This window comes from Choloepus didactylus, chromosome 4, assembly GCF_015220235.1.
Source record: "Choloepus didactylus isolate mChoDid1 chromosome 4, mChoDid1.pri, whole genome shotgun sequence".
NCBI lineage: Eukaryota > Metazoa > Chordata > Mammalia > Pilosa > Megalonychidae > Choloepus > Choloepus didactylus.
In genome coordinates, this window is record NC_051310.1 from 3,331,029 (window position 1) to 3,587,478 (window position 256,450).

A 256,450-nucleotide genomic window follows, 5' to 3' on the forward strand; every position below is an offset into this window, starting at 1 on the left:
TCGGAAGGATGGACAGAGGGACAGGACAGAGGAGTGGGGGACAGAGGGACAGAGGATCAAGGAGCAGGGGGTGGGGGTGGAGGGACAGAGGGTGGGGACGGGGGACGGGGAAGAGGGTGGGGCCCTGGGGAGCTCTGCAGGCGGCTTCCTGCTCCATCGGTGACGTCACCCAGGCTGTGGGGTCACGCCGTCCCCCCCCCGGCCTCTCACAGGGACGGTCTGGAACCGACTCACTTCCCCTCTCGGCTCCGCTCGCCCACCTGTGCCTCCCGCTCCTGGGGTGACGTCACCACCGACTCACCTTGGGTCCCGGCCTCGCGTGACCTGGAGGGGACCGTGGCAGGCCGGCCGGGCCGGAGCTGCGGTGTTCCTTCTGCTGCCTGCCGAGCAGCCCTTCCTCCTGCACGGCACTTTACAGTTTGCACAGCCCAGCCCCCTTCTCCCATGGAGGCGCAGCAGGGCGTGGGGGTGGGGGGTAGACCCCAGGGAGCCCGCAGACCCCCGGAGCAGCGCCCCGGGCTGCACTGGGCCAGCCTCCAGCCTCCAGCCTCCAGCCCATGGAGACGGAGGGCACCAGCCCCTATCTGAGGGTGGGAGGGTCGTGGGGGCGAGGGAGGAGAGGACCGGCTTCTGGAAGGTGCTGGGTGTGGCTGGGCCCCTTCGGGGGTCTGGTTTCCAGCTGGAGGTGACCCCTGGCGGCTGGTGTGGGGGCCAGGCCCTCCCGAGCCCCCTCTGCTCCCGGCTCCCCAGCCTCTCGGGGTGGAGGGGGGCAGTCAGCGGTCAGGGCCCCGGGGGGCAGAGCTGAGGAAGGAGCCGCACTTCCAGGGGAAGGGGCAAGCGCAGCCCCGCTTCCTGCCAGCTGCTTTTCTCAGCCCACCCTCGCCACAGCCCCGGAGGTCGCGGCTTGGGGCTGGGAAGCCACTCGCTCCGGCTCTCCTGGTGAGGAAGCCTGGAGGGGGACTTGGCTTCTTCCCAATCCGCGGGGTCCCCGGTGGGCCACTGTGCTGCCCCACGGCCAGGCCACCTGCGGGGACATCGGCCCAGCCACCCCCACGCTGTCCGGCCTGGCCAGGCCCAGGAGGTGCCCGGAGAGCACAGGGACGGGGGGGGGGGCCTGACAAGGCCTCGGGAGGACGTGACGCCGGCGGGCCCCAGGCTCCCCCAGGCTGCAGCTTCTGTCTTCCATCCACGTTTTCCTGCTGCTTTTCCGGTTTTAGGTAAAGGCTCGTCAGGCTGCGGGGCCCGGGGCTTCTCCCTGGAGCTGGAGGCCTCGGGCCGCTCTCATTTCTTGCCCAGGCCCGACCCTGGTCTCTAGGCGGGACCCATGGAAAGTGCAGCCCCACACGCACGTCCCCACGGGGGTCCGTCCCCCTGCCGGGGGCCCTGGGAAGGCCCCAGCTGGTCAGAGGAGCTGGTCCCGGCCCGGAGCTGCCCGCCCACCTCGTCCTGCCCGATCCCCGCCCTCCTGTTGCTCCCAGACTCCCCCTGCTCCATCCTGCCCTGGGCCCTGCCTAAGGGGCAGCCGTAGGAGAAACCAGGAAGGAAGGAAACTTGGGAGACAGCTGCTTGCTTGGCTTTATTCACAAAGACCAGCCCTGCTGGGCGTTGTGGAAATGGGCACGTTCACGTGGCGTGTGTGTTTATGCAATTAAAAAACAGCAACTAAAGAGACTGTGACAATTAAATGCAACACATGGTCCTGGATGGGCTCCGGCAGGGAGGAGAAAAGGCTCAAAGGGGCATTATTAGGACATACGGAAAAATTGGAATTTAGACTGTAAGCTGTATAGCAGTGTTAAATTTCTTGAACTTGGTAACTGCACTTAAGGTTGTTACCTAAGTGAATATCCTTGTTCTTGGGAAATGTACATAGAAGTATTAAGCATTCAAGGAGTGTGATGTGTACAGCCGACGCCCAAGTGTGCAGAGAATAGATCGATGAGAGACAGACAGATTGATGAGAGATTGACACGGCAAATGTGGCAAAACGTTAACACTGGCGGATCTGGGGGTCTGGGTGGGGGTACGCTGGAGATCTCTGTATGGACTTAGCATCACTTTTGCAACTGCCTATAAGTTGATATTTCAAAGTAAAAAGTTTGAGAATAATCATTTTAACAAGAACAATTCTGCGCATCGGTTCTCGGAACACTGGCTTTGGATCCATGAATCTGGGGTTTGCCTCTGGAAATCTGTTTCCCCACCTGGGAAATGGGGCTCTGGGGGCTGTGGAGATGAAATGTCAGCCTCCCCGACAACCAGCCACCGGTCAGGGACACCAGGGCGGTGTCAGCTCCTTCCAGGGCTGGGGGCTCAGGCCGGGAGGGGGCTCCCCACCGGAAGGAGGCGTGGTCGCTCCAGGTTCCGGGGGGCTTGCAGGGTTGAGATGGGGGGCCACCTGCAGGCAGAGAGACTTCTCCTTTAGGCGCTGTGCCCAGGCCCACGGCACTTTTAGGGGTATACACAAAGGTTTTTGTTTCTTCTGCCATTTAGGCCAAGGGAAAACAAATTTTGCTGGGATTTCCCAGTCCTCAGTCGTCTGCCTCATTTACTTTTCATTTTTTAAAAATGTTGTTGCGGTAACACATATTTTCACCATGTTCAGGTGTACGGTTCGGTGGTGGTAATTACGTACCCAGTGTCGTGCTGCTGTCATCACCGCCCACTGCCGACAGTCGGGGCACCCCAGGCGCAGCTCCCCACCCCCCACCCCAGTCTGCCTTCTCCTCTGGAAACCTGCGGGTTCCGATTACTTCATGTCAGTGCGACCAGGCACTGGTGTCCTTCTGAGGCCGTGGAGTTCACGCCACATCGTGTCTTCGAGGTTCACCCCGAGGTGGCGCGCGCGGCACTTGGTTCTGTTCACGGCTGATTAATCCTCCGGCGCGTGGCTGGACCAGTGCGTCCGACGGACACCGGGGCTGCGCCCGCCTTTCGGCCACTGTGAATGATGCAGATGCCCGGGCACCTGTCGGAGTCCGTGTCGGATCTTCTGGCCCTATCCCGAAAAGTGGCACTTCTAGGTCATTCGGCAAATCTATGTTTAAACGGGAAAAAATGTTTCAATACACAATATAAATATATGCCTTTATACCGATGCCCTTGTAAGATAGAATTTTTAATGTTCTTTTGATGAAGGAGGAGTGTGAAGGTGTAACACAGCCCCTCAGGGTTCCCCAACAGGGTTCCCGGGGCCCATCCCAGGGTCGGATTGCCGGGGGTCGGCCCAGGCCCAGCCCGATCGCCGAGGTCCGTGGCACCGGGCGCCCCCCGATCTTGGCCACTGGGTCACCACCATGGTGTCTCCGGCCCGGGCGGCCGTAGAGTGCACGCAGCCAAGGCAGGGGTGCGGGAGGCTCAGGGGGGCGGCTGAGGCTGCAGCTGTGCCCGCGGGGCCCCCACAGAGGCCTCACCCGGCCTGTGGGGTGTTGACAGCCCCAGGGGGCCCCAGCCCTGGCCCGTCCCATCGGGCGCAGCACGGAGCCCGCAGCCGAGCCTGCCCGGGCAGGGCTGTGCGTGGGAGGCCGCGCCCCGGACGCCGGGAGGGGCCGCCCTCGCCCCCTTCCCCGCAGACACGGCCGTGGGTTGGGGAGACCCTCTCCGTCGGGGGCAGCACCCGGCCACCCACCCTCGGGCGGGAACGCGCCTCCCCGGAGGCCCCTCGCTCAGTTTCTTCCACAGGTTTTAGCGTCTGGGTTTTATTTTTCATTGAGCTCTTTAATCCCTCTGGAATTTACCTTTGTGAATGGGGCCAAGGAAAGATACCGAAAGGCCCGGTTTTCTCCCTTGGGAATCGTCCAAACCCGATTTGCCAAATGTTGGCTCCTTTCTCCGCTGATCCCTGAAGCTGCCCCTTCCGGTCAAGTTCCTTTATTTTCAGGATTTGGGAAGCAACAGAAGCCAGGAAAGGACCTCAATGGTGGGTGCTGGGGCCAGGGAGTCCCGCAGGGAGGCAGACGGGGCCACCGGACCCTGGGGGCTCGCCCAGGCCCCCCGCCTTTCCTGGATTCTGGGAAGGCTCAGGGCGGGGGCTGTGGGCGAGCCTGCGGGCTGGGTCGGGCCGTCTGCACTGCAGGCCGCCAGAGGAAGGGCCCCTAAAGGTCGCCAAGACCCTGCGCCTCACAGGACAGCGGGAAAATGAAGCCCCCAGAGGGGACAGGCTGGGCCAAGGCCCCAGAGCAAAGCCACGTGGGGGGCCCGGGGCTCTCACGGGGGGACAGGCAGGGTCCGTAGCTGGTGCCCAGCTTGGAGCTGACCCCACGCCACCCGGGAGCTTTGGGCTGACCGGCCTCCCAGGCCAAGCTGACAAGCCACGGAGTGTCCAAGGCTGGATACGGCACGTCCTGCCCGTGCAGCAGCCCCTGAGCCTGGCTACGGTGACCAGCCCAGGACCCACCAAGCGGCGATTGGGAGCCTCGCGGGTGGTTCTGCTCGGAAGGCGAAAGGAGGGGCAGGCGCTGAGGTCACGGTTTTGGGCTCCTGGGGACCAGGGGGGCCGGGCTCAGATGCCAGAAGTGTGGGGAGAGGCCCAGAGGGTTGGGGGTGCCTCTGGGGGGTCTCCTTGTGCACTGGCCCTCAGATGCGGGGGGAATGGCAGATCTCCGAGTGCCGCCTCTAAACCGAGTCATGGCCGGGTCGGTGGGAGTTGGGGGGGTCAGGGCCCTGCCCCGGAGGAGACACCGGGAGAATGAGAATGGGGCCCGGGGAGGAGGAGCAGCCTGGGAGGACCATCGCCTGCGGCCCCTCCCCAGGCCCTGCCAGGAAACACAGCCTCCGTTGCTGGCCAGTTGGGGGGCCCCTGTGCCTGAAGGGGCCAGGAGAGTGGGGTGCGGGCAGGGGTCAGGCAGCCATCTCAGAGAAAGAGGCCCGAGAAGAGGCCAGGGCTTCAGGCACCTGTTGGGGCCTTCTAGGAGCTGGCGTGGACGGCTGGAAGCCGGTGAGACGGGCACTCACTGCCTGCCCCGCAGCCCGCAGGCTCCCCTCAGGAGAGGGCTCCGGGGCCGGGGAGGTGGGGGATCCGCTCATCCCAAAGGGTTTGCTCTGCGACCCTGAAACAGTGGGCATCAACTTTTCTGCAGCCTCTGGTGTATCTGCCTGGAGCAGGGTACACCTCCCGGGCACTCTGCAAACCCCCAAACCCCAAAACCCTGTGTGGGAGTGACAGGTGGAGGGCTCTAAAAACACCCCGAGCAGCCACCATGCCAGGCAACACGTTAGAGCAATATTTTAAAGACACTATTTAAAAGTCCCCCAAAAGGGGACCCCTTGGTCCCCCCCCATCCCAGCTCCCTCCCAGGGAGCCCCGGAATCCGGGATGCCCGAGCTGGCTAATGGACCCCTCTTTACTCCAGCCTTATCACCTGATGGCAACTAAAAGTAATTTTACACCAAATAATGTGTCAAGGATAATTACTCCCGGGCACAGCTCCCAACTTCCAACCCGAAAGCAAAGGCCAAACGTGCCCGTTAATGATTAAACTGCTGAAAACCTTGCCGAGGGGGCAGGGCCCGGGGATCGGCCCGGAAAGGTGCCCGCCGGAGTGGCTGGCAGGGGCCCGGGAGCTGCCTCCTGCTCTGCGGGGGAGGGGCGGCTCCCCACCGTGGAGAAACTGAACACCGCCCAGCCCCAGCGCCCGACGGCACACAGGCTCCCCATTGTCCCTCCGACGGCAGGTCGTGATCACCGTCCTGGTCGCCCAGGTGGGACGGGGGCCAGGGAGGCCAGAGTGTCCCGGCACCGGGCGGGAGGGGTGGGCGGGCGGGTGGCTCTGCTTCTCCGCCTCCCTCTGCATCAAAGGGCATCTCGGGAAAGTCGCAGAAAGGGCGTGTGCTGGCCTGGGCTCTCCAGACAAACAGAACCGACAGGAGACACATACCTATGCAAACATTCAGAGCTTTATTATAAGGGTTGGCTCACGTGACCCTGGGGATTGGCAAGTCCGAATTCCATCGGGTGCACTGCGGGTTGGGAACTCTGGTGAAGGTGAGGTTGAGTTCTCCAGGAGAAGCCGGCTCATTGAAATAGAGAGAAATTCTTTCTGACTTCTGAAGTCCTCAGTTCTGGCTCTATGCCCTCCCACTGACTGGGTGAGGAATGTTCCTCATGGCTGAGGGCGAGCTCCTATGTTGATTGTAGATGCAATCCACTGTAGATACAATCAACGGACTACAGGCACTAACCTACCTGTAAAATATTTCAGGTAACAATCAGGCCAGTGCTTGCTTGACCAAACAACTGGCCAAGCTGATGCCTGAACTCCACCATCGCAGGGTTTAAAGCACAGAAGATGAGTGGGTGCAAGGGGGCACCAGCATAAGAAAACCCATGTTCAGTGACAGAAAGCAAATGGGGTGAAGAGTGATTGTTCATATCACAGGAGGCCCCTCTCCGAGGGGCTCAAGAGCTTCGGGTTCAGCCTCCAAGTCCTGGCTCCGCTGCTCACCCTGAGTAGCCACGACCCTGTCACATGACCTCTCTTATCCTCAGTTTCCCCATCTATAAAATGGAGACGCGGTGTCTGCCCCTTGGTTGTTGCGAGGCTTAATGAGACACGCACATAAAGCACTTAGCGCAGGAGCCTCAGCGGGGGTAAGTATTTGATACACGCCAATTATGTTTATTACTATTATTGTGATCACTGAAACTCGGTGCCTTGCGGGATCCCAGCCCTCAGTCTCCTCCTACGTTTTGGTGTTCGTCGCAGGTTGATGCTCTAAGTGCCTGAGTGTCCTAGGGCTGCCCCAACAAAGTGCCACAAACGAAGCTGCTGAAGACGACGAAGCTGATTGCCTCACGGTCCCGAGGCTCAGACGTCTGAACTCAGGGTGTGCGCCGGGCCGGGCTCCCTCGGAGCCTGCCGGGAGACTCCTGCCTCCCTGCCTCGCCGTGTCCTTCCTCTCCGTCACCACGCAGCCATCCTGCCAGCGTCTGTCTGTCCAAACATCCCCTTCTTGTAAGGGCCCCACAGAGTCCTCCCCACACCAGTGTGGTCTCATCGTAATCCATCACACCTGCAAAGACCTTGTTTCCAGGTAAGGTCACGGGACCAGGGCAAGGACACGAACACGTCTCTTTTGGGAAACAATTCAACCCGTCACAGACAGAGTGGAGTTCCAGCGTTGGGGGCTTGGGATTGCCCAGGGTGAGGGGGAAGAAAGAAGCTGAGAGCTGACACCAGCAACCTCGTCTTCCCAGAGGGGCGTCAGGAGGCAGTGAAAGTGCATTGCTGTTTAATAACCACGTTGGTGATTTGTAATTCACATAGCACAAAATTCACTGCTTTAAAGTGTACATCTCAGTAGTTTTTAGAGTATTTACAAGGTTGTGAATCTAATTCCAGAACATTCTCACCACCCTGAAAGGAAACCCTGCACCCATTAGCCGTCACTCCCCACCCCCCACTCCCCACAATCCTGTTGACCGCTCATCTTTCTACCTCCGTGCATTTGCCTAATGTGGACATTTTGTGTAAATGGAGTCATATGACGGGTCTTTTTCAGCTGTCGAGGCTCACCATGGCGTGGTGTGGATCAGGACTTCTTTCCTTTTTATTGCCAATAATATTCCATTGTACGGACAGACGACTTTTTGTTTATCCATTCATCAGTTGATGGGCATTTTCATTGTTTCCACCTTTTGGCTATTAAAATAATGCTACTATGAACATTCTTTTTTTTTTTTAATAATTCAATTTTATTGAGATATATTCACACACCATACAGTCATACAAAGCATGCATTCAATTGTTCACAGTATCATCATGTAGTTGAGCATCCATCACCAAAATTAATTTTTGAACATTTTCATTACCACACACACAAAAGCAATAAGAATAAAAATTTAAGTGAAAAAGAACAATTAAAGTAAAAAAGAACACTGGGTGCCTTTTTTTTTTTGCCCCCCATTTTTCTACTCATCCATCCATACACTGGACAAAGGGGAGTGTTGTCCACATGGCTTTCCCAATCACATTGCCACCCCTCATAAGCTACATTTTTATACAATCGTCTTCAAGATTCATGGGTTCTGGGTTGTAGTTTGATGGTTTCAGGTATTTACTGCCAGCTATTCCAATCCATTAGAACCTAAAAAGGGTTGTCTATACCGTGCGTAAGAGTGCCCACCAGAGTGACCTCTCAGCTCCTTTTGGAATCTCTCTGCCACTGAAGCTTGTTTCATTTCCTTTCAAGAAGGATGGTCAAGAAGATGAACATTCTTTTTTGTTCTCTTGGGTACATGCTTAGGAGTGGGACTGCTGGGCTATATGGTGGAAAATATATTACTTACAGTTACCAAAAGCAAAACAATTATGAAGAAATAAAATAATTATGTAAATCTTAAACATTGACAGGAGGAAGAAGTATGTAATTTAGCTGAATCAATACAGTCTGAAATTTGATGTCAGAGAATAGAGAGAAAACACAGTATGTGAAGCCCCAGAGAGAGCCGTGAGCGGAAATGCACACAGCGAGCCCACAGGGGCAGGCCCTGGGGGGCCCCTGGGCGGGGAGGGTGGCAGGTGCAGGCAGCTCTGCACCATAAGACCCTCTGTGCTGCTTAATTTGTGATTGTGAGTGTGCTGCTTTCATAAAAAGATATTTTAAATTATGAAATGCATATTATAATTTTCAAATTACAAAAGCAAATGCAGGAGTGACTGTTTCAGAGCTGGAAATGTAAGTATGTGGAGAAATCTGTTCATTTTATCATTTTTCAGGGATGCAGCAACTACAGCAAGACAGGGTGCCTGCGCCCGGAGGTCTGCTTCGGCCTCTAGCTGCCATCTGACTTCCGACCACTTCTAACACCATCCTTGGAGCTGCCAGGGCAGGGAGGGGTGGCTTGCCTTGTCTCAGGTGACAGCCCTCTACACACTCAAAGGCTTATCTCCTGCTCCCTTAAGTTTGTCTTCTGCAGGCGAAACTTCACTCACCTCCTCAGCTGTTTTATGGACAACCTCTTTGATCCCTTCTGGCCAGGAGACCCAAGAAACTTGGGGTGTGCAGCTGGGACTAAGCCTACTTATAATTGTGCCTAAGTTCCCCCAGAGAACCTCTCTTGTTGCTCAGAGGTGGCCTCTCTCTCTCTCTAAGCCAACTCTGCAGGTAAACTCACTGCCCTCCCCGCTGTGTGGGACATGACTTCCAGGGATGTAAATCTCCCTGGCAATGTGGGACATGACTCACGATGATAAGCTTGGCCCTAGCATTGTGGGATTGAGAACATCTTTTTGGACTGAAAGGGGGAAGAGAAATGAAACAAAATAAAATTTCAGTAGCTGAGGGATTTCAAGTGGAGTTGAGTGGTCACTCTGGAGGTTATTCTTATGCATTATATAGATATCTCTTTTTAGTATTTAGTATATTAGAATAGCTAGAAGGAAATACCTGAAACTGTTGAACTGAATTGCAGTAGCCTTGCTTTTTGATGATGATTGTATAACCAGAAAGCTTTTACAGTGTGACTGTGTAATTGTGAAAATCTTGCGGCTGATAAGCTGTTTATTCAGTGTATGGACAGATGAATAAGAAAATAAAGATAAAATAAATAATGGGGTATATGGGATATGGGATATTTTGTGTGTTCTTTTTTACCTTTATTTTTATTCTTTTTTTTTTTGGAGTAATGAAAATGATCAAAAATTGTGGTGATGAACACACAACTATATGATGATACTGTGAACCACTGATTGTACACTTTGGATGATTATCTGGTATGTAAATATATCTCAATAAAATGGCATTTTAAAAGAAGTGGGTACGAAAGCCAGTGCAGGCAGTGCTGATTCTCCAGGGACCAGCCTCCTTGGGCAGAGCGGGTGATGTCCGGGATGGTGGCCGATGCCCTCCGGCTCCAGGAGCAGCCGTGCAGCTGCTCACCGGCACCGGCGCCGGCTTCTCCAGCGGTGCGACCGGGGCCATGACTCAGCCCTGCTGTGTAAAGGGGAAACAGCAGCTGCTGTGCGCTGTTCTTGTGGATCATTTGGCAGGATTTTAGGGAGCATCTACGGAGTGCCAGGCACAGTTCTAGCTCTGGGGGCACAGCAGCTGTGAGCCAAGGTCCTGCCCCAGGGCCCTGCTGAGTTAGAGACGTGCTGGGACAGCTCAGGGCCCGCGGCAGGTGCTCCAAAAACGGCAGCTGCCCTTGTTCCTGTTGCTACGGGCCATCCAGGTGCAGAGTAGCACCTGCCAGGCGGCACACCTGGAGCCCCTCCAAGCCAATCCAAGAAGTGGGAGCCGGGCTGCAGCGGTCACCTGGGGGAGACCTTCTGGGGACCTGGCTGGGGTCCGGGAACCCTCCTTTCCCGTCGGAAACCCCCTGGACGCGGCTGGTCGGAGGCGCGGGGCAAACCTGCCCCCTGCGCAGCCCCGCAGGCCCGGGCACACGCGCCCGCTCCCCCTCGCCCTCGGCTCGCTGCTCCGTGGGGGGGCAACCCCCGGGGCTGGTGGGAAAAGACCCCGGTGGTCGGGCCGGGTCCAGGCTGCCGCGGACCCCGCGGGGAGCAGCTCGTCTCGGGGGCTGGGGGCGCCTCTCGGAGGCCGGCGGGTCGCGCTGGGGACCCGGCGGGGCGGGGGTCTGCGTGGAGGCGGAGGCCCCGAGGCCCGGCGGCTCGTCCCTGAGGACCCTCCCGGGGGGCTGGGAAAGAGGGGGCGCAGCAGGGAGGGCAGGGGCTGTCACCACGCCCAGCCCCCAGGCTGGGAGGGGGCGGGGGGCGCCGGCAAGAGACGCGGGACCCCCCCCCCCCGCAGGCGTGGCCGCTCCGGAAAGCCCGTGCTGCAGCCCCGCCCTGTGAGAGGCCCCGCCCACGAGAGGCCCCGCCCACTTGATGCCCCGCCCCGTGATAGGCCCGCCCATTACAGGCCCCGCCCACTGGATGCCCCCGCCCCGTGAGGCCCCGCCCCCACAGTCCCCGGGCCCCTCTGTCTCGCTGGGCAGTTCTCCTGGCCCAGGACAGTCTCAGACCCCCGGGAAGGGCCTGCCAGGAAGAAGCAGGGCCGGGGGCGCACCCCTGCTGGGGCGAAGGGTGACCTCGACCCCCGGGAGGAGACGCCTGCTGAAGCGCACACATAGGGCCGCAGGCCCCACCCGGGCAGAGGGGTGACCCGGGCCCCTTCATCGGGACCCCCTCCTGGGAGTGGGAGACACTGCCCCACCCCCGGGCCAGGGGTGCCCACAGGTGGGATGGGGACCCCAGGCACAGCTGCCCCACTGGCCACCGCCGCTGCAGGGGATGGCGTGCAGGGTCCAGCAGGGTGACAGCGAGGGCAGACCCCATCCAGGGCAGAGGCTGACCAGGGCGTGAGGCTGGGAACAAGACTGCAGCCCCAGGGGTCTGTCTCGGTTTGCTAAAGCTGCTGGGATGCAAAATACCAGAAATGGATTGGCTTTCATAAAGGGTGTTTATTAGGTTACACAGTTACAGTTCTAGGCCATAAAAGTCTCCACACTAAGGCATCAACAAGAGGACACCTTCACTGAAGAAAGGCTGATGGAGTCTGGAACACCCCTGTCAGCTGGGGAGGCACGTGGCTGGTGTCTGTGGGTCCTCTGCTCCTGGGCTGTGTTGCTTTCAGCTTCTGATTCCAGTAGTTTCTCTTTAAGAGTCTGTGAGTTCTCCTTTAGCTTCTCTGGGGCAAACTCTGGGCTTCATCTCTTAGCTTAGCATCTCCAAATGTCCTTCTGTCAGCATCTCCATGGAAACAATCTAATCAAAAGATCCCACCCACAATAAGTCTGCACCAAGAGTGGATTAAAATAACATGGCTTTTCTGGGGTACATAACAGAGTCAAACCAGCACAGGGTTTACAGGGGGTCCAGCCAGTGGCGGAGGTAGGGGACTCTTTCAGGCTGGACAGGCCTTGAGGGGTCTGTGCCAAGCTGCCGAGGAGGGACTGGCCTGGCCCCTGGGGCTGGGCTGGCTAGGCCAGGGTTGGGGGAGAAGGGCAGTCACATGGCTCTGCGGCCCCCACATCATCCACTGGCCATCTGCTGGCCGTTCTGACCACTCCTGCCAGGGTGCTCGGAGGCCGAGGCGGTGGGGAAGGTGGACGGTGGAGACTGTAGCTCCAGGGCTAAGGGACAGTCGGAGGAAAAGCTGGTCTCGGGGAAAAGCCCTTGTGGATCCCCCAGAGCAGCCCAGCCTGACCACCAGATGCACAATCTCACACTCAACGTTCACACACACACTCACAGGTGCCTTCACATGTGCGTGTGCACACCCAGGCCCGCCTGGTGGTGGGAAGTGCATCCTAGTGCCCACAGCACAGAGGGGCTGGCCAGCCCCGCACGGAGACGAGGCGCAGCGCTGTCACCCTCGCCTGCAAGCACCCCGTCCCTCCTCCCTGAAGGGAGCCGCGGCTGCTTGGCCATCAGAAGAGCCCGAATGCCATGGGCAGGACACTGGACTTTGTCCTGCAGGCAGCTGGGGCCAGAAGGGTGCAGGGGTGGCACAATCAGATCAGTGTGTCGGCAGGTGCTGTGTGAACAAGCGGGAAGAGAGAGGAGGGGCCCGGGAGGCCCGAGAGTGGAGGCTGCTGTCCATGAAGGGGGACAGTGGGGCTGACAGGGGCTGAGGGGCTGCAGGAAAGGGGCTGGGTGGGGAAAGCCAAGGGCCTCTGGCTCTCGCCCCCGGGATGCCTGCAAATGGAGCAGACTGCCATGGGCCTGGGTGGGTCTCGTCTCTTTCCTTGGAGGCCCAGAAGCCCTTTGGGGAGCGCAGCTCACCCCACCCCAGCTGCCCGGGGCTGCTGCGGACACTCAGACGCTCGAGCTCCAGTGGGGTAGCTGCACGGTTCGCTGCCGTGTCCCCAGGTTGCCCCACACACTGGCCTGAAAACGGACCTGTAATCGCAGCTCTTGGAGCCTTCCGGAACCCAGATCCCCACCTGAGATCAAACCAAAGACCTGGTTTAAGGTCCCTGACTGGCTCGCTGCCTCCCCACACTGCCCCACTTTGCCGGGTGTCCTTGGGCTGGGTCCTGCCCTCCCTGGGCCTCCGCTTCCCCATCTTTAAAATGAGAACAGGGCCGATGGCCCAGAGCAGAGAGACAGGCGGGAAGCCAGGTGGCCCATGTGACAGGGGGACAGGGGAAAAGGCAGAGGGGGCAGAGTTGGCCCTTGAAGACTAGAAAGAGGCCGCACCGGGGGCTGTCTCGTCCCCTTCTCCCCCAGCACCCAGCACTGGCTCTCACCTGCAGGGATGGCCGATGAATGGATTGAGCGACCATTGGTGGCAGCTGCCAAGAACTGCCAACAGGCACGGAGCCCGTAGAGTTACGAAGGCCAGACACGCTGCTGGCCTTTGCATCGACCCATTGCAACAGGCACACCCAGGCTTTAGGGTGAGACCCATTATCCCCAATTCACAAATGAGGAGACTGAGGGTCAGAGTGGTGCAAGTCACCCGGTGTCAGTGGCCTGAGCCAGGGTAGGGATGGGGATGCAGGCCCTGGGGGCAGTGGGGGGCAGCCAGGAGCCCGGGGAGTTCTTGGAGGGGAAGCTGGGGTACCCGTCCAGGCGAGGGGAGCCTTCCCTCCTGCCTGCCCTGAGATGAGAGCAGTGCGGTGGGCCCAGGGCCCTGAGCAGGCCAAGGCTGAGCTCCCTGAGTGGGGACCTGGGTACAGTGGAGATTCTGTGAGTGAAACCCGCAAACTTTGCTCAGCGCCCGGCACCCATGGGTGCTGAGTAAAGAGCAGGCAGTATGGCTACCAGAAGATGAGCTGCGCGAGACCACATAGAGATTTCCACAAAGTGCTGGATCAAGGGAATAAATCCCGGTGAGCAGGTGAGGGAGATCAGGGTCGGCTTCCCGGAGGAGGGAGCATCTGAGCTGCGCCTTGACAGCCGAGTGGGATTTTAACCAGAAAAGAAGGGAGCAAGGGCATCCCGGGCCGGGGGACAAGCTGGCAGGGGCCTGGCAGGCACCCAGGGCGGCGGAGGGGCCGGCTCTGGGCACCAGCGGGAAAGGCTGGGGCGCTGGCATGTCCGCCTCCTGCCATCAGGAGCCAGGGGCCTCAGGAAGAGGGACACGGGCTCCCTCAGCCCTTGGGACCCTCGGGACACGGGCAGGTACCTCCTGTGTTGAGCCCTGCAGCTTCTTGCAGGGGGTCTCTCCCGACCCTCCCCGCCGCTGTCGGTGGTCGGGGAGGGGTCCTGCCCTGGCGGCCTCCCGAGCTCCCACCGTGCCTGGGTGGTCCCCGCTTCCTCATCTGGCACATGGGGGACCCCCCCCCCGGGCAGCTCAGGGCCAGACAAGGAGGAGGAGGTTCCCCAGCCCTCGGTCCCGCGACAGGCGGCACCGGCTTTGGGGAGGTCACGGCCGCAGGCCCTCGGGGGAACCCAGGATGGCAGGGGGCGCCTGGGACCCCGCCTCTCGGGGTCGCCCCTCCCCCGGGCCCAGCCCCCAGTCCTCCCCTCCGAGCCCCGCAGGCTGGCCCTGGAGCAGCCCCCCACTCCCGCCAGCTCCGAGGCAGTGGCGACCCCCACCCGAGCTACCTGGGGGTGCGCCCCAGGCCGCCCCCTCCAGGGACGGGGAGGTGGGTGTCGCCCTGCCCGGGCCCCGGAGGCCAGGAAGGAGGAGCCGGCCCTGCGCACAGGCCCCACAAGCCCAGCGGCCCCGAGGCTCCCGAGGAGACGGAGACCCCGGGCTGGCGCTCGATGGGCGGCGCCCCAGTCTCTCTCCCCGCCCCCGCCAGGACCCCCGGGTAACCGCCGGAGCCCTGGGCGAGACCTCGGGCAGGGGGCTCGGCCTCTCTGACCCCTCACTACTCGTTCACTCATTCATTCGTTCAGTGACCATGCCCTGCGCCTCCCGGGGGTGGGGCGGGCACCACACAGGTGTGTAGGGTGCCGTCGGGGCCGGCAGGTGTTCCCGCAGCGAAAGGGCAAAGCGTGCGCCAGAGGAGGGAGGGCGCGGGCGGCCGCGCGGCCGTGGTGTTTGCGCGGAGACGGTTCGGCTTCGGCTTTGGGGGCTGTGACCAGAGCAGAAGAGTCTGGCTCTGGGTTCAAGGGTCTGTACTCACCGTCCTGAAATTCTTAATAATTGCATCCGGACATCTGTGTTCTGGAAGTGCAGCCCGACGGGATGAAGGACCCTGCCGGGGGTCCTGGAGCTTCAGCTCCCGCGTGGGCCCCCACCTGCCGGGGGTGGGCTCTGGGGCTGGCTGGCTCCCTGAGGCCCTGGCAGTGCCGTCCAGCGACAGCTCCCACCGTGGGGGCCAGGCACGGGCACAGGGGGCGTCGGGGACAGACACACGTGTCCAGTAACATCTCGGGGTGGGATGGGCAGGGGCGAGCTGCTGGCCCACCTCTGAGCCAGGAACCGAGTGCTTCCCGCCTGGGGGCCGAAGTCTCTTGGGGGTCACTGTCTGCTGTGGGTGGGGGTGTCTGGCCCGTGGCTGGGGGGAGACTGGCTTTCCTGGCCCCGGCAGGGGGGGAACGGTGCTTGCGTGGGGTGTGGGGTTGGTGGTGGGTGGGGCCCCTGGCACCAGCAAGGGGCTCTGTGGTCTCGCAAGTCCCCACGACCCAAGGGAGCACCACACTCAGTGGCAAATAAAACCCCCTGACAGGTGGAGAGAGAGGGCAAGAAGGAAAGGATTTTATATTTTGGTACATTTGATGGCACATCTCCTCCTGCCCTTTGAATAAGGAGTCCCGTGTTTTCATTTTGGCCTGGGCCCCGCGCTCATGCAGCCGGCCCTGGACACGTGGAATCCAGGGGGGGCGCTCCCAGGCGGAGGGACAGCCCGTGCCAAGGCCCCGGGGCAGGACTGTGGTTGGCATAATGGAAGGAGGCGGCCGTGCGGCTGCGGTGGGGTTGGAGGGGAGCAGGTGAGGGGGAAGCCGGGTTGGTGCCCCGTCTGGGGCCTCGGCTTTTGCTGAGGGAGGAGAGCCACTGGGTTTCGAGAGAGGAGTGAAGTGACCTTATTTATGTTTGAAAGGCTCACACTAGGTGCTGGGGTGAGGATGGAGTGGAGGGTGGGTGGCGGGTGGCAGGCAGGCAGCAAGGGCAGAGCCACCAGCTTGGGGGCTTTTTGTAGTGCTCCAGGCAGAGAAGCAGAGCCCGGCGGCAGCAGTGGAGGTAGCAGGAACAGGTCAGATTCCGGAGATGTTTTGAGGGTGGAGCTGCTGGGGTTTGCTGGCAGGCTGGATGGGGGTGTGAGGCGGAGGTGAGGCGAGGATGACCGCCAGGCTTCTGGCCCAAGCCCCTGGCAGGATGGGTGTGTCCTCGCCTGAGATGAGGGTCCCGGGAGGCACAGGGCCCGCGTGGGAATGAATGACGCTTGGGGCCGCTGTAACAAAACAACACACGTTTACTCTTACAGTTCTGGGGCCAGAAGCCACAAATTGGTTTCACTACGCGAAAGTCAAGGCGTCAGCTGGGCCAGCCCCTTCCGGAGGTTCTAGGGGACAATCTGTTTCCCAGCCTCTTCTAACTTCTGAGGACGTCTGCATTCCTTGGCTCCTGGTCTGTGTCGTCACATTTCCTCCTTCCGCCTTTGGCCATCTTGACCCCATTTATGAGAACCCTGTGATTACATTTAGGGCCCGCCCAGATAATCAAGGATATATCTACATCTCAAGGTCCTAAATAATCACAGCTGCAACTCTTTTTTTTTTTCATATAAAGTCACATTTACAGGTTCTGAGCAGTAGGATCTGGACATCCCCTGGCCTGGGTGGTCTCAGGGGTCAGAGATCAGAAGTTTGATTTTGGAGATATTAAGCCAAGATGCTTATTAGAGATGCAAAGAGGAGATGCTGAGACATGCACTTAGATAGAAGAATCTAGAGTAGGTCCAGTCTGGAGAGGTAAATTTGGGCATCATTAGTGTGTCCACAGCATTTAAAGCCCATGAAACTGGATAATAATCATAGTTCCAGTTTGCTAAAGCTGCCTAGAATGCAATATAGCAGAATGTGTTGGCTTTTAACAATGGGGGATTTATTAAGTTACAATTCTGAGGCCGTGAAAATGTCCAAATTAAGGCAAGTAAACAAGAAGGATACTTTCTCTGAAGAAAGGCTGCTGTCATCCAGGGTTCCTCTGTCACTTGGGAAAGCACATGGCGATGTCTGCTGGTCTTTCTCTCCCAGGTTCTGGTTTCAGCTGTCTCTCTCTCAGCTCCTGTGAGTCCTTCTTGCTTCTCTAGGTGTTTCTCATCTCTCCAACTGTCTCTTGCCTTTTTATTCTCTCACAAAGGGCTCCAGTAAAGGATTAAGACCCATCCTGAATGGGCTGGTCAATTGAAACAACCTAATCCAAAGGGTCCCACACACAATAGGTCTGTACCCACAAGAATGGATTAAAAGAACATGGCTTTTGGGGTACATAACAGCTCAAAACAGCGCATCATTTGGGGATCATCATTTTGTTTAATTGGATAAACCTCCCAAAAGAGTAGAACTGAAAGACAAAGAGACAGAAATCAGGCAAGAAAAGATAAGAAAATTAAGGACCAAATATCTGAATGTAATGAATTCCACAAAGAGAAAGAGAAGAGACTACCAAAGAAATGAAATTGTCAAGGAAAAATTTTAAGAAAAAACTCCAACTGAAGGATATAGGTATTCTGAGTGAAGAATCCCACTGAGTCACCAACACAATTAATGGATACACATTCCATCTTGAAATTTCAAACCAATGAGGATAAGGGTGAGACTCTAAAAGCTTCCAAAGAAGAAAAGAAAAAAAAGCAAGTCACATTCAAAAGATGAGGTAGCATAATGGCTCAGCAGCCACCCCAGAAGCAAAATGACAAAGGAGTCAGTGCCCTCCAAATTCTGATGGATGACTGTTTCCGACCTGGAGTGTTATACCCAACCAAACTGTCAACCAAGTGTGTGAGTAGAATAAAGATGCTTTCAGAATGCAAGATCTTAGAAAACTGATCTCCCATGCATCCTATCTTATGAAGCTCCATGTGCTCTACCATGAAGAGGCTGCAAACCCAAGAGAGAGAAAGATAAAGGAGCCGGGAAACAGGCATCCCATATAAGAGAGAGGCAAGGAGAATTCACACAACAACAGCTAGGAAAAGTCCCAGGATGACAGCCACGTAGCAAGCTGGGAGAGCAACCATTCCAGATCAGAGCGATTAAGTCCTAGAAGAACTGAAAATTATAGAGGAAAAGAAAGTGTAATCAGAACTCATATTTTTGCTACAATTAAATATATATGTTCCTGAAAAAATCTTGTCTTCTATAAAACTGTTTGCTAAAAACAACAGGGTTTCAGGGAAAAGGGGGCCAGGGACAGACCACCCAAAACCTATGGAACTTTTAATAAAGTCAGGTTTATGGAGATTAATTTATGTACAGTAAATTTGAAGTATATAACTTGATGGCTTTTGATAAATGGAAACAGCCTTCTAACCACCACCATTATCGAAATTGAACATTTTCATCACCCCAAATATTTCCTCACACCCCTTTGCCATCACCCCCCCAATTCTTCTGCCAAGAATAACTAAGCTAGTTCCTGTCCCTATAATATTCCAGAATGCCATATGAATGGGATAACACAGCATGTAGTCTTTGGCGTCTAAGTCCTTTCACTTAGCATAATGCTGTCTTCCAGATTTATCCATCTTGCCATGTGTGTTACTTTATGCCTTTTTCTTTCTGAGGAGTATTGTATTCTGTAGATGTACCACTGTATAGACGGATGCTGGGTCATTTCTGGTTTGGGGTTATTAGGAATAAAGTTGCTATAGACATTCATAGGCAGTTTCTTGTGTGAACATATGCTTTCATTTCTCAGCGGCAAAGAACTAGAAGTGAGACTGCTTCTAGTTATATATCATATATATTTAACTGCAGAAGAAAATACCCAACTGTTTTCTGCAGGGGCCAAACCATGCTGCCTTCCCGCCAGCGAGTATGCGCGCTCCAGGTGCTCTGTGTCTCGCCAACACACAGCATTGTCTAGGGGCAGTTTCTTTGTCAATCTAAAACAAAGCGGTCTAAGCTGGGGGAATTCCCTGATCTGCACGTTTGGCTTCCCCAGACAGATGTCACCTGCAGGCTTCCCCACTCTATTCTGTTGCTAATAATTCTTCTTTTTTTTTTAAATTCATTTTTATTGGGATATATTCACATACCATGCAGTCTACAAAGTAATAATTCTTTTCTGCAAAGCTCTGTGGCTTGTTTTATTTTTTTATTTATTTGTTTTTTGGCCTCCAAAAAATAAAAGAGGGCTCAGGCCCTCTTTTATTGTTGGAATGCCTGCTCCTGATGGCTCCCAAACATGAACGTGCTGGGAACAGCTGCGTGTGACAACCCGGCTGCGGCTGGCGTGGCATCGTCGCCCGGCTGACCCATTACCTGGGAGCCCGAGCGTTCCCGGCCGCAGCAAACCTGTCTGCACGTGGCTCGGCAGTGCTGGCACGTGACCGGGCACATCGATGGAATCCCAGATATTACTGTGAGATGACGCATTGCTGGTGGGAGAGGCTGAGTTCTCATCTGCAAGATGGGAAACCCGTTAGAAAGATCTAGAATTGAAAAATCAAGAAATCACAGTTCAAGCACAAGATTTAGAGATGTGAAGATGAACACTATAACTAAAACTAGAAGAGAGAAGGTGCGGTGTTTTTAAGGTTAAGCCAATGTGTGGCAAGGCAGACATGAATACGTTCCCAACTTCAAATTTGAGGATCCCAAAATTGAAACTGCTGAAAAATCCCAGCCATGAAGAAGTAACATGAAATCAGTTTGGTGATTTCTCAGGGATTAGTTGCATGACTCCCCAGTAGTATCAAAATAAACCTCTTATTTCACAGTTGTCAAAAAAAAAAAAAAAAAAAAAAAAAAAAGCCAGGAAGAATACACAGACGTTTCCCTGGGGTGTCGGGGTCAGGGGGGGGGCTGGCCTGCTGTTTTGCACACACTGTTTGTCTGGTTTGTACATGGATTATTTTGATAGAAATAAGAATTAATTTTAAACAAAAGAAAAGTAGGTATTTTGTCCAACCACAGCTATCTTGTACGTTTGGATTTCTTTAATTGGAGTGGGGACCAGAGCCTTTCTCACCCCAGTCCCTGGGCGGTGGCTACAGGCAGATGACACCAGAAGCCAGTTTGGGAGGAGACGAGATGTGGGCGAGCGCCAGAATCTATTCCAGTGTATTTGTGCATGCGTGTGCCTGCGTGTGTGTAAATTCCCCTTCCAGCCCAGCCAGACCCAGCTTTCCAGGCCAGCATTCTCCAGCCAGACTTCTGGCCACCACTGGCTGGGCTCTTCCTGCAGTGCCTGAAATTTTTCCGAGTCATCTCAGGTGTCCCAGAACAGGTCATAGCAGTCAGTGCCTGCACTTAAATATAAGAGGGCCACCGGCAGCCTCCTGCGGTGCCGGTCAAGGGACAGACACCAGCCCCGCTCGTGGGCCTGTCTGTGTACAGGAGGCCAGGGTGGGCATTCCAAGTCAGGCAGGCGAGCAAGGTGGGCTCTGCAGACCCAGGACCCTCCCTGCCTGGCAACCAGCATCCCCCCTGCCCCCATGCAGGGTAACAGCGAATGCCTGTGTGGAGCTCACCCTGTGCCACCCCCATCATCTTATGTAAACCTGACACAAATCCTATTATTATCCCCATTTTACAGATGAGCAAGCTGGGAGAACAGAGAGGTTATGCAACTTGCCCCAAATCACACAGCCAGAACCAACTCGCTGGTGGTCTGGCTCTACAAGCCCAATCTTGGGTTTGGTAATGGCTGAATCGTGTCCTGGCCCCATTTGTGCCACCCAGAACCTGTGAACATGACTTTATTTGGAAATAGAGCCTTTGCAGGTGGAATCAAGTTGAGCCGAGGTCATCCTGGGTTAGGTGGGCCCTATATCCAGTGACTGGTGCCCTATAAAGAGGGGGAGCTCTAGAGGCTCAGGGGAGAAGGCCCCGTGGAGTGATGTGGCCACAGGTCAAGGGAGGTCAAGGATGGCTGCCTGCCTACTACCCTGGAAGCCAGGTGGGAGGCACGGATCAAATTGATTCCAAAAACACCTTGATTCCAGACCTCTGGCTTCCAGACTGTGAGACAACACATTCCTGTCTTTTTAAGCCACCCAGTGTGTGGGGCTTTGTCACTGCAGCCCCAGGAGATTAGGATGGTACTATGTGAAAGCAAAGTTTGTTAACTTCTTGCAACAAAATATACAATTAATTCTTGCAAAAAGGATCCTGAGCTCATAAAACCATCCAAGACCGCACACGGTGGAGAGTGTGGGACGGAGCATGGGGACAACGGGGTTGGCATCCTGGTGCTCCCACCCCTGGGCTGTGGGACCCCCTCACCCGTCTGAGCCTTGGATCCCCCCTGCCGCGTCAGGGTCCAGGGTTGCTGTTGCGGCCAAATAAGATAAGGTCAAAACCAGGGAGCTGTACAAGGTCAGTTTTAAAAATCAAAGTTAATTTCAACATTTAAAAAAAAAAGTGATGGCTGCTGGATGCTGTCCTCTGGAAAGCTCCCTGGACAGACTGTATGAAAAGCCCCTGGCCAGGAAACACAGGGCAGGGCAGAGACCTGGGAAAGGGTTTTGTCCATCACAACTGAGAGTCCACCCTCGAGCTCGGGGCCCTGAAGGGCTGCTGACCTCTGGGAGGGTGTTCTGGTTTGCTAAAGCTGCCTTTTCTCAAAACACCAGAGATGGATTGGCTTTTATAAAGGGAGTTTATTTGGTTACACAGTTACAGCCTTAAGGCCATAAAGCGTCCAAGGTAAGGGGGTACCTTCACTGGAGGATGGCCAGTGGTGTCTGGAAAACCTCTGTTAGCTGGGAAGGCACATGGCTGGCATCTGCTCCGGAGTTCTGGTTTCAAAATGGCTTTCTCCCAGGACGTTCCTCTCTAGGCTACAGTTCCTCAAAAATGTCAGTCTCAGTTGCTCTTGGGGCATTTGTCCTCTCTTAGCTTCTTCAGAGAAAAAGTCTGCTTGCAAAGGCCATCTTCAAAATGTCTCTGTAAGCTGCAGCTCCTCTCTCAGCTCCTGCGCATTCTTCACAGTGTCCCTCTTGGCTGTAGCAAGCTCCCTCCTTCTGTCTGAGCTTATATAGGGCTCCAGTGAACTAATCAAGGCCCATGCTGAATGGGTGGGGCCACACCTCCATGGAAATTATCCAATCAGAATTATCACCTATAGTTGGGTGGGTCGCATCTCCATGGAAACACTCAAAGAATTACAATCTAATCCACACTAATATGTCTGCCCCCACAAGACTGCATCAAAGACAATGTTGTTTTGGGGGATGTAATACGTTACACTGGCACAGAATGGAGAGCAAGGTCCGTCTGAAAGCCCGTGTGGGGTCCGGGAGCCGGGCTGGACGGAGCTGGGCTGAGGCCCCTCTCCCTGGCCTAGACTTCCTCCCCTGTGGCGGGCCTGGGGGCATCAGTGGACCCTGAGACGGGGAGTGTCCCAGGTGGGCCAGAAGAGCAGGGTGCTGGGAGAGAGCCTTGTGCAGAGACCCCGGGGTGGTGGGTGCCAGGCGGAGGACAGGGCCTGCTCTCTGGCCAGGGAATTGGGAGGGGTGGCTTGAGGACTGGAAACAGTTTCCCAGCACTTTAATTAGATGCTGCTGCCAACGTCTCTCTGCTCCTTACCTATTGCTGACAGGGCGACGCAGGAATGAGACAACGGACACAAAGCTAAGAGTTAAGGGAGCAGGGGGCCCACTAGCCTCTAGGGTGAATGGACGCCAATGTATTTTTGCTCCAGCTATTTATTAGAGCAGATCACGTGCATATGCTAAAGATCTTCGGGCTCGGGAGAGCCCACCAGATACCTACGTTTACATCAGATGCATTGACATCAGGTGCGTACATCTTGTTTACATCAGGAACGTCATAGTCACAAGTTACATCAGGTGTATATCATAGTCACAAGACACATACATCAGGTGTATATCGTTATCATAGTCACAAGGCTTACATCTTTACAGGGCGGGCCTGCATGGCATTCCATGCAGGCCTGTGGCTCAGGGTTCTAAGCCACCACCCTAGATATGCCTCAGGCAACATGGAAGACTCAGTTTCCCACACTTACCCACAGGGGAGGGAGCCAAGACGGGGTGCCAAGGGGCGTCCCCTGAGCAGGTGCTTGTTGATATTCCTCCTCTATCCTCCTGGCCCATTCTTTCTTTCCACCCACAGCAGTCTCCCCTCCTGTCTTACCTCCAGTCCTGGGGGAGGTAACCGATCCCCCCACGCCGGTCTGAGAATCTGGCCTTCCCCCTATCCGGGGCGTTCCCGCCCCCCCTTCTGTAAGCAGCCCCCCCCTTGTAATTAGCCCTCCCGGAGTTCCCCCCAATGCGGAGGAAGCCATCTGTTTCCCCCGGGACGCTGGCTGATGTGACAGCAGCCCTCAGGAAGGACGGCAGCTGGAAGCAACCTGAACCTGGGGGCCCGCGGGGGCAGAGGACGGGCTGGGCAGGAACCGAGGCCTGGAGGCCCCGCGCTGAGGGGGGCGCCCGGGGCCCGCGCGCCTCTCTCCCGGGCTTAGGCCCCGGCCGGGCCCAGCGCTGCGCGTGTGCATCCAGCGCGGCCCGGGACGGTGTGTGCGTACGCGTGTGCGGCTGCGCGTGCAGCCGGCGTGCCCGGGCGACATGTGCGTGTGAGTGCGTGGGGGCGCGCGTGCACCTCGCTGGGCCCCGGCGCCCGGCGATCCCTGCGCGGGAAGGAGGCCCCGCCCCTCGAGGAGGCCCCGCCCACCGAGGGCGGAGCCTGGGCGGCCGCGGACCGGGAAGAGCGCCCCGGCCCGGCGGGCGGACGGCAGCCCCGAGTTCGAGCCCCGGTCCCGGCCCGCGCGTCGCCTCTCTGCGGGGTCCTCGCGCGGGTGGGCTGCAGCCGCGGGGTCTGCGGGCGGGGGCCTGGCGGGGTCGCGGCCGCGGCCGCAGCCGTTCCCGGTGTGGGCGGCGGGGGACCGCGAAGGTGAAGCGCCAGGTCCTTCTGTTCTGCCCTTGGCGACAAGAGTAGCACCTGTGTGCCACCGAGGAGCCCGTGGAACCGTGGCTGCCCCGCGGGTGTGCACGCGGGTTTCCCCGGGGCGCTGTAGGCCGCCCCCACTGGGGTCTAGGGGGCCCTGCCGGCGCGCGCAGGGGGCGAGGGAGTCGCCCGGGGCGGCGCGAGCCTGGGGGCCGCGTCCGGAGCAGGAGACCAAGCCCCGCCGGCTTCACCCCCACGCCTTGCCCCCCAGGGCTGCGGGGAACCACTGAGGGGTCCCAGAGGGGCAGTGGCGGGGTCGGATTTCTGCTCTGGAGGCACCCCTCTGGCCTTGGGAAGACGGGCCTGGAGTGAGAGGTGAGGGGCTCTGGCTAGGGGGGGCCAGGAGGAGGCCAGAGGGGCCGTGGGAGGCAGTGGGGGTGGGGGGTGCGGACAGAGGGGAGGAGAGCTTGCATCTGGCCGGAGTGCTGGTCCTGGGCTCTGGCTGGACAGTGGAAGGGGGGTCCTGAAAGGTGGCCCTCCCCCGGGACAGCGGGGCAAAGCAGGACATCAACCTGGACCTCCCAGCACCTGCTCTGCTGGGCTTGGTGGGGGGCGGTGCGGGCAGTAGCCATCACAGCTTGGTTCAGCCCCCAGCCCCCAAGTGCTGGGCGGAAAGAGGCCTAGGGGCCATCCCCAAAGCTCCCTCTCCCCTCCCCAAGTCCCACTCCTGCAAGCACACCCCAAATGGGACCCCATCCCCATGTCCACCACCTGGTCCTCCTAACCGGCTTCCCTCGTCCCTGCTTGGCGCAGGCCAGCCAGCCTCCCGGTAGGGGCCAGTGGCTTTGAAAAACAAAAATCAGGTCTGTTGAATCCCTTGCTAACTCACCAGAATAAAATTCAGACTCATCATGGCACAAACCCAAACTGACCTCACCTCCCTCCACTCCCCGCCGCTCCCTCCACTGACCCCCATGGCCTCTGCCCCGCGGCCCCATGCTCACTCCCTGACACCCTCAAGGCCCAAATCCGGTGTCTCCTCCTCCTGGCAAAAGCAGCCGTCTCTCTCACATTATTTGGCTCTTTTTTTTTCCTTATATGCACTAATCAGCATCATTTGTTTGTGTTCTTGTCTATCCTCTTCTCCCGACCAGAGTCTAAGCTCCCTGAGGACAAGGCCTTGTCTGTCTTGGTTGTGGACCTGTTGCCAGTGCCTGGCGACACATAGCAGAGACCCGGGGACACCTGTTAATTGAGAAAACTCACTGGCCCCAGGGAAGCAGGCTTGCTGACAGCTGTCAGGTGGCAGATGGAGATGGGTGAGCCAGGACCCTCTGGGAGAAGGCGATGGGACCATCTACTCCAGAGACCCTGGGCAAACCTAAAGACTGGAAGGATCTGAAGTGTGACAAGAACAGATAGCGCTTCTTAGGGGACACCTTACAAGTGTCCCAGGCAGAGGGCTGTGCACGAGCACAGACCTGGAGGTGGGGAGGGCGAGTGCTTCGGGGTGGCTGAGGTTTAGGCTGGGGGTGCTGGGGCTCGGGAGATGAACTCAAAAAGATACAGTTGAGGTCATTGTGAAGGGTTCTAAGTTTTTTAATTTAAATTTTAAATAGGTAATAGATTCTCTTGGTTAAAAAATCAAACATGAAAGAGTGACCAGATGATGGAGGTCAGCGTCCCTGGTGACGTCATGTTGATAGCAGGTGTCCTCAATAGGATGTGAGGAGAAGGGCACTATGTCTCTGAGACAAAACTGCAATGGACCTGTACATCATCCAGATTCAACAGTTATTAAGATTTTTCCATGCATGTTTCAGCTATGCCTCCCTACCTTGTTCTCTGTCCTTTTGCCTGAATTATTCCAAAGCAGATTCCGGACCCTCTACCCATACTTGCATCACCTCTGAAAATTATGGACCAGACCATCATGTCACTATCCCACACCAACATTCAGCGATTCCAGAAGCGCTTCTGGTGCACTTTAGCCCAGGTGATAGGGAGACTGGGAAAGGCCTTATGAGGGACAGGGTGACCCAATTCCACCTGGGCTCCAGGCAGACAGAGCGCAGGAGGGGGGAGGGTTTAGGGGTGGAGGTTAGGGCAGGGAGGCCAATTAGGAACGGCCTGGGTCAAGGGACAAGGTGAAGGGGCCTGCCTGGCCATGGCAGACAGGAGGGAGAGGAGGAGGACTGGCTGGGAGACACCCTGTAGGGGGCCACTGACAGGCCTGGCCTTGGATGGGGCCGGCCAGGAGGGTACAGGGGGCCTTGGTTTGGGGTGGGGGTGCACAGTGGCACAGGCAGCACCACTTTGCAGTGCCCTGGCAAGGCCTATCCTTCCCCTGGCCTAGGGGTCCACCCCCACCCTTTCATGGCTTATGGATATGAGCATGTCAGATGGGGAAACTGAGGCCCACACAGGGAAGCAGAGCCAGAATGAGAACCCAGGTCTCTGACTTCCAGCCTAGGATCTCCCATTATCTAGAGCTTCCTCTTCTCTCCGAAGCTCGTTCTCAGAAGGGATGTGTCATCAGCCATTGACACCGCAGTGTGAATGAGTTTAAAATCCCTGGGTGCTCCCTGCCCCGGGTCATGGGCACACTAAGCTTGCTTGCTAATGAGAGCATAACCAGGAGACAACTACTATTTAGGAAGCAGCTACCATGCAACACAAATTGTGCTCGGTGTTGTTCCTACATCATGTCTGAACCTCCCCAAACCCTGTGACCCGGCACTATTCTTTCCATCATCCTGTTTTACAGAAACGAGCACTTTGAGGTGTGGAGAGATGTGGCTTGTGCAGTTTCCCAAGGCGTGGGCCAGGCAGAGCCAGGTCTGTCTACTTGGAAAGTCCCCGCTGACAGCCACCCGCCCTGCGGCCTGGGGGGACGGTGGCTCCCCGCGAAACGGGCTGCGGACCTCTCCAGGCCCGCGGGAACTCCCAGCCCTCTCACCGTCCCTCTCTGCCCGCACTAGGCAGCAGCCTGAGCCTCTGAGGTCCCGACAGGCCACAGAGGGACGCTGCCTACCACCTGCTGCCCCCTCCAAGGAGCTCGGGGCTTCCAAAGGTGGGAGCCCTCCGTGTTGGGGCTGGATGCTGGCGGTGGGGATTCAAGTGCTGCCGGCTTTAAAGCGAATGGCACAGAGTAGGGGGCACAGAAAGGACGCCTGCCCTTTCCACAGCGTCTCCCGGGGGCTGCCCTGTGCCAGGCCTGGCCCTGGTCCCTCAGGCTGGGTGGGGGGCTGTTGTCCCGGGAGGAGGGGCAGTGAGGAGAGCCCTGCCCCGGGACGTGTGAAGGGTCTTGAAGGACGCTGGTTGCCGGGCAGATGGGCACTGGCAGGGGTGGGGGTCGCCTGCGGGAAGGGCCAAGACTTGAGAGAGGGTCTGTGCCCAGAACGGCCGGCACGGCCCAACAGAGCGGGCACCGAGCTCAGGTCCCGGGTGGGCCCCCGCCGAGACCGAGGCGGGCCAGGGGGACGGTGTGGGGGTGCTCCCGGCGCCCTCCCAGCCGGCCCGTGCGCCCGCAGCCCACCGTGGTCTGCGAATGCGGAGTTAGGCCCGACCCCGGAGGCGGGCGCGCGCGGGAACGCGCCCCGCCCCTTCCCCCCACCCAGGAGCCCCGGGTTCGAGCCCCCGGCCTGCCCCTGCGTGTTCCCGCCGAAGGACTTCACCGCCCGTCGCAGGTCTCCGAAGGCAGGTGGTCCGGGCTCACGGGCCCGCCGAGGCCCTAAAGCGACCCGCGGCCTGGCGTCCCGGCGCGCAGGGACCCCCCGCCCCGCTCGCGCCGCCCCGCCGGGAGCGCGGACGCGCACGGGCGCGCTCGCACCTGGCCCGAGCCGAGAGCGGGGTTGGGCGGGCGAGGCCCGGGAAGCCCCGCCCCTGGCACGCCCCCTCTGCCGTCGGGCCAATCAGGGCGGCGGGCTGGCCGCGTGTTGGCGGCGGCGCGCCGTGGGCGGGGCTTGCCGGCGGCCGCTGAGGTAGCCTGGCGGCGGCGGGCGCGGTCGGGGCTCGGCTGAGGCGGCGGCGGGCGGCGTCCCCGGGAGAGCGACGCAGGACGCCGGCGGCCACCACCGGGCCGGCCAGGGCTCCGCAGCGCCCCGCAGCCGCCGCTCGCCGCGGCCGGGCGGGAGAGCGCGGCGGCGTGGGGGCGCGCGGCCTGTGAGAGCGTCGGGCGCGGCGCCGAGCGTCCTGTCATGCGGCCGCGGGCGCCGGCGATGAATGCCGTTGGGTGCGGTGCGGCCGCGCGGGTTGTCCGGGGGTTGCGTGCTGCTGTGCCCCGGGCGGGCAGGTGGCGGCGGCGCGCGGGCTGTCGCGCGGGGCCGCCCCGGCCCGCCGGGAGGGGGGTGCGTGGAGGCGGGTCCCCTTTCCGCCCGCGGGGGCGGAGGAGGCGCCGGGCGCTCGCGGCGCGGGGTTCCGTGGCGGCCCGGGGTCGGGGCCGGGCAGGGCCGGGGCCGGCCGAGCGGGCTCCCCGGAGCGGCGCTCCACGCGCCGGCCCACGTCGAGCCGAGGCCTCGGCGGGTCCCGGGGTCCTTTTGTCTTTGGGCGCGGCCTCGGCGGGTGGCCCAGGACACCTGCCCGGGTCCCCTCCCGGCTGCGGCGCACCTGTGCCGCGGGGGCGCGGGCCGGGGTCGTGCCTTTGTCCTGCCCTCCAGGCCCGGCCCGCGCCCCCGCCGCTCCGCAGCCGCAGGGTCGACCGGCTGCACCGAGATGTGCTGCGTTTGCCTTTTGGGAGGTAGAGCTCATCACCTAGGGGAAATGCGGGCGGGCTGTGTGGTTTGCTGGGCACCTCTAGAGTGAGTAGAATTCTCAGACACGTTTGTAATGTAACAGCGAAATGATTTCTCTAGCCTGCAGTTACTGCTGGAGAGGTGCTGCGTCTCTGCATTTTCTGCTTGAGTACGTTATTCTGCTGTGCTACACCCAAGGACGTTTCGAGTGGATTTTTTTTTTTTTCCTGATCTTTTAAGCCATTTCCTGTCTCTTGATACTCTCTTCTCCCTTTTTTGAACTGATTCCAACACTTCGTGCTGGCGGAGGTTTGGGGTTAGACCCAGGTGATCCTTAGATCCGGCTTTGGCATTAGGCTTGTCGGGTTTTTAAACATTTGATTTTAAATGAAATGATTGTCCTGTAATGAAAAGGGATTTGGATGAGCGTCAGAAGACCTGGGGGTCAAGTACTGGTTCTGCTACTTTTTAGCTTGCGACCTTGAACAAGTGAAGGGATAAAAGCGTACCCATATCGGAGGGCTGTTCCCAGCATCAACTGGGAAGAGGTATCCAAAAGCACTTGCCAAACAGAATGCTAGGCGAATATTTATTATTGTTAATATGGCTCTGACTCTCCAACTTCTAATTTTAACTTCGGCAGGATAAGGCATTTGGAAACTTCCCTCCCTAATTCTCACCTGCTAGAGTTTGAAATGGCACTATGGTGTTTTGGAATTTTGACAGCAGTTTTAGGTAAATCCTGTAATAGTTGATCAATGCATTATGCTATGGTAATATTGAAAGATGTCCATAAAATTTGGCTGATTTTGTCATTGTATAAATGTTTACTTGTAAATAGGCTATTGAGAAACATGTCTTAGATTTTCCATGTGATATATTCAGGCATTTTACCTGATTAGAGTTTCTGGTCTCTACCTTAACAGGTTTTCCTTTTTAAGAAGTTTATCTAGCTGGCTAGTGGAAATTTCTTCATGGTACTCAAAGTAATACTGTTTTTTAAAAACAGATAGGTCTATTATCTATTTAAAATGGGCTGCTTTTTTTAAAAAAAAATGCCTTCTGGAAACGTACAGCATGTCTCTTAGTTCCTCTGTTGTGCTCTTTGCTTTTATATTTCCTTCTTGGCCCCTAAAAATTTTACTTGTAGGATTGAGTCCTTTCTCTGTTAGCATACTTGGAATTGTTGTCAACTTAATAGATGTTTCAAGGATATACCATTCTTACTTGATAATATATCTAAAACTACTTATCAAAATATAAGGATTTTTCTCATTTTATTATATATTTGGTGCTTATCCTTGTGATGAATCATCAAAGGAAGATTGGATCATATTTTACATAGTTTGACTAGAGCAGCACTGTCCAATGGAAATATAATGTGAGCCACACATGCAATTAAGAATTTTCTAGTAACTATGTTTTAAAAAGTAAAAAAAAAAAGTGGTATTGGTTTTAATGATATCTTTTATTTAGATCAGTATATCCAAAATGTTATAATTTTGACATGTAATCACTATGAAAAAATTACTAATGAGATATTGTAAATTCTTCTTTTTGTACTGTCTTTAAAATCCAGTATGAATTTTACATTTGCAGCACACCTCAGCTCAGACTAGCACATTTCAAGCACTCAGTAGCCACATGTGGTTAGTGGCTGCCATATTGGACAAGGCAGGTTTAGAGTAGCTTTTATTCTATTTATTGGAAACTTGGTAATTGGTGTGTAGTGTATGTGATAACTTTTACTCTATCAGATAGTTTAATGGAGCACTCAGCTCAACTATTGAGAATAAATGGGAGAGTATCTGACACAGTAAGGTCATTGTAGAAGTTTTCTATTTGTCTGTTATACAATGTTCCATGACTTTTCTATTTGTCTGTTATACAATGTTCCATGACTTTCTACTTCCAAAGAAAGTTAAATTTCAGAATTTTCCCTTATTAAAATAGTATTGCATTCTGATATCTGTAGTCACTCTCCTTTTTGTCAATGGATGGCATTTCTAAAAAAATTTCCCTAGAGAAATAGGTATCATACTTTAAAGATTTAGACTTTGGCTAGTCATTCAGATTAACCCCAGATCTGGGTCTGAAAGCCTTTTGGCCATACCTAAACAACTTTTATACAAGTAAGAATTTTATGATAAAAATGGAAAGCCTAATTCAGAGCATGGAAAGGATGAAAACTGTCTTGATCATCAGTCAGCATCATTCTTTTCAGAAAAAGTGAATATTTGGCAGCTGGTAAAACTTTTCTTGCAGAGATGAAAATATATCTGAGGAATTGAGCTAAGAACACTCTTTCCTCTTCCAAAAGAATGCTGGCTTGGTCAGGGAAGGGGTGTAACTGTGGCATGGGTTGTATTGGTAAGAAGGCACACTGGTGGTGGTGTTTGGGCAGTGTTAGCAGTGGGACACCTCGCTGCCACTGGAAACCATGCAGCCCAGTAAGCCGGTGCTATTTGTTTCTGTTCCAGGAGCCCTTTTAGCACAGTGGAGATGGCTCACGTTAATTTGTGCTTAACATTTAGCTGTTATTAAACAAACATTCACTTACTTCAGTTATTCACTTCTCAAGTTTGTAGAAAACGTTCTGTGCTGGGGGAATAGTCCTCTCCTTTCTCTTTTTTAAGTAGTCGGCTGTCATGCAGTTGACACAACACGGGACTGGGAATAGGGAGGCTTGGGTGCTAGTCCGCAGTTAGTAACCGTGTGACCTTTGGGCCTCAGTTTCTCCTCTGTAAAATGGGCTGGCCCTGGTGATTTCCAAGTGTTTATGATCGGTCCAGTAGTGGACTTCCAGCACTGACTTTCATGAAGATGGCAGGCATTCATATTGGTTACATCAAAGGTTGAGGCACCTGACACATCTTGCTTTGGCATCCTTTTAGTAAACTCTTTCATTACCAGGTATCTTTGTATTATAGTTATGGCAGATAGTAAGAGCTCAATGAACATTAGCTGTTATTGTTAATAAAATCATTCGATAGAGTTGAACTTACAGCCTAATTCAGTAAACGAAACTCCAAAGACTGGATGACTTTTTTTTTAAAACTCATTCTTTAAAACAAAAATTACAAATATAATTTTACCATTTAAAATAATAAAGCTATTTCTGGCCTTTTAATTGCCAAAAAATTTATAAAAGGAAAAGCAAAGCCTCAGTCATAAAAAGATGTGTATTTGATAAGCTTTTATTGTTTTTTAGAACTTTAAGAAATAGCCTCTGTGGATGAGTTTTCTAAAGACTACAGTATTAAGTACCGCCATGAAGTTTTGCAGCTCTTTAACTTCCTGCAGTTCACTTTAGTTAGTGTGAGCCCACTGGAGGGTGTTTGCCATCATGGCCTGAGACACAGTTTCACAGTTCACAGTGTCTCCGTTTTACTGAGAATTGAGGCTCAAGAGTGAAGGAACTTGGCCAAGGTCACACAGCTAGTAGGTGGTGAAACAAGGTTAGAAAATAACATGTCTGACTCAGAAGCCTTTGCTCCAGCCTCTGTGCTGGTCGCTTAGAAGAGTTTGCTGTGTTCAGGGAATTTTACGAGAGTTGGTAGTAAATTTTTTTCCCCCTTACGCTTAGCTTAAGTGGAGCTAAATACTTAAAAGAATCCCAAGGTGAATCCTTTTAATAAGTTGGTAAGTTTTTTCCATCTTGAGTTAGGGGACAACTCTGCTTTAAATATGAATGTGTTAAATACATTTTCTCCTTTCTCAGTCTCCTGCTTTGAACGGTCTATGTCAGTAGATATGCTTAATAGTTACTTAGGATTTTTAGCATGATAGGAACTTAAAATATCGTCAGGTTATTGTGTTGGTTGTCAGTATGCAGTTTTGTGAGCATTTGCACAGATGGGGAATAGTTTCTAAGCAAAGGTGGGATTTTGGTGCCTTGAAATGCTGTTGCCATACTTGCTTCACAAGCTGTGGTTCTAGGGCTGAGTGTAGGAATGGTGGTAATCAAGTTCTGTTGTGACACTTTCTTTGACTTGATTGCCTCACTTTATTTCACTGCAAGAATAGCAGTAGACTGTTGTTCACACTAATTGGTAAGCAAAAGCTGCGGTTAGTAGATTTTGTAAAATAAAAATCATTGTATGGTGACATGTGAACAATTAAAGACTGGAAAAACAAGATACTTTGATGAAAATTAATAAATCGTGATTCACACTATGTGTTTTGAACGTAATCATCATAGCCCAAGCAAATGCAAAGACCCTGTGGCAGAAGCAGGCCCCGCGTGCCGGAGAAACATGTAGAGGAGAAACATGTAGAGGCTCGTGTGGCTGGAGTAGAGAGAGTGAGGGAGAGTAGAGGAGATGAAGTCGGAAAGGTGGGGTGGAGGTGGGGTCGGGTCGCGGGGGCCTCACAGGCCATTGTGAAAACAGCCTGTTATTCCCGTTGAGATGAAGAAGGAGGTGGAGGGAGATTTTTGTTAGAGGAAAAGAAGCACAGTGGTCTATTTATTGACTTGTAATTAGTTCTGAATGGCAGGCATGGCCCAGGTAGTGTCACTGAAGTAGGTAAGAGTGTGGGCTCTGGCCTCAGTCTCCTTGTCTGGGGACCCTGGTGTCACCCCTGCTGGCTCTCTGGCCTTGAGCCTTGTCTCCAAAGTGAGGGTAATAATAGTAACCTGTCTTAGAGGGTTGTTAGGAGGATGAGATAAACACCACATGTAAAGGGTTTAGGAAGTTGCCTGGTGTGTAGTAAGTGCTCAGGAAAAGTTATTTTTAAATCGGTGTCATTTCCTCTGGAAAGTTTTCACCATCTCTGCCTTGACCAAATCTACCGTTAGAGACACTCATCCTGTTGCCCTTTTTTTTTTTTTAAGATGTAATTCACATTCCATGACAGTCACCATTTTAAAGTGTATAAGTCAGTGTTTTTTAGTAGATTCACAAGATTGTGCCGCCAACACCACTATCTGATTTCAGAACACTTGGCTGGGAATGTCTTTGCAGTGCTTGTTAAGGTTGCAGTTTTACATTTGTGTGTGTGAATGCTTGATTAATATCTGTGTCTCTGTTTCTTTTCCTGGACAGTAAGTTTCATGAGGGCAGGAGTTGTCTCCTTTCATTCACCATGGTCACCCCGGTACCTAGCACAGGACGGGCGCACAGTTGATTTTCAGTCAGTATTTGGTGAGTGAAGGAAGAAACAGTGTGGAAAGTGGCATTGCACCACATTGTGAAGAATTATGTGCCACCGCAGGGTTTGGACTTGCTCCTGTGGATGAAGGGAATCATCAGACGTTTTTAAAAACTGGAGTGATACGATCAGATTTGTGTAATAGATAATTCTGGAGCCAGTGGAGAATAGACCAGGGAGTCAGGGAGATTAAAAAGACCAGTGAGTTAGGAGGCCAGTTGGTACAGGCCTGACCTGAGGGCCTGAAGCAGATGGGGGAGAAAGATCCAGGTGATGGGAGGTAAACTAGTCCTGACGAGAGAGTGTGAGTGTGTGTGAGCAAGCGTGAGTACAGTGCCGTGGGGGCAGAGGCAGCTCTGTGCCTGGAGTGGAAGATAACAGGGTTCCTGCTTCAGCAGCCAGGCCTATGCTTCCGCCAAGATAGAGGATACTTGAGAAGGAACCGTTTTAAAGGGCCGTGAGGGGAATAATGGGTTTTATTTTGGCTGTGTTGAGCTTGAAATCTCTGCTGTATCTAGAAAGATACTATTTTTAAATCTTAAGGTAAAGTTAATTTATCATGTCAAAAAATGTTTTGCCCTGTGTTAAGTGGCGCTGATGCTGTGTTTTGGCATCCTGGATTACCGCTAGGGCAGCACTCCGTGCATGCCATCCCTGTACCTGTCGGTTTGCCACAGGTAGGGCAGACACTGGACCACGGCTCCTTCATCTTTGTGTGCCGGCATCTGGCCCTGGGGGACTCAGCTCTGGTCAGCAGTTTACATGTATGCTTCTAGAGAGATGCAGTCTGTGTCTGCATCGATGCCCCGTGTTCTGCATTTTATTTCTATCTGATGGCATCCTTGAAAATAAAGACATTGGTAAATAGTCACTCACATCACAAATGACCAGAGAATAGACAGAGATTTTAGTAGAATTAGAAATGAGAAGTGAGGTTTGGTCAAAATGTGAAGAAAGATGAAGTAAAATTTGAAAATGTTAGGATTGACCCCACAGGAACAAAGGTTATTTGTGACTGGAAATACTTTTATGAAGCAGTACAGCACAGCCTTATCAGCACAGGCCCTGGAGCCAGGAGGTCTGGGCTCAGAGTCTAGCTTTGCCACTTACTAGTTGTGTGACCTTGGACAAATTATTTAACCCCTTTGTGCCTTATTTTTCTCTTGTTTAAAATGGGCGGTTGTGAGGATGGTCACATGCTTAAAACACTGTTAATACATGTGATAAGCACTCAGTCAGTGTTTGCTCTCCTTACATTTCTCCAGAAAGCATAAGGCTTCGTAGAGTCAGCAAGAAAAGGCTCATAGGTACACTTTCGCACTGGGGTAGAAGGCGTACGTTCTTCCTAGTGAGAAAACGAAGTGCTAATTGCAAAAGCTGTCAAGTTGGTGGGAGGGAGAGGGAGTGATTTTGCTTTACTTAGAAACTGAAGTTATCTTCCCTGTCCAGTAACTTCTGTCGTCCAGTCGGTAGCTCGGTACCAGAGTAAAATTCACTCCTACTCCCCGCCGCCACTCTGGTCTTTAAGTGGCCCCTCACCAGAGAGGCCTTCCCAGTACCTCCTGTATGCAGTGACCCCCTCCCACTGTGGTTTATTTTTCTTCATAGTGCTTACATCTACCTGGCATTTATTTGTGAAGCTCCATGAAGGCAGGGTTTTCTCCCCCACTGTACTGTCCCCCATGTTTGGGACCTTGAATGCCTCTGAAATGCATTCAGTAAGTACTTGTTTACTGAGTGAACTCAACAAGCACTTAGGGTGTATCAGTTATACACTAGGCCCGTGCCGGGGCTGGGTGCGCAGTCCCCACCGTCAGTGAGCATACAGTGGGGCACCATGGAGAGAAGGATCTTCTCAACCTTGAGATTGCAGGAGAAGTTTCACAGTGGAGGTGACATTTGAGTGGGGTCTAGAAGGATGACAAAGAGGGGTAGAGGTGACGGGGCTTAGATGAAGGGGTTAAGGGGTGCAGGGGTGAGGTCTGAATCTGCAAGGTGTGTTGAGGGAAATTGCCTGGAGCATGAGGCTGGACAGGTAAGAGGGAGGTGATAAGGCTAGAAAGGTCGGTGGATGTCAGATCCTGAATGGCCATGTCTGTCCTGCATTACAGTTTGAACTTGATTCTGAGGGAGATCTGCAGCTGTTGAAGGATTGTAAGCCGGGTGATGAGGTGTTCCGATTAAGCTTCAGAAAGCTGAAGTTGGCACTGAGAAGAGTCTTACAGGCAGGAAAAGGCCTCTGAGCAGTCAAAATGGTTGTCAGAGAGTCTGGGCGTTGAAGCCAGATTCAACTCGTAGGCGAGTCCCTGAGGCCCTCATTTAAGTTTTATTCTTACAGGTCACACAACTCTAATTTACTGACTCCTAAGTCATTAGAAGATGCCCCTGATGTTGCCACAGAGGTGTGGCTATGGGCAGACAGCCCAGCTTGGGTTGCGTGGTCTCAGGTTGAAATTATGGAAGGACAACTTAGAGCCCAGCCTCAGGGTTGGCAGCCACAGGTCACACCGGGTGGTTTGGAGGTGTTCCTTGTGGTGCCTGAGTCACCGGCAGGATCAGGAACGTGGCAGCTGTGTGATGCGTTTTCCATGCGCTCTGTCCAGTGGAAACACAGTGTGGGCCACAGATGTAATTTTAAATTCTCTAGTAGCCACATTAAAAAAGTGGAAAGCAGGTGAGATTAGTTTTAATAATATATTTTATTTAACCCAGTATATCCAAAATAATATTTAAACATGTAATTAATATTAAAACATAATTAATATTTTAGATTTTTTTTCATACTAAGTCTTAAAATTCCAATCTGTATTTTAGACTCACAGCCCATCTCAATTCGGAGTAGCCACATTTCAAGTTCTCGGGAGCCAAGTGTGGCTGATGGCCACCACATGGATGGCACAGTTTCAGATTTTGGTTCCGAGAATGCTGTCAGTCCTAAGAACTAATTCCTCAAGGATTCTAGATGGCTGGGCTTTTATTAGAGTAGTTTTCACTTACTAATTTTTGCTATTATGCTTGAAAAACGAGTGAGAGGCAGTATAATGTGGTAGTTAAGAGTGCGGATCTGGGGGAAGACTGCCTGGGTTTGCATCCAGCTTGGTCACTTGCTAGCTGTGTGACTTTGGGCAAGTTAGCTAATTACCCCGTGCTTCACTTTCCTCATGAGTAAAGTGGAGGTCATAGGGGTACCTACCTCATTGGGTTTTGTGAGGAATAAATGAGTTGTTAGATGTGAAGAACCTGTAAAAGTGCCTGGTGTTTAAAGTACTCTAGAGGCTTGCTATTAGTCCCAAAATGTTTTCCATTTCCCAGATGTTGACTCATTTTGATTGAGTACATTTCAAAGGTATTCTTGCTTTGTAGATTGCTTAATTTCAGGTAGGCAGTTAACAAGTTTTCACGGGTGAAGGAAAGATGTTAAATTGACATTTGGTTAGCATGCTTTCTAATTGGTGTCATTGGGTAGCTAATTTTTTGGTTTGCTGTAACATTCAGGCTATTTAACAACCACAGGAATAGTGTAATTTAATGATTAAAGGATTTAGGATTATAATTAATTCGGAAATTTTTGAAAGGATGATTTTATCAACATTAAATTACTAGTACTGTTAAAATTGACTACGCTTTCTCCCAGAAATAGTTTATTAGTCCTACTACATCTGGAAAGACTTCTAGTTCTTTTTTTGCAATCAGTATGTTCTAATATACTGGATTGTTCCTCATAATAATCAGAGTAGAAAAGAATAGAAAAAGTAAAATCAAAATATGAAATGATCACTGTTTGGCAACTGAAAGACAATTAAGAGGAGGTCTTTTATCCCTTATAGAGTGAAGCATGACTGGAAAGGTAACCAAATTATGGTGTGGTTATTTAAATGTCGTTTTTGGGCAGGAGGAAGCAGTTCCTAATGGGAGCTGGTTTCCTCTGCCATTGATTTGCACTCAGCCCTGCTGTCCGATCTGTGGTTCTTTCTATTTAGAATCTTATCTACTCTAATCCCCCCCCCCCCTGCCCCAAGCTCCCCCATGGCTAACTCCTGCTCACCCTTTGGCCCCAGCCTAGATGTTGCTTCCTTTGGGGAATCTTTCTTGACCTTTGAATCTGGACCAGGTAGCCCCTCTGTGGGGTCCCAGGGTACTCTGCTGTTCCCGCTGTGGTTTCCGGCTCTCCTTTTTCTGTCTCAGCTCCAGGTGTGATGAGCGCGGAGATGGGGTGTTTTTTTGTTGACAGTTGCCTGGTTCATGGTCAGACTGGTGGTGTTTTCCTAAATGGATGCACCAGGGATCCTGTAGCAGTGTCCCATTTTGGTTGTACACAGGGCAACATTTTCCTTTACCTTGTGGGTTTTGGCTTCTTGTGCCTATCAAGCGGCAACATTTTGTCATAAAAAGAAACAAACAAACCTGAGAGCCTGACTTTAATCTTGTCATTTGGTTATTTGCCTCAGATCCTCACTTATCACAGTGTCGCAGCCCATGAGGGCCATGCCAATCCAGAGGCCAAAGAAGACAACGAGCATTTTCTGATACATGAACTTTTATTCAGGGCTGGCTTACAGGGTGAGAAGTCGTGGAGAGATCATGACGGCCCTCTCAGGCCGGGCAGGCATCGCGTTTGCAGGGTAGATGACCGTGAGATGCAAAGAGGACAGAAAGCCTTTTTTATAAGGGTTTAAGACAAAGGCCCTCCTAAGGGTGGGGGGAGCATAGATGCAGGAACAGGTCACGCTGACCTGGGGGGTGGTATAGGAAGGACTAGAATAACACTTGAACAGTTAAATTTTGCTCTTTTTGTGAGACTAAGAGCCTGTCACTTCCTGCCTGTTTCCCATAAAGTTACATTTTAAGGTCAATTTACCCTTTTTCTTTTACTGGCTTAAAAAGACAATAGGTTAAACATTTAGCTGCCTAGGTCATTCAGGCCTGTTTTGCTCAGGCCACAGGTTGCCACACACAGTTAACAGATGGGGGCTCTTGTAGAGAGTTGCTAGGATTTAGGTACTAAGGTTTATATGGTAACTAAGAGAGAAAATGGAATATGTTTATAGTAGTCCTGTAGCTGCTCAAGCTTTTTGTAGTAAAGCTGAAATAGCTAAATTCCATAAATTTAAGGAAAGAATGAATTTTTTTTGCGTTTGCTTTGCACCCCCCCTTTTTGTTATGCAACAACTGTCATTGGAGTCTCTTTAATCTGAATATTTATGATTAATGGTGTAAGAACCTGTTTCTAACAGCTTGTAAGATATTGGCTAATACTCAGATGTGAAGGCTTGTGCTAGTGATTGTTGAGCCGTAATTCTGCACCACCATGGAATCAGCCAGGCAAGACTGTAAACTAGGGGTTCTCTGTTTTTTTTTTTTTTCCTCTCGAATAGACGTTTAGAACTTTGCAAACTCTCACTGCCTTCATATTCCCCTCCAAGTACTATCTAGCATAAGCCAAAAAATGTTAAGTGCCTTATACTATTTTTTGAGAATTTCTACCTGTGTTTTGTGGTTTGAAGCCTTATTAGTTGGTCACAAAGCCATGGTTTTTGATCTCTTACTACAAAGTCAGGAGGGTCCAGATAAATAATTGCTAAGATACCGTCTGGTGCTGCCTTCTGGTGATGTCTGAGAGCTGAATAGGGGGTATCCTCACAAAAGCCCCGTTTGGGAGGCTCCTGGAGACACAGGTGCGCTGGGAGCTTGGGCAGCCGTGAGCCGCCAGGTAGAGGGAGACAGTCGGCCTGGGCTGAGGGAGTGGCAGGCGGCTCTGTGCTGGGCGTTGGGTCTGTACTTTCAACAAATACATTTGAGCCCCACTCTGTGCCAGGGCAGGTGAGAGATATGAATAGTCCAGAGGGGGTGGGAGATAAATATGGTACCAAAAAAAAAAAAAAAGTGACATTTAGCAAATATTTACCCAACAGGTATTTACTAACTTTTATTATATGCCAACACGGTGCTGGGCACTGGGGTCTTAAAGACATTCTTTTGCTGCTCTGCCTGAAAGGGGTTTGCGGTCCAGCTGGAGGAAACAGACGAAACCGGTGCCAAGGGGAGGAGAGCTTCAGACACAGATGCTGGGGTCAGGTGGGCCTAATGGCTCTCTGACCTTGAACAGTTACATAACCTTTTGGAGCTTACTCCCTCATCTGTAGAAGGAAAGTAATCTCTATCTCTAAAAAATTATGGTATAGCCATATAAAGAAATAATATACAACTTAAAAAGATGAAGTAGATCTGTATGTACTCACATGGGAAAATGCCCCAAGTATACTATTGACTGAAAAACCAACATTCTACTTAATGTGATCTCGTTGAAAAAAGGAAGAAAAGGATTATGTGGTGTAGCAAAAGGCCTGAAAGGATATATACCAGCCATTTAAGATGTGGTAGATAAGGGGGACTGTGTTTTTCTTTATCTATTGTTTGACTTTTAGAGATATATGTGTTAATTTGCCATCTAGAAAATAATAAAAATAATCATAAAAAGGAAAAATTTGCTATCCAGGGTTTCTGGCAGGATTGAAACAAATTAAGCATGTAGAATGCTTAGCACGAGGTCCAGCACATAGTGAGTGTCGGTAAAAGGGGGCTGTAGTTGTTGGAGGTGATAGCTGAGAAAGAAGAAGTGAGATGGCAAAACCCTGGTAGGTTGAAATCAGGTCCCGGGGGTTTGAATTTCCAAATCCAATTGATTCCTCAGGTGTGGGATCTTGTCAGGTGGGGCCCAGACCTGAAGCCCAGAGTCTTCTTGGCCTTCAAACTCTGGAAGGAGCAAGGCACTTACTACAGCTAGGCTGGGGGTGCCAAGCACTCGGTGAACACGGTTTTTCTCTTCCTCCTCATCCCCTCTTCTCGTTCTCATTTTATAATCAAAATGCTGTCCACCTCACCTTAAAGGAGGGAAAGAAGTCACCCGCCAAATTGTGATGTCTGTGCTAGAAGAGACCTTGGGACCCTCGTGGGTAACGTGATGTAGTTGCGTTTGGATTCATTCTGTATTTGCATTCTGATCTTGAGCAAGCTGTCAGGTCTCACTTGAACCTGCTTCTCTATCTGTAAAATGGGGATGATGCACCTCCTCCCTCATTCCCTTGCATGTGATAAGTGCTCAATAAATGGTCTTTTCCTTGTTGGATGAAGTAAGGATTGGAAAAGAATATTTTGAGATGGGATTAACAGGGCATTTGATGAGGTTTACCTTTCATCTACCAGTGAAGTAAGTAGTTGGAATGGATCCTCATCAAAACAGAGGTATATTCTGTTGGTTTTTTGATGCTTTCTGTTTAGACCTGATTTTATAAATATTTGTTGCTTGGTGGTATTCATCTCTTGGGAGTGTTTTGTCATGGAGGAAACAAGGTAGTTTTTCATGGGCATGATTTACCTTGGGTGTCCATTAGTCTGGGTGTGCTAGGCTTATTTGGGTTCATACCTGTTGTCCTGACAACCTGTCCCAGTAACACCTTTTTTCACTCAAAAACTGGACATGTGTAGTTGTTAACTTATATGATCATCTTGGTCTTACTTATTTTTTACAAAATGGTGTTACCTAGCTTACATTTTTCAGGATCCCGTTGATATTTATGGAGCCCTCTTATAATATTTTCAAAACATAAATCTATTTTATGATTAGCTATCCTTTATTTATAATCTGCATTTGATTATTTCTTCCTATACCAGTTTTATTTCATGGTATTATTATTTGATTTCATTTCATTTCTACAATTTAAAAAGTACTGGGGGGTTTTCCCAACTTTTCCAGTGCTCCAATTGATTATCAGACACTTAAATAAGAGAGGGAGGGAATTAGATTTGAGAGAATATGTTATGCCAGGCTTTGTTCTAGACATTTTACAGTTACTCCTGTAATATTAAGTAAACAATGTAACAAAATTAAACTACTGAAAGCGAGGCAGCATGTCCCGCTGAGAATCAATAGTCTTGTATTTCAGTCTTGGTTTTGTTACTAATAAGATTTATTATCCTGACAAATTATTTCCCTCTGTGGGCTTCTGCTTCCTCATCTCTAAAATGGGGAAAGAGTGGTGGTTTGATTAGATTCCTTCTGGCCTAAGATTTAGAGACTGATGTTTGCTGATTGCTTAAATTTGAAACTCGAAGCATATTCCTTTTAATTTAAGTGAATACTTTCAGAAGGATTAAGAAGCAAATGGCCACTTACTCCAAAATAACTCAAATTGTTAAAAAAATTTTTTTTATCTTTTCATTTTCCCTAAACAACTAGTGATTAATGAAAACAAATTGAGGCATCTATGTACTATAGCACCAAAATTGCTGTTTAAAATGTATGCTTTTACTTTGGATGGTTTGTATGGTGTGTGAATATATCTCAGTAAAACTGCATTAAAACTACAACAACAACAAAAAATTGCACTGAATAAATGTTGGAATTTTTAAAATATGTGCTTTTCTTTTAATAGGACTAGTGTGAATGTTGTCTTAGAGGGCAAAAATATTTTATTTTTGTGTTAAATGTGAATCCTTACGAGACCATTCTGAGTGCTGAGCCAATGATAAGTTGCCTATTTTTGAGAACAGAGGAGAAAGAACACTATTTTGTGGCTGTGTAGAAAAAAGACACAGGGAAAAGGTGATTAGTCACTATTCGAACCCGAGCTCTACTGTCTCCCCTCTTCTGGGTTGCTATGGACAGAGCCTCCAACTCGGAGCAGCTTTCCTGATTTTGCTGAATAGTGGAGTGGAGGCTTCCAACCTTCTGAGGTGACGGGAAAGTAGGGAGTTCTCCACAGCAGGAAAATCCCTGCTTCTCACACCTCATGAGGCTGCTGGGGCTGAATTGGGGATTCTTGCTGACCTCTCCTCGCCTGCCGCTGGGTTTTTGTTTTTGTTTTAAGCACTCTGTACCTATCTGCAAGCAGACAGCTAACTAGGCAAGGCTTTGGAGGCAGTATGGTATAATGGAAAAGGGCAGCCTTGGGCCAGATCTGAACTCTCCTGCCTAGCAACTGGTACCGTGGATGAGTTCTTGAACCTTTTATGTGCTTCGATTTCTCATTTGTAAAATGAGAATCATGGTAAATCATTGTAAAGCGTATTTTAGTTGCAAGTGGCAGAAATCACCTCTTGTTTTCTAACTCTTAGAAAAGGGACACTGCCGGGGGCGGGGGCGGGGCTGAACAACCACATCTTCGAAAGGAGCCGGAACTGGGGCAGCTCTGGGAATCTTGGCAGCAGGGGAGAGACCTCGTCTCCAGGGCACTGCCTCTGCCCCTCTTTCCCTTGCAGCCCACCCAAATCCATCAGGAGATCTTCACAAGTATCCGGCTTCTACCCCGTCTCTCCACCTCCCCTGCCACCAGGCATTCAAGCCAGCTTCATCTTTCTCCTGGGTTCTTGGGGAGGCTCTTGAGGGGCCTTCCTGTTTCTGTTCTTGTTGCCTCTCAGTCCTCAACAAAGCAGTTAGAGGGAGCCTGCAAATCCTGTCCAGAACCTCCGAGGGCTTCCAGCTTCATTCTGAGTGGGAGCCTCGCTGTAGCTTACCTCTCGTCCCCTGGGCTCCCCCTTTATTTCTCTGCTCCGGCCATGCCAGGCTCATCCGACTGGGTCTCGCGGGCATTCCTTCTGCCTCGGGGCCTTCGTTGCACTGGTTGTTCCCTCTGCCCAAATGCTCTTCCCTCAGGACATCTGCTTGGCTCATGCTTCCCCGTCAGGGCTTGACTCCTACTCACGGAGGCCTTTTCCAACCACCCTACTTCAGGTTAAAATTGCCCCACTCCCAGTCTCTTCTGGCTTTATTTTTCTCCATAGTGTATACAATATGTTTTACCTATTGATTTTGCCTCTTTCCTCTGACCATAATAAAAGCTCCACAGGAGCAGGAGCCCTGACCACTTTGTCAGTCCTGAATCTCCAGTCCTGGCACACAGTAGGCACTCAGTAAATACTTGGGAAGTAATGAACATTGCGCCCAGTGTCTTCCTGATTTGAGTCAGCAACAGCGAGAGGGATGGGGCATGTAAAAGAAGCGCTACCCCTGGGAACTCACCCAAGTGTGAGTCCTAGAGCGGAACGGAGAGTACTGTGCTCTGGAGGCCTTCCCAGTCGGAGTCTCTGAGGTTGTAGGGGTGCTCAAAAAATACTAATAATTTTCCCTTGTGGAAACATTTAACTGCCTGACAGTAGTGACATTTAGGACTTCAGCCATTCTCCATAGTAGAGGCTGTCATTTGGAAGAGTAGAAATTATGGTAGTATAATGATTTAATGTTTTCTTAAATGGTGGAGTGCGTAATTCTCTCCACAGAAGAACTGGTGTTGGAATTCTGCAAATTGTACACAGGTGTTATGTGGGCTCTTCTGGCGCTTGAGCAGATCCAAAGGCCAAGTTCATAGAAGAGGTGACTTCATAGAGCAGGAAAGCATCAAAATATTCTTTTTAGCCTTTCGTTCTAGGAAGGGTTTGCCTGCAGATAGTTTGGCTGTTGAACATGTTCATCTTTATATTTTATAATTAATCTCTGTTAATTTGCTCTCATATTCATAGATGTCATAATGCTTTGTGTTTTAAAGGTATGTGTACATTATATGTATGCAGTGAGTTATTTCATTTTAAAAAAATAGTATGACTTTATGTTCTATCTCATAACTCTCTTTCAATTGCTACCTATAGATTCATCAAAATGAAGAACTTGAATAGTTGTGGTTTTTTTGAGTGTTCATGAATTTCACTTGGTTCCTGAGCTGTTTGAGTAGACATTTAGGCTTTGGAGTCAGACACACTTGGGTTGGCTTCTTATGTCTAGCATTTCTTGGTGCAAGTCCTCTAGCCTGTCTGCTGTGACTGGGTCACCCCAGCACTGAGCTCCACAGGCCTGTGGGTAGAATTGGATGGTGCAGTATGTGGCCTGGGACATGGTGAGCTCTAAAATAATAGCTGTGCTTATTAGGAGTAATTGTTAAAGTCTTTGATCTTAAGTATCTTGTTATAAACTTCATTCTATTATAAGAAACATTTAAAATACTGTGAATACTTGCAGAATTTGGAAAAAAGAAAAATTTATAGCTCTGTATGTACCCTACCTAGAACAAGCAAATAATTTTCCTAAGCCTAAAATATGAACAAGGCATTGACTGTAAAAACTTACTTTAAAATTTTTAGGGTCTACTTTTTTGAAGTTGGTAGCCAACCTTAGGACAAGTCTTTTTTTTTTTTTTTGAACAACAGGTTTTACATAGTGCTTAGTAAATATATATTTAGTCTTCCTTCTGATTGTGATTTCTACATCCTGGTTACAGTTTCTTTGAACAATGCTAACAATGAACTTTTTCTTCCGTGGAACTGACCTAATTAGGTGAAACTCGACCCGCCGCGTCGCTCTGCTCCTGTAACAACTGTGGTCTGTCTTGTTTCATTAGAACATTTTATCACGGCTCATGTCATTAGTGCCTGGCTTCAGATTCCACAAGGCCTAAGGGACAGCTATTTAAGTATCTTCCCTTTGTAAATGGCATAGATAAACTCCAGGCACTGGAATGTTTGTTTTCTACACTTCACCTTTGCTTAGTTTTCCGTGGGAGAGGCATTTTGAGAATCGTAACTCAGAGCATATAAGCAGATTCAGAGCAGCATCATGATTATCGAGAGCTGGCCCAAAATCTGAAAGAGAAACTGGTAGGGTCATTTGTAAAAAGATAGTGGTGCCATTAGATTTACTTTTCCTTTGTTAATCATATTCTGTTTTGTATTGTTATATGAATAGTATTTACTATGGTGCATCTATCTCGACACATGATTTGATTATACTATTCTTTAGGGATACATTATTTTGTGAGTTATCTGTGTTGTTTCAAGCCCTGTTTTGTGCTGGCAAAATAATTGATACTGAACTTTTGGTGTTAGACAGGAAAAAATAGTATGTGTGCAACTGTAAATGTTTATTACTCAAGGAAGGGAAAAAAAATTCAAGGAAATAATAGAATGTTTATTTAAAGTTGTTTCCATTAAGAAAAATATTTTACTGATTGTACAGGTTGAATATTTGTTAAAAATGTTTTTTTAAAAAAACTAACAGCTTTGTTGATATATAATTCACATACCATAAAATTTACCCTTTTAAAGTGTACAGTTCATTAGTTTTTAGTATATTCACAGAGCTGTGCAACCATCATCACTATCTAATTTTAGAACATTTTCATCACCCCCAAGAGGAAGCCTGTACCATTAGTAGTTGGTCCCCACTCCCCCCGTTTCCTGCTGTCCCTGGCAACCTCCGATCTGCTGTCTCTATGGATTTGCTATTCTGGACGTTCATATAAATGGAAGCATACAATATGTGGCCTTTTGGGTCTGGCTTCTTTCACTCGGCGTGATATTCCCGAGATTCATCCATGTTGTAGCATGTATCAGTGCTTCATTCCTTTTTATGGCTGAATGATATGCCATAGAATGGTTGTACCACATTTTGTTTATCCATTCATCATTTGTTGGACATTTGGGTTGTTTCCACTTTTGAGCTATTATGAATAATGCTGCTGTGAACATTTGTGTAAGTTTTCGTGTAAACGTGTTGTTAATTCTCTTGGGTATACATGTAGGAATGGATAGATATGTTTTTAAAAATACATATACGAATATATTTTCTTGAATTTTGCAAAGCGATGTGTAGAGAGAGGAAGTCTTATTTTGAGAATCGTTGGTACGCCTAATTTAAATTTTTGGAAGATCAAGAAAAGTGGATTAGAAAATTTATATAGGTTTAGGCAAATAATCTTAATATTTGGTTAATTAGAAAAAATACTCGTATTTTGTTCTGGTTCTCCTGTATAAGGCTTAGAAGAAAGAAGCACTCACTTTGAATTTCGAATAGTTTGAAATGTAAACACTAGATAGAACCTGGTTAATTGGGAAGTTATTAAGGATTGTAATTAGGAGGTGTTGTTGTCTTACCTTTTTCATTTTGAAGCAGATTAGGGTAGTGCCTTAGAGTACTGGTTTGGAGCGTGCGCTCTGGAGGCAGACCAGAGGTAAATCCTGGCTCTGACGTTCACTAGCTCAGCGACCTTGAACAAGCTATTAAACCTCCCAGAGCCTCACTTCCCTAATCTGTAAAACAGAGTAATAGCTGCCTCTTAGTTTCAGTGTGAGAATTAGGAATGTGTAAAGCGCGTCTCACAGTGCCAGTAATGAGCACCTGATAAATGGTGACAGGATAGTTTTGCTTCTACCGTGGTGTTTTTGTGGGTGTCTTGGTGGGTTTCATGAAGCTCTTAGAGCAGTACCTTTCAAACATTGTGGGCCATGGTCCACACTAAGAAACACATCTTCTAAGGTGACCCAGTTCTTGCACACACATGCCCATCCACATCTACTTACCTGTCTGTCTGTCTGCCCAAAGCTTTCAGGAGACAACAGTTACCCTTACTGTGTGCAGTGTACTGTTTTATTTTGTTCAATTCTATTAAAAAAAGAAGCCAGACTGGTCCTGAGGTGCTTCATTGAGTTTACCATCCCACTGGTAGGTCACAACCTGCTTCCCTAATTTTCCCATGGACAATGCCAGTGACCCCGTTATCACTCCAGGCGGTGCTTCCCAGCACAGATGGGCAGTGATATCAGAAGGGATATCGCCATTTTTCTAGGGATTCTTTATGTTTTAGTGAACACAGTAAATTTGGTCAGCTGCATCACCTCGACACCCTACAGTAATGGCATGTCTAGGCATTATGGAAAACCTCACACATTTTGCATTTCTGTGAGGTTTTAGACAGGTTCCCTCAAAATGCACATGCTTTTGGATCCTGAAGGGTTAGGTAAAAGGTCAAGGGAAGCTAAGGTGTCTATTTGGTATTCTCAAGAATCAAGTATAACCTGATTTTACCAGTTCGTATTGGTGAAAAGTAATTTTCGAATGATAGAATATGTACACATATGTACACACGTATAAATGTATATCTATATATTTTAATTTTTATATTTCTTTTGTCTCATATTACAATATAACATTTCCCATTTTAACCACTTTCAAATCTACAATTCAGTGATGTTATTACATTCACCATATTGTGTTACATTACCAACATCCATTACCAAGATCCACTGGAATATATATGTATTAACAGTTTCATTCGCACACTATACAATGGAATATATCTTTTCAAATGTTAAATTATTAAAACAAATAAAACCAGTGATTTGAACTAAACTAACAGAATTAATAGGTTATTGAGGATCTAATTTAATGAATATATAACAGTAAGATGCTTCTCAAATATTTAAATAAAATTGTATTGTCGGGTTAAATGTGTACCCTGTAGTTTTCCACCTCTCATTTATTTAGAAACTAATTTTCATTGCTCATCAAAGGTCAAGTGTATTTCTTTTCCAAAATAGCACAAATTCCAAATTATGGAAATTAAATTTAACTTGATCTTACTAAATTATACCTCCATTTTCTTTGGAGTTAGTTCTCCAAAATTGCAGTAGGGGGAACTCACCTCCTGTTAATCCTGTAGTGCCATCTTGTGGAAACAGGAATGGCTTTCGCAAGGGGAGTTCACCCATCTCTAGATTTGAGTTAAATCTGCCAGGTAGCAAGCACATATGTGTGTACAGAATTCCTGACTTCTGCACCAGCAGTTTTTCAAGAGTTTTTTTTTTTCCTTCTCTCTGATGTGGTTAACTCAGTGATAAGGGGGGTAAAATATTGGCAATCTGTTTCTCTAGAGACCGTGAAGATGAGAACAAATGCAGGCACTTACCTTCCATGACTCAAACAACCTACTGTAAGAGATCATTTCATATATAATTGGGGAAATTTATTGAGTGCCTCCTCCCTGCTGGGCATTGCTCCAAGCCCTGGTGATAGAGTAGTGAGCTAACACGAATTCCTGCTTTCTGTATGTTCCAGGAGGAGACAGAGAGCAGGCAAATGAAGATAAAATTAGAGCAGGTGGTGGTAGGCGCTAAGAGGTAAAAAATAAAGCAGAGGGAGAGGATGGAGAGTTAACACCTACCTCACAGCCTCGGTGCCATACAGAGGTTTCTGTGGGGGAAGGCTTTCTTGAAGAGGTGACATCTGAACAGAGGCCAGGGCGAAGTGAGGGGTGGAGCCGTGTTCATACCTGGTGAAGAGGGGTCTAGTGGAGAACAGCAGGTGCAGAGGCCCTGAGGCAGGAGGTGAGAAGGCCCATGAGACAGGAGCTGAGGAATGAAGGGATGTGTGGCAAGAGGTGAGATCACAGAGATGTGAGTGTTTGTGTCTGTTGCAAGGTCATGCGAGACCTGGCGGACAGTATAGGGCTTTGGGATTTATTCTGAGAGATATAGGGAGCCACTGGAGAGTGTTGAGTGGGAAGTGGCGAGGGGCAAGAGTGGGGACAGGGAGACCAGTTAGGGTGCCCTTGCAAGCATCCAGTTTGAGAGGTGGCTGAGATTAGGGCAACAGTGTTGGAGACAAGCGGTCACTTAGGGTCAGTGGACTTGACTAATGCATTGTTTGTGGAGTTTGAGAAAGGAGGGAGTCACGGATACCTGGCAAGTTTTTTTTTTTTTCTAATTCAATTTCATTGAGATATATTCACATACGTTAAAGTCATCCGCGGTGTACAGTTAATTATTCACAGCACCATTATATAGTGTTGTGTGTTCATCAGCACATTCATCACCACATTCAATTTTTGAACATTTTCATCACCATACACAAAAAAGAATAAAAGTAAAAGCTAAAGTGGAAAAGAACACCCAAAGCATCCTATGCCGCCATTATTCATTTACTTTTTGTTCTCATTTTTCTGTTCATCTGTGCACACATTGGATAAAGGGAGTGGGAGCCACAGAGTTTTCATAATCACACAGTCACAGTACAAGCTGCATAGTTACACAATCATCTTCAAGAATCAAGGCTGTTGAGTTGCAGTTCAACAGTTTCGGGTATTTCCTTCTAGCTATTCCAATACACTAATAATTAAAAAGGAATGTCTATATAATGCATAAGAATAACCTCCAGAATGACCTCTCGATGCTATATGAGATCTCTCAGCCACTGAAACTCTATTTTGTTTCATTTGGCTTCTGCCTTTTGGTCCAAGAAGGCTTTTTCAATCCCGCAGTGCCAGGATCGAGCTCATCATGTCCCATGTTGCCAGGGAGTTCCATACCCCTGGGAGTCATTTCCCACGTAGCAGGGAAGGCAGGGAGTTTACCTGCAAAGTGGGCTTAGAGAGAGAGGCCACATCTGAGCAACAGAAGAGGTTCTCTGGGGGCTTAGCCTCTCCTCTACAGTAACAGGCTTCATAAGGGCAAGCCCCAAGGTCAAGGGCTTGATCTTCTAATTTGGTAGCCCCCAATGCTTGTGAGAATATCAGTAATTCCCCAGGTGGGGAAATTTAATATTTCCAGAGTTTCCCCCAGTCCCTCAAGGGGGCTTTGCAAATACATCTTCATTCTCTGCCAGAATTGTTCTGGGGTGTATTGGGGCTTCACACTAACCTGCACAAACCAACCAGACCTCACTCCCCAATCAGTGTTCCATGTAATTATGTTGTTTGAATAAACTGATCATACAAGTCAAATTATATAACGTGACCTAATAAACATCTCTTCTTTGGTCCTACACAGAAGCTGAAGCTTCAAAAACACCATCAATATCATCCTTTACCCTTTCTTCTGATTTACCTTAGCCCTAACCAAGTCTGTTTCCTTCATATCTCTAATTGAAGTCTGATCTCTTTTTCAGACTCTTTAACATTTGCTGTATGGGGTAACGCTGACATTCATAGCTGACGGACTCTGACTCTGAGTCTCAGATGTCACACACATACCCAGAGTTCCAGGGACCGACCAGATTATACACAAAGGGATCAGCATTTCAGAGTTTAGAAATAACAATTACAGCTCAGGGATAGATGTAACTGCTGTAAGAATTTACAATCTTGGAACCTTTACAAGAAGCCTTCCCTGATAACCTGTTCTCTGAGACTCAATTCTCAGAGTGTGCACATTATATTTAGTCCATATTAGTGAGGCATTATAATATTTTTCTTTTCATTTCTGATTTATTTCACTCAACATACTCTCCTCAATGTCCATTCACCTCATACCTTCACTCCTTCTTGTAGCAGTTCAATATTTCATTCTCAGATCACCATTCCATTCATCATTCAATGTACCTTAGGTCACCTCCATCCACTGCAACTCGTGAATACTGACACCATAAACCCCACTGTGCAAATGTCCCTTTATGTTCCTCTTTTCACTTCTTGCAAGTACATACCCAATAACCGAGTTGCAGGACCTTATGGCAACCCTATGCTTAGTTACTTCCTGTGGAACCACCACCCTGCCCTCCAGATGGGCTGCACCATTTTACTTCCCCACCCACAGTGATTAGGTACATTCCTTTCTCCACATTTTCTCCAGCACTTGTATCCCTGTTTGTTTTTTTAGACAATTTTATTCACATACCATACATTCCATCGTAAGTAAACAGTCAGTGGTTCCCCATATAACATAGATATGCATTCACCAACACTATCTATATAAGGACATTTCCATTTCTTCCACAAAGAAGAGGAAGAGGTGAAAAAAGTAAAAAGAAAAAAGAAAAAGAAAAAAAAAAAAAGAAAAAGAAAATACAATAAAAAAGTCAGACAACACACCAAAACCAAGAAGCCCCATACCCCTCCCTTATATCCCCCTCTTATAGACATTTAGCTTTGGTATGTTGCCTTTGTTACAATTAGTGGAAACATATTATAATGTGGCTGTTATCTATAAACTCTAGTTTGCATTGATGGCATTTTTTTTCTCCAGTACCACCCCATTTTTAACACCTTGCAGAGTTGACAGTCATTTGTTCTCCCTCATGTAAAAACACATTTGCATATTTAATCACAATCATTGAGCACTCTAGGTTTCACTAAGTTATACAGATCTAGTCTTTATCTTCTGTCCTTCCCCCGTCATCTTACCTGCCCCTTAACCTTCCTCCCTCCACCTTACTCACAGTCGTCTTTGTTAGTGTTCTTATGTCATTTTGTTACCTTCACTCAATATTGTGCTCCAAACCTCTCTTTCCTGTCTTTTCCTGTCTGTCTGTAGTGCTCCCTTTAGTATTTCCTGTAGAGCAGGTATTTTGTTCACAAACTCTGTGTCTTTCTGTCTGAGAATATTTTAAACTCTCCCTCATTTTTTTCTTGCTTTTTTAATGCAATTTTATTGAGATATACTCCAACACCATACAGTCCATCCAAAGTATACAATCAGTGGTTCACAGTATCATCATATAGTTGTGCGTTCATCACCGCAATCAATTTTGAAACATTTTCATTACTCCAAAATAAAGCAAAAAATATTTTTTTAAAAATTAAAAAGAACGTCCAAACTATTCCATACCTCTTATCCCCCATTATTTATATATTTTTGTCATTTTTAAAATTTATTTTTATTTATTTTTTTAACTTGATCAAAAACTTAAAAAACAATTAAAAAAACATTTCAAAGAAAACCAAAACAAAGCAATAAGAAAAAACAAATAACCTAAAATAACTATTGCTTCCAACATGTTCCTACCCTACCCCAAGAAAATAAACAAACAATAACCAAAGGAATAAGAAAAACAAATAACCTAAAATAACTACATTTCTGTCAACTTGTTCCTACCATACCCACCCCAAAATTAACAAACCATAGTTGTTACTGAACATTCCCATACCATTAAGTTTACCCCCAGTAGCTTATCTGTTCTTATTAGATTATTGTTCCCCTTTTGCTAGTTGCTCTCTATCTCCATGTCCCCTACCTTCTACAATATAAACAATTTATTTTACATTTTTCATAGAGTTCATTCACATTAGTGGTAAGATACAATATCTTTCTTTTTGTGCCTGGCTTATTTCACTCAGCATTATGTCTTCAAGGTTCATCCATATTGTCATATATTTCACAACTTTGTTCCTTCTTACTGCTGCATGGTATTCCATTGTGGGTATATACCTCATTTTGTTTACCCACTCTTTTGTTGAAGGACATTTGGATTATTTCTGTCTCTTGGCAATTGTGAATAATGGTGCTGTGAACATCAGTGTGAAAATATCTGTTCATGTTACTGCTTTCAGGTCTTCTGGGTATATACCGAGAAGTGAAATTGTTGGATCAAAGGGTAACTCTATATCTAGTTTTCTAAGGAACTGCCAGACTGTCTTCCAGAGTGGCTGTACCATTATACAGTCCCACCAACAATGAATAAGAGTTTCAATTTCCCCACATTCTCTCCAGCATTTGTAATTTCCTGTTTGTTTAATGGCAGCAGATCTAATTGGTGTGAGGTGATATGTCATTGTGGTCTTAATTTGCATCTCCCTAATAGCTAGTGAAGATGAACATTTTTTCATGAGTTTTTTGGCCATTTGTATTTCCTCTTCAGAGAATTGTCTTTTCATATCTTTTGCCCACTTCATAATTGGGCTGTTTGTACTATTGTTGTTGAGTTGTAGGATTTCTTTATATATGTAAGATATCAGTCTTTTGTCAGATATATATGGCTTTCAAATATTTTTTCCCATTGAGTTGGCTGCCTCTTCACCTTTTTGACAAATTCCTTTGAAATGCAGAAGCTTTTAATTTTGAGGAGTTCCCCTTTATCTATTTTTTTCTTTTGTTGCTTGTGCTTTGGGTGTAAGGTCTAGCAAGTGACCTAATACAAGCTCTTGAAGATGTTTCCCTACATTATCTTCTAGGAGTTTTTTGGTACTGTCTCTTATATTGAGGTCTTTAATCCATTTTGGGTTAATTTTTGTGTAGGGTGTGAGGTAGAGGTCCTTTTTCATTGTTTTGGTTATGGATACCCTGCTCTCCAAGTCTCATTTGTTGAATAGACTGTTATGGCCCAGTTCATTGGTTTGGGGGGCCTTATCAAAGATCAATTGACCATGGATCTGGGGGTCTGTCTCCAAATTCTCAATTTGATTCCATTGAACGATATGTCTATCTTTGTGCCAGTATCATGCTGTTTTGACTACTGTGGCTTTATAGTAAGCTTCAAAGTCAGGGAGTGTAAGTCCTCCCACTTCGTTTTTCTTTTTTAGAGTGTCTTTAGCAATTCGAGGCATCTTCCCTTTCCAAATAAATTTGATAACTAGCTTTTCCAAGTCTGCAAAGTAGGTTGTTGGAATTTTGATTGGGATTGCATTGAATCTGTAGATGAGTTTGGGTAGAATTGACATCTTAATGACATTTAGCCTTCCTATCCATGAACATGGAATATTTTTCCATCTTTTAAGGTCCCCTTCTATTTCTTTTAGTAGAGTTATGTAGTTTTCTTTGTATAGGTCTTTTACATCTTTGGTTAAGTTTATTCCTAGGTACTTGACTTTTTTAGTTGCTATTGAAAATGGTATCTTTTTCTTGAGTGTCTCTTCAGCTTGTTCATTTCTAGCATATAGAAACATTACTGACTTATGTGCATTAACCTTGTATCCCGCTACTTTGCTAAATTTGTTTATTAGCTCTAGTAGCTGTATCGTTGATTTCTCAGAGTTTTCTAGATATAAGATCATATCATCTACAAACAATGACAGTTTTACTTCTTCTTTTCCAATTTGGATGCCTTTTATTTCTTTGTCTTGCCGGATTGCCCTGGCTAGCACTTCCAGCACAATGTTGAATAACAGTGGTGACAGCGGGCATCCTTGTCTTGTTCCTGATCTTAGAGGGAAGGCTTTCAGTCTCTCACCATTGAGTACTATGCTGGCTGTGGGTTTTTCATATATGCTCTTTATCATGTTGAGGAAGTTTCCTTCAATTCCTACCTTTTAGAAGTGTTTTTATCAAAAAGGATGTTGGATTTTGTCAAATGCTTTTTCAGCATCTATTGAGATGATCAATTGATTTTTCCCTTTCGAGTTTTTAATGTGTTGTAATACATTGATTGTTTTTCTTATGTTGAACCATCCTTGCATGCCTGGAATGAACCCCACTTGGTCATGGTGTATGATTTTTTTAATGTGTCTTTGGATTCGAATTGCAAGTATTTTGTTGAGGATTTTTGCATCTATATTCATTAGGGAGATTGGCCGGTAGTTTTCCTTTTTTGTAGCATCTTTGCCTGGTTTTGGTATTAGATTGATGTTAGCTTCATAAAATGAGTTAGGTAGTGTTCCATTTTCTTCAATGTTTTGAAAGAGTTTGAGTAAGATTGGTGTCAGTTCTTTCTGGAAAGTTTGGTAGAATTCCCCTGTGAAGCCATCTGGCCCTGGGCATTTATTTGTGGGAAGATTTTTGATGACTGATTGGATCTCTTTGCTTGTGATGGGTTGGTTGAGGTCTTCTATTTCTTCTCTGGTCAGTCTAGGTTGTTCATATGTTTCCAGGAAATTGTCCATTTCTTCTACATTGTCCAGTTTATTGCCATACAGTTGTTCATAATATCCTCTTATAATTTTTTTAATTTCTTCAGGATCTGCAGTTATGTCACCTTTTTCATTCATTATTTTGTTTATATGGGTCTTCTCTCTTTTTGATTTTGTCAGTCTAGCTAGGGGCTTGTCAATCTTGTTGATCTTCTCAAAGAACCAACTTTTGGTGATATTTATCCTCTCTATTGTTTTTTTGTTCTCTATGTCATTTATTTCTGCTTTAATCCTTGTTATTTCTTTTCTTGTACTTGGTTTAGGATAGGTTTGCTGTTCATTTTCTAGCTTCTTCAGTTGATCCATTAGTTCTTTGATTTTGGCTCTTTCTTCCTTTTTAATATATGCGTTTAGTGCTATAAATTTCCCCCTTAGCACTGCTTTTGCTGCATCCCATAGGTTTTGGTATGTTGTGTTCTCATTTTCATTCGTCTCTATATATTTAGCAATTTCTCTTGCTATTTCTTCTTTAACCCACTGATTGTTTAGGAGTGTGTTGTTTAACCTCCAGGTATTTGTGAATTTTCTAAGTCTCTGATGGTTATTGACTTCTAATTGTATTCCATTGTGGTCAGAGAATGTGCTTTGAATAATTTCAATCTTTTTAAATTTATTGAGGCTTGTTTTATGTCCCAGCATATGATCTATTCTGGAGAAAGTTCCGTGAGCACTAGAAAAGTATGTGTATCCTGGTGATTTGGGATGTAATGTCCTGTAGATGTCTGTTAAATCTAATTTATTTATCAGATTGTTTAGGTTTTCAATTTCCTTATTGGTCTTCTGTCTGGTTGATCTATCTATAGGAGAGAGTGATGTGTTGAAGTCTCCCACAATTATTGTGGAAACATCAATTGCTTCCTTTAGTTTTGCCAGTGTTTCTCTCATGTATTTTGTGGCACTTTGATTGGGTGCATAGACATTTACGATTGTTATTTCTTCTTGCTGAATTGCCCCTTTTATTAGTACGTAGTGGCCTTCTTTGTCTCTCAGAACATCCCTGCATTTGAAGTCTATTTTATCTGAGATTAATATTGCTACACCTGCTTTCTTTTGGCTGTAGCTTGCATGATATATTTTTTTCCATCCTTTCACTTTCAGTTTCTTTGTGTCCCTATGTCTAAGATGAGTCTCTTGTATGCAACATATTGATGGTTCATTTTTTTTGATCCATTCTGCGAATCTATATCTTTTAATTGGGGAGTTTAATCCATTTACATTCAACGTTATAACCATGAAGGCATTTCTTGAATCAGCCATCTTATCCTTTGGTTTATGTTTGCCATATTTTTCCCCTCTCTCTATTAATATCCTTTATTGTACCCATACCGAATCTCTTTAGTACTGAACCTTTCTCCAAGTCTCTCTGTCCTGTCTTTGTTTCTCTGTCTGTAGGGCTCCCTTGAGTATCTCCAGTAGGGCAGGTCTCTTGTTAGCAAATTCTCTCAGCATTTGTTTGTCTGTGAAAAATTTAAGCTCTCCCTCAAATTTGAAGGAGAGCTTTGCTGGATAAAGTATTCTTGGCTGGAAATTTTTCTCACTCAGAATTTTAAATATATCGTGCCACTGCCTTCTCGCCTCCATGGTGGCTGCTGAGTAGTCACTACTTAGTCTTATGCTGTTTCCTTTGTATGTGGTCAATTGCTTTTCTCTTGCTGCTTTCAGAACTTGCTCCTTCTCTTCTGTGTTTGACAGTGTGATCAGTATATGTCTTGGAGTGGGTTTATTTGGATTTATTCTATTTGGAGTTCGCTGAGCATTTATGATTTGTGTATTTATGTTGTTTAGAAGATTTGGGAAGTTTTCCCCAACAATTTCTTTGAATACTCTTCCTAGACCTTTACCCTTTTCTTCCCCTTCTGGGACACCAATGAGTCTTATATTTGGACGTTTCATATTATCTGTCATATCCCTGAGGTCCATTTCGATTTTTTCAATTTTTTTCCCCATTCTTTCTTTTATGCTTTCATTTTCCATTCTGTCATCTTCCAGGTCACTGATTCGTTGTTCAACTTCCTCTAGTCTTGTACTATGAGTGTCCAGAATCTTTTTAATTTGGTCAACAGTTTCTTTAATTTCCATAAGATCATCTATTTTTTTATTTAGTCTTGCAATGTCTTCTTTATGCTCTTCTAGAGTCTTCTTGATTTCCTTCATATCCCGTACTATGGTCTCATTGTTCATCTTGAGTTCTTTGAGTAGCTGCTCTAGGTGCTGTGTCTCTTCTGGTCTTTTGATTTGGGTGCTTGGGCTTGGGTTATCCATATTGTCTGGTTTTTTCATATGCTTTATAGTTTTCTGTTGTTTTTGGCCTCGTGGCATTTGCTGAACTTGATAGGGTTCTTTTAGGGTTTGTAGACCTATTGAAGTCCTTATCTCTAATTTATCAGATCTACAGCTTCGTGGAGTACACTTTCTCTAACTAACCAGCAGGTGGCGTCCACGAGCCACCTGTTCTCCACAAGCCAGTTCTCCCCTGCTTAGCCTTTTTGGTGAGTGGGGGAGTGAGTCTTGTGGGGCCCAATTGGTGTACCAAGCTTGCGTGTGTAGTTGGTGTTGCCTGCCCTGTATGTGGGGCGTGTTTCTGGGCAGTCGGGGAGGGGGGGTGGCCCTAACAATCAAATCTCCCTGGTGATCCTAGAGTTTTAAAGCTGCTGCAATAGTCTAATCCTTCAGTTCAGTCCTGCCACAGTTTGTCTCTGCCACTGACCCACAAGTCCTTGGTATTGGCGTATGGCTCCTGAGACTTGCAAGTGGGCCCCTCTTCCAGGCTGTGCACCCCGGGTCCTCTGTTGAGGGATGACTGTGCTATGTCAGGGCAGTTCTGGGCTGCTGGGCTGTGTAGGGAGGCTCCCAGTCTGCTCAAATGATGGCTGAATGAGGCTTTGTTAATTCACACTGCTCCACCTTCCCAACTCTGGGACAATCAACTGAGGTTGCAGGGAAGGCTAATGTCCACGCCCAGTTTTGTGGTGTGTGCCTGTTATTTGAAGCCCTTCCGTCACACTGGGTTGTCTGGGGCAGCTCTGGGCTATGGGGCTGGTGATGGGCAGGAGTGTTTCCTGTCCACCAGGATGATGGCTGTGAGCGGACACTCCCCTTTTCTTGGGAAGTTGTGGTGTTTAGTGAATTTTCTCAGCCACTGGATTATTGCCTTTTGTCTCAGAGCTCTCTTAGTTCTGCTCTTGACTTGACGTGCCCAAATTGAAAGTCTTTGAAGCTTTCTGTATTTGGCTTCTTAGAGTAATTGTTTTAGAAAAGGAAAAAAGGATTAAAAAAAAAAAAAAAAAAAGGGTCCTCCTCAGAGATCTAATGGGTTATTGAAATGCTAAGAGACAAAGCAACCAGGGCCATTAAGGAAAGGTCCACAGGGCAGAGAGATCGGCTTTTCTTCGGGATTTGCATATGCGCCTTAGGGCCTGAGCTCCGCCCTTCCCCTTTCTTTGTTCACCAGAACTCTAAAAATCCTCTGCTTTTATTTTGGAGTTTTTCGTGTTGTTTTTTTTTTTTTTCTATGTCTGTCTCCTCTCTGCTGGGCTGGCTGCTCACAGATTCTCTGGTGTCTGGTCTCTGTCTATCTATGGTTAGAGTCTGGATCAGTAGAATGAGTTTCCGATAAGAGCAGCCACTGCAGTTCTCCCTTCTCCTTCCCGGAGCTGACAGCCCCTCCTCCCACGGGACTGAGCCTGGCAGGGAGGGGCGCGGGTCCCCTGGCCGCAAAAACTTACAGATTTCGCTGATCTCAGCAGTTCGACATTTTCATGAGTGTTGTATGAAGTATGCCCAAAGACAGATTGCTCTGTGGTGTCCAGTCCACGCAGTTCCTGGCTTTCTACCTACTTTCCTGGAGGAGTAACTAAAACATACAGCTCACCAGTCTTCCATCTTGCCCCGCCTCCCTCCTTTGGTTTTTTTGATTCAGGTGTTTGGTTTATCCATATCTTCTGGTTTCTTCGTATGCTTTAGAATTTTCTGTTATTTTGGCTTCTTGGCATTTGTTTATCTTGATAGGGTTCTTTTAGGATTTGCAGGCTTATTTGAACAATTACCTATAATTTGACAGAGCAACAGCTTGGTGAGGTGCACCTGACCTACCAGCAGATGGTACCCCCAAGCCACCTATTATCTTCAAGCCAGCTGTCCCCAACTTTGTCTGCAGCGAGTGGGGGTCCAAACCTTGTGGAGGTCCAATCAGTGCACCAATTTTCCGTGTGCAGTTGGGACTGCTGGCCCTGAGGGCAGTGGGTGTGCCCTGTGCCATTAGGCAGGGAAGACAGCTTTAAGACCCAGAATTCCCAGCTGTTCCCAGGGCTGTGGCTGGAACACCCTGGGGCTGTTGCATGAGTCCAGCCCTTCAGCTCAGATTCCCCATAGTCTCGCTCTGCTGTGGCCCCGTAAGTCCATGGGATTGGTGTAGGACCCTTGGCACTTAGGTGTGGAACCCCCGCCTCTAAGCTGTGCCCTCCACGGGCCTCCACAGAGGATGACTGTGCAACATCACAGGCGAGCAGAATCCCCAAGGGAAGCTCTTGGACATGGGGCCACAAAGGGGCGTCTCCCATCCCGCTGAAAAGATGTCTGTACGGGGCATGGTAACTTCCCACTGCCGTGGTCCTCTGCCTGCTGCAGCGGCCTATTTCTTTCTCTGGGACAGTTAGCTGCGTGTGTGCAAAAAGCTGTCACCCACGCCAGATACTGAGGCAGTGCCCAGGGCGTGGAAGGCACGCCCTACCACACTCGACTGTGCAACTCTCTCTGCTGGATCTGCTGCCGCTTTCTGGGTTTTTAAACTAACCCATCTCCAAATGCCGACCCCAGGTTTCTTCCCACCCTGGTGCAGCTCCGCTGCCATTTCCCCAGCAGCTCAAACACTCACTTGATTCAGAACACAGACTCTCGGTTTCACCAAGTGCACGGTCGCTGTGGATGTAGCAGACCTTGTTCAGCCAGTAGAACCCTGGAACTACTATTCGAGAGCACTTTCTGTCTTTTATTTGGTGTTTTTCAAGGAGAAATATTTTGCCCTGTCTCTCCTAATCTGCCATCTTGGATTAATCTCTCCCTCATTTTTGAAGGACAGCTTCACCCGGATATAGAATTCTTGGTAGTTCCTCTCCTTCGGTATCTTAAATGTATCATACCTCTGCCTTCTCACCTCCATGGTTTCTGCTGAGAAATCCACACATAGTCTTATCGAGCTTCCCTTGTATGTGATGGATCGCTTTTCTCTTATTGCTTTCAGAATTCTTTGTCTTTGACATTTGATAATCTGATTATTAAGTGTCTTGGTGTAGATCCATTTGGATCTAATCTGTTTGGGGCACACTGTGCTTCTTGGATCTGTAATTTTATGTCTTTCCTAAGAGATGGGAAATTTTCAGTGATTATTTCCTCCATTATTTTTTCTGCCCCTTTACCCTTCTCTTCTCCTTCTGGGGCACTCATGACATGTACATTCATGTGCTTCATGTTGTCATTGAATTCCCTGAGACATTGTCCATATTCTTCCATTCTTCTTGCTATCTGCTTTTTTGTGTGTAGGATTTCAGATGTCCTGTCCTTCAGTTCATGAATCTTTTCTTCTGCCTCTTCAGATCTGCTGTTGTATGTCTCCATTGTGTTTTTTTTCTCTTCTGTTGTGCCTTTCATTCCCATAAGTTCCACCAATTGTTTTTTCATACTTTCAATTTTTTCCTTATGTTCACCCAATGTCTTCTTTATATCCTTCATCTCTTTTGTCATATAGTCCCTTAACTCGTTGATTTGATTTTTGGATTGATTTAGGAGATTTGTTTGATTAATAATTAATTGTTTCAGTTCCTGTATCTCAGTTGAAGTGTAAGTTTTTTCCTTTGACTGGGCCATATCTTTGTTTTTCCTAAGGTGACTTGAAATCTTTTGTTGTCTTGGCATCTGGTTTCCTTGATTTCCCCAGATTTTCCCAGACCTGACAGGCCCAGGTCTCAGGAGGAAGGTGTAATTAGTATCATGTTTCCCTGAGGGTGAGACCCAGCAGATTGTCAAACTTTCCCATGAGGCCTCTAGACTCTGTGCTTTTCCTATGCAGGCCAGCAGTTGGTGCTTGTCAGCCCACAGCTCCCCACTGGTATAAAGAGGTGTAAAGAGGTGTGTTCCCTTTAATTCACAGAAGACCGTGTCCTGACCAGGGGCTAAGGGTATCAGAAGCCAAGCTTCAGCTCTTTCTGATTGGTTTGTTTGTTTTCCCCCAGTCCCTGGGGTCCAAGTTCCCTGAGGGAGGGCTGTCACCCGAGCTGGGTCCTGCCCCCCTTTTCTTAGGGAAGATGCAGCATCCCCCCCCCCCCCAGGGAGTTCTCCTCTACACTTGAATTCCTCCTTTGTCTCTGACTCTTTTTTTTTTTTTTTTTTTGCCCTTTATAAAGAGGCTTTATTAGGTTACGAATTTACAGTTCTAAGTCCATAAAAGTGTTCGTACTAAGGCATCAAGAGATACCTTCACTGAAGAAAGGCCAATGGCCTCCAGAATACCTCTGTCAGCTGGGAAGGCACATGGCTGGTGTCTGCTGGTCCTTTGCTCCCAGGTTCTGGCTTCAAAATGGCTTTCTCCAAAATGTTCCTGGGCTTCTGTGTCTCTTAGCTTCTCTTTCTCTTAGTTCCTGTGCATCTGTGCTTGTTCTCCCAGGATGTTTCTCTCTGAGCATCTGGGGTTTTCTCTTAGTTTCTCTGGGGCAAATCTCTTAGCTTGGCATCTCCAAATGTCGTCCTCCAGTGAACTAATCACTGGATGGGTGCGGTCACACCTTCATGAAAATGATCTTATCAAAAGGCCTTGCCTGCAATTGGGTGGGTCACCTCTCCATAGAAACAACCTAATCAAACATTCCACCCTAATCAAAAAACTAATAAGTCTATCCCCACAAGATTGCATTAAAGAACATGGCTTTTCTTATGAGGTGTGACAATGTGATTGGGAAAGCCATATGGACCACACTCCCCCCTGTCCCGTCTATGGATGGATGAGCAGAAAGTCTCTGACTCTCTTAACTCCCCCTTTGCCTGGGTCAGCAATTGAAAATGTCTGAGGCTTTCTCCAGTGCGCTGCTTAGGATAAGAGGAAAAAAATGGAAAAAGAACAAATGCCCCTTTCCGAAGCCAGTCTCCAGCCCTTCAGTTTGGCCATTAGACCAGAGTTTGAACCCAGTTCTCTTGCCCCCTTTTTTGTGACACAGCTGTTTTCCAGTATTCTGAGCTCAGCCATCTCCAAAAGCCTGTTTTTATTTAGTTGTGTGTGTGTGTGTGTGTGTGTATATGTATACACACACACACACACACACACACACACACACGCATATGTATATATTTTTTTCCTTCAGCCCTGCCTCCCCTCTACCGGGAGGAACCACAGATTCTTGTTTGCTCAGGGCTTATCTGTGCTTGTAGGTTGTATTCAGTAGTCCAAATTGGTTGAGCTACTTTTCCTTGTTCCCAGCAGGGACTGCTGCTTTCTCCCACAGCAAAGTTTTGCAGCTTGGCCTGCCATGCCGGGGGTAGGGGCACCGGTCTGCAGTTTTAGTTTACAGTTTTTATGCTCTGATCTCAGCTGTTCCACCCATTCCTGACTGGTGAACGATGTGTGGACAGTCACGGATGTCCCGCAACAGTTGTTCCAGACTATTTACTAATTGTTCCTGGCTATTTACTAGTTGAGGACTAACTAAATTCCACACCTCCCTATGCTGTCATCTTGCTCCTGCCAAGTCTTTTATGCTCCTTCCTCTGTATGAGTAGGCAAGGGCTCCCAGGTGTGTTTTCCAGTTTTTGAGTGGCTGATTCCCAAGATTCAGGGAATTGGGATGAAGCATTCAAGGTGATTTCTTGGATTTAATTTTCTGTATATCCCTAACCTTCTGAGATTTTGAACTGGTGATAAAATCTGCGGCATGTTAGGAATGGAAGGGAGTTTAACATAGATTATCATATTGGGAAAGCTGAAAAGGGCTTCCTGATGTCCCCCTAATCAATCCCAGCTGATACTTTCTATGGCTTTTATGAGCTACTTACTTATAACCTACCCAGAAAATTCTTACAGTTTACTAAAATTTGGTATAGCTTTTATTATCTCATTTCTCCTCAATTATTTTTTATTATCCCTTAGTTCCTTTTCAATTAAAATGTGGAAGTAGGTGGGGTAGGTGAGCAGGGATCTAATGCTTTACCTAAATGGGTTAAGGTTAGAAAAATATAGAGCTGTTGTCCTTAAGGATATCTCATCTGTATTTTACCAGGCTCTTGGTGAGAAATGGAGGAGGGGGCAGCTCCCCCAGGCATTCACAGCAAGGTCAGGACAGAGCTATGGAAAGAACTTGAGTTTTTATCCCAGGGTTCTATGTACCACATAGGTAGAGTTTCTTATTTTCTTTTCTGGAGGTTTATAGTTTCTACTTTTAAAGAACAGCTGTATTGGGCTATAATTTATATACTATAAAATGTGTTCATTTTGTGTGGACAGTTCAGCGATCTTTAGTAATTTACAGAGTTGTGAAACCATCACTACAATCTAATTTTAGAACATTTCCGTCACCCCCAAAAGAAATTTCAAGCCTGTTTTCATTCACTCCCCATTCCTACTGTGATTCCCAGGCAACCATTAATCTGCTGTCTTTATGGATTTGCCTATTCTGGACGTTTTGTGTAAATGGAATTCTACGATATGTGGTTTTGGTGTCTGGCTTGGTTCACTTAGTAGCCTTCAGGTTCATCTGTGCTGTGGCATGTATCTGTACTTTATCCCTTTTTATTGCCAAATAATATTCCATGTGTGGATCTACCATGTTTTGTTTATCCACTCACTGGCTGATAGACATCTGGGCTGTTCCTGCTTTGGGGCTGTTAGGAATCATGCGGCTGTCAGTGCGCACACACCAGGCTTCATGTGGACGTTTGTTTTGATTTCTTTTGGGTAGACACCTGGAGTGGAATTGCTGTTATATGGGAACACCATGTTTGACTGGTTTTCAAAGTGGCCACACCATTTTACATTTCCACTGGCAGTGTAGGAGAGCTCTAGTATGTCCACAGTCTCACCAACATTGTTGTTGTCTGTCTTTTTGATTACAGGACAGTTCCCATTTTCAAATCCTTAATTTGTGTTTTGCTTTCCTGGGAACAAGAGTGTCATTTAAATATCTAGTTTGTAAAAATTTTAAAGGCTCTGTGTAGATTACTTAAATTAGTGAATATTTTATTCCAATCGATTTTCTGTATGTAGCTCAAACATTCTTGAAAGCAAGGTTAAGTTGACGTCTTAAGTTCCTTGATGTGGTTATGCAGTTGTCTGTCTGCCTGTCTGCCTTTCTCCTGTCCTTCATTTATTGAGCACTGCTATGAGGCTAGCATTGTGCTCAGGTACGGAATTAGAGAACTCAAGTCCTGCCCTCAGTGAATGTTTTACTTTCCTCATTGCTAAAGCAAATACCATGCAATGGGTTGCTTACACAGTGGGAACTTACTGGCTCATGGTTTTGAGGCTAGGAGAAGTCCAAAATCAAGGAGCCATCGAGGTGATGTTTTCTCACGGAGACTGGTGTTCTTGGCCCTTGGCTCCTCCGTCACGTGGCAGTGCACATGGCAGCCTCTCCTGGCCTCTCCCCTCTCTTCTGGGAGAGAAGGTTGACTCTGCCTCTGCCGCGCCCTCTGGTGTTCTCTCTGTGACTTTCCCTGTAAGGCTTTCAGCACCCTGTCTAGGCTCAGCTGGGGCACACCTTAACTGAAGTCACGCCAAAGGGTCCCACTCAGTGGGTTCACACCCACAGGAACGGGTTAGCTTTAAGAACATGTTTGTTTGTTTTTCTGGGGTGCATAACTCCAAACCACCAGACGGTCTAATTCTGGGTTTTCCAACTTGATTGAATTTAAAGAGAAGTGTAGGTTATGATACATGATTTCAAGACGAGCTAAAGGGTCACAAATCACTGTTGCAAGTTACAAAAACTGTTGCATTGAAGGGCACAGTCAAGAAAACCACTGGTCATTTGGTGTGGTGGATGTGTAGAGACAGCCCCAGTCTGTTTTGGGAGTGTGGAAGAGGAGGCTCACCTCACACTGGGTCGGGGCGGCGGGCGCGGGTGGTGTCTGGAAACGCTGCGGGAGGAGAGGGAGGCCTGTGCGTGAGCTCGAAGGACCGGAAGAGGCTAGCAGGGAGCAGGGCAGGTTCGCGTGATTGGTCCAGGCAGAGGGGATGGTCTGGGCATCTCCCCATCACATGCTAAGTGTATTTCCGTATATGGTACAAATCTTGGTTTGGTTTTCTAAGTGTAGTCAACCAACATATTAATCTTTTATGGAAGATAAGCATATTAACTTCTTTTATCTTTTTTCTTTAGTTTTCTTTCGTTCCCTCAATCCCATTTGGTTTCATCTACTCTAAAACATGACTGACCTCTGTTTTATATGTACCATTAAGAAGGAAAAAAACAGTGCCCATTAAATTGTGATGTGTCATCAGTTGTAAGACATATTATTTCAAAGATGTTAAAATGTAAGCAAAAAGGGCCTCTGGAGTCAATAAAATAGAATTATTTGTGTTGGAGATTTAGTTTTTTTTTTATGCTAAGGAAATTTCTGGAATAACAGTAGCAGTCACATGCCTTTTCAGCTTTAATTTAGGTAATGCTTTAGGGAAGTATCGTACCAGCTAGGTCAATACCAACATAATTTATCTTCAGAGCTTTTATTTCTCATGAGTCCAATGAAGTTAGTTTTTATTTAATAATAGAAAGTAGGAAAAGTGAATTTTGCTGAGATTGGGAAAGATAGGGTTTACCAAGACTATATAATAGAATGTAAAAAATTGAAGTACTGTTCAGTGACTTTGGACAATTTGGGAGTCCTTAGCTTTTAAAAATAGTTTAAACTCATAACCCTAGCATCTTGCTTATTCATCGACTGAAAAGTCTTTGTAGTTCAAAAAGTGCCCTCAAAGTGTGTCAGGTGCCCCCAGAGTGTCATGCCATCCTTCATTCGAACAGCATCTTCCTGAAGAGCCCTGCTTTTCACAGCGAGTAGTCATGCAGCGTGCCTTTATGAGCGCTCGGTGCTACTGCTGTCCTGTGCTCCATGGCATGGCCAGGGCGAGTGGCGTAAAGCACTGGCTCCGTCCTCAGAGTCCTGGGCTTCTGGGAGTAGTGATCAGACTCACATTCTCTCACTTGTGGTATTGAGAGTAAAACCTTGGCATGCTGTAGGAGGCACAAGGGTAAGGAATGAGGAATCGGAGAAGACTAAGGAGAACTGAGGGAAATAGGATTAATAAAGCATGATCCGGAAAAATATTTATTTAGAACTTATGAAGCTTAGGCTATGAAATCACAGTGGAAAATTTTTACCATTAGAAATGTAAAATAAATTGTGCAAACAAGAATAAGAATACAGTTATCCCTTCCACATTGCAACTTTCTCCACTGCAATTTTTTTTTAATTGAGATTGTTCACATACCATATAACTATCCAGAGATCCAAAGTGTACAATCAGTTGCCCATAGTGCCATCATACAGCTGTGCATCCATCATTACAATTAATTTTTTTTCAATTTTTAGAACATTTTCATTACTCCAGAAAAGAAAGAAAGGCAAAAAAAGGAAACTCAAGTCCTCCCAGACCCCTAACCACCCCCCTCCATTATTGATTCATAATTTTGGTATAGTACATTTGTTACTGTTGATGAAAGAATGTTAAAATACTAACTGTAGTATATAGTTTGCAATAGGTATAATTTTTTCATGTATGCTCCTCCATTATTACCTTCTGGTTATAGTGTCATATATTTGTTCTAGTTCGTGAAAGAGATTTCTAATATTTGTACAGTTAATCATGGACATTGTCCCCCACAAGATTCACCGTTTTATACATTCCCATCTTTTAACCTCCAGCTTTCCTTCTGGTGACATACATGACTCTGAGCTTCCCCTTTCCACCTCATTCACACACCATTCAGCACTGATAGTTATTCTCACAATGTGCTACCATCACCTTTGTCCGTTTCCAGACATTTAAGTTCACTCTAGTTAAACATTCTGCTCATAATAAGCAACTGCTCCCCATTCTTTAGCCTCATTTCTATATCCTGGTAACTTACATTTCATGTCTATGAGTTTACGTATTATAATTAGTTCATATCAGTGAGACTATACAATATTTGTCCTTATGTGTCTGACTTACTTCACTCAGTATAGTGCCCTCAAGGTTTTTTCATCAATCCTTTTTTTTTGTTCACCCACCATACATTCCGTCCTAAGTAAACAATCGATGGTTCCCTGTATAATCACGTATTTATGTATTCACCATCATCCCCACCATCTATACAAGGACATCTCGATTTCTTCCACAAAGGAGGAGAAAGAGTCAAAGAAGATAGACAAAAGAAAAAGAAAGAAAAGAAAAAGAAAGCTAAAAAGCAACAAAAGGAAAGATAGAATTAAACTAAAGTACAATAAAAGACAGCATCACCAATGCCAAGAGTCCCATACCCCTCCTTTTGTCCCCCTCTTATAGGCATTTAGCTTTGGTATATTGCCTTTGTTACATAAAACGAAGCATAATACCATGTTTCTGTTGACTATAGTTTCTAGTTTGCATTGATTGTATGTTTTTCCCAATACCACCCCATTTTTAACACCTTGCAAGGTTAACATTCATTTTTTCTCCCTCTTGTAAAAACGTATTTGTACATTTTATTGCAGTTGTTGAGCACTCTAGGTTTCACTGAGTTATACAGTCCCAGTCTTTATCTTTCCTCTTTCCTTCTGGTTACCCACATGCTCCTCGCCTTCCTGTTTTAACCATACTCACAGTCGTCTTTGTTCAGTGTACTTACATTGTTATGCTACCATCATCCAAAATTGTATTCTAAGCCTCTCACTCCTATCTGTTCCTTTCTGTCTGTAGTGCTCCCTTTAGTATTTCCTGTAGAGCATATCTTGTTCACAAACTCTCTTACTGTGTTTGTCAGAGAATATTTTAAACTCTCCCTCATGTTTGAAGGACAGTTTTGCTGGATATGGGATTCTTGGTTGGTGGTTTTTCTCTTTCAGTATCTTAAATATATCACACCACTTCCTTCTTGCCCCCATGGTTTCTACTGAGAAATCCACAGATAGTCTCATTAAGCTTCCTTTGTATGTGATGGATATTCTCTTGCTGCTTTCAGGATTCTCTCTTTGTCTTTGACATTTGATAATCTGATTATTAAGTGTCTTGATGTAGGTGTATTCAGATCTATTCTGTTTGGGTACGCTGTGCTTCTTGGATCTGTAATTTTATGTCTTTCATAAGAAATGGGAAATTTTCATTGATTATTTCTTCTATTATTGCTTCTGCCCCTTTTCCCTTTTCTTCTCCTTCTGGGACACCCATGACACGTACATTCATGCACTTCATGTTTTCATTCAGTTCCCTAAGACATTGCTCATATTTTTCCATTCTTTTCTCTATCTGTTCTTTTGTGTGTAGGATTTCAGGTGTCTTGTTCTCTAGTTCCTGGGTGTTTTCTTCTGCCTCTTGAGATCTGCTATTGTATGTCTCCATTGTGTTTTTTGTCTCTTGTGTTGTGCTTTTCATTTTCATAGATTCTGCCAGTTGTTTTTTGAAACTTTTGGTTTCTACCATATGTTCACCCAGTGTTTTCTTTATAGCCTTCATCTCTTTTGCCATATCTTCCCTGAACTCGTTGATTTGGTTTTTGATTGCATTTAGCATATTTCTTTGAAAATTTTTAATAGATTGTTTCATAAAGTGAAACAATATCTCACTTGTATCTTGATTGAGGTGTAAGTTTGTTCCTTTGACTGGGCCATATCTTTGTTTTTCCTATTGTGATTTGTAGTTTTCTGTTGTCTAGGCATCTGATTTCCTTGGTTGCCCCAATCAGATTTTCCCAGACCAGAACAGATTCAGCTCTCAGAATGAGGCTATATTCAGGGTGTATCTTAGAGGAATGACACACTTTTCTGTGAGGTCTCTAGCCACTGTGTTTTTCCTAACCTGCCCAGCAGGTTGTGCCTGTCAGCCTGTTACTCCCGACTGGTGTGAGGAGTTGTGGCCCTTTATTCTGTTTTGGCTGTTTTCCGCCAGGGTCTGGGGTCTGAGTTCGGAAGGGAAAGCTGTGTCCCACCTCCTTCCTCTTAGGGAAGATACACCCCCTAGGGAGTTATCTTCTGCATTTGAATTGATGCTTCTGTTATCTCTACCCATCTGGGTCAGAGCGCTGTGAACTGAAGATGGCTGAGGCTTTCTCCACTGAACCACTCGGGTTGAGAAAAAGAGAAAGGAGAGAAAGCCCCTTTTCAGAGCCAGTTCATGGCCCTCCAGTTTCATCTGTTGGTCAGAGAGAGCCCCTGGTCTTTCTGGCTCTTTACGGTCATTCGTCTCTAAAAGCCTCTCTTTGTTAGGGGTTTGTCTATGTTTGTAGCTTGTGTTCAGCCGTCACATTTGTTAATTTATACCCCAGTTGGAGCTGGGCTGAGCTGTATTCGCTGGCTCTGGGAATGCTGCTTTCTCCCACAGCAAGGTCCTGCAGCCCAGCCTGCTGGTGGGGAGGGGACTCCCAGCACAGGTCCACAGCTTTTACTTACAGATTTTATGCTGCAATCTCAGCCGTTCCACCCAATCCAGGTTGGTGTACAATGTGTGGACAGTCACAGTTGTCCTCCAGCAGTTGCTCCAGGTTATTTTGTTCCTGGTTGTTTATTAGTTGTTCCAGGGGACTAACTAAATTCCACTTCTTTCTATGCCACCATCTTGTCCCTCCTCTTTTCCCTCATTTTTGAAAGAAGGTCTCCCTGTTATAAAATTCTTGGTTGGCATTTGTTTTCTCTGAGCAGTTTAAGTATTTCAACCCACTGCCTTCTTGCCTCCGTAGTTTCTGATGAGAAATCAGTACTTAATCCAATTGGGACTCCCTTGTACATATCCTCTTGCTTTTCTCTTGCAGCTTTCAGAACTCTCTCCTTGTCCTTTGCATTCAGCAGTTTGATCGGTATGTGATAGTGTGTAGTTTTCTTCAAGTTTGTTCTGTTTGGTGTTTGCTGTGCCTCTTGGGTGTGCATATTTAGTCTTCTAATCCATGAACCCAGATGGGTCTCTCTCACTATTTTTTTCAATATTCCATCTTCCCCTTTCTCTTTCTTCTCCTTCTAGAACTCTCATAATGCGTATATTGGTATTATTAGCCTTTATTTAGGGGTCTCTTAGGCTGTCTTTGCTTTTTCTAATTCTTCTTTCTTTCTGTTCCGTAGTGGACTCATTTCAATTGTTTAGTCTTTGAGCTCACTGATTCTTCCTTCTGCCAGTTCCAGGCTGCTGTTGAAATTCTCCTGGGAGTTTTTCATTTCAGTTGTTGTGGTCTTCATCTGCAGAAGTTCAGTTTGGTTCCTTTTTAAAATTTCTGTCTCTTTATTGAGATTCTCATGCTGTTCATCCATTGTGTTTCCTTAGTTTTTTCTCTGTATTTTCCTTCCTCTCCTTGTGCATATTAAGATATTTTTTTTAAAGTCTTGATCCAGTATGCCCATAATCGGGTCTTCTTGTTGATGTTTTCTGGATTTTTATCCTCTTCCTTTGGATGGGCCGTCATTTCTTGTTTCTTTGTCTTCTAATCTTTTGTTGTACACTATACATTTTAACATTTGAAAATGTTAACTCTGGGATTTATTCTCGGAGATGTCTGTTTTTTAAGTTTGTAACTAGCTGGCTATATGACAGAGATGCAAATTTAAGCAAAGAAACACCTGACTTGTCTTACTTTTTAGTTTTTCTACATGAACTTTATCTTTTGCCTGCAATTAATCCTGTAGATATTTTTTGGGCGGGGAGAGGTAGAGGTTTACTTTAAATTTACAGATTTATCTCTTTATTATAATGAATCTAATGTGTAGCTTTATTTCAATCTCTTCTCTTATAGATGATATTAACCGTGTTCCTGAGCAACAATGAACAGATTTTAACAGAAGTTCCTGTAACACCAGAAACAACATGCCGAGATGTTGTAGAATTTTGCAAGGAACCTGGAGAAGGCAGTTGCCATTTAGCTGAAGTGTGGAGGGGAAATGGTAAGTTTAAACTCTATACAGATTACTAAGTACATAAAGTTTAATGTTTATAAAATTAAAAATATTGTTTCTGGTTCTTGGTTATCTGTGGTAAGGAATTGCATAATTAAAATAAAACAATTATATTACATGGGGATAGGATTTTACAAAATTGTTTTGCATATGTCATATGATTTAACTCTTACAGTAGCCATTTGAGATAAGCAGGGAAGATATAGCAGCTCTTTTGTGAAGCCATCTTCCTGTTACTACTAATCTCATGGAAGTTCTCAGTCCCCTGTGACCTTACAGCATTTCCTTTAATATGTGTCAAGTTGTTCATCTACATTTCTTTTCCCTTCTGATAACTTCATGAAGGCAGAAACCGTTTTACTCATTATTGTGTTTCTCTAGTACAAAACCCTGTAAATAGTAGACCTTCCACAAATAGTTGTTTGTTAAATTGAGAAGAGTAAAATACTGGCTCTTACATTTGAGGAATTTATCATCTAATTGGGCGGAGAAAATCAGTGTAGGTGATGCAATTACTGAATACAGAAGCTTCTATAAAATAATTTGCATTGCATTCTAAAGACAGAGTAGAATTTGGAGAAGTTAGGGTGTACTAAGTAAGGGAAGCAATTTGAAAGAAGGGAAAGAGGAGAAAACAGCAGTGTGCTCTTAAGAGAACTCAGGGACTGGTGTTGACAGACGGTGGGCAGGAAGTTAGAGACTAGACCAGCTTGTAAAGAGTCTTCAGCCCTGGCAGAGGAGTGTAGCCTTTATTTGACATGCAGAAAGAAGGAGTTTTTGTAGATTTTTAAATAGGGTATACATGAAAATGATGCTTAAAGGAAATACACCTGATAAGCATGTGATATGTAGGGGTCTGTATTGGAAAGTAAGATAGTAATTAATTGGAACATGTTGAATTTCAGATAATAAGGCAATGGACATCCAAATGGAAGTGTCTAAAGGGCACTTGGGGATAATCAATCAAGTCTTACCCTTTTTTAAAAAGCAACTTTATTGAGATATAATTCACATACCATACAATTAATTAAAATTGTGCAATTCAGCAGTTTTAGGGTACTCACAGAGTTGTGCAATCATCACTACAATGCATAGAGAACATTTTTATCACTCCAAAAACAAACGTCTTACCTATTAGCCGTCCCTACCCTTTTCTCTCCAACCTCCTCATCCTTCGGTAACCGCTAAAATCAACTTTTTATCTCAATAGATGCGTCTGTTCTGAACATTTCATGTAAATGAAATCATGCAATATTTAGTAGTCCTTTATGACTGGCTTCTTTCACTTAGCATAATGTTTTCAAGGTTCATCCATGTTGAAGCGAGTATGGGTACTTCATTCCTTTTTTATGGCTGAATAAATATTCCATGGTATAGCCATACCCCATTTTGTTTATCCATTCATCAGTTGATGATGTTTGGGTTGTTTCCCCTTTTTGGCTAATATGAATATTGCTGCTATGAACATTTGTGCACAAGTTTTTATGTGAACATATGCTTTCGATTCTCTTGGGTATATACGTAGAAGTGGAATTGCTAGGTCATATGGTAACTATGTTTAACATTTTGAGGAACTGCTAGACTGTTTTCCAGAATGATTGCAAGATTTCCTTTCACAAAATGATTTTTCAAACTTTTTTCCTTGTAAGTCCAAGAATCTTGTTACTTGATGTCCAAACAGTTTCTCCAGAATCTTGCAGAGATGTGTCCACTGGATTCATGTCATTTAAAAAAAATGTTTGCTAAATAGGCTAGTGACTTCTTAAAAGATAATTTTCATAAAAGGTAAAATCCTCGCTCTTATGCAGATATAAAATGAACATATGTCAAAGGTTTTATGTAACTCATTAATGACAGAACTGATAAGATGTTACAACAAGTTTAACATGTCCAAAGAACAGACACGTTTATGAACCAGGAATATTGAAATTGCTCAAAGACAGTAAAAGTCTAGAATTAGAGACCCTGGAAAGATGTGCTAGTGCCATTACAGTGGTTTTCATTAAAGCAAAATTTTCTCCACAGACCATAGCCATTTCTCATCTTCAAGCCCTTGGTACAGTCTGGTCTACTGTTTTCTTAGAAGTACTCCAGCAGTTTACCTTTCAGCTCAGGTACCTTGCTAAGAACATTCCTCTGCTAACCTTTTGGATTTCTGTATGTAATAGGAGATTTTTGTTCTCTTTTGTCGTTCTCAAGTGATTTGGTCTTTGCTTAATGAAACTAACCATTTTTGTAGCATCATTTAGAAATTGTTTTACTCATCTCCAAGAATTTTTGATAGTGGTACCTTACTGTGAAGAAAGCAGTACGTTGTGATGCCAGGATTTTGTGTGTGTGTGTGTGTGTGTGTAGGAGAGGTGGCCAGCTTGCATGGAGCTAACTATCCAGCGACACCATCTCACAGGTGCCAACAGTTCCTCTGCAGCAGACCTTTTGTTTCCAAATTTGAAGGCAAAACATTGTATCTGTCTTGGCATTTGCTTGTTGCAGGAAGCTCTTTGCAGCAGGAAAAAATTTACTCCAGTTTCACCATTATTTGCAAATCTTACAAGGGCTACAACATGACATTTGTTGGTGAACTTTGTTGCAGTCATCAAGCTAGATAAAAAAGCTGTTGTTTTCCAGTGAATTATAGAAAACAGCTTTAACGTACCAGGTGACATCTGATCAGAATGCTGATTTAAAGGACCATGAGAGAGTGGAACCTTTTTGGTATCTTGTATTGCATCTTGTCCTAGTGTTTTGCACACTATAATTTTACATGCTGGCATTATTAGGTTCTCACCAGCTGTGTGACTTTTCCTTTTCTGGGCAATAAATTCTGCTACTGAATAACTTGCTTCCTGAGATTTTTCACTAAATGTGACTTTAAACTCTTTCAACAAAGCTTTCCTTGAGATTTTAGTAGCCATTTGAAAGAACCCGTGCCTTTACTTGTCAAATGGTTGTGGTTTGTAGTGTGTTCAGTTTTGCTGGCACCATTGCTGCACGTGACAGTTGTTTGCCTAGATAGTGCTCAGCGGAATAGGGCAACTTAAATTACCAGCACCTGTAAAACCAGTTGATAAAAGTTTTAGTTGTAAAGATAGATTTTTTTTGGTCCTCTCTTGCACTAGGATATGAAATGACCCAGGAATTGAAATTTTGCATCACTAACCTTGCCAGAATTGAATGTAAGCCTAGGGTTAGAATTTGTTTCTTTGTCTTATACCTCATCTTTAGAAATTTCCACATTGGACTCCTAGACATGTTTGTAAAATTCAAACACTAATAAAATATAAAACAGAAGGGCATAATTACTAACTAAACAAGAACTACAAAAAATATGAATATTTCACAATACAATTCACTTATAAACTACACAATCCACATTTGGCCATGTTAACAACAGCAAAGAGGCAATGAGTCATATGAATGATGAGGTGTAAAAATTCTCTCTAAATAGAACAAAAATTTCTCTTCAGTTTTCTATTACAGTGGTAGGGCTTGTTTACTCCTATAAGTCAGTCATGTAAGAAAAGCTTGGCGGAGATGTTTCTGGCAGGAAAGGCTGATGTTATCAGGCTATGGCCTCTCTCCGTGCAGTACGGTGCGCACCAGCGATCACCTGCCTGAGTGAGAATGGACGCCGTCAGGGAACGTGGTCCGCCGTGCACTGCTGTACGGGGCTAAGGACCACGAACGAGATTGCCAGCGGGATTGCTCGGTCACTGTCCCTCCCTGCAAGTAGCGTCGCATGCCATGTGAAGTTCAGAAACACTATCTTTTTTTTTCAATTGTGATATCTCATGGAACCCTTAGTGACATCTTGTGGAACTCTTGAGGTTCTTTAGAACCTCAGTGGAGAAACTGTTTGATAGACCAAGAACATCACGGACTTCTGGTTAAGTAGAGCAGATAGAACACAGACGCACACATGTTAATCTTTTTTGTTCCTTCCTGAAATTACAACAAAATGATAATAAAGAGATAAAACAGCACAAATCCACAGGTTCAAAGAACAGGATGTGGTAGCATATAATATTTTGGAGTACACAACACAGAAAGACAAGCGGTTAATAACTTTGCAGACCCCAAAAAGCTGAAATCTAAGCTAGCAGTGAGGGAAGCCAAAAGAAAAGCAGATTCATCCAAAAAAAGCTAGGAAAGTTTGAGAAATTAGAGATTATAGTTACTTTTGAAAATGGTGGGGTTGGAAACAGTATTTGCTGAAATCTGTTAAACAATTTAGGCCTCAGATCTCCTTCCTTGGGCTCACATCCAGGTGTCTTTCCCGTGCTTGCTCCAGTGTGTGTACCCTGCAGAGGTGAAACAGAGCAACTGGAATGCAGGAGCCCAGGCACAGCTGAGAGGCTTTTACAGAAGTGGAGTTTGGAGAAAGTCTGCACACTGAGTGATCTAAAATAAAAATTTAAACAGAGAGATACTTAGGGGGAGGAGAAATGTTAGAAATGGAGAGTTTAGTAGAAGCGTAAGGAGTTAAAGTTGAAAAAATACCCCAGAAAGCAAAACAGAAAGAAAGATGGGAAACAGGGAAAAGAGGAAAATTAGAGGACCAGTCTAGGAGGGCCAACATCCGAATAAAGGAACTACTAGAGAAGAGAGAGAAAATAAAGGGAAGGAAACCAAAGAAATAATTTAAGAAATTTCCAAACTTTCGTACCGTTCCCAAGGTTCCAAGGGTACGAACTTCTAAATCAAAAGGAGGGCCTTATGAACAACCGTCACAATGGATTTAGTAAGCCCTGGATGATGATGAAAGTTTGGAAGACCTAGCATGATTCTGAAAGTTCTCAGAGATGGGGGCTGGCGGGGGGTGGGGGGTGAGTGTGGATGGGGGTGACATGGATCACATGGAAAGCATCTGCAATCGGGAAGCAAGAGGCTTCTCACAGCAACACGGGGAGCTAGGTGATAAGAGAGAAATGCCTTTAAAAATCTGAGAGAAAGTCATTTCCAACCTAAAACTTTGTACCCAGCCAAACTGCCAACCATGTGTGAAGGTAGAATAAATACTGTTTCTGACATGTAAGATTTCAAAAACTTTACCTTCTTGGCATCCTTTCTCAGGAAGCTACTAGAGGATGTATTCTAATAAAATGATGGAGTAGACGAAGAAAAAGGAAGACAAGGAATCTGGGAAGTAGAGGATCCAACACAAGAGAGATGAGAAGGAATAAGTTGGGGAGAATCCTAGGATTATGGCTGACGGGTCTGTGGTGGTAGTAAAGAGCAGTGATCCAGATTGGAGCAGAAAGGCTGTCTCTAAGAAACAGTGAAATTGAAAGATTGCCTAAGGAATGGGGGAAAAAAGTTGGCCAGGATTTGGGGGATAAGCTAGTGATGGGTACACAGAAAACTAGGTAAATGGAAAAAATAATGTTTGGTTTTGGGGAAAAAAGTCAGAAGAAAGAAAATGGAATCATAATATACTACATGATTTAACTTTTAAAAAATTGCATAATTAGAATAAGGTAAACATAGAATCTCAAATTATGAAAGATATTGGGAGGGGTAGTGTGTGGCACATGCAGAAAAACGGAATTCTGGTTTTCCATATTTAGAAGCAAAATATGCATGTTTTATAGAAATATGGAAAAAAATGCAAAATAAACAGCTTGGTGTTGGAAGTAGTTTGCCTTGGGGAACAGGGATGGGGAAGTGGGGCAAAAGACAGCTTTTTTTTAAAAAATTAAATTCAGTTTTATTGAGATACATTCACATACCATACAGTCATCCATAGTGTATGATCACCTGTTCATAGTACCATCATATAGTTATGCATTCATCATCCCAATCTGTTTTTGAACATTTACCTTACACCAGAAAGAATAAAAATAAAAAATAAAAGTAAAAAAGAACACCCAAATCATCCCCCCATCCCATCCTATTTTTCATTTAGTTTTTGTCCCCATTTTTCTACTCATCCATCCATATTCTGGATAAAGGGAGTGTGATCCACGAGGTTTTCATAATCACTGTCACCCCTTGTAAGCTACATTGTTATACAGTCATCTTCAAGAGTCAAGGCTACTGGGTTGGAGTTTGATAGTTTCAGGTATTTACTTCTAGCTATTCCAATACATTAAAACCTAAAAAGGGTTATCTATATAGTGTGTAAGAATGTCCACCGGAGTGACCTCTTGAATCCATTTGAAATCGCTCAGCCACTGAAGCTTTATTTCGTTTCATTTTGCATCCCCCTTTTGGTCAAGAAGATGTTCTCAATTTCACGATGCTGGGTCCAGATTCATCGCTGGGAGTCATATCCTGCTTTGCCAGGAAGATTTACACCCCTGGGAGTCAAGTCCCACATTGCGGGGAGGGCAGTGAGTTCACCTGCTGAGTTGGGTTAGCTAGAGAGAGAGGCCACATCTAAGCAACAAAGAGGTACTCGGAAAGACTCGTAGGCACCATTATAAGCAGGTTTAGCCTCTCCTGTGCAGTAACACGCTTCATAAGGACAAGCCCCGAGATAGAGGGTTCAGTATACCAAGCCGTCAGTCCTCAGTGTTTGTGAGAACATCAGCAACAATCCAGGTGAGGATTGTTCTCCCCCAGCTCCTCAGGGGGCCCTGTGTATATATTTTTATTCCCTGCCCAAATTACTTTGGGATGTAAAGACAGCTTTTTTTTGTTGTAAGTCTTGTAGAATTGTCTTTTAAAATAATACACACGTATATCTTCATTAACAATAAAAGTTAAATTAAAAAGCAGCTTGCAAAAAGGCATGGAGATGGGAATCTGCAAACATTTGGCAGGACGTGCACATAGATTTGGGGAGAGGAGAGAAGTGGTGACTTACAGAGGAGGTGCGAGGAGCCTTGAACGTCAGGCCAAGGAGTTTGGACATTTTTCTACAAGACGGGGAGCCAGTAAAGGGTGTGACGTATCATCGAGGTTCCAGAAAGGTAACTGTGGCAGCAGTATATATTGTGAAGTGTAGGGTCTTCAGGTAAGATAAATTTCACTGGTGCACATGTCTTAATGGTTGTGGTTATACTGAGTTAGATGAAGTATATAAGGGTCTGGCACACAACAGGGACTGGGCTCTGGGCTTCCGTAAGGTGGGAAGGGGTGAACCTTGGAAGTGCTGTGTGGTCAGGCAGGAGACAAGGATCTGAAGGAAGGGTTCTGGTCATGGGACAAATGCCAGTGAGTTAAGAACAGTTTTTGCATTGTTCAAGGATTGTAAAAATGAAATTAAAAAGAATATGTGGCAGACCATTTGTTGGCCATAAAGCTTTTTCTAGCCTTTGCAGAAACAGTTTGCCGGCACTTGATTTTAAAAAGCAGGACTTTTTGGTGAAAGGGATGGCACTTGGAAGATGAATTAGAGAGAACCTGAGTGACAGGACTCACCAGTGGGCTCAGAGCCAGGGAGGGGAGCAGGCACTCTGGCGCCTCTGAGAGAGTCTGGGGTCAGAATGTATTTCTGTAACTTGAGGAAATCTGTTCCTGGGGTCTGCCTCCCAACAGGGTCCCCCTCAACCATTCTTTCATCCATTAACATTTTAAATTTGAATGGATTTTAAAAAATCATTAAATTTTTTATACCATTGGGTATAAAGTGGCATACAAAACAGATTTTCCCCTGCCCTCACGGAGCTTTCAGTTTAGTGAGGGAGGCAGATATTAGGCCAGCTCACGTATGGACATACAATTACCAAATGTGCTGAGTGCAGTGAGGGAGAAAAAGCAGAGGGGGCGAGTTTCCATCGCAGAAACGGAAACAATGTCTGTCTGGGCCTGAGCGGTGCATGGGCGCAGGCCAGGCACCAAGTGTGCTTGCGGATCGGAAAGGGCCGTCACTGGGCTGTACTGCAGTGTGTGCGGGACAGCTGGCCATGCTCAGAGGCCGGGGTGTGATTTTAGGCCGCTGGAGAGCTGCATGAAGAGACTTCCCCTCTGCCCTGGGGAGGGCAGCAGCAGCTGTGGGTCGGCCGTTTGGGCTGCTGCTTGTCCGGGGAAGAAGGAGTGTTGATCTGGACCCTCGGAGGCAGGGAGGTGCATCCCCAGAGAGAAGACTGCGGAGGCAGGAGGTGGACGGAAAGCCCCAGGGTGGTTCTAGCTCAAAATCCTAGTCCCTGCCCAAGACCCAGCTGCGTTTTGCTTCTGGGCCCTGTTGTATAGCCCTTTTTGCCTAGGTTAGCGCCACTTGATTTTTGTTACTGTTTCCATTGAACCTTATCATGTAAGTTTTCAGGCAAAGCATGTATCTTGCATGTTGATCAGTATGGTTTTGGTTTTAGTACAGTTGTTAGAGATTTGGATTCTGGGACAGTCCCTGATTCTGATAAGCTCTGGGATGTTGGAGTCAGGTGCTGTTTTAAACTTCAGTTTTGTTGGTGGAAACTGGCAGTTGGATTAAGGCCCTGATTTTCAAGATGCACAGGCTTGTCTGTGTGTGCATAGTTAGAAAAGACATATTCAATGTTATAGGATAGGATCATCTTAAGGAAAAAGAAGATGTCTTTTTTTTTTTTTTTTTGTAATATAAACTAAAGAAAGAAAACATGGACCAGGGGAGAGCAGGAAGACAGGCTGACTGAGCGCAGCCCAGTTTCTGGACCTGATCCTGGAACAGAAAAAGGACATTTGTGGAAAAATGGGTGAAATCCAAATACAGTCTGGAATTTAATTAACCGTAGTTAGCAGTGTTAATTTCTTAGTTGGACAAATATACCATAATCGTGTAAGATGATTCCATCAAGAAAAACTGGATGACGGATGTCTGGCGACTTCTTGTACTGTTTTGGCAATTGTCTGTAAATCTAAAATATCCCCAAATAAAACAATTATGTTTTTCAAAAACCAATACGCACACATCCGAAACAGTGTATCCAGTGCAGGGAAATTAGTTAACAGAAGCTCTGCAGGAGCTCTGGGCTGAGACCTCAGGACATGTCATTGAAGAGCATGAGGCACCCGGCCGGGCCGTGTTCGTGGTCCAGGGCATGCAGCGTCCAAAAGATCAGGTCTCTTCAGACTTACTTTTAAATAAATTAATATTCCAGTCAACAGTTCTTTTAAAAATGAACATGTCAAGTTGCTCTAAAAATATATCTGAGAGAGCAGGAGGCTGAGTAGGGCCAGGGCAGTTTGAAAGATGAGCCACATGGGAGACGCTTCTGCTAGATAACGAGACTTATTATAAAATGATAGTAGTTAAATAGCGTGTTATTGACACGGAGATAGATCAGTAACCAATAGAATAGAGAGACTGCTCAGAAGAATCCTATGAATGAAATCCTGATTCATGTCAGAGGTGACAATCACATTTGTGGGGAAAGTATAGACTATTCAATAAATGATTCTGGGACAATTGATTATTCAAGTAGGAAAAAATAAAATTAGATCTGTAGTTAATGCAATAAGTGAAAGTAAGTTCATAAAGACAATGAAAATTTATAGAAAAAAACATGAGAATGTCTTTTTGACCTCGGAGTAGGGAAGGATTTATTATACCAAAAAACTCCCTAAAATTGGAAAAGATTAATAACTGCTTACATTTAAATTTACATTTGATTTTAAATTATATTTAATTTTAAATTGTATTACATTAAATTTACATTAAAATTTTTTAAACTTCTGTACAACAGAAGATACCAACAAAATTTTTAAAACAAGCCTGTTTTCAATATAGGTAACCAATCCAGGGTTAGTATTCAGAATATAAAGAACTCCTTCACATGGAAAAGAAAAAGGCAAACCACCCAGGTTTTTTTTTTTTTTTTAGGATAGTACATGAAAAGGAGGCAGTTCAGAGAGGGATGATGGTATGCATAATAAACTTACGAAAGTGATGTTTTAAATGTAACTGTTTCTGTAGTGCTCTGCTCAAGTAATTGATGAAGAGATATTCTATTTGTGAGTTTTGCTATCTTTTAAAATTTGAAGTAATATATTTTAATCTATAGACTTTAATTTTTGTTGTTAACTCAGTAAGTTTTGGTCTCTGTGAGTGCTAGCAAACATTTGCAGTAATTTTATCTGAATTGCCAGGAAGTGCCCTGTCCAGCTCTTGTACGTCTGTTTGTTGCCTGTAGCAGTTTAATGAATGATGGGTCCAGTCAGTTTACATGTTTCTTTGAGGAATGGGAGGCACACTACACTTCATGATGACAAATAAATACTGTAAAGGGCATTTTTTTAAAATTCATATTTAACATTGCAAAAATTTCTTTTATGTATGCTGCTTGTATTTATATGTTGCTTAAATTATTCCCCATTCTTATTTCTGCTTTTTTAAATTGAAGTTGTAATTCTGTGCTTGCAATATCCGTAAATGCTAATTTTTATGTATATAGTTCTGTGTGTGTATTTACTTTTATTTTTTTGTTTTAATTTATTTTTTACTTTGGGAGGAATCACTTTGTTTGTTTCTAAGAGTGCTGTTTTCTATTTTTCCTAGAGCGCCCTATACCCTTTGATCATATGATGTATGAGCACCTTCACAAGTGGGGACCACGAAGGGAAGAAGTGAAATTTTTCCTTCGACATGAGGATTCCCCAACTGAGAGCAGTGAACAAGGTAGATAGATTCTTTTTTCCTCCCATTTGTTAATTTTTGCCATTAAATTAATTTAAGAAAAGTAGGAATACATATTAAAATAAATTATTGCCTGTTTGCTCACAAATGGTGAGAGGGAAAGTTGGTGTTTCACATTTCTTTGACTTACGTTATTGTAGTTTGCAACTATATTACACTTTTTAGGTACCGAGCCCTTGTTTCTTTCCTGGGATCCTAATAATGCACTCAGACGTTTTAGGGAACTTACTGTTTAAAGGAACTGTTCTGATGATAAATACCAGATGGATCAAATAACTAAATTTTTTGAGAAGTGAAAGGATTAGTAAAAGTGTTTCTAAGTACAGTACAAAGCCATAAAAGAAGAGACTGATGAACTGAATTATTGAAAACAACAAAAACTTTCTGCATAGCAACAACCCCTCTCCCACCCTAAGCAAAGACAAGTTACAAACTGGGAAGTGACATTTGTAGCTCATATTATAAAGGGCTAATTTCCTTTATATATAAAGAGTTCCTAAAAATCAACAAGAAAAAAAATCAATTAGCAAAATGGGCAAAATATATGCACATTCAGTTCACAGAAAAGGAAATGTACATGGCCTAGGATATATGAAAAGATGTTCAACCTTACTCTGAAGAAGAAAAATGCAGGGAAACCACGCTAAGATACTCTGTCCCACTTACCATATTCACAAAGATTAGAACATCTGGTAACACGGCTTTGGCAAGGCTGTTGAGAAACAGGCACTCTTCTGCATTGCTGAGAAGGATGTCAGTTGGCACCTTCTGGACAGGGCAATTTGGCAATATCTGTTTAACTTACAAAACCATAAAACCTTATCCAGCAATCTCACTTCTGACAATGTATCCTAAAACTGTACCTTCACACATACAAAAGGACATGGGTGCAGTGTTATTCATTGAGCATTTCTCATGTGACTAACCTGATACCTACTGATGGAATGTGGTTAAATAAATGAGGGCACATCCATATGTGGAATACTCTGCAACCGTAAATAATGAAGAAACTCTGAATACCGAGGTGGAACCAGCTCTTAGATCTATTAAGTGGATAAAGCAGGATGCCAAACAATGAGCAGTTTGTGCTACCTTTTAATAAAAGAGACAAAGGGATAATTGTTTATTTCTGTACTTGCTTGTGTGTGTATACAGTGTCTTTGGAAGGGCACGTACAAAATTGGTAACATTGCTAGCTGGGGGTGAGGAAACAGGTGGCAACAGGTCAGGGATGGGGGGGAGAGTTTTAATTGTTTACCTTTTGTTCCTTTTGAACTTTGAACCATGGGAATATATTACTTAAAACATTTTATAATTAAAATTTTTAAAAACTAAGGACTCTCTTTTTTCTGGAAGCATATACAATATGCAGTTAACTGAGGACACCCTTAACTTGTGATTTTATATACTTTAGTTTTGTTTGATTTTTTAGCACTGATAATGAATTGCATCTCTATTTTAAGAGTACAATAACTCAAAAAAGAAAAAATAAAGAACATCTTTTTGTAAAAAGAAAACTCCTGTATTGTAAACTATTCCCTTGTATTTGCCCTTAGGATGAGCTACTATCTCCAGAACTGTAAATATTGTTAGGTTATCAATATTGTTTCTTAAAACACACCATTACCCTGGATTTAATAGCTTCTTGTTACTAGAGTTGGGAGACTAAGTCTTTTCCATCCACTTTTACCTTAGACAAGTCCCTTACCTCTCTGGGCAAAATCCTCCTTAGAAGGAGGATTAAACCAGCCAATATTTAAAGTGAAGTGCTCTTCTAGTACTAATAATTTTTTATTAACTCCTTACCTGAGTTCTCCAAATAATATTTATACCTTCCCTTACCTAACTATATTTAAATTAAAAGTGTCATTTTTTTAATTTTTATCAATGTAATATGTATATATAACCCTTATTATCCCCGGGTGGGGGTAATGTCTTATTTTATTCTCATTTGATGGATAAAGTTTAGAAATGTTATGGATAGCCTAAGAGAACTGTCCAAAGTCATAAGCCTGCTGATAAGGCCTATACTCGAATTGACTTTCATTGTTACACCACAGTGATGCTCTGTCGAGTTGTGCAACACGGTGAATATGTGTGAGACACTGGGAAGGATGGTGCGTTGAGCTGTGAACATTACAGTATTAAGAAGTTAACTGTCAGTATGGAGGCGAGGATTTTGAAAGGCCATATTGGAGGAGGCAGGACTGGGAAATGAGTAGGATTTAGGGGAGGAGAGTGCAGAGCTGAGGGATTCCAGTGGGGGCTTAGAATGAAGGGAGTGTGCGGTGTGGGGACAGGGAACAGACCTCTTCCTCGTCTCCAGCTGGCACCAAAGATTGGCCGCCCAGCTTTCATCAACATTCGCAGCATTCAGCAAACTCTTGTTTCCTCAACTTTTGTGGCAGTAGTGATACATGATCTTACCTGCCTGTTGAACCTGAGTATCCCTTCTTTCTTCCAGAAAAATTCTTGTACACACATTGTCTCTTTTAAGCCCTGTGCCAGTTTGAATGTATTATGTCCCCCCCAAATGCCATTATCTTTGATGCAGTCTTGTGGGGGCAGATGTATTAGTGTTTAGATTGTAATCCTTGAGTGTTTCCATGGAGATGTGCCCCACCCAACTGTGGGTGATAATTCTGATTGGATAATTTCCATGGAGGTGTGGCCCTGTCCATTCAGCGTGGGCCTTGATTAGTTTACTGGAGCACTATATAAGCTCAGACAGAAGGAGCGAGCTTGCTACAGCCAAGAGGGACACTTTGAAGAATGCACAGGAGCTGAGAGAGGAGCTGCAGCTTACAGAGACATTTTGGAGATGGCCTTTGCAAGCAGACTTTTGCGCTGGAGAATCTAAGAGAGGACAGACACTCCAAGTGCAACTGAGAGTGACATTTTTGAGGAACTACAGCCTAGAGAGGAATGTCCTGGGAGAAAGTCATTTTGAAACCAGAACTCTGAAACAGATGCCAGCTATGTGTCTTCCCAGCTAACAGAGGTTTTCCGGACACTATTGGCCATCCTCTAGTGAAGGTACCCCCTTACCTTGGACTCTTTATGGCCTTAAGACTGTAACTGTGTAACCAAATAAGCCTCCTTTATAAAAGCAAATCCACTTCTAGTATATTGCTTAACAGCAGCATCAGCAAACCAGAACAAGCCCTAACCCAGAAATCCATCTCCCCCATCTGTAATGTTCTCCCCTCTGCCCTTTACCTCTGCCTGCACCTACGCATATCCCACCTGTCTCTCCGAGCTGAAGGGAAATGACAAGTAGCAGTACTCACAGGGGTGCTGTGCTCACAGGGTTCTTTCCATGTTCACCAGACTTTTCTTCCCAGCTGCTAGTCTAAGCCATCAGAGTTTAGCATCCAATACCCGTGTTTCCTCTGTGCTTCCCGTGGAGCTGAAGATGAGGCAGTTGTCACCAACTGGTATTCTTCCAAAGGGAATGACACCTGCGTGTTTATTGAGTGTAGAGCTACAGGGCTTAACAGGAAGAGTTAAAAGACGTCTCTTGTCTAAAAGGGCTCACAAGTTAGAGAATTCTCTGTTTGGAAGCTGGAGGAGAGTGTAGAGCAAGTTTACTGCAATCAGCTTCCACCCTCAGGGAGGCAGAAGCTTCGAGTGCTAATTGATTTGTTGGAGGTCGGAGGCTGGTTAGTCACAGAGCTTGAGGCAGTGCTCAGGCAGAGACGCGCCGGAGCAGCTCGGGCTCTGCAGTGAGGCCGCCTAGGTGGAGTCCCAGCCCTGCTGCCGGCTTAGTGCTGGGCCGTGGGCGCGTGGCTCAGCGTCCCTGTGCTGTGATTTCCTCCTCCGCAGAGTGTCCAGTGCCTCCCGGGGTCGTGGCGAGGGTTAGTGAGAGGGGTCTGTGAAGCCTGAGAGGGCCTGGTGCATGGGAAGTGTTCTCTAAATGTTAGCCCTTAGTATTCAGTATTTTCTAACTGCAAATTGCAAGATCAAGTTTATTCTTTATCATCAAAGATTATTTGACACCTGGTATAATTTTAATGTGTTTTATAGTATTCTAATTTTTTGATAGTTTTTTGCTTGGAAAAGGTAGTAATTGTAGAGTATTAACACAGATACCTCATTCCTTAAAAATACTAGATAGCTAATAATTTAATTTACCTGGAAACTAATAGTCCAGTATTTTTCAAAATATGTTCTGAAGGAAGGATCTTGAGTCTTGGAATGTTTTGGCAGGGAAAAAAGGGATTTGTGGCAAAATAAGTTTGGGGATTGCTGCCTAATACATCCCTTAAAGGCCGAAGTAGATTCTGAAGTAAAAAAAGCTTTTTAATTCTGTAGTACTCAGTGTTTCCCAATTTTATTTGACCATAGAACTTCTTTTTCAAGAAACTTTGGCATACTGAGAAACTGGCATTCCATATAACACACTTTGTGAAATATAGCAGTAAATTGTTTATATTAGAGTCCTTAAAAATTGGAATAAAATTTTTTACTAAGTCTTACGTTTTATATGGTTTATAGTAACTTACTCTTTCATTTAGAAAATATCTGTGTAGCTGATCACTTGGTAAATATTGGTGAGTAAAACAAATGCTGTTTTAGCCTTCAAGAGGCAAATAATCTGGTGGTGGAGACAAAAAATAAACGAACAAATGATGTATTATTGCAAATTGTGATAAAGACTGTGAAGGAAACAAACGGAGGGAGGTGGTAGACGGTAGAGGGGAGGGTGGGAGGGGCTCTGAGGGGCATGAGGGAGGCACAGGTGTGGCAGGTGGCACGCACGCCGAGGAGGACGGGTGCGCTCGAGAGGTCGGAGTGTGGAAGCCCGTGTTGAGAGGCGCGTGTCAGATCCAGGGAGCTGGGAAATGCCGCGGGCCCGGGACTCGGGAGAGCAGCCAGCATGTGGGTGGAGCCGGCAGGGCGGGACCACGCATGCCCCTCTGCAGAGTTTGGGTTTTATCCTACACTTAACAGAAAGCCAGTAAGTCAGCTTTGGCCGGGAATGTGGAGGTCAGTTGTCACATCTGGTTAGGTTTAGAAAGATTACTTTGGCTTCTCTGTGGAGAGTATGATGGAGGGGAACCAGAGTAGAAGCTTGGAGACCAGAAAAGAGCTTATCTTAGCAGTTAAAAATGAGAAATGGTAAAGGTTTGGTTGAGGTTTGTGACAGTAAAAATAAATGAAATAGTTGTCCCTGCTGCCTTGCCATGGGTCCTCAGTTTGTTTGTTTTTTTTTCCAGCTGAAATTTTGCTTGACAAAGCAACTTTTCATCATTTCAAAGACATTGACTTTGATACTTGCTCATTTTAAATCTTTACTATGGAGAATTTCAAACATATGCAAAAATAGAATAGTTTATGAATTCCCATGTACCCATTACCCAGCTTTAATCATTACCAATATTTTGTGCTCTGTAGGGGAGCTCAGTGAGCCACCGTCCACACACAGGGCAAATTCTGAGATGGTGAGTCCTTCAGGCCACCATTTGACAGGATGGCCAGACATGCATGCTCCCAGGATGTGCATGAGGGTTACTCTGCTCCGCCTGGAGCTGGGACCGGGGATTTGCCTGGGGAGTTCGGGCCGGCTCCCTGCTGTACTGATGAGTGGGGAAGAGCCAGTCGGGGCAACACAGGATCCTACCACTCTTTTTTTTTTTGGTTAATGGGTGAGTTTTAATGTAATTGTATTGAGATATATTCACACACCATGCAATCCATCCAAAGTGTATAATCAGTGGTTCACAGTATCATCAAATATTTGAGTATGTATCACCATGATCATTTTTAGAACATCTGCATTACTCCAGAAGAAAAAAAATAAAAAGAGAAAGGAAGACCCCAAACATCCCATACCCCTTACCCCTCCCTCTTATTGATCACTAGTATTGCCAAAAGTTACCAACAGCTGTTTGGAGATGCTGGGGATGGATCCTGCCACTCTTACATGGCCTTTTTCTCGAGTCAGTGCTTGCCCTGTTACTGCCGTCCTTTAACTCTTTTCTGGAGCTTTGAGACAGATGTTTCCGCCACTTGGTAGTTGTTCAAAGCTCCTGTGGGGGACAGAGCCCTGGAGCGTCTCACTCTGCCGTGCTGGTGTGTATTATGTCTTTTAATAAGCTTGTTACTTTCACTTCCTCAGGTGGCCGTCAGACCCAAGAGCAGCGACCTCAGAGAAATATAGTAAATGTACCTGGAGAAAAACGCGCTGAAAATGGGGTAAGTTAATAGTGAATTAAATAGTGAATTTAATTTGAATCTTGTAAATTGCTTTTTTATGGGTGTTAATAAGTTTGGACTATAATTTATTTTTAAAGAATTATCTTGAGGGCTAGAAACCATCGTTTCCATTGAATGTTACAAAATATTTTATGAAGTCATAAAAATGGTCACTGAGTGGTTTTACTGCCCGCCCAATGGTCCATGCACTGGACAGACTCCCGAGCAGAGCAGTGCCCTCAGGTCTGCCCTGCACACGCTGCTGCCCACTTCCTGTCCTGGAGCAGAGAGCCGTGTTTCTCTGCACGTGTGACTACGGCTCTTCCCTGTCAAAACAGGTGGTTGGATTCAGTCAACTAGACTGAGAGTTGAGCACACAGATTTGCTTTGTATCTTTAAGTATTGATGTCTGCCTCCTTCTGTCAGGTTTTGAAAGATAAAGCAGATGGTAGATTAAAGTCTTCTTGATGGTTGACTGCAGGAGAAATAGCTTTCTTTATTGCTGTGGTGTGGGGTTGGAGAATAGGTTAAATACTGATCATCAGTAAGGAAGTATGTCTAAGTGGAGGGCTTCTTTTTAAGAAATGTTGATATGTGATAAAAGAACGAACAAGTAGGGAACATTTTATCATGGTCTTTTCTGGGAAGTTTAGTAACAAATTTTCAAATAATTTTAAGGCTAGAGAACTAGTTGGTTTCTTTCTCTGTCTCTTCCATTAACTAGGTATGTAAGCTCGGGTAAGTTACTTCCTAGCATGGCACTTGGCCAAGGTAGAACTGGTGGAGAACATGGAGTCTGGAGTGTGAGGGACTCATTCAGACATTGGCTTCCGAATTTTCTAAGTAAATTTGAGCAAGTTACTTCACCCCTCTACTTCTCAACTTTTAAAAAATTTTTTTATTGAATTCTGTTTTAGTTCTTTTATTGGCTACCTTTGTGACTTTAAGTGATACACTTAAATCTCTGTTTCTTTGAGCTTTCAACTTTCAACAGTATCTTTGGACTTTCCCTTTATTAGAGGAGGGTATTAGTCTCTCTCCCCCTTTCTCCATCTCCCGTCCCATTTCTCATCTTCCAGCTCCTTCAGCTATACCATACGTTTACATTGCCAAGGTTGTTAATGTTTGTATTCTGTTATCTAAGTGTAACAAAGCCTTTTTGCTTGGTTATAAAACAGAAAACCACTGAATAGTGTTCATTGTTTTAGATTATGTAGATATCATCCACTCAGAAGCAAATGGTATACTAGGTCATACTTTCTTCTCTTTGGTTCCAATGTCCTAATCCTTGTGCCACTCAGGGAGAAGCATTCCTATCACAATTATGGATTCTCCTTCCTTCCACCCCAGTTTCTAAAATTCATTCCACAGACCATCTCATCTCTGCCTTCTTTCATGCTTGTCCGCTCCGATCTAGAGGCTCTGTTGGGTTCTGCCAGGCGTATCTGCTTTAGCAGATCTTAAGAAATAGAGGCACAGCCCCCATTGGTAGACATTTTGACTCAGTAGGTCTGGGGTGGGGCCTGGAAGGTCCCCATGTGACCCCGTGGCCCTGCCAGGTGTCCTGCCAGGTGCGGGGACCTCCAGGTTGGATGGCTTTGTTGCCTTTCTCACACCAGACTGGGTGTTCGGTTCTTACTCGTCCAGCAGGATTTTGAGGATTCTTTTGAGTTCTAAGATTTATTATGACCTCCACCTGAGGGAGGGTGAAATAAAGAGGTTGAGTCGGTGGCATGTTGGGCTGGGGTGTATGTGGATGTGATACAGGATGGGACTCACAGGGAGACGATTCCAGTGGTGGAATAAAGGGATGCACCGCTTTTGATGGGTCTGTGATCCTTTCTTCCCTGACAAAGCCGTTTCTTGTTAACATGAAGGTGACATCCACATTTCACGATCAGCAACACTGAAACCTGAAACCAGAATAAAAAATGTGTGCTCTTGCCTTTGTGTGAGCTGATAATTAGAGAAAGGTTGAGGCCTAGTCTAGAGAGAGGACTTTGTGAGGAACTTCAGAGATGTTACTGTGTTTTGTGGCCCATACACCTGCCTTTTAAGCTGAATAGCACATGGCCTCTGAGGCACCTTACTGTCTCCAGAGCACTTTTACGTGCATTCCAAAAAGTTACACAGATGTTAGAGCATCCTCCCCAAAATGTCCTGGTGTGGACCCTGCATATTGAATAATGGCACGCGGGAGCTGTGCCCTGTGGGCCCTGCAGCCGGGGCTGGGCTGAGCAGCAGCCGAGAGGAGGGCGGGAGTGTGGGCAGGGAGAGAGCGGCAGGAGGCCGGGTCGGGTGACGCATGCCCAGGAGCAGCGGCTGAGGCAGGAGCCTGGGGAAGTTCTAGCTGAAAATTACAGGTCCCCAAGTCAGGTTAATCTGTGTGCTGGCTTGACTGTATACTTCAAAGGCAAATTGATTTATTCCCTTTGTTTACACCTGTGTTACGAGCGCCCACGCCCCTCCCAAGTTTGGTAGGAGGACTCATGGGACTCAGCATATGGTTGTACTCTTAGCTATGATTTTTAACAGTGAAAGGATATGAAGCAAAATCAGCAAAGGGAAAAGGCACAGGGGGCAAAGTCAGGAGGAGACCAGGCACAGCTTCCAAGAGTCCTTTCTCGGTGGGGTCACACAGGATGCAGTCCGTTCCTCCAAACGTGTGAGGTGTTGTCCGCAGGGAAGCTCATTAGAGACCCAGTGGTCAGGTGGGCAGCCTGACAGATACCAAAACCTTGGGCTCTCATAAGGAGTGCAGGGGCTCCATGTAAACTATGTTGTTTGCACAGTGAGCCACTGTTATCAGTTTCAGGAATGGGTGCCCTCCCAGGGGTACCCTCCCAACATCTAAGTTTCCAGATGGCAACCAGGGGCCAACCTTGCAAGCAGGCCTTTCTAAGGACAGCAGCCCCAGGCTTCCTGGGTGAACCCTAACACCATTCCATGTGGGTGTCCTCAAAGCACTTTTTTCTGTTTTCTCAACCAACCAGACTTGAAATCTTAGTTTCTGCCTTATCCTTGTACATTAGGAAGTTGCCGGTACCTAGTCATCCCACCCCATATGTTTTCTTCTAAGAGTTTTTTTTTTTTTTTTTTGAAATAAATTCAAAGTTATAGGAACAGTTGCAAAAACAATACTAACCCCATACAAAGAATTCCATCATACCCTGACTCCCCTCCCCCGATAGCTCAATCCACCAACCTTAACATGCTGTCACATCGCTATTTCTTTCCTTCCCTCCCTATCATCCATTATCTATTGCTCTGTCTTCTGAACATATGAGAGCTAGTGCACACATCCTTGAACATACACTATAATTCACGTATACATTTCCCATGAACAAGAACATTCTTTTATGCAATCCCATTAAGCGCAGCTACGAAGTACAAGAGATTCAACAATGATACAAAGCTTACATTCTATATTTCCTTTACCTTATGTCTCAACTGTGTCCCTTTGAGCCTCCTGTCCTCCATCCTCAGATCCCATCCAGGTTCATCCTTGGCATTCAATCATCTATTTAGACTGTCTTTTTTTATTTTTATTTTTATTTTCAGTTGTGGAAACATATATACAGCCTAAATCTTCCCATTCCACCCCCTCCCTAGCCTTCCATTAGTGGAATTAATCACATTTAGAATTCTTCTAAGAGTTTTACAGCTTTAGCTCTTACCTTTAGGTCTATGATCCATTTTGAGTTCATCTTTGTGTGTGGTGTGAGGTAGGGGTCCACATTCATTTCATTTCCACATTCCATTGGTGGAAAAGGCTGTTCTTTCCCCAGTGAGTTATTTTGGCATCTTTGTCAAAATCAGTTTACCATAAATGCAAGGGTTTATTTCTGGAGGTATTTACTGTGAATGCGGCCTATGCATCCCTCTGCTTTCCAAATATGCCCTGTCACCCCCCAGGCCAGTTGGCATTTCAGTTGTCTAGAGTCCAGACTTCAGACTCCTGCCAGGCCGGGTGAGAGGCTGTCGTCCCATCGCACAGAGCTAGGGAGGAGACCTCGGGAGCTGACATCTTCAGGTGCTCTGCAGTTCACTCCCCTCCCGGAGGAAAATGGTTCTGCTAATTAGGCTTTTGAGGGTTCTGTAATAGAACTGGGTTGTTTATTGATTTTTGTCCCTTCTGAGGTTTGTCTAGATGTACTAGGTTAGTTACTTCTCAAGCATTCTTTCCAGCTTCCAAGGGTCTGTTTTTGTTGTCTCTACTCTTATTAATCCTGTTGTTGTGGTTTTATAGTATGTGATATTGTTTTAAAAAAATCCCTTTACTATCATTTAGTGGAGTTTGGGTATTTAATATTAGGATTGAATAATTCTCCATTTTCAGCAGAAGTAAGTGTCTATTTCTTTTCATTTCTCCTGTTGGGATTTGTTGAACTTACTGAATCCAAGGATTGGCTCTATCAACAGTTCAGGAAAATTCTGTACCATTTTCTCCACAAATATTTCATCTTCCCCATTCTTTGTTGTTTTTTTTTTTTTTTCCATCTGGAACTCTTGATTAAACATGTTATACTTCATTTTATTCTCCTTGTCTCTTAATCTCTTTTTCATAGTTTTCTTTTTCTCTTTGTATTGTGTTCTAGATAATTTCTCAAGATACATCTTTCAGCTAATGAATTCTGTCTTAAGCTGTGTCTTTTGGCGGTTTAGTGTGTGTGTGTGTTTATGAAATATGCTTATAACATTATTTATTATGAAAATACCTGATAAAGGACTTGGATCCAGAATATATTTTAAAAACTCGCAAAACTTAGCAATGAGAATATAAACTGAAAAGAAGCTGAGAGAAAGCCACAGAAGCAGAAACCGTAAGCAGCAGAACCCAGAAAAGGGAGAAGCCAGCAGATGCCACCGTGTGCCTGCCCATGTGACAAAGGAGCCAAGATCACCAGCAGCCAGTCTTCGAGAGGGAAATATCAACCAATGATTCCTTAATTTGGACATTTTTCTTGGCCTCAAAGCTGTAGGCTTGCAAGATAATAAATCCCCTTCATAAAAGTCAACTCATTTTATGGATGTACCTTTCGGCAGCCTCAAGACTAAAACCTTGTGGTTCTCTTTGAGTTTATCCCATTTCGGATTTGTTGGGCTGCTTAGATGTGAATATTCATGTCATGTCCAGATCCTGCTTGAAGAATCTCCCAATGGCCTTTGCCCAGCCCTGGACCTTGCTGGATGGCTTTCCTCGACACTCCCTCCTCCTGCCATCTTGCTGTCCGCTCCAGAAGGCCCAGCTCATCGGCCATGTCCTTCAGGACCCTTCCCAGATGCCTCTCTTCATAATCTTTAAGCCTCGCCTTGACTTGGGAGTCATCTCAGCTACACCACCATGAGACTTCGCCTTTTTGAGTCTTTACATCCCCATCTGCAAAAGGGGAAACTCACCACCTACTTTGCAGGATTGTTTTGCAGATGAAAAGAAATAGTAGACGTCAGAACTCGCAGAGTATCTGACACACAGTAGGCACGCACCAAAGGAAAATTTGTGTAAGTGTATTCCTGATTAAGCAGCTTTTACATGTGTCAGAAACCTTAAAAATGTGCAGACCCTTGAGGCAGCAATTCCATTTTTAGAAATCTGTCCTGAGGATTTAATGATGTGCAGGAATATTTCACCCTAGTGATGCTCATGGTAGTGTTATTCAGAACTAGGACAAATAGGAAAAGGAGAAAAATAAAGGATTGGTTAGATTAACTATGGTCCATCTATAAGATGGAATGCCAGGAAGCCACGGTAATCTGCGTTGTAGAATACCTGACATGGAAAAAGCATGATTCCATTTTTGTAATGAAAAGTAGAAGGAGCCTTGACTCTTGAAGATGATTGTATAATGATGTGGATTATAAGGTGTGATGGTGTGATTGTGAAAACCTTGTGGATTGCACTCCCTTTGTCCAGTGTATGGATGGATGAGTAGAAAAATGGGGACAAAAACTAAATGACAAATAGGGTGGGATGGGGGGGATGATTTGGGTGTTCTTTTCTACTTTTATTTTTTATTCTTATTCTTTCTGGTGTAAGGAAAATGTTCAAAAATAGATTGGGGTGATGAATGCACAACTGTATGATGGTGCTGTGAACAGCTGATTGTACACCATGGATGATTGTATGGTATGTGAATATATCTCAAGAAAACTGAATTAAAAAAAAGAAAGTAGAAGGGGCTGCCTCTTGCATTGGTATTATGATGCGTTTCGTAGTTATTCCCCCCTCCCTTGGCTTTTCTTTGTTTTTCAACTTTCTGCATTAGATGTGTGACCGCTTTGTAATTAAGTAAAAATATTTTGCTTATTATTTCATCAATTGTAACAAAGGTATCATGCTAATGAAAAATAATAATAGGGAAAGCTCTCTGTGGGGGTGGGGGATGGTATTTGGGAACTCTGTACTTTATGCATGAATTTCTATAAACCTACAACTGCACTAATTTTAAAAGAAATATTATCCTAAAAAAAAAAAATACCCAATTAAAAAAAAAAATGGCAAAAGATTTGAATAGATGCTTCACCAAAGAAGATACATAGATAGCAATTAAGCCCATGGAAAGATACTCAACAACATTAGTCATTAGGAAAATAAAATTAAAACTACAGTGAGCTACTACCACATGCCTATTATAATGTTTAAATTTTTAAAAACTGACAGTAAGAAATATTGGTGAAGATATAAAGGAACTGCAACTCTCATATAGTGCTGTGGGAATGTAAAATGGAATAATCTGGAAAAGAGTTTTGCAGTTTTCTTAAAAAAAGTTAAACCTAAGTTTATTATATGACCCAGAAATTGTACTCTAAAGTATCTATGCAAGAGAAGTGACAGCAACTGTCCATACAGGTTTGTATTTAATGTTCATTGCGGCTTGATTTATAATAGCCCAAATCTGGAAACAGCTCAAATGTCCATTGACAGGTGAATAGATAGACAAAATACAGTATAACTTGCAATAAAATGTTATTCTGCAATAAAAAGGAATGTGCTGATACATGCTGCAATGTGACTGAGACTCACAGTCATCATGCTGAAATATGCAGCCAGAAAAAAAAAAGTATATCCTGCATAATTCATTTTTTAAAATCCTAGAAAATGTAAACTAATCTACAGGAACAGACAGTAGATCAGTGGTTGTGAACCTAGGGGGGTGGGGCAGGGGAGATGCACGAAGGTGGGAGAGAAGAATTCCGGAGGGGCACAAGGAAACTTTGGGGGATGATAAATTTCTTCATTATCTTGATTATGGTGATGGCTTCATAGTATATACATTTGTCAAAACAGGTATGTCCATTATTCCTTAATAAAGATATTTTTAAAAATTCATTAAAATTTTCTATTCTAGAAGTTTTAATTGGTTCTTTTCCAAATCTTGTTGCTCCTTCCTCATATTTTAGGCTTCTCTTATTTCTTTAGGTACATTAAACATGGCTCTTTTATATTCTGCAACAATAATTTCAATATCTGCGGTCTCTGTGGGCCTAATTTATTGTAGGTTGCTTCTGTTGCCTTTCAGTCATGATGCCTCGATTGTTGTGTTTTGATCTCTGGCAGTGAGCAAACTCCCTTTCTCTGGAACTTAACTCGCAAGTGTTCTTTAGGCCTGGATGAAAGTGGGATCCTCCCAGGGGGTTGGGTCCTTGCTGTGGTCAGTCCTTGGCCTTCCCTTTTGTGGGTCGCATGGCTTGAATGTACACTGTCTAGTGGTTATGCTTCTTGATGGAGAGCATCCCTCCTCCTACTCGGGATCCTGATGGAGAAAAGCAAGTTTCCTGGCTGTCCCCTTCTGCGTGGTGGCTGTGTTTCTCCTTCGTCCTCACCCTGAGGTGCTAGCTCTTCAGGGTCCTGGGTGCATGTGGGCTCCACTTTGGGCTGGTCCTGAAACTTGAGGCCTCAGCACCGGCCAGAGGTTACGTCTCCAGGATGGGGCAAGAGTCAGCTTTGGGGTTCCCAGGGTTTCTGCTATCTCTCTCTCTCTCTCTGTTTTGTTCTGTGTTTTTTGGCTCTTGTGGTTTCCTTACTGTTGTGTCAGTTTAGTGACTCCTTTAAAACATGTTTTTATGTTTTATTTATCGTTTCAAATGTTGTCCTCGGGGGCATGGTTCAGGGTATCTCATCAGCCACACTGTTCGAAACAGCGCAGTCCCCGCGGTGTGGCTTGTTCTCACGAAGCGTTCAGTACATTTCTCTTCTTATTCATGCACTTTGTTAACCCTTAGTTTCCATCAGGTCTTTGTAGCTCTGCTGGCTGTTAGCATCTTGTCTTGGGTATAAATGTGTGTTGAACAGAGGCAAAGTGAAATGAGCAAATGTTAATCATGAGTAACTCACATTTAGAGAATAAAATAGCGTATTTATACTACAGGGAGAGCCAGTATGTATTTTAGATATCTAATTGGCTTTTACTAATCTGTGAGATTTAGTTATTGTTGGAATGTGAAATATCTTGGCTCCAGAATATATAAAGAGTAATGAGATGTTAGAGAGGCTCAGTTTTACTGAATATTATATGTGCTAAAAATAAGAATATATGTTTATACTGTATCTTGTTACCACCACCTATTTTTTTTTATTTATTAAATAGGCAAGTAGAAATACTCTCCAAACTTGAAAATTTATAACCTTGGAGATTTGGGAATAAAGAGAAATGATTTGATGTTCTAACTCATTTTAAATGAGCTCGTTTTATAATAAAGCATAAATAGATTTTATCCTAATTATTTTGTCAGATACTTGTCAATTTTGAAATGATATTTGAAAAAACCAGTTGTAGTTTTAAAAATATCTTGTAATGATTAAATCACAAGATAGGATACTAGATGTTTACACTAATTCTTATTTCTTTCTAATCGTGAGCTATAACATACAGACGTGTATATAAAACATGTAAAGTTTAAAGAATTACTAAGTGGACACTCTTTTAACTTCTACCCAGGTTTAGCTTTCTTCTTTTCTTCTTTTTAAAGCAATTCTATCTAATTTATTTTACTTTTAGACCAAAGATATTATGAAAGCTAGGTGTTTGGTAGAAGTTACTTTAAGTCTTACTTCAAATTCCATAGGAAAAGAAAGAGCTCACAATAAAATTTTTTTTCTTTTTCTTTTTTTTTTTTTTCCAAAAAAAGAGAAAGGGTGTTTCTGGAGATAGGTGTGTAAACAAATAAATCACAATACAGTGTGAAAAGCAAAAAGTGTAGAACAAGCAGAATAAGGTACCAAAGTGATGGTAGGATTTGATTAACTTTCTGGAGGTGGATATTAGGAGAGGTTTCCCAGAGGAGGGGACCAGAGGCTTCTGCAAAGATGGAGAGGAAGAGGCCTGAAACTCAGGGCGCAGAGAAGTGAAAACAGTTTTTGACAGTGGAGGATAAAGTGAGCGGTTTGGGTGCCAAGAGGGGGTCGAGCTGCAGTGCTGTTGGCCAGGGACGGGCCGGGTCTTTGGATCTTCCCTATTCTAAGAGCTTAGACTTAATCCTGTAGGATTTTAGGCATGAGAAAGGTAGGATCGGCTCTGCTTTAGAAGGTCCCTCTGGTGCGTGTGTGTGAGAATAACTGTATGTTGATGGGGTGGGGGTAGTGGTTGGAGGTGATGGGTTGGAGATCTGCATGAGCCAGGACACAAGGAGCCTTTGAGGGTATTGCTTGCCTTACTGCAGTTCACAGTGGAGTTACTACCTGCTTGATCTCAGAGAGAGACTGACTTTCAAAGAAGATATTTGTAAATAAAAATTTCAAGGGTATTGGTGATAGAAGCCCAAAAAGTATCCAGTTATCTATAAACTACAATTTAGAAGAAATCCTGCTTCTTATAATGATAGCATAAACAAGAGATGATATCAGTCAACAGAATTATCTTTCTTTTTAAGAATCTTAAAGGAAATATTTAGTTGTTATGAGAACATTGTTACTCTCTGAGAAAATTAATTCCTTGAGTGCCATCTCTTCAGGAAAAATTGTAAGTGGGGATGAATTTAAAATGACTTCATTCCTTCTTGCAATTCATTTGTTTCTGCTTATATGACATTTTCCCAGAAGTCACAGGCGAGTTATGCTTTTTATATTTTCTCTGGAATAATATAAGCAATGATAGGGAATACTCGGCAGCTATCTCATTTTCCTCCAGGAAGCCCTTCAGTGTCACTGGGCTGGGTGACCTTGGTCTGACTGTTTCGTCATTTTTCAGTCTTCCAAAAATAAGGGTAGCCTAGAGTTCTCATTTCTCGTCTCTTGTTTTTTTATATGCTTGGATCAAGTTATCTTTAGCTTTTATGTTTTCGAGGGGAGAAATTAATCCTTTCCTGTTGGATTGAACTGTATGAAATTGCTGATGTTTGACCATTTTTGATCCACAAAAACAGCATTTTCATACAGTTCAAGCTAATTTTTGGTGTCTGGCCTACCGTTTCCCTTCGGACACAGTAGGTAGAGGTAGGTGGAGATAGGTGGAGGGCGGTACGCCTGTGTGACGGGAGAGCTGGGCTCTGGGTCAGGCTGGGGGTCAGAATCCTGCCTCTGCCACTGACCCACCACATAAGCTGACTGGAGCCAGCTGCCCAGAGCCACAGCTTTCTCGCCCATAAAATAAGCTTAAGAGGTTTCTTACAGGGTTTTGTAAGTATCAACTAAAATACTGTGAGCTCAGATATATGTGTGTGTGTAAACAAATATCTAATGTACAGCAGGCATTCATTGCACGTTAGTTCTTGAATTCAGAATTGATTAAAAAAACTACTGAGTTCTTCCACCTCTGGAAATGAATAAGCATCCTGAGAGTATTAGAACAATTGATTGTATGAGAGATTCTTTAGAGATTGAGTAAAAACTTCAGGAAGCAGACGGCATTGCCGCTAGATCTTAAGGGATAGGTAAAATTTAGGAAGGGAGAGAAAGGGCATTCTGCACAGAAGGAGGAATTGAGCCAAAATGCGGAAGTGGGAAAGTGTGGGGTCTGGAACGGAGAAGCTGGCCTGGAAGTGAGAGAAGTCGTGCAGCGCACTGAGCAACAGCTTATGTTTGGGGCAATGTAGGGTCAAGTCAAAGGTGATGGTGAAGGTTCTGGAAGAATGCTAGGGGCCCTTAACAGAAGCAGGGAATTTGAGGAGGAGGACCAGGTTTGGAAGGAAACAGAGGAGTTTGGTTTCAGACATGCAGCTTGAAGTGCTGGCTGGGCATGCAAGGGAAAATGTGATTTGGCCATCGGAAATGTGGGTTCGGAGCCCCTGTGGAGAGAGGCCTGGGTGGGTGGCTGGCTCACAAGTGAGCAAGGTGTGCCCACCACAGAAACCAAGTGCAGAAAGAAAAGCTGGAACACATGCTTGCATGTGTTCATGCCATCTCATTGAAACAGAAAAACGTAGGGAATTTATTTTCTGAATAATGTTATGGTGACATTCGTGTCTATATACTTTACCACTTTATAACCAAAAGGTGAAGTTATTTGATTGTTAAAAATCAGCGGATGAGGATTAAAGCTGACATCTGAAGTGTCCCATTTACTAGTAGATGTTTAATTGCTGACAAAATCCACTAGTCTCTTCTATTCACTGATTACCAAAGAATATATGTTACCCATTGAGGGAAAAAGAAGCACTTTTAGTTAAAGCCTCTTTTGATTGCACTAACCTAGCTCTCCGAAAGCACATACACATTCTCTCTCTCTCCTTTGGCTTGTGACAATGCTTTATGGGATTAGAACTCAACTCCTGTAAATAGTGAATAAATAGAATGATAGAATTGAGGTATAGAGTCATTATGAGTTTTTACAGTAAATGGCTGTGGGGGGTTAAAGATATATCTGCAGATTCTTTGACATGCCTCATTTCAAAAGGTGGAGCCTAATACCCCTCTCCTTAAAAGCAGTCCAGACTTAGTGACTGGCTTCTGACATACAGAATGTGGAAGAAGTGATTCTCTGATGTCGGAGGCTCGACCATAGAAAACATTTTTTCCTGCCCTGCCCCAAGCAGGATGGTGGAGTGAGACACTTCAGGGCTCCACCCCCCACAGAAGCGTTGAACAACTGGCAACAACAGTCAGAAACATCTTTGTCAAAGCTCCAGAAAACAGTTAAAGGACGGCAGTAACAGGGTGAGTGCTCAATCAAGAAAAAGCTTGGAAGTGGTAGGGTCTTGCAATGCCTTGGCCAGGTGCAGAGCTGGCCTTCTCTCCCAGGGCGGATCCCTGGTCTCTGTTCCAGAAAGAGCAGAATAGCCCTCGTGCACATACTGGGAGCATGTGTGTCTGGCTCAGTCTGTCTGGTGGTGGCCTGAGGGACTCCCCATCCAAGAGTGTGCCCTGTGCGTAGGAGCAGCCCACAGAATGCTGCGGAGAGAAGACAAGTGGCTGATGAAGCAAGGGGTTGCTGGTTGGGGGGCACACTGTGCAGGGCCCAGTACCATGAGGAAACTGTTCCCTAAGGAAGAGGGGGCATCCATAACTGTGTAAACATGGGAATTCCTGGGGCCACATGCACATATCCAAGATAACAATATGTGCAGAAAGGATCAAGGAGGCCCCTGAGCTTTGGCCCCGAGCTATTCTCTAAACTCATTGTATGGATAAGCCCTGGAGGAGAGTGCTGACACAGGTCGGTCTGCAAAGACTAAGAAAGTTGTTTTCTTTTTTCCCTTTTTCTTCTTCTTTTTCTTTTTAATTTTCTTTCTTTCTTTCTTTCTTCTTTTTTTTTTTTTTGATAAAAGCTTAAGGAGCACATGCCTCAGAGTCTATATCCCAGCAGTAACACACTAAAATATCAAAATGTACAGCTTTCCACAAAAGATCACAAAACATAACAACACAAAAAAGAAAAAAAAGAAAAAGGAAAAAAAAACAGGAAGCAATGGCCCAGGCAAAGGAGAAGATTAAAGCATTAGAAACCGTCAATATGGAGGATCAGACCTGGGACATACTAAGACAAAGACTTTTAAAAATAAAGGTCCTAAATATGCTCAAAGAGCTAAAGGAAAACATGGACAAAGAACTGAGTGAAATCAAGGAAACGATAAATGAACACAGAGAATATCAATAGAGAGATAGAAATTATGAAAACAAACCAAATAGAGCTGAAGACCACAGTAACAAATTGAAAATTCCCCAGAGGGGTTCAAACACAGATTGGAGCTGATAGAAGAAAGAATCAGTGAAGTTAAAGATAAGACAGTTAAAATTATTCGGTCAGAGGAGCAGAAAGAAGAAAAAATGAAGAAGAGTGAATAGAGCCTGAGGAACCTGTGGGACACCATCAAGTGAACCAATATGCTCATTGTGGGAGTCCCAGAAGGAGGAGAAAGAGAGAAAGAGGCAGAAAGAATGTTGAAGGAAATAATGGCAGAAAACTTCCCACATTTAACGAAAGACATGAATATACACATCCAAGACATTCAACAAACTCCAAACAGGATAAACCCAAATAGACCCATGCCACAGCATATTATAATCAAACAGTTGAATGCCAAAGATAGAGCATTCTGAAAGCTGCAAGAGAGAAACAGAGCACTAAGTGCAAGGAAACCATGGAGGCAAGAAGTCAGTGGATGACATATTTGAAGTGCTGAAAGCAAGAAACCACCAACCCAGGATTCTGTATCAGACGAAACTTCTTTCAAAAATGAGGGAGAGATTCCCCAGATAAACAGAAGCTGAGCGAGTTCATCACCACTAGACCTGCCCTACAGGAGACGCTTAAAGGAAAGGATACCTGACAGTAGATGAAGCTGCATGAGCAATCTTCAGTAGGGTAACAACAGGGGTGAATAGAAGTGCCAGTACTGTTGTGTTTTAGGTTTGTGTCTCCACATTTTACTTCCTACAAGATGTAAAAGGTAAACGCATAAAATGTAATTATAAATCAATGATTTTGGACTCACAGTGTATAAATACGTCATTTGTGACAACTGAATAAAAGTGGGGGAATGTAGGGATATAGGAACATGGTTTGTGTATATAATTGAAGTTAAGTTGGTATCAAAGCATATGAGATTGTTATAGATTCAGGATGTTAAATTTAAGCCCCATGGTAACTACAAAGAAAATGTGGAGAATCTGCAAGGCAGTGGAGGACAGGTCACCCGGGGTCGGGGGTGGACAGGAGAATGAGGAGTTAGTGCATCGTGGGTGTAGGGTTCTGTCTGGGGAGATGGGAACGTTTTGGCAGTGGAAGGTGGTGAGGGCACCGCAGTTTGGTGCGTGGGATTTCACCTACTGAATCGTATGCTTCCCAAAGAGCAGTTGAGATGGGAACATTTTGGGAATGTATCTGAAGTACACTTGTGCTTACGTTCAGTTTTTTGAAGTTGCTAATCTTAAATTTAGGGCCACAAGAAAAATCAGATAATCTTTTATTTTTGTTTATTCTACGTGTTATAAAAAATATTTTTATTTGCACTTTTGGTGGCGTCAAGCACCATGTTATACAAGGGGGTTAGTGTCTCATTTGGACTCATGGTTTGAAGGTGGGAGGATTTAAGAGACATCTTCTATTTTCAGAGCCATAATTCCTGTAGTGATTGGACTCATGTAGCTGAATGTGGTATTGTGACATGCCCTAATATTATGAGCTGCTTGTGGGTGTTTCGGTACGGCACCAGCCTGTGCAGCACGTTTACAGTGTGCGTAGTGACATTGTTTCATGTCCCCACACTACCCTGGGAAATGCTATTTTTATTTCATGGTGAAAATACAAAGCATAAAGCATGCGGGTTCAGTTTCTCTTCCTCATGGTTGAATTTGGTGGCTTAACCTGATCGTGTCCTGTGTGAGTCTCTCCTGCGTCAGAACAGAGGCCCGCTGAAAACAGGGGACACTGCTCTTTGCTCTGCTTTTCGATGCCCCCAGTGCCGAGGGCTCCGTGGGGCTCAGAGGGGTGGCTTAGCCTGGAGTCAAGGTGTTGAGCGTGGCTGGTACCGACCCCTTCTTCTGTGACGGAAGAAGAGGGGAACCTGGGCTCTGGCCCTGCCCTCCGCCCTCTGCTTACTAGTGCTGGGCTCTTGAGCAAATCTTTTCATCTCTCGCTCTTTTTTTTTTGCCCCCCAGCAGTTAGAATTTTATTGCATCTTTAAAAGACCACAAATAGGTCTTTGGACTCATCTGGCATCTTGTTTCCACAGCTGGACGGCTCCTAGATCTAATTCACCAGTGTGCAGAGATACAGATAACGTCCAAAATTTGCTCTGCTATCCTTGCTTCTACACTGCGTGGCTTGCTGAGTCAGAGCAGCTGAATTTGAGACAAGTTCAGTGTCATTTCCTTCAAGAATTAACTCATCTTTCTGGGCTTGAACAAGCCATGTCTGGCCTCCCCCAAACCTGGAGGTCCATCTTTCATCCAAGAAAATTCGGATCTCAACAAGAGACCCACCCCCGAATAGCCCTGTTGAGGGGGCCCATGCAGACCTCAACTTGTCCCTGCAGCCCACAGGACGCCCTCTGTTGGCTGAAGCCCCTTCCTCTCCTTTCGAGGGGCTGAGCTCTGCGTGTAGGGGACGCAGCTTCCTCTGGGACCCTTTGCGGTGACCGCACACCCCTCGGCGGGAGGCAACGTCTTCTGGAATGTCAACAATTTGATTGCTGACTGTGGTCTTCATCCTCACAGTGCAAATGGCAGAGAGCGCCGTTTTCTCTCTTTCACCCTGGTTTCTTCATTCTTCAAACCCCATGGCCACTGCTCCTTACAGCCTTTCTCTAGGCAGACAGCAGTTAGGGGACATGGTCAGAGGGAGGTGAGATGAGGCCGGAGCAGGTTGAGGTTCATAGGTGTTGGGAAATACCCGGAGAGAGGGTGAAAATGGTGATGAGGATGGAGACTCTTCCTTAGGAAGGCAGAATGGAAAGAAAAGAGTCCTGGGCTTTGGAGTTGGAAAGATGATATCCATGTTGGAATGTGATCTGGGCCTCACATATTGTGAGGGGGTGAGGGAGGTGACGGGTTCCAATAGGGAGTCGCTTAGAAACCTACTCAGGCAGCACTTGGTGAGAGCTGTGGCCAGCGAGGGGACAGGGGCTGCCCAGAGGGTCAGGACTTGCTGCTACTGAGGCTCCAGGGTGTCATCTTGCTTGGTGGCTGGTGGCTCCCATTACAAGTCGAAGGGTCGTAAGCTGGCCAAGTCTCTTGTTTCTGCCGGGAGACTTGTGGAGTTTGGAGAAATAAGGGGGTGATCTGATCAAATAAGTGATCATAAAGCTGGGGGTGACGTGTCTGTTTTCCGTGTTTCAGCCTGTGGGGAGGGGCCACTTGGACCTGGCGTGGGATGGGCCGGCACTGGTGGACTGGAGCAGGGCCGGGCTCCCGGGGGCAGAGCTAGTCTCCCCGGAGTCTGTACTGCAGGGACCCAGGTGGGCGGGTGCTCCCTTCTGGGCTGGGCATTGGGGCTGCCTGGCCATGCTGAAAGAACTCTTCTGCTCACTTTACTTGGTTGTCGAAGTGGCTTTCCTTGGTGTGGCCTATAGTTGAACTCATCAGCTCACTCTGCCATAATTAGGGAACTCAAGGTACCCAGGGGAACAGGATTTCATTTCTTCTTATTGGTTACAATGAAAAGAAATAAGCAAAGACTTAGGTGATAGGCTTGTTTGAATAGATTTAGTTCATGTGGAGAATTAAAAATTGTAAGTGGGGTTTAGTTTACATGGAAGGAATTTACAGTGATAGGCCAGTTATAAAAAAAAATTGAACTTGCATTGAAGGAGTTTTGTTTTTTTAAAAACTCTGAAAAGGTGCTTCCTCTTTCTAAATTTTCACATGAACAATGAAGGGAATATTTACTAAAGTAAAATATTGCAGATTTGTTAACTTACAAATTTTTGGTGGCTTGTGGTTTATGACCCTTTTAAAAAACAATTGATCATACATTGACCTGTATACTTACTAATTTTTGCATTTTTTGCATGAACTACTTTAATAAGATTTTATTAAAATGCAATTAATATGCACTTCTATACACATAAGGTGTAATGCCTGAATTACTTACATCATGGCCAATATTAGTCTTATAGTTAGAAATACACACACAGAGAATATATAAATTACATATTAGGAAATAAAATACATTTTGGTTTAAGTAAAATATTTTTATAAGTTCCATCTTGTTCACATGTATAAATATCAGAATACTAAGCAGCTGACCTTTCTCCTCTGTCCTCTTCATTGTTGACTCAAAAAGATGGTTTTTTATTTTATTTTTTCTTTAAGATATAAAACTATGAAGTTAATGTAAACTGAAAGATTTATTGAACAGACATACATTTTCTCTAATCAGAAAAGTGTTTAAGTAAGAGTTCTGGAGGTTTCAAGAACAGCCTTTTGTTGTGGAAAATCTCAGTAGATGGAAATTAATAACCCTTAATTAGTGTTAAAGGGGAAATAGTCTTTTGGTCATTTTGACCATTCTGCCAGTTTTTTTGTTTGTTTGTTTGTTTTTTAGTAGGATAAACAAACTTCTTTTCAAATGTGCATTTCTCTAACTTGGCAGTTTAAAAATCTAGCTTTGAAAAGGAGCTTGCTCCATGTTGCTTCCTCGGGTTCTTGAGATGAACACAGAATGGGGGTTAGAGTTAAGAACTGGTGACAATTACTTACTCCATTATGAGAGTCAGAAGTGTGCTTGACGATACGGGAAGAGTTGGGGAAGACGTGGAGGCAGAGGACCAGGGGGTGGAGCTGTTAAGAATTACAGGAGGGTTTAAGGGTGGGGGAAGGTGCAGGTACTCTGGAGTCCATATGAACCTGAACGTGGAAAGCAGAGAGCTGAGACGGCGCTGGGGGCTGCACGGTTAGAGCCGAAGGGCTTGGAGGAGGAGGGACTTGGCTGGAACCCGCGCTCTGCTGCCTCTGACTCAGGCATGGTGCTCGGCCTCCGCCCACGATTCCTCATCCACATCCACGGGGTGGGGCTCATCCCCCTGCCCCCACATTTGTCTTGAAGATGCTGTGGTGCTGCATAGAGCACGTGCAGCACTGAGGCAGAGTGTGCACACGGATCTGCTTAGGAAGCGGTGTGTTATGTGAGCTGTTAAAACGTGGGCTCTGGGTCCCTGCTCCACCTCTCACAAGCTGTGTGACCTACGGGAATTACTTGCCTTTCTGAGCTTGTTTTCTTATCTGTAAAATTTGGATATGATAACACCTGCCTCACAGGGTCACTGTGAGGGATAATGCATTAGTTCAGTGCCAGGCACGTGGTAAGCACGATGCAGATGTTTGATACTGTTCTTTGTCACCATCAGCTGAGAATGGGGACATGTCAATCTTGTCAGCTGCCATTCTAGGTAGCGCCTTTTTTATTGAGAATTGTTCACACACCATACAAACCATCTGAAGTATACAATCACTGGCTCACAGTATCATCACATAGTTGTGCATTTTATTTTTTAGGCTGAGTTTCCTTAAACATTTGACAGCCCCATTTACTCAAAAACACCTGTTGTATAGCCAGTCCAAAAGGAGGAATGTCACTTGTAATACATATTGGCAAATTAAAGTTGAGCCCCTTAGTAAATCTGGCATCTAATGTTTATGCATTAGAAAACTGTGATTTATATTTAATAAAAGCAGTTAATAATTAGGAAAAGTTCTTATGAGAAAATAAGCTGATTTATATTCTCCTGAATTCTAGAGAACCTATTTAAAACCCTGATGTTTTTGTTCTGACACTAGAGAATGATGATTAAAGCAGATGAACCTAGGTTCCAGTGTTAGTGTTTGCTTGTTCTCTCTAGGTTGGGAATCCACGTGTGGAACTCACCCTCTCAGAACTCCAAGATATGGCAGCCAGGCAACAGCAGCAAATTGAAAATCAGCAGCAAATGTTGGTTGCCAAGGTAAATTATAAAAGCAGAGGTGGGGAAAGTTCAAAAATTATGTTCTTCACCTGTTATTTTAGATGGGATTAATGCATTCATGGGTAATGCTGGTAAAAAGGACCATGCCACAGAACTGTTAAACACGTTGTCTTTCTCTCTTTATTCTCACTTCTGTAATAACAAATGCGTACGTTAGCTTCTTGAAGTCGGGATGATATCAGAGCAAGAGCATCTGGTCTTGCACACACACACACACACACCCCAGAACAGGAAATGGTTGACCTTACTCAAATTGTAGATGAGATTTGGAAAGAGGATGTCTTCTGTCTCCATTCGCCTGGCTCTGAGTGTAGTTTGAGTCCGTGCTCTGGAATGAGCCAGCAGGCCACATGGGAGACCAGTTAAGAGCCCGGAAAACAGTGACAGTCGGTGTTGGGCTCCCTTTAGACCACTCTGTGATGAACTTGTTTAATTTATTACACTGCTGGGCCCGGCTCATGCTCCTTATAGACACCGAGTTTTGCATTTGTTGTTGGAATTCTGCAACAGCGGGATTTGAAATTTTTCTCAGTAATGGTTTAGTCATGTTTGAAAGACTAAAAAATCATACCTGTCACCCATGCCTGCTGGGAATGATTCATGTTTGTAAGTGATTTTAATATGTTTTGAAACTGCTTTAAAGAGAATCTATAAATATTACCAACTAGGTTCATACTGCTTTCTTCTGTAGGTAGCCAGATGTTCAGCTTTTTCCATTGACTGAATGTGTAGTCCATTGTATTATCCACTTTTATGTAAATGATAGTTTAAGTTGGACTTATTTTAAAAATTGTCTTATAGTTGACTACATTTATAAGAATTAAAAAAAACAATTAAAAGATGAGTATGTTGGAAAGTATTTTATCCCAGTAAGATTTCTAAGATGAAATGTAGCTAGCATTATGTAATTGTGAAATTTCCTGTTTCTGTTTTCTATTTCCTTTCCAAATATTGATCCAAGAGTATTGCTATTCAAAATAACTTCTTAGATATTTTCAGCAAAGTAAATCACAAGTTAGTGCTATTTTAACCTATTTAAGCACTTATTTCCTTACCTTATAGTGTCATATGTAAGCTAGCATAATCATATATTAAACCTCTCATTTAGGTATATTTTATGCATACATATGGGACTATGAATATTTAATGTTGACTTATCCTTAAGGTATGTGTTCACATTAATAGGGAAAAAGCTATTGAAGAGTATTGCATATATTTTTATATATAATCATCCTGCTATTGTTTTACTATAAAACGTTTCACTAGTTTCTAAAGAAGCTAATCCTGAAGAAAGCAAGAACTTCCTTAGCTGTTCAGTGTCACTTAGAGATTGGAAGTTTATCTCCTTAGTGATCACTTTATCTTTTCAGTAGAAAACCCTCTGCTGGTCAGCATTCGCTTCCTTAGGGAAGTTAAATAAGGGACTCTTGGAAAAGCCCCTTTGTAGCAGCAGGAAACCTGTTGCTAACAGCAGGAAACTGAGGCTGGCTGGGACGGACGAGATACGCTAGAATGAAGATGGACCTGTGCTAGTGCGTGTGAATGAACGGGCACCGTGCTCTCCTCGCCGCCAGGGTTCCCGCAGGAGTGTGTTTACATTAGCCGAATGGTGGGGACCAGTTTGCACAGTGAAAGCTGTTCCTACATCTCACACTTCTGTGTGCTCGATAATTTCAGTCCTGGGTTGTCTGATGTGGGCAAGATTCCTCTAGTGTTTCTTTAATGCTCATTAAGAGAGGAGGTGATACCGTGGTGTCCACTGAAATTTTACTTTGTGTATAAAAAAAGTGATTATATGCTTCAATTTTTAGTTAGATTTTTTCCCTTTTTTAGGAACAGCGTTTACACTTTCTGAAGCAACAGGAGCGCCGCCAGCAGCAGTCTATTTCTGAAAATGAGAAACTTCAAAAATTGAAAGAGCGTGTCGAAGCCCAGGAAAATAAGCTAAAGAAGATCCGTGCCATGAGAGGACAAGTAGACTACAGCAAGATTATGAACGGCAACCTGTGTAGGTGCCCGCGCCTCCCTCGGCACCTCCTCACCTGGCACGGGGAGAGGGGAGTGAGGTGCAGCCTCCCAGCAGCTGCAGGCACAAGCTAACGACAGAGCTCCCTGTGGAGAGCGTGCTAGGCTGTGCTTAGGGGAGGGGCTGGCTAGATCTGGGACCCTCAACGATCTCCTCCTTTCAGCTCTGGTGAGGCAGTGGAGATCCTTTTGTTACAATGCCAGGAGCCCTTTGGGTTGGAGCAGGATGCACAGACACCATTAGGAGGGTTTGTTCCAACTGAGTGGCTTAAAAATTTGATCTTTGTGGACTACTGGTGAGGTTACTCATCCTTTCAGCTAACACCTGCTCTGTGCCAGGGTTACAGAGACACACGAGGTGGACGAGTGGCCCTGCTGCCCTCCTGAAGCCTGGGGTCTGTGGTGCACCCTGATCCCCAGGTTGGCTTGGCCAGGCCAGCTCTGGGGCTTATTGCCCTAATTAAAGGGTATTTGATAATCACATACACCACAAATAGGTGTCTGCTGTATGAGCAGTCACAGATTCTCTTCTAAAAACATGTTGAACTGTGTTTTGGATTATGCATCCCACAGTTTTCCTCCGAGGTTTAATGACAGATGATTTTAGATTGAGTTCAGTGTATTGAACCGAAGAAGGCAGATTCTGGGTCCAGACACTCACTGCCTACCCTTCCCCTCCTGAGAGGTGATGCTACCGGTGCTACCCCCTTTATCACCTTGTTAAAACATACTGTCTTCTCTTTCTTTCTTTCTTTTTTTGGTGGGAAAATTATAGCTGCTGAAATAGAAAGGTTTAGTGCCATGTTCCAGGAAAAGAAGCAGGAAGTACAAGCTGCAATTTTAAGAGTTGATCAGCTTAGCCAGCAACTGGAAGATTTAAAAAAAGGAAAGCTGAATGGATTCCAGTCCTACAACGGCAAGTGGACGGGGCCAGCAGCTGTGGAGTTAAAAAGACTGTACCAGGAGCTGCAGGTAGTTCACCTGAGCCTGGGTCTATGGCTGATTATGTTAAAATATCTTCATCTTTCTGGCTTTCTCCCTTACTGTAGGCAGGAAACCTCAGGAACTGGGAGCAAATGAATGCATTCCAATTTAATAGTACAGGCACAAAATGTATTTGGTACAAAAGAATTTTTTAACAGCTTTATTGAGATATAATTCACACAGCAAACAACTCATCCACTTAAGTGCACCGTTCAGTGGCTTTTAGTATAGTCACAGAGCTGTGCATCTACCACCACAGTTATTTTACATTTTCTTCATTGCCTCAGCCCTTGTAGCCTCCAGTCTACTCTCTGTCTCTCTGGGTTTGCCTGTTACAGACATTTCATATAAATGGAATCATACAATATGTGGTCCTTCGTGATTGGCTTCTTTCACTTAGCATGCTTTTAGTACAAAGTAATTTAACTGGCGGAATAATGAACTGGGAAAGAATTAAGCTTTCGATGATATTTAAAGCCTCTGTGTAAACTGAGATTTGATGAGGTATGTGCCTATTGTTAAATCCTCAAGATTCTGTCACTCAGAAGTTGTCAATCAGCAGATGATTTTTTAAGCCAGAAACAAGTTTTGCAATTCAGCTAGCATTTGGTAGAAGAGTATTATATCATTTTCTGAAATGAGGATATTTAACTGCAGAGAGTAAATTAACTTGCACTTAAGTTCTTTAACATAAATGCATAGAAATAATAAAGTATAAAAAGAATTTGACTTCTTTTGCATTTTAAGGTGCTGTACAAGTACAGGGGTGGTTTGTATTTTTGTGTATGTGTGAGGTGTGACTAATGTAAGACTGTCATTTATTGCCAACTTTTTTTTACTACAATCCAGAATTTTTTTTAAAAGTTCATTTTATCTCATGTCTAGTACACACATACAAGTGTGTTCTATACTAGATACGTGTGTATCCAAAAAGAAGTTTAACAAAACAATACTTAACCATCTATGTGCAGTGCACCCTGATATTGTCTGTTCTCTCCTGTTTAGTTTTTTAAAAAGTGCTGTTTGCGGCCATTAAAGTGGCCCACAGCTGTGAACGCCATGACGTGGCTCCCCCGTGGGAGCGAGCTGGCGTCTCCGCAGCAGGACACCTCGCTCTGGGCCTCTGGCCGGGCAGACACGTGTCTCGGGCCCGAGCGGGCCCGTCCAGGTGGCTGTCGCCAGAGCATCATTCCCGAGGACCACGGTCCGCTTCTCACAGGGTCACTGTCTGCACTGGTCATTCTGAGTGCTCTGAGGAAGACACATACAGCTATGTGAGCTTCCTTCTTTCCATAGGAAATGAGTTTTGGGTTCATCTGTGCTGTCCCAACAGAGTATTGAGCATGCACATGGCCGTGAATGAATGTCAGTGCAAGAACTTAAGGCCACTTTTTTGTTTTTGTTTTTTTTTTAAATCTCTCTGGCAATGAAAATTTGACCTTCTAATTAATGCATATGATAGAAGTTATATGTTCTGTTTTGCAGATCCGTAACCAGCTTAACCAGGAACAGAATTCAAAACTCCAGCAGCAGAAGGAACTTTTAAATAAGCGCAACATGGAGGTGGCCATGATGGACAAACGAATCAGTGAGCTGCGTGAACGTCTTTATGGGAAGAAAATTCAGGCATGTAAAAAAGAAAGAATTTCTGTGAGATAAGCTACTAAAAATGGTTCATTTCAAAATTGCCCATCTTCATTATGTGGCATTCTGCTCCCCTGTTCACTGTAGCTGATGAAATATAAATTGGCCATAAACCATCAAAAACGTCAGTAGAATAAAGTCCACTTTCCCAAAGACTCATTTGTTTGCTAGCTTGTGGAGTCAAAGCCATCACCAGGCTGCAGCCCCTCGCCCTCCTTTTCCCCTGTGTGGCTCCATCTCTTCTGCTCTGATAGGAAGCTCGTTGCCTCTGGAGTCGCAGGACCCAGTCGCTGCGTGTCCTGGTGTGTAAACTTATTTGTCTTACCTATTTGGGAGTCGTAAGGGCTCTAGGATTCTTAGAGATAACCCAGCTGCACGTGTTCCGTAAACTCTTGAGCAAAGTGCTACATGAGAGATGAGTTTTGTTTTGTTTTTTAATTATCTTAAGATGGTATTTTGAATTTCAAAGGTAATAAAACCCATTGAAGAAAGAAAGAAAGAAAACTGTACAGAAATATTTAAAGGAAAATGTGAAAGTCTTTTCCACTGTGTTCTCATTCTCCGGAGGTGGTAGTTGTCAGTGCTTCCAGGCTTTTGCTTAATGCAGACACAAAGGTATACATTTTTTAAATGAAAATGGGATTGCAGGAATTCTGTTATTCATACTGTTCTGCACCTAGTTGCTTCCTGTTTTTAAACTGCCCCCTGGTTGTCTTTCCAGCTCAGCAGTGCACTCTTTCAGCCTTTGCATAATATTCTGTGTCCAGGGCCTGGCAATCTTATTTTGTAGCTCCTGTTGTTGGGTTGGTGTCCCCCAGCTCCTGCTGGACTCGGAGGGCTTCTGTGGGCACCGTGGTGTGTCGCTGCAAGCTGAGTGCACGGTCCCCTCTGGCTGGGTGCAGCACTTAACCTGGTTTCCTACAAGTGCTGCTTGGCGTTTGAAGGAAGCAGAGCTGCTTGGTGCTCTGAGCGGTGGCTGGCTGGCTGGCACAGCCCTCCCCCAGGGTCCTGGTGTTGATCCTCAGTCATTGGTGATCCCAGGGTTTGGTGATGAGTGTCCCTGTGTCTGCTCCTGCTGCCCTCAGGGGAGCTCTGAGGGGTCAGGGCCAGGCCGGGCCTCAGGGCGAGCAAGGCTGCAGCCCTGCTCACCCAGAGGACCACAACCACTGCCACTCCCTCAGGGGTCATAGGTAGAAAGGGCTTCTAGTTACAAGGCTACACTTTTTATTACCCAGCACACAAGCACACTTGGAGGTCAGTGGTTAGCTTATATAACTGTGATTTCAGGTGATGGTTTCCTTTTCTCTCGGGGTTAACAACACAGATACCGTAAGGAAGAAGATGCACGCATACTGTCTGTGTGTGCTCACGGCCACGCTCTTCAGTAACTGCCCAGTAAATGTTACTTCCACCTGAGGCCTCGAGGGACCTCCTTGGAAAAGTGGGGGCTTCTGCAGTGATGCGTCTCCGCTGAAGGTCCTCGGCATCTGGGCGCACTCGGGAAGGCCATGGACCCTCTCTTGCTCTGCGCACAGTGACACGTGCTTGTATCTGCTGAATTTTGCAAAGAATTGTAGGGGCTCATGGACCCTGCCCCACTCGAGCCCATCTGAGACCCCTGGTTAGAAACCTGCTACAACCCTTTTTCCTTCAGCACAGTTGGGTGGCCAGCGTCCTCCGTCTGCACCTCTGTGGCCTTGCTGAGCAAGACAGTGCCGCCTTCCGGAAACCGGGCTGACCGCTGGGCTGGGCACAGGGCCTGTCGCTGTGCTTTTCTCAGGCTGTCCTTGCAACAGCAGCCCCTATCCTGTCACCATGGGCTGCTGCTTTTCTCACGCAGCCCTTCCGACAGGCCCTGTCCTGACTGAGCAGGGTTTGCACCATGTGCTCTGCTCCTGCCCAGTGGACGGAGGGCAGCTGGCCAGGCAGAGGAAGCTGTGCCTGGGGCATGTGGCCGTGTTCTGGGAAATCTGTGGCATCAGCAGAGGCATATGGCTTAGCATGTTTGTAACTTGCAAATGGGTAGGTTTTATAAAAGAGATGGGCTGTTGGTTGACATCCCTTTGAATTCTTACCCTTTCTAAATACTGGTTTTTCAGGATGACGGAGCTTCATAAGTACAAAAGGGTGAGGGGTTCAAGTCTGAGCAGATATGTCACTCTGGGCTTAGGCGTCCTTGTCGTTTGACTTGCAGCTGAACCGTGTGAATGGCACGGCATCGCCGCAGTCAGCCCTGAACATGCCTGGCAGGGTCGCCGCCGTGGGGCCTTACATCCAGGTGCCCAGCGCGGGCAGCGCCTCCGTCCCAGGGGACCCTGCGAAGCCCCCGTCTCTGACTGTTGCCTCAGGAGCTGTGCATGGAAGAGCCAAGCCCGGTGAGTAGGCTGGCCCTCTGCCTTCCTGTGGGGGCAGGAGGGACATGGTGCAGGGTTGGCGGCCCGGGAGATGGCCAGGCCCCTTCCTGTGTCTCCTGCTGAGGCACACACACTTCTAGGGCAGCGTTCAGGGGCTGTGTGCCACCATGGCAGTGATGACTCCAAAAAGAGGACAAGTCCTCTTTAACAAAGTGAAGGTCTTTATGTGGCTTTTCAAAACACCAAATACTGCTGTGTGCTCGTGTTCCACCCAGATGTCGGAAGTGGATGCCTCCCTGCACTCAGGGTGCCCTGGCCCAGCCTGGCCTTGGTCCCAGCAGGGGAGTGCCCTCCCTGCCAGCAGCGGGGTCGCTAGTCTTTGTGTGGCCCCTCAGCATGGCCTTCCCTTCGTACCCCACAGTCTCACGTCTGTGACTCTGGCTTGACCGCTGGGCCGCGTGGTGAGGCTGGACCCGACCTTCTCCAGCACCATGTCCGGCGGGACCGGGGGTCACAAAGGCCCTTCCCTGTGGCCGAGGAGCCCCTGCCTGCCGCCCCCCTGGCCAGGAGCAGTCTGCTCTTTCCACAGAGTCTGCTTTCCTCCCACAGTTCCGGGGGCTGCTTTTAAAAACGGCATTAAAAGCAAAATTGCTTTTCAGTAAGAATTTCTTTACAACTGGGCTGGAAAGCCTTCCCTCCCAACACAGAATCCTGGGATCCACGGATTAACATTAGGAGACATTCCTCCCCTGTGGGAGCAGTGCTGCGGGCTCTCCCTCAGCCAGGCTGATCTTCCAAGCACTTCTGTCAGGACTGGTGGTGGTTTGTGTGGAGCTTTGCTTGTTGGCCTCATTTTCTCTTGCCTGGCACCCCTGTGAGCAGGGACACATCTGCTGCCCAGCCGTGGGGGCCGGGCTCGTTCCGAACCAGGCAGGAGGAGGAAGCGGGCGGCAGGCTGGAGCCCCCGGCTCAGCTCCCTTTCCAGCCGTGCTCTCCGCAGTCTCACCCTCCAGTCTGTAACCACTAATCGCAGCGTTCTTCAATAATTGTTACTTATAGCTTGAAGCACCCTGTGGTAGGAGCAGACATTCGTCTGTTTCCAGGGGCAGATAATTAGCACAGCTGGCTCCTTCTCTGCTGACCTCATTTTTAAAACTTTCCGAGCTGAGAATGTCTCCTGTCCTGTCCCTTTCCTTCCCTGTGTGCATGTGCCGTGCCACCTTGGGCCGCCAAGAAGACAGCCTTCCCGAGCCTGGGAAATGTGTCCTTCTGAAACCAGGCACTGACCTAGCTCTCCCCACGGCGGTTGAGCACGTCTGGATATGGGAAAGGTGTTCAGCCCCACAGCGGGGGCACCTGTTGGTTCACGTGTGGAGCTGTGTGTGAAATCTCGCTGGCGGGGACTCTGACCTCACTGTTGGCCCTTCTTCTGGTTCTTGTATCACACAGATGGTCCTGGTAAGCCCAGAGTGACCAGTTCATGGACCGTGTCAGACCTCGACGTCGGGCCCCACCACGGCCCCCCACAGCACTCCGCAAGCCCGTCTGTAAACTGTGTGTCTCTGACAGGTGTGGCGGGTGTCTGTGGTTCTCTTTACTGTGTGCTAAACTGGCAATCCTTTTTTCCCAAACTGACCAAGGTCTACTCATTGCATTAAACTGGAAAGGAGACTGTGTAACACCCAGCGGTCCCTTCCTCCAGCAGACGTGGGCTGGGCGGCACAGCCAAGCAGACAAGTCACACCATCCTGAGAAAGGGCTTAAGGCCAAATGACATGCTGGCAAAGCAGGGGGATTTTTTTAGAGAAATTAAAATTTTCTGAGTTCATTTTGAGGCTTTTAGTTTTATCTTCAGCGCAAGAATCTCCTGTCATACTTGAAGATGAGTGTCCCTTTTTGACAAAAATACATGATCTTCCTTCTATCCCTCCTGCCTTACTGCTTCCCAGTCCCATTGTGGCTGATCCCCATAAAATCTCCTGTCACTGGGGGCCTCGGAGGCAGCTGGATGGCCACATTGCCGTGACCCCAAGAGGGCTCCAGCGGAACCCGGCCCCCTGCCCTCCCTCCAGGCTTTCGGATGGGCTCTGCTTTCCCGACAGCCAGGATTTTTACCTTGGTGTCCTTAGTGTGCCTGCCCGTCTGGCCCACGCATCCTCGGGGTCTAAGAGAGGAGGCTGGAATGAGCCAACAGGTCATAGGCAACAGGGGAGGGTTTGGCTCGGGACCCTGGAATGCCTCCCAGGGCCCGTGTGACTTGGCCAGGATGTTTGGATCCCCGCTGCTGGGAATGACCACTAGCGATGGAGTGTCGTAGCAGTGACCACAGCTGGGGGCAGTGCTGCCACCCTGGGTCTGTGTGGCTTAGGGACAGGCAGTGAGTGGGGCTGGTGTGCTGTCTGCCCCACAGCCGTGCGGCCTGTGCAGTGCTGCACAGAACAGCTCGGAAGCTTCCTCTGCTTTTTTTGAGTTGAAGATTCGGGCCCAATCCATCGTTCTCGTGGGGAAGAATGGTTTCCCTGCCGTTGCTTGGTCATCGCTCCTCCTGCTGTGCTGGCAGATGGAGTGAGGGAAGCGCACGTGCAGTCTTTCCAGAAGGGCCCCCAAGCATTCCCCTTGGAGGTCCTTCAGTCCCGTGTTGCTAGCGCGTCGGGCCGTTTACCGCGCTGACCCAGTCAAGGACAAAAACAGGAGCCTGAGTCCCGGCTGTGAACCTGACACTGCAGGTGTTACGACATGTTTATGTCACCATCAGTGACCCTTGTTACCAGGGAATGTGTCTAGACCTTTTTTTCAGTTTGGAAAATGCTCTAAAAACGTATGTAATTGCTTTTCAGTGGCTTTCCAGAAAATTTGGGATTGGTGACTGGCTTTCTAATCACTGCGGCAGAACGGTAGCCTGGTCAGATCAGTGGGGACTTGCACTCGCCTCCTCTGGCCACAGATTATTTCAGATTTCTAACAGATTAAAGACTTTTTTTCCCTTTGAATAATAGAAGCAGTACAGGTCAAATCTGTCATGAAGTGAAAAGATGAATGTTTTTATTGTGGCGGGCAACTGTATTAAGTAGTGTGTGGGAAATAAGTGCCCACGCTTATTTTCCTCAGCACTGCTTACTGACGGGGCGGGTCTGGCTGCATTTCAGTGGAGCCTGGGGAGCTCGTGTCCCGTCTGCACCCTGCTCTGTGCACACCTGTGCAGGCTTGGCTTGGTCACTGAGCCACAAGAGCGGGAGACTCCAGTAGCTCTGAAGGTGACTGGGTGCCCCTGGTTCATGCGCACAGGCGCTCGGGCCTTGGAGGATCGACAGCTCGGCATGCGGTGGTGGGCGACGATTTGCCTGATGGAGCACCATGAGATTCGGCATGTCCCAGTGCTCTTTCTGTTCTGGCACATGTTATTCTTGTCTTGATTCAACTGATTTCAAGAAAAAAATTACTTCAATTCTATGTTCTTCTCCAGCTAATGATGGAAACTGGCCGACATTGAAACAGGGTTCTAGCCCTTCGGCGAAACCAGTGCAGCTAGCCAGCGCAGGCCGGAAGGACTCAGGTGTGGAGGCGGCTTTAAAACAGGGGCCTGTCTCAAGCCAGCCTCTGCCCTCGGGAGCGTTAGGGGCCACCGAGAAGCTGGTAAGCCTTTGTCTCTATCACAGAAAGCAAAAACAAGCTCTCAGCTGTGTTGCTTTTCTGCCTTCAGTCTTTTTTTTTTTTTAATTCAATTTTATTGAGATACATTCACATACCATGCAGTCATTACAAAGCGTATATTCAGTTGTTCACGGTACCATTATGTAGTTGTGCGTTCATCACCAAAATTAATTTTTGAGCATTTTCATTACCACACACACACAAATATTAAGAACAAAAATAAAAGTGAAAAAGAACAATTAAAGTAAAATAGAACACTGGGTGCCTTTTTTTTTGCCCCCCATTTTTCTACTCATCCATCCATACATTGGACAAAGGGGAGTGTGGTCTATATCACTTTCCCAATCACATTGTCACCCCTCATAAGCTACATTTTTATACAATCATCTTCAAGATTCAGGGGTTCTGGGTTGTAGTTTGATAGTTTCAGGTATTTACTGCTAGTTATTCCCATTCATTAGAACCTAAAAAGGGTTGTCTTATATTGTGCATAAGAGTGCCCACCAGAGTGGCTTCTCGGCTCCTTTTGGAATCTCTCTGCCACTGAAGCTTATTTCATTTCCTTTCACATCAACCTTTTGGTTAAGATGTTCTCCATCCCATGATGCCGGATCCAGATTCCTCCCCGGGAGTCATATTCCACGTTGCCAGGGAGATTCACTCCCCTGGGTGTCTGATCCCACGTAGAGGGGAGGGCAGTGATTTCACCTGCCAAGTTGGCTTAGCTAGAGAGAGAGGGCCACATCTGAGCAACAAAGATCTGCCTTCAGTCTTAACCTAAGAGATTAAGCCTAAATCTGAGAGAGGTGAGTCAATCCTGATAATGTGCTAGATTATACCCAGAGTCCTGAAAGAATTAACGAGCCTTAGAATCCTGAGCCATGCCCACAGTCTGTGTGCCTTTGGTCAAGTCCAATACCATGCCCTGTTTCTTGGTGAGCTGATTTGAAGGATTGCAGCTCTACTTTGTACTCTCTTGTGACAGGTGGAAGTACAGTTAACTTTTCAGAGGGTGACTTTGTTTTTCTTCACATCTGAATGTAGGGCCCTGAGATGGGGAAAGTGCCACCAGCCCTTCCTGGTGTGAGTAAGCAGCTGCCTCCAAGCTATGGGACGTATCCAAGTCCTACTCCTTTGGGTCCGGGGTCGACAAATTCCCTGGAGAGGAGGAAAGAGGGCAGCTTGCCCAGAGCCGGAGCAGGCCTGCCAAGTCGACAGAAACCTGCCCCACTGCCGCCAGGAGGCAGTGTGCCCCAGCCGGGTTCCTCGCAGCAGATCCAGCAGAGGGTCTCCGTGCCACCAAGCCCCCCCTGCCCTCCGGTGGGGCCACCTGCCTTTCCTGCCGGGGACAGCAAACCTGAGCTCCCCCTGACTGTGGCCATCAGGCCCTTCCTGGCTGATAAAGGGTCCCGGCCACAGTCTCCCCGGAAAGGACCCCAGACAGTGAACTCAAGCTCCATCTACTCCGTGTACCTACAGCAGACCGCCCCCCCAAAGAATTACCAGCCGGCAGCGCACAGCACCTTGAATAAGTCGGTTAAAGCAGGTAGGGCAGGCTGACATTCTTCTTTGCTTGGGGGCTAGAAAGTTACACTTTTAATTAAGAAAATACCAATCTAAATCCCTGTATTTGGGCCACATGCTATTTGGGATTAAACTTTTAAGTATGGCCTGGGTGGTGGTTTGAGGTGGGAACAAAAATGAAATGCATTTAGAGCAGTTTTGCAAATGGACAGTGGCTCTCCGATTTCCTGTCTGAGCACTTGCCTCCTCGCGTTACTTAGGAAATCCAGCTCCTGGACGGTGAGTATTGGGAATTTCATCATTTTCCTCCCGCTTCATAGTAACGCGTGGCAGGAGATTTCTAATCAGCAGGTGGGGGTGAACCCTGCCTTCAGCGCTGGCCTCGGGTCCTTCCAGCCCTCTGTGGCAGTGGCGAAGTGCGGAGGCCCCTGCTACTTTAGGAGCCTCCCCCGGGCTCCAAAGGGGAGAACAGTCGAGTCTGGGTCAGAGGCAGTGCAGCCGGAAAGCTGAGGTGTTCTAGAAAGGCAGGGGAGAGCAGGCGCCTAGTGCCCTGAGTGCCATGAGGCTGGCGGTGCTTCTGACCCCGAGTGTAGGGTCCCGTGGGTCAGATCTCGCCCGGGGCCTCCTTGGACAGTCCTGGGCATGGGCTGGGGCTCTCAGACTCACCCCCAGGAGCGCCCCGTCCGCGTGCTCCCCGAGGCAGGGTGCCGGCCCAGGAGACAGCGCTGCCTGCGAGCTGGCTCCTCCTGGCCCGAGGCCGCAGGTGTGTTGATGCTGTTGGAGCTTAGCCCAGGGGCTAGTTTCAAGTGTAGGACTTAACATCTATCCTTTTCCTTCGCCAGAAAACAGAGGGCTTGTTTGGGGCAAGGGATGTCAGGGCTGCAAACTTTCTTTAATTTGAAAAAGCTCAACTCTGGAAACCCAAACGTAAAAACCAATAAATTAGAAAACTCCACCTTTCAGAGGAATCAGTGGAAGTTCTTTGGATACAGGATTTCCTTGGGGATTTAAAATTAGAACTTAAAAACAACAACAGAATCGAAGTGCACGTCTCTCTGCAGCCCACCTCGTGTGTGGTCAGAGGTGCCTGGCGACAAGGCCCCATCGTAGGCAGCGGCCTCGGCCCTCACGGGAAATTGCCCTCCCTGTCCTTTGTGTCTCCTGCAGTGTACGGTAAGCCTGTTTTGCCCTCGGGGTCGACGTCCCCGTCACCGCTGCCGTTCCTGCACGGGTCGCTGTCCACAGGCACACCGCAGCCGCAGCCACCTCCAGAGTGTGCTGAGAAAGACCTGGAGCAGGACAGCCCAGCCCCGGCCGGAGACAGCAGCGTGGAGAGCCTCCCGCGGCCTCTGAGCCCCACCAAGCTCACGCCCATCGTGCACTCGCCGCTGCGCTACCAGAGCGACGCAGACCTCGAGGCCCTGCGCAGGAAGCTGGCCAACGCGCCCCGGCCCCTGAAGAAGCGCAGCTCCATCACGGAGCCCGAGGGCCCCGGCGGGCCCAACATCCAGAAGCTGCTGTACCAGCGCTTCAACACGCTGGCTGGCGGCATGGAGGGCACGCCCTTCTACCAGCCTGGCACCGCACAGGACTTCACGGGCACTCTGGCTGACGTGGACAACGGCAATGCCAATGCCAACGGGAACCTGGGGAGCCCCGCCTCTGCCCGGCCCACTGCCCCGCTCCCGGTCGGGCTGGCTCCGCCGTCAGATGCCAATGACAATGAGCTCCCGTCCCCTGAGCCCGAGGAGCTCATCTGTCCCCAGACCACACAGCAAACTGTGGAGCCTGCCGAGGACGCCAACAACAACGTGGCCACTGTCCCCTCCACGGAGCAGACACCCAGTCCCGGGGCTGAGGCCCCCTCCCCAGGGGAAGAGCAGGTGCCCCCAGCACCTCTGCCCCCCGCCATCCCCACTCCCGCAGCCTCAACGGTGGGTGTCAGCGCTCGGCCCACGCCACTCCCTTCTGGCCATTCCTTCAGCAGCGTCTGTTGGGCGTCTGCTGGGGTCTGGAGGCCCAGTGGGGGCCAGCCCAGGCGGGTCCCCCCTCCTTGAGCTGGGCCTAGTGGGGAGGCAGCCACCCAGTCACACACACACGTGTGAAACGACAGGGCTCTGAAGGAGGAACGCCGTGGGATGAAAACCTCAGCTAGAGCACCTAGTCTGAAACCTGAAGGACAGACGAGGGGGAGGAAAGAACCTTCTAGACAAAGTCCCAGTGGTGGGAGGGAGCATGGTGAGTAGGGAGGGTTTAGAAGTCAGAGTTGGCAGAGCAGAGAGGGAGTCGGGAGTCACCTCAGGAGACTGGTCGGCCAGGTTCCCTCGCTGGGCAGCTCAGTGCCGCCTCAGGGTGCGGCCTGTCGAGTTTGGTGGGAAATCTCCAGGAAGTGAGCTGGAAGTCCAGATGAGAAGCTTGGCTGTCTCACAACCACAGTCTCTCCTAGGGTGTCTTCTAAACAGGAGAGTCTGGCGGTGTGGACACAGCAGGGCTCCCCCGGAGCCAGGGGTGTGGTCCCCAAGGCAGGGCTCTCCCGCTGGGTGCCCGTGAGCCCAGAGGCCCTCCCCCAGGTGGCTGAGTCGCTGGGCCGGGGGAGGCCCGAGCGGGTGCATTTCCAGCAGGTTCCCAGGTGATGCTGATGAGCACCACTGCCTCGAGGCTTTAGTTCCCGCTGCTCTTTCCACCCAGGGGTTGGCTCTGGAACTCGTCACCACCCTGGGAACCACCTTTAATTCACAAGCGTGCTTCCTTCCCAATAGACCAAACGGACCAACCTGAAGAAACCTAACTCCGAGCGGACAGGGCATGGCCTGAGGGTCAGGTTCAACCCCTTGGCGCTGCTCTTAGATGCTTCTCTGGAGGGAGAATTTGATCTGGTGCAGAGGATCATCTACGAGGTGAGTGCAGCCCCCATAGCAGGTGCCTGCCAGGAGGGATGGGTGGGCTCAACGGCTGTTTGTCCTAGGTGGACGACCCCAGCAAGCCCAACGATGAAGGCATCACCCCCCTGCACAACGCAGTCTGTGCCGGCCACCACCACATTGTGAGGTTTCTGCTGGACTTTGGGGTCAACGTGAACGCGGCCGACAGTGACGGATGGTGAGGGCCCCGGAGGTTGAGAGAGTACTTTCTCCTGTAGGTTACAAAAGGAAAACAGGCATATTCCGAAAACTCTGGAAGTAGAGAAAAAGAACAAGAGTGCCCATCATTTCGTCCCCAAGGGCCTGCCACTGTCAGGGTCTCGTTGCCCTTCCTTCCAGACCTTTCAGTACCTTACTGACTGCACAGCTGTGGTCACGTCCCTCACGTGCCCCCTCACTCACCTGCTCCCTGAGCAGTCTCGTTTTCACACTCTGCCACGGCTGGTGATACTGTGCGAAAAGTAACTTACCATGTCCCCCTTCTGGTGGACAGTTTAGCTTGTCTGCATTTTTTGTTTTCATTTGCCTTCGGGATCAGGGCTCTGCCGTTGTGCAATTAGATGTTGTTTAGAACTTCTGGACAGCTGTCTCTTCTGCATACGGACATCTATTTTATAGGCCATTTCGTAATCTACCCCACCCCCCCTTCAAAACTTCACATGGTCCAGAACAGCTTGTTAGTGGAAATGGAACCTTTAAAACCAAAGCAACTTGCTGGGTACCCGGGCCAGTCCCTGCCGTGAGGGCCCTCAGAGGTCACACCACCCAGGAACCGGCTACCCTGGGTGCTGCGCAGGCCCCGGGCAGTGCCCGCGCCCTCACCCTGTCTGGTTTCAGGACGCCACTACACTGCGCTGCCTCCTGCAACAGCGTCCACCTCTGCAAGCAGCTGGTGGAGAGCGGGGCCGCCATTTTCGCCTCAACCATTAGTGACATTGAGACGGCGGCAGACAAGTGTGAAGAGATGGAGGAAGGCTACATTCAGTGTTCCCAGTTTCTGTATGGTATGTGAGATTCTCTCCCTGGGCCCGCAGTGATGGCCTCGGCCACTGCTGTCCTGGCTCAGAGGGATGCCCACGTGGCTTCGTGGGCCGCGTTCCTGGGCTGCTCGTTAGAATGGAGGTCACACCGCCCGTTACGCCCAGCCCCAAAACCCCGCTTGAAAATCCATGCTGTCAGGAGGCCTTGCAGGTGGCAGTGTCCTAGCTGGCCCCTCGCTGCTGGAACGCACCAGCCTTGACGCTGAAAGAGGCTGCCTCAGGCCGGGGCTGGCTGCCCACCACTCTCCTCCCACTACAGTTCCTTCCCGGGTGGCCCAGGGCTCGGCTCTTCCTTCCCACTGGCCACAGATGAGTGGAACTCACCTCCTAACTCAGCCGCTTTCCCCAGGGTTGAGTTTTCCAGTAGGTGGAACCTTGCTTCCATCTGGGAACTAAACAGTCCTTTACTCAGCACGTCATGAGTGCCTAGGAGATGGCACCCGGTGCTGGGCCCTGGGGGTGACGTGATCAGCAAAACCCAGGGCCCACGGAACAGAGAAACACGAGACGCCCTCCGTTCCCCGAGCTCCCAGTTGGGTGGGACAGACGATCCCAGTCTCTGGCGGCCTCCAGGGGGCCGGGCCGGTCTGCACAGGGAGCCGGGCGGTGCCGGCCGTGGAGCGGGGTGGGCTTGAGGGCCCTGGGCGGGGGGTTCCTGTGTCTGGGCAGAGGGCCCTCTCGGGGTGCTCATGTGGCCGCCGGCCGTGCACTTGCCCGGTGACTGCGGCTCTGTGTTTGTGGCTCCCTTGTGGCCACAGGAACGACTTCCTGCATCGAGGAGGAATCGGGGTTTCTGTAATTGTTGATTTTTGGAAGTTAGTGCTGGATGTGAGATGCAAGTTTTCACACTAAGAAATGCCCCTCAGGACACGGCACCTCTGCCTGTGGGCTCGGGGTGTCAGGGGAGCCCTGTCTGGCTGGGAGGCGAGGAGGGCAGTGCGGCCCTGGCTCCTCACGCGCCGAGCCTGTGTGGCCTCCGGAGCGTGGCCTCGGCCAGCGGCGTGCGCTGCTGCTGGGGTCCGGGTGCCTCTTCCCTGCAGCTGCCCTGCCGGGGCCTGACCACGCTCTGCTGTCCCAGGGCTGCAGGAGAAGCTGGGCACCATGAACAAGGGCGTGGTGTACGCTCTGTGGGACTACGAGGCCCAGAACAGCGACGAGCTGTCCTTCCACGAAGGGGATGCCGTCACCATCCTGCGGCGCAAAGACGAGAGTGAGACCGAGTGGTGGTGGGCTCGCCTCGGGGACCGCGAGGGCTACGTGCCCAAGAACCTGCTGGGGGTAAGCACCCCGAGCCGCGCGCCGCTGTCCGCCCACCGCGTAGTGAGCTGGGGAACTGATGATCCTCCTTGCCCGGGAGTTAACCTAGTCACAGAACCCTGGTCAGTGAGGGAGGCTGTGTCCTTTCACCGGGCCCCAGAGACCTCTCTAAACGGGCAGAGCTGGCGGGCCCGGGGCCCATGCCCTCTCGGGGAGCAGCTGGTCTGTTTGCTGTTGAGGTGCACTTCAACAAGCTGCTGGGCTCACCCCACCTGACTTGCCCCATCTGACATTCTCTGCTGCCTGGAAATTTCTTTACTGGAGGTGGGGGGGGAGCATCAGCACTTCAGGAGCGGGGTGAGCCTGGGGGCTCCCGGCAGATGCTCTTCCCCCACTGTGCCCCCTCCACCAACTCTGCCCAGGGAGCCGAGCCCACCCTCGGGGGCAAACCTGGGATGCAGCTGTTGAGGTGGTGAAGTGCAGTGGGAGGTGGGGGGCCTTTCAGAGAGGAGGGCGGGTCTGAGGAGGAAGGCTGGGAAGCGGGGCCGGGCCCCCCATGTGCCGCCTCTCCCACCCACGCGCCCTGTTGCCTCCCAGCTGTACCCGCGGATCAAGCCCCGGCAGCGGACCCTGGCCTGACTCGCCGCCGAGCAGCGGGTGTCGCCGCCACCGGGAGCCAGAGAGGCGGAGCCTGTGGCCTCCCCGGAAGCGGAAGCTGGGTGGCCGGCAGCCCGCGGGAAAGCTGCGGCGGTAGGGGAGCCCGAAACCAGGAGAAGCGCTTGTCCCCAAGACTGAACCTTGCCAATTACTGTAAATCCAAATAAATACCCAGCTTTCCATCCTCCACCCGTTGCCAATTAGAAGCCCTGTAATTAGCCACGCGGTTGCCAACGAGGACAAAAGCTCCAGCTGGTCCCTGTGCTGTGACTCATTCAGATGCCACCCCCCACACACCCCAGAAGCTTCCAGCTGCTGTGAGGCACCCCCCCCAGCACCTCCCTGTGTCAGTGATGAAAACCGCAGGAACCCCTGTCCTTCCCCACCCTGTTACCAAAGGACCCTGCGTGGACGCCGTGCAGTGACGGTCTAGCCCCTAGCAAGCACCCTGCTGGGCCCAGGGTCCGACTACAGCCCAGACGTGCGCTGGGCAGGGTGGAGACGGTTTAGCTCGTTCGCAGAATCTCAATAAAAGCCCCTCGCCGCCTCCCTCACAGCTCTCTGCTGCAGCGTCCACGATGGTGGGCGAGACACTGGGGGCCGCGCCAAGCCGAGGGCAGGGCGGGGCCACAGCAGCATCCGGCAGGACCCCCGGGGGGCCCCCCTGGCTGCTCCTGACAACCAAGGGGGAGTTGCCCCTGTCGGCTTTTTATAACCCAAAGTATTTTTTGATGTTACCATTCAAAACTACCAGAAAGCTATGCTGGAAGTAAGTGTTTTTTCCTTCATTAAATGATAGGCCCGCAGGCTTTATTTTCACGAGTCTGCGGGTAACACACGCGTGAGTGTGTGTGCAGCCGCGAGGCAGGCGGTGGTTGGCAGCGTGTAAGCCCCGACATCTCCTGAGGCAGCCTGCACCCTGTTGGCCAACCCGCGGCCTCGGTGTGTCAGTGTGCACAATAAACCAGTCTCCGTCGGCCTCGGGCTCCGCGTTGTGTGTTCCGGAGTGAGGACGTGCCCGCAGCACGAAAGTGCGCCGTGTGTGGACACAGTAGGGCCAGAGCCTGATCTGTATTTTCAAAATAGGTTTTAATTATAAGCTTTATATACAAATTGCTGTACAGTCATTTTAATAAAGAGAAATACTAAGTGAAAAGTACAAAACGCAAAGCTGGCTCCCCTCCCTTAGTGAAGTATCAAAAGTTTGTTCCTGACCCGCGATTAGTGACAGAATAAACGGACAGTCTAGAACCAGGCAAGGGCAAATTTTGTAAACCCGCATGTTAAAAACTGAACAGACCCCAGGACAAAGCACAGAGCCACATCATCGCTACCCAAGAATCAATGAAACGATTGCTGATGGGTCAGAACCTTCTAGTAAACCTGGGGACTCATAGAAATACGGTGTCGATTATGCTGCAGACAGTTGGCAGTAGTGTCACTCGGTCTCCCACCCCCGAGCAAGGCCCACAAGGGAACACAGATTCTAGAATGTGAAGCAGCTCACAGCGTCGCTAAGCCGTGCGTATTGCACTAGTTGAGCCCACACCCGCGGCTCCCAGCACAGGTGGTGCCTGCACCCAGTGGCTGCCCGTATCGGCCGGTCCTCCCGGGTCACCACCGGCTCACCCACGGAGCTACTGGTCCCGTGACTCGTAGAGGAGCTTGGCGGCCTGTGGTGCAACCCAGAGAAAACCGGGAGAGCCATGGTTGGCTTCCGTGCCCAAGGTGAGCTTCTCCAACGGTAGCATTTCAGGGACACCCGCCAACCAGCGGGGTGGCCGGGAGCAGGAGGTGAGTGGAGGGGGCCAGAGGCAGTGCTTCCTTCCAAGACAGCCTCCGGCCCCCCGGTCCCCCACTCCGGCCCCCCAGTACCTTGTGCATGGCCACCAGCCACGCTGCTGCCTGCCTCTTGCTGGCAGTGGCGTCTTCCCCAGCCGTCAGCTTCAGCTGGGCCACGCCCTCCGCCCCTGGCACCGTGTACTGCAGCAGCATACCTGCGGCCCGCGGGCTCCCTCCTGCAGGAGGGAGAGGGGACTGAGGGCCCGAGGAGCACGCCAAGGCGCCGCCTCCCGACCCTTTCTGGTCTAAAGCAGCCTGAGGCCTGGTGGCAGGTGGCCTGCACTTGGGCACCCAGTCCTCGTGGCCTCCGTGGACCACCAGACGTTCAGGTGGGAAAGGACCCAGGCAACTGGCAGGTGTCCCCCGCGACACCCAGTCAAACCACCTTGCTGAGAGCCACACGGCAGTCCCTGTTCCGGCAAATCCAGAGACCACTGCTGCCTCCCCCCTTGCCACAGGTAGACTCCTGCCTGCTGAGACCCCTCCTGCTCCACTATCCCACCCGTCCCCACCTGCCCACGGCCTGTGCTGGCGGACGCAGGGCCTGTGCCCGAGGCATCTCCCTGGGCAGCTGGAGCCTGCCCACGGCCCCTCACGCCACTGCCGAGAGCCAGGGTTGGTGCTAAGGACTCGGCGGGCGGGGGCCTGTGTCCAGGAATCCCACCCCATCCTGGTCACAGCCCAGACACCCCATGTCCCATGGGCACAGCCAGCTGCCACCACTGGGTCAGGGACAGTCTCTCCTGTGACGAGGACTCAGTTCCAATGCCCACTTCGAGAACATTCTGGGGCAAAAACAGCTCTTCAGTGTAGAAAACAGCACCGGACACCGAGCCTCTTGCTGAACTTAGGTCTTTTCATACTTTGGGATTTGGGAAAAAATTCCATTCTGAGCAACCCCATGCATTTGGCAAAGGAAAACCCGCCTCTTGGCAGATTCCTGCAATCGGACGCAGGTTTCTGCATCAAAACTGAGGGCCTGACGAGCCCAGCAGGTCAGTGAGGGAAACAGCCGGACAGCAGCCAGGTGGGCCCAGCTTCAGCCTGGGAAGAGGTCTGCCCAGCCCCGGGGGCTCTCCTGACTGCAACGCGCTGTGCGGGGTGAGGGCCTCCCGTCTCATAAAGCCACCGACACGAAACCCGCCAAGGCCAGGCTGTGTCCCACAGACGCAGACACAGCCTCGGACCTGCCCTGCCTCGGGCGCCCGGGGGACTCGGCCCCGGGCCCAGCTCCTGCTGCTGCAAGTTAACGTTTCCCCGAGGCCCAGCCAGGGCATTTGTCTCTACCGCCTGTGGCTGCTTTGGGACTTGGCACCAGAGAGCACGTGGCCTGCAGAGGCAAACATGCGTGCTTTCCGGCCCTCAACAGAAAACACGCCTGGGCCCTGCTCTCGGGTGATCAGGCGGCGGGCAGGCCCCCCTGGCTGCGTCCAGCTCTGGGAGCTGCTCACGCCGTTCCCCACCCCCACTGGAGACAGGTTCTGAGAACCTGGCAGGGCGGGGAGCAGTGTCCTCCCCAAACTGCTTCAAGGCTGCAGCCAGGTCTGGACCCCGGGGTGTGCAAGAAAGGGGCTGGGTGCTTCACTGGGCGAGAAGAGCCGCAGGCCGGAAGTGGGGCCACGGCAAGGGGCCGGCAGGCAGGGCTCGAGCAGGCCCCTGGGCATGGCAGGGGCAGCAGCTCGGACTCATGCTGCGGCCAGAGCACAGGCGCGGCCGGGAAGGTGACCCTGTCCCCTCCGGCCCTGGCCTTTGGCCACAACCGACACCCAGCCTCTCCGGCCTGCCACTCGGGGCACTGATACAGGGCCCTGGCCCGGCCCCCTCAGAGCTCTTCCCGCAGGAGTGCCCCAGAAGCCCGAGGCAGGGGTCCCTGGAGAGGAGCACGGCAGGCCCTGGGTGGCACGGCGGGCGCGGCTAACAGTACTGGGCAACACGCTCCTAGGATCGAAGAATGGAGCGTGAGAGACATTTTGTTCTCTGGGATGTTCTCATTTCTGCTTTGTGAACCCAAGTGCTGGACTCACACCTCTCTAAAATTAACCCAGAGCGCATGTGAGCTTCACAAAGACCCTCTACAGGTCACCCTGGGGTGGGTGCTAAGGGGCAGAGCAGGGGCAGGGCCCACGCGAGCCGGGCTGGCGGCTGGCGAGGAGGACGTGGCTGACCTTCCGCATCGGGCAGGCTCTCCAGGAGGCTGGTGTAAGTGTGCGTGTCTTTTTCTACATCGAGAAGGTAGGCAGGCAGTGGAGAGAAGAACAGTCAAGAGGCAGTCAGAAGGCAGAAAGCAGGAAGACAAACATCACACGGCCCTGCTCAGCCGTGGGCCAAAAGCACCCTCGTCCCCGGGGCAGCAGCGACTGCCGCCCACCCCGCACCGGGTTGCACGCCGGCAGCTCACCCAGGACGTGTGAAAAGGGACCTGGTTTGCACAGATGCCCTCAGGAAGGCAGGAGAGGAGAGGGGGCTGAAACGCTGCTTCCCGGCTAGCAACACATCACTCCCTTTTGGGAACCTGGGTTGTGCTAATTGAATTTGGAGTTTTATCCTTGGTTTGAATCCAACAGTAAATTAAATGATAGGTGGTTTTTATACAAAGGGAAACTTGTTCCTGACACAGGCAAGTTCTCCTTCGTTGTAAGACCCCCACTCCGCGATGCACGCGGCACCACACCCTCCGGCCTAGCAGAGGGGCCCCGGCACTTACCTCCAGGGGGGAGGCCTTCGGTGAGAATCTGCACGGTTGAAATACGTGCAATTTCAACTTCGTGGTGGCTGTCTCCATCCAGAACCAAGTATCTACGTGAAACAAAACTGTTCTCAGAGAGGTCGCTGTCAGTGTCACACTTGACGTCATTCTGCCACGTGTGAGAGCTACCCAGGGGCCACCTTGTGTCCTGGTTCTTACCTCTGATTGCTGGAGAGACGACAGACCATTGCTTCAGCGCTCTCCGATTTTCCCACAGTTACAAGGAAGGTGGCTCCTTGCGACACAAAAGCAAATGCTTCCTTGAGGCTGGGCCCCGGCCACCCCCTCTCCCTGGCTGGGCACAGGAAAGCTGTCCCACCCCAAAGCTCCAGTCAGAGCTGCAAAGAGGCAAGGTGGAGACAAGCGAGAAACAAACAGCAACTTTCTCCTAAGGACCCGGCAGCTGAAGTCAGAGGCAGCGGAGGACTGCGGGCTGGAGGGATGGGCTGTGCTCCAAGGAGCTCCCAGGAACTGCCTGACAGTCTTCCAGGAAATGCCCCGGGGGGCTCATCGCAGAGGCCCCGCCTGGTGTCCACCCGCGGCCTCTGACCTCCGGAGAGGCCACGCAGAAGGGCCCGGCCACGCCCTTCCTGCCAGGAAGTGGACGTCCTGATGTCCAGCAGGAGAAGCCGGGCGCAGGGCAGCTAGGCTGGATGAGGACAGCGTGCAGGGGATGGCTGCAGGCCCAGGGCCCCAGGAGGCGGCCCCCAGCCCCCGCGAAGCCCCCTCTGCAGCCCCCTGCCCAGAGGGAGGCTCTTGGTGGAGGTGGGCGTTGTGCGCCAGGCCGAGAGCCTCTGGTCTCCCCTCTGGGTGCAGAGCCCGCCGCCCCTGCTGAGGACGGGGGGAGGGGGCTGGGCGGCCCGGACGCGGCTGCCCTCGGAAACGGAGCCGAGGCGGGCAGGGGAAGGGACGGCGCATGCCCCTCCCGCCCGTGGCCGAGACCACGCGTCCCCAGCGCCCGCTCACCGGTCACCAGCACCCCGAGCTGCTTGCCGTAGAACTCCGCCTCCTTGCGCGACACCAGGGCGCACCCGGCACACTGCCGCACGGGGTCCACGAAGCACATGCGCGGCAGGGGCACCTTCTGGCTGCAGCACCTGTCGCAGAAGCACCTCCCGCAGCGGCGGCAGTGGTGCTGAGGGGTGCGGGTGAGGGGCGTGCCGAGGGGGGCTCCCCGTCCCTGCTTCCCGGGACAGGCCCCCGCCCCTCTGCGCGTTTTCTCCATGGAGGCTGCCCAAGGGCAGGCGGGGGGCTGGGGATCAGCTGCCCGGGGCAGGGGACGCCAGGCCAGCAGGGCTGAGCTGGTGGTTCTGACGTGGACACTGCACAGGTGAAGGCGGGTCCCTCACCACCCTGTCCTCCCCGGGGGTCCCGCCCCAGGCCAACCCTCCCAGCTGGCTGCACCTCACCTTCCTGGTGATGAAGTCAAACTTGGTGTCACACTGCATGCACCTCGGACACTAGGAGAGAAGGCAGTGGTGTTCAGCCAGGCCGTTGTGGACACGCAACAGCGGGGCCAGGCTCAGGGTCAACGGGCAGCTGGGCCCCTCGCTTCCACGGTGTTGCCCCTGCCGTGGCGAGGACAGGCCTGGGGACAGCAGCCCCGTGCCCAGGTTCAGAGGCCACTCGCCAAGTGACCAGCCTGGTGCCCTCTGGGCCAGGGTGTGGCTCCCCGATGGGCTCCCGCAGCCGACTGAGGCTGCTCCACGCCCGCAGGGCACCGTGCCCACCATCCACTGCAGATCCCCTCTCGGCCCAGCAGAACCTACCGCCTGGCCCGGATGCCAGACCAGGGATCAGAGCCAGGCAACGACCGAGAAATCCCACAGCAGGAAGAATCCAAGCGGGCAGCTATGCCCTCGGCCCCTCGACAGAAGAGGGTACAGTGAGTCTGCTGGATTAAAAACATTGTTTTTAATTTCTCAGGGGCCTTCACTGTCAAAAGCCCACACATCTGAGCCGTGGAGGTTATCCGGAGGTTTTTCCCAGGGTCTCCGAGTGCAGTGCTACATCCCTGCCCGGCGGGGCGTCTGAGCAGCTCTGGGGGCGGCGTGGGCCAGGCGTGCCCCGAGGGCCCCAGATGAAAGGAGCTGCTCCCCGGGCTCCCCGCGGGGAGGACCCGCAGCCAGGAAGGCTCAGAGGGAAGCTCGAGGTGGGGCGGCTCCCCGAGGACAGGAGCCCCGACCCCAGCCCTGGGCCGGAGTGGACAGTGAGATGCTCCAGCAGGACTGCCAGGGACACGGGGCACGTGAGCGCGAGACAGATGCGCCTGCCCTCTCAGCTCTGCACAGCATCCACGGTGAAGTCGTGTTCTGAAGGGCGTCACCATTCTTGCTGAGTTTGAATCATACTTGAAGTTTCCAAGCTGGGCCGAGTCTGCCCTGAGAACCATGGTTCAGTGTCTGCCGTTCAGGGTTTGCCGTTTCATCACAACACACAGGCCTGGAAGGGGGCCCAGTCCCGCTGAAGGCCAGGGGCCAGGGCTCACGTCCCCAGATCTCCCAAGACTTCGGATCATGTGGACTCGCTGGCCGAGAGCCACTGGGGGCAGTGTTGGGGCGGACGGAGGGGCCCGAGGCTGACCCAACCCCACGCAGCTCCCGGACGGCTGCGGTGACGTCAGCTCCTGGCGCCTGTACACACGCGGGCCCCGGCCCAACTGCGGGCTCACGCTCACACTCACGCCCAGGGCGCCGCGCTGAGGAGGAAGGGCCTCGGGGAGCCCACGGCCCAGAAGGGCCCCTGCAGGCAGGGCACACTCACGGAGGCCCGTGGGACCGTCCCACTCACATGCAGTGGCTGGAGGACTGCAGCCGCTGGCCCCTGACCCCCGCCCTCTCTGGGGCAGCCCGGCTTCTGGAACCACCCCCTAGGGCTGGAGCGCTGGCCTCTTGCTTGTCCACCACGGAGCCTGCTCTTGGGACCCGATGCACGGCTGTGGAAACATCTGCTCCCAGTTTCACGCGGGTCCCACTGACGGCCAACTGACGCGCTCACCCCGAGGCGGCCTGGCAGGCATTCACACAACCAAACCGCCGTCGCCGTGGAGCCCCGAGCCACGAAGGCCGCCCCCGAGCTCAGCCACACGGACCCTGCTCGTGGTGAGGGGCCACAGGGGCGCTGGGAGGCAGCGTGGCCTCAGTGGCACTGCTCCGACCCCTGCCCACTGTTACCCGCCGGCCTCGCTTCCACAGGGCGCACTAGAGGCTGCTGCAGCTCGGCCCAGTTGGAGACACTGAGCTGGCCCAGACCCTGAGTCCCTGCGTGTCCTTCTACGGTGACGGGGACTCTGGCCATGAAAACCACAGTCCCTGGACCCTACCAACAGCCACACACTCGCTCTCAAGTCCCTGCTCCCGACAGGCTCCAGCAGGAGGGTGTCCCCATCCTGGCCCAGAGGCCTTAGTCAGGGGTAAACCTGCAGGGGCCTCACAGCCGCCCCATGAGCCACCCCCGGCACCAGGCCCAAGGGGGTTAAGCGAAGGTGTCGGGACCGAGCAGTGAGGACAGAAGGGGCTGCGTGTGGGGGGCGGTCCATGTGCCCTGACGACTGAGGACCCGGCTGAGCACCGGAGCCCAGGAGATCCAGGGCCACGGGAGAAGCAGCCGCCCCCGAGGACGGGGGAGCAGGGACCTCCAGCCGCACAGCCCACGGGGCGCCCTGGCACTGCAGGGACTTGGGATGTAGGAGCACCCAAGAGGAGAGGGCGGGGAGCAGAGGAGGGCGGAACCCTCTGCCAGCACCATGGCGGACAGCCGCTCCTGGGCACGGACGAGCCTCCCTGCGTCAGGCCCCACCACACAGGACAGGACGGGGATGGCCGTGTCCTGGCCGGGGACCGGGGAGGGATGTGGGGTCTCCCCGGAGCCTTCTGGGGCAGAAGAGCATGAGCGTCTGCCCGGGTCTCCAGGCAGGGCACCCACGGCCCCTTCGGGTCACACGGCACCCCCAGCCCCTCCGTGCAGACCCTGGAGAACGGCCGGGGGACGGTGTCTGCTCAGGAGTGAAGTCCTGTCCCTGTGGGCTGCAGGCTGCTCCAGGCCCGGCGCTTTCCTCCGGGTGGAGATCTGGGCCCAGGAGCCAAGGGCGGGAGCTCAGTGAGGGGGCGGATTCGAGGAGGGGCACAGAGGGCCCCAGCGCCCGTTCTCACTGGTGCCAGGCAGCGTGCGCTCGTGCTGCCCATGTACGACCTGTGACACGAGGCAGCCCCCGGGAGCAACATCGTCCACCGTCACCCAGAGGAGCTGACTGTGTGGAAGCCGAGTGCACCTGTCGCTGTTCCTGGGCCCCCGAGTTGGCCAGGTGCCTTCAGGTGACACTCGCCCCGCAGGTGGGGCCGCCCCCTGCCCTGTGCACGGGAAGGCAAGATCCTCACACAACGCTCCAGGAGTGTGTGCCACCGGGCCGCTTCCTCTGGGGGTCGGCACCGCTCCCCCCAGGCTGGGGGTATCGGGCATTTGCTGGGACCCCAACCCACCATCCCTGGACTGGGCTAGGGCTGCCTCACCCCCTGCCACCCTCTGCACAGAGCCCCTCTCGGGGTGGGGACGGGGTTCCTTCTGACTGACCGACGAGCAGGAGCAGCAAATGTGCAGAGACGGAGCAGGAGGGGGGGGGGGCCCTGATCGGTCAGTCTGTCTGTCAGGCCGCCCGTGCCCCCAGAGGGAGGCCTGCAGGTCTGCCCAGGTGGAGGCCAGCTTCCTGCGGAGGACGGGCTCCCGGGGGCCCTGCCGGCCAGGCGAGCAGGCTCCCTGCTGACCGCGTCTCGAGGCTGCTCTGGGCCCCTCAGCTGGAGCCCACCTGGCAGAGCCGCCCCCACGCCCACCAACGCCGGCCCGCACGGGAGCCAGTTTCTAAACAGAAGGCCACGGCTAGAATTTAAAAAGTACTCCCTTAAAAACATAATCTATAAGGTTTTATTACTTTGAAAACCAGTGAGGTTATTCAGAAAACTGACAGGTTTCTAAACAGCAGGATTTCCTATTAGGGTAGAGAAAAATTTTTTTGGATTACCAACAGAGCAATTTCACATGAAAAGGATAAAATGACTGTCAGATCGCTCAGCACCGCAAAGAACAAGGACCGTCACAGGCAAGAGGCACCCCCGGTGCTGGCGACGCAGCGACCAGAGCAGGCCCGTCCGCCTCCCGCCCGCGCACAGGGGCTGCCAGAGCCCACAGGGAGGGCCGACAGTTCCGTGAGGGTCCGGGTGAGGCCGGGTGACCGCGGTGGGGGGGGGTGACACGGCAGAGCGACCCCGGGAACCTGCTGCCAGAGCCAGGCCACTGCTCACCTCCACGGGCCCCCACCTCTGCCACCTTCCAAGGCCCGGCCAATACTGGAGGGGGCAGAAGCTGGAGGAGCCCAAAGCTGCCTCCTGGGGGTCCTGGGGCCACCCTGTCACCGGCAGGCAGGGGAGGGAGGTGCACAGGTGGCACAGTCACTTCTCAGCAGCATTTTCAGCCCAGACACACGTCCCCTGGCTGCCAGCCCCGAGACCACAGACCCTCATCCCCACCCCAGGCAGCAGAGCTTAGAGAAGACGGAGGCAGACGTGGCAGACAGCACAGATGAGCTTCCTGGAGGGTGAGTGAGGAAGGCAAGAACGAGGGGAAGAGAAGAAACTCTCCCTGTGTGTGGGGTCCCAACCCACGCTGCACTCTCTTGTCCCTAAGTGAAAAAGCTGACCCTCAAGTTCACATGGAACCGTGAGGGGCAAAGATCCAAAATGACTTTGGAAAAGCGGCCCAGAGGTGGGGGGCCCAGGCCCCCGGGTTCCTGCTGTGCCCCAGGTGTAGCGCGGTCCGAGCAGCGTGGCCCCAGCAGAGACAGGCAGGCAGGGGGGCAGGCCTGAAACCAGACGGACACAGGTCCACGCCGCTGCGAGCAGCCTCCTCACCACAGAGCGGGGCAGACACAGTCACGGGCAAAGGGCAGAGCAGAGCCTCCCACCACGTACAAAAGGAACTCAGAAACGGACAAGACATTCAGGTGTGCCCATGATGGTGAATTCAAAGGTAAGGTAATGGATAGGGTGATGACTGTCAAACTTAGATCCCCCAGAGAGCGCCTAGACCAGCCAAGTCCCAAAACCCAGAGGCAACAGCCGCTTCAAGAACATCAACCAGATGTGTCCCCTTTGCTCATGAAGTCGACACCCTTTTCAACATGAACAGGTCAGGGTGGTCACTGCGGAGACATCCCCGAAGATGGGGAAAGTGAGTAAACTAGAGGAATGGGGAGCAATAGACGAGATGGAATTTAACAAAGGATGATGAATGCTGAATCTTATACAGCTCTCTTTTTCTTAGTTGCTAGGGTACTAGGATAGCTCGAATAAAAGAACTGAAATTTGCTCTATAGCTACTTGTTGAGTTATACTTTGAAAATTATCATGTTTTTGTATATATATATATTTCATAATAAGGAAATAACTGAAACTACAGTACTGTAACTCATAACAACTTTGGAAATTTCCTATATGTCTACTTGTTAAATAATACTTTGAAAGATATTACCTTTTTGTACATATATTTCATAATAAGGAAATAACTGACACTGTAGAATTATAAGCTAGAATATCTTTGAAATTTGCTGTTAAATTGCACTTGGAAAGTTATCACTTTTATGTATATATGTTATATTCTACAATAAAAAAAAGACAAAAAACACACAAAAAAAAATAGCTATTAAATAAAGCATTAAAAAAAAAAAAAAAGGACCAAGGCAGTGTGACGAGAGCTTTGAAAGTCACCTTGATGTGGTGCTGGGGACCCGAGAGGCGGCCAGGAGCAGCGGCAGACCCGGCGGCCATGCGCCTTCCACCAGGATAAAGCCGTTCCCTGTGCCTCCCGGCCGAGAAACACCTTGGATTATGACCAGTGTGTTACGTCAAAACTCAGGCAGTTAAGCTTTTGTAAAGTTGCCTGGAATGTCATGTTAGGTTATAAACACAAAATCTAAATGAAGGGTTGTATGTGTTGTGTACAAATCTTTATTCTGAAATGGGCAAACCTGTCATCACATTTGTAACCCTGCCCAGAGGACTTTTCACTTGGCATCCATTCAGCTAAAACTGAAAAAGTGCAGAATTAAAAATCAGAAATTAAACAAAGCATATGTAGAGATGACTATTTTATACTACATGGCCCAATCCTGTACTTATTTCTTTCCCCTTTTTGAAAGTATTTATAAAACTAGCTGAGAACAGCTGTGTTTTTTTGTTGAACTATTTAGTAGAATGTGTGCCTTTCTGTTCGTAGGTGAATAAATGCTGTACATTTTGCAATTAAAAAAAAAATGTATCAAGGACCTAAGCCTAATAGCTAAAAGCATAAAACTCAGAAGGTAACAGAGAGCCAAACCGTCGTGACCTGGAATTTGGCCATGGATTCCTAGATATGGCACCAAAAGCACAAGCAACAAGAGAACAACAGGTAAATTCAACTTCATCAAAATTAAAAACTTTTGTTCATCAAAGGAATTATCAAGAAAGTGAAAAGAAAATTCACAGAATGGGAAAAAATTGTTATCAACCATGTATCAGATAAGACTTAACATCCAGAATATAAAAGGAATTCCTACAACTCAACAAGAAGACAAAAAACCCTAATAAAAAATGGACTTGAATAGACATGTCTTCAAAGAAGATATCCAGAGGCCATAAGCACGTGAAAAGACATCATCAGCCATTAGGGAAATGCAGATCAAAACCACAGTGTGTTACCAGGTCACGGCCACCAGGATGGGGGTCACTAAAAACTGCAAGCAGGTGTCAGAGATCACGCAGAGACACTGGGCCTCGAGTGCCCTGGTGCGCGTGCAGCACGCTGCAGCCGCCGTGGGGAGCAGTGGCGCAGGTCCTCGGGATCCCGCGTGGCATCGCACTCCACTCTGCCGCACAGACCCAAAGACAGCGGACGCGGGGCCTCAGACGGCTCGCGGTAGCACTCGGTATTTACGGCCGCCTGGGGGGGACACCCGGTGTCCACGGGCAGGTGATACGCACAAGCGGCCCCTGCACACGAGGGGGTTACTCGGCCATCAGACAGGAGGTGGCTCGGACGTGCTCGCAGACACTGTGCCCCGTGAGGTCAGCCAGGCCCGTGAGCACAGACGCCCCACGGCCGCATGGGGGCAGGGGCAGGAGAGCAAGGCAGAGCAGGATGCGGGGTGCAGGCTCAAGGGGGTTCTGCTTGGCGGGTACAGAGTGTTTATAAGGAAAAAAAAGAAAAGAAACAAAAGACACCCCCCAGGCTTCGAGGTTCCAGGATTCGACCCCTGGCTCCGGCAACGCGGGGCTGCCCTTGTGCCCTACGCCAAGGCTGGAGGCCAGGCCCAGGCCCCCCACGTCCCCGGCCGTTGCCCCCTAAAGGTCAGCTGAACTGTCCTGCCCCAGGCTGGTCAGAAGGAAAAGCTGCCAACCTGGCTTGGTCACACTCCAGCTGAGATTCTCTCCCCCATGGCCCCCCAGGAAGAGGCTGGCCCAGGGGTCTGATCGGTTGCGTCGTCGACCGCCCCCCACCCTGTGTCCCCCTTGTCCTGTTCACGGACCTCACAAAGGCTCTCTCTGGACCCTCAGTCCAGGCTGGTTTTCACCTGACACCCCGAGCCCTCTCCTCCCTCTTGGGCATCTACAGAGTGTCTGAGTGTCCCAAAGACCGCCCGAGGGCCACCGTGCTCGGCCGCCTGCCGGGCTCCCTTGTGCCCTGGTGGCAGCGCTGGACGAGCGTCCTCCGTGCGCCCCAAGCCCCTGCCTCACGTGCCCCCTGCCTCCCCAGATCGCCTCTCCAGTGATTTGGGGTCATGAACCCCTGTGGGAATCTGAGAACTGCCGCAGCCTGTCTGCAGGAGCGTGCCTGCGTGCACACTCCCTGGTCCGTTTTCAACATTTGCAAAAAAGTCAACTCTAAGGTTTAAATAAAATTTCAATTCAAATTAAAACTCTGAAGATTTTCAACATCCCCCCACCCCACCCCCCGTTTTGTCCCGTGGGCCCAGGGTCTGGCGTGGGTAGTCTCAGAGGTTGCATGGTGGAGTGGGCTCAGGGGGACACTAACCTGGGGGGCACACAGGGTGGGGAGTGACAGCGCCCCCCTGCCAGGCTTTGCCTAAATTTTCTTCTGCCTATTGCAAACTACCCCAGTCACACATCTTTCTTCAAAACTGGCTGTCAGTGCTCAAAGCACCTCCCCCTGCCCCAAGCCCAAGTCCTCCTGACGCCAGGTGAGCCTCCCAGCCGCACCTGTCCAGGGAGTGCAGGGCAGGGCCCCGGCGAGCTCCATGAGGGAAGCCAGAATTCCAGGCCCCAACCCCCAAGGGCTCTTCCAGAACACTCTGCTAAGTTCTAGACTTCGGGACCCTGCCCCAATAAATTCAAAATATGCTCTCTAAAAACCAAGGGAAAAGAAAGCCATCCTCCCGGGTGGCTCTCAGGGCCAGGGCCCGGCTGCCAGGATCTCCGCTTGAACTTGCCATTGAGGGGCAGGTTCCAGAGGGAAATTGTGGGGATGGGATCTGGTTGCACCAGGGGTGCTGCTGGAACGGAAAAGTTAGGACTTAGGAGGCGACTGTGATTACAGAATCAGTATGTTGATGTTCCTTTTTTACTTTCTGTTATATTGGAGCAGACAGATGAAAATGCCTGAAATCTCTGACCTGTCCCCCAGCTGCCTTCATCTCTGATAATGACTGTGTGGCCTTTAGGTTGTGCCCGTGTCATGTAAAACCTTGTCACTTGTACCCCCCCTGTCTGGTTGTATAATCACAAAGGGAACCCACTGATGGTAACGGAGGGATGTGAGTCAGCTCAGAAGCAACCACTGGCATGTTGTGGGGACGCCCAGCTGGGTTCCCACACAGCTCTGCCCCGTCACATCTGGAAACTGTGGCTGCTCCTACTTGCTGTTGAGGTGGTCACGCCCCATCTCCCCTTGTCTGAATCCACAGAAAGCTTGAACTCCTCTTTGGAACCCACTGGCTGTGATGGTGTAGGGCAGAGAACCCACCACTTTTGCCCAGTGCCACTGCCAAGCTGGCGCAGGCATTTCAGCCCAGCGTTCCCGGACGTCCTGGGCAAAGGACGCTCCAGACCGACCTCCCGCCGGGTTCCCCGATGAGAACCACAGATGGGCGGCTCAGGGGAAAGACCAAGGGAAACTAGTATTTCAGCAAATGGCTGGTCAGCTCTGAGAGGGGCTGGCAGAGGCGCCCAGCTTCGCCCCAGACCACCCTTCCCAGCGGGCTGCCACTGCGACGCCCCGGCCTCCCGGGTGGGCACAGGGGGTGCAGCGGGGTGGGGGCGAGAACGGGGACAGGTGGGGGACGCTGGCCTGGCGCGGCCGGGTACCTGCGTCCACGAAGGCGACTCCGCAGGCCGCCCCCGCGCGCGCCCGACCTGGTCCCTCCCCGGGGAGGCGACACCTTTGACGCGGGTTCAGTGCACACCTGCGTGCGCGTCGGAGGAGGACGCGGGAAGGGCGAGTCCACTGTCAGCAACAGGAGACGCAAGCGGACAGACGCGCGGACGACGGGGTGGGGCGGGGCGCAGGCCGGTGGCCCTCGGTCCCCCCGCCGGGCCCCGCCGGCGCCCTCTCTCCTCCCGGCGGTCCCCGCCCCCAGCCCCGCCGCGCCAGGGCGGGTCCCGCGGAGCCGAGCGCACGGGGAGGCCGGAGCCCGCGGGCGGCCCGGGGCCGAGAGGGAAGCCCGGGGAAGGGCGGGCGCGCCCGGGGCACCCGGAGGTCGGGATCCGGGTCCGCCCACCCGGGCCTCGAGGGGTCCAAGGCTCGGGGCTGGGGGTCAGGGGTCGAGGTTCGGGTCAGGTGCCGGAATCGGAGGTCAGGGTCGAGGGTCAGGGGTCAGGGGTCGGGGTCGGGATCGGCCTGCCGGGGGCCTGGGCAGGGCGGGGCGCGGCAGGTCGAGGCGGCCGGGACGTACCTCCTTGTCCGGGACCCACTGCGGCTCCTCCAGGCCGAAGGGGCTGCTGAAGGCGCGGTGCTCGGGCACCATGCGCAGACCGCTGGGGGAGCGCACCAACTTCTTGGCGTCGCGGCGCGCGGCCACCTCCGAGGACATGACGCCGCCTCTGCCGCCCGCCGCCGCGCACCCGGGCCCCTCACCCAGCAGGGAGACCCCACCCGCCCCGCCCCGCGTGCCTACTGACAGCGCCGGCGCCCAATCGCCAAGCTCGACCCCGAGCGCGGACCAATGGGAACCTGGGCCCCGCCCCATCCCTGCCTTCTCCAATCCGTGCTAGGCCTCTCCCCTGCCACCCGGCTGTCAGTCACCAATCGGCTGTGGAAGACAGGCTCCACAGGGGAGGGCAGGCTCCTCCCCTCACGAGGAAACTGGGACTTTGGGTTGGCCAGTTAGCAAGTGACGCAAAAGATACTTCTCTTCTGATTGGCGTAGGCGGCGCGGGCCCTCGGCGCTGATTGGAAGAGGGTACTGCGAAGGGCGGGACGGCGGAAAGAAGAGCGTTGAGAGTGCGCGAGGTGAGAGCGGCGGAGCGGCGGGACGGCGGGGCGGGGAGTGGGGGGTTCCGGGCCGGGCGGGGCGCAGCTCTCAGGGTCCCTGGGGGTCCGGGGGGTGCCCCGGTGCGGGGCGCGCTGGGCGGAGCGCGTGGGAGTCGCCGAGAGGAGGGGCTCCGGGCCCTGGCCTGGGGGCTTGCGGGGGCCCCAGGGCCCAGGAGTGCGGGCAGCCCGGGAGGGGCAGCCCGCGGGGTCCCCTGGGTGGGTGGTCTGGGCCGCGCCGGCTGTCGTGGGGGGCGGGGGAGTCCAGGCGTGGGGGGACGGCACGGCCCAGCAGGGCCCCTCCCAGCAGCCTGCACGCCGGCTGAGGGCCGCAGGGCTCTGGGCAGCTCACTGCCCCTCTCGAGATGGGGGAGCGGGAGTGGAAGCCCGTCTGGGTCCTGGGCTACCCTCAAAAGGGCTGGACACCCTCACTCCCCGGCAGGGCGGCCCCTGGGAGACCCTTGCTGTGGGGCCATGTGGGCACGAACTGCAGGTAGCGGGGACTCGGGTGGTCAGGGCTTACCACGGCCCCCAGAGCAGGCTGCCTGGCTGCGATTCCAGCCCCGCTGTGTGACCGTGTCTTGTGGCTTAACCACTCTGGGCTTTCGAGTCCTGTTCAACAGAGGCCTAAAGTTCTCGAGTCAAGCGCACAGCAGAGGGCCTGGAAGGTGCTGACGCCTGATCGGCGCTTGGCGTTGTGTTGCCTTTGGGGCTCTAGGGAGAGGTTGAGGGGCCGCACAGCACCTGCACCTTAGCTCAATTTAGCTCTGAGCTTTGCGGGCGAAGGAGGAATAAGTTTCAGTCCCATGGGTGATTCTACCTGCCATTTCTTTCCCAGGTGTAGGCCCCTGGGGGAGGGCGAGATGGGATGAGGCGAGGTGGGGGCTTTGGGTTTATTGGGATGACTCTGAGACAACACTGAACCCCAGTCGTTCTGAACCATTTACTTTGATGCACTAGTTTGGAAAGGGCTTTGCTCACCTGCCTTTGATTCCTTATTATGCATAAACGAGAGCAGCACCTACAACCCCGAACACTACCTCACGTTGGAAAGGGCCCTTCCCGCCGTGGCCTGGATGCAGCATTTCCTGCTCTCCCCTCCTGCTCTTGGAGCCCTCAGCACATGTGGCCCCCAGGCCGTTTCCTGCAAGTCTGTAACTTGTCTGGGAAGCCATGTTTCCCCCCTGGGGGCTCCCTGTGCTCAAACTTCACCCTGGTTGGAAGAGCACAGGGGAAGTGAGCACGCCCGGAGGACAGGGTGGACCTCCGTTCCCCGACAGTGTAGACCTAGCCTGGGCCCAGCTCAGACTCCAGCTTTCTAACGGATGGTCCTGGCAAGGGGGCAGCCCTGCCCAGCACCTGGCCGGACGGGCTTGTGGCCCCCGGGCTGCCCGAGGTCGTGGGGCGGCCTCTGCGTGTGTCCCCTCCCCACCTCAGCAGGGCTCACTGCCGGCCGGGAGAACCCACAGGCCTCCGAGGGCCACTCCCCAACCTGGCAGCCACCTCCCAGGGTGGTGGTCAGCCCCGGGGCGCTGGTTTACTGGTGCCCCCCTGGCTGCACGTCGGAGCATCCTGTCACCGCTGGTGCCAGCTCCGTGGCCATGACTGCTCTGTGATCAGGCTGGGGGATGTGCGGGTGCAGGAGACGGGTTCCTAAAGACTGCGAATCGGGATGGTAGTGTCCAGGCCAGGCTTCCCAGGACAGCGGGGAAGGCCACGGTGCCAGCGACCCCTCAGCTGAGCTGCGCTCCAGGTCACCCACCCTGGACTCGGGCGACGCAGCTGCCGGCTCAGCAATCCCTGCCCTCCGCTGACGTGGACGAGGGCACTGACGGGCGTTTGAACGCTCTGACCTGGGCTGGCGGGAATGGCGGCCCACACGCAGGCCGGACACGGCGCCACCCGTTCCTGCTGGAGGGCCAGGTGGCCGTGAGGCTCAAGCTCCCCAAACGTCCCGCAAACCCAGGTTCTGCCCGCCGTTCCAGGATCAGCAGAGACGCTGGAGGGAGGTTAGACTGGAGAAGGCAAAAGACGCTCCCGGCTGGGAGCCCTGTGCACAGGCTGCAAAAACCGCCCAGCACCCCAGTAGCCCTGGGTGGGACACTTATTTCTAGTGCTTTCTGCAGACGCTGGCACCACTGTCCTCCAGGGCAGCGGCGGGGTGGGGTTTGTTCCCAAGTGCAGAAACGTGGAGTCTGCGGTTTCCCAGTTACCGGACAATTTTTAGGCATGAGTTGCTCTGACAGGAGTGTCGCCTTGGACCCGTGTGGGTCAGCGCTCCTGGGACGTGGGCTTCACGGGGCCTCCTCGGGCCTCCGGCTGGAAGGGATTTAGTGGACCTGGGGATTTTGGCTGAGCACGTCCCCACCCGCGTCTCTCGCCTCGTCTGCTCCTAGGGGATAAGCCAGCTCTGCCGCCCACACCCTCAGAGATGGACGTGGAGCAGCTGGACCTGAACCCCAGGATTATTGCTGCGGTGAAGAGAGGTGTGTTTGCGTTTACCGCGTGGGTGCACGAGTGGGGTCCCACCCTCCTGCCTTCGCTCACTCTTTCCAGACCCGGTGCCGACCGTTTGCCCCGATCCCGGGATGTGCACTGGGCTTTTTTTTTTTCTTTTTAACTGAAGGAGCTTTTAGAAAGTTGACGCTGTTTTTATCCAGGTGACATATGCATGCTGTGTGGAGAGTGGAGTAGAATCACTGTCTGTTCTTGGTGTCTTTTAGCAGGACCTTTGCTTGTCTTTAAACCTGGCTTCTGCTCCAGCTGGCAGGGCTGCCAGTTGCTGACAGGCTCCCTGCGGTTGGCGTGAGGGCTGAGCCTGCACCGACTTCCCACCCTGGGGGACCTGTTGGGTGCCGTGGCCATCGGGGACACAGGCCCGGGCCACTCTAGGACGTTTGTTGGTCATGTAACGGGAGCCCTGAGCACATGCCCAGCACCAGGCATGGTGACGCTGGGAGTGGGGAGTGGGGGGTTGGCTGTCCCTTTCTCCATCCTTGGTTTTTTTTGGGGGGGGGAGCCTCCTTTGTCACCTCACGGTCACAGAATGGTTGCTGCAGCTGTCAACATCACGTCTGCAGTCCCAGAACCAGAGCCCTGTAGACCTTCCCGGCTTGCGTCGCCCCAGCTGCGGGGGGATCTGGGGAGTGGGACTGCGGCCAGTTGGGGGTTCTCACCACAGAGCCCATGCCTGGGCCCCGTGCTGCCCCAAGGGACCGTCATCTCAAGCTCTGCTCTTTGCCTTGAAGCCCGTTTTGTTGGATTTTAGAACCGCTGCCCTTGGTTTCTTTTGGCTCCTCGCATATGTTTCCTCCCAGCCTCTGCGGCCTTTTGTCTTCCAGGTGCCTTTCGGAGAAGCAGGGCAGTAGTTGCGTTTTTCCTTTTTCCTTCCCCCGGCCCCACGGTCTTTGTTAACTGGAGATTCGGCACGTGTCTAATTTAACCGCTGATGTAGCTGGACTTAAACCTCCCACGTGATGCTGAGCTACTTGCCCTCCTTCGTTGTCGCTCTTTTTTGCCTTCCCAGTTTGGCTGGGGGTGTCTCTGTTGTGTGGGGGTTTTTCCCGTCTGCTCGTGTGGAAGTCATGCCCTTGCCCAAGCTGAAAATTAACTTATTCACCTTCCGGATGCTTTAACGTCTTCATCTTCCCTACCCTGCTCTTAGCAGCTGTCGTGGGTTCCTACTCTAATTCTCAGTTCCTTTTACCTCTGAGGCCCTCGGCCATTCTTCTTTTGTAGTGTTGCTGCTCTTTCGACTTGGGGGGCTCTGCTTTCCCTCCCGGCCTCTGCGTCCGCTCGAGGGGTGTCCTCGTCCCAAGGCTCAGTGCAGCCGTCTCTGCCTGAGACCCTTGGGATGTATGTGGCAAAGGTACTTGTGCATCATCCTCTGTCCCCAGGGGGTGTGGGTCCTGGCTGGCCGTTGTGTCCGCTGCTTGCCTGGGGGATGGTCCCGGCTGCGGCGTCTGAAGGCCCCGGTGCCCGGTGCGGGCAGCTGCTGCCCCTCGCAGCCCTGGCCACGGGCCTCCCCCTCGGGGCCGGGTTCTGAGGCGCTGCCCCAGCCCGGTGCAGGTTTCCGGCAGCTCCGCCTCGTCGGGGTTGCCTTGTGCTACTCTCCTGACTCTGCCACGTAGTTTGTGTGATTCTAGCCGGACTGAAGGCAGTGAAGGAGGTTTTGCAGTTCTCTGGGCCGGACCTGCAGCGGCTGACCCGGCTGCCCGGCGCCGACGTCCAGCGCCTGCTGAGGACGGCCTCGTGCAGCCTGCGGGGCGGCAGTGGCATCACAGGTGGGGGCCGGGAGTGGACAGGGTGGGGGGGTTTCCCTCCTTCCAGGCCCGGGGGGGCATGACAGGGAACATCCAGGACGGGGGTCCCCACCATGTGCAGGACACCCCAATTCTTGGTCTTCCCGGGCCTCAGCCTGCATTGGGGAAGAGGGGAGGGCCTGGGGTCCGGTCGTCAGCAGCGCGAGTGTGTGCACGTGTGGGTGTCCTCGCCCCGCCCCTGCCCTCCGGTGGGTCTAGAAGGGGTCTAGAAGGGGTCTAGAAGAGGGCCCAGAGGGGCCAGCAGTGTTCTGGGGGCGCCTTCCCTGCCTCGCTTCCCCATTATCCTCCCGATTCACGTCACTGATCCTGGGGCCCACTGGAGCCCAGCGGGGTGCTCAGGGACCCTGGGGGCACCACAGTTAGGGACAGTTCCGGAGGTCAGTGTCCCTGTGCCGCACACTGAGCCCCGGGGGTGGGCGCCTGCTTGGGGGACGGTCCCCCCAGATGGCACCCCGAGGAGCTCCCGACGGGGCAGGCCTCTCCTCCAGGCAGGGCCCCGGGTGGGCCGGGGGTCTGGGGGCCCAGGTGACGCCCGACCCCTGCCAGCAGCGCTCCACCTGCTGCGGCACAAGGACGCCTTCCCCGCGCAGCACCAGCGCCTGAGCCTCGGCTGCCCGGTGCTCGACGGCCTGCTCCGCGGCGGGCTGCCCCTGGACGGCATCACCGAGCTGGCCGGCCGCAGCTCGGCAGGGAAGACCCAGCTGGCCCTGCAGCTCTGCCTGGCCGTGCAGCTCCCGCGGTGCCACGGCGGCCTGGAGGCGGGTGAGCGCCCGGGCGGGAGGGTGCGTGGCGGCTCCCGGTTCCCAGGAAGGATTCGGGGTCACGAGTGGCCCAGCGGGGCCGGAAGGATATGGGGCGCGTCCTGGTCCCCCTCCCCACCCACACCCCCTGGTGGTCTCTGCGCTTCAGCAGAGAAACTTCGGGAGTGGCAGGTGCAGGCTGCTTTTTGATCCTCGCCTTCCAGTCCAGCCCCCTCCCCACTGGCCAGGGGGATTCTGGTCGTTCTCACCCGCCAAGAGGGCCGGTGGGGTTTGGGGGGCACCGTGGGCCTCCTTAGGAGGGGTCAGCATTTACCCCATTCCAGAGGCATGGTCTGGAATGATCTGGAAGGACCAGGAGGTGGCCGTGATCAGGGGCTCCCTGTTGAGGCAGAGACCGGGTTGGAGCTGGGTTCCTCTCCTTTCCTTGCCACGTTCCCTGAGTTTGAAATTCTATCAAAGCAAAATCAGATCACAATTTAAAGTTATATCTGGAGACTCTTCTCAAGGGCGTGTGCCGAGGTGCCGGGGGGGACGGAGCAGGTGGGTGAGGGCCCCTGGCCTTTTATTGCCTTTTGAGTAAGGATGTAACTCAAACCCTAAGATTCACCCCTTTAAAGGATAAAGTTTGGTGGTTTGGGGTCTATTCATAAGGTTGTGCAAACCCTACTGCTTTCTAATTCTGGGACATTTTCACGACTCCAGAGACCCCAGACCCATCAGCAATCTCTCCGGACACCCTCTGCCAGTCCCAGGCGATCACAAGTCTACTTGTCACCTGATTTGCCTGTTCTGGATGTTTCCTCTCAGAGGAGTCACATTTGTCCTCTTGTGTCAGCTTGCTTTGTGCAGCATGAGGCTTCAGGGCCCACGGGTGTTACAGCACACACCGCCCCTCGCTTCCTTCTCAGGACTGAGGGATTCTCCATCGCGTGAGTGGACCACAGTGTTCATCCCCTCGTCTTTTGGTGGACACTTGGGTGGCTTCCATCTGTGGCGGCTGTGAACACTGGTGTGCAGACATCTGTTTGAGTCCCTGCTTTCAGTTCCTTGGGGTATGTTCTTAGAAGTGGGGTTGTGGGGTCATGTGGTAATTCTATATTTAACTTCCTGAGGAACGGGCCAGGCTGTCCTCCGTAAGATCCACCCCTTTAAAGGGTAAAGTTCCCACCAGCAACCAGTGGGCGTTCCTGTTTCTCCACATCCTCTCCCACACTTGCAGTTTTCTGGTTTTTAAATAGTAGCCACCTTGTGGGTGTGAAATGGCATCTCATTGTGGGTTTTGTTTGCGTTTCCCTGATGGCTAGTGATGTTGTGCATCTTTTCATGTGTTTATTGGCCATTCATAGCTCTTCTTTGGAGAAATATCTGTTCAGGTCTGTTCCAGTTTGCTAAAGCTGCCGGAATGCAATATACCAGAAATGGATTGGCTTTTTTTTTTTCTATCATAATTGAGATTTTATTGGTTGTTCTGAAGATCAGCACACAGATATTTTGAACAATCTGTATGCAATTAACATATGTGCTGAAAATCCAAAAAGCTATACAGTTGTAATTTCTTTTCTAAAGTGATTCCAGTGACTTTCCAGCTTAAACTTGGGAGGCAAGTTTTCCCTAAGAGGATGTCAAGTACCAATATCTTCAACTGTTGATAAGCTGTTACATTGTAACTCCCAGTAATTCACAGTTTAACATCATACTTGCTACACACTCCTGTTTCCGATCTTTCACAGCATAGAAGAAAGTTACTAGGAAAACTGCATGACCGCAACCACGGATGTTGCCGAGTGCACACGGTTCTGACCGGGAGAGCCAAGATCAGGGAGCGGTTTTAACAAACCATCCTACTAAAAAACGGGAATAGAAGTAATTTTAAATGTTCAACATACGTTAAATGCAAGACGTGACTCCAGGTCACCATGTAGTGTGCCTCGTGTACAGGGTGTAAAAACTGCCGCCCCGCCCTACGGAACGCTGAAGTTGACAACCAGGAAGTCAAAGCCTCCGTAATTCAATATCCCAGTATTTTCTGGTTGTACCAAAATTAAACAACCAGCAAATGATTTCTCCTCTTAAAAAAAAAGTATTTACACTTTAAAAATGGGATGAGGTGGGATTCCAGTCTCCTTGTTAGAAGTGTTTCTCTAGCGCTGCTGAAAACTTGCGTTTATGAAATAGTTGATGAAGCCTTCCTCTGGCTGCACGAGGAGGAGGGACGGGGAGTGCTGAGACCCGGGCTCGGCGTCCCCCTCTGCTGCCCCAGAGGCCGGGCGCGCCTCCTTCCTGGCTCTCCGTCTCCGCAGGTCCACCTTCCCGAGTTTCCTGGTCAGCCGCGTCAGCTCGCTTTCCCTTCGCTCCTCTTTTCCCTTTTGGCTGCACCTTTTGTCCGAGGACTTACCCTCTGCCGCTGTGTTTTTGGTTTTGTTTCCGCTTCCGCAGGAGCAGGCCTAGCTGATGGCCATGCCGGCTTCCTCTCGGGCGCCTCCTTCCCGGCGCCTCCGGCCGGGCCCTTCCTCTTGGGCACCGCGGAGCGGGCACCTGCCGGGTGCTGCGGGCCACGGCCACGCCTCCCACCGCCCGAGCTGCTGGGACCCGCTGGATTGGCTTTTATAAAGGGGGTTTATTAGGTTACAGATTCACAGTCCTAAGGCCATAGAAGTGTCCAAACTGAGGCATCAACAGATGACACCTTCCCGGAAGGCCGACGGCGTCCGGAACACCTCCGTCCTCCGGGGAGGCGCGAGGCTGGCGTCTGCTGGTCCCCGGCTGCGTTCCGGCTCCTGTGCATTGTTGCTTCTTTCTCCCAGGACGTTTCTCTCTAAGCACCTGGGGGTCCTGTCTAAGCTCCTCCGGGGCAAACCGTGGCCTTCATCCCCTAGCTCAGCGTCTCCAGACGTCCTTCTGTCCGCATCGCCACGTGTCAGCAACTGTCTGGGTCTGTGTCAGCCCCTGGGCTCTTTTTTTTTTTTAACTTATTCTGAAATATGACATATATACAAAAAAGGTAATATCTTTCAAAGTTTGCTTTAATGAGTAGTTATATAGGAAATTTCCAAAGCTGTTACGAATTACAGTACCATAGTTTCAGTTATTTCCTTATTGTGAAGTATAATGTATATACAAAAAGGTATAGCTTTCAAATGACAACAAATAGCTATAGAACAGATTTCAAAGGATGCTGTGTGTTACTGTTCCACCATTTCAATTCTTTTCCTTCTAGCTATTCTAGTACCCTAGCAACTAAGAAAAATACAGAGTCAGTATTCATCATCCTTTGTTAAATTCCATCTCGTCTGTTGCTCCCCCTTCCTCTAGTTTACTCACTTTCCTGATCTTCAGGGATGTCTCGGCAGTGACCCCCTAACATAGTCATGTTGAAAAGGGGTGTCCACTTTACGAGCAAAGGGGACACATCTGGTTGATGTTCTTGAAGCAGCTGTTGCCTCTGGATTTTGGAACTTGGCTGGCAAAGGAGCTCCCGTTTTTTAATTGGGGGTCTTTATTGTGCTGTAGGAGGTTCTGGTGGGTTCTGGATATTAAGCCCTTATCTGATATATGGTTGGGACCTATTTTCTCCCATTTTATATATTGCCTTTTTATTTCCTTGATGAACAAAAATTTTAAATTTTGATGAAGTCCATTTTACCTATTGTTTTTTTGCTTGCTTGTGCTCTTGGTGTCATGTTTAAACAATTGTTGTCTGACACAAGGTTCTGGAGCTAATCCCCCATGTTTCTGTCTGAGTTTTTCGTGTCAGCTCTTAACTGTCGGCCTCTGATCCGTTCTGAGTTGATGTCCATGTTTGGTGAGAGGCAGGGTCTTGCTTCGTTCTTCTCATGTGGATCGCCAGTTGTCCCTGCAGCGTCACGGGCTCTGGGCCCCCTGCCCACTCTCCCTGGAGGCCCCTGGCCCTCCCAGCTATGCGACTCAGGCCCCCGGGACCGCGGCGTCCCCCACGTGTTTAGCAAAGACGTGGGCATTGCTCAGGAGGGGAAGTGGTGGAGGAGTCGCTCATAGGTGCCTGCGGGGGCCTCTCCACGCCCTGATGGAGTCCCCAAGTGGCACTCGCTGCCCCATCTGCTACTCTGTCTCCCCCACCCCCAAGTTTGGGTGACGCATCCTCGGTGTCCCTGCCCACCCCACCCAGCCCGGGGCGCCCGCATAAATGCTGTCCTGTACTCACAGTGAGGGTTGCCCGGGGGGGCAGGGTGCTGGGTAGGTGCAGCTTTTTCAGCTCAGGGCTCAGGACAGGGGCATCCCACCCCGGGGGTCGAAACTGGGGAACTGGGGCCCCGGGGCCAGCCCAGCTGCTTCCCAGAGGGGCCGCGGCGGGGGAGTGTGAAAGCAGGCCAGCCTTGCACCGGGCTGTCCGCTTCCTCTGGTGGGGGCTGGGGAGCTTTGGGGTTTGGTTTCCAAGCAGGGGGCCTCTCTGCATGGGTGAGGGACCCCCCAGGGACCCTCTGGGACCTCAGGGCTTCCCCGTTCCCCAGGGGCCGTCTACATCTGCACCGAAGACGCCTTCCCGAGCAAGCGTCTGCAGCAGCTCATCGCCCAGCAGCAGCGCCTGCGGATGGACGTCCCGGGGGAGGTGGTGGCGAAGATCAAGTTTGGCAACCACATCTTCGTGGAGCACGCGGCCGACGTGGTGAGTGGGGAGCGGGCCGCACAGGGGCCTGGGGGCCACTGGGCTCAGCAGAGCTGGAAAAGGGAAGAAAAGGGAGGCAGAAGCCTGGGACCTGTTCTCCAGCCGAGCCCAGAGCCGCAGCCCCCCCCCCCCCCCCCCCCGGGGCAGGCTTGAGTTTGGGTTTTAATTCTGCCTGCTCTTTGGGGCCCAGGGGCTCCCCACGCTCGTCTAGAGTGCCGTGGCCCTCAGCTCCCCGGGCACACCCCATCTCCAACAGCACCTGGTCCATGCGGACGGCCACAGGAGCTGGGACGCAGGCCGGGGGTGGTGGGGCAGGTGGACCTGCAGAGCCAGGCCCGGGAAGGGTTTCTGGCCAGGCGGGGCCCGGGTGGGCCTTGCCGTTGAAAGATTGTCGCTCAGCCGAGAACGGCGAATTGCAAGATTTGGGGGGAAGAAGTGAGCTCGGGAGCAAACCAGGACAGAAAGATAGAAATAAAGCCTGGTGGGCGTCTCCTGCTGGCACGGCCCCCCTCCCGGAGCCCTCAGCCGCCCCCTGCTTCTGAGAAGTGCTGTAAAGAGCAGCTCAAGTAAAGGGCAAGGCATATAAACTTTAATTTTAAAACATTTACAATAAAATATGTTATCATAACTCTGGGTCAATGGCATGTTGAGAAATGAGGCACGGCACGGGGTTGGGGGGCTCCCAGTGGGGGACTGGGAGGGGGCGGGCTGCCCTTGGCGGCCGAGCAGGGGCCCTCCGAGGCGTGGGCCGGGGTCACTGGGCCTGTCCGTTGTGCCCACTGCAGCTGCCCAGTCCCCTGGGGCCCCACAGGCTTGGTGCTGACGTGTGCTCCCCGGGGTGGAGGAGCTCGGGACCCCAGAGCCACTCTAGGCCTCGCTGGCAGGTGTCCTGGAGCGGGGGGCCCATGGGGGCCTCACTGCGAGAGAAGAGGGGGTGTCAGAGCCGGGCCTGTGTATTTCTGAGGCTTTGCTCTGCAAACGGTTCTCTGGGCCAGGAGCAGGTGCCCTGTCCTGCTGGCCTCCGCACCCTGGCTGGACTCTGCAGGGTAGCTTCCCTGGGTCCCGGGGACCGTGTCGTCCCAGAAGAGCCTCTTGGGCCATGCCAGCGGTGTGGCCGCATGAGCCGGGCCTGGGTGCTGCCCCCCACATCAGGGCTGCGTCCCAGCCCGGCCAGCAGTCCCCGCCTGCCCTGACCGTCCAGCTGGGGCTCCTACACCCCCGGCCTCCTGGTGCCCCCCCCCCCCCGGCCTCTCCCCCACTCTGAAAAGAAGGGGTAGGGCGGGGTGCAGGGACTCACGTTCACGCTGGAATCTTCCAGGCCACTGCTGCTGTTGTCATTTTCCACGAAAATAGGCTCTCCTGGGGACACCCTGGAGGGGGACAGAGAAGTGGCCTTCGTGGAGGGCTGGCTGCGGGTGTCCACCTCAGAGATGTCTGGGTGGGGACGGGCAGCCCTGTGCTGCCCGGCTGGCCGGCTGCAGGTGTCTGGGGAGAACACGGGCTTGGGCCGGGGGCCTTGCCTCTGCCGGTGGGCACGTGTCCCGTTTCCACCCCGTGGCCTTGGGGACCCGGAGGGGCTGGCCCAGGGCGGGAGTGGGGGAGCCCTTCTCCCGTGAGCTGAGGAGCTGGGGCCTGGGCCCCCACCCAGCCCGCAGCACAAGCACCCTTGCTCTGGCTGGTCTTGGGTGACATGCCCACACTGGCCGGTGGTGGACGGTCCTGGCCGTGTGTGGGGCCCATTGCCCAGTGTGGGGGCCGCTGGGGCCTGCGATGGCCCCAGGGTGGTGAAGCCGCGGCAGGAGGGGCCAGATCCAGGAAGGACCGAGGCAGCGGGACGGGCAGGACGTGAAGGGGTTGGGTGCCCACCCAGGGCCCACCACTGGGGACAGGGTGGGGAAGAGGGGCTGCAGCGAGGGCTGCATCGGACAGCGGGTGTCCTGGGGCATCACGGCTGTGTGGGAGCTTATGTAGGGGGCAGCCCCCTTGGTGGGGAGAGTGGAGGGAGCCGGGGGCCTGGATGAGGAAACCGGGAGGTTAGCTCAGGGCCTTGTGGGGAGCTGGTCAGGTGAGGGCTGCGATGGCCCCTGAGGAGGTGGCTGCCAGGCAGCCGTCGGCAGCTTGCGTTCCCCACGTGCCCGTCTCCAGGGGTCTGGTCTGGCTTCTGCCCCCGTGTCCACGGCCCTGACGCCCTGCTCTGCCCATCGTCCCCTAGGACGCCCTGCTGGAGTGTGTGGCCAGGAGGGTCCCCGTCCTGCTGGCGCAGGGAAGGGCCCGCCTGGTGGTCATCGACTCAGTGGCAGGCCCCTTCCGCTGCGAGTGGGACGGCTCAGACCCCGGCACCAGGGCCCGGAGCCTGCAGTCTCTGGGGGCCACACTGCGCCGCCTAAGCAGCACCTTCCAGAGCCCGGTGCTCTGCGTGAACCAGGTGGGGGACCCCTCGCACACCCCAGGACCCGCACGTCTGGCTGGCTCAGAGGAGCGGGGGGCCAGAGCCATGTGGGGTGGGGGGCGGCGGCCCTGGGGCCCCTCGTTCCCTGTGAAGTCTCAGTGTTGCTCTGGGGCCGCCCACCCACCGTGCTTGGCCCTTGCAGGTGACGGAGGCTGCGGGGGAGCAGGTGCCTGGGCCGCCGGGGTGAGTGCCAGCACGGGCAGGGGTGCGTGGGGTCCTGAGCCGAGGGTGGGCAGACCGGGGCATTAACGAGGTGACTTGGCCTGATGTCTCTGCCCTCAGGTCCTGCGATGAGGGGCTCTCCCCGGCCCTCGGGATAACCTGGGCCAATCAGGTCCTGATGAGGCTGACGGTGGACCGTGCCCGCGGCGAGGAGGCACTGCCCGGCCACCCAGCGCGGACCCTGCGGGTGGCCTTTGCTCCTCACCTGCCCCCGTCCTCGTGCTCCTACACGGTCAACGAGGAAGGTGTGCGTGGGACGCCTGGGACCGAGTCCCTGGGACAGAGCCGCTAGGACAGCCGGCCGGGCCTGGGAGATGGCCCGACTTGGCAGGACCCTTAAAACTGCGCTCGCAGCACGGACGGCGCCCGGCCCTGCCACGGCCTCTGGAGCCACCCCAGCCTTCCCCCCTCGGGCTCGGGGAGCTCCAGCAGCCCCAGCCCCACACCCGGGACCGGGACAGCCACACGCAGCCCACCCCACAGTGCTGGGCGGGCCCCTGCCCTCCTTCCCGTGGCTTTCTGAGATGCTGTGCTGTCGGAAGGCACCTCAACTGGAGGGAAAGGAGCTACCCTGGCTTGCCACCCCCCTTCCCGGGGCCCACCCCCGCCCTGGCTCACTGCACCCTGAAGACGGTGGAAAGTTTCCCATCCAGACACGTGCTCGGTTAGGTGCCGGGTGGAAGGGTCCCTACAGAGAGCCAGAACAAATGGCAGAGAGGCCTGGGGGAGAGCTGTCTGTCTGTCTGTCTGTCTGCTGCGTTCCCCAACCCCAGCGCCCACCAGCCCAGCCTGGACCAAGTGGTAAAAGCGGCTGCAGGTGCTGCTGGTGATGCCCAGGGGCCCGGCCAGCCTGTCAGGAAAGCCAGTCCCAGGCAGGGGGAGATCACCCAAAGCGAGCGGCCCCCCACGTGTCCCGGCGCCTCCCCCCGGGTGGGGGCCTCAGTCCTCAACGGAAAGCCGGACCACCCTCAGTCACACCTGGGCCGTGGACCCCAGGGTCCGACCTGCTGACCCTCGAGACCAGGCCCGGCGGACACCATGGCCGTGACGCCCAGCCCAGGAGCTGGGGCCCCGCACACCGGCTGCCCAGACACCCACTGGGCCTCCCAGGGCTCACCCCGCTGCCCGCAGTGCCGGGCGAGGGCAGGTAGCACCTGGACCCGTCCCCAGGTGACAAACCCAGGGAGCAGGTGTCCCACTGCCAGGCTTGTCCTCAGGGGTCACCTTGGCCAACCCGGGGACCTTCAGGGTTTTTGCTTTTGTATTTTATATTTTGACATAACGAACAAAAACTGAGTTTATATCTTGACTCAGAGGTTTCATGATTTTGGATTAAAGACAAGTTCCTAACTTCCCCTCCCCCAGTATCCTCTGCTGTTTGCATCTCTGTGTATTGGCTATTTACAGTCGTCTCTTATAAGTGACATCGTGCAGTGTCCTCACGTGTCTTGCTTATTTTGTTGAGTGTAACGTTTTCAAGGTTCTTCTGTGTTAACCGCTTGTTTCAGGACTTCATTTTTTTAATGACCAAATAATACTCCATTGTATGTGTGCACATTTTGTTTGTTCGTTCATCTGTTAACGGACACAGGTTGTTTCCAGGTTTTGGCTCTTGTGAATAATGCTGCCGTGAACATTTGTGTGCACGTCTCTGTTTGCCACCCTGTTTTCACTCTCAGTATGTCCTGGAAATGGGACCGCTGGGCCAAACAGTGATGCTGCATGTGACTCCGAGGAGCCGCCGTGCTGCTTTCCGCAGGGAGTGCACCACTTTCCATCAGACCAGCAGCTCGAGCTCCAGTTCCTTCGTGTCTTCTCCACATGCTGTTCTCTGTTTACTTTTTACTAATAACCGTTCTTGTGTTTTGATTTGCATTTCCCTTGTGGCTGTTGACGTTGAGCATCTTTGTATCTTTGGAGAAATGTCTATTCAAGTCCTTTGCCCATATTTTAACTGGGTAGACTGCCTTTTTGTTGTTGCATTATAAAAGTTCTTTAATATTATGGATATTGAACCCTTCTCCAGTATATGGTTTGCAACTACTTTCTCCCATTCTGTAGGTTATTTTCTCACTTTTCTTGATAATTTCCTTCAGTGCATACAAAAGTTTTTAATTTTGATGCAATGAAATTTACCTATTTCTTTTGTCGCTTGTGCTTTTGGTGTCGGATGAACCCACTGCTGGGTCTCAGGTCATGAAGATCTGCCTCCCTGTTATTTTTAAGGAATGTGTAGTTCCAGCTCATGCATTCAGGCCCTCGATGCATCTGGAGTTGGTCTTGGCATGTGGTGTGAGGTGGGGATCTGACTTCCGCCTTCCGCCAGGAATAGCCAGTTTTCCCAGCACAACTTGGTGAAGAGACTCTCCTTGCTGCAGAGACTCAGCGCAGTCAGCCATAGGGGGCTGCACCACAAGGCCCACCTCAGCGGGGAGGCTGGGCCCAGGCCGGGGCAGCCCGCGCTGCACCACCCGGGCCTGTTCCGGGGGTCCAGGTCACCTCCTGCCTGCTCCCCCCCGGCCGTCACCACAGTGTAGCTCCCGCAGTTGGCCCTGAGGTGGTGTTCGGGAACTGGACCGTGTGCCTCTGCAGCCCCAGCAACGCTCACCAGACCCTGGTTCTGAGAACCTCACCGCGTCAGCCCAGCAGCAGTTGGCAGGCAAATGTTTGGAAGCTACTGGACCAGATCATTTCTGAGGTCTTGTCAGCACCAACATCCTCTCTTGCCAGCATCCAGCCATGGATGTCGTTAGCATCCCAGACCCCACCAGTCTTGACGCTAAAGCAGCCACCAGGACCCCAAGTGAGAAGGAGCCGCCCCTCAAACCTGCAGGCACGTGTGTGGACGGCGTGTCCTCTGTGAGCAGGTGTGATGCCCACCAGCTGGTGAGTGTTGCTGGATCTGCAGAGCTAGAGAAAGGAGGGCCACGGTCCAGTTCCTGGACACCACCTGGCAGCCATGTGCTGCTCCCAGCCTCCGACCCAAAGGGTTCCAGGGCCCAGGCCTGCTCCCCAAGCCTGGGCCACAACTGTTGGGGAGTCCAGTTCCACTCTTGCCAGTGGAGGCTGTGCCAGCAGCTGCCCTGGCCAGCTGCACCCACCCCCCATCTGTGCCACTCAGCCCCAGCCCAGGGCCTGGGCGCCATCCCAGACACCCTCTGGATGAAGCCAGACAACATGATGGTCACCTCCCACCCATTCCTGGGTGCAGGCCTGCGGGCGAGTTTCTGGTCCCAGAGCTGCGTGTCTGCTCAGTCCTGCAAGAACGGCGCACGGCGAAGGGGCAGGTGGTGGCAGAGCCTCAGGAGCTTGAAGCCAGGCGGCTCTCGGGGAAGCATGGGGTTCAGTAGGCACCCCGGCATCAGTGTCGGAGAGCACTGGCCTGCCCCAAGCCTGGTGCCGTGCCTCAGCCCACCCCGGGCGGCATCCTAACCCAGCTCTCTCTGAGCCACGCTCTGCTGCCGCCTCCATGGCCCTGCAACCCAGAGTGGCCGGTGTCCCCAGAGATGACCCCTCGGACCCCCCAAAGGAGGGCTCTAAAGGCAGCCCCACCCAAGACACCCAAGTCCCCGGAGCCCTCGGGGGCCACTGGGAAAAGTATCAAACCATCAGACAGCCCCTGAAGCATCTGCAGAGACAGCAGCAAGCCTGCTCTTCCGAGGCTGCCAGCTCCCCACCAGCACTTCCCGGAGTCGGGTTCAGAATCACCCACACAGCATCGGGGAAGCCAGACGGGCAGACACAGGACCTGCCGGCCCTGCGGGTTCCAGGAAGGCCCCTACTGGGGCACCTGTAGGGCACCACTGCAGGGACCCCGAGCCCGGTGCCAGAAGAGGAAGCCACTGCCCTGCCCAGGAGCACAGGCTCAGGGAGCCCCCGGGTGACGGAAGACGGGACAAGAGCCTCACCAAGACCAGGGGGTTGTCTCTCAGTTCTGGGCCCTGGGTCCCACAGGTGGCAGCCCCACTCCCAAAAGTGTGGGACACAGTGGCAGAGCACAGCCCTGCGGGCACCCGCCCTGGCCCTGGCCAGCCCCAGCCCAAAGCCCACATGGGTGATGGCACAGGCAGAGCTAGCTGCAGCGCACGTGTCAGAGCCCTGGGTCCCCCAGGCGGAAAGGCCACCGCGATGGTTGTGGACGTCTTCAAAACGGCACCAACCCCATGCCGGCCAGCGGGTGAGGCAGCCTGGGGTGTGCACAGGTTCTCTGCAAGAAGGTGGAACCAGCACTGCAGCTGGCGGAGCGTCCACACCAGGGGGCCGTGCACACTGTGCCCCTGCCACTGCGCCTCGGTTTCCACAGGGGCCGCCCACAGAGACGAGGGGCTCATCACACAGTGCCCGCGGCCGCCTGTGACACCCATGTCTGCAGAGCAGCAGTTGTGTCGGGCACTGCAGGCACCAGCAGCCTTCCCAGACACGACCTGGCTGGGAGCGGGGCCTCCTCCTGCCAGGCCACACTGGCCGGGCCCCGGAAGTTCAGCTGGCACAGACTCCCGTGTCAGACGCTCTAAGGAGATGCAAGACCACATGTCCATGGCTGCCCATTCCCAGAGGATGGTGGGGAAAGCGGAGGGGCTGAGCTGCCAGGCAGGCCCAGGGGCCCTCCTGCCACCACGAGCAGCAAATGGCCACACATAGGCGAGGGCCCAGGAGAGGAAGACAGGGAGGGGGCAGTAGAGCCAGGGGGGGGCTCCAAGGAGGAGGTGTCTGAACCCAGCAGGATGTGCCGGTGAGCCTCTGCTGGCCAGGCAAGAGCCAATGCCCAGAGCCAGCCAGAGGCCTCACAGTCCCGCAGATGTGGCTGAGGCTAAGGGCCGTGAGGTCAGGGTGGCGCCATGGAGGAAAAAGGACTCTCCTCCAGAAAAAAAAAAGGAAAAAAAATTGGCCCAAGATGTGTGAGTCTGTTTCCGGACTTTCAGTTCTGTTCCGTGATCTATTTGTCATTGTATCACCACAGTTTTGATTACCGTCCTTTTATACTACAATTTGAAATCAGGATGCGCACATTCTCCAGCCTTGTTCTTTTTTCAAGATTGTTTTGGCTATTCAGGGCCTCTTGCACTTCCATATTAATTTGAGGATTGGTTTTTCCATTTCTGCAAAAACAGCTGCTGGAATTTTAATAGGGATTGTGTTCAATTTGTATATTGCTTTGGGTAATACTGACATAACCAATCCATGAACATGGAATGTTTTACCATTTATTTAGGTCTTTAATTTCTGTTAGCACTGTTTTGTAGTTCTCAGTATACAAGTCCTTTCCATCCTTAATTTCATTTATTTCTGCACATTTTATTCCTTTAGATGCTATTGTAAATGGGATTTTCTTAATTTCGTCTTCAGGTTGTTCATTGCTAGGGTATGGGCACACAGTTGTTTTGTGTGCTGATCTTGTACCCTGCCATTTGCTGAACTCGTTTATTAGCTCTGAGTGTCCTTGTGGATTCCTTTGTGTTTTCTATACATAAGACCGTGTCATCTGCAAACGGGGTTCTTTTTCTTTCCCTTTCTTGCCTAACTGTTGTGGCAGGAACTTCTGGTGCCTTGCCAGGTAGCAGTGGTGAGGGCAGGAATCCCACCCCATTCCTGATCTTAGGGAAGGAAGATGTTCGCTGTGGGTTTTTCATAAATGGCCGGTATCACCTCCCCTTCTGTTCCTACTTTTTTGGGTGTTTATCAAGAAAGGGGGTTGGATTGTGTTGAATGCCTTTTCCAGCATCTGTTCAGATAATCGCTCTACTTGTGTGGAGCATCACACCGATTTTCCTGTTGAAACATCCTTGCGTTTCTGGGATGAATCCCACTTGGTCATGTGTGGAATGTGTTGTTGGATTCAGTTTCCTGGTATTTGGTGAAGGATTCTGCATCTGTATTCATAAGGGAGACTGCTCTCTGGTTTCTTTTTCCTTGTGATGTCTCTGCCAGGCATTGGTAACTGAGTCATGTCAGCCTCATAGGATGGACGGGAGGTTTTCCTCTTACTGATTCTTTGGAAGAGCGTGAGGGGCTGGTCTTGATTCTTCCCTAAGTGTCTGTAGAATTCACCGGTGAAGCCACGTGGTCCGGGATGTTCCTTTGGTGGAAGATTTCTCATTATTGATTCAGTCACTTTACTCATTTGTTGCTATTTTCTATTTCTTCTTGAGTCAATATGGGTAACTGATGTATTTCTAGGAATCCTTCCGTTTCTTCTAGATTATCTAGCTAGTTGGCATACAGTTGGTTCATAATTCTCTCTTATAATCCTTTTTATTTGTGTAAAGTCGATAGTGGTATCTTCATTTTCCTTTCTAAATTTAGTTATTTGCATCTTTCCTCCCCTCCCCCCGCCCCTTTTTTGGTCACACTAGCTAAAGGCTTTTCAATTTTATTGATTTTTTTTTAAAGAACTTTTTGTTTTGTTTATTTTCAGTTCTTCTGTTTATCTATTTCATGTATCTCCACTCTAATCCTAATTTTATTTCTCCCATTGACTTTGGGTTTATTTTGCTCTTACTTTTCAAGTTCCTCAGGATGTAATGCTAGGTTATTAAGACCTATCTTCTTTTTTAATATAAGCATTTGTAACTATAAATCTGTGAGTGCTGCCTTTGTTGCATCCCAGTTGTGTTGTCTTTGTTTTCATTTCTAAGTATTTTCTAATTTCCCTTGTACTTTCTTCTTTAACCTAGAGCATGCTGTTTAATTTCCACAAATATTTGTGTAAATTTTCCAGTTTTCCTTATGTTACTGATTTCTAGCTTCATTTCGTTGTGGTCAGACAGGCTACCTTTTATGAGTTCAGTATTTCAAAATGCACTGAGACTTCTCTAGTGCCCTAGCATATGGTCCATCCTAGAAAATGATCCGTGGGCACTTGCTGGGTGAAGTGTCCCATATGTGTTGGGGTGAAGCATTGTTCAGGTCCCCTAGGTCCTTACTAATCCTCTTTGGATGTTCTATCCAGTGTATTGAAACCTACTGCTACTATTGTAGAAACACGTATTTCTTCCTTCAGTTCTGTCGATACTTACTTTATATATGTTGGTGCTCCACGGTTAGTTACGTGTAAGTCTATAATGTTAAGTCTTCTTGTTGAAGTGATCCTTTTATCAATATATAATGTCCTTTGTCTCTTATAATGGTTTTCGACTTTGATATTAATATAGCCACCTGATTAGTATTTGCATGAAATATTTTTTTCCATCCTTTTATTTTCAACAATTTTACCTATGAATCTAATATGGGTCATGTTTCTTTAGCCATTCTGCCAATCTCTGCCTTTTAAGTGGAGAGTTTAATCCATTGACATTTAAAGAAATCACCGATAAGGCATGATTAACTTCTGCCCTTTTGCTACTTGTTTTTTAAGTCTTATACCTTTTCTGTCCCTTACTACTTTCTTTTGTGTTTAGGTGCTCTTTAGTAATGAGCCATTTTGAATCACCCATCCATTCCTTTCATGTATAATTTTTAGATTTTTGCTTTATGGTTACTAAGGGGATTACACTTAGCACCAAATCTATTATAACTTAGAGTTTGTGTTACCTCCAACAGCCTACACTTACACAGTACCTATAATAGTAGGTAGTACCTACATCCCACCAGCCCTCCCTTTTATGTTGTCACAAATTACATCTTTATGCACAGTGTGCCAGTAACAAAGATTTATATTTGTTATGCAGTTGAATTTTAAGCCTTGTAAGAAGTAAAAGAGGGCATTACAAGTGGAAAATGAAATCATACTGGCTTTTATATTTATTTACCCATGTTTTTACTTAAACCGGAGATCTTTACCTTTTCATCCAGCATCGAGATACCATCTAGTGCCCTTTCCTTTCAACATGAGGCCTCCCTTTAGGATTTGCTGTAGGGCAGGCCTCGTGGTAATGTGCGCCCTCAGTCTAGGACTGGTTAGCTTTACCAGGTGTATCATTTTCAGGTCATGGGTGGTTTTTTTTTTTCTTTCAGCACTTTAATGTGTCTTTCCCCTGCCTTTGGGCCGCCATGGTTTCTACTGAGAATTCGGGTGTTCACCTTACTAAGGACCCCTTGTACGTGACACGTTGCTTCTCTCTTGCTGGTTTTAAGATTCTTTGCCCTTGGGCATCAGACATTTTGATCGTAGTTGAGTCTCAGGGTAGATCTGTTTGGGTTCACCTGCTTGCCTTCATGGAGCTTCTTGAATTGGTGTCTTTCATCAGATTTGGGAAGTTTTCTGCCATTATTTCTTCAAACAGTTTTTCTGGCCCTTCTATCTCTTTCTCTCCTTTGGGACTTCTATAATGCATACATTGGTACGTTTGATGATAGCCCACTGGTTCTTCAGGCTCTGTTTTTTTTTCATTCATTTTTCTATCTGCTCCTCAACCTGGATAATTTCAGTTGTTTTGTTTTTGAGTTCACTTCTGGATCCTCCAATCTGCTCGATTCCCTCCATTAAATTCTTCACTTCAGTTATTGTACTTTTGTGTTCCAGAATAACCATGTGGTTCTTCTTTATAATTACTATCTTACTGAAATTCTCATTTTCTTCATACATTGTTTTCCTGATTTCTTTTAATTCTTTGCCTGTTTTCCTTTGGTTCATTGATCTATTTATGAGTTCTTCCAAGACCTTTGATTAGTAATTCCAGAGACTGCATCCTCCAGAATATTTCCCACTGAATTCTCTTTTTTTCTGTGACTGGGCCATATTTTCCTCTCTCCTTATAGATTCTGTAATATTGTTGAGAACTGGACATTCTGAGTAGTATGTTGTGGTCACTCTGGAAATCTGGTTCTTCCACTTTTCAGTCCACCAGACTAACAACAAGAAAAAAAAAAAAGGAAATGGGGGGGGTAAAACAAAAACTAACACAAAACACCCCTCACCCACCCTACACACACAAAAAAAACACAAGAAATAACAACTAAGTGCACGTCTCTCCAAGGTGCTTGTCCTGAGCTGGCAGGAAGCCAGAAGCTGCAGCTTTCACGGCTGAAACCAGTATCTCTACCTGGTCTTCTGCGATTCACTAGACACAAAAGTACAACACAGAAAAAGCAAAAAGAACAAGCAACCAAAAACAGAAAAAGAGGAAGAGGTGCACAGGCTCTTCATGTCCCTGCAGGTGCTGGAGTGAGGCCGGAAGCGGCTCCTGTGCAGAGGGCAGAGCCCGAGGCTGGAGTCTGGGCCGTGCCCTCCAGGCCCTGCCGGGCAGACGTCCACACCCAGGAGGAAAACAAAGCCAGCTCGTCACCTCCCTGGACGCTGGTGGGAGGCTGGATGCGCGGCTGCCCAGAAGGCTGAAATCGGTCAGCTTCCACACTGCTGCCTTGGAGTCCCCCAGACCCCAACTTTTGGAGGAGGTGCCCTCTGCCGGCCTGCACCCCCCACCCCCGGGCCATGCCGGAATCCACAGCTGCTGCCGCAGGGCTGGGCGATGGGAGCTGGCTGCTGTTCGCGCTTTCCAAAACCTGGACCCTGGGCAGCGTCTGCCTCCTCTGGTGCTCCTGTAGTTGTTCCAGTGTCCACTGTGGTTCCGGGGTCACCACCCAGTCAATCCCAGTCTCTCTGTCCAGCTCTTTCATTTTTTTAGTAGACGGAGCAATCTGTGGAACTTCCTACTCTGCCATTTCATGCCTGTGCTTCTCTGGCAGGTGCTTTTATTATTACCCTCGTTTTCAGGTACGGACACTGAGGCCTGGAATAGTCCTGTTAACTTAACCACCCTCACCACAACCCCGCTGTACCCACTCCACAGATTAGGAAATGGATGCTTAGCCAAGGTTAGCTTCCATCTGGTTCTGGCACTGGCCCTCGGGCCAGCCCCGCTGGTGACCCCACAGCCCGTCTGCTCTAGGGCTGAGCACCCACGGGTGCAGGAGGTCAGGGCTGAGGAGTTCTCAGAGGCAGCTCTAGGGGGCGAGGCGGGGGGTCTGTAAATCCCTGAAATTACAGTTTCTGCTTATGCACTTTTCTAGGGCAGGAAGATCCAGTTACAACTTTCAACAGCGTTTCAAAGCATCTGTGACCTAAAGAGTTAAAGACTCGCTGGTATAAAGACAGGAGGAAGCTCATTTGGGGTTGAATTTTTACAAATAGTCTTCTTGCAAAAGCACAGGGGCTTTACAACAGGAAATAAGAGATTTTATTTTTGTGATTAAATACAAGCAATACCGAGTGATTTTCTCAGCAAATCATACCAGTAATTAGGAAATAAAACTACAGGTCCAAGACACAGAGTGTACACGTAACAGAAGTGGACACACAGCCCTGGAAGCAGAAACCCACCGGTCGTGCGGGGGCTCGGCCCCGGCAGCATCTCGGGAGCCCCTGCCGGGTCTGGGGAGCCGGGCCCCACCCCACGGCACACGCCTGTGGGGGCTCCTCTGCGTTCTTCTGACACTGTGTCTGTGGGACCCCTGCCCACTCAGCATCCCCCAGCAGTAGGTGGGAGGGAATGGGCCGGGGTCTCGGGCCTCCCATGTAGGAAAGACTTTTCTCACCCCAAGTGTTAGTTACACAGCACAGTCTTCAGAGGCTAAAGGCCGAGTCTGTAGAGATCTGTGACCCCTCAGTGTCATCTGCCACATTATTTTATTAAACACTTCAAAACTACTGTAGCTCATCCCCATGCTGGGGGAAGTTTCCTAAACAAAATGCCCATCTTCACGTCTCAGCCCAGAGTACTGACCAGTTCACGTGTATAACGCCATCTACCCCACAAGATGTGGACAGTCACTCAAAGCTTGCTTTGGTCGTGTGAATATTAAGTGCCATTTTAGTTTTCAGAAATCTAAACATAAATATTACAGTGCTCAAAAATAAGTGCAAATATTAACACATCAGAAATAGTTTCGTTAATGTAACATGCCTTCCAAGATAATACAATAGTTATGAGAATGAAAAATCTGCTCTATAAATTATAAACATATCATTAGCAATACTTGTATTTTACCGTAAGCACTGAATTTCTAATTATACTGATATTCCTAGCAGCTTTCCCTATCAAATGATAGGATTTTTTTAATTCCAGAAAAACTATCGGAATCCCTCCAGTACTATAAACCCTACGCCCAAGCTCTGCCCGCCCAGCCACCCCCGCGTGCGGGCCGTGGGGCGGTGCCCTGTCCTCTGCCCCCACACCCGCGTGGTTCGCACCCACCGCCCTTGGGAAGAGGCCAGGGAGGGACGGAGAAGCCGTGCATCACCCGCCCTTCGCGAGCCCTGCTCTCCCGCACCTGCCCAGCCCGCCGCTGCAGCTGCCTTCCAGACACCCCAGCAGCTCTCGCCGGTTCATCCATCCACTAGTTGGGGGGCCTTTAACATGACTTTGAGAGAAACTGTAGAAACTGGTGCTTGCCCTCACCTAGGGGCCCCTTCACCAGAAGGGGAGACAGTGAAGTGGAGAGACGGCTGGTACCTGCTGCTGCTCTGCAGAAACTGTGGTTGTTACCAGATTTGAAATAGGGTACACCCTGGTTTAGTTATATGCTGATGCAAGTTCAGAAGTCAGACACCGCAGATTCCCCTGCAACAGACCCTCTCTGACACCCTTCCGAGTTCCCTGACCCAGAACACGCGTCCACACAGCACTGCCGAGACAATCCCCAACTCACGAGGGGGCCAGGCCAGGCAGCTTCGAGGCCAGGTTAGGTCCAACAAAGGCCACTGGTAAAAGCTGTCTGTTCTCATAGATTTGGGAGCTTAAAATTAAATTTCATAGCCTGATTTTTATTCTTTATAAATGCCTATTGCTTTTTTCCAGAAAGAACTGCCACTAAGGGAAACTGGGTTTAAAATACACTGCATCAGCGTTTGAGCGAAGGAGGACAGAGGAGGGAGACCTGGGAGCGCTCCGCGGCCCCTCCTGGACGTCACAAGCCCTGCAGATATGAACTGCTTTTGGGCCTGTCACATCACCCTGGAGCACCACAAGGTCACTCTCAAAGAGCCACAGGATCCATGGGGACAAAGCTCTAGTTTTTTGTCCTTTGGGACCTTCTCACAACCAAATGGACTTTTTCAGCTCCTCTGTAGTTGCGTTTAGTCCATGAGAAGTAAACTGCCTGCAGCTCGGAAAGGGGGCACGGTTTTGGCCTCTCGGGACGGTGCCCGACGGAGTCTTCATAAACATTTAGAACCCCAGCCTTGCTGTGACAAAACCCCCGGTGACCACCTCACCTGCCGGCTCCCTCCAGCCCCTGCTCTGCAGGGACGGGTGTGGTGGGCAGCCCCTGCCCAGCCCTCTCCTAAGGAGGCCCTTCCCTGTAGCTGAGGGCAAAAAGTATATTTGCTGGGACCGCACCCAGGCCGTTATGTCACCCCTCGAACACGGACACCCGACGACATTCAGAGACTACACCCCGCCCTGCCCCGAGTCTGCGGTGGCTCTGCGCTCCGGCTCATCACTCTGGAATTACTGCACACCTTGAATTCTCTTCATCTGCAAGTCAGTCCCAAAAAGTACCTTAAGAAATAAGGCCGGAGGGTTGAATTGAAAATGTTACTATCCAAATCCAGCCTGTTACTTAACTCTATACAGGAAAAGCTTTTAAAGAATGAACCGTGCACATCCACATGCTAAGCACACAGAAGCCGCCGGGAGAGGGAACACACCCCGGGCGTGGTGGGTGAGCGCCCCGACACCCACAGAGCCGCTGGCCCCAGGCGAGCCAGCACCCCAGGGCCCACGACTTTGGAAAGAGACCAAGAAGACATGAAGCCCCTCCCAGGAAGCTGATTCATTTCTCCCCATTTCTTAACCGTTTTCCTCTAAATTTCAGGCATTACTGCCATGGATCATTCAACATTTGTCATTCCAAAAGGATGTAATACAAGGATTCTAGTTTCTTAATTCATAGCCTCATTGTACTCTTAGAATTGAAACTCAGTTCTGGGGTGGCAGCAAGTTAACAAGTGTCCACGGGCAGCAGCGCCCAGCTCCCTGTGTGCTGAGCCAGCTGCGGGCGCCCCTCCGCCTGGCGGCTCTGTCCCCAGGGCTGCCGATCAGCTAACAGAATTCTGGGGCGTGGATGCCACAGGGCTCTCTAAGAGGCAAACGTCCCGTGGTTGGTGGAGGTCACTGTCTAGGAAAGGAACCATCATCCGTGCCAAGGAGTCTACGCTCCAGCACCCCCTGTGCAGGGCGGTGAGGGGCTGGGCCAAGCTTTGAGGGCCTCGGTGCTTCTTTAGTCTCGGGGGTTTTAGCTAGCTCTGCCCGGACCCTCGACGGGCCAGGTCAGTGTGGCTGGCACTCAGAGCTCTCGAGTCTGCCAGACATTTATTTCGTTCCTGCATGAAAAAAAAACAAATGGAACAGTTATACCTCATGCAGTACCTCTGATGGCGCAAGCTTCAAGTGATGCCGAGGCACCAGCCACGGCGGCTGCACGGGGCAGCCCCACTGCTCAGACACGCACAGGGCAGCACAGAGAAATCGGGTTTGAAGAGACTGTATCAACTCAGACCTTTTTTAAAACAAAAAGATCTGTGTTTGTTCTCCTTACTAGGGTGCTTAAAGGAAACCACCCAGCGTACGTAGTTCAACCTCTCAAGCAAAGGCCTGGCGGAAGGCAGCCTGCCAACGGCCACCTCCCGTGGGGTGGGGTGGGGTGGTGAAGGCGACGAGCACCCACGCCCAGGGAGCCCCTTCCTGCCGAGGGTCCAGGCACAGCTTACTGGTTGGACCCGGCAGTGGGGAGAGCTGCCGGCCTGCTGGGGGTGGATCGGGAAGGCCGGTCGCTGCCAAGGGGCTATGAGTGCCAGCAGCTCTGTGGCCAAGGAGCCACAGCGCATTGCCCACGCCACCTGCAGACAGAACTGCACGTCTGCTGGGCACACTCGAGAGACAGGCCACGAGCTAGTCTCCAAGGGGCCTGGCACCCGACAGCACAAAGGAGCAAAAGAAATTTTAAAGGCTATTTTTGATGGAGAATAAGATGCCAGAGGTTTTAACATGAAGGTAAAACAAACGAAACATGACGTGTTTGCATCTTGGACAGTGACTTAGTCTGACAAAGTGCTAAAGATTTTAGTGTCAAAGTAACAACCTGTTAGTCACTGTTACATTAGTAAAGATTTGAATAGTTTTAAAACATTGAACAATGGCTTAACTGCACAATAAATTAATAATAACCTGATTAGAGGTTAAAATCATACAAGTGAATAATTGGTCAAGCTTTGATACTAACGTAATATCAAATTAAATTAAATAACTTTTAATTAGGTCAAATTTTTTTAAAAATTCAAACTTTAAAGATCATTAATATACTGAGAATGTTTGTTCATGATACATATAGCAACATTATGCATACTAAAATGTAATTACGATGACTGTTTGTCTAAGAATCAAACACGTGAATGCTGAAACCACACTGTCACCACGACAGTGGGCCCCGAGCCGCGGGGCACGGGCAGAAGGGCTGCCACGCCTGTGGGCCCCGGCACCGAGCGGGCGGCTGCTTACTTGGATGCGATCCTCGGCTGCCTTGCTGCCCACGTCCAGAACACGCAGAGAACTGGCGCGCTTCATGCTGCAACCAGGACAGCGGACATGCAAGGACAAACGTCAGAACAGCATCACCAGGAGTTGGGAACACACATGAAGTGGGCCTGGGGTCTCCATTATCACCACAACACCGAAACCCAAGCGGACCCCGGGAGGCCCTGGGGACACCCATGAGGGGGCATCTACCCCACCCCTGATGGGGGAGGCCAAGGTCTGACTTGCATTTAGCGTCAGCACCCAGTAGAAAGAAAGAGGACAGTTTCTCTATCTCATTCACAGCAAAAGGCTTGCCTTAAAGTACCATATGTAAACCTGCACTGTCGTATTTTCACTCTTAAAAACGTGGCTTCTCCAGCTCCCAAGAAGCTTTGCTGGTGCCTCCAGCAGCCGTGCTGCCAGGGCAGTTTCAGGAAGGGCACCGCAGGGTTTCGTGTAAAACTAATCACCCTGAGTGACCGTGTTCAGGACACTCAAAGCGCATGATTTAAGGTAAGATGCATACGTATAGTCTGTATTTCAGGTATTTTTCTATATTAAAAATTGGGAAAAAACAAATAATTTCATCATTAGTAAAACTCTGAAGCCAATATTTCCTTACTTAGAAACCAAATTTTAAAACAAATTTCCTGGCTTTAATTTAAAGACATGAACTGATTTGTATACGCCTTTTTTCTCCCGTACAGCACCTTTAAATTGCCTAACGAGATCCCCAGCAAGCCTCCATAGCCCATCTTTAAGCCATGGGTGTTCCTAAAGCGACTCGTGCCCCTGCCACCCCCACCCAGGGCTGCCCCAGCCACGAGGGCGCGAGGGCTGGGGCCTGGGTCATCCTGCACGCGAGAACAGGACCGGTTCTGAATCTGCACTACAGACAACACACACAGCCAACACCACACCGTCATTCGCAGTTAGTTCAAATAAGCAGCTGTGACGTCAGCGCAGTCAAGCTCACAGGGACACCAGAGCGGGGTTTCCAGGCCGGCTTGCTGCGGCCCGCAGGTGCCTGGGAATTGCTGAATGGAGGGGACAGCTACCCCGAAAGCAGAGGCCTTCCTTAGTTAGCCCCTGTCAGACTCACCCCCAAAATGTCCCAGCAGATCCCACAGAGACGTGGCTAGCATCCCACGTCTTTCTCTACCTGGAACTACCTGAGACAAAGTATACAAGGCAACCGAATCACAAGAAAATTATATTCTTGTGCATGTACTTGTTCTTACTCTCCTCTAATTGGCCAGCTGACTTTCCTGAGAAGTCCACACACCCCGTCCTCGCGAGACTGCTTGTGCATAACCACCTCCCACTCAGACTCCCTCTTCCTTCAGAGAAGTGTCAGGGCCGGCACCTCTCACCCACCTTCCCTCTAACCCCTCCAGCTGTGCAAGCCTCCTCCTTGGCAGGGGCCTCAGACACCGGAAGGAGCTCTACCCACAGCGCGCCAGCCTGCCCCGGGGTGCCTGGGCCAGCCACTCTCAGACCAGCAGCACCAACACTGCCCCGGAACTTTCTAGAAAGGTAAATTCTGGGGATCAGAAACTTGGGGGTGGGGCCAGAAGTCTGAGTTTTAACAACCCCCCCCCGAGAATCTGCATAAATTTGAGAATCACTGGTCTAAAATAGTTCATTTTACTTGGAAAGATTGTTCAGTTTTATGCATTTAAGGGCATGCAATTTCCAAAGTCATTTAATGTCAGTAAGGTAACATTATTATTTGGTCAATATAATATATGAAAAGTGTCCGCATGTGCAAGTGTGTGTCTCCTTTACACCAGGTCTGGCTTGCAGTGTGCAGTGTTTACCACAGTTCTCTATTTCGGGAATGTCTGCACCTGTTACATTTTTTATCATGGTAAAGACAGAAAGGAGACATGGAAGAAACAGAAAGAAAACTCCTGAGTTCTCCCACGTAGGAAGTGGGGTCTATGTTACTGGACCAAGTGCCAGATTTAGAGTTTGCATTTAAAAGGCTTCAAAACATCCAGAACTGCAATTAGCCCGAGTACTTCCTTAGTGTAAGTGCACAGCACTGTGGCTCTCCAGTCACTTCTGCTTATCATTTCATTTACAGGAAGGGAAACCAAGCACTAATACAAACATCTGTCCAGACTCCTCATACTGCTGCAAGAAAAACATTGTAATCTTTCATAATTTGCAGAGGCAGACAGTAATCTGGAAATTAGTATTTTAAAATACAAGCACTTTATTTCAAGGGCAGTTTAGAACCTGCTTTCCCAAAGAAGAGTTCGTTTGTCTCTTTGCAGGCTTTTTGACCTGCAAATTACCCCGAGACAGCCGGAAGCCCAGATGACCTCCCAGCCGGTCCCTTCCAGGCTGTTCTCACACCAGACATCCGGCGCTCCCAGAACTCCCTCCACGGACGCGTGCTTGTGGACACACTTAAGAAGCGGGCAGCTGCTGCTTCCAAAAGTCCTATCACTCCTCTCATCTCTTTCAAAAACAATCAAGAAAAGTTTTCGTCTGCAAGCAGACTTCTAGAGGAAAAAGGGTGCTCCTGAGGAGGTGAACCAGGAGACTGTCGCATGGGGGTCTCTGGAGTTAGATCCCAGGTGACAACAGGGGAACGAGACTGGATAGATGAAACACGGGTGGTGGACTCACTCTTAAAGTCGTTTTACCAAGAATCAAGCTTTAAAACTTAGGTACCATTTAGAAAGCCAGAGTTATACAAACAGCTGGCAGAACAGTGCTTCTGTGAGAAAAGCATTCAAAAACAGGAGACAGTTTACCAGAAATAACCCTGAAACAGGTGGCAATGTTACAGAGATGAATAGAGAGCCCTCTCTTTGATACATCTTACAAAAATACGAACATTTTAGGCTCCAAATTTCTTTGCAACCTAAATTTTACTGCTCAGAAGACTCTGAGACCCCTGACTTAAACTTTTTTTAAACATATGGAAAACAGATCTCCTAAAGAAATTCCTTACAATAACATCTTTAAATTGTGATCCTTCTATTTAAAACTTTTTTCTCCCTATAGCAATACCTGTATGAGATTTAGTTCAGCCACAGCTCACAATCTGATTTTAAAAGATTAAAACGAATTTTAAAGGATTTAAACTAATGGCTAACTTAAAAAAATACATCTCTCTAGAGTAAACATTTAATATGCTCAATGTTTTAATACTAAACTCCCAATTTTCACTGCTAAGGCTTTCTCTGACATGCAACAAAAAAACACAAGAATTCCGTAAGTATCTTTTAAAGACCTTATCTCTTTTAACCCCTAAACAGGAAATTTCCCAATTATTTCTCACCCTATCCCAGGGGAAAAAAATTAACTGAAACTACTAAATCTTTCAACTGCTTAAGGGCATTGGGCTGGAATATTTTCTTCTGAAATCCATGGGTGAGAAATACTGTGCTAGGAGAGAAACGGCCTCAGGCACTGTCTGGGGGGAGGAGGAGCAGCAGCAAACATCAGCAGAGCCAGGAAAAGATAATTACCCAGGATTCTTTGGTTCACTCTCTCGTGAACTTCCTCCCTTCAGCTTCCTAACCAGCTTCTCACTGCTGCGTCTAATGGAAGCCCGGAGTTTGCTAAAGGAACCACTGCGTTTTAAAGATCCAGTGCCATCCTGAAAAAAACGTGAACAAATGTGAAGCTGCAGATGGTTCCACCCTGCCCCCTGCACACAGCCCTCCCCCAGCCCCACGAGAGGCAAAGCCACACGAAACGGGGACTCCCACCACAGCGGGCCTGCCCCCCAGTGATCTGCTGGTAACACAGTTCCTACGGAAATCGCCAACTCCTCATGTACATGAACACACTTTAAATAGACATCCGTTTTTAATTTCACTAAAGAAAACCCAATGACCATGAAAACCTCTGATCATGAAGAAGCTCAGCTGAACAAAAGTAACGACATCCCACGAGGAAAATTAAGTATATTGGTGTTTTGAGACAAGAAAACCACACACGAGAAAAGTCTCAAGAAAATTAAGGCACCTTCTAGGAATATCATCAAAATCAACTTCCACAGGTAATAAATACATAAGCCTCTGCTCCGGGTAACAGTATATGGAACCCCAAACATTCAGATCTGACAAAGGCAACATCCTTTAACAACTTCATCTAAATGTAATACCTAAGATGTACTGTTTCTTCAGAAAACCTTACAGAATGGTTTTATTAAATGTTGACCGTAAATGTGGTTAGAAAATTAAATTAAATTCGCATTCTGTACAAATAACTAAAAGTCCTCAGACCCCCATATAGGAAGCAAGCTAAAAGAGCAGCCCGGCTTTTGTTATAACTGATTCAGAGCTTAATATCGGAAGTGCCTAGCAGCATCTGGATATGAAGATCAACAGCACAGAGTGGAAAAGAATATGGATATAGCACTTTTATTCGCAGTGAGTCCCTCGGTGAGGTGATTCTAGAAGCTACACAGGCTATAAGGAGCAGACAGACACCGAGACAAGGTCAGTCAGAGTGAGTTTATTAGAAGTTAGAAAGACACAACTACACAAATCACTCAACACTTAAAGATTAGGAGAGAAAAGCAGAAGTGCCACAATCTCACACAAAGACTAAACAGCAAATGCTACTTCCGAGTACCCCGGTGGAGCAGCGCAGCCCCAGGGTGCCCGGCAGGTCTCCAGGTGCACAGGAGCACACGGCACGTGCCTGGCGCTCCCAGGTGGGCAACTGTCAACAGTCACCCTCTGCCGCTGCAGGACACCTGTGGGACACTGTCAACTACCTGTTATCAAAGCAAACAGCTAATCGTTCTTAATTTTTAAACTCGTGTATTACACAGTAAATGGTTTTTATTAATACAGTTCATATTACTAAGTACATATCTGGCAAAGCTACGTGTATACAGAAATAAGGAACCCCCCCAAAAAGGACAGCAGCACCAAAAAGAATGGCCGGTCGAGAGAGGCGCAGCTCTGACAAGAATCCTAGGGGATTGCTAAACGCGGCAGTCGTGCTGCAGAGAGAGGGAAAGCTCGAAGGTGCGCCGCCCGTCATGCAGGAGACAGCGTAAGAGTCACGAAAGGCAGCTAGGCCTGTCAGGTAGAAACGAGAGAGAAAGGCCACATGAAACTGCTGCGAGAAAAGGTTCAACAGGTTTCCACGTAGCACAGCCTGCTTACGGTATTTCTAGGTCACAAAAACTAAGCAGCGTTTTTAATCACTTTAGTATTTGGGATTATCTTCTGCCTGCGTCTGTCATCTGAGTACAGAATAGGTACTGGGCCTTATGTTAAAGTTTACATCATCTAAACTAGTTAATGCCTAATAGCCTTCAAAATAAAATTCAGCATTTTCAGAGGATGGATTAGCAGCACGTTAGAAATCTCCTTGCTACTTACTTGCTATAAAAGGTGTTTTCAAGTAAGTGCACATAAAGGAGATACGACAGTGGAAAACATCTATAGTGACCAAAATAAAAGGCTCAATAGGAAGTGCACATTCATTTAGGCTTTAATTTGTCAGAAATCTTTTATATTCCTAAACTACACGGTTCTCCCTGGAAACAGATATGACTTTCATTCTTGGTAACATTTTAGACATTTCAGAAACCTTAAGAAACCACTGACTTTTAAACATGCAGTTGGTCATGGGAAATGAACTACAGGCAACACATTCCAACGGCAGCAGGGCACCGTGGGGCCCACAAGCGGGCAGCGTCCAGCACAGAAGCACTGACGGCCGGGAGGCCCCATGCCCTGCCGCTTCTGACTCACCATGGACGCTGAGTAAGTCATTTAACCAGCCCGAGCTTCATTTTTCTCATCTTAAAATGGAAAAATAAAACTTGTTACGAACTCCCCAAGAATGGCGGGAGGACAAGAAAACATCAGTAAAGTTCTTGCTGCTCTTCAGAAAAGGCTGTTCAAATGTCTCTGTAATTCCATAAACACACAATTCCTGCTCATTTCCACATCCAAGCTGCTCTACAGTCACGCTGCTTATAATGTCCCCGTATGCGTAACCAGCAGTATGTCTCAGACTTAATTTCACCATGATTTCAAAGTATCTCTAATTAAACGCACGCAGCACAGGCTCCCCTGGTGGGGCGGACGGGAAGGGCCATGTAGCCGGCAGCCAGGGTGGGCAGCCAGGGTGGGCAGCCCCCCGCCTGCTCCTCCGCGGTGAGCTGGGCCCTGTGAGTGCCGGAGGGATGACCTGCCAAGCCACACAAGGCTGACTGCAGTCCATGTGGGCTGGGGCCTGGGAGCTGCATTTAAACACTTTCTCAACATCTACTTCTTTATGTGAAAGAACAGTCACACCAAAAAGTGGGTTTCTTAACAGAAATGAATAGTATAAAGTGCTGGTTAAAAAAGCAGAGCAGTAATTATTGTCTGTAAGGTAGGATTCAGACCATTTGGTGTTTTTCATAGTGTTCTTTTTGTTACATTCTAGTTGTTTCTCTAGTATAGTATTTCAAAACTAAAAATGAATCTATCTCTAATTAACCAGTATATCCCATTACCCAATAATCCTGGGTAAGAATTTAGTGTATTAAAAACTTTCAGAAATATTAACACTGGGAGAATATAAACAGAAAGGGGTGGTGAGGGTGGAACTGCTTGGCAGGAATCCAACAGAGAACTGTCAAGCTGAAAACGGAGGGGGACTGATTTCCAGACTTCAGGCTCCACTGCGAATGTAAGACAGGTGCTCTTTAGTTATGGGTCTAGAGGGGATGTCATGCTGAGTGTGTCCTGGCCAGCCAGCCCGGGGTACCCCAGAGGCTCCCGGTGGGGACCTGAATGCAGGTGCACACAAAGCCACGTGCACAGAGGCTAAAGGAAACCCGATGTGATCAGAAAATGACTTATGTGCACGCAGCACCTCAGGTTTCAGAAGCAAGACCACAAAATCCTAATTCAGATTCATATCCAACAGTGACTCTTCCAACAGAAGAGAACTGCACTCCCCTAAGCAGGCTATCTACCATATGATGAATCTGATTCAAAACACTTCCTATGCCCAGTCACACTGCTTTTCTTCTATTCTAAAAACATGTACTTCAGTTCTGTGCTGACACAATTCCAGCGTCTAAGGGAACAGCTACGATGATCTCGGGCGCTTTCTCCCATCCCATCACCCTCTTTCTGAAGATATTAGTGCCTGGCGTAAACGGCTGCTGCCACTCACCCAGCAGCAGTCCAGCCACTGCCCGCCGTCTCCTATGAACTCACAGCTGCCCGTCCCCAAGGCAGCAGGCTTCAGACTTTTCTAAAGCCCTGAAATCCTTTTTTAAACTTAAAATCTTATGCAGAAACTCAGTATAAAATAAAACTGAAACGGCTTTTTCTCACTGTGAACGTACAGCAAGCCCTTGTTAGCGGACAGGACATAAGCAGGGACAAGAACGCTGCCTCTTTAGACCGCGGCCATGGCCGACAGCTGTGGTCTGCACGTCTGCCCCGATGCCCCGTTAGTTCTATCTTGATTGCATAATATAGAAAAATCGTGGTTCTAAATAGTGATGTTCTAGACTATCTGTCATGTAATCTCGGGAAACTCTTCACTTAAACAGAGCCACCACGGAAACCTTTCTTCTAAGGTCTGCACAGAGACGAGTCCCTGGGCTGTGCTGCTGTGTGTGAATGAAGCTCTGCATCAAACTCGACACGAACGTGGGCTCCTTTTCCTGCCAAGACTTAGACCTCAATAAAGTCAATTTTAAAAATCACCCAGCCTTTATGGCCTTTTTTAAATCCTAAAAGTATTCCTGAAATAAAATTCACACTGGATGTTTTCTGAGCTCAGCACGACCATCTGGGCCCTCCAGCTGTGCATGGCCCGGCCACCAGGGCCTGAGCGCCGCCCCCGCCGCCCCCCAGCTCGTCTGGGCAGGGCCCTGCGTGTGATGAAGGGTCCCCTGCTCTGCTCAAAATGAGTTTAGAGACCACTGGACTAGAGCACCCAAGATTTACAGGTTCTTGAAGTGATCAGTCAACCCACGGACTCAGGAACCAGGAATGGATTTTATCAGATGTAGAGCCACTCAGTCTCTAAAAGACAAAGGGCATTCATTGCCTCCGAAAAGAAAGCTGTCATGTCACTATCTGAGAAAAGAATTTTGAAGAGAATAAAAGGACACCAAAATCATAGTGAGTATTCTAAGCAAAAATCTGTCAGAAGTGAGAAAGGAAATAAGAAATGGGAAATGAAAGAAGAAAACCAGTACACATGCAGAGGAGTAGCTGCTTTTCCCCACTGCCTCCACAACGCCAGCTGCAAAACCGACCGATAAGCCCTCCCACAAATTCCTCCACGAGGCAAAACTCTTGGCCAACAGGGAGGCTTTACAGCAGTAGGGCAAAAGCAGCTTTCCTCATCCTCATCTCTTGGTCTTTAAGACAGTACTAGAACTCTGAGTTGTCAACAACTTTATTATCATACGATTTCATATAAATATTGACCTAGAAATACTGTCTCAAAAAAGTTCCTCCAGAACTTCATTCTAGAGCATCTCTTCCAACGACGAGAGAGAAGGCCCTGTCCTAAGACACAAAGCATGCAGGGACCTGTGGCCAAGGGGAGAGCACAGCACACAGTCTGCCGGGGTTGGGACACGTGGAGAGCTACTCTCTCGACACCATATTTTTGGACCACTGCCCACAGGGGTTAAATCATCAAAAGCGATGCTGATTGGTTGTCTTGGCACAGAGAAAACCAAAGCCAAGGAAGCTGCTAGATCAGAGGCAAAAGAACCCTTCTCCCTGAAATTCTGACCACCATTTTTTACAAAATGTTTATTTAAAATGGTAATCCTTTCCAAATTGCTACATCTAGAGAAAATCTTGAAGAATAGAGATTCAAAAGTCAGACAGATTGTAAGAACAGTCCAAAAATGACTTATTTGGCAAAACATCCGCAAATTATAATTAATCAAACTGCAACTACTGTAACTTCACAAAAACGACATAATGCCCTCGGTGCCTTAAAGCGAACTGCATTCTGCACTCCCTGATTAAAGCAAAATTCCAAAGAAACCAGCTCAATGGTCAAGAAAAATTACCCATGTGTTACAAAAATTCACTAGAAAGAAATGTCCAGAAACCCACATGCTCTTTGGGAACCATGGACGGACAGCAGTGGGCAGAGCATCCACAGGGGTGACCGGGTGAGCGCCCGGGGACAGCCGTCCAGCCTCTCGGAGGACGACCCACTGCAAAAGGACATGCGTTGCAGACCGGAGACGCGTGGGCAGGTGCCGGGGAGAGCCTGAGCCACTGGTGGCCGCTCATGGGGAGCACACAGCATCAGGACCGAGGGGCGCCTGAAGACAAGCAGCTACCCAACGTTTTTGCTAAGCTATTTTTTTTTCTAAAATCAAATTCCATTTTAAACATCATTTTCCTTTTAGGCATTTTCATTAATTCTAACAAAACCTACAGCAGTCTGGTCAGTGAAATTAGGAGCACTGAGGTTAGCAGTGAAAATGGGTGAGTCAAAAAGCGAGTTAGTTACTATTCTTCATACTAAAATAAAACCAGAGTATGGATTATGTGTGAAATAACCAGGACACTCAATCAGCATGTAAGTGCTCAAAGTTAAGCCAAACAGCTTATGAGGTTCCTAAGAAGAATTACTGCTTGAAACAAATAACAGATCTCAGTATTAGCAAAGGTTAAGAACTTACAAAAAGCTTAATTTGCACTGAATTTGGAAAAAGTGTACTGTCTGAGCATGGAAGACAGGAGAAAGTACTGGAAGGTGCTCTGGCGAGAGCTGGCGTGGGACAGACACGGGCGCCCGGACTCTCCCCGACTGTGCGCTGTACTTACCCCGCTCCACTCTACGCTCATACTCACTTCCTCCCCTCCGTCAGGGCCGCTCTCGTACTTCACCACGTCGGCGTGCAGGCTCTCCCGGCTCCGGCGCTTCTCCAGGCTCTCGGGGTCGTTGAGCACTTCGGCCACTCTCTGTTTGTGAACATGGTCAAGACCCTGTGAGCCAGGCAGGGTGGGGAAAACGGTTCGACCCGTTAGCACTCACGTTTAGTTAGGCTCTTCTAAGACACCTAAACTGCACTCAGCAAACAACACCCGTCCTTGGTCAGAGGGGGGGCTGCCCCCAGGGGGAGGGGGGGACCCGCCGGGGCGACAGTGACATTGAAGCACGGACGGGGGCCGGGGCTGCGTCGCCAGAGCTCGGGAGTGTTCCGTCAAGACTTGTCGTTCACTGGGTTTAAGTTTTACCTCAAATGAAAAACACTGTAAACCAAATGTTGAGCTCTACTTAATGATTTGCATGCTGACGTTTTTAGAAGGAAATGAACTGATGTTACTGGAAATGCTTAAAAAAAAAAAAAAAGGATTAATGGATGGATAGATGAGAGAGAGATGTGACAAGCCAAGTATAATAAACTGTTAACGACTGAATCTAGGTCGTGGATACACCGTGTAAATGTCTTTCAACTTTTCTCTATGTTTGAAAAGTTTCACAATAAACTGCTGCAAAAAAAAAACAGTTTTTGACACTAAGTCCCCTGGTACTTGATGCCTCCAAAATAATGACATAGTTAAAAAATCATGGATTACTTTATTCTGTCTAAAATTTTTTAAACTGTCTCATTTACGAAATGCATTTTAACAGCAAACTTTCACACTTCATTACGAGAAGACGGGCCCTTCAAGAAATGCTCAAGTAAGTCCTTCAGGTTGAAATAAAAGGACACTGGGCAGGAAATCAAAGCCATAAGAAGAAATAAAGAATACCTGTAAAGGTAACTAAATAGGAAAATATAAAACCCAGTAGGAGTGTACTTTTAGTTTGAAACTGCTTTTTTCATCCCTATAAGAATTAACAGGTAAATTGTAAAACAATGTGTTGAATCTTTGTTAATGGGCATACAATGTACAAAGATATAACTGCTTTTTCATCCCTATAAAGAATTAACAGGTAAATTGTAAAACAATGTGTTAAATCTATGTTAATGGGCATACAATGTACAAAGATATAATCTGACACAATAATAATACAAAGAGGGAGATATATAGGAGTAGACAGTTTGTAAACTACTGAAACTAGGTTAGTACTAGTCGAACTAGCTTGTTATTTAAGACGTTAAAATTACAAAGGTGACCACTAAGAAAATAACTAAAAAATGTAGAGAAAAGGAAAGAAGGAAATTAAAATGGCACACTACAAAAGGAGCAACTAAATACAAAAAAAAAAGGGAAGTGACGGAGTAACTGAAGAACAACATACTAGACATACCAAAAACAGCTCAACGGCAGAAGTAATTCCGTCTCAGTTATTACCTTAAACGTCAGTGGATTAAACTCCCCTATTAAAATGCACAACTGTATGATGATACTATGATCCACTGACTGTACACTCTGGATGGATTATATGGTATGTGAATATATATCTCAATAAAATTACATTTAAAAAAAAGAATCTGGGAACTCTGAGATTTAAACTCGTTCTAATTATATTCACTGCTCTAGAATATGGCCCACAAGTCAGGTGCCTGTTTTTATAAATAAAGTTTTACTGGAACACACACACACACACAAACTTCAACCTGAGTTTTCCTTCTTAGTTACACTGCTGCAATTAGAATAATTGAACAGTAGGAAGTAGTTTTTTCAAATAACCTGAAAAACATGTCTCTGATCTAGAGCTCAACAATGAATTTTCCATAAAAATATACCACTTCACTAAAACAAATTGATTTAAATATTGCCAAAATACATTTTAAAGATGTTAGAATGTGGTTTAAAGGGGGAAAAAAAGACTTCAGAGCTTTCTGATTAAACCTTAAAATTCCTTAAAATAAATTCACTTCAAAATTGTAGATTTGGAGATTTCTTTTTGGGATGATGTAACTGTCCTAAAATTGACTGTCATGACTGATAGGAGAACAACTCTGTGAATGTACTAAAACCATGGACATATTAAATGGATGAATTGTATGGTACATGAATTATATTCAATAAAGCTAATATATTTTTTTAAAAAGGGCAGAGACTGGCAGATCGGATGAAAAGCGTGATCCACCTATATGCCACCTACAAGAGACTCACCGCAGGTACAAGGAGGGCTGAAAGCAAAGGGTGGAAAAAGACATTCCATGCAAACAGGACACAAAAAGAGAACTGCACTGCGTATGTTACTGGCAGACAGCAAGTCTTTAAGTCAAAAAAGACTACCAGAGACAAATTAGGATATCATATCTTTATAATATAATCAAAATTATAATGATTATAAACTATATGCCCCTCACAACAGAACCCAAAAATATATGAAGCAAAAGCTGACAGAATTAAAGGGAGAAATAGACAGTTCTACAATAACAGTTGGAGACTTCAATACACCACTGTTAGGAGTTGACAGAACATCTGGACAGAAGCTCCAAAAGGAAGGAGGACTTGACCACCACCATCAACCACTGAGACATGATGGACACGTTTACAACACTCCACCCACAGGACACACCTCCTCAAGTGCATATGGAACATTTCCACGTCAGACTGTATGTTAGGCCACAAACTAAATCTCAGTAAATTTTAAAATATTAAAATCACACAAAGGATCTTCTCAGACAACAATGGGATAAAACTAGAAATCAGTAACAGAAGTAAAACTGGAAAATCTACAAATATGTGAAAATTAAACAACACACTAGTAAACAACCAATGGGTCATAGAAGAAATCACAAGGGAAATTAGGAAATATCTTGTGACAAAGAAAACAAGAAGTATTGCATACCAACGCTTATGGGATGCAGTGAAGGCAGTGCTCAGAAGGACATCTATAGCTCTAGACAGCTTCACTGAAAAAGATCACAAATCAATAACCTAAGTTCACACCTAAACTAACTAGAATAAGAAGAGCAAACCAACCCCAAAGTTAGTAGCAATAAGGAAATAAAGACTAGAGCAGATATAAAATGAAATAGAGAATAGAAAAACAATAGAATCAACAAAACCAAAAGTTGGTTTCTGTAAAAGATCAATAGAATTGACAAAGCTTTAGCCAGGCTGACAAAGAAAAAGACAGAGAAGACACAAATAACTAAAATCAGGGATCAAAGGGGACATTGGTACTGATCTTACCGAAACAAAAAGGCTTATAAGGGGGTACTATGCACAATTACACGCCAACAAATTAGAAAACCCACATGAAATGGGCAAATTCCTTGATACATACAAATTACCTAATCTAGGGCAAGAAGAAACAGGAAGTCTCAACAGACCTATAAAAAGAGACTGAATCAGTACTTAGAAATCTCCCAATAAAGAAAAGTCCAAGACCAGAAGGTTTCACTCCTGAATTCTACCAAACATTTAAAAGAAGATTTAATACCAGTCCTTCTCAAACTCTTCCAAAAAACACAAGAGGAGGGATTACTTCCAAACTCATTCTATAAGGCCGACATTAACCTATAACAAAGCCAGATAAAAAGACAAAGACAGCAAGGGAAAATAAAATTACCTTATGAATATATACATGCCGAAGTCCTTAAGAAAATACAGGCAAAACAAAGCCAACACACCATGACCAAGTGAGATTTACTCGAGGAATGCAAGAAGGTTTCAACATAAGAAAGTCAGTCAATATAATACACCATATATTGATAGAATGAAGGAAAAACATGATCATCTCAATTGCTGCAGAAAAAGCATTTGACAAAATCTAACATCCTTTCGTGATAAAAACACTCAGAAAAATAGGAATCAAAGGGAACTTTCTCAATGTAATAAAGAGCATTTATGAAAAACCCACAGAAAATACACTCGACGGTGGTGAAACATTGAAAGCTTTCCCCCTGAGATCAGGAAGAAGATAAGGATGCCCACTGTCACCACTTTTATTCAGTATTGTACTGGATTCCAGCTAGAGCCATCAGGCAAGAAAATGAAATAAAAGGCATCAAATCGGAAAGGAAGAAGTCAAATTATCCCTATTTGATCCTATACATGGAAAACCCCATAGAATCTACAAGAAAGCTACTAGAACTGATAAACAAATTCAGGAAAGTTGCAGGGTACAAGATAAACACTCAGAAGTCAGTTGGGTTTCTACACACCAGTAATAAACAATCTGAAAAGGAAATCAAGAAAACAATCCCATTTACAATAGTATCTCAAAGAATAAAATATCTAGGGATAAATTTAACCAAGGATGTGAAAGACTTGTACACTGAAAACTAAAAACTGTTGCTGAAGGAAATTAAAGACAACTTAAATAAATGAAAAGACATTCTGTGTTCATGGATTGGAAGACTTAATATCATGAAGATGTTACTACTGCCTAAAATGATCTACAAATTCAAAGCAATCCTACCAAATTCCCAGCAGCCTTTTTTGCAGAAAAAGAAATGCTGATCCTCAAAATCACATGAAATTGAAAAGGTCCTGAATAGCCAAAACAATCTTGAAAAAAAACCATAGTTGGAAGACCACATCTCCTAATTTCAAAACTTACTACAAAGCTACACTAATTAAAACAGTGTGGTACTGGCATAATGATAGACATATAGACCAATGGAATAGAATTGGGCGTCTACAGATAAATCTATACATCTGTGGCCAGTTGACTTTCGACGAGGGCACCAAGTCCATTCAATGGGGAAAGAAGAGTCTCTTCACCAAATGGTGCTGCGACAATGGAAATCCACATGCAGAAGAATGAGTGTGGCCCACCTCTCCCCATACACATTTGCAGCCGTCTAACGAAATGCCTAACGTGACAGCAGTGACAGCGATGCCACCACCGCTGGGTGCGAGGGCAGTGGAAGGGCACGGAGAGGATGTCCCACGTCCCCCAAGCACCGTGCTGGAGCTCGGGGACAACATGGCTCTGTGGGGAGGGTCAAGCAGCTGCCCACGAACTCCCTGTCAATTGTGGGCAAATCTCGGCAGGGGTGTACGTATATGGGGGCACACTATTGCCTCAACTCTATTTTGATGTGCTTTTGCAATCTTCATAATTTCAAAATAAAAGAAAATTTTGATTTTGCACTGAAGTCTTAATGATCTTTTAATGTAATTTTGTTGATAAAAACTAAAATATTAAAGATGGTCTACTTCTAAATTAAGCTTTCAGAAAAGTTATAAAAAGAGAATCATTAAATTCAATAGTTCTAACAGACAAAGGTACCCAGTGTTCTTTTTTACTTCAATTGCTCTTTTTCACTTTAATTATTATTCTTGTTATTTTTGTGTGTGTGCTAATGAAGGTGTCAGGGATTGATTTAGGTGATGAATGTACAACTATGTAATGGTACTGTGAACAATCGAATGTATGATTTGTTTTGTATGACTGCGTGGTATGTGAATATATCTCAATAAAATGAAGATTAAAAAAATAAATAAAATAAAATAAAATGCAAAAAAAAATAAATAAATAAATAAATAAATTCAATAGTTCTAATGGAGAGGTTCCAAGAAGGAATTGGATTTACCTGTTTACGTGACCTCATGGCTGCTTCTTCTAATGTTTCTGCAGCTTCAAATTTGCCTTGACGTCTATAAAGTGCCCCAAGGTTTTTTAAAGTAGTTGTAACAGTTGGACTATAAGAAAGCATATTATATACAGAACTCTTAATGAAATACCAATTTTAGAGCAACCCAATCAATGGTACATAATCCAAAAGACTGGTGTTTTGGTTAAGCCTATTTTACATTTCTAGGGCCATCTTTTAACTGTAGAGTTCCAAAAGGTTCTTTCTTGCATGGCAAGCACCCCCGCCCACCAGTGGGTGCTGAGACAGCCCGAGTTTATGGGGGGCTGTCTTGCGAGCCTCCGCAGGCCCAGGCCCACGCCAGACTGCGCTCTCCAGGCTTTCCCCAGGAGTGTCAGGGCGGGGTCTGTCTGGGGTCAAGAGGCTCCCCGCGGAGGCGGCGGGAAGGAAACAGTGCGTGATGCGCCTCCATTCCACGAGTGGAGGGCAAAGGCAGAACAGAGGCACACCGCAGTGTCAGCGGGGTCCCCCGTCAGGGACCGAGGGAGGCCAAAACACATCGTGTGCGTATATATAGTTTCACCCATGTACAGCTTTTAAGAACACCTACAATAAAAGAAGCTGTCTGATTCTCTTTTTTATTCTTACCTGTTTCTCTTTCTCTTTTTTATTCTTTGACCCTTGGGAAATTGTGAACTAGCTACTTTAATCAAATGAAAACAAAAAAACAAAATCATTACATATCATCATAGTTAAAACTTCCTTGGCTGAAGATCAGAAGCTTTTGTTTTCAGGGAAAAAAAATTTTTTTAACAAAAAAAAAAAAGCCAGATCTATTACAGAGATCTAGGGAAAAATATGGAACAATATGGCAGAAACAAAGCTAAGCCCTGAAGAACTTAAGATAATATGTCTTAGAAATAAACAGATTCATTTCGGTAAAGATACGTCCTTTGCAGGGGATTTTTTCCTCTTACTAACAATAGGCACTTTAGTACGGAGATAAAGGAGCTAAAATCCATGTCTTTGAAATAATTATAGAGCAGTGAGAGATACAAAACATGCAAACTTCATGTAAGTGTTATGGAGAGCCCATAAAAGGAATTCGCAATGCAGGCCGTGGGAAGGCACTCACGCAGCCGCCCGCTCACGAGCTGCCCCCAGAGCACTATCCCTTCCGCTGCCTTTGTGTTTTTTTTAGGTAAAAAGACCTACCTGTCGACCTTGCAGGCTTTGTACCAACCACCATACTCTCCAAAAGAGGTCCCATCCTTTTGCTTTCCCTAATTACAACAAATAATTTCAAATGAATAATTAGTGTGAAAACAACATTTCCAATTTGGAAAATCTCTCAAAATAGTCTATTCTTACTTTGCACTCTTCTCTTTCTTCAGCATGCATCCAAATGGGTTTATTTTCATCTAGGGGGAAAAAAACTACATATTATAAATTAAAGCCTTACAGAACCCACTGAATAGATTGGAAGCTTCTAAGATTCAGTGATGCTAAGGCTCTTGTTTTATTTTTGTAGGATGCTACTTAGATGGTACTTCTTAAAACGTGAGTGGAGGAGAAAGCCTACGGCGGCTGACTGACCGGTCAACAAGGAGAAGCAGGGGAAGGCCAGTCTTGTCACAAACTGACAACTGCTGGGGTTCCCACCATGTATTATGTTTAAGGCTAGACTGCTCAAATAATGCCTGGAAGTACTTAGAATCTGAGTGACTTAGCATTAACGAAAAGTCTACAAAAAAAGTAGTAAGATATTAGAGGATAAAGTGGAAAAATAAAAATAAATATTCCTTTAAAGTCTTCTTAATGTCTCAGAAAATTAACACATACTATCACCCAAAGGTTCTAGACCAACTAAAGGAAAATAAGCAGTAAATATGATTTTTTGTGCCATGTGGTTTCAATTATGTAAATCAACAGGCATAGAAGGAAGGAAAGATAGGAGAATATTAAAAGCTCTATTTGGGACCCCCAGGGGTGTAAATATCCCTGGCAACACAGGACGTGACTCCTGGGACCCACCATCGTGGGACTGAGGAAGTCTTCTTGACCAAAAGGGGGAAGAGAAATGGAACCAAAAAAAGTTTCAGTGGCTGAGAGATTTCAAATGGAGTCGAGAAGTCACTCTGGAGGTTATTCTTATGTGTTATATACATTCCCCTTTTTAGTTTTTAGTGTATTGGAATAGCTAAAAGGAAATACCTGCAACTGTTGAACTGCAACCCAGTAGCCTTGATTCTTGATGACGATTGTGTAACAGTGTTACACAGTGTGACTGTGGAAACCTTGTGGCTCACACTCCCTTTATCCAAGGTATGGGCAGATGAGCAGAAAAACGGGGTGGAATGGGGGGTGGGTGGGATGTTTTAGGTGTTCTTTTTTACTTTTATTCTTATTTTTATTTTTATTTTTATTTTTTTTGGAATAATGAAAATGTTCAAAAATTGGTTGTGGTGATGAAGCACAACTATACAATGATACAGTGAACAACTGACTGTACACTGTGGATGAGAGTATGGTATGTGAATGTATCACAATAAAACTGGATTTTTTTAAAAAAGCTGTATTTGGGAGATGGGATTACAGGTGAATTCCATGCTCCCTCCTCTGTGTGCATTTCAAGATCATCTGCAAGGAGAATACATTACAAGCTCAGAAGGAAGAGACCCCAGCTCCAGCCGCAGTCCCACCACTCATCAGCTACCGAATCTCGGGCCGGTCATGAAGTCTGCCAGCGCACTGGCTGCTACACTGGGGTAACGAGTGCCCACTTCACAGGACTGCCGTGAGCACCAAATGAGAGTGCACCATGTGGCTAAGTGTTTAATGGACATCAGCTAGTCGTCGTCTTGTTGTTAACTGTCATAGCATAGGACAATTAAAACTAGTTTTAAATATTGGTTTCAAAAGAGTGAACAATATTTAAATTTTACTAACACTATTATTTATTACAGGTCTGTATCTCCTAAAGTAATTCTATAGCTAGAATATACAAGTATACATTATAGTTAACACAGTGTGGTTTACCTGTGCACCCCAGAAAAACATGTTCTTAAACTTAATTCATTCCTGTGGGTGTGAACCCACTGTATTAGGACTTTTGATGAGGCTACTTCGATTAAGGATGGGGCTTAGTCCTATAAATGGAGTCCTTTGTACGAGAATGCAATTCAGAGAGAGAAAAGCCATGGGATACAAGAAGCTGAAGGTCGGTGGACCCCTGAAGGGAGGGAGCGGCAGGGAGACACCACCGTGTGCCTTGCCATGTGACAAGCTGAGGACCAAGGACCACTGGCAGCCAGCCCCCAAACGCCAGTCTTCGGGGAGAAAGGATTCACCTTGATGACACCTTGATTTGGACGTTCTTAATAAATTCCCATGGTTTAAGCCAACCCATTGCATTGGTATTTGCTTGAGCAGCCCAGGAAACTAACAGCTTGACTTCCTGATGACAAACCAGGTCTTGGATTTGGGTGTGTGCCCCACAAGCACTAGAACGCCCATGTGAGACTGAAGTCCATGAACTGGGACCTGACAGGACACATCTGCATCCTGCCTGGGGGGAAAACACCTTTCTGATCTATATTTTAATATTTCTAAGGAGAATAAATCCAGATAAACTGCTTTTAACTAGAACCCAATTAATTGGACTTCACGCTACTAATTTGAGCAGAAAGAAGCTAGCAAATCACAAGGAAACAAGTCATCTCAAAGAGATAATTTTTTAAAAGAAACATTAAGGATAGGCCTAGAATCATTATAAAATCAGTTGCGTCTACAGACAGATAATGGACATGAAAGCTCCCTGCAAACTGTAGAACTGTGTAAATAAGCTGCTTGACTGTCCTGCAACACAACTGCAAATATAATCCATTTGGTTGGAAGCAATGTAGTTATTTTAGATTATTTGTTTTTCTTACTCCTCTGTTTGGACATGGTTTATTAATTTTCTTGGGGTATGGTAGGAACATATTGGAAGCAAAGTAGTTATTTTAGGTTATTTGTTTTCCTTAATCCATTGCTTTGTTTAAAATGTTGTGGGGTTTTTTTGGTTGTTGTTTGCCTGTTTGTTTTTAATTTTTTGATAAACAAAGTTAAAAAATTGAAAAAAAATCAGTAGAAAAATGGGAGTAAAAACTAAATGACAAATAGGGTGGGATGGGGGGATGGTTTGGGTATTCTCTTTTCACTTTTATTTTTTATTCTTATTCTGATTCTTTCTGATGTAAGGAAAATGTTCAGAAATAGATTGTGGTGATGAACGCATAACTATATGATCATACTGTGAACAGTTGATTGTATACCATGGATGACTGTATGGTTTGTGAATATATTTCAATAAAACTGAATTAAAAAAAAATAAAATAAAATAAAATACATGTGGCAACAGCCTCAAAAAAAAAAAAAAAAATATATATATATAATCCATTTGCAGAATGATGAACCTCAGTTACTACTGTATTTTGACACCAAGAGATTTACAACTCTACTTAGAAACAAAATACATATCTGAAAACTAATAAATATTTGAAAGTTTTTCAAAAGTGGCTTCTAGAAATTCTCCACAAAAGAAAAGAAATTAACCAAAACACCTCTTTGCCCGAGCATTCTAACTAACCAAAGTCTCCTATATACTAGTAATAAATATCCTCAGTTACAACTCTTTATATAATACCTTACAGAGAAAAACAAATGTAATACACGGATATTTTTTACTGAACCATTTAAATCCTACAAAACATTTATGCTATAACTCGTCCATCAAGCACTTGAAATACTTTCGGGAATATGCAGGGCACATGGCCATGGCTCTCTAGGCCGGTCAGGGCTAGGACTGAGAACGTGGATCTCGGCCAGGTCCCCAGGCGAAGCGGTGCTGCGGCCGCTCCCTGGGCCGCACCCTGAGAGCCTCTGATTACAGAACCACCCGAGACAGCCTGAGCAGCTCCAGGTTTTCTGGAGTGAGGGCGTCTGGGTTGTGCTTTGAGGCAGACTTGCAGTCGAGGTCCTGACTGCAGGTGGAGAGAGGCAGCCCGGGGAGGCAGGGGGATGCTGGGGAAAGAGGGTGGGTGAGGGGCCTCACCCCACAGGACCAGCAGGGGCCCTGCCCGCCTGGGCTGGCCAAGGGGGCCCAGGCGGCTCACACAGTGTGCACTCACTGATGAGCAGATGAGTAAATGAGTAATGAGGGTGTGACGTGTGCTCCCTTCTGAGCTATCTGGGAAGTTTCTGCTATAATTCAAATTAAATTCTATCTGAAAAATATTGTGATGACTAAGGTATTAGCAAGTCCAAGTTGGAAATCATGATTTTGAATGCGTATCTCTTGTATCTCCTTAGAAACATAAGGATATTTCTTACCATCTACAGAACCAAACTCCCTTTCATGGGCACGGGTGAGGATCTCTTTGTACAGTGTTTCTGCTTGCTTGAACTTGCCTTGTTTCAGATAGCAGGAGGCCTTAAAATAAAACAAAGTATTTAGCATCCTTCAGACATAAATGAAGCATATATTTTATCGATAGGTTGAATTATAAAATACTTCTGGCTTTGGACAAAAAAACAATTCTGACATTGAAAAATACTCTATCCATAAAGCAGTACTTCTGCCGACATACCAGGTTGTTTTTCGTTTTGGCCACATTGGGGTCATCGGGTCCCAGTTTGGTCTGGTAGATCTCAAGGGCTCTCTGATAATAATACTCTACTTCTTCATACTTGCCCTGGTTCTGGCAAAGTAAGGCCAAGTTATTCAACTGTTTGGCAACATCTGGGTGATCCTTTCCCAAAACCTGGAAGGAAAAAAGAATGTATTAGAAACATCTACCAGTCTCACTGCCAGTCAGTCCCTTCCCCAGCCTACTGCCAGAAAGGTTTTCCTGAAACATCAATACGATTGGGTTATACTTCCAGGCTTCAAATCCTTCACTGGCTCCCGGTGTGGCATTTAGTAATAATAATACCTTAGTCAGCATTTATTGAACTCTTAAGGGAGGTGCGGCGTGGTGGGGGCCTGGGCTGACTGCTTTAGCTCATCTGATTCTTTTAACAACCCTACCAGGTAGGTACCCTATCGTGCACACTTTGAAGACGAGGATGTTGGGTTTTATAAAGGCCGTTGTTAACTTGGTTGCCAAGTTCTAGAAGAACCCAATCTTAAATGCAGCCCTTTCTCGGACTCTAAAACCCAGTTCATAATGACTCAGTTGCATTCATTCCTATGAGTGACAGTGAATGCCAAGCTCTTTCAACACCACCTATAGATGCCCTCAAGATTTGGCCCCGGAAGGCCCTCGACCATCACCCACTCCACTTCCCCTCGCACTGTAAGCTCCAATTCAGGGCTCTCAGAATTTAATGTCCTAGATCCTGGGAGACTCTTCTCCTCACACACACACACACAAGCTACTTAACATTCAGGTCTCTGTTCAAACGTCCCCTCCTCAGAGGGGGCTGCCCAATATGCAATCGAGGGTAGCCCACAGCCCACCCTCACCCAGCTAATTCACAAGCACACCAACTGGTTTGTTTGGGCTTTTTGCAAGTACACTGCCTGAAATTACCCTGTTTATATCTGTTTAGTCATGTCCTACCAGTTCCCACCCCTTCAAAGGTAACCCCTGAGAGCATAAATTCTTTATTTGTCTTCTCCACCAAAGAGCTCAACATCCAGAAAGGTGCTGGGCACAGACGAATGAATCCTTGACTTCTGCAGGACCTTGAAAAAGCCAGTCATTCCCTCAAGGTCAGGCCTTGGTATGTGCTGTGCTCTCTCCAGGCCTTCCCCACCACTTCCTTCTCCTCGCCTGGGAAACCCTTCGCTCATCTACCCAAGACTCAGGTCAAACACTGGCCTTCTCGAGGAAGCCATCCTCAACTACCTCCCCGAGCCCTGACTCTCTCTCTCACAGGGCTCCATCCTAGAAGCCAACACATACACTGCATCCCCAAGGTCTGCCAAACTGCCACTTTGATTTCTAAATCACCAACACTAACCAAGCACGGGGCTCATAAATCCTCAATAAATGTCTGCTAAATGAATGAATGAAAGAGCAAACATGAATTAATTTAGTGGATCATCATTTATACTTCATAATCCTTCATTTGATATATTTGTGCTCTCCCTGATTTTAACCCCAGACCACTCAAAATCTGACCATTTTATTTCATATGCAAATGACAGCATGACAAAATTCTCCCTTTTCATTTTCTCTCTCCCAATTCTTTGCCATATGGCTCAAAATTGAGGGATCAATCTCTCAGTGTCAAAGACACTGATAAACAATCACAAAAAATACCAAGTTAAAACATTATCTTTAGTTTTTCATGGAAGGGACCTGATACCTGAATCGCTATCACATCTGAATACACAGCCATACAGTGCCAAAATAAACAAATCAATTTTTAATACTTAATTACCACAAATTATAGAAGCTGGTATTAAATATCCAAGTATACACCTCACATTCTACTTTTTACCATCTTCTCTGTTTAATTGCAAATAACAATTAAATGCCTAACTGACAAAGCTTTATGCTGAGCAATATAGAAAAAAAGAATTACAGCACCCGTTTGCAAAAGCATGTGACATTGACTTAATCTATAGCTCTGAGTTAATCTTTAGCTCTGGAAATAATCATTTCACCTTTAAGCTTCATGAAGCATATTTTGCAAATATGTTTTTAATGTTGTTCTCACTGACATACATGCCCTGTCAAATGAAAGGCGACCCTGCCGTCCGCGCCCAGGGCCCTCAGAGTGTCCTCCTCTAACGAAGGCTGTCGCCAGGCCGCCTCCGGCTCAGGAGGGCACGAGGACGCAGGCCTCCACAGGCCGCTCACAGCGGGGCTCCAGGCCCTCTATGCCGGGGTCAGTCTGGCTGCTTTGTGGGTGTCTGCTTTATTAAAAGTTTTCAGCAAATGGTCAGTAATGCCATATCACACTGGTCTTTTTTCAAAACTTAAAACTGAAGTATTTAAAAAAGAAAACCAAATCCCAGAGAACACACGACCCCCACCCTCTCCCACCTTCTCTCTGATCTCCAGGGCTCTCTTGCACAGTGGCTCGGCTTCTCTGTACTTCCCTCTTTTACCGTAAAGCACTGCAAGGTTATTGAGAGTGGCCGCCACCTGTGTGAACAGAGAGAATCACTAATAACACTAACAGCTACCAAAAAAGAGTATATTCATGCATATAAAGACAGTATATTTATACAACCCATGTTCATTCAGAGTCAATATGTACAGCAAACTACTCTTCACTGGATAAATGAATACAACTTCAGCTAAAAGCAAAAGAGCAACTCACTCTGAAGTAAACAGATTATAGAAAGTAACAGTGCAGAACACCAAAAAATGAAACAAATCAACAGCATAATCTTGATTTTTTTTAAATTTCACTGGAAGCCTCAAAGCCAACCAAAACATAGATCTGTATGCAAATCTGACCAGATTTTAATAAAAAGTCAATATAAATTCTTTGGAAAAAATTTATAGAGGTACATGCGATCTGATTTAAGATCAAAAAATGTGCGACAGGATCAGTTTGGGGTGTGGCTGTAACTGAATTAAAGGAGCACTGGCATACGCGGACAGCCGAGTCCCCAGCCCTGAAGCTCTCTGCTGGTGTCGAGCAAGTGAAGACGCCTACCGGAACCACCCAGTGAAAAGGCAGCTCCTCAAGCTTCCCTGTTGAGTTTGATATGAAAAGGAATTGGGTAAAATACATATTAGGGGAAATAAAATACAGAAAGAATGAAAGAACCAGGTATACAAACCGCGGGATGATCTTTGCCCAGAGTTTTTTCACGGATAGCCAAGGCATCATTCAGTAGATTAGCGGCATCTTTGTATTTATTCTGATCCCTGAATTGAAAAACACATACTAAGTGCCTTATATTTAGCTTACTATATCTTTTTCAAATGTAATTTTGGAGCTATAAAAACAAAAGTTAATAAGAATAAGCAAAAAATCTTGAATAGACATCTCTCCAAAGAAATACAAATGGCCACAAAGCACATGAAAAGATACTCAATATCATTAGCCATCAGGGAAATGCAAACAAAACCAAAGTAAGTCACCATTTCACACCCACTAGATTGGCTGCTGTTTTTTTAAAAATGGAAAATTACAAGTGTTGGAGAGATGTGCTGATATAGGAACAATGTTCATTGTTGGTGGGAATGTAAAATGGTGCAGCCACTGTGGAAAACAGTTTGATGGTTCCTCAAAAAGTTAAGTACAGAATTGCTACATGACCCAGCATCCCACTTCTAGGTATACACCCAAAAGAATTGAAAGCAGGGACCCAAACAGATATTTGCACACCAATGTTTATAGCAGCATCATTCATGACTGCCAAAAGGTGGAAGCAACCCAGTGTCCATCAATTGATAAACCGATAAACAAAATGTGGTATATACATACAATGGTTTTTCATTCAGCCATAAAAAGGAACGAAGTTCTGATACATGCGACAATACGGATAAATTCTGAAGACATCATGTTATGTGAAGTAAGCCAGACATAAAAGGACAACTACTGTATGATCTCATGATTTGAAACAATTATATTGAGAATCTAGAATATAGGTTTCCAGGGGATGGGGTAGGGATAGAGAATGGGAAGTTAAGGCTTCAAATGAAGAGGATTCCTAATTTGGAATGATGGAAATGTTTTGGTAATGGATGGTGGCGATGGTAGCACAACACTGTAGACGTAATTAGCAGCAGGTTTCCCATGTACAAATAAATATATCACCTAACTCTCTTTGTTGCTTTAAGAATTAAATAAGATAAGGCTAATGCTATAATTAAACCACAAAAGCTTTTTTAAAAATAGGGTAATCCGGACCCCCTCGGTTTAAGTGTGCCACTCACTAATCATGTGAAGGCAAACAAGCTACCTGCTCTTTGAGACTTTAAACACGTATTTCTCAATTGAGTAGTAACAGCCACCTAGCAGGGCTTTGTACTGCAGAAGCCAGAATGTCCTGCAGAATGTGAGAAGGGTTAATAAAGCTTCTAGTAACTATGAAGCTACTAACTCAGCCCAAGAATATTCTTTTACGTTTATGTTTTTCTTTAATGATCCAACGATCCTATTAAACATTATAAAGTACCTCAAAATTTTTTGAAAGTCAGCAAGTATGAAATAAAGTTTCAAAAACTAGGAAATAGTTTTAAAAAAAAGAAGCAAAAAGATGACTACCAAAGAGGATTGTGAGAACTACATAGATGAGATACCACAAGCTCTTTTGGAAACTCTTTCTGATGTGTCATGAAATGTCTGGGATTACTAACTGGCCAGAGGCACGGCTGTGCCAAGCTCTGGAGCAGTGGGCCTCAAACGTAGCCCTGCAGGAACAGCAACCACCTTACCTGGGAACCTGTGAGAAATGCAAATACCAGGCCTCAGCCCAGACCTACTAGGAATCAGAAACTGGAGGTGAGCTCAGCAGCCCTCCGGGACATTCCAGCCACACTGAGGTTTGAGGACCACTGCTTCACAGCTGTGATGTCCAGCACAGTGGCTAACAGCCACAGTCAGCCTTATACATCCAATTTTTAATTAACTGGAATTATACCGGCCACCATAAATCACTGTCCTGGACAGCACTGCTCCAAAGCAGTGCTTTTCAGCCTTTTTGGAATCCTGGTCCCTTTTGAGAGTGTGATGACAAGCGCAGACCCCTCTCGTGCATCCCTGGTCCTCCCTGTTGCGCAGCAGGGCCCACCAGGGGCTCCTGGAGAGCTCTGTGCACCAGCTTGGGTTTAAGCAGAGCCAGAGTTCATACCTGACTTGCTAAATTCCCAGGCTCTGAAGAAAGGAGTCAGAAAATGTGACAATAAATAAGACCCAAGTCTCGACCAGTCCTTACTAAACGCATGTCTACCGATACCTGCTCTGCCTAAGCAGAAATGCTCCCAGCACTGTCGGCATTGCTGCCAGGAAAACTACTTTACTCCTTCAAACAGTGGGCTGAGCAGACATCTCAGATTAGGTCTTAAGGCTGAGAAAAGTAAAACGTGGTTCCCTAAATGAAAACAAAAGTATACTGTAGTAAGACTTAAAATCCTAATAGAAAAACGGACAAGATAACAGAAAATTCACAAATGAATACAAATGACTAAACATATGATCAAAGAAATACAAATTAAAATGCAACACTCCAAATGTTAATAACAGGGAAAACCATGTGTCTGAAAGGGGAGTATATGAGAATTCTGTTCTTTCTGCATGATTTTTCTGTAAATCTACAACTGCCCTAATAAAAAAAAATTTTTTTAAGAAAAAGGCACAACAGTCCACTCAAACAGATACATGCACATCAGTGTTCATAGTGGCATTATTCACAACTGCCCAAAGATGGAAGTAACCCTAGTGGTCTATACACACCATGGAGTATTATTCGGCCGTAAAAAGGAATGGAGTCCTGATGCATGCGACAACATGGACAAACCCTGAAGCCATCATGTGGAGTTGAAGTAAGCCAGACACAAAAGGACAAATATTGTATGATCTCACTGATATGAAATAATTAGATTAAGCAAACTCAGTCGAGTCAGAAACTAGAACAGCGGCCACCAGGGATGCGGCTGGGGTGGGGAATGGGGAGCTAATGCTCGCTTGGTGCTGAGTCTCACTTTGGGGTGATGGAGAAGTTTGGTGATGGAGGAGTTTGGTAAAGGAGGGTGGTGGTGGTCACACAACACTGTGAGTGTAACAGGAATTGTATATTTCAGTGTGGCTAAAAAAGGAAATTTTAGGTTGTATATATGTTACAAAATAGAATTAGAAACCACAGAATTTGACAACACAAACGGTGAACCCTAATGTGAACTGTGGACGACAGCTAATACTGTAATTATAATAGTCATTTCATCAACTGTAACAAAGGTGCCATACTAATGCAAAGTATTCATAGGAGGGAAAACTGTTTGTGGGTGGGATATATGGGAACTCTATACTTCCTGCATGACTTTTCTATAAACCTACAACTTCTCTTTAATTAAAAAAAAAAGTAAATAAATAAATGTAAAAATACATTTTAGAAAGAGATAAGGGAAGGAGGGAGGGACGACAACTTCAAAAAAGAGCGGGCGCCCACTCTGGTGGCCCCATGGATGAGGGTGTGGCAGGGGCACGGGCACCCCTTTCTAATGAACCAGCAGAGTGGCACCAAGTCATGCCGTGCTTTTCATCCACTCATTTCATTTGGGAATTTATCTTAAAAAAAAAAAAAAAAAAAAATCTAAAATCTTGAAACAAACTTTAAAGATGTTTATCAGTATAATATTAATGTTCCCCCAAAAAGCTTAAAATTAAATATCCTTCTCCCAGGGATGAGCCTGGCCCTGGCATCATGGGATTGACAATGCCTTCTTGACCAAAAGGGGGAAAAGAAATGGAACAAAATAAGGTTGCAGTGGCTGAGAGATTTCAAATAGAGTCGAGAGTAACTGTCCTGGAGGTTATTCCTACGCAAGCTTCAGCCAGATACTGCAAGGTAGAGGCAGGTCAAACCCCAACCAACAGTATTCCCAAAACCCTAAAGAAAACCCAGGGCTGTACTGAGACTCTAAAAAAGTTTTACTTATTAAGTTTATTTTCCAGAAACTTAAAATCTCCAGATTGTTCCAATGCCAGCTAAGCCCTGAAACGTAACAGTCCCAGTCTCTCCCAGAACATCAACCAGTTGCATTCCCCTACCCTATAATGTCGACACCCCTTTTCAACACGAAGACATTAGAATGGTCATTGCCCAGATATCCCTGAAGATTGAGAAAATGATCAAATGAGAGGGAGGAGTTGTAACAGACAGGTTAGCATTTCACAAACGATTATGACTACTGAAGCATTATATAGCTATTTCTTTTTAGTTTCCAGTGTATTCGAACAGCCAGAAGGAAATATCTGAAATTGTGGAATTGTAACCCATATCTATATTTTGAAATTTGCTCTGTAACTACCTGTTAAACTGCGTTTTGAAATTTATCACTTTTCTACATAAATGTTATATTTCACAATAAAAAAAAGTCCCATAATAAGAGAATGATGAAATAACAAATTACAGTCTAACCCTAGGATGGAAAAGTGAATACAAATATGAATGTATATATAGCTACTAATTTTTTTTCCAATCTTTTTACTGACATGGGTAAACTTTTTGTATTTTGCCAATTTTTAAAAATTCTTTTAAAAAACCCATCTATATGGGTGCTTGTATTATTTCCACACCTTCCTGCTTTTCATCTCTGCTGTCCCTCTCCTGGCTCCGATTCTGTTACCATATCCCCAAGATCTAAGAGAAGCCCCCAACAGGTGGCCCTGCCTCCAGGCTGCAGCCCCTCCACTCCGTCCTCATCAGCACCACCACAGGGGCTCTCCTTCAAGCGATTCAGAGCCCACTGCTCCCCACGACCACTCCTCAGCCTCCTTTCAGCCTCATCTCTTACTACTGCCATGGAGTTACACCAAACTGGATGCCTCAGTGTCCCCCAAACCCCCCACCCCATGGCCACTCACTGAAACCCTACCCATCCTTCAAGGCCCAGTAAAACGCTCCCTCTCCTCCATTAATCCTTCCCTAATCCTCTCAACCGGAAGGAATCTTTCTGCTCCAATATCACTCCTGTATTCTCTTATGAACACAACACGGTTTCCCTGCTTCTCTAATTACATGTGCACACAAAGAGCATATTTCCTAAACAAGGTTATAAGGTCCTTTGGAAACAGACTTCAATCATCTTTGTGGAATATTTTGTATCTGCCAGGCACATGCACATCCCCTTCAACCCTACCCATGGCCCCTTAAGCCTCATTTTCAGAATGCAGGACCTGAGGCTCAGAAGGCAGTGCTCTGAGCACTAACACTCGTCTGAGGAGGCTGTTTAGCCCCGATACAAACTGAACTCTCCTGACTTCAAACTCAATGTTCTGATCCTCCCTTGAGAACAGTAATTGAAACTTACTCATCTTTAAGGCCTCAATGGAACCAGCTCAGGGTCTTACATATGATGGGTCTCAAAAAAATGTTTGTTAAATGAAACAATCAAATCAATAAAGGAAAATAAAGCAGGTAACTAAAATCCACAAACCTGGAAGAACCTCAGACAGACAAATTCCACCAGCCCCTCTGGCAGGGCCCCTTTTCCCTAATCCGCTTCTGCATCAGCTCAGCTCAGCCAGAGGATACAGGCAGTCCGAGGACCAACAGGGCTGCACCCTCCTCCCATGGACCATCACCCAGTCCCATGCAGGAGACCACTTAATTCCACTTAAGCCATGGTAACCAGGGATTCCTAAGGAGGAACCGTGCAGAGTATCGCGAGGGATGGAGACGTGCAGATGCCCTGGCCCTCAACTTCCAGCAACCAATATTCCAGGAGGAGAACTAACAGGATCCAAATAACCCCCATGCCAAGCACCATGCACAAGTGCATGAGAGAGGCTAAAAGAAAAGTGTGACGGGAGCCTAAGAGGGGCAAGGGCAGTGCGTCCCTTCAAAAAGGAGCTGGTGTGACCAACAATGCCCTTGCAAGGCAGGAAAGCTGCTGAGAGGTGTAAGTGGTGAGAGTTTTCTAGATAAAAGACACCTGGTGCAGAGCCTTGTGGAAAAAACATCAGACAAATCTAGCTGGGCTGGAGTGAAAGGTGTACGGGGCTGTTCTAGAGAGGCTGAGCTGGGTGGCTGCAGCTAGCGTCCATCCCGACTGCATGATGCCCTGGCCACAGAACTCAGCACTTGGTTTGAATTTAACTCCTGGGTTTTTGAAGAGATGTGGATGATAAGGCTAGAAAAGTATAGCTTATAAAAATACATATTTGAGGGGCAAGTTTATTAGAAGTAAATTAAGTGGATGACAATGAGAAAACACTAGCCTGTACACCAACGCCAGGATGTTCAGCATCGTCGCCACGTCGGGGTGATCGTGCCCAGAAGTCTTCTCCAGGTCCTCCAAAGCCTGCTTGCAGAGAGGCACAGCAACCTCATAGCGTCCTTGTGAAGCATACTGGATGACAAGGTTGTGCAGAGTCCGGAGCCGTGCAGGGATTTCGTAGCCACCCTGCTGGGCAGCAGCGGCTGCACTGCTATGCTGCTGTTGGACTACAGAGAGAGAACTTTATTTCAACTGTATTTTAAAGGAAGTTATCCAGAAGAATCATGTTGTTCAAAAATTTTCTTCTCTAGCTTTTATTCAAGCTAGTACTTGACCCCTATGCTATTTAAACCTTTTCCCAGTGCTCCCCAACGATGGTGGCTTATGAAGGACAAGGCGATGCCTGCTGACAATGCAACAAGATCTCTCCTGGCACCACAACAGTAATGGAAAAAAAGTTATTTTGACCTTGTTCACTCTGTAAGAATCAAACAGATCATGTCTGAATTGCTCATTCACCTCCTGTTTTCTATGATCGGGTCTAACGTATTCTAGATCCTAAAAAGCAAAAACCACTTTAAATCCTTTTGTGAAAGAGGCAAAGTGTAAATAAATCCAATAAATTGATAAAACAAAAGGTAATCCTAATGCACATGTGCTTTTGTTAGACAGGCTACAGGTACCAAGGCTTCTGGTAATTATTGTAATTACATCCTAAGATGAAAAGAAACTGTCTATTTTCTACTATGATACTGAACTGCATCAATCATCACTTACTTCCTTGGCCTGGGTCATCTTCATCATTTGGGAAAAGGTCATCCAGAGGTTCTTTGGTAGAATCAGTGTCTTTGTCCTCCTATAAAACAGACCAGAACAATCCTTAAAGTCTTACAAGTACTAGAATTCCTCTACTGAAAAGCTTTAATAAAAAATTAATTTTAATTACAGATTTTAGAAAAGGCCAGTTTTTAAGATCAAATGTAGAATTATCGACAGTGTGGCTCATCTAACAGCTTAGTAAAGAATAATATAAAGTTTGCTAGACCAGGACTCGAAAGACTCGAATGCAGGCCCTGGTCTGGCAGAACCAACCACCCCACATCTCCACGCCTCAGCCTCTTCATCAGGTGAGGAGTGAAACCCTTACTGAGATAAAAGCGTATTTGGAAACCAAACATCCAAGAACAGATTAAAATCAGCTCCTCTGATTCCTCCCTCTGGCCCTGCCTCCCTCACTCTGCCCACAAGCCACACAGCACAGCCACAGGGTCCCTAGGAGCAGCTTGAGATCTTCCAGCTTTAAAAGTGCACGACTCAGTCTCCCCAGACTGCTGACTAGTGGAAGGGGAAAGATGCCCACACAGGGAGAAGACAGACTCCCCTGGCCAGGTGAGCACATGAGGGACACTGCCTGACCGAGTGGGCTCCTCTGAGAAGGCCACACCCTTTCTAACGTTCCAGCCTGGGAAGCCCGGTCTGAAGACCCTCATAAAGAGCGAGCAGTCACAGCGAGAGCGAGGAAGGACCTGTGAGACAGCTGGCCTGCAGTCTTCAAAATGTCAATGTCAAGACAAAGACCGCGGGCCTGTGCAGGGGAAAGATGACCACTCGACACGGTACGTTATCCTAAACTGGACCCCAATGGAGTGAAAATGTGCCAGGAAGGACAACGTTGGGGCAATAAACAAAATGGAATGTGGACTACAGAGCAGACGGAGCACCCTACCAAGGTGAAAGCTTCTGAACGGGGCCCGGAGGGACTCGGCAGGACGGCCTCACTCCAGGGAAAGGTGCACAGAAACGTGGGAAAAGCAATCACTGAGACGACACACAGCCTCCGAGGGTAAAGGTAGCTCGCTGTGTCTTTTGTCCAAGTGTGACATTTTTTCAAAATAAAAAGTTTAAAAAGTCTCTCACTCAGAGAAACAAGCTTCCCCCTTCCTGACAAGATCATGCGCTCCAGGTGAACGAGAGGCGGGCATCCGCGTTCCATTCGTTCTCATGCCCACTACGGCCCACAGCAATACATCTTTTGAACCAGAACGTTTCATTTCCCCTGCTCCAGAGGAGGTGTGAGGGAGAGCAGCAGGACGCCCTGTGGGGACAGCCTTGCTGCCGCACCAGGCCCCCCGCGGCCCCCAGCAGGCACCTCCGGGCAAACCAGCCAGCCCGAGGCAGGCGTTAACAGTTCTGTCTGCACGCAGGGTGGGATCCAGGAAGGAATCCTGGATGGAGAAAGGACGTGAGTGGAAGGACCGGTGACATCAAATAAGGCTCTGCTTTAGTTAACAGTAATGTACTAATGTTAATTTCTTAGTTATGACAAATTTGTAAGATTGGAGGAAGCTTATACTGTCTTGCAACTTCTTTGTGAACCTAAAATTATTCCAAAATAAAAAGTCTACTTAAGGAAGTTAACGAAATAAGAAATAAATGGTGTATGAAAAATAGCTGAGCCTGCAATGGATATCCAAAAAGAGCGAATAGAAAAAAGAAAAAACCCCAAGTCCTTGGGGGACCCAAGCCCTGAGAACAGCGAGACAAGCCGGCCAGGGAAGGCCCATGAGGAGGCCGAGAGAGGCAGCAGGAGAACCAGGTGGTATCCGGGGAGCGAGGGGAGGAGAGCGGTTCAGAGAGAAAGTCAAGATCAACAACAGCATAAGCGGCAGAGCCCGAATGGTCAGTGTTTGGATTTGGCTTTAGAGGAGGTCGCTGGGGGCCTACTGTTTGGAAGCCACACTGCAATGGGGTAGAGAGGTTTAGGAAATGCCAGTCTTACACAGACCACATCCAAGAAACAGTGGGGAATGCTGCCTCTTTGCACTGTCCCTTATGTTTACAAACAATTCTTACATTTTCTGACTTTCATTCTAAAAAGCACCGAAGAATAGAAAAAGGCAAAGAGAACTTATGTGACTGATCCAGAGGCAAAAAAGTAAGACTCAATTCCAAGACCCACGATCCTTGGTCTTGCTAAATACAGTCACTCCAGGGGACAGGAAAACACTCACAGCTTTACTGAAATAACCTACTAACTGCAACATGGTAAATGTCAACACTAAATTCACTACAGAACCACTTACGGATGGAGAAATGTCGTCATCATATTTTTTTAACTGGTTCATGAATTCCAGGTGTTTCTTCTCTTCCTCCAGTTGAGCCACAGACTGCTCGCTCTTCTGTAGTTTCTGCTGCGTGTTGGCCAATTCATCCCGCAGCCACTGGTTCTCCTGGCACAGACGACGAACCTGAGCACGCAACTTCTGTTTCTCTGACTCTACGGCATTCAGATGATTTGACAAAGCCATCATGACCTGAACAGACAGGAACATTTAAAACATTGCAGGATAGCAAAAAAAAAAAAAAAAAACCAACGTCAGTTGCCCATGTTTGCATGGATCTACTTCTGGATGTTTTGTTCTGTTCCACTGATCTACAGGTCTATCTCTGACAATGCTACACTGTCTTAGTTAACCTTCCTCTATTGTAAGTCTTAAAACTGGGTAGAGTTCAATACTAGTGGTCAATAAGAGGGAGGGAAAAGGGGTATGGGATGTTTGGGGTCTTCTTTTTTCTTTTTATTTCTTTTTCTGGTGTAATGCAAATGATCTAAAAATGATCATGGTGATGAATATACAAATATGTGATGATACTGTGAACCACTGATTGTATACTTTGGATTAATTGTATGGTATGTGAATATATCTCAATAAAATTATGTTTAAAAAAAAAATTTTAGTAGATTGTCCACCAAAGGTCACCTCCCACCTACCCAAGCATTCTTCGGCTTAAGTTCAAAGCCTACACTTGCATATATTGTCTCCAAAATACAAATAAGGACAATTCACCATTTAGTTCAATTTCCACCCTTCAGCCATAGACTACATGTGGGGTATGGTAAAGAATATCATACTCAGAACAGCTACAAAAATTACCCATTCTTTTTTCTCTTTGAGAACATCTTGATGTACACACAGCAACTTTTCTGATGAAACTGTTTTTTTACTTTCTATCTAGATGGCCTCAACTTCATTTTTCATAAAGAGTAAAGAAGGAAAAAAACCTGTACCAGATGTGAGACTGTGCCACACGTGCAAACATGTACAGAGTGCGGGCCAGGGAGGGGCTGGTGGAGCCGGGGAAGGGTGGGCACAAAATCTTCCTCAGTGTTCCAAGATAAGGGAGGAAACCTTTGTAGCTACAAGCAAGGATAAGAAGGCATTACTGCATCCCCAGGCTTATGTTTAGGTCCCAGAACCAGGACGGGGACGTGTGCTCCCTGGTTCCAGGAACAGACCTGCCCGAGACCATAAGCAAGTTCCTAGGAGTCAAGAGTGTGGGTGTGCCCTTCTCTCTTTATTTTTCTCCTAGGTTTAAAACCTGAAACTCCAGAAGGTGAGGTTTTGCCTTTCTTCTTTTTTTGACCCCAGTATCTGCCAGACTAAAAAAGGAAGTTCATACCGCATCTCCTCAACAGAACATGAAAAATAATAGATTCACAATTTAGGATGAAGAACTCTAAAATGAGAAGATAGAAGGTTCCTTTGCTATAGAAGGATTTCCTTTATGGAAGCAGAAATTGGTGACTCAGCAGTCTCTAGTATGTGTCATTCAATCACTAGTCAAGAAGAAAGCTAAGAAAGAAATTGATATTTAATGTATTTCATTTCACCTAAGAGGTATCGGCAGAGCTATCAGGTTCCAAAAGTTATCAGGGGAGAAAAAAACCCAAGAGAGTCCCAGTTTTTTCACCTATCATCTAGCATGACAGAAACTAAGTTTCTTGTCCTAGGGTACTGCACAGACTATTAGCTGCCACCCAATAACCATTCTCCCCTTTATCAGGCTTAAGAACCGTGAACTTTAAGGGTTACAACATTCCGCAGCCTCCCTCACAGCTGGGTGTGGCCATGTAACCAAGTTCTGGCCAATGAAATGTAAGCAGTGTTGTGACAACTTCAGGAAGTAGCCTTCCAGGGAGCAGGCTCGTTCCTGCTCGCCTCTTCCCATTCCAAGCACGGGGCTGGAGGCCGACTTGGCCCAGGAGCCAGGCTGCCGAGGGGCAGCACAGCAGGGGCCACAGGAGCCTGGGTGTCCCCAACGACCCTGCAGCTCCCAGGGTCCGCCTACCTCGTTTTACACCTAGAGATGCCCATCTCTGTTGTTTAAGCCACTGTTGTTCTTTCGTATATGCAGCCAAATGATACACAGGGTGACTCTGACTTGGGCTCTGCTTTTTAAAATTCAGACATGCACGAATCAATAATCATTGAAATATCATCCATAACTGACATAGAAGTCGATCCCTGTTAGTCACCTAATGTAAGATTTTGTACATATCTTCCCTCTACTTCAGTTAACTATCTATTTCAAATCAAGTATCATTTTTTTCTAACCATCAGTTAATAATCTTGCCCGTGCCATTCTCACTGATACCTGTGCCTCACTCAGGCCAAGCTCCAACATTTCCAGTGACTTTCGGATCATGTTTGATTTTTCTTCCACCAGATTACTTTCATCATCTTTCTTCAAACACTTCAGTGTCTCAAGTAAACTTTGTAAAATGGAATTGTGTTCATTCTTCAGAGCTTCCAGCCCCTGAATTACTTGCTTTGTCTTAGAAATAATTTCATCCTGTGTAAGCTTCTCCAACTTGTCTTCCTTTATATACACCATTGTGGACATGTTGTCGTACATTCTAGAACAGAAAAAGAAAAAAAAAATTAGACCTCCTAGTACAGGTTATATCTCTGTTAAATCTTTTATATCTGTGTGAATATTTTAAATGAACAATTTTATAGGTGGATAATAAATATTTACATTTGTAATTTATTACCTTGAAATACTACATTCTATATTGCTTCTGTTTTTCCTTTCCAGATCAATTTAATACTTTTCTGGTTAATGTCAGCACTCTTTTTTACAAATAAAATGATAGCAACAGAAATTAATGCCAAAGATCAAAAGCAGCAGAACATACAAATGCCATTTCCAAAATACACAAAAATTTATCTCAATGTTTGCATGCTTTTTTTTCCTTAAGAAATTCACACGGGACACCAAATTCTGGGTAACACATTTAACCAAAGCCTTTAAAGGTGCCCATGGAGTTTCATGCAACCTACTGAGGTAAACCGGGAAAGACAAAGCTCATCAAGAGCTTGACCCTCAGGGACACACAGGCGAGAAGTCGTCAACCTGGACAAACCCAAGCCCAAGGGCTGCAGGCACCCTGGGGAGCCCGGGGGCAGGAGGGGCAGTCGGGGGAGAGGGCAGGGCCAGCCTGCAGAGGAAAGGACCCGAGGAAGCCACGAGCACGTCTCACGGTGGGAGCGCGAAGGGCAATGCCCGTCGTGGGGGCCACGGGAGCCCAAGCTCAGAGGGCTGAAAGTGCCCACTGTCTGCGAGCAGCTGCCCAGGGTACAGGGTGCTTGTGAAGGAGGGAGGCAGCGACAAGCCTGGGGATGCAGGCAGGAGCGAGGTCTCAGGAAACCGGCTCCTCTGTGGGTTTAGGCTTCATTCTGAAGACAAGAGCAGTGGGGAGGGGAGGGTTTTAGGTACAGGTAGTGGTCAGGACAGGAAAGAGGGCTCAGGCTCAGTGAAGCCACAGGTATAACCGGTCAAGGACAGACTGCACCTATGTCCCCTAGCCCTTTGCCAGGAGAAACCAAAAAGCCAAAGACCTCACTAACACCTCCTTCATGTGTTTTCCTACAATATAAAACACTGGAGATGCAAAGAAGAGTCTCTAGGCCCAGTAGGAAATGATGGCAACCTCTTTATTTGAAGCACCTATGGAAAATAATAGCTCCTGGGACCTGCTCATATAGGCAGATTAAATCCCTCCCGATTACCAAAAAGTCAGTATCACAATGTCACACACACACACAGATTAGAGTGAGAGCTGAAAAGAGGGGAAAGTAGGGCAGTTTTGTTTATGCTTTACAAAAACAACAACAACAACAACAACAAACAGGATAAAGGGTTTAAATACAGCAGGAAAACTAAAAGCTAAGCCTTAGGTACAGAAAAAAATCGGAACAAAATGAGAAAGACATTCACTCTAAGTGAGGGGATGACTGAATTCAGTAAGAAATTTAAGTAAATACATTCAAAGAAATCCAATATTAATTCTTAAAGAGATATCTTTAAAAACTGGCAACAAGGGACAAGAATAATGAATACTTTTGTTCTGTGGATGAAAAGGGAGGGAGGGAAGCAGGGAGAGAAGGACGACAACTGCTTAAGACAGTTTTTTTAAACTTACTCTTAAAAAAACTAATCAGGCCCTGAACAGCCTGCTCAAGATGCGGAGTGAGATGTTTCAGGGCTCCGTCCCTCCCACAGAAGCTATGAACCGCCACATCTTTCACAGAGCTCCATAAAGCAGTTAAAAGACTGCAGTAAGAGGGTGAGTGCCAAATGAAGAAACAAGGCTACTTAAAAGCCCTGGAGCACCCCTCCCCCACTAGGAGCAGAGCCCCCACCCCCCAGGCACTCCCAGTGTGGATCCTAAGTCCTGGTTCCGGAGGTAGCCACATACTGGGAGCTTGTGCACCTGGCCCAATCTGTCTGGCGGTGGCCTGAGGGGTTACAGTTCCAGAACTTGCCCTGCATATACAGGGCAGTTCACAGAGCTTCCTACAGAACGCTGCAGGAGAGCAGGCAAGTGATTGTCTGGGGCAAGGGATTGCTGGCTGTAGGACACCCAGCGCAGGGCCTGGGACAGGAGGAAACTGTCCCCAGGAAGAAGGGACAATCTGCCATAAACAGGGGAATTCCTAAGGCTACCTGTACATATCCCAGACACAATGCATGCTGAGAAAGGACCAGGGAAGCCCCTGTGCTTTGGCCTGGAGCTGTTCTCTAAGCTCACTGTATGGATGTGCCCTGAGGGAGAGCGCTCACACAGGGCAATCTGCACAGACTTCCCCCTCCCCAACAAAAGATTACAAAACATACAAAGAAATAGGAATTGAAGGCCCTGGCAATGGAGAAGATTAAAGCAGGAGAAACTAACAATGAGAACAAGACCCAGGACATAACAGACAACAGCTTTTTAAAAACGGTTCTAAATATACTCAAAAACTCCAAGGAAAACACGGGCAAAGAACTAAAAGAAGTCAGGAAAACAACAGATGAACACAAAGAGACTAGCAATAGAGATGGAAATTATGAAAAGGAATCAAAAAGAACTGAAGACCACAGTAACAGAAATTAAAAATTCCCTAGAGGGGTTCAACAGCAGATTGGAGCTGGCAGAAGAAAGAATCAGTGAAGCTGAGGATAAGACAACTGAAATCACTCAGTGTGAGGAGCAGGAAAAAGGAATGAAGAAAAGTGAACGGAGCCTGAGGAGCTTGTGGGACACCATCAGGCGTAAACACACACATCATGGGAGTCCAGAAAGAGAAGAAAGAGAAAGGGGCAGAGAGAATATTTTAAAAATAACGGCTGATCATTACTGCAAAGGAGAGGTGTGCCAGTTTGCATGTATTATGTCCCCCAAAACGTCATTTATCTTTGATGCAATTTTGTGGGGGCAGACATGTTAGTGTTGATTAGGTTGGAATCTTTTGATTGAGTGTTTCCATGGAGATATGACTCAATCAATTGTGAGTGAAATGTCAGATTGGATAATTTCCATGGAAGTGTTACCCCACCCATTCAGGGTGGGTGTTAATTGGATCACTGGAGTGGTATAAAGGAGTTCACAGACAGAAGGAGCTCAGAGCAACCAAGAATGACATTCTGGAGAGAGGTGCAACTTAGAGACATTTTGAAGATGGCCATTGAAAGCAGAGTTTTGCTGACGCTTTGGAGGTACTAGCCCAGAGTTTGCCCCAAGAGGCTGTTACAGAAACACTTTGGAGAATGCCATTTTGAAACACAACCTGGGAGCAAGCATACGCCAGCCACATGCCTTCCTAACTAACAGAGGTTTTCCGGATGCCAATGGCCTTTCTCCAGTGAAGGTACCCTATTGTTGATGCCTTACCTTGGACACTTTTATGGCCTTAAGACTATAACCTTGTAACCAAATAAACCCCATTTATAAAAGCCAATCCATTTCTGGTGTTTTGCAAAACGGCAGCATTAGCAAACTGGAACAAGAGGTGAATCCTGCTTATAACTATGCCTAAGAGTCTCCCCCTGAGTACCTCTTTGTTGCTCAGATGTGGCCCTCTCTCTCTAGCTAGGCGACCTCGGCAGGTGAACTCACTGCCCTCCACCCTAAGTGGGACCTGACTCCCAGGGGTGCAAATCTCCCTGGCAACGCAGGATATGACTCCCGGGGATGAATCTGGACCAACATCATGGGATTGAGAACATCTTCTTGACCAAAAGGGGGAGGAGAAATGAAACAAAATAAAGCTTCAGTGGCTGACAGATTTCAAATGGAGTTGAGAGGTCACTCTGGTGGGCATTCTTACACACTATATAGATAACCCTTTTTAGGTTTTAATGTATTGGAAGTAAATACCTGAAACTATCAAAATCCAACCCAGTAGCTTTGACTCTTGAAGATGACTGTGTAACAATGCAGCTTACAAGGGGTGACAGTGTGATTGTGAAAACCTTGTGGATCACACTCCCTTTATCCAGTGCATGGACAGATGAGTAGAAAAATGGGGACAAAAAACTAAATGAAAAATAGGGTGGGCATGATTTGGGTGTTCTCTTTTACTTTTATTTTTTTCTTATTTTCATTTTTTCTGGTACAAGGAAAATGTTCAAAAAATAGATTGGGGTGATGAATGATGGCACTGTGAACAGCTGATCATACATAATGGATGACTGTATGGTATGTGAATATATCTCAATAAAACTGAATTTTAAAAAAATGCCTGAAAACATCCCACATTTAATGAAAATCATGAATATACACATCCAAGACATTCAACAAATTCCAAACAGGATAAATCCAAATAGAACCACAGCTCATGTTATAATCAAACTGTTGAATGCCAAAACTAAAGAGAGAATTCTGAAAGCCCCAAGAGAGAAGCAACATGTCATGTACAAGGGAGCCTCAATAAGACTGAACACAGATTTCTCATTAGAAACCATAGAGGCAAGAAGGTGGTGGAATGACATATTTAAAGTGCTGACAGCAACAAATTGCCAAACAAGAATTCTGTATCTGGCAACTCTTTCAAAGTGAGGGAGAGGTTAACACATTAGCAAATAAACAAAAGCTGAGGAAGCTCATCCCCCTAGACTAGCCCTATAAGGGATGCTAAAGAGTTACAAATCCTTCAGAAAAGAAATGACAGTAGATCACAGTCACATGAAGAAATAAAGATCTTTGGTGAGCATAATGACAATGGTAAGTATAAATACCAGTCGTCTTGTATTTTTGACTTGTATCTCCACTTTTTACTTCCTACAGAATCTAAAAAGCAAATGCATAAAATGTAATGAGAAATCAGGGGTTCTAGCCTCATAATTTGTAAACATGTAATTTGTAACAAGAACTACATTAAAGGTAGGAGGGATGGAGAGAGACAGAAACATAGTTTCTGTATACTATTGAAATTAAGTTGGCATCAAAGAAAACGAGATTGTTATAGATTTAGAAAGTTAAATTTAAGCCCTATGGTAACTACAAAGAAAATACCAAAGAATATGCAAAAAAAAAAAAAAAAAAAAGTAGAATATGGGTTGCCAGTGGCAGGGGCAGGGGGAACGAGGAGCTAATGTAGGGTGTAGGGTTTCTGTTTGGGAAAACAGGAAAGTTTTAGTAACGGAAGGTGGTGAGGGTACTGCAATTTTGTGAATGCAATTAAACCCAATGAATGTTAAGACTGGGAGTGGTTGAGATGGGAAAGTTTATGTTATATATCTGTTCTCACAATTAAAAAAAAAAAAGAGCAACTAGAGTCAATGACAGTTAAATGCAACACATGATCCTGGATGGGATCTATCAGTGGGGAGAAAAGGCTCAAAGGGACATTATAGGGTCACAGGAAAAAAAGGAATGTAGACTATAAGCTGTATAGCAATGTTAAAGTTCTTAAACTTGATAACCGCACTTAAAGAAGTTGGATATTCTTGTGTGCTGGTTTGTATGTATTATGACCCCCAGAAAAAGTCATGTTCTTTAATGCAATCTTCTGGGCGCAGACGTATTAGTGTGGATTAGATTGTAATTCTTTGAGTGTTTCCATGGAGATGCGACCCACCCAACTGTAGGTGATGACTGATTAGATCATTTCCATGGAGGTGTGGCCCCCCCCATTCAGCGTGGGCCTTGATTAGTTTACGAGAGCACTATATAAGATCAGACAGAAGGAGCTTGCTGCTGCAGCCACGGGGGACACTTTGAAGAACCCACAGGAGCTGAGAGAGGAACTAAAACACAACCTAGAAGCAAGCAGACACCAGCCACATACCTTCCCAGCTAACAGAGGTTTTCCAGACGCCACTGACCATCCTTCAATGAAGGTACCCTACTGTTGATGCATTACCTCGCACATTTTATGGCCTTAAAACTGTAACTGTGTAACCAAATAAACCTCCTTTATAAAAGCCAATCCATTTCTGGCGTTTTGCAAAAGGGCAGCATTAGCAAACCGGAACACCTTGTTCTTAGGAAATGTATATAGCAATATTAAGTGTTCAAGGAGCACGGTGAATATAACCTGTGCTCAAGTGTCCAGAAAATGGATTGCTAAATAGACAAATGGACAGAATGATAAGGCAAATGTAGCTCTAAGTTTGAAAGCATTTCCAAATAAAAAGTTAAAATTACAAAAGAAAAAAGAAAATCAGAATTCAAATGTTCTGGAGGGCTGCTGAGCTCTCCTGAGAAGTGAAAGGTCAGGAGAGCAAAGACCCTGAACCAGCGTGATCCGGGCAGAGCCTGGCTGCCTCCATCGCCATCCCTGGGCTCCCCGGGAAATCCCTACACCCCCTGGGGCATCTGGTTCACAGGCCTAGCTCGCAGGGCCGTCAGAAGAAAGGGAGCGTGAGTGGGGAACGCCCACACGGAGGCCCTCAGTAAACAGCCTGGTCCTGGGAGCAACAGGGATGCAGAGCACCCAGGTACAAGACGGCTCAATGTCTGCACAGACGCCTCCTGCAAGGAGAACTCAGTACTTCACAAGACAGTCTGCTCCTCGTCAGACCGCTCCAGCATTTAGTCATAAAATTAGTCCTTTTGCAGAGCTGAAATCTGCCTCCTTGTATTTCTTCTACCCTTTGAGCCAACTTCTTCATTCTTAAGAAAACAAAAAATCGTTTACTGCCTCATCCATATAACAGTATTTCAAACACTGCATTGCAGTGACAGGGCTGTCCAAATTCAGTATTTCGGGGGCCATTCAATCACAATAGTATCCATAGGTCTTATCAAGTCACCACCCTACAAATGGACATGCCATTTCTCCAGGTGGAAAGAGACAATGGAAAAATATTTATACCACATGATAACTCTCTCAATTTCTGGGCAAAGATATTATGACCACAGGTGGGTTATACAGTAAATAGACTTAAGGCTACTGGGTGTTTAAAAAAAATAATAAAATTAGGTTTACACCCTCAAGCTATACTCTGAAATAAATTCCAGATTGATTAAATAATTAAATGTTTTTTAAAAGGCACAAGAACAGTAGAATACAGAGGCAAAGGTGAGAATATTCTCTGAACTGCAAAACACTGACAGAGTTTACCTAAAATAAGAAACTTCTAAAATTTGATGTAGAAACTAAATACACTTCTGAGGGAACACCATCTCATAGGCCTTCCACAGTGGGGGGTCCAAAAGTACATGGGCTTCCAGCCCAAAGGGCTACGGTACAGGTTACATTGAGTGCTGAAAAGCAAAAATCACTGGGAGTCTAAACTATCCCTTGTCAGCTTATAAATCACACTGTCCGGGACCTTCTGCCAACCCTGCTGCTGCATGTGCCTAGAGGTCGTCTGAGGAGAGAGCCCAGAACAATGCCAGGCACGGACAGATGTGTTTGATGCAGGCAGGAAGCAGCTTTGGGGCCAGCCCTCTCCTTCCTCCCGCAGGCCCCCTTGCAGCCTCAGTCTCCCTGCCAAGCAAGTGGCAACAACATCCACCCTACTGGGAGCAAACACAGCACAAGCTCAGAAATATTCCCGTCCCCTTCCCCTCTGGGTGACAAAGACTGTATCTGGCCCCAGATTATTCTCATCAACCAAGACACATATTTATGATGCTTTTATTTCCAGAAAAGAACTCTTTAAAGTACCATTGTTGCTCAATGCAAAATCTCCAGGGTAGAATCTGACAAACCCACTATCTGAACTAACCTCCTAAACACAAGAGGCCCTTCTTAGGGTCAAACCTCCTAAAGCCAGGAGCCCAGCAAAGGAACCAAGTTTCCAGAGCCCTGAAGACAAGGGGAAACACCCCCAAATACAGACTCAATTTCCACTCCACTTTCCTTAGCCCAGCAGCTGCCAAGAACAAAGGCCGCATGTCCTGATACCTAGCAAACAAATGCAGCACTGCCTCGCAGACCGACTGCTTCTCTGAGTGAGCACAAGTGTATTTGGGGAGAAGCTTTGAGAGCAGGTGGAGGAGCAGCTGTCTTTCTACAAGACCAGAGAGATTCCATGCAAGAATCTGGATGTCATGAAGGAGGCAATGGTCAGGCAGAGGAAGCTGCTGCAGAGACTGCTGGGAAGCTGGAGAAACAGGAGAAGAAATGCTTGAAGAAAGAAAAGCAGCAACTGACTGCAATTGCTCTCACGTCTTCAGAAAACAGCAGTACTCCAGAAGATGTGAGGAGGCAAGTGAGAGACCCAAGAAGAAAAAGCAAAAGCTCCAGGAGGCTCCTCAGGAGAATGGGTGGAAGCCCCATCTGCTTGTTGCTCCAAACCCAAGGAGACAAAAAGCAAGGAGGAGCTAGTTAGTAGTGATCTTGAAGAGAGAGCTGGCAGCACAGTACTCCCCAAGGGGAAGAAGTCTTCCCCCAAAGAGGACCCAGTCCGCGATCTTCAAGAGGCGGCCAACAGGAGTGCCCCCAGGAAAAAGGAGAACCTCTCCAAGGAGGCGCCGGTCAGCAGGGACCTGAAGAGGCTGTCAGCACTAAGAGCAGCTCCAAGAAAAAGAAAAAGTTGTAAAAACTATCCCAGGAAGATCAGAATGGACTTTCCCTGGGTGGCTATGCCCCAGCCCATTTCCTATACCCCAATAACAACAAATTTACAGGAAAAAAAAAAAAAAAAAAAAACCTGAGGGAGGACTTCCGGGAAGATGGCGGAGTAGGTGAGGTGGAACGGGCCACTCCTCTGTGAAAGTAACTGCAAAGGCACCGGAGGACACCAGGGACTGAGTTTCAGGGTGGGACTGGCCATAGAGGGTCCCCCGCAGTACGTGGAGGGGACACCGACAAAAACAGAGGAGAGACGGCGGCTGCAGGGACGTGGTGAATTTGTTTCCCATTTGGACCCCCCCACACAGGCCAACAGCAGCAAAACTGGGCAAGGCAGGGAGCAGCGGCCGTGCACCCCGTGCACCCACCTCGACAGTGTGCTGCGGGATGACGCTCCACAGCCAGACAGCGGGCAGCTCCCTGAGGAACCCAGCGGGCAGCTTTGCTCTCCGCCCACGAAGTCCAAGGCGGGGAGGATGCAACAGCGAGAGGCGGGGAAGGAGAGTCGCCACACCCCAGAGACTCGCGGGCGCAAGGCAGGCAGAGAGCCGGCAGGCAGGGCCCACGATCCGTCTGCGGGTGCCCTTGACGGGACTCCCTGCCTGCCTGCTCCGGCCCAGGTTGCAGCCCCAGGACAGGGATTCCTCCGAGAACCGGGCACTGATTGGCTCCCCACCCGGTTTGGTCTCCGCCCACCACACTGCAGAAGTTCGCGGAAGACATACTTGAGAGCGCCACCTGCTGGTAGACTTGGGAAACCGCACTCCTGCAAACCAAATTATATATAAATGCTCAAATAATTCTACACTTCCAAAAATAACCCTATCAAGACAAGCAAATGCGCTGAAGTCAACAGAAAATAACATAGCACTTGCAGGACCTAGAATATATGGACAAGCCAAACGAACAAATCAAAAAGTGGCAAAAGACACAAAATTTGGAATAATTAATTTAAAAAGTACAAACAAATCTCCAAAACAACTTCAACGAGATGGCTAAAGATATAAAGGAAACCAAGAAGACTCTACAAGGGCAGAAAGAATTTGAAAGAGTAAATTAAAAAAATAGCAGACCTTATGGAAATAAAAGACACTATGGCTCTAATTTAAAATATACTAGAGACATACAATAGCAGAATTGAAGAGGCAGAAGAAAGGATAAGTGAACTTGAGAGCAGAAAATACAAATGTGAGCACATAAAAGAACAAATAGGAAAAAAATAGAAAAATTTGAAATGGATCTCAGACAAATAATAGATGACATGAAGATAAGAATCATTGGTGTCCCAGAAGAAGAGAAGGGTAAAGGGCTAGAAAGAGTGTTTTAAGACATAGTTGAGGAAAACTTCCCAACCCTTCTAAATGACAGAAATACGCAAATCAAAGATGCCCAACTAACTCCAAACAGAATAAATCCAAATAAACCTACTCCAAGACATATACTGACTAGATTGCAAATGCTGAAGAGAAGGAGAAACTACTGAAAGCACCAAGAGAGAAGTGATTCACCATATACAAGGAAAACAACATACGACTAAGCACTGACTACTCAGCAGGCGCCACGGAGGCAAGAAGGCAGTGGTATGACATATTTAAGATTCTGAAAGAGAAAAACTGCCAGACAAGAATTCTTTATCCATCAAGGCGCACCTTCAAAGTTGAGTGAGAGTTTAAAATTTTCACAAACACTGAGAGAATTTGTTAACAAGAGACCTGCCCTGCAAGAAATACTAAAGAGACCTCTACCAGCTGAGAAAAAAAGAAAGGAGAGGTATGAAGAAGAGCACAGAACTGAAGAGTTATTAGTAAAGGTAGCATAAAGAAAAAAAGACAGAGAGGGAAAAAAATGTCTATTACAATAGTAGGGGACTTCAATACACCACTCTCTTCAATACACAGAACTAGACAGAGGACCAATAAGGAAACTGAGAACCTCAACAATATGATAAATGAATTAGACTTCATAGACATATATAGATCATTACATCCCAAACTACCAGGATATACATTCTTCTCTAGTGCCCATGGAACATTTTCCAGCATAGATCACAAGCTGGGGCACAAAACAAGTCTTACCAAATTTAAAAAGACTGAAATTATTCAAAGCACATTAGAATTGTACATTGCACAATGGAAAGCAACTAGAAATCAACAATCCCCAAAGAACCAGATCTTTCACAAATATATGGAGGTTAAACAGCACACTCCTAAACAACCAGTGGGTCAAAGAAAAAACTGCAAGAGAAACTGGCAAATATCTAGAGACGAATGAAAAAGAGAACACAACATACCAAAATCTGTGGGATGCGCCAAAGGCAGTGCTGAGAGGGAAATTTATACCTCTAAATGCATATATCAAAAAGCAAGAAAGAACTAAAACTAAAGACCTAACTGAACAACTGAAGAGGCTAGAGAATGATCAGCAAACTAACCCTAAAGCAAGTAGAAGAAAAGAAATAACAAGGATTAAAGCAGAAATAAATGATATGGAGAACAAAAATAATAGAGAGAATAAATAAAACCAAAAGTTGGTTCTTTGAGAGGATCAACAAGATTGACAGACCCTTAGCTAGACTGACAAAGTCAAAGAGAAGACCCAAATAAACAGAATTAGAAATGAGAAAAGGATAATTACTACAGATCCCGAAGAAATTAAAAAAAAAAAAAAACGTAAGAGGATACAATGGGAGGCAGGGCAAGATGGCAGACTGGTGAGCTGTAAGTTTTAGTTACTCCTCCAGGAAAGTAGGTAGAAAGCCAGGAACTGCGTGGACTGGACACCACAGAGCAATCTGTCTTTGAGCATACTTCATACAACACTCATGAAAATGTCGAACTGCTGAGATCAGCGAAATCTGTAAGTTTTTGCGGCCAGGGGACCCGCGCCCCTCCCTGCCAGGCTCAGTCCCATGGGAGGAGGGGCTGTCAGCTCCAGGAAGGAGAAGGGAGAACTGCAGTGGCAGCCCTTATCGGAAACTCATTCTACTGATCCATACTCCAACCATAGATAGACTGAGACCAGACACCAGAGAATCTGAGAGCTGCCAGCCCAGCAGAAAGGAGACAGGCATAGGAAAAAAAAACAACACGAAAAACTCCAAAATAAAAGCAGAGGATTTTTGGAGTTCTGGTGAACACAGAAAGGGGAAGGGCGGAGCTCAGGCCTTGAGGCGCATATGCAAATCCCGAAGAAAAGCTGATCTCTCTGCCCTGTAGACCTTCCCTTAATGGCCCTGGTTGCTTTGTCTCTTAGCATTTCAATAACCCATTAGATCTCTGAGGAGGGCCCTTTTTTTTTTTTTTTTTTTTTAATCGTTTTTTCTTTTTCTAAAACAATTACTCTAAGAAGCCCAATACAGAAAGCTTCAAAGAATTGCAATTTGGGCACATCAAGTCAAGAGCACAACTAAGAGAGCTCTGAGACAAAAGGCAATAATCCAGTGGCTGAGAAAATTCACTAAACACCACAACTTCCCAAGAAAAGGGGGGTGTCCGCTCACAGCCACCATCCTGGTGGACAGGAAACACTCCTGCCCATCGCCAGCCCCATAGCCCAGAGCTGCCCCAGACAACCCAGTGTGACGGAAGTGCTTCAAATAACAGGCACACACCACAAAACTGGGCGTGGACATTAGCCTTCCCTGCAACCTCAGCTGATTGTCCCAGAGTTGGGAAGGTGGAGCAGTGTGAATTAACAAAGCCCCATTCAGCCATCATTTCAGCAGACTGGGAGCCTCCCTACACAGCCCAGCAGCCCAGAACTGCCCTGGGGGGACGGCACTCACCTGTGACATAGCACAGTCATCCCTCAACAGAGGACCCGGGGTGCACAGCCTGGAAGAGGGGCCCACTTGCAAGTCTCAGGAGCCATACGCCAATACCAAGGACTTGTGGGTCAGTGGCAGAGACAAACTGTGGCAGGACTGAACTGAAGGATTAGACTATTGCAGCAGCTTTAAAACTCTAGGATCACCAGGGAGATTTGATTGTTAGGGCCACCCCCCCTCCCCGACTGCCCAGAAACACGCCCCACATACAGGGCAGGCAACACCAACTACACACGCAAGCTTGGTACACCAATTGGGCCCCACAAGACTCACTCCCCCACTCACCAAAAAGGCTAAGCAGGGGAGAACTGGCTTGTGGAGAACAGGTGGCTCGTGGACGCCACCTGCTGGTTAGTTAGAAAAAGTGTACTCCACGAAGCTGTAGATCTGATAAATTAGAGATGAGGACTTCAATAGGTCTACAAACCCTAAAAGAACCCTATCAAGTTCAGCAAATGCCACGAGGCCAAAAACAACAGAAAATTATAAAGCATATGAAAAAACCAGACGATATGGATAACCCAAGCCCAAGCACCCAAATCAAAAGACCAGAAGAGACACACCACCTAGAGCAGCTACTCAAAGAACTAAAGATGAACAATGAGACCATAGTACGGGATATAAAGGAAATCAAGAAGACTCTAGAAGAGCATAAAGAAGACACTGCAAGACTAAATTAAAAAATGGATGATCTTATGGAAATTAAAGAAACTGTTGACCAAATTAAAAAGATTCTGGACACTCATAGTACAAGACTAGAGGAAGTTGAACAACGAATCAGTGACCTCGAAGATGACAGAATGGAAAATGAAAGCATAAAACAAAGAATGGGGAAAAAAATTGAAAAAATCGAAATGGACCTCAGGGATATGATAGATAGTATGAAACGTCCAAATATAAGACTCATTGGTGTCCCAGAAGGGGAAGAAAAGGGTAAAGGTCTAGGAAGAGTATTCAAAGAAATTGTTGGGGAAAACTTCCCAAATCTTCTAAACAACATAAATACACAAATCATAAATGCTCAGCGAACTCCAAATAGAATAAATCCAAATAAACCCACTCCGAGACATATACGGATCACACTGTCAAACACAGAAGAGAAGGAGCAAGTTCTGAAAGCAGCAAGAGAAAAGCAATTCACCACATACAAAGGAAACAGCATAAGACTAAGTAGTGACTACTCAGGAGCCACCATGGAGGCAAGAAGGCAATGGCACAATATACATAAAATTCTGAGTGAGAAAAATTTCCAGCCAAGAATACTTTATCCAGCAAAGCTCTCCTTCAAATTTGAGGGAGAGCTTAAATTTTTCACAGACAAACAAATGCTGAGAGAATTTGCTAACAAGAGACCTGCCCTACTGGAGATACTAAAGGGAGCCCTACAGACAGAGAAACAAAGACAGGACAGAGAGACTTGGAGAAAGGTTCAGTACTAAAGAGATTCGGTATCGGTACAATAAAGGATATTAATAGAGAGACGGAAAAATATGGCAAACATAAACCAAAGGATAAGATGGCCGATTCAAGAAATGCCTTCACGGTTATAACGTTGAATGTAAATGGATTAAACTCCCCAATTAAAAGATATAGATTCGCAGAATGGATCAAAAAGAATGAACCATCAATATGTTGCATACAAGAGACTCATTTTAGACACAGGGACACAAAGAAACTCAAAGTGAAAGGATGGAAAAAAATATTTCATGCAAGCTACAGCCAAAAGAAAGCAGGTGTAGCAATATTAATCTCAGATAAAATAGACTTCAAATGCAGGGATGTTTTGAGAGACAAAGAAGGCCACTACATACTAATAAAAGGGGCAATTCAGCACGAAGAAATAACAATCGTAAATGTCTATGCATCCAATCAAGGTGCCACAAAATACATGAGAGAAACACTGGCAAAACTAAAGGAAGCAATTGATGTTTCCACAATAATTGTGGGAGACTTCAACACATCACTCTCTCCTATAGATAGATCAACCAGACAGAAGACCAATAAGGAAATTGAAAACCTAAACAATCTGATAAATGAATTAGATTTAACAGACATATACAGGACATTACATCCCAAATCACCAGGATACACATACTTTTCTAGTGCTCACGGAACTTTCTCCAGAATAGATCATATGCTGGGACATAAAACAAGCCTCAATAAATTTAAAAAGATTGAAATTATTCAAAGCACATTCTCTGACCACAACGGAATACAATTAGAAGTCAATAACCATCAGAGACTTAGAAAATTCACAAATACCTGGAGGTTAAACAACACACTCCTAAACAATCAGTGGGTTAAAGAAGAAATAGCAAGAGAAATTGCTAAATATATAGAGACGAATGAAAATGAGAACACAACATACCAAAACCTATGGGATGCAGCAAAAGCAGTGCTAAGGGGGAAATTTATAGCACTAAACGCATATATTAAAAAGGAAGAAAGAGCCAAAATCAAAGAACTAATGGATCAGCTGAAGAAGCTAGAAAATGAACAGCAAACCAATCCTAAACCAAGTACAAGAAAAGAAATAACAAGGATTAAAGCAGAAATAAATGACATAGAGAACAAAAAAACAATAGAGAGGATAAATATCACCAAAAGTTGGTTCTTTGAGAAGATCAACAAGATTGACAAGCCCCTAGCTAGACTGACAAAATCAAAAAGAGAGAAGACCCATATAAACAAAATAATGAATGAAAAAGGTGACATAACTGCAGATCCTGAAGAAATTAAAAAAATTATAAGAGGATATTATGAACAACTGTATGGCAACAAATTGGATAATGTAGAAGAAATGGACAATTTCCTGGAAACATATGAACAACCTAGACTGACCAGAGAAGAAATAGAAGACCTCAACCAACCCATCACAAGCAAAGAGATCCAATCAGTCATCAAAAATCTTCCCACAAATAAATGCCCAGGGCCAGATGGCTTCACAGGGGAATTCTACCAAACTTTCCAGAAAGAACTGACACCAATCTTACTCAAACTCTTTCAAAACATTGAAGAAAATGGAACACTACCTAACTCATTTTATGAAGCTAACATCAATCTAATACCAAAACCAGGCAAAGATGCTACAAAAAAGGAAAACTACCGGCCAATCTCCCTAATGAATATAGATGCAAAAATCCTCAACAAAATACTTGCAAATCGAATCCAAAGACACATTAAAAAAATCATACACCATGACCAAGTGGGGTTCATTCCAGGCATGCAAGGATGGTTCAACATAAGAAAAACAATCAATGTATTACAACACATTAAAAACTCGAAAGGGAAAAATCAATTGATCATCTCAATAGATGCTGAAAAAGCATTTGACAAAATCCAACATCCGTTTTTGATAAAAACACTTCAAAAGGTAGGAATTGAAGGAAACTTCCTCAACATGATAAAGAGCATATATGAAAAACCCACAGCCAGCATAGTACTCAATGGTGAGAGACTGAAAGCCTTCCCTCTAAGATCAGGAACAAGACAAGGATGCCCGCTGTCACCACTGTTATTCAACATTGTGCTGGAAGTGCTAGCCAGGGCAATCCGGCAAGACAAAGAAATAAAAGGCATCCAAATTGGAAAAGAAGAAGTAAAACTGTCATTGTTTGCAGATGATATGATCTTATATCTAGAAAACCCTGAGAAATCGACGATACAGCTACTAGAGCTAATAAACAAATTTAGCAAAGTAGCGGAATACAAGATTAATACACATAAGTCAGTAATGTTTCTATATGCTAGAAATGAACAAACTGAAGAGACACTCAAGAAAAAGATACCATTTTCAATAGCAACTAAAAAAATCAAATACCTAGGAATAAACTTAACCAAAGATGTAAAAGACCTATACAAAGAAAACTACATAACTCCACTAAAAGAAATAGAAGAGGACCTTAAAAGATGGAAAAATATTCCATGTTCATGGATAGGAAGGCTAAATGTCATTAAGATGTCAATTCTACCCAAACTCATCTACAGATTCAATGCAATCCCAATCAAAAGTCCAACAACCTACTTTGCAGACTTGGAAAAGCTAGTTATCAAATTTATTTGGAAAGGGAAGATGCCTCGAATTGCTAAAGACACTCTAAAAAAGAAAAACGAAGTGGGAGGACTTACACTCCCTGACTTTGAAGATTATAAAGCCACAGTTGCCAAAACAGCATGGTACTGGCACAAAGATAGACATATAGATCAATGGAATCGAATTGAGAATTCAGAGATAGACCCTCAGATCTATGGCCGACTGATCTTTGATAAGGCCCCCAAAGTCACTGAACTGAGCCATAATGGTCTTTTCAACAAATGGGGATGGGAGAGTTGGATATCCATATCCAAAAGAATGAAAGAGGACCCCTACCTCACCCCCTACACAAAAATTAACTCAAAATGGACCAAAGATCTCAATATAAAAGAAAGTACCATAAAACTCCTAGAAGATAATGTAGGAAAACATCTTCAAGACCTTGTATTAGGCGGCCACTTCCTAGACTTTACACCCAAAGCACAAGCAACAAAATAGAAAATAGATAAATGGGAACTCCTCAAGCTTAGAAGTTTCTGCACCTCAAAGGAATTTCTCAAAAAGGTAAAGAGGCAGCCAACTCAATGGGAAAAAATTTTTGGAAACCATGTATCTGACAAAAGACTGATATCTTGCATATACAAAGAAATCCTACAACTCAATGACAATAGTACAGACAGCCCAATTATAAAATGGGCAAAAGATATGAAAAGACAGTTCTCTGAAGAGGAAATACAAATGGCCAAGAAACACATGAAAAAATGTTCAGCTTCACTAGCTATTAGAGAGATGCAAATTAAGACCACAATGAGATACCATCTAACACCGGTTAGAATGGCTGCCATTAAACAAACAGGAAACTACAAATGCTGGAGGGGATGTGGAGAAATTGGAACTCTTACTCATTGTTGGTGGGACTGTATAATGGTTCAGCCACTCTGGAAGTCAGTCTGGCAGTTCCTTAGAAAACTAGATATAGAGCTACCATTCGATCCAGCGATTGCACTTCTCGGTATATACCCGGAAGATCGGAAAGCAGTGACACGAACAGATATCTGCATGCCAATGTTCATAGCAGCATTATTCACAATTGCCAAGAGATGGAAACAACCCAAATGTCCTTCAACAGATGAGTGGATAAATAAAATGTGGTATATACACACGATGGAATACTACGCGGCAGTAAGAAGGAACGATCTGGTGAAACATATGACAACATGGATGAACCTTGAAGACATAATGCTGAGCGAAATAAGCCAGGCACAAAAAGAGAAATATTATATCCTACCACTAATGTGAACTTTGAAAAATGTAAAACAAATGGTTTATAATGTAGAATGTAGGGGAACTAGCAATAGAGAGCAATTAAGGAAGGGGGAACAATAATCCAAGAAGAACAGATAAGCTATTTAACGTTCTGGGGATGCCCAGAAATGACTATGGTCTGTTAATTTCTGATGGATATAGTAGGAACAAGTTCACTGAAATGTTGCTATATTAGGTAACTTTCTTGGGGTAAAGTAGGAACATGTTGGAAGTTAAGCAGTTATCTTAGGTTAGTTGTCTTTTTCTTACTCCCTTGTTATGGTCTCTTTGAAATGTTCTTTTATTGTATGTTTGTTTTCTTTTTAACTTTTTTTTTCATACAGTTGATTTAAAAAAGAAGGGAAAGTTAAAAAAAAAAAAAGAAAAACAAGGAAAAAAAAAAAAAGATGTAGTGCCCCCTTGAGGAGCCTGTGGAGAATGCAGGGGTATTCGCCTACCCCACCTCCATGGTTGCTAACATGACCACAGACGTAGGGGACTGGTGGTTTGATGGGTTGAGCCCTCTACCATAAGTTTTACCCTTGGGAAGACGGTTGCTGCAAAGGAGAGGCTAGGCCTCCCTATATTTGTGCCTAAGAGTCTCCTCCTGAATGCCTCTTTGTTGCTCAGATGTGACCCTCTCTCTCTGGCTAAGCCAACTTGAAAGGTGAAATCACTGCCCTCCCCGCTACGTGGGATCAGACACCCAGGGGAGTGAATCTCCCTGGCAACGTGGAATATGACTCCCGGGGAGGAATGTAGATCCGGCATCGTGGGACGGAGAACATCTTCTTGACCAAAAGGGGGATGTGAAAGGAAATGAAATAAGCTTCAGTGGCAGAGAGATTCCAAAACGAGCCGAGAGGTCACTCTGGTGGGCACTCTTACGCACACTTTAGACAACCCTTTTTAGGTTCTAAAGAATTGGGGTAGCTGGTGGTGGATACCTGAAACTATCAAACTACAACCCAGAACCCATGAATCTCGAAGACAGTTGCATAAAAATGTAGCTTATGAGGGGTGACAATGGGATTGGGAAAGCCATAAGGACCACACTCCACTTTGTCTAGTTTATGGATGGATGTGTAGAAAAATAGGGGAAGGAAACAAACAGACAAAGGTACCCAGTGTTCTTTTTTACTTCAATTGCTCTTTTTCACTCTAATTATTATTCTTGTTATTTTTGTGTGTGTGCTAATGAAGGTGTCAGGGATTGATTTAGGTGATGAATGTACAACTATGTAATGGTACTGTAAACAATCGAAAGTACGATTTGTTTTGTATGACTGCGTGGTATGTGAATATATCTCAATAAAATGATGATTAAAAAAAAAAAAAAAGAGAGGATACAATGAACAACTGTATGCCAACAAGCTAAACAATTTAGAGGAAATGGATAATTTCCTGGACACACATGAACAACCTGGTCAAGAAACAGAAAACTTCAACAAACCAATCACAAGCAAAGAGATCCAATCAGTCATCAAGAATCTACCTACAAATACAAGCCCAGGGCCAGATGGCTTCATAGGGAAACTTCCCAAAAAGAATTGACACCATTCCTGCTCAAACTCTTTCAAAAAACTGAAGAAAAAGGAACACTACCTAACTCATTTCATGAAGCTAATATCACTTTGATACCAAAATCAGATAAAGACACTACAAAAAAGGAAAACTATAGGCGAACCTCCCTGATGAATAGAGATGCAAAAATCCTAGACAAAATACTTGCAAATCAAATCCAAAGGCACATTAAAAAAATTACACACCACAGCCAAGTGGGGCTCATTCCTGGCATGCAAGGGTGTTCAACATAAGAAAATCAATCAATGTACTTCAACACATTAATAAATCAAAACGTAAAAATCAAATAATCATCTCAATAGACGCTGAAAAAGGATTTGGCAAAATTTAACATCCCCTTTTGATAAAAACACTTCAAAAGGTAGGAATTGAAGAAACCCTCAATATGATAAAGGGCATATATGAAAAACCCACAGCCAGCATGTTACTCAATGGTGAGAGGCTCAAAGCTTTCCCCCAAAGATCAGGAACGAGACAAGGATGCCCATTTCACCTCTATTATTCAACATCATGCTTGAAGTTCTAGCCAGAGCAATTCGCAAAGACAAAGATACAAAAGGTATCCAAGTTAGAAAAGTAGCAAAACTGTCATTATTTGCATATGATATTATCTTATACTTGAAAAAGCCTGAGAATTCGACCACAAAGCTACCTGAGCTAATAAACAAATTCAGCAGAGTGGCGGGATAGAAGATTAATGCACCTAAATTGGTAATGTCCCTATACACTAGTAATGAGTAAACTGAAGAGACAATCAAAAAAAAAGAAAAAAGAAAAAAAAAATTCCATTCACAATAGCACTTAAAAACATCAAGTACCTAGGAATAAACTTAACCAAGGATATAAAAGACGTCTACACAGAAAATTACAAAATTTTACTAAAAGAAATAAAAAAGGACCTAAATAGGTGGAGAAATATTCCATGCTCATGGATTAGAAGACTAAATATTGTTAAGATGTCAATTCTACCCAAAGTAATCCACAGATTCAATGCAATTCCAATCAAAATTCCAACAACCTACTTTGCAGACTTGGAAAAGACAGTTATCAAATTTATTTGGAAGAGAAATGGACATCGAATTTCCAAAAACATCCTTTAAAAAAAAAAAAAAAACAACATGGGATGACTTACACTTGCAGACTTTGAAGCCTATTATAAAGCTACAGTGGTCAAAAGAGCCTGGTATTGGCATAAAGATAGACATATTGATCAATGGAATTGAGAGTTCAGAAATAGACACCCAGATAAATGGTTGACTGATTTTTGATAAGGCCCCCAAATCCACTCAACTGGGACAGAACAGTCTCTTCAGCAAATGGGGCTGGGAGAGCTGGACAGCCATAACAAAAAGAATGAAAGACGACCCCTACCTCACACCCTATAAAAAAATTAACTCAAAGTGGATCAAAGACTTTATATAAGAGACAATACCATAAAACTCCTAGAAGATAATATAAGGAAACACCTTCAAGACTCAGTATTAGGAGGTTGTTTCTTAGACCTTACACCCAAAGCACAAGCAATGAAAGAAAAAAATAGATAAATGGGAACACGTCAAAATTAAAAGCTTCTGTACCTCAAAGGAATTTGTCAAAAAGGTAAAGAAGCAGCCAATGCAATGGGAGGAAATATTTAGAAACCATGTAGCTGATAAGTGACTGATATCTTGCATATACAAAGAAATGCTACAACTCAACAACAATACAGACAGCCCAATTATAAAATGGTCAAAAGATACGAAAAGCCATTTCTCCAAAGTGGAAATACAAACAGCTAAAAAATACATGAAAAAATGTTTATCTTCACTAGCTATTAGGGAGATGCAAATCAAGATCACAATGAGATATCTATCATCTCACATCAGTTAAGAATGGCTACCATCCAACAAAGAGAAATACAACAAATGCTGGAAAGGATGTGGAGAAATTGGGACTCTTATTCATTGCTGGTGGGACTGTATAATGGTATAGCTACTCTGGAAGACAGTCTGGAGGTTTTTCAGAAAACTACATATTGAATTACCCTATGATCCAGCAATTCCACTTCACAGTATATACCCAGAAGATTTGAAAGCAGTGACACAAACAGAGATTTGTGCACCAATGTTCATAGCAGCACTGTTCACGATCGCCAAGAGATGGAAACAATCCAAGCGTCCTTCAACAGACGAGTGGATAAACAAAATGCGGCATATACACATGATGGAATACTATGCAGCAAAGGTCCAGGAAACATATGACAACATATGAACCTTGAAGATATAATTCTGAGTGAAATAAGTCAGACACCAAAGGAGAGATATTTTATGTTACCGCTTCTATGAACTATATGAATAATGTAAAATCAATGTCTTACAGAATATTGAGGACCTAGTGATAGACAGTAGCTAGTGAGGGGGTATGATTAATATGTTCAGATATGTTAATAATGGTGAATTCAAAGGTATGGTAATGGATAGGGGTGGCGATCATTTGTTAATGGGATTATAACTATCAGCGCTGTATTGGAGGTGAATAGGATTGAAAAGGGTTGTTTGAAGGCATGTCTCCCATAGATCAGCACCACAAATACAGGTAGGTGCTTGCATGATATACTTCTAAGGTATGACACTAGCAGAGAGAGTTGACAACAGAAGGGTATATGGGAAAAATCTACATATTGCACACTAGGGACTATAATTAATAGGAATACCATACTAGTATTAGACAAATACTAGGCAGAAATAATTAAGGGTTGATAAGAGCTACGAGATGTTCTGGATCATGAGAACTGTTTTTAATGGAGAATGATGAGGGTTGTACAACTAAGTGATGATAATGTGAAATATGGATGGATTATTGTGGATGTAACATATGCTTTGTGAATTTAGGAACCCCCTGCTTTATAAGTCAAGCCCTCTGTCTTGAGGTTGCTCAGGTGAGACTTATGGCTGTAAAGCGGAGGCTAAGCCCACCTGTAATTGTGCCTAGGAGTCACCTCCAGAGAACCTCTTTTCTTGCTCAAAGGTAGACTTCCTCTCTCTAAGCCTAACTCTGCAAATAAATTGATCACCCTCCCCCTGAAGTGGGACAGGACCCCCAAGGTGAATGAGCCTTCCTGGTGACATGTTACCCTGGCATCGAGGGGTTAAGAATGCCTTTTTGACTAAAAGAGGGGAAAGAAAGACAACAAATAAAGTTTTAGTGGCTAAGGGAATTCTAATACAACCAAGAGGCTGTCCTGGAGGTTACCCCTATGCAAGCCTCACCTAGATATGCCAAATGGCCACAGTATGATAAGCCCAAGTCAACAGTAGTCCCCAAAACCTTAAAGAATACCCAGCTCCGTATTTGAGACTCTCTAAAAGTTTCACTCACTAAGTTTATTCTCCAGAAACTTAAATCCTTCAGAGAGCTCCTATGCCAGCTAAGTCCCCAAACCCAGGGGCAACAGCCTCTTCAAGAACATCAACTAGTATGTCCCCTTTGCTCGTAATGTCAACACCCCTTCTCAACATGAACAGGTTAGGGTGGTCACTGCCTAGACATCCCTGAAGATCAGGAAAGGGATTAAACTAGAGGAAGGGGGAGCAACAGACAAGATGGAATTTAACAAAGGATTATGAATGCTGAATCTATATATAGTTTTCTTTTTCTTAGTTGCCAGCGTACTAGAATAGCTCGAAGACAAGAACTGAAATGGTGGAACTGTAACCCATAATAATCTTTGAAATTTGCTATACAGCTACTTGTTAAGTTGTAATTTGAAAGCTATCACCTTTTTGTATATATGTTAGATTTCAAAATAAGGAAATAACTGAAACTATGGTACTATAATTTGTAACAACTTTGGAAACTTCCTATATATCTGCTTGTTACATATACTTTGAAAGATCATACTTTAAAAGATATTACCTTTGTGTATATATGTTATATTTCATAAGGAAATAACTGAAACTGTGGAACTGTAACCTATAATATTCTTTGAAATCTGCTCTCTAACTACTTGTTAAGTTGCACTTGGAAAGTTATCACTTCTGTATAAACACGTTATATTCCACAATAAAAAAAAAAATGATTAAAAAAAAAAAGCAAACTGAGGGAGACCACACTCAACCAGCCGCCCTCAGTAACACAGCTGGAGACTTCTGTGCTCCCACCAGGGCCTGCAACCCTCTGACAGCTTGAAGCAATCACAGCAGACAGACCAAGACCCAAATTCCCTTAAGATTAAGGGGAGTCAGAAATCCCTGAGCGGGAAGTGAGACGGGGTTAGGATTAGGGCGGTGGCACGGCTGAGCACGAGCAAATTCCCAACAGCGGTCAGGCCCCTGGGAGACAGTGTCTCCGAGGAGAACAGCAATGAAGCCGCTTGGGCCAGCCCACCCACCCAGAGGCACTGACCACCACCAGGCACCACCCAGAGAGAAGAGCGGGAAGGAGGACGCCCTCAACAAGGGAGGGGGGTAAGTGACACTAATCTATAAAGGCAAAGGGCCCCACACTGCCCAGCCTCTCGCCTGTCTCACCTGTCTTCCCGACAGTGCCCACGTGTTCCTCCCACAGGCCTGCCTACGAACACGCTCCACCTGCTTACTCAAACAAAACATTCTCCCAGAAGCAAAGCTGAGGCTGCGGGAGCTCATCACCACCAGACCTGCCCACTAGACTGACGGGAAAGTACATGAGACAGTGGTCAAAGAAGCATAAAGAAACAAAGGTAACCATTTGGGTAATTGTAAGTGCCAGTACTACTGCATTGGCTTTTTGGTACGTGACTCCACTTCTTACCTCCTACAGGTGCTAAAAAGCAATTGCATAAAAGGTAATGATAAATCTATGGTTTTGTATATACAAGATACAAAGATATACTTGGTATCAGGTACAAAAAATGTAGGGGGATGGAGGGAAATAGGCACAGTGTACATAGGGTTATAAGAACAGTGTATGTGTATGCTGTCGAAATCAGGCTGGTATCAAACCAAACATGACTGATTAATATTTATGATGTTAAATTTTAACCCCATGGTAACTATTAGGAAAATATATGAAAAATATATCCAGATAGAAATGAGAAGGCCCTCAATATGGTAAACACAAAATATCAAATAAATATAAAAGTAGGCATTAACAAAAGAATTGAGGTGAAAAAAACTAACAAAGGCTAAATAGCAAAATGGTAGAAGAAAGTCCTGCATTATCAGTAATGACTTTGAACGTAAATGGGTTAAACTCTAAAGTCAAAAGACAAAAGATTTTCAAAACGGATGAAAAAAAAAGTATGACCCTATGCTGTCTGCAAGAGACTCACTTTAAATTCAAAGACACAAGTAGGGCAAAGTGAAAGGATGGAAAAAAATAGTATCCAAGTGTCCATTAACCGATGAATGGATAAACAAAATATGGTATGTACACACAATGGAGTATTACTCTTCCACAAAAAGGAATGAAGTACTGAAGCATGCGACAACATGGATGAACCTTGAAGACATCATGTTGAGTGAAATAAGCCAGACACAAGAGGACAACTACCGTGTGATCTGATCTCACAGATATGAAATAATTAGAATAAGCAAACTCATAGAGTCAGAAGCTAGAATAGAGGGTACCAGAGGATGGAGTGGGGATAGGAGAGTGAAGGTTTAAAATGGATAAAATTCATATCTGGAAAGATGGAAATGTTTTGGTAATGAATGGTGGTGACAGTAGCACAACACTGTGAATTTAATTAACAGCAATAAAATATATATCTGATTGTGCTTAAAAGGAGAAATTAGGTTGCATATATGTTAACAGAATAAAAATTAAAAATAAAAAATCCATGAAACTGCATTTCACAGTGACCCCTACGTTAAACCATGGACTATAGTTAATAGTACAATCATAAAAATGTTTTCATCAATTGTAACAAATGTACCAATGTGCAAGGTGTAACAAATGTAACAAATGTGCAAAGTGTCCATAATAGGGTGGTATATGGGAATCCTGCATTTTATGCATTATTGTTCTGTAAACCCAGAACTACTTTAATTAAAAAAAGAAGAACAGGGTGGGGGGTGGAGGAAACGTTAAGTAAAAAACTTTCAAAATATATTATTAGTATTGCTGAAGATATAAGAGAGGCTAAAACAAGAACACAACATTGTGTTTAAATTTTTTTCATGGAAAAAAACTTTCAGAAATTAAAAGCAGAAATGAAATTAATAATAGAAATGAGAAGCTCAATAGAAGGCTTGGAAGATAAACTTGAGGAAATGTTCCAGAAAGTAGAGCAAAATGGACAGAGATGAAAAATAGGAGAGAAAAGATAAGAGAACTAGGAATCTGTCCATGATGTCCAAAATCCCAATAACCAAAGTACTGGAAAGAGAGAACAGCAAAAACAGAGGGAAGGAAAACACTCATGAAATAGTTCATGAAAGTTTCCCAGAATTGTAAGACATGAATTTCCAAATTTAAAAAGTTCATCATATCCAAGCACAAAGGAGAAAAAAGACCTAACAGTGAAATTTCAGAACACTGATGACAAAAGAATACCCAACTTGTTTCCAGGATGGGGCAAGTTCATGTAGAAAGAATCAGGAATCAGAATGGCTTCAGACTTCTCAACAGCAACATTAGAAGCTAAAGGCAATGAAACAAAGGTCTTAAAATTCTGAAGGAAAAGTATTTCCAAGTCAGAAACTCTCAGTCAACTGTGAGAGCAGAATAAAGACATTCTCACACATTCAAGGTCTCAAGAAACATTACCTCCCACGCACCCAGTCCCAGGTTCCTGGAAGATGTGCTCAACCAAAATAAAGGGAGATCAAGAAAGAAGAAAGTGTGGAGTAGAGGAAGACAGGAAACAGGATTCCAATACAGGTGGGAGCAAAGGGGGAAGGGAAAAGCCAGGATGACAGCCATGTGCCAACTGTAGAGGACAGCTGGGGAGGAATCTGGGGTCGAATCGGTGCTAACTTAAGAGAGTAAGGAAATAAAAGCAAGATAATGATCAACTCCAAAGAAAACAAAACATTGAACAGGAAAGTCATTATAGTCTATTACATGACTCAGCTATGGTGTTTATGTAGTCAGTAAGGGAGAAATAGTAAATATTGATCTCACCAAAATTAAAATGAAATCATACGGGAGGTGTGGAAATACAAAGGGTGCACACGGGTGGTGAGAATTAGGAAAGAGAAGAGCACTGAAACATCCAAGTGGGAAGTCAACCCTGAAAACACATCAGGTAGCAATATGCACGTTTGTCAGAAACGGTAACAACTAAGAAGAATCAAGTGAAAAGGGATGCTTCTAGGGAAAGGAAAAGGGCGAGCAAGTGAGTGACAAAAAATTCCTACAAAACTATTTGACTCTAAAAAAAATGTGCAGAGACCCCTCTCCTCACATCATGTCAGGGGCACATAATTATCGACACGATTTTTAACCATCCGTGTCACTCCTGATCCCCGGCTGAGGCCGCCATCACAGGTCCCTCCACTGTAAAGTTACCACCGCCACCCCACCCCTCCACCCATCCCTTTCCCTCTTTTCTTAGGAAGCAAGTCAAGTGCAGCTCAGCTCCTGCAGAGGGGAGTATCCACATAAACTGTTTAGAATTCTGCCGTGTGGGAGATTTGTCTCTTCACCACCCCTTTCCCCCTATATATTTATTCAATCACTTATTTAAATCAGTATGGACCCGTGGGTATTTATTTTATACTTTGAGTTGTAATCCAATGCCAGGCAATTTGTTTTGCTACTCAAATCATTCCAGCTTTGACCAGTGGGAGCTCTTTCATTTGATTCCTCTGTGGTGTGCCCATCCTATTGTTTTTTAAGCACTTCCTTGCTTCCTGGCACTACAGGAAGCTCCGGGCAGCTCGTCGTGCCATGGCCCTAGAACCAGCCCTTCCTCCAAGGACCCTGGAGTGTTTGCTGTAGGAGGGTCTTAGACACTGTGCGCTAGGCACAGTGGTGTTTCTCCCCAAAACCCAGAACCCTGGCCTAACGATGAGAAAAACACCAGACAAACCCACATGGGGGGCATGCTACAAGCCCCCTGACCAGGGCTCCTCAACACGGTCAACATCATCAGAAACAATGGACATCTGAGAAACTGTCACAGCCCAGAGGAAACTAAGGAGACCTGACACTGACTGCAAAGTGGGCTCCTGGGTGGGGTCCCGGGACAGGAAAGGACAGGAGGGGAAAGGGGTGAAATCCAAATAAAGTGCTGAATTCAGTCAACAGTAATGAACCCCATTGGTTCTTTAGTTGTGACAAACGGGCCCTAGTAATGTAAGAAGTCACCAATTGGGAAAGGGGTGAGGGGAAGGCAGGAACCCTCTGTGCTAGCTTTGCAACATTTCTGTACATCTAAAACAGTTCTAAAACAAAAGGTTTATTTTTTAAAAGCCTACATGCAAAAAAGTTTATGTATACCTTTGTTAAAAGCAAAACCAAAAAAGTATAATGCAATATGTATATTAAGAATTCAAGTTTGTCCAGCATTTTAGTTTTTGGAGCATTTTCATGTATTGTTTTATCACAACAGGAACAAAAAATCTGTAGGTAGTTTAGACAACTATCACCATAATTCCCATTGATGCTGAGAAAACTGTGACAGTTTAAGAAGTGACTTGCGCTCACTCGACACGTTAATGACACACCAGGAATTGAATCTGAGCTCTCTATGCCCTGACCACACGCATCCTGAACAGTCATGCTGCTGTGCTAACACACTCACACACACACATGCTCACACACACACCCTTGGTGCTTCATATCGGAGCTCACCAATAACAGAAGAGAACAGTGCTAAACTGGGCAGTCTAGAGCCGCGGACAAGGGAAGTTCTCAAACCCTTAGATACAGAAAGGATTTGACACTTCTGCAGTAACAAAAATAGACCAACCTAACACTGAAGTATTAATAGAAACACTGAATACACTGAATATTTTATTAAAAAAAATTAAACCAGAATTAGTTACATTCTAAAGGTACTCTTTTAAAGATTATTCTAGGTCATATAGATTATATTTTTGTCATATTAGAGATCAAAATATTTTATATTTCATATAGTTATTTTCCATCTCCACAGCCTGATTATTTACTATATTTATTCATAGTCTCTTTCGAAACAGACAATGAGATTATACACACACACACAATAAGGCATTCTACCAATTAACAAGTAGTACAATTATCACTAGTCTGACAAATTTTACCCCAACCTTCCTCCTATTTCAAACATTAAAAAAAAAAAAAAATACAATACTTGACCCTGGACTGGATCTACTAGTGGAAGAAAAAGGTCCGAAAGGACATTACTGGGACATCGAGAAAACTTGGCCTGCACGCTGTGAGCTTGGCGTCAACGCCGACGGCAGCCCCCGGCCCTCTCCTGGCTGGTGCAGGGGACCCTGGCCACCCGCTGTGACTCCACTTCTTCAGATGCAATTCTAAACGGGGAAGGCGGCTACCCGAACACGCACTTTTTTTCCTAAAACAAGGAGGAGCAAGCCCTGAGGAGGCAAATGTCTCCATCACAAGTCCTTGGCTGAGCAAGTGGAGGGGAAACAACAGCTCCATGTGCCTGCATGACTCAGAGAATACATAATGAGGTACTCAGGCGAATCTGGGGCAAGAGAATATAAATAGCATTAATTTTGTGGTAGAAAACGCATGTTTTTAATTCAAAATGAAAAAATGTCAGCAAATTAACATAATACCATAAGAGTAAGTTTAGGTATTTTAAGTGTTAATCAGTGGAATAATTTTCTTTCCTAACTAAGGAAAGGGAATTAAAACATTTTTAAAACCAGTTTTCTTCGGAGAGAGGAAATAGGAAAAGGGACAACCCTCACACTTTTACAACCTTCTGTTTCATGCATTTCTCCCCCAAAAAATATACTTTTAAATGATTTTAAAACATAAACAGAGAGATGAAACAAAATAAGTTTCCAGTGGTTGAGAGATTTCAAATGGAGTTGAGAGGTCACTCTGGAGGGCTTCCTATGGGTTATACAGATATCAGCTTTTACTCTTTAGTGTGTTGGAGTGGCTGGCGGGAAATACCTGAAGCTGTCAGACTGCAACCCAGTGACCTTGATTCCTGAAGACGACTGTATAGCTGTGTAGCTTGCACTGTTTGTGTGATTGTGAAAACCTTATGGCTTGCACTCCCTTTATCCAGTGTATGGACGGATGAGTGGGAAAATGAGGACAAAAATTAGATGAAGAACAGCAGGATGGAGGGGATGGAAAGATTTAGGTGTTCTCTTTTGCTTTTCTTTTTATTTTGGAGTAAGGAAAAGATTCAAACATTGATTCTGGTGATGAACTCACAATTATATGATGGTGCTATGAATAACTGTACATTGTGGATGACTATAGGGTGTGTGAATATATCTCAATTAAACTATATTTTTAAAAAGTAAATAAACTGGGGGGAGGAGGGGAATGGGATGTTTTGGATGTTCTTTTTTATCTTATTTTTTATTTTATTTTTGGAGTAATGAAAATGTTCAAAGTTTAACTGTGGCGATGAAAGCACAACTATATGACAATACTGTGAACTGACTGTACACTTTGAATGACTATGATTATATCTCAATAAAATTGCATTAAAAATACGAACACAAAAAATATAAACAGAAGACACAGAAAGCAGGAATCATAACAGAAAAAGCTTGATAAACTGGACTTCATCAAAATTAAAACTAATGGTTATCAAAAAGCACTGTCAAAAATAGTTAAGCTACAGATTGGGAGAAAAATTCAAAACATGTATATCTCACAAAGGACTTATATATGTAAAGAATATGTAAAGAACTCCTACACTCAATAATAAAAAGACAACACGAGTGTTTAAAAGGGCCAGACAACGGAACAGATACTACAAAGAGGCACACAAGAGGCCAAGCACAGGAGTGAGTGCCTGCCGGCATCCGTGATGGGGGGCACCGCAAAATCCTGACATGCCCCCGCAGCCCACCCACCCGGAAGGCTCAGATGCAAACGACAAGCCCCACCTTCAGAGACCAGGCAGCAACCTGACACTCGCACACAGCTGGTAGAGTGGAGAATGGCACAACCACCTCGGAAAACTCAACATCCATCTACCTCGACCTGAGCAAATCTGCTCCCAGGAATGAGCACCAAGAGGAGACGGACAGCAGCGTGAAGCCGGGAGGCTGATGGGGGGGTGGGGGGCACGGGCAGGGGGTACTGCAGCGGCTGTCAGCACAGCAAGGGCACCAAAGGCCTAAAACGTGGGCCTGAAGCCGGGCTCTACTCACCACCTGTGGAACTTTCAGGAACTTGCCCTCTCTAAACTTCGCCTTCCTCAACAATACATCAGAGGTAGTTCTAGTACCATTTGTATCCGGTGTGGTGCCGAGTTCACTAGCACTGTCGGTTTTATTATTACTACTATAGTGAACTTCAGAGACGCTATCAGATGGAAAGCTCAGGGAAGAGGTGGACTGAAAAGCCTCTGTTTTTAGGGCTTGGACATAAATTTCCCCATTATGCATTTGAAATCAGGCAACAATCCAAAGTGTAAATTGATGTAACTGGGATATTCTGGAACCAAGAAAATAACTTCTACTTTACATATGCATACAACTCAGCTTAAAATGCTTATTCTATTGATAATCACTTACCTGCTTTATTTTGCTAAAGTATGGACAACACACCAAGTATATTCATAAGTATAGATCCAAACTGCTTTCACCTGCCTCCAAAAAATAGTAAAAACCAAAATACAATAATTCATTTTGGATTTCGAGAGTATATTAACCAGGAGGCTAGAGAGTAGAACTATACAAGGATGCCTTGCGATGGAAAGAACGCAAGTAATATCCAAATTAGCCTTCCTGCCGTAGGAGGTAATATTCTCAGGGAAAGTTTAAAGGTCATTGCTAATCTCTTAAAGCCAAACCCAATAGAGGTTTTTCGGTCCACCTCTTCCCTGAGCTTTCCCTCCTCCTGCGGGGCCCTCAAGGCTGTCTACCCCACCTCCAGGGCGCGCCGCAGTCACCGCCGGCTGTTCGGGTGTTCAGGGCTCAGGGCGCCTCCTTGCTCTCCCCAGAAGAGGTCATGATGGCTGCCACTGGCTTCTAACAATAGGATGAGGTCTCTCAAATCTTCCTCTCCAGGCTGAATCTCCCTCTTGAGCTCTAGACATATATCCAACCGCCTGTCAGTCCATTTGGTGTCCGATGAGCACTTCCAATTTAACTCTCCAAAACCAAGCTCACCCCCTCTCTCCTACTCTTTCCCATCCAGTAGGTATCACCTCCACCAGGCAGGCCACCCAAACTAGGATTCAGGGAGGCACCTAGATGTATCATTCGACAACTATTCAGTAAGTATCAAGCCACTGACAATGAAGAAAACAGACCCAAATCCCCGCCCTCCCGGAGATTAGGAATGTAAATGGAGGAGAAAGGCAATAAACAAAACAAAACAATTAGGTAAAATAATATGGTATTTCAGAAGTGCCAAGGAGAAAAACAGAGCAGGGCAGGATATAAGGGACATGGAGGGGAGGTGCCCGCTGCCAGGCCCACACTTTCAGAGCCCCGAATGTGCCCCAACTGTGCTGGTGAGGGCCGTGGGACAGTGGCAAGAACCCGGGCAGAGGACCCACAGGGTCTGACTCACGTGTGAACAGGCCCACTCGGCTGGTGGTCCCTGGATTCCTCTCCCTATCCCTCCGCCTTCCTGCCTGTGCCCCCACCCTCACCCCACCCTCAACCCACCCATCAGGCACTGAGTCAGGTCCCCTCGAACCCTAAACCCCTCTAATCCCGCTGCTCCTCCAGGTTCCCACTAGCCTCCATCCTTCCATCCCAGTTCAAACCCCCTGCAAGGCTGCTGCCTGTGCCCACTAAATGTCATCTCCTGCCCCCAGCCCTCCAGTCCTCCCTGACACCCTCAGGATGAGAACAACCTCCTGGGCAGACCACAAAAGGCCTGCCACAAGCTCATCTCTCCGTTCTCACCCCTCACCCTTCCTAATGTTCCCCACCTTACCGCAGCGGGACTCTGTCCCCTACACAGACCAGGAGTCACCACCTGCCTTCCCCCACCCCCACCCCTTCTCCTCGCTCATCACAGCTCCACCCTCATCTGTGGTGTCTGGCTGTTTACTTCTGGGTCCCCCACCCCACCCCACCCAGACTGGGAGTTCCTAGAAGACAATTCTCTTCTATCGCCATATCCCCAGCTGCGTGGCACAGCACCTGGCATTCAGCAAGGTGGCCCTCAGTAGGCATCTGACAGTGTGTTTTTTTTAAGACCATGCTTTCATGATCCGAATTTGCTTACCATTTTTATTCTATTCCCTGCAGTTTGGCACTTAAATTTTTCCTTTACTCTTGTTTAGGATATTAACGAATTATTTGTTACATAAAATACTGGTTTCTTATCATACCATTTAATTGGCAACATGTATCCACAAAAACTGCTTCCAGGTTCATTTTGTTCAACTTCTGCCTTTTCCTATTTTTAGTTTTCTTTTTACACAATTATATGACATGCTTAAACAGTTTTGAGCCCAATATGGAAAGCTACACATCAATCTTTTGTTGGAAACATTATGAGACATAATAAATGCATAGTTTTAAATAACTGCAGTAAGTTTTCATTTATTATGAAGCACTGAAGACACCGAATCCTTCCGGAAGGCATGTCCTCCCTCCTCCTTGCTAACCTCCTTGTCTAATCACTGTCCTGAACCCCTCCACATTTCTTTATATGCCCCCTATGTGTTGTCTAGTGTTTCTATAAGCAGACACTGCAAGAAAGGTAGGCAGGTCCAGTGCAGTGCCCGCCCTGGTCCTCCACAGTGCTGGGCAAGGAGCACCACCAGCGGCCGGGGCGAGTGCACATGATGGTGCATTCCTTGGTGACTTGGGGAAACTGGCTCTCACGAGTTCTGACCCTCCTACACATAACTCCACACACAGTGTCGACATTTTAATAGTGCCACTGCATTCTTACAAATACGTAGGAAACATAACAATGAGTCAAATTTCCCACCAATTCAATTATGAGACTTAAGAAGGTTGTTCCAATTTCCTAATGTGTCTTCACTTAACTATTGCAACGCATTCCGAGCTACTGGTTTTGATCAATGGCTTAGTCATGCTGCACAAAACAAAGAACCACCCCCAAAAAATGGAATTTAACTAATAATGCAAAGAATCCAGTATCCAACTGCCCTTTCACTCAACAGTTTAAATAGTATATATCTCCAGTTTTTCGTTGTTTTTATGCTTTTATAAAACATGATTTTTGCAAGGACTCCTTACCACACGCTGAAGATGCAACAACTGTAACATACAAAATACCTGGAAATGACCTACAAATCCTAAGTTATAAAACCATGCAGTTCACCACGCATTGATTTATTTTTTGAATGCTTTATTTTATTTTTCCAAGAAAAGGGGGACGTCCAATTTTACGACTGAAAAAGTACTCCAGGACTAAAATCAAAAAGAGCACTCCGGGACGGAGGCTGCTGCCGGGTGGGAGCAGCCAGGCCGGCCTGGGTTAACGCCGTCCGCCGCGGCGCTCAAAGGAAGGGGCGCGGAGCCCACCAGCCCCGCCGCGCGCGAGGATGCCAGGCGCGTCCAGGGCGGTGCCGCCGGGCGGGCGGGGGCCGGAAGGAAGACCGAGCGCCGGACAAAGCAGCCCCGGCCGGCGGCCTCCTCCCCGCCCGCCCGTCCCCGGGGGCGGCCGCCTCCCGCAGCGCGCGCCTCCCAGGCCCGCAGCTGTCCCCGGGAACTGCCGCCCCCGCCCGCGGCAGGGCCGAGAGGGGGCTGCGGGGCCGGGGCTGCGGGACCAAGGGCGGGACCGGGGACAGGGATGAGGACGGGGTCCGGGGAGGGACCGGGAGGGGCACCGAGGAGGAGCCGGGGACCGTGCAGGCTTACCGGGGAGGGGCACCGCGGGACCGCGAGGGGCACCCAGCAGGGGCCGGGGACGCGGGCGGCTGGCGGGGAGGAGCTCGGGGAGAAAGCCCCGGGCGGGCCTCGAACCCCGGACGGCACCGAGGAGCGAGCTCGGGTTCGGGCGCGGCCGGGAAGGCGTCGGGCCGGGGCCCGCACTCACCGTCCTGCTCCCGCGCGCTGACGGGCCGCCGAGGGGCCGCCGAGGGGCCGCCCGGCGCGCGGAGGGGCTCGGCTGTCGGAGGCGCGGTCACGGGCGAGAGGCGCTGGCCGGGCCGCCGCCGCCCCGCAGCATCCTCGGCCGGCCGCCGCGCTGTCCCTCTCGGCCGCCGCGCGCACACCCGCGCTCCCCTGCTCGCAGCCGCCGCCGCCCAGACGCGCTCCGGGCTCCGCCGCCGGCTCCGCTTCCGCCGCCGAAGATGGCGCCGGGTCCCTCCTCCCCCGCCGGCCCCGCCCCACAATGCCGCGCGGCGCCTCCCGCATGACGTCACCGGCCCCGCCCGGGCCGCGCGCTGCCGGGACCCGGGCGCCTCTGCGGGCGCGCGGCGGGGGGGCCTGGGTGGGGTGGCCCGCGGGGCGCGACCCGGCCGCCTGCCCTCAGCCCCTCCGCGGGCGTGTCCGGCTCCCGGTGTCGGGCATCGGGAGTGACAGGCCGCGGTCGGAGGCTGCAGCTCTCCTTGGACTCGTCCCTTAACCCTGCAAGGACGGTCCCATAGGCTCCCTCCGAAGGGAAGACCCTGGCGAGGCTCGGCCAGGCCCCGGGAAGCCCAGGCCCCTGCGCCCTTCCCCCGCGCCACCCCCAGGGCCCTTGGAGCCTTGGATTCCGAGCCCAGGGGGGACTTTCCAGGCCTTTCCCCGGCCACAGAGGCCCCACCCAAGGGGCACAAGGCGCCGGGAAAAGGGCAGGGGGCGAGCTGCTGACCCGGCTGGTGCCTGGCGAGAGAACGATGCCCACGCTCCCCTCTCGCACCCACCGGCGGCAGCAGCTCCCGGCTGCAGCGCCGGCACCGCCAGGCCCCTGAAGGGCGGCACTTCCAGGCCGGGAGGACGCCCGAGTGCCTCCGCTGCAGCACTGCCAGCTCTGCAGGCCTGACTCAGCAGCCGGCCACGAGGCCGGTGCTGACTCAGTGGGCAAGGCTCGGCTGTCTGCCGGCCACCAGCTTGCGAGAATCCTCCAGGAGCCTGCTGGGCGGGTGGCATTAGGAACCAGGAGGGCTTCCTGTCCTCTTCAGAAGATGTCCCTGTTTTAACCCTGCAGTTAGTCACCAGGGACTTAAGAGCTCGTAGGTTTTCACAGGGAGGTCCAGCTACGTTGACCCGATTTCCAAATGTGAAGGTGGGCTAAAAAGAGGGGAGCGTGTGGTGACACAGCAGCTACGGAGCCCAAGGGTGAGGCAGGGAATCGAGTCCAGGCCCTCCAGGTGCCGAACCAGCCTTGGAGCACCTGCCCCTCGGCCACTGCTGCAGGGCAGGCCGGTGGCCACAGCAAGGGCCCGGCCAGCATCCCCTCTCTCTGGCGGAGCACCTCCAGGCACCCACCACCCATGAAGTGGGGGATATGTGAGTGTTCTGTGCCATGCACAGGAGTAACATAAAATCAGACTGCAGACAGACCGGCCGGTGAGGGAGGGACTTGAAGTCAGGGCAAGAGAGCTGGGACCCAAGCAAGGAAGAGGCCAGTGGCAGCAGAGATGCGGGGCAGGGGCACGGGCAGGGGCTCCAGCAAAGGAGCTGGGGCAGGAATGAGCCTGGAGGCTTGGGGACAGAGCGGAAGGGCTGGTTCACCCACCCCATCCACTGACCTTCCTAACACAGAATCTGGTGTTGTCACCTCCCCCCTTGAAGTGCTGCGATGCGTCTGCCCCTCTCAGGGCCAAGTTCAGACTCCTTTACTTGACCTGGGAGGCCCACAGGACCCAGTTCTCCTGCCCTGGACACCCTCGCCCGTGCCCAAGCCCATGCACTCCTTAATGTGGTCATACCCAGGATGTAGTGGACATTCTGCCCAAAAGCCCTCCCCCCTTGTCCTGGCTCTCCTTCAAAGCTCAGCCAAGAGGCCCTTCCTCCAGGCAGCCTTCCCTGATCAAGGGCTGCTCCAAGCCCCACCTGCCCTGGGCTTCCCCTGATGCTCCTTTCCCTCGCCATGTGGGCAGGTTACGCAGCCGTCTCCTCCCTCTGACTGTGAGCGCCAGAGCCTCCTCCTCGGCTCCCATCTCCCCTGTGGGAGGGTGAACAAGAGAAAGGAAGGTCAGGGCTGGCCCCTCCATGTCGTGGCACGGAGCTGCTTCTCCAGCCCCGCACCCCTTTGGTGGGGCAGACACATGGGGCCCCCAGAGCCCCAGGAACCAAGGCCTTATGCCCCATCCTCAGGAGCTTCCCTTTTTCCTTTAGTCAAGCCTTGAAGGGAGCCATTAGCAGCCAGAGCTGGGCTGCCGAGTTCCCCAGAGAGGGCTCTGCTGGGTGCTGCATGCCTGGTGGCCCCACAGGTACCCCAGGGATGACCTTGGGATCCACCCAGCTGCAGGGCTGGAGAGCAGAGGGCAGGACAGGAGCTCCTCCTCACTGAGGGTCGTGCCCGCCTTCCCTTAGCCACCCTGAGCAATGCCACTCCCTTCCAGTCCTCTGATCCTCACAGCGACTCAGAGAGAGGCCTCCGGTCTCCCCATTTTACAGAGACTGCAAGTGCCGTGATTTCTTGCTGTCTCCAGGAGACAGATGGTGTTCTAGTTTGCTAATGCTGCCATTATGCAAAACACCAAAAGTGGATTGGCTTTTATTAAGGGGATTTATTAGGTTACCAATTTTTGGTTCTAAGGCCATAAAAGTGTCCAAATTAAGGCATCACGAAGAGGATACCTCCACTGAAGAAAGGCTGATGGCATCCGGAACACCTCCATCAGCTGGGAAGGCACGTGGCTGGCGTCTGCTGATCCTTTGCTCCCAGGTTCTGGTTTCAAAATGGCTTTCTCCAAAATGTCTCTGGGCCTCTGTCTCTCTTAGCTTCTCTCAGCTCCTGTGCATCCTTGCTTGTTCTCCCAGGGCATTTCTCTCGGGCTTCTCCAGAGCAAACTCTGGGTTTCATCTCTTAGCATCTCCAGATGTCTTTCTGTCTGCACCCCCCAGCATCTCCAAGCATCTGGGTCTGTGTCAGCCCCTGAGCTCTCTTAAGGTCTCCAGTAAACTAATCAAGACCCACCCTGAATGGATGGGGTCACACCTCCATGGAAATAATCTAATCAAAAGGTCCCACCCACAATTGGGTGGGTCATGTGTCCATGGAAACAACCTAATCAAAATATCCTACCCATAAAAAGTCTGCACCCACCAGAGTGGGTCAAAAGAACATAGTGTTTCCTGGGGTTCACAACACTCCCAAACTGGCACAGATGGTTACTCAGGTTTAGGAGCCAAAACAGAGCCTTTTCGTGCTTCCTGTGCAGGCCCGAGTGGAGAAACAGTCAATGTCTGGTGAGAGCCTGGAAGCAGGAGGCCTTGGGGCTACTTCAGAGTCAGCAAACCCATTGTCTGTCCCTCCCCAAAGGCCGGGAGGAGCAGGGGGCCTGGGGAGCAAACTCTGCTGGGGGTTACCAGGGTGAGCCAGAAACGCCTGTTTGCACATATCCTGGGGGCCCCTGAACATCTCTGTGGCCCCCAGGCTGCTGGAGGGTTAGCTGGGGCCCTGGGTGGGGCGGTGCAGCGGCTGCTCAGCAGCAGCCCCCCCACCCCCACCCCCACCCTGCATGCGCTCTGGAAAGGGGTGGCCAGGTTTGGCCAGGGCCTCCTGCCATCTCTCCAGGGCTCGGTCCCCTGCCCTCCTCTATCCGCTCTCCTCCCAAGTCCCAGCTCTGGCCCTCTCGCTCCTGGGCTCGGACACTGGAGAGAACCACAGGCCACTTGGAAATTTGGCCAGGGCTGAGGCAGGAGCCACGTACTTGGAGGCAGCCAGCAGGGCCCAGTGGACCCCAGGGCTGAGGTCCCCGGTCACGGGCCAGTAAAAATGAGGCAGGATGGAGCAGGGCACCAAGGCTGTGGTCCTGGTCTTCTATTTAGCCTCAAAAGAGTTAACGCAGCCTGTGAACTTCTCATGGGACAAAATTTCCCCCTAAAGCTCCGAAGCCTCCCCAAACCATAAAAGCTTATAAAATCATGGGCCCAAAGCAAGCTCTTAATGACAAAAAGCATGGGGTCATAAAGATTATTGAACATCTGCCCAAAGACAAATTTTGGGTAAGTGAGGGCAGGTCACAAGTCCTGATAGCCATCTCCTTCTAGAACAAAGGAGACACCTTGTTAATGCAAACCATGGTTAGTACAAACCTTGTAAGTCCCTAGTGTTCAAAGGTTACTATGGAAACCTGCCACCAGCAAAACCTTCCTATATGCAAGCCAACCCACTGCCACTCAGTGCATGCTTCTCCCTGGAACATGTCCACATTATCTCTTTACCGTGTATCCTTCTTGTTCTGGTTTGCTAATGCTGCCAGAATGCAAAACACCAGAAATGAATTGGCTTTTATAAAAGGGGGTTTATTTGGTTACACAGTTACAGTTTTAAGGCTATAAAGTGTCCAAGGTAAGGCATTAACAATCGGGTACCTTCACTGGAGGATGGCCATTGGTGACCGGAAAAACTCTGTTAGCTGGGAAGGCACGTGGCTGGCGTCCACTTGCTCCCAGGTTGCATTTCAAAATAGCATTCTCCAAAATGTTGCTCTTGGACATTTTGTCCTCTCTTAGTTGCAGCTCCCCTTCAAAATGTCACTCTTAGTTGCTCTGAGTTCCTTCCGTTTGTCAGCTCATTTATATGGCTACAGTGATTTAATTCAGACCCACCCTGAATCGGTGGGGTAACACCTCCATGGAAATTATCCAACCAAAGGTCTTGTCCACAGATGATTGAATCACATCTCCATGGAAACACTCAAAGGATTCCAACACCTAATCAACACTAATATGTCTGCCCCTACAAGATTGCATCAAAGGATATGGCTTTTTGGGGGATGTAATACATTCAAACCAGCACACATCTCTTTTCCTTTTTTTTTTTTTTTTTTTAAACATGGTTTTATTGCAATATATTCACACACCATACAATCCATCCAAAGTATACAATCAACGGTTCACAGTATCATCACATATATGTGTATTCATCACCATGATCATTTTTAGAACATTGAATTACTTCAGAAAAAGAAATGAAAAGAAAAAAGAAGACCCTAAACATCCCATACCCCTTATGCCTCCCTCTTATTGACCATTAGTATTGCCCTCTACCCAATTTTAAGACTTCTTTTCCTTTAATCAACTTTACTACTGATTTCTACCGGCCCCTCTCATCTCTGAATGCTTTCTGCAGCGAGAGTCCTGAGCCTGGCACAGGGTGCTGCCTGGCAGAGTCTGGTTACGCAAACATCCACTAGCACCCGCTGACCCCATCCACTTTACTCCACGGATCCCGACCCCCTGTAGTGTGCCAGGCCCAGGGGCATCCGAGATAAGCTGGGAGGCCGCCCTGCGTGAGGAGGAGGTGCCTTCGCTGGGCAGGTGGAGGTCAGGGCAAGGGCGAAATGCAGGAAGGAAAGCACGTGCCGGGTGCAGAGCGGCAGTCTAACCGTCAGCGGAGGGGGGGGGGGTCGTCTCAGTGTTTCTTTTAAGCATTTATCGTTTTCTGCAAACCTCTGTGGATTTCTGTCTCCCGGGAGGGCCCCGGAGCCCTTCAGCGGAGGCAGGGACGCTGGACAGGCTTTGGATCCGGGGGGCCCGGCAGCCAGGCGTGCATCTTGGTCCCTGAATTTTGGGGAAAGGGGGGAGGGGAGGGAAGGAAAGAGAGAAGGGGGGAGAGGGCGGGGGAGGGAGAGGAGGAGACTAAGACGAAAGGGTGGGGGAGGGTGGGACGGGGTGGGGCAGTCCCGGGGTGCGGGCGCCCGTGCACCCCCTCTCCGCCGCCCCGCCTGCGGGAGGCGCCAGGGGGACCCCGCCGGCATCCCCCCCCCACCCCGCGCTCTCCCCGCAGGTCACGCTCTCCGTCCCGGCTTCAGCGTCTGAAGATGGAATTTATCCCATTTCCAGGGTGTTTTTGCCCTAAAGCGCTCCAGCCGCCAGGCAGAAAGCTCCGTAACTGTTCCCTTCAGAACAAAGGGGGAAAGAAGAGCACTGCCCCTCGGGCTGGAAGGAGACGGGAGGAGGGCGTGGGGTGGCCCACCCGCCCCGTCCGTCCCTCTGTCCCCCCGTCTCTCTCGCACACTCACCCCCACACGTGCACACACGTACTTTTCTCTGAATGGAGGAATAGAGGCCTGGGTCTTGCTTGTTGAACCCCGACTCCCCGGGAGTGCCCCCCACCCTGCGCACACAGGGAATTGGGGGGCCCTGGGCTTCTCCAGGACGTCTGGAAGGACTCACTTCAGTTCCGTGAAAAACTCCCGGCCTGAGAACAGGGTATGGGGTGCTGCTCTCCACGCTGGCCCCGATGGACGCCCCCCCAGTCACCCACCCCTGGGTGGCCCGTTTCCCGAGGACACCTGAAGTGACACCACCCCAGGTCCAGGCCCAGGCCTTACGAAGGACTAGAAGCTTCCAGTGTTGTGCTTTGGGAGCCCTGAGCCACAGCCGGAGAGGCCACCCCAGCGTCCCCCCGAGCCCAGCCTTCCAGCTGTCCCCGGACAGGCACCTGGCATTTGCGGGAAGCCGTCTGGGGGCGGGGGGAGGGCAGCCCCAGCTTCTGGGGTGTGCACGGACAGCCACCCGGTGGCAGCGGTGCCACAGAGAGACGCGCCCGGCTGGGACGCAGTTGTTCGTTCAGCACACGCAGACTGAGCCGGGAGCTGGGGACGGTGACTTCCCAAGTGGGGAGGAGAATATGATCCTGTTTCCTTCCCACCCAAGGAATCACCAGAGGTCTCGGGAAAAGTGCTAGATCTCCCACAGTACATGGCAGGGGTCTAGACCGGGTTGTGTTGTTATCTAAAAAGGATCTTGGCAGGCGACTGGGAAAGGACGGGCATCTATTTTAGTGAAGTGGTTTCAACATGGTCTCGTAAACACCATGACCGAGGTGAACTCACGGACATGGGGACCGGTGACCCCTGGAAATGCAAGGCCGTCATGGAAAACTGAGAATCTGCCTTGGGGTTTTTTTTCCCCAACATTTTACCATGAAAATATTGCAGACATATAGCTGAAGGTGGGTGGAAGTATGTATGCCAACAAGAGGCATGTTCTTTTTTAATTTTTATTTTTTTTATTGGAGAAGTTGTAGGTTTACAGAAAAATCATGCATAAAATACAGAGTTCCCATATAACACCCTCTTATTAACACCTTGCGTTAGTGTGGTGCATTTGTTACAATTCATGACAGAACATTTTTATGATTGTACTATTAATTATAGTCCATCATTTACAATAGGGTTCACTGTGTTGTACAGCCCTGTGTTTTTTTAAATTCTTATTCTAGTAACATATTCAACCTAAAATTTTCCCTTCTAACCACATTCAAATATATAATTCAGTGCTGTTAATTACATTCACAATGTGGTGTTACTAACACCTTATGACCACCCCAAATAGAAACCTTGTGCAATTTAAGCCTTAACTCCCCGTCCCCTACCCGCCCCCCAGCCCCTGGAGATGTGTATTCTGGGTCTGACTGTGAGGGTGCAGATTCCAATTTAAAAAGGCACATTCTCAAGCTTCATCTGTGTTCCTGTGGGTGGGAACCCTTTGTGGGCAGGACCTTTTAATGATGTTATTTTTAAATAAAGAGTGGCCCAACTAAATTGGGGTGGGCCTTAATCCGAAATACCGGAGCCGGGAGTCAGAAGCAGCCACGAGCAGGAACCAGGTCAGCAGAAACTGGAAGAGGAGACGCAAGGAGAGAGACGGAGAGAGAAGTGCCCATGTGGCCAGGCAGAGCCGCCAGCCAAGGAACCCCGGGGACTCGAGCCTCCGAGACCGTGAGGCAGTGGGCTCCTGTGGCTGAACCAGCTGGCAGGCGGTTACTTGGCACAGCAGCCTGGCAAACCAAGAGAGAAGCAGAGAAAAAACTGTAGGGCCACACCCCTACACCTGCCCCCCTAGATTCTACGATTAACCTGTTTTGTTTCATTTTATTGTGCTAACATATATATAGCATACAAGTTGCCATTTTAACCATCCTCCATCCTCAAGTAAACAATTCAGTGGCATGGATTACTTTTGCTATGCTGTGCTACCATCACTACCTTCCATTACCCAATCTTTTCCATCAGAAACTCTGTCCCCATTAAGCAAAAACTCCCCATTCCCCTCTCCCAGCCCCTGGTAACCTCTAGTCTACTTTCGGTCTCTAGGAATCTGCCCATTCTAGATATTGCATATGTGCAGGTCTGGATGTATTTTGTCCCCCAAAATGACATGTTCCTTAATGCAGTCTTGTGGGGGCCGACGTATTAGTGTTAATTACGTTGGAACCTATTGATTCAGTGTTTCCATGAGATGTGACTCAATCAACTGTGGGCAAAACCTTTGATTGGATAATTTCCATGGAGGTGTTACCCCACCCATTCAGGGTGGGTCTGAATTAAATCACTGGAGCCATTTAAAAGAGCTGACAAACAGAAGGATCTCAGAGCTGCAACACAGAGAGACATTCTGGAGATGGCTGTTGAAAGCTGACGTTTTGGAGAACACCATTTTGAAACTCAACCTGGGAGCAAGCAGACACCAGCCACGTGCCTTCCCAGCTAACAGAGGTTTTCTGGATGCCAATAACCTTTCTCCAGTGAAGGTACCCTTTGTTGATGCCTTAGCCTGGACACTTTATGGCCTTAAGACTGTAACTTTGTAACCAAATAAACCCCCTTTATAAAAGCCAATCCGTTTCTGGTTGTATTAGTTAGGGTTCTCTTGGGAAACAGAATCAATGAGAGATGTCTCTGATTATCAAATTGTAAAAGTGACTCACACAACTGTGGGTATGCACAAGTCCAAATTCTGCAGAGCTGTCAACAAACTGTCGACTCCAAGGAAGATGTCCGATGAACTCCTCGGGAAACGAACCGACAACTTCGACGAGCTCTCCAGGAAATGCTTCACTGGGCAGCCGAAGAAGAAGTGAAGGTTCTCTAACCATCTGGATTATAAGCCTTCAACTGATCACCCGGACCAAATCCAGCCAATTGCATTCTCTCACTGTGGAAGGCACGCCCCTTGATGAGTCATCAGTCAGCTGCAGTCAATTGACTGATGATCCAACAAACCAGCCCGTTGGTTTATTAACCAGCCTCATATATCCTCACAGCAATCGTCAGGCCAGTGCCCGCCTGACCAGACAGCTGGGTCACCTAGCCAGGTTGACACATGAACCCAAGCATCACACTGGTATTTTGCACAACAGCAGCATTAGCAAATCGGAACAGCCAACGAGGGACAGGAAAGTACCCAGTGACCAGCAACAGACGGGGTGTTAGCACCCCTGGGGCTGCAGGGAAAGGGAGAGTGTGGGCTGGAGCTGTGCAGAGGGGCGGCAGCCACAGAGGAGGGGGCCCTGACACAGGGAAGGAGGGAGGGGGGGGGACACCCCAGCCTCCCCTCCCACGCTCTGACTCCCCTCCGGTCTCTCCTTAGCCCAGCCCGGCCTGCCGCCGGCTGCAAGGACATCCATCAGTGTGGCCTCCCAGGGCACAAAGCAAAGCGGAAAATGGCGGAGGATGGATGTGGGGTGGGGCAAACAGGGCAGCTGCACCCAGGATAACTTAAAAACCAAGGCAGGGTTGAAAGGTTCAATGTTTTCAAGGTGTTTTTTACCCCACACTGACCTGTAGATTGAACACAATTCCATTCCTAAGCCCACCAGGCTTTTCTGTAGAAACGGACAAGCTTATTCTAAAATTTTGATGGAAATGTAAAGGAATACCTAAAGCAACCTGGTAAAGGAAGAATAAAGCTAGAGGACTTACACTACCAGGCTTCAAGACTTAGCTACAAAGCTATGTGTGCTGATCAAGATGGGGGGGTGTGGGGGGGGGTTCTGGCTAAGGATGAACACAACAGAACAGAACAGAACCCACAAATAGTCCCACACTTATACGTCATCTCACTTTTGACAAAGCACCAAAGCAATCCAATGGGGAAGGCAAATCTTTTCAATGAATGGTGCTAGCACAACTGGAAATTCATATTTAAAATAAAAAAATAAAAAACCTCAACCCCTACCTCACATGGGATGCAAAAATTAATTTTTTAATTTTAGTTAAAGCTAAAACTAGAGACTTTCTAGAAGAAAACACAAGAGAATATCTTTGTGACCTGGAAGTAAGCACAGGTTTCTTAGCCAGGACACAGACAACAATAACCCTAAGTGAAAAACTTGAAAATTAAGAAATAACTGACCATTGAAAGACATTTAAAAAATGAATAGGGGCAAGATGGCGGCATAGGGAGGAGTGGAAGCTAAGTAGTCCCCCGGAACAACTACAAAAAATCAGAAACAACTAGTAAATAATCCAGAATAACTGCGGGGGGACAAACGACACCATCCATTCATCATACACCAACCTGAATTGGGAGGAATGCCCGAGAACACAGCATAAAATCTGTAAGTAAAACCTGCGGAACCAGGTCGGGAGACCCCCTCCCCCATAGCCCGAGCTGCAAAGCCTCCTGGTGCCAGAGAGAAGCTCTCTCCCAGCAAGCGAATATAGCTCAGCTGAGCTCCAACTGGGGTTTTAAGTAGCGAGTGTGAACTGCTCACTACAGGTACGCATCCCCAAAAAACAGACAGAGGCTTTGGGTGACGACTGACCTTGGAGAGCCTTGGACTGGGTCTGAAGGGGGCTATCTGATTCTTTTTCGGCTCAGTGGAGAAAGCCCCAGTAATTTTCAGTTTCCAGGGCTGTGAAGCGGAGAAAGGTGGAGACAGCACAAGCAGAGAGCGAGACCATTGAAATGCTAATGACCTCCACCTGGGGGCTCTGTCTTCTCTAGGAGGAAAGGGGTGGGGCCCTTTCCATTCAGAACCAGACCCCAGAGCCTGGGGGAACACGGCCATACCTCCTCACACCAGTCAAGAATTATAGGCTAACAGGCGTCACCTGCTGGGCAGAAAAGCACAGTGACCCGAGGCATCAAAGGGTGGAGCAATTTTCTAAGACACACCCACAGGGAAACCAGATACTGAATATTTCTTCCCTCTGGGACCTGAGCCTGTTCTGGTCTGGGAAAACCCGATTTGGATAACCAAGGAAAGCATGCCTAGACAACAGAAAATTACAACCTACACGAAGGAAAACAAAGTTATGGCCCAGTCAAAGGAACAAACGTACACTTCAACTGAGATACAGGAATTTAAACAACTAATGCTAAATCAATTCAAAAAGTTTAGAGAAGATATCGCAAAAGAGATAGAGGCTGTAAAGGAAGCACTGGGCATGTATACGGCAGAAATCAAAAGTTCAAAAAACCTACTAGTAGAATCTATGGAAATGAAAGGCACAACACAAGAGATGAAAGACACAATGGAAACATACAACAGCAGATCTCAAGAGGCAGAAGAAAACACTCAGGAACTGGAGAACAAAACACCTGAAAGCCTACACTCAAAGGAGCAGATGGAGAAAAAAATGAAAAAATATGAGCAACGTCTCCGGGAACTCAAGGATGAAACAAAGTACAATAATGTACGTATCATTGGTGTCCCAGAAGGAGAAGAGAAGGGAAAGGGGGCAGAAGCAATAATAGAGGAAATAATTAATGAAAATTTCCCATCTCTTATGAAAGACATAAAATTACAGATCCAAGAAGCGCAGTGTACACCAAACAGAAGAGATATGAATAGACCTATGCCAAGACACTTAATAATCAGATTATCAAATGTCAAAGACAAAGAGAGAATCCTGAAAGCAGCAAGAGAAAAGCAATCCATTACATACAAAGGAAGCTTCATAAGACTATGTGCGGATCTCTCAGCAGAAACCATGGAGGCAAGAAGGAAGTGGTGTGATATATTTAAGATACTGAAAGAGAAAAACCACCAACCAAGAATCCTGTATCCAGCAAAGCTGTCCTTCAAATATGAGGGAGAGCTCAAAATATTTTCTGACAAACAGACAATGAGAGACTTTGTGAACAAGACACCTGTCCTACAGGAAATACTAAAGGGAGCACTACAGGGTGATAGAAGACAGGAGTGTGTGGTTTGGAACACAATTTTGGGAGATGGTAGCACAACAATGTAAGTACACTGAACAAAGGTAACTATGAAAACGGTTGAGAGAGAAAGATGGGGAGCATGTGAGACACCACAAGAAAGGAGGAAAGATAACGACTGGGACTGTGTAACTTGGTGAAATCTAGAGTATTCAACAATTGTGATAAAATGTACAAATATGTTCTTTTACGAGGGAGAACAAGCAAATGTCAACTTTGCAAGGTGTTAAAAATGGGGAGGCATTGGGGGAGGGATGCAATCAGCATAAACTAGAGACTGTAACTAATCGAATCATTGTATTATGCTTCCTTTAATGTAACAAAGGTGATATACCAAGGTGAATGCAGATAAGAGGCGGGGATAGGGGAGGCATGTTAGACACTTGACATTGGTGGTGTTGTCTGATTCTTTATTCTACTTTGATTTAAGGTTATTTTTCCTTTTGCTGCTTCCTAGCTGTCATTTTTTTTGTTTCCTCTTCCTTTTGCCTCTCTACCTTCTTTGACTCTCCCTCCTGCCTTGTGGAAGAAATGTAGATGCTTTTGCTTAGTATGAGCAGAATGTTCAATTAGGATGAACTTAAATGTTTGGAAATGAACAGGGGTGTTGGTAGCAAGATGTGAGAATAACTAACAGCGCCGAATGGTGTGTGAATGAGGTGGAAAGGGGAAGCTCAGAGTCATATATGTCACCAGAAGGAAAGTTGGAGGTCAAAAGATGGGAATGTATAAAACTGAATCCTATGGTGGGCAATGTCCATGATCAACTGTACCAATACTAGAAATCACTTCATGAACCAGAACAAATGTATGACAATACAATTAGAAGTTAATAATAGAGGGGCATATAGGGAAGAAATATATACCTATTGCAAACTATATACTACAGTTAGTAGTATTTCAACATTTTTTCATAAACAGTAACAAATGTACTAAATCAATACTAGGAGTCAACAATTGAGGGGGTTGGTTAGGGATGGGGAGGTTTAGAGTTTCCTTTTCTTTTTTTCTTTTTTCATCTTTCACTTTATTTCTTGTCTGGAGTAATGAAAAGTTTCTAAAAATTGAACAAAAATTAAGTGTGATGGATGCACAGCTGTATGAGGGTACCCAGGGGCAAGTGATTGTACACTTTGGATCTTTCGATAATTGTATGGTATCTGAACAATGTCAATAAAAATGAAAAAAAAAATAGAAAGAAAAAAAAAATGAATAGACAAGCCACAGGCTGGAAGAAAATATTCACGGAACAAATAACTGACAAAGGATGGTGTCCAGACTGTATAAAGACTACAATTCAATAATGAAAAGATAAACAACCAAATAAAAAAGGAGGAAAAGATTGGAACAAAGATTTCACAAAGATGGATATAAAACGGCTAATCGGCACCTGAAGAGAATAGCAACATTGTTAGTCATCGAGGAAACGCAAACAAAAACCACAGCGAGATACTACACAATTGCCAGAACGGCTGGAATTACAAAGAGGGACGACAGTAAACGTTGGCGCGGCTGTGGACATCTGAGTGTTTGAGCATCACCGTGGGACTGTGAGGTGGTCAGTCGCTTAGGAAAAAGCCCTCAAGTTTCTTATAAACTTACACCCACTCTCTGACTCACCAGTTCCACTTGTACATGTTTACCCAAGAAAAGTGAAAAAAGTATACCCCCAAAGAAGACTGCTATGAGAAACATCAGATCAGCTTGATTCAAATTAATCAAAATGGAAGGGGTTTCATCAACAGAAGAATGGCCAACAGACATGAAGCAACATATGTAAACCTTAAAAATATAGTTGAGCCGAAGCTACCAGATACAAAAGACAGATACTATACATTTCCATTTACATAAAGTGCTGGAGCAGGCAAAACTAATCTGTGGGAAAAATCAGTCAGCCAACCCATCAGTTGATCGATAAAACAAAAACACAGAACAGTGCTTGCCTGGGGTGGGGGGATTGACTGGGAAGGGGCATGAGGGAACTTTCTGGGGTGAAGGAAATACTCATGTCTCCATGGGGGTTTCAGTTCCACAGGTGTAAATGTTTATCAAAACTCATTGAACAGTAACCTTAAAATTTGAACATTTTACTGTACTCATTTTGACTTATTTTGAAATTAAAAAAAAAATAAGATGAACTGATGGATAGAGAAAGTGATGGAGAGATACCTGATAAAGCAAACAGGGCAAAATATTATAAAATGAAGTGAATTATAAAAAGGAATCAAACAGATACATGTACACCAATGTTCATCACAGGGTTATTCACAATAGCCCCAAAGGGGGAAGCAACCCAGTGTCCATCAGCATGATAGAGAAACAAAATGTGGCATATCCACACAATGGGCTATTATTCAGCTGGGAAAGGCAGTGAAGTGCTGGAGCATGCTGCAAGGTGGAGGAGACTTGAAAACATCATGCTCGGTGAAATGAGCCGGATGTAAAATGACAAATATTGTATGATTCCACTTATATGCTATTCCGGTTTGCTAAAGCTGCTGTTGTGCAAAATAGCAGAAATGGATTGGCTTATATAAAGTTTACATTAGGTTACAAATTTACAGTTCTAAGGCCATGAAAATGTCCAAATTAAGGCATCAACAGGAGGATACCTTCACAGAAGAACAGCCCATGGCATCTGGAACACCTCTGTCAGCTGGGAAGGCACGTGGCTGGTGTCTGCTGGTCCTTTGCTCCAGGGTTCTGGTTTCAAAATGGCTTCTCCGAAATGTCTCTGAGCTAGCATCTCCAAAAGTCTCCAAGTATCCCTAAGCATCAGCTCTAAGCATTCTCCAAAAGTCTCTCTTAGCTGCTCTGAGCTCCTCTGAGCTGCATTAAATATGGCTTTTTGGGAGACACAATATATCCAAAGTGGCTAACCCTGCCTGTACCACTAGAAGTAGCCTCTTCACTAAAGTCTCTTTGTGGAAACCATCTGGCGTGAATGCTGTTTCCTGTCAGGACTCTGACTCATAAAACCTAGGAGCCACTTTTTTTTTTAATTTGAAAACTAACTGTTTTACAAGGAGGAATGCCTTTAGATAAGTCCCATTTCTAAGCTCTCCCAGGACTCGCCCCACCCCAGCAGATTTCTGCTCACTCACCATTGGCCAGAGCTGTGTCACATGGCCACTGCTAGCTGCAAGGGAGCCTGGGAAATGAGTGTTTGTCTTTCCCCACGGCCATAATAGAGGCAGGCAAGGGAGAGGTTTGCACGTGAAGAACGCGGACTCAGTGCACACGCTCCGCCCTCCTCTCCCTTGCCTGCCCCAGGCCTCATTTTTGTGCCTCTGACTATATTAGAATCTCCCTGAGCAGTGTCTGGTCTGATCCATCTCCATGACACAGAATAGGCACTCAGAAGTGTATGCGAATGGATGGAAGGATGGATGGAGAGATAGATGGGGGATGGATGGGTGGGTGGGGGGATAGATGGGTGGGGGGATGGATGGATGAATGGATAAATGGATGGATGGAGGATGGATGGATGGATAGATGGGGGACGGATGGATGGATGGGTGGATGGATGGATGGATGGAAGTGGGGTAGGGATGGACAGATGGACGGATGGATGGGTGAGTGGATGGATGGATGGAGTTGTTGACGAATGAAGGCATTCTTAAGCAACAACCTAAACCCTAACTCTGTAACTTCCAAACTATGATTTTTAAGCTTTTGCAAGATACTGTCAACAACAGCAAAGGGTATGAGATTTTACTCTAATTGCAAGCTAACAAGTTACAAAAATGGCAGAAGACACGAGCCTCTGGGCCTGAGATAAAGGCCAGATGATTACTCACAGCTACAATGGTAGCCAGAATATCAGTATTTTTGTGCCAGTTCCCTGAGCCCTAATTCCCACTGGGCAATGTGAAGGGGGCCACCTGCGCTGACACACTTAGAAGAATCCTGAGCGAGGGGATGGGGCTGGGGCTGGGGGTATTCCAGGCACCTGAAGTTCCAGGTAGGTCCCAACAGGTGAGGGTCACGTCACATGCCTTCTGCGGGAAGCCAGAGGGAGGGTGTGGCGGGTGAGAGTGCCCGGAAATTTCTCCCACTTGGAATTTCACATTTTAAAAATTGGCTATGGATTTCATGGGGTTATTTCCTTTCTTTGTGACAGTAGCAGAAAGAAAAAAAAAAGGGCCTAATGACTGTACATTTTGAGTGGAGATGTTCTGCAATTGAAAGTGAAGAATATAATTTAAATTTATGATTCACTTGGAATGTAAACATGAAAATCAGAGCAGTTAATTCCATAAAATGTTCCGGTGGGACCATCATTATGGGAAGTGCTTTCTAAGCTTAAATCCCACTGGTCTGTAAATACAAGGAGGCAACAAATTATTCCCCATCGCAGCCCCCATGCCCAGCACAGAGTGGCGCTCGGTGTTGAAGGAATGAGTGAAGCTGACAGACTTATAACTATTACCATCTTCCTCCTCCCTTCAAGTGCTTGGGGTCTAGATCGAGGGGTGTGCTGGTTTGGAGCTGTCATGTGCCCCAGAAAAGGCCGTGTTCTTTTAATCCACTCCAGCGGGTGCAGACCTGTTGGGTGGGACCTTTTGACTGGGTTGTTTCCAGGTGGGTCTGAATCCCCTTACTGGAGTAGTTTATGAGGATAAAAGACAGAAAAGCTCAGAGAAGCTGAGAGACAAGGACACACCCACAGAAGCTGAGAGGAGGCCCCTGAGGCCAGGAGCTGGAAGCGGCTTGGGAGCAAGGACAGCAGACACTGCCGGGCCTTCCCGAGGGACTGGAGCCCCGGGTGGCACAGCCTGTCTTCAGAGTCCAGGTGTCGTGACGCCTTGAGTTGGACATTTTCACGGCCCTAAACTGTAAATCGGAAGCTAATAAATCCCCCCTGTAAAAGCCAACCCGTTCCTGGTATGTATTGCATTCCGGCAGCTTCAGCAAACCGGGACAAGGGGGAGACCGGGGGAGCCTGCCCGGGAAAGTCCCCCTGGGAACGTGGGGCCGGGAGGCAGAGGCTCCCGCCGGGGTGTCAGGGCTTCCCCGGGCCTACAAGGTGAACGCGACCCCACTGACCGTTCCAAAACGGCCTACGCTGTGTGTGAAGACAGGTACAAAACTTTCAGGAGACAACTGCTTTGAACAGAGGACCGACGTGGCTACCATGGGGTCGGAGGGGACTTAACCAGAGCGAGCAGTTCCTGAAGGGCTGACAGCCCTCCGCTGGCCCTGGAGGGGGAGAAAGTGCTGAGGACCCCCAAATCCCTGACATGCCAGTTCCCTACTCAGGGCGGTCCTGAGCAAGGACCCCAGCTTTCCCTGTGGGAAAATGGATCTCTGTTTAAGAGGCTGCTGCTCGGTAGGCAGATCCTCCCAGGCTGCTTTCTAACCCTGGACACTGTTAAAATTCTAACTTAAAAAAGAGTCAACCGAATATGGCCATTTTTGTTTTGTTTTTATTTTAAAAATAGAAACAAGTAATGCTGCTAAAAAAAAATCATTAAACACAAAACTCTGTCACAATTTCCCACGAGTTATATAATTTCTCCATTAGTCAAAGGCTAAAAATTCTTTGGAAATTTACAAAACCATGACGAGCTGCTGAGCAGACTGTCCTGCTCTTCGGCCCCTGGCCCATGAGGCCTGAGCCAGGGGCCCGAGTGGGGGCTGCAGGAGGCCACCGGAGGGCGGGAGAAGGAAGGTTCTGGAGTCTGGTGCTCGGCTCGAGAGCCTGAGTGCAAGCAGTGGAGCGAGCAGTGGAAAAGTGGTCCCCAGAAGCTCTGCCTTTGGTGGGCGCCTTTGCAGCCTTTTGAGGTGCGTGGCGTCTGCGTGCTGGGTGCAGCAGAACATGTGCACACCGGGGTCATGGGAGGGCCCCCCAGAACCCACAGGTAATTAACTCTTCAGCACCTACCCTGGGTGTGGGACGCTCTGGACCCTGCTCCCTTAGCTCCACCTCCCCTGTGGGTCTTTTTGGCCCATGATTATAAGGCTGGTACAGGAGGAGCCTGAGGAGGAGCCTGAGGAGGAGCCCAGCGAGGAACTTGGGGAGGAGCCTGGAGAGGAATCTGAGAAGGAGCCCTGGGAGGAGCTCGAGGAGCCAGAGGAGCCCGGGAAGGAACATGGGGAGGAGCCAAGGAGGAGCCTGGGGAGGAGCCCAGGGAAGAACGTGGGCAGGAACCTTGGGAGGAGCTCGAGGAGGAGCCTGAGGAGAAGCTGAGGAGGATCCTGGGGAGGAGCCCAGGGAAGAACGTGGGCAGGAACCTTGGGAGGAGCTCGAGGAGGAGCCTGAGGAGAAGC

The 256,450-nt window shown here is 47.6% G+C and overlaps 5 protein-coding genes and 1 long non-coding RNA gene across 45 annotated transcripts; 3 read left to right on the forward strand and 3 right to left on the reverse strand.

The window, feature by feature from the left end:
- Nucleotides 1-5,617: 5,617 nt before the first annotated feature.
- Nucleotides 5,618-9,129, forward strand: LOC119533120. 2 transcript variants are annotated; one of them, XR_005216588.1, is made up of 4 exons: nt 5,618-5,700; nt 6,201-6,589; nt 6,705-7,032; nt 8,718-9,129. It is a non-coding gene; the product is annotated as an uncharacterized LOC119533120 (long non-coding RNA). The 2 variants fall into 2 exon arrangements; XR_005216587.1 differs by lacking the exon at nt 5,618-5,700 and having other exon boundaries at nt 5,944-6,589.
- A 3,241-nt stretch (nt 9,130-12,370) lies between these two features.
- LOC119532541 (collagen alpha-1(III) chain-like) lies at nt 12,371-24,894 on the reverse strand. Its single transcript, XM_037835002.1, has 12 exons — nt 24,856-24,894; nt 23,386-24,123; nt 21,294-21,339; nt 19,329-19,469; nt 15,947-16,137; nt 15,023-15,370; nt 14,831-14,971; nt 14,496-14,719; nt 13,926-14,328; nt 13,193-13,247; nt 12,726-12,830; nt 12,371-12,423 (listed from the first exon to the last, which is right to left on the reverse strand). Exons 1-12 carry the CDS (start codon nt 24,892-24,894, stop codon nt 12,371-12,373), a joined length of 2,484 nt encoding a protein of 827 aa, XP_037690930.1.
- PPP1R13B (protein phosphatase 1 regulatory subunit 13B) lies at nt 24,157-125,897 on the forward strand. Of its 5 annotated transcripts, XM_037831713.1 has the most exons (19): nt 24,157-24,293; nt 25,073-25,237; nt 71,112-71,259; nt 81,689-81,808; nt 87,948-88,024; nt 106,739-106,840; nt 108,695-108,869; nt 109,662-109,858; nt 111,356-111,496; nt 113,709-113,889; nt 115,318-115,437; nt 117,332-117,501; nt 118,564-119,065; nt 120,211-120,977; nt 121,803-121,940; nt 122,009-122,142; nt 122,802-122,968; nt 124,083-124,282; nt 124,859-125,897. In XM_037831713.1, the coding sequence occupies exons 3-19, from the start codon at nt 71,112-71,114 to the stop codon at nt 124,898-124,900; spliced, it is 3,381 nt and encodes a 1,126-aa protein (XP_037687641.1). In that variant the 5' UTR covers nt 24,157-24,293; nt 25,073-25,237; the 3' UTR covers nt 124,901-125,897. The 5 variants fall into 5 exon arrangements, with proteins under 5 accessions (XP_037687641.1, XP_037687643.1, XP_037687640.1 ...); XM_037831715.1 differs by lacking the exon at nt 24,157-24,293 and having other exon boundaries at nt 25,059-25,237; XM_037831712.1 differs by lacking the exons at nt 24,157-24,293; nt 25,073-25,237 and adding an exon at nt 26,697-26,756.
- Nucleotides 125,898-125,986: 89 nt separating this feature from the next.
- Nucleotides 125,987-140,646, reverse strand: ZFYVE21 (zinc finger FYVE-type containing 21). 3 transcript variants are annotated; one of them, XM_037831758.1, is made up of 8 exons: nt 140,443-140,646; nt 130,916-130,966; nt 130,473-130,641; nt 129,666-129,741; nt 129,465-129,556; nt 128,926-128,979; nt 126,794-126,936; nt 125,987-126,591 (listed from the first exon to the last, which is right to left on the reverse strand). In XM_037831758.1, the coding sequence occupies exons 1-8, from the start codon at nt 140,578-140,580 to the stop codon at nt 126,556-126,558; spliced, it is 759 nt and encodes a 252-aa protein (XP_037687686.1). In that variant the 5' UTR covers nt 140,581-140,646; the 3' UTR covers nt 125,987-126,555. The 3 variants fall into 3 exon arrangements, with proteins under 3 accessions (XP_037687686.1, XP_037687688.1, XP_037687687.1); XM_037831760.1 differs by lacking the exon at nt 140,443-140,646 and adding an exon at nt 131,276-131,397; XM_037831759.1 differs by lacking the exon at nt 128,926-128,979.
- Nucleotides 140,647-140,828: 182 nt separating this feature from the next.
- Nucleotides 140,829-155,530, forward strand: XRCC3 (X-ray repair cross complementing 3). Of its 5 annotated transcripts, none has more exons than XM_037831754.1 (8): nt 140,829-140,999; nt 143,414-143,503; nt 145,148-145,300; nt 145,889-146,101; nt 150,588-150,742; nt 152,955-153,167; nt 153,334-153,374; nt 153,474-155,530. In XM_037831754.1, the coding sequence occupies exons 2-8, from the start codon at nt 143,449-143,451 to the stop codon at nt 153,703-153,705; spliced, it is 1,062 nt and encodes a 353-aa protein (XP_037687682.1). In that variant the 5' UTR covers nt 140,829-140,999; nt 143,414-143,448; the 3' UTR covers nt 153,706-155,530. The 5 variants fall into 5 exon arrangements, with proteins under 5 accessions (XP_037687682.1, XP_037687684.1, XP_037687681.1 ...); XM_037831756.1 differs by having other exon boundaries at nt 140,832-140,999; nt 145,163-145,300; nt 153,474-155,508; XM_037831753.1 differs by lacking the exon at nt 140,829-140,999 and adding an exon at nt 142,890-143,026 and having other exon boundaries at nt 153,474-155,513.
- KLC1 (kinesin light chain 1) lies at nt 149,317-238,356 on the reverse strand. Of its 29 annotated transcripts, none has more exons than XM_037831722.1 (16): nt 203,627-203,888; nt 201,274-201,504; nt 198,968-199,046; nt 198,192-198,417; nt 192,085-192,172; nt 191,336-191,437; nt 188,927-189,100; nt 188,670-188,769; nt 184,668-184,717; nt 184,512-184,579; nt 183,297-183,405; nt 177,667-177,828; nt 171,355-171,485; nt 167,849-167,915; nt 152,040-152,112; nt 149,317-150,795 (listed from the first exon to the last, which is right to left on the reverse strand). In XM_037831722.1, exons 1-15 carry the CDS (start codon nt 203,885-203,887, stop codon nt 152,077-152,079), a joined length of 1,884 nt encoding a protein of 627 aa, XP_037687650.1. In that variant the 5' UTR covers nt 203,888; the 3' UTR covers nt 149,317-150,795; nt 152,040-152,076. The 29 variants fall into 29 exon arrangements, with proteins under 29 accessions (XP_037687650.1, XP_037687657.1, XP_037687652.1 ...); XM_037831721.1 differs by lacking the exon at nt 149,317-150,795 and adding an exon at nt 151,310-151,659; XM_037831718.1 differs by lacking the exons at nt 149,317-150,795; nt 152,040-152,112 and adding exons at nt 161,331-166,674; nt 238,158-238,356.
- Between the last annotated feature and the right edge of the window lie 18,094 nt (nt 238,357-256,450).

What these genes read in the sequence shown, in the direction of transcription:
- LOC119532541 (XM_037835002.1), bottom strand. Translation starts at nt 24,894, where the DNA reads ATGGGGGTCAGTGGAGGGAGCGGCGGGGAGTGGAGGGAG. An exon ending in GGGATCCAAGGCTCAGACGG is followed by an intron (nt 19,470 to 21,293) that starts GTGAGGGGGTCC and finishes CCCATCTTGCAG; the next exon opens with ATGAGAACTCAGCCTCTCCC. An exon ending in TTATTAAGAATTTCAGGACG is followed by an intron (nt 14,972 to 15,022) that starts GTGAGTACAGAC and finishes CTCTGGTCACAG; the next exon opens with CCCCCAAAGCCGAAGCCGAA.
- PPP1R13B (XM_037831712.1), top strand. Translation starts at nt 26,712, where the DNA reads ATGTGGCTTGTGCAGTTTCCCAAGGCGTGGGCCAGGCAGAGCCAG. An exon ending in TTTATGGGAAGAAAATTCAG is followed by an intron (nt 111,497 to 113,708) that starts GCATGTAAAAAA and finishes TTTGACTTGCAG; the next exon opens with CTGAACCGTGTGAATGGCAC. An exon ending in GTGTTCCCAGTTTCTGTATG is followed by an intron (nt 122,969 to 124,082) that starts GTATGTGAGATT and finishes CTGCTGTCCCAG; the next exon opens with GGCTGCAGGAGAAGCTGGGC.
- ZFYVE21 (XM_037831758.1), bottom strand. Translation starts at nt 140,580, where the DNA reads ATGTCCTCGGAGGTGGCCGCGCGCCGCGACGCCAAGAAGTTGGTGCGC. An exon ending in TTGACTTCATCACCAGGAAG is followed by an intron (nt 130,642 to 130,915) that starts GTGAGGTGCAGC and finishes CGCACCCCTCAG; the next exon opens with CACCACTGCCGCCGCTGCGG. An exon ending in GCTCGGGGTGCTGGTGACCG is followed by an intron (nt 129,742 to 130,472) that starts GTGAGCGGGCGC and finishes TTGTGTCGCAAG; the next exon opens with GAGCCACCTTCCTTGTAACT.
- XRCC3 (XM_037831754.1), top strand. Translation starts at nt 143,449, where the DNA reads ATGGACGTGGAGCAGCTGGACCTGAACCCCAGGATTATTGCTGCGGTG. An exon ending in CCACGGCGGCCTGGAGGCGG is followed by an intron (nt 146,102 to 150,587) that starts GTGAGCGCCCGG and finishes CCCGTTCCCCAG; the next exon opens with GGGCCGTCTACATCTGCACC. An exon ending in TGGAGCACGCGGCCGACGTG is followed by an intron (nt 150,743 to 152,954) that starts GTGAGTGGGGAG and finishes ATCGTCCCCTAG; the next exon opens with GACGCCCTGCTGGAGTGTGT.
- KLC1 (XM_037831718.1), bottom strand. Translation starts at nt 203,887, where the DNA reads ATGTACGACAACATGTCCACAATGGTGTATATAAAGGAAGACAAGTTG. An exon ending in TTGGCCTGAGTGAGGCACAG is followed by an intron (nt 201,505 to 203,626) that starts GTATCAGTGAGA and finishes CTGTCTGTTCAG; the next exon opens with GTCATGATGGCTTTGTCAAA. An exon ending in GGAGTTTGGTTCTGTAGATG is followed by an intron (nt 184,718 to 188,669) that starts GTAAGAAATATC and finishes TTTTCCCCCTAG; the next exon opens with ATGAAAATAAACCCATTTGG.